At 32.4% G+C, this 288,358-nt stretch overlaps 10 protein-coding genes and 1 long non-coding RNA gene across 17 annotated transcripts; 5 read left to right on the top strand and 6 right to left on the bottom strand.

Moving 5' to 3' along the window:
• The first annotated feature begins 18,867 nt into the window (after window positions 1-18,867).
• Window positions 18,868-23,265, top strand: LOC140434301 (uncharacterized). The gene is made up of 3 exons (XM_072522458.1): window positions 18,868-20,418; window positions 20,833-20,985; window positions 21,240-23,265. The coding sequence occupies exons 1-3, from the start codon at window positions 20,392-20,394 to the stop codon at window positions 23,250-23,252; spliced, it is 2,193 nt and encodes a 730-aa protein (XP_072378559.1). The 5' UTR covers window positions 18,868-20,391; the 3' UTR covers window positions 23,253-23,265.
• Window positions 23,266-101,399: 78,134 nt separating this feature from the next.
• Window positions 101,400-107,641, bottom strand: NELF-B (negative elongation factor B). The gene is made up of 6 exons (XM_072522450.1): window positions 107,229-107,641; window positions 106,392-106,490; window positions 105,960-106,331; window positions 104,944-105,363; window positions 102,904-103,311; window positions 101,400-102,226 (listed from the first exon to the last, which is right to left on the bottom strand). Exons 1-6 carry the CDS (start codon window positions 107,355-107,357, stop codon window positions 101,879-101,881), a joined length of 1,776 nt encoding a protein of 591 aa, XP_072378551.1. The 5' UTR covers window positions 107,358-107,641; the 3' UTR covers window positions 101,400-101,878.
• A 118-nt stretch (window positions 107,642-107,759) lies between these two features.
• On the top strand, window positions 107,760-121,274 carry Atac1 (Ada2a-containing complex component 1). Of its 2 annotated transcripts, none has more exons than XM_072522456.1 (7): window positions 107,760-107,877; window positions 110,016-110,138; window positions 110,674-110,817; window positions 113,847-113,949; window positions 114,228-114,340; window positions 119,399-119,707; window positions 120,870-121,274. In XM_072522456.1, exons 2-7 carry the CDS (start codon window positions 110,106-110,108, stop codon window positions 121,215-121,217), a joined length of 1,050 nt encoding a protein of 349 aa, XP_072378557.1. In that variant the 5' UTR covers window positions 107,760-107,877; window positions 110,016-110,105; the 3' UTR covers window positions 121,218-121,274. The 2 variants fall into 2 exon arrangements, with proteins under 2 accessions (XP_072378557.1, XP_072378556.1); XM_072522455.1 differs by lacking the exon at window positions 107,760-107,877 and adding an exon at window positions 108,062-108,698.
• Window positions 111,924-113,183, bottom strand: LOC140434300 (uncharacterized). The gene is made up of 3 exons (XR_011950039.1): window positions 113,141-113,183; window positions 112,582-113,031; window positions 111,924-112,500 (listed from the first exon to the last, which is right to left on the bottom strand). It is a non-coding gene; the product is annotated as an uncharacterized lncRNA (long non-coding RNA).
• Window positions 121,214-161,123, bottom strand: LOC140434297 (b(0,+)-type amino acid transporter 1-like). 4 transcript variants are annotated; one of them, XM_072522452.1, is made up of 10 exons: window positions 160,934-161,123; window positions 143,964-144,158; window positions 138,833-139,114; window positions 133,360-133,485; window positions 130,977-131,076; window positions 128,369-128,413; window positions 128,043-128,270; window positions 127,495-127,741; window positions 124,744-124,915; window positions 121,214-121,350 (listed from the first exon to the last, which is right to left on the bottom strand). In XM_072522452.1, the coding sequence occupies exons 2-10, from the start codon at window positions 144,070-144,072 to the stop codon at window positions 121,292-121,294; spliced, it is 1,368 nt and encodes a 455-aa protein (XP_072378553.1). In that variant the 5' UTR covers window positions 144,073-144,158; window positions 160,934-161,123; the 3' UTR covers window positions 121,214-121,291. The 4 variants fall into 4 exon arrangements, with proteins under 4 accessions (XP_072378553.1, XP_072378555.1, XP_072378552.1 ...); XM_072522454.1 differs by lacking the exon at window positions 160,934-161,123 and adding an exon at window positions 150,638-150,745; XM_072522451.1 differs by lacking the exon at window positions 160,934-161,123 and adding an exon at window positions 150,316-150,500.
• On the top strand, window positions 128,711-130,379 carry LOC140433227 (uncharacterized). The gene is made up of 2 exons (XM_072521265.1): window positions 128,711-129,342; window positions 129,446-130,379. Exons 1-2 carry the CDS (start codon window positions 128,782-128,784, stop codon window positions 129,695-129,697), a joined length of 813 nt encoding a protein of 270 aa, XP_072377366.1. The 5' UTR covers window positions 128,711-128,781; the 3' UTR covers window positions 129,698-130,379.
• LOC140433058 (uncharacterized) lies at window positions 135,765-136,844 on the bottom strand. Its single transcript, XM_072521122.1, has 2 exons — window positions 136,456-136,844; window positions 135,765-136,215 (listed from the first exon to the last, which is right to left on the bottom strand). Exons 1-2 carry the CDS (start codon window positions 136,551-136,553, stop codon window positions 135,765-135,767), a joined length of 549 nt encoding a protein of 182 aa, XP_072377223.1. The 5' UTR covers window positions 136,554-136,844.
• A 3,496-nt stretch (window positions 161,124-164,619) lies between the features above and the next one.
• On the top strand, window positions 164,620-191,385 carry LOC140434295 (small subunit processome component 20 homolog). The gene is made up of 19 exons (XM_072522449.1): window positions 164,620-164,765; window positions 165,257-165,543; window positions 166,300-166,633; window positions 167,849-169,054; window positions 169,772-170,053; window positions 172,432-172,745; window positions 173,336-173,503; window positions 173,769-174,044; window positions 174,808-175,175; window positions 176,426-178,509; window positions 178,966-179,156; window positions 182,145-182,400; window positions 182,836-183,441; window positions 185,041-185,211; window positions 186,370-186,762; window positions 186,975-187,157; window positions 188,081-188,608; window positions 189,686-189,922; window positions 190,952-191,385. Exons 1-19 carry the CDS (start codon window positions 164,721-164,723, stop codon window positions 191,285-191,287), a joined length of 8,265 nt encoding a protein of 2,754 aa, XP_072378550.1. The 5' UTR covers window positions 164,620-164,720; the 3' UTR covers window positions 191,288-191,385.
• A 9,473-nt stretch (window positions 191,386-200,858) lies between these two features.
• On the top strand, window positions 200,859-255,189 carry LOC140434294 (sulfotransferase 1E1-like). The gene is made up of 7 exons (XM_072522448.1): window positions 200,859-201,055; window positions 232,404-232,538; window positions 233,945-234,044; window positions 236,190-236,388; window positions 237,355-237,481; window positions 248,902-248,996; window positions 249,611-255,189. The coding sequence occupies exons 1-7, from the start codon at window positions 200,914-200,916 to the stop codon at window positions 249,902-249,904; spliced, it is 1,092 nt and encodes a 363-aa protein (XP_072378549.1). The 5' UTR covers window positions 200,859-200,913; the 3' UTR covers window positions 249,905-255,189.
• On the bottom strand, window positions 237,638-241,188 carry LOC140434293 (tektin-4-like). Its single transcript, XM_072522447.1, has 3 exons — window positions 240,716-241,188; window positions 239,371-240,331; window positions 237,638-238,214 (listed from the first exon to the last, which is right to left on the bottom strand). Exons 1-3 carry the CDS (start codon window positions 241,047-241,049, stop codon window positions 237,695-237,697), a joined length of 1,815 nt encoding a protein of 604 aa, XP_072378548.1. The 5' UTR covers window positions 241,050-241,188; the 3' UTR covers window positions 237,638-237,694.
• Window positions 255,190-256,169: 980 nt separating the features above from the next.
• LOC140434292 (sulfotransferase 1C4-like) lies at window positions 256,170-287,562 on the bottom strand. Of its 3 annotated transcripts, XM_072522443.1 has the most exons (8): window positions 287,479-287,562; window positions 280,860-280,995; window positions 272,016-272,150; window positions 270,585-270,684; window positions 267,083-267,281; window positions 264,535-264,661; window positions 261,389-261,483; window positions 256,170-256,536 (listed from the first exon to the last, which is right to left on the bottom strand). In XM_072522443.1, exons 1-8 carry the CDS (start codon window positions 287,479-287,481, stop codon window positions 256,246-256,248), a joined length of 1,086 nt encoding a protein of 361 aa, XP_072378544.1. In that variant the 5' UTR covers window positions 287,482-287,562; the 3' UTR covers window positions 256,170-256,245. The 3 variants fall into 3 exon arrangements, with proteins under 3 accessions (XP_072378544.1, XP_072378547.1, XP_072378545.1); XM_072522446.1 differs by lacking the exon at window positions 272,016-272,150; XM_072522444.1 differs by lacking the exon at window positions 287,479-287,562 and having other exon boundaries at window positions 280,860-281,109.
• Between the last annotated feature and the right edge of the window lie 796 nt (window positions 287,563-288,358).

The following is a 288,358-nucleotide window of genomic DNA, read 5'->3' as shown; positions in this document are numbered from 1 at the left end:
TAAATTTGCCATTTTTTTAAGATGACTAGGTCTTTCACACAGTTTACGATATGATGTATGTCGTTGTTGAGTCTAGCTATCAACCGACTCTAGATTAAATTCTACAAGACAGTAGGTTTTACTCCTTTCTGGGTAACTCTGATATAACCTATATAATACCACGTCAAAAGTAGGAAAGATAAAAATCTTAAGTTCTTACTTGTCAAACACAAGGTGAAAGATCAGAGAAGAGAACAATTTCTTTTAAAAAAGATCGTACTTTTAAAACGATCGATTCCATATGAGTATTAAATAATAAACAATGTTTTTATTATTTATTAAGAAACAAATCTATATCACTCCATTTTTTATACCTAATTTTTACAATTTTTGAATATTAAAAACATTTTCAAATTACATTCTAACGTAAATCTAAATATAGTTTATTTCTAATACTACAGCGATATTTTTATTGTCAGTAACCCTAAATAGGTGAATGTTTTTATAATTTAATTACATCTCTTACTACTATAAGTATAGGAAATACTGTGTTGTAACGGCAGCTTGTGTGTGCAGTTGTGCAAATATTTTACTGGGTGTAGTATAGTAAAGTTAAGTCCATGGTTCTTTACCCGTGCTTCATCATTTAAAGCAACGAAGTAAGTCGGAAATTTACTACAAGCAACAGCAAGTGACAGAAAGTGGCTAATACTCCGATAACGGATTAGATTATAAAATTTTACGTTATCAAATAAGTAGAAATGTAAAATGGTAATTTTGCTTTAAAATTTTGGTGCAGAATTACAGCTACATTTGAAGTAGCTTAATAAATTCTTTTAATATCATTAGTGATTAATGTTTCGCCATGTTAATCGCCAACGCCAAGGGGACTTGATAGGGCACATTAAGAAGAAGTGATTAATAAATAAATAAACAATTTATAAAAAATATTATTAAATATACAATAATATTTACAGTGTGTTGATGTAATAGGTGACAGTAAAATTATTTAAAGAATGAAACATTATTTAGCTCAAATATTATTGCAAGATTATGAACGTATGTTTTTCCTTTCTCATATTTCATTTTCATCACCTTTAGAAAATATTTTCTTTCTGTCATTTCTTTCACTTTTGAGGAAATTTAAACAAAACCATTCCTTAACTGTTGAGGTTAACTATGTATGTAAATTAATGGTAAAATAAAATATAGTTACCATAAAATTTCAAACTCCAATATAAATTTTGTTGTGAAAACAACTGTTGTGTAATATAAATGACTTCTAAATACAAATACAGGACAAAAAACAGCAACAAAAGCAACAAACTCCCAGCCACAAGTAAACCAGAAACGTCACAAATTGTACTTAAAATCTGAAAACGTCCCCAAGAGTCTATTTTGTACCTATCTGTTTTCTATGGAATGAGTCTACTGTTCATAAAAATAACATGTCGCTCACTGAGTTGTATAGTGGCACATTTTCAAAAAATGGTGTTTTGTAATAACCACTCCTTAAAAATCACAAAATTTCACTTTATAGTTGAAAGAAACCGGCATAAAGGTATGTCTTTATAGGATCCCGTAGATAGCGTTGTGCCACGTGCATATTTATCTCCATTTCGCTCGACAGGCAGCACTATCCCGGCACATATTTAGCATGCCGTTGACTTTCGGTGTGTTTGTGTTGCTTGTACACTTCCCGTCATATAAAACTGGTACACTTTTTTTTCCCAATGTAAATCTGTGTTCAGACTGGACACAATGGTTCGTAAATCAATTCGTTGTTGCCATCACAAATAACGGAATTTCAGTAAATTTAAATAAAACGTAAAACGTAAAAAATAACGTTCAAAAATGTATAAAGTTTTTAGATAGGTATTATTTTTATTATTAACAACAAAAAACCGTATCTAATAAATTTAATAACCAGAGAGAGGATTGAGTTAATGTCCAAAATGTTAAACGATATTTAAACTTAGGGTATTGGCACAGGGAACATTGGAATGCATATACTGTAATTTTATACTTCAATTACTTACAGAACACAAAATGTTGACTGTATGTTATGTCAATAAGTTTAGTAACAGGCAAACTACCTAAATTAATTTATTATTTATTACATAAACGATAAATGTGAAAAACTAATATTATACTTTATCCTTAGTAGATTATAAACTATAAAATATCCGGTTCGAAAAATGCTTTTCAAAACGTGACAGTATTACATTACATTCCAATATCTCACTGTAATGTTCCTTATGGAGGTTGAATCTACACCCTAATTGTAATCCGTTTTTATCTATAAATAGACTATTAATTTTTTACATTATTATGTATAAAATGAAAACAAAAAACATTTACCTACCCATTGAGATGCATATTTTTTTCAAAATTAAATGATTTACGGTGTATGAATGATAATGAGAATAAAATTAAGCGGAGTAAGATATCATCGTCTGTCTTAAAAAATCCTCTTATAACTGAAAAATGTTGGTTTAGTATCTACAGATGTATCAGTGCGTGAAAACTTCCCGAACATATCCGAACGATTAAACATAAAAATTAAACATAAAAAATATTGCTTGTCATCAGTCAGATTTGACAAGTTTGTCAAAGTGAATTTTTAAAGATGCCACGTCAGTTAAGTCAGTTTGATAAAACGAGAATAATTTCAAAAATAGAAGATGGTTGGTCTATTCGACAACTGGCTCAAGAGTTAAATAGAAGCAAAACCAGAATCCACAACATTAAAAAAAAAAAAAAAATGGGAAAACGAGCAGACTTTGGATAGAAGGAGAGGAAGTAGGAGACCAGTTATTACTACAGCCCAACAAGATGAAACATTAACTAATTATTTAACAGCGTATGACTTCCATACGGCAAGGCAAGCAAAAGTTAATACAAACTTGAATGCTTCTATAACTACAGCATTAAGGAGAATTAGAAGAACAGATTTAAAAAATTGTGCAGCCGCCCGAAAATACAAATTTAGCGAGGAACATAAGCAAAGTAGACTCCTATTTGCTTTAAATTACGTTTTAAATGATCCAGCCAATTTTTGGGACCGTGTAATTTTTACCGATGAAAAAGTATTCCAGTCTCATTATGATGGCCAGATTAGGGTTTATAGACCACCTCGAAATAGGTTTAACGAAAACTATATTTTATCAAGTGATAAGTCCGGACGGTTCTCTGTAAATGTTTGGGCTTGGATGTATAGAGGTGGTTTAGGAATGTGTTGAAGAATTGAAGGACGATTCAATACTGAAACCTATTTACATAGATTAAATAATGTGATGTTGCCATCGGTTAGGGAAATTTTCCCCAACAATAATTTGATTTTCCAGCATGACAACTGTTCAATCCACACAGCCCACCGTGTACGGGATTACCTTATGAAAAATAGCATTGAATCTCTTCCATGGCCCTCTAAAAGTCTAGATATTAATCCAATAGAGAACGTTTGGGGACTTATGATCAACAAAATACAAAAATTAAATGTAGTTCCCCAAAACAGGGGTCATTTATGGACTATCATTAAAGAAACCTGGGAAAGCTTGGTCGAAGATGAAAATTTGTCACTAAATTTAATAAACTCAGTTCCCAGAAGTGATTAATAATAATGGAGCTATGACAAAATATTAACTTTTCGAACTGTAATACTTATATTTAAATTCCACAATTGTTCACTGCCAAAATTATTTATTTTTTATTAATTTCAGATTAAATTTTAAATTCTTCCAGTGGGTTTTATTTACTGTAGTATTCCACAACTCAATACAGTTTTGTGCTACACTTCACGAGAAACCAATCACACCTCTCGATTTCAAATTAAACATAATAATTTAAAGTCATGTCTAGATTTATTATCTATCATTATTTTTGAATTAAAATATTTTCATAAATTATAATAAAACACGAATCAATATATGGGTACTGAGATATTGGAAAATTTCAAAATTAATAGAATTTTTTAAGATGTATGTTTAAATATAAATGTGACTGACTGATCGAGAATGCTCGATATTGTTTTAGTTTTTAATATACTAAAAACTTGCGACCTGTCGCACAGCCCTGCTTTTAGCTGGTTTGATATAATATTTTCGTTGAACTGGCAACGTTGCCTTCGAAATTAGAATGACACATGTGAAAAGCTCAACTTACAAAACTTAAAAAACACGATTTTAGGTTATAAGAGTTGTACCAGTTTTTTATGACGCGAACGGTACGTGGAAAACCAGCACATTTTAATTGTGACTGTGCTATTGATCCAAGTAAGTCAGATTTGTTAAAGCAATACTGACATATTTTTAAGTTAGGCCAATGCGAATCAAAAGTTTGAATATTGTTTCTGATTATTTTAGTAAATATTGGCACTAAACTAAAGTTATGCCACTTTATATCCTTTATAATTTTTAATAAAAATATCTTATTTTTTAGTCTATACCGGCACATTAAAAGTTGTGTCACAATGGAATTAATTTTTTGCATATTATTTATGTCTTCAAAATATAAAGTTATGTCGGTATAGAATTTAATTTACTTGAAATACAACAAAGTTGTTTCAGTATAGGTTTACTTTTTCTTATATTTCGCTTAAATGGGTCTATCGTCAGAATTACTTTTATATGATATCAGGTTCCGTGGTTGTGTGTTTGATGCGTGTGTGATAACTTGATTATTGTTCCTCGGAAACAAATAAAACAAAATCCAATAAAAACGTATAAAAACTGTTTATAATATATTAGGTAATAATAGTTTTATACATTGTTTACTTTATAAAAATAACGAGTTTACTTGTAAATTACAGACAAATGGCCCCGAAAAGAAATTGCCAGCAAGTCACGAGAATGATACAATATCAACGGAAGGTAGGTGTTACCTTGGGATTTTTTTGCTGAGCTTTAACTCATTGCAAAATTAATCTAAAAAATAAACAAGACAGATAATATAAAAAATAAATTAGTTTCAGACGAACCAGTTAACAACACGAAAAATAACCTTACTATTATAGCAAATAAAAAAACTTTGAATATTAAGCAGTTTTCCGCACAGAAAATAAGGCGTATAGGTGGGCGACCCTGTATACGTGAAAGTGTCCTAAAAAGATTTCATCTTAACTGTATTTTTGTCTATTCCATTCTAGAATAAATTGAGTATGGCTTCAAGAATTGTTCTGTGCCTAAAGTCAGAAGATGACATTCTGTGGAAGAAAAATTATAGTAGTGAAGTTGACAAAAGTAATTGATATAAGTTTTTTATAATTGATTACGTCTCAATAGCTCAATAAATTATGTAGAAATGGAATCAGTTATTAATTCTATTACATTTTTACAAAATTAAAATTAATATATTATCTTATAAACGTATAACACTTTGAAAGGAAACACGTTGAAGAAAATTTTCCTGCAAAATGGAATTATTTTCTGTGTATCAACTTATATTGATCTAAATACAGTACCATTAAATATTCAAAAAGCATAACGTTGATCAGTTCTAAACTGCAAAATTATAATCAGATAAGTTGAAACTGTAAAAAGCATTTTTAAGAAAAGAGATTTATCTATAACAAAAAATCCTGCGGCTGAAAATTTTGGAATTAATTTCTTCACTGATTTCACCAAACTGTCCGTAGTACCATCGGTCGCTATGCAATGTACATACACACAATGCTGTTGAAACTTTTGTGAAGATTTCACTATACTGTCCAAACATAATATAATAACAATCAGGTTGAACTGAAACAATAAAAAACTCATAAGAAAATTTAATCAACTTTTAAAAACTTAATCAACTATAATTAAACTTTTTATTTACAAAAACACTGAAATTTTTTCAGCTGCACTGTATAGGTACTATAGCATCTTCAATTAAGTCATTTACAATAATATAAAAAAATTATAAACACAAAACCACATCAACTGCTCATGGTTATTAGTGGATATAACAAACATAAGAAATATTACATTACATAATTGTATAACTTTTAAATCTTTTAAAGATAGAAAAGATATCTTTTAAATGGGTTAACAATTTCATCTAAAAAAATTGTTTATAACAAAGTCATGATAGTCATGATGCATAAGAGTAAATGGAGTCTTAGTTAACAACATCAGATATGCAGATGATACAGTAATAATAGCCTATAGTTTACAAGACCTGGAAATACTCATAAGTAAAATAGTAATGTGTAGTAGGGAGTACGGACTCTCGCTCAATATCAAAAAGACGAAGTTTATGAAAATTTGTAAAAACAACCATAATACTAACGAAATCTTGACAGTAGAAGGCCAGCAGATCGAAGGAGTAAAAAAGTACACTTACCTAGGAACACTTATAACAGAAAATAATGACTACACTGCAGAAATCAAAGTCAGAATCGAAAAAGCACGTTCTAATTTTATGAAAATGAAAAAGGTCCTATGTGGCAAAGATTTAACATTAGCTCTTAAAGTACGCCTAACAAAATGTTACGTATATAGTGTACTATACTATGAAGTGGAATCATGGTCGTTAAATCTAGACACAATGAGACGACTTAACGCCTTTGAAATGTGGACCTATAGAAGAATTATGAGAGTTTCCTGGGTAAGTGGGTAGATAGAGTTACGAACAATGAAGTACTGAGAAGAATAGGTAAAGAGAAGGAAGTTGAACTTACAATTAAAGAAAGAAAGCTACAGTATCTCGGACATGTGATGCGGGGCGAGAAGTATGGCATCCTGCGACTCATAATGCAAGGAAAGATAGATGGCAGAAGAAGCATCGGAAGAAGACGAATTTCATGGCTCATGAACCTGAGAGAATGGTTTGGATGCAGCTCAAAACAACTATTTAGAGCTACTGCCTCAAAAAGTAAAATAGCTATGATGATTGCCAACCTCCGTAGCGGAGATGGCACCTGAAGAAGAAGAAGAAAATCATGATTGTTTTCAAGCGCTACCCCAGATAAAAAATATTAAAATTGGTTACTGAAGATATCATAAAATGTTCAAGTGTTTTCGATTTAAAGCCTTCATTTTCATTTTTTAACTTTGCTAGCTGATTCTCGTCACCACTTTCCAGATTTGGGATTTCTTTTAGAAAACGCCTATAAATCGTTCATATTGTAACGTTTTCATTATTTTAGTCATAACTGCCTTAAATTTTGATTCTGCTGTATCAAGATATGTGTGTACCATTTTGTAAACTCTTTATATTTCATCTAATTACGCTGTAGTTTCAAGTTTCCATATAATTAATGTCGTCTGTAATTTAGTCTATATAAAAATTATGTATCTAGAGTTCCACCGATGGGACGCATCCAGAGGCTGCTCGGTCCCCATTTTTAAGTCATTATTACCTCTCCCGTTTCATCTTTTGTTTAGGGCTGACCAGATAAAATTGCCTTTAAAAAGGGTTGTGTATGCCTTGTAACGTTATACACGTCACATGTTTGTTATTCTCTTTAAATTATTATTTTATTTCAACTTCTTTCGATTTTATTCATTTATTAACTTATCTCTTTCATTTTACTATTTTTATTCTAAAAATCGTTGGCACTCAATCCTTCTATCATTTTATATTTACTAAATGTTTTATGTCATCTAAGTTCCAATTTTGGACCTCAAGAAGGCATTTGACCGGGTCAAATTAAAGGACGTTATCCACTTATTGTACTCAAAAGAGACACGTCTTTGAATAATTAAAACGATCGAAAATATCTACCAAAACAACACAATAAAAGCTTACAAGAAGAGCTTACCGATCCTATTGAAGCTGCCAATATAATAAGAAAGGAAGATTCCCTGAGTCCTCTATTGTTCAACCTGATTATGGATGAAATATTAAAAAATAAAAACTAAAAAAGGATACCAAATGGGAAAAAAAAAACAACTTACAATATTCTGCTATGCAGACGACGCAATACTACTCTATCAGAGTGAAGATGATTTACAACGCATAATGCAGCAATTTAATTTAACCGTCAGAAAATTAAACATGTTAATTTCCCCAAAAAAGTCAAAATGCATGGTTATAACATCAAATTTACTAAGATGTAAATTGGAGCTGGAAGGTCAGATAATAGAACAAGCGATGGAGTTTAAATATCTAGGCATCACATTATCTAGCTATGGAAAGCTCGAAACTGAAGTAAAAGATAAAGCGAATAGAGCAAACAGAGCCGCAGGTTGCCTGAGTGAAACAATATGGTGAAATAAAAATATCGAGAAAAAAATGAAAGGCAGAATTTACAAAACAGTCATCAGACCAATAATGACATACGCGGCAGAAACACTACCTGACATAGAGAAGACAAAAAGGATGTTAGAAACAGCAGAGATGAAAACACTTGAAAAATTGATGGTAAGAAACTATGGGGCAGAGCTAGAAGTAGAGAAATAAGACGTAGATGCAAGGTGGAGAACATCAAGAACTGGGTAAGAAATAGAAGAGTAGAATGGAACGATCATATAAGTCGAATGACAACAAATAGAGTAAGTAGTAAAGACGGCAAGAGACGGTTCCCCAATAGGAACACAATCAGTAGGAAGACCACGAAAACGATGGAGTAACAACTTACTGGAGGCACATTGAAAAACAGACAGAGTCATATCTACATAAAAAGAAGAAGAAGAAGAAGACTTTCTCTTCAATTTGCTGCTTTCAGAATTTATGTAGACCGAATAGTTTACGCGTAATAATACACTTTTGAACTGTGGGACAGATCACTACTCTCTTTTAGCTAATCTTTTGTGCCCCTTTAAACAATACTACAAACAGAACACCGAAAGTGAGAGAAACAATACTACGCAGTACAAAACGGAGAGATATAAATTGCACCTTTTATTCCAACCAAGTATTAAATATCTTTTTCAATCTAGATTAGAAAAGGAACTAAATGAGATGGAAAGAAATATGGATGTAGAACAAGAATACAACAACCTCAAAACAATAATAAAACTATTGCTTATTAAGTATTAGGAACAGAGAACAACGACAAAAAACACCACGAACCATCATGGATGACAGAAAACGTAAATGAAATGATACAAGAAAAAAACAAAATATATAAGAAATGGCTAACAAATAAAACATCTAGCAAACCTATCAAAGGAAAAACGGAAAAGTACGCAATCAAATAAAAGAAGCAAAAAACAATTTCTGGGAACAAAAATGTGTCCAAGTTGAAAATTTAATTAGTGGTTATCAGAGTACGGAAGCATGGAGAACTATCACTAATCTAAAGAAAAACACCTAAACTCCTCAAGCAACTTAATTCCTATAGAAAAGTGGGAAAATCACTATAAAAATCCAAGAGTCCAGATTGGAATATGTGGAAGAGGAATACAGCATGGAGAGACAAACAAATAGTAACATTAATACTACTAACAACGAGGTCAGTACTGCGTTAATTAAAATGAAAAAACGGGCGATCTCCAGGACCTGAAAATATAGCTGTAGAGTTACTTAAAGTTATTTCTTTGAGTTTTCGATATTCTCATAAATTTCGTCTTCTTCATTATTAGACCGTGCTCTTTTCCATACTTTGGTATTCTGGTCACCAGTCTCTGAAGGTCCTCGATATTTTCGGCTAAGATCACCGTGTTGTCCGCATATCTAATGTTGTTAATGTTGTTGACATCTAATTAGCGAAGACCAAAGTGGATTTACGCCTGGTAGATCTTGTACTGATAACTTATTTATACCCCATTAATTAATAGAAAAAAGAACACCGAATTAATCAGGGACGTAAAAATGTAGGATGTCTGAACTCCTTATGGTGGGATCGCAACATTTCCAAAAGGAACAAAAAAAGAATAGGGTTGAATCAAGATCATGTTTGACTCAGTTCTTTGTTATGGCTCTGAAGTATGGACAATTAATGCAGACCTGAAGAGAAGATTGTTGGCAGTTAAAATGGATTATTTGAGAAGAAGTGCTAGAACATCAAGGCTGGAAACGAAGACCAACGAATCTATAAGAAATAACATGAATGCTACAGAAACGGTCATTGACAGAATAGAAAGAAGGGGTTTAAAATGGTTTGGACTTCCTATTGAGAATGCCTGACGAACGTTGGCCCCAAAAACTTCACAGATGGAAGCCCCTGGAAGAAGAAAAAGAGGTAGACGTCGACGCTCATGGAATGAATGAATTAGAAGAGCGATGGAATCGAGAGGTTTGGAGGAAGAGCAAGCCTTGGACTTGGAGGAAGTTATTTGTTGCATTTAAAAGGGCAACGCGAAAATTGAAAAGTTATTAATACTTTTCAAAAACTCTATTTTTGAAGCTATTGTTGCAATGATTAAGCAACAAATTAACAAAAATAACTTTATAAACTTTTTCAGTAAAATTGTGTCACTTTTCTATACAGTGCTAGTCAAAAGTCCGTTTCCCCCCTCGTATCTTTTGAGCGGTTTTACTTATAATAGTGAAATTGGGAGGGAGGTAATAAACAGATGATGTAGTCTTCTTAACTAGTCATAACAAGTGACGTAATAGTAACGTTACAGCGCTACTGTGACAGATAATTTTAAATAGGACCTTATAGCAAGTGATACCTCGTTTGAAAGGTATTGAAAATACCTATTCAACCATACCAATTTTATTTGAGTTTAAGCTCATTTTGATGAATAAATTAAGTAAATACTAAAATTGTAGTTTCGCATGTAACTAATAAATATTAAAACTTCTGCCTCTAGTTACTTGTCAAAAAGTTGACGTTTTTCAATTCTCTAACTGTTTTTACGTCAACGTTAACTTTTTTGACTATTAGCCAGAGGCGAACGTTAGAATATTTATTAATTAAATGCGAAACTAAAATTATCTTAATATACCTATTCAATCATACTAATTTTGTTTGGATTTAAGATGATTTTGACGAATAAATTAAATAAATATTAAAATTCTAGTTTGGCATTTAATTAATAAAAAAACTAACATCCGCTTTTGGTTATGAAATGACATTTCAGAAATGGTAGTGAACCCTACTTCTTTTAAAGTCCAAGTTGCATCAATTTATGGAATGAGTCAAAAGACAGTACACCGAGTGTTGGCTGAAAACAAATTTCATCCATACAAATTAAAAAATTGTGCACAAACTTTCAGATGATGACCCCGACTGAAGACTAGAATTCTGTGAAAATATGTCCAATAAAATTAACCGACAGCCCGATTACATAAAAACAATTTGTTTTAGTGACGAAAGTTCTTTTTCTCTCAATGGAATTGTTAACACACACAATGTGATGTATTGGAGTGATACAAATCCTCACGCCTTTCGTGAAACACATACTCAATTTCCAAAAAAAAAAGAAATGTTTGGGCAGGTATTTTGGGAAACCACATAGTTGGGACTGTTTTTCTCAATACTAACTTAACCGGTGAAGTGTATCTGGAGATGTTACAAAATGCAATTGAACCGTTAATACTTAAAAATTCTGGAGGATAATCCAGATGAATTCGGCAACTTGGAAATAACGTTTCTTAGATGGATTGGACGACGAAGTACGATAGAATGACCAGCTCGTTCACCGGGCCTTACACTATTAGATTTTTTTCTGTGGGGATACTTGAAATCTAAAGTTTACGCTATTTTGATTACAATATTGACATTTTGAAACAACGAATTGCTGAAGAATGTAGGGCAATTTCCCCGACATATTTGAATGCTTACGGCAAGAGTTAAAAATAGGATGCATTACTGCCAGGAAGTAGACGGGGCACATTTTAAACACTTACTATAAGAACTGGTTGTTAAATATTTATTAATTAAATGAGAAGTTAAAATTTTAGTATTTATTTAATTTATTTATCAAAATGAGCTTAAACTCAAACAAAATTAATATAAATGAATAGGTATTTTCAATACCTTTCAAACGAGGTATGACTTGCCATAAGGTCCCATTTAAAATTATCTGTCACAGTGGCGCTGTACTATTACGTCACCTGTTATGACTAGTTGAGAAGACTACGTCTGTTTATTACCTCCCTCCAAATTTCACTATTATAAGAATAACCGTTCGAAAGAGGCTTTCCTCTCTGAGCAGGAGTTATACAGTTCGCACCATCCGGGGCCAAAACCTCAGAGCCCAAAGCATCCTCAAAACTACCTGCTCGTCCCTCGGCAATGTATTCAGAAGACGACCTAAACCCAAACTCCCATTCCTACCCGCTATTCTGCTGGAACTCGCCAGCAACGAGCTCCCTGATGAATACATTGACATTCAGGAGGCAACTCCCCTCTATTACTGTCGCTTAGTATAATACTAAATGTTCACTTCGAACTGACACCGACGGGGGGGGATCGGTTTTCTGTGGTTTTCCGATCCCATTGCACAATGATACCCCGTCGATTTTTCGAGGTACCAGTCCACAGCTGACCTCACGCGTCGCGACATTCATACAATAATTTAATAGATTTTGTTAATTAATAAACATATAATTTTCATATATTTACTAATTCTGTTTTAGACCAAATAAATTCTGAAAGGAACCGTTCACTTGTGTCCCTTTCGCCCCCGATTGTCCAGGACTAGTTAGAGCAGCAACAACCACCAACAAACGCCGCAACACACCAGTGGACACATCAAAAATCCCAGTGCCTACACCCATCACAAAGGAAACACGTCCTGAAGAGGCACAAGCCTAAAACAGGACAGCTGATACATCCAAGACACAAGAAAAACACAAAACACACAAAAACCAACGCTACAATAATACGAGGGATACGAGGGTTCGAAAGACTTTCAACTAGCACTGTATAATTTATGGTCTTACGATCTAATAATTTAAAATCAAATAGCGATCTTACATTGTTTATATATTGTTTATAAGTAAAAAATGACGTCATATAAATTTAGCATTAAAATTTTATAAATGTGTTCCTTGCGATTATGTACTTACCCACAATGGTAAATTGATTAAAATATAAAATATAACCAGTTTATATAAGTGGTAATCCTCGAAATATAGAGCCCTATGAAAACTTCCCGTTATTACGATGAAAGACGTTATAGTTATTATCAAAATCAGTTTTCCTGTAATTTTATTAAAAATCAGAGAGATGCGATACAATTGCAAGAACTTGAGCTTTATTTTTGCAATACTTTCGCGAAAATTATGTCGACTATGAGATTCTTCGGAAATCATCGTTATTAGAGTTTGACCTAAAACGACGTATCTCACATACAAAATATTTCTTATCTGCATTGTAAATAAGGCCAACAACGCCATTTTAAAGAGGGTTAAAAAGGAACATAGAGTGTAAATATAAGTAGGAAGCGAACCTAAATGTACGAAATTCGAAAAAGTTGCAAGGGGCAATATTAGAGTAACAATAATGGGAATAATTTGTCGTTTCTCAACGGTATGTTTATTTTCCTTGTCCAAATCTTTAATAAGTCTTAACATTTCATTACTAACGTTTTTATTTTTATATGCAGAATAGTAACATACAATATGAAATGATATTTTTGCGATACATCCCACTGCAAAATAAATTGGTGAAACTTTTTCTGATTCAAAACGTATTAGAGCTATGGAGAATAATAAATAATCTGAGATTATTCCTATTGCAATAGAAACCAGTATAAATATAGTTGTAAGGGATGACCTGTTTTTTAAATGAAAAACACCAATATATCCTCCAATTTTATAAAACAATTTCAAAAGATATGTATCATTTGTGCTTGTCATTATTTCCTCTAAATTTTAAGTAAGTATATAAAATTTTACATCGAAATCTATATTACAAACTTTCTGAATACTGCAAACGACTTATATAAGAAAGACGATTTATTCTTTATAAATAGATATTTCTTAAAGTAAATTCTTTATAAGAAAATGACAAAAGGTAATGATAAAAGCTACTTTATTTTTCTTTTATGTATTTTAAGAACGTAAACGTTATTAATATTTAATACAGATAACGACATTGTTTTGTTGACCATAGGAATTAAGATTTATTGCAATCCCATCTCTAGAGTATATTTATTATAATGCTCTAAAACTAATTTTTTGGTTATTTTTAGCCTTAATAGCAATACAAATAAATAAGTAAGTAAATAAGTAATATGCTTTATTGTCACTGAAAATTGTACAAAGTTTATGGACAAAGCTTATAACAATAAGATAAGAAAGAAGAAAAAAATCAGAATAAGAATCGTTTGTACTTTTAAATAAAAAAAACAATAATTCTTCTAAACTTAAACATAAAAAATACTACCTAATTAAGAACCTACAAACTTCGTAAAATGTACCTAACAAAAAATAAAAATTAGGAAAACAGATTAATGAATTAAGGGCTCAAATATTCCACCTCCTTGTGCTAAACAGTAACCAAATCTGTCATACAGATATCTCCTCATATTTTGCAGTAGGGTTGGTGTAATGCTTGCAGAGAAATGAAGTATTTTTGCCCTTAATTCGACTAGGTTTGCGACCCTTTCAAACTGATGCCTATAAATGTTTTCTTTGAGAAAACCCCTAAAAAATAAATCGTTAGGCGCTAAGTCACAAGATCTAGGGGGCCATTTAAGTGTACCACGTGTACTTATCAGTCGATCAGGAAACGTTTGATTGAGGAAGTTAACAGTTCCTCTACAGTTGTGATCCGAATCAGGGCCGCCGCTACCATGTGTGCCAAGTGTGCATCGCACACGGGCGGCCAACAATAGGGGCGGCCAAAAGCAGTCCACTGATGATAATACTTTTTAAAACGAAAATAAATTCAAATAATTAAATAGTAATGATTCAGATAATTCTGTGAACTCTAATATTCCAAACAATAATAAGTATTCAGTACGTGATAATACTCAAATGCGTTTCATTTATCATGTATACTTCTTTTTTTCATCCTAATCTAAAAAAAATGTCAGAACATATTATTTATTGTATGAACTGCCGCCCTTTTGCAGGTACAGTCATAAAGCAGTTTCGGGAATACTTTTTAATTCAAAGCGGCTGGCGGCTTTTGGACTTCAGTTATTTGGGATTTCACACGTAGATACTTTACAAGAATTTAGGCAAGTGGTTGTAAAGTTTCTCTTATAATATTGTTCCTATGGTTATGTTTATAGATGGGTAATTATGTCTTATGTTCAGTCTTGATTGAGAATTCGATGAATTTAGACACGCTTTTGATAAACGATTTTGTTTGTAAACGTTACGACTACATATTATTTGGAGAAATATTATTTGGACAACTTATTTGAAGTGTTTTTGGATTTATTTTGTTAAATTCGCCTGGCTTCGTTGTTACGTCGTAATTTCAAAATGTCCGAAAGAAAAAGAAAACGACTTTCAGGCTTTCAATATAGAAAAATAAAAGATGCAAAGACTGAGGAGAGAAAAAAACTTAGCGGTGCACTGGAATCATTTTTGATGAAAAACATACATGAAAATATAGAAGACTCGGATATAAATTTAGGACCTTCAACTTCAAGCGAAGTCCAAATATAGGGACGGAGGATTTGATGACAATAAAAGCGATAGTGCGAGTGCTGATGCTGAAACGCCTGAACCTGAAACCACCAACCAAGACAGAATAATTAATGTTCCAGTTAATCTGGATTGCAGTGTAGGAAGCTCCAGCATATACTTGGTTTCAGATGATCCCGGAAAATGGCCTGCAAATATGAATCCAAGTGAAGTTCAATTTGTTGTTGAAAATTTTCCTCAGCAAATTACAAAAATTTACTTCCCCAGAGATACAAATAATAGGAAATTTTCAGAATCTTATTATTATCGCACATTACCTAATCAAGACCAAATTCATCGCCCGTGGTTACTTTACTCATTATCACTAAATAGTGTTTTTGTGCACCTTGTAAATTTTGTAAAAAAAGTCAACAGTCAGAAGTGTGCGTCTGTTGCTAGCGATAGTCAATAGCCAAGAGAGTACGTCTGTTGCTAGTGGTAGTCAAAAGTCGAGGGAGAGAGAGTACGTCTGTTGCTAGCGGCGGTCAATAGTCAAGAGACAGTCTTTTTCAAAACTGTCTGTATTTCTAAACGAGTAGGGTTCAAGTGAGAGTAGGAAGGGTTGTAGTAGGTTAATGATTTTAAAATTGAGGTAGAGAATAATACATTTTCATAGATTTCCAGCAAGCATATGATTCCATAAAAAGAAGTAAATTGTGGATAGCAATGTTAGAAATGGGAATACCAAGAAAATTAGTTGAATTAACGCAAATGTGCGTGACAGACTCATATGCACAAGTAAAGATAGGAGGCAGAACATCGATGCCATTTGGTATACATTCAGGACTTAGGCAGGGGAACCCCTTGTCACGGTTGCTGTTCAATTTTGCTTTAGAATAAACAATGAGTAAAATATTGTCTGAGCTGACAGGAGGAATTGCTGATCAAAGATCAAAACTGTTGCTGGCCTTTGCTGATGATATAGATGCAGTCACGCATTCTACAAGAGACGTGAGAGAGGTGTTTTCACAGTCTGGGTCTTCGAATAAATGAAGAAAAAACGAAATACATGGTAGTAACCAAAAATCCTAGACGAACAGTTAGGCAGAACATCAGTATTAATGATCACAACTTCGAAGTATTAAAGGAGTTTAAATACCTGGGGGCGATAATCACAGCGGACAAACACATAGAAAAAGAGATCTCAGCAAGGATAGCTGCGGGAAATAGAGCAATATACTCCCTTTCAACATTATTAAGATCGAAGCTGCTAAAAATAAAATCTAAATTAACACTGTACAAGTCGATTATTCGCCCAATTATTACATATGGCAGTGAAACATAGACTCTCAACCAGCGGGAAATCAATAAGCTTCTATTATTTGAAAGAAAGGTTCTCAGAATAATATTTGGTCCTCAAAGAGAGTAATTCACAAGGGATTGGAGAAGACGCCGCAATGCTGAATTGGTGACTCTGTATGGAACTGTAAATATAGTTAGACATATCAAGGCAAACCGAATAAGATGGGCAGATCACGTGGTACAATCAGAGGATGACAGAGTGTTAAAGACAGTGTTTTTTGAAAGACAAGATGGTAGAAGATCAGTAGGCCGACCGAGAAAAAGATGGAAGGATGATATTGAAGCCGATTTATCTAGAATTGGGGTACAACAATGGGAAATGGAAGCGCAAGATCGTAGAGGATGGAGGGCGATAGTGGATGCGGCAAAGAATCACCCTGAGTTGTAAAGCCAGTGAAGAAGAAGAAGAAGAAGTAGAGAATTATAGGAATTAATACGGCGAAAAATATGACATGGTGTTTCGCATGTGAAAAATTGAAGACAGCTATTTGGTGCTATCTTTTTTCAGGTGAGATAAGGTAATGCCTCTTTTTAATATTAAACCTGGGTTTTTGAGCGATTTGAATATTTCCATTTAATCCAGATATTTTCTGATGTGAAGCATATGCTCTTAACAGTGTCACTGAAAATCAATCCGCGTCTGAGCTGGACAGAAATAAGATGCAGTCCCGTGGTCCATCAACTGTTAATTTAAAAACCACAACGCAGTCTTAACTCTTCACATAAATGCTTTTTCAAGAAAGAGAAAAAACTATACAGTGGAAACAGTGATTCAGCTGACGATGGGGCTGACAGTTTAAAAGAAACAACTATTGAACACGAAAAAAGCTAAAAAAATATGCTTTTAATACCAGAAATAATCTTGCGTAAAAAAATCTGCAGAAAACCTGCATTGAACAGTAGTGCATAGGTTGTTATAAAAAATCTTTCTGCACCAGACTTGGCGGTTGGAATTTCTCTCCAGTTTGCCACTTCAAAGTAAACTTAAACTAAAACTAAAGTAAACAAAGTAAACTAAAAACATACTAATAAAACAGGATATACTCGTAAAAGAAGAAGAAATCTGGCAATGTAAGGCGTGCAGAGGAGATATAGTGGCTGATATGCGTTTACATGTCAGAATGTCATATGTCAGGCATGCTTAGATGATGAATCCTTGAGACTAACTAGAGAAGATAAAATCGCTGGATATACTTGCCATTTATGTTTAAAAATTTTAATTTTATTCTTTACAATGATTACTTTAACCGTTCAGTAGAGGCAGTTTAATGTTGTGTATCATTAGTCGCACACGGTCTAAAACACCGGTCATAAAAATAGTCCTTTGGATACATTTTGTTTAAATTTCAATAAATAATCTATTGTTTATAGTTTTTTATTATATTATTTATTACTATTGACATATTTTGTTTATTTAAAATGTTTATTTACGTACACAAAAAATAGTCCACAATTTTTTATTATTCTCTTTTTTACTAAACAAATTACAATTAAAATCCACAAGGAATCTACGTTCCTGTATTTGGCTGTATACCATATATTAAAAAAATTTATTAAAAATCCTTTGTAAAAGGTATATATTTTTAAAAACCCAAACGGGCTGTTTTAGACAAAACGTTTTCGGAATCCATTATTCCATCATCAGTGTCTAGGAGTACATGAATGTAGCCACTAAATACATGGGTAAAAACCCGTTAACAAAAATTTAGTTACATTTGTTTTACATTATATTATATAAATTACTAGGATGTTAAAGTTACCGTAGGATTAGGTAACATGGTGACATATGACTCCACGTTGAAGTTGCAAGTCCTGAGACGGTGTGTCTACGAGGACTTAATGGAAGCAACTATTTGTTGATAACGTCATTGTAATAACTCGTGTTGCCACGGGCTCCATCGATATTCGTTGCTGATGCCATATATTTGCGTCGGTGGCAGTGTTGCCAATCGGCGCATAATTATGCGATTTGCGCATAATTTAATTCCCAGCGCATAATTTTCGCATCCTTCATAAAATCGCACAATTTCGCATAATCCAGCTAAGCAAAAGAAAAAGCCAAGGCCAAGCCACAGCTTACAACGTTTATAAGAAGAGTCCGCGTCTTCTTTTTTCCTTTAAAAAAAGATGTTTGTACTGACCTGACATTTTATAGTTATACAGCATTAACTTTAGCAAATAAAAATTACTTTATGGAAGAAAATTTCCATTCTATGGCGGCATTATATCGAAAATAAATTTACAACATGTAAAAATTGATTTTCGGCCACCTGAGTCACCTTCATTAAGAGTGGTTTAGGGTTAACCCGGGAGTGGACGGGTGGTCTGAAAAAGTCACCTGTGGAGTCCATCAGGACCAAAATTTAAATGACTTACAAATTTCAGATAACATTCACATAATGTTTTTAAGTATTTTGTCGGTTTACGTGTCTATTACTTAAGGACCTTATGTTATTCTATTTTTGTTGTTTTATTTTTCAAAAAATATAGGAATTAATCTAAAACCTTTAATTTTCTGCTTTGTTTAACTTTTATTAGCACTTGGTAAACAAATGTTTTCCAAAATTCCTACAGATGTTTTATTAAAATACAAATATTAACCTACACAAATTTGGTTATAACAATAAACAGAAAAATTCTCTGCTCAAAATACAACTTTGAATTTTACTCCAAATTGTTCTCTGTGCATTCAGAGCAACATGCTACAATGTTCTCCATACACAACCAGGACAGACAAAATGTGCAAAAATATCGCGTTTTCTATCTTTTTTAGTATTTGCAATTTCTTTTTTTTATTGGTGGTCATTTCTAATGGGCCTGGTATAGGGGTATTTGATAAGTGTAATGCTGGTTGTTGTACAACTCAAGCTAAATGAGGGTTCAAAGCTTTCCTCATATTTTATTTTGTCATATTCCTAAATCTTTCAAATATTTTTCAGCAATGTTTAAATTCTTCTGAATTGTTTTTTTTATAATTCGAACGAATTGACAGCAGCAACATTCATGAGGCCATAGAATAATACCATAGGTTAACATCTAGAAGTGTATCTAACAAAATTATAGGAATCTCTATTCCTTACTTTGTCAGATCATAAAATGTAATAATTTCTATATATGTAATAATTTGTAAGAAACCGAAAAAAACTGCATAACAAGTATATGAATCTCAATTTCCCATAGTAACAGGAGTAGGCGGGTGAGGTCTGCCAAGACATATTAAATATCTCAAAACCAAAAAATAAATTTGTTTTAAAAATTTCACCATTATTTGGAGGGAGCAATTATTGAAAGGTACTGAAAAGGAAAAGGTCATTTGTATAATATAAATAACATTTACATTAAAATCATTTTTCATTCTTTGTAGTAAGAATCTAACTATAAAGTGCCCTGTTATTCCCCAAGCAAATATTTCTCACCAGAAAAATCCCCCTATCTGACAATACCCAATCAATACACATTGAAGGAAAGGTTTCACATATATTTGAGTAGGTAGGTACTTCACATTTGTATTTACAGGGATTTCACATTAAATTACATATATAAATATAAGGCACAAATTGAAAAAAAAAATTAATTATTCAAGTGTACTTCTTCAACTGTTACTTTGTGTGTTGTGTTTGTGCAAAGAAACTAAAAAATATATAGAAAATGGATAAGTGGCTTTTCAGTTTTAAGGTAAATATAAAAAATAGTTAAAAGTTACAATCATTTATATATATATATATATATATATATATATATATATATATATATATATATATATATATATATATATATATATATATAATAGAGAAATCACATAAGCATTAACCATAACTAAATTTGTACCTTCTAGGATGCATGTTCAATAGTTTAAAATAATTATTTTTTGTTCACATCAAAAAATCATTTCCTATACAATAATTAATGGTACTTATTGGTTTTTTTAAGTACCATATAGTTTACAATATCTTTATGCTTCTTCAAAAATCAAAATTACCAACATATACCTGCTGTGAATGAGAGGTAAAAGTTCAGTAGATTTTGTATAGATCTTTTAAGCTTCTTAAAATTAAATTTTGTGTTTTAATAAAGCAAATTGTTTTTTAGAGTAAACATCAGGAAACAGAGACAAATAAGCAGAAAGATTCCCCAGTACCACTTGATGTAGAAAAGCCAGGTTGCAGTCATCAAGTTGAAGGCTCCCCTATTTATCCTGCTCCCACACATTCTCATATTATGAGTGACAATGGCGATACTATGGTAATGTATTGAAGCAATTGATAATTTTATAAAAATTACATAAAAACACAGACTTCATATCGTATTTATTTATTAAAATTATATAGATAATATAATTAAATTAAACTATAAACTACAAATATCAGATATAATTACAGAAATTAGGTATAATATGAGAAAGATTTAAAACTACTACAGTAGTGAAATACATTTGTATTTGACTTTGACTAATATTTTATTGATTTACACCATCTAAATTATGATTATATTTTTAGAATGATCCTACACCAGCAAAAAAGAAAATAAAAATAGAGAAAGCATCAAAGAGTGAAAAAAAGAAGACTTTTAACAGCTCTTGGAAAAGTGTACCACAGTTTAAGAATTGGTTAGAAAAATCAATAAAACAACCATCATCTGAGGGTAATGAGTACGCCTATTGCAAGGTATGTGATTGTGATATTGTAGCTCATAAAAGTGTATTACTAAAACATTCAATAAGTGAAAGGCATAAATTAAATTGGACAAAAGTGGCGAGCAATACTAAACTCACTGAATTGTATAAACCAAATGCTGATGATGTAGCTGTAAAAACGGCAGAGTTAAAGTTATGTGCCTTGTTGGCAAGCAATAACCTGCCATTTTTATTAGTAGACACCCTAACTCCTTTAATTCAAAATATATGTTATGACTCGAAAATTGCTAAACAATTACACTTAAAACGAACCAAAGCTAAGTCAATTATTTGCAATAACTTGGGGTATAATTTTCTTGAAGAACTATATATTAAATTAAGGGAGCCAGGATGTTTTTTTTCTTTGGTTATGGATGAAACTACTGATATTTCAGTAAAAAAGCAATGTGCATTCACTACTATAATTTATGAAAATAATTCAACCAAAACACAATTTTTTGATCTTGTCGAGGCTCATGGATCAACAGCTAGTGATTTATATGGTATTCTAAAGAACTGTTTAACTTCAAAGAATATTCCACTGACTAATTTTGTAGGGTTTTCATCAGATACCACCAATGTTATGGTTGGAGAGTTTAACTCTGTATTTTCCAAGTTAAAAGAAGAATTTCCACACATAGTATGCATTAGATGCTCATGTCATATGGCACATTTAGCTACATCAAAAGCCTGTTTAAAATTACCTAGGCATGTGGAAGATCTGCTACGGAACATAGGCAGTCATTTTAATAGGAGTGCTTTGAGGAGACACAAATTTATAGAGTTCCAAAATTTTTTTCAAGTGAAAATTCACAAGATACTCTCTCCAGCCATAACAAGATGGTTATCTATTAAAGAATGTGTCGATAGAGTACTTGAGCAATATGAGCCACTTAGAGCATATTTGACAGAGTATGTATTTGAAGACCCGTCAATTACAACAGAAACAATGTTGGAAACCATGTCAAATTTGTTCACACCGGTGTATCTAGAGTTTATGTCATATTCTTTAGGACTAATGACAGATTTCAATTTACTCTTTCAGTCAGAAAAACCACTTCTTTGTAAGGTTCAGCCACAAACTGAAACTCTGTTGAGAACGCTGTGTTCTAATTTTATAAAGATGTCTGTAATAAAAAGAGCCAACGACATATTTAGACTTAACCATGAAAACCCTACAAATTTTGTTAGTTTACATGATATTTATATAGGAGTTGCTGCAACAGAAAGCTTGAAAGAATTAAAAAAAAAGCCAAATTTGAACCAAAAAGAATTTGATAGTTTTTTTAAATGTATTTTAGAATTCTATATAGAGTTAGTTAGTAATATTAAAAATCGATTCACCTTTAACGACCCTATCTATAAAATAATTTCAATATTGGATCCCAAAATTGCACAAAGCTTTGAAATAAAATCATTACAATGTGTAACTAATCAATTCCCTATTTTAAAAGAATATGTTAATATTCAGGAGTTAGATAATGAATGGAGAAGACACGCTTTATTAGACTTTGAAAAATTAAATTTAAATTCAGATGACTGTGAGCAATATTGGTCTCAAATATTTAATTTAAAAAATGATGCTAATGCTTTTTTATTTCCGAATTTAAAAAAAACGCTACAGCTACTTTTTGTTTTGCCATTCTCTAATGCTAGTGTAGAACGTATATTTAGTGATTTGTTTAACATAAAAAGTGACAAACGGAATTTATTAAACTCTTCAACAGCAAAGGCTATTTTGGCAACCAAAGCAGGAGTTGAAAAGAATGGCGGTTGCTTAAAATTCATACCATCCAAAAAAATGCTAGGCCATAATACATGGAAAGACAATCAGTAGCTTGTATTTTAATATAGTATGTTTCTACTTTAAGTATACCTATGTTTTTGTTTTAATAGAATAATTTACATTAGTTTAAGATATTTAATCTGTTGTTTACTTGTAAGTACCATTCATAACTGATTATTAAAGCTAAAATATTACAAATGATGTATATTTTTCAAAATATCCTATTTTCCTGATAATATTTTAAGTAAAGAAAATAACTTGGCAAATAATTTGCAAACTTTTATGTCTTCAGTTTCTGAGGAAGACAAATTAGTTGAACATGTTCTTTTTGTATTCACATTTTACCGATCTGAGGTATATGCAACAGTTTTCAATTGCAAAGGTACATTTTCTTTGCTGATATGAATAACAGGAGTATCATTGTTATCCTCAAAAGCACATAAGTAAACTCCTTCCACAATAAGTTGTCTCTAGGAAACATAGAAAAATACCATGGAGGAACTAGACAGGTTCATCAATTGCTCATGACACAGGACACAGTACATAAGGTATTCTGAAATAAAATAAAAAAAAGTTAAACTACATAATTATAAAAAAAGTATTACAAATATGTAGGAAAGAGTCATAATTATAATTTTTATTGTATTCAGTTTCCATAGATATTTTACTAGAACCTTGCAGTTCCCAGTTGCCACTTTAAGAGCATATTTTCATATGCCTATGATGATGGAATAGTTCTTATTCTTAGTACCATATAAGCATTAAAAAGTGAACAGGTTCCACAATCAAATGAATTGTAGTTAAATAGGATAAAAATATATATAATTATGTACTCACCTATTAAAATTAATCCAGTCTAGATGCGCCATATTCTTGTTTTTAAGTTATAACATAACCATCAAGGGCAAGGGTGTACCAGTATCACACACTTTTTTTGGGCATTTCGCATTTTAAGGCACTCTAACCTAGCCAAGCTTTTATATGACAGTTAACATACTCTTAAATCAACAAATAAAAATTAAACCTCAATCCTACTTATTTTCTTTTCAGTTTCTTGTTTATTTTGTTTACCATCATTTACCATTTTGTTTATTTGTTTTGTGACTGTGACACGCTTTCAATCCATTTTCAATCATGATTTTCAATCACTATTACAATGACAACTGACAGGACGTGACAGATGACAGTAAGGACATAAAAATAAGGTTTGTTTGATGTTTGTTGATTGCTTCACACGTTTTACAACACAGCGCATAATTTTGGACAAAATCGCATAATTTTTGACAGGGAGGTGCATCTTTCCATGCCCAGCCATTGGTAACACTGGTCGGTGGTTCTGATAGCACGTTTATATGAACGAATTACTACGGCACTGGGCGTACAGACCAGGTTTAGAATGCCGTACAAATGTGACGGTGGGTTTAAAATGTGACCAAAAAATAAAAAGTGTCGCCTGTATATTGTCCTATAATTTAAAACAATTTCACCGGCGAACGTATACATACGGCGATGGGACTGAGAGCCCATCTAGTTGTTGCCATATATATACGGCGCTGGTAAAGAAAGGGTTAAGTGTAAATTTCATTTGTCTTCAAGTTCGAATTAATCCAAAAATGAATTCCAATGAAAGAATGAGTTGTTTAGAATAATATGATGAATTATTTCTTTAAAAGATTTCCTTTGACAAAACATACAGTTCTTTATTTGAACATATCGAACCTTTAATAAAACTTCATAACAAAGAGGTGAGTAATATCTTTAAGATATAATAAAATTGTCATCACATTAACGTGGGTGGATAAAAAATCATTAAAAAGTCAAACCAACGGATCAGAACCAAATAATAAATTATTTTGACCATTTTGACCTTTTTTTAGTAGTTTGTTATGACCCTCACGGTTGTGAGTACAGGGTCTGTAAGTGATATGTACTTACCCATGTTGCTGAAGAATTTAAAACATAAACCAAAACAATTTTCCATAGGTCATCAGCACCATAATATAGAGCCCTATGAAAGCCTCCGGTAATAGTAACGAAAGACGTTAAAGCTATTATCAAAATAGGTTTTCCAATAATCTGGTTATAAATCACAGATACGCGATAGAGTTGTAACGATTTGAGTTTTATTTTCAAAATGCTTTCGCTAAACTGGCGTTTATTCTCATATTCTTCGGAAATCAATACTATTAACATTTGATCTAAAATGTTGTATCGCCTACACAAAAAATTCCTTACTTGTTGTGTGAATAACATAAACATCGCCATTTTAACGCACGTCAACATAAAAAATATGTTGAAAGTGTGATACCAAATCGAATTATCCCAATATACAAAGTAATTTAACAACGGTGCAAGTGGTAACGTTATGGTAATAATAAAGAGAATAATTTGTTGCCTAATAACAACGTCATGTGGAAATTCTTGGTCCAAATATTGAATAAGTCTAAACAACTCAATGCTATTTTTATCTATACAAGCAGAAATGTAACATATTATATGAAATATTATTTGTATGGCACATCCCAGTGTAAAATAAACTATAAATAATATTGGTGGGATGGTGCAAAAACTAGATATAAAAAAATAATTTGAGATTATTCCTAGCAAAATAGAAACCAGGATAAACACATTTGTGAGAGATGATCCGTTTTCCAAATGGAAAATACCAATATATTCTCCTATTTTATAAAACGTTTTTAAAAGGTATGTATCGTTCTTCGGGGTCATTATTGTCCAAAATATGTATTCACAACTATATTACAAGCTTACTCAATATTGAATTGACTTAACGCTATAAACTAAATATGTCTGTATTATTGTACATAATAAATTATGTATAAGTAAATTGTTTGTTAGAAAATAACAAAAGGTAATGACAAAAGTTATTTTATTTTTTTACTTTTATGTAATGTTTGGTACATGAACGTAATCACTTAATGAAGAACCTATTTATCATTGAATATAGTTTCATTTCGCATTATATTAAATCGGGTTTTATAGAGTAATATGCGTTTCCGTTTCTAATGGACACTCCTTTCTATTTTGCCAATCTTTTTCTGTAAGATTTTTCAGACACCGCCTTGGCGATGCCCTTCGTCCATGTTGTTGTCGTTTTCGTTTCTCTGTGGAGGTCCAGTCTAATAATTTTGTGGGCATTCTGCGTTCTTCCGTTGTTCTGATGTGTCCGTATCATACCATAGAAGTTGCTGTTTTTCTACGTCTTCTATGATATTCTATTTGTAGTATTGGACTCCCGCTACATGAGTCCAACTGAATTTTTATGTTCACTTTTACCAAAAGAAAGACGAATTGTACTTTTTAATTTATTATATAACATAACACAGATCAGGTCACTGTTACATTATAACTTTGTCAGCGACGCCAACCAATTGAATTGAATTGGACCATGTCCATTTACTTTCTTCGCTTTTAAATATGTGACTTGCATTCCTTATACAAGGTCAAAAATAGTAAATATCTATATTTAATATTCTCATCAGAAACAAAAGAATTGGTCACAGTATAGATAATCCAGTGATTACAGATTAACATAATGATAGCGGTAGTGAATTTAGTGACGATGATTATGATTTATAAATTTAAATAATCAGGTTTAATAGGAGAATCAATAGACGCTGAATTTTCTAAAAAATAAGAGGTAAAAAGACTTATTTTGAAGTAGAAGAGATATTATATATCTCATATATAATGAAACTTATATTTTTGACGATGAATGAAAGTGAAGGGGAACTCCTACGTTTACACGAGTTATTAGTGATTATGTTAATTGATCTGGCAGTTGCAATATTTCTACACTCAGGATCCGGAATAAATGGTGATATAAAATCAATATCTGATAAAAGCGGATTAATAAAAGCGGTTAGGTATTGATTCTCCTAAATTTATAAATCATAATCATCGTCACTAAATTCACTACCGCTATCAATATGTTAATCTATAATCCCTGGATTAATTTTACTAATTTTATTTTCCCGGATACATCACTCTTTTATTAATTTTTCACATTTATTTACAGTTTTGGCCCATATTTCTGGAGTTGCAGTTTTAAGAGCTTCTTGCCACATTTCCCTAACTGCATCGTCACTGTATCCACTGCATCCAACGTAATTATCATAATATGATTTACATATAGGTACCCCAAATGTGTTCGATTGGATTAAACTGGCAGTGATACGGCGGTAACCGTAGTACTTGATGTCCATAACTTGATACAATTTGGTCAACTATATATAAATATATAAACTGTTGGTTTTCATTACGTTTCGAAATTTCCAGTAACTCTTATTTAAAGGTGTATTCCGGAAAATTGATATTATTTTTAACTAACCAATTTTTTATGTTCGGTACGTTCCACGACTGTTTTGGTTGTTTCCCCAAAATCTCCGAATGGTAAGGTGCATTATCTAAAACTATAACTGATGGTTCACTCAGACTAGGTAACAGTTTCTGCTCAAACCATTTAACAAACATATCTGCATTTATGTTTTCATGGTTATCAGCAGATTTTGATTTTGAAGAAAAAATCAAATCTGCGTTTTCTATAAAGCCTTCTTTTCTTCCTGCATGAAGAATGATCTGCAAAATTTGCGTTCGCTATTTGTGTGTTTTATTGATTTTATGCTGTCGTCTTGCCAAAGTTGTCTTGCCGTCTTGTTGTATTTGCACCCTTTAAAAATATCCATAAATATCCATCTTTCATCCAAGCATACGAATGTTGCATTTTCAGATTTAAGTCTAGAATATTCTCTCAAAAATTCAATTCTTTTGTGAACCTTTTCTTTTGTGAACACTACTCCTTTCGCATAAAAGTAACCTATCATTTTCTTTTTGAATTTAAATCCTAAATCTCTCAACACATTCCAAAGGCTAGTCCTCTTAGTTTCCAAAACTTGTCTTTCTCTTATTTTGGCCAGTAAAGTACCTATCTAAACTGACATGTTGATTGTTTTCACGTATTCGATACAAAATATTGCGAATTTCAAATTTTTCTCCATAAGGTAAGTAATTGCGTAAAAAAGATTGTTTACGAGTTATTTTCTTGTCTTCGTGATACTCAGTCACAGTAAGATCTTCTTGAAACTCTCTGAAAGCCTTCATTTTAGCTTACTTTCACTTATCCCGAGTGCGTCACAAACGCATTGATTTATATATAATAATGACTTTAAAGGTCCAAAGGTCCACCAGGTCCAGAAACTGCTGTACTTGAGAGGTAAAATATAATATAACCGCTTACAAAGATCCTAAACACATTAAGAAAATTAGCCTAATGATCATTAGGAATGCCGATTGTAATTTAATTGTGTTTGATAAAAAGTTTAGAAATGGTTTGAAACCGTACATAAACAAATTAAAATTAAACAATTATTTTATTTTTAGTACAAGATTTTCATTTAAAAATAAAAAGTTAAATATATTTACCAAAACCCTAACTTTAACCCGTAATCGCAGACGTCTCAAAAACGGTACACTCTAACAGATATATGATCAATCTAACCACCACTATTTTAATTGAGAAAATGTTCTAGTTTACTCCAAAGTATTTTTAAAAAAAATTAAAAGTAATATTTTAGTCCTTTGTATATCTACTTTGAATATCTACTTTGAACATAAATTATCCTTAGCACGGTAGTATTTGTTTCAGAAAAAAACTATTAAACAAGTAGGTGAAAGAAATTTATGATAAATAACATTATGCAAGAATACTATTTATTAAAAAAAAAATGCAACAAATTATGCAAAACTATGAACAACGGGTTAATGACACATATATTTATTGTATACCTAAAATTTAGCAAAGTGTTAAACATTATCGAGAACACCAGTGCAGTTTACCTTGACTTTTACTACAACGCAAGGTTTTTTGCGTTCCGTTAATCGTTTAGAGGTGAAAGTTGGTTGAATGTACTGTAATATATATATATATATATATATATATATATATATATATATATATATATATATATATATATATATATATATATATATATATATTATCTATTTGTTTATATACTTACCCACGTTAATAAAATAGTTAAAGAATAAAATAAAATCAGTTTAAAGAATCCATCACCCTCGAAATACACACAGCGCTATGAAAACGTCCCATTATAACATTGAAAGACGATAAAGTGATTATTAAAATCAGTTTCCCAGCAATCCTATTGTAAATTATACAGATGCGATAGAGTTGTAGCGATGTGAGTTTTATTTTTAGTATACTTTTGTCAAACTTTTGTTTATTTTGAGATTCTTCGGAAATCAACGCTTCTAGAGTTTGACCTAAAGCGTTGTATCTTTTACTCAAAAAATTTCCTAGCTGCCATGTGAATAATGTTAACAACATAATTTTGAGTCGAGTTGATATAAAAAATAAAAAGTAAATGAAATGCCAAAACGAATTAGATAAATGCACAATGTAATTAAAACACAGCGGAAGTGGTAGCATTGTAATAATAATGATCGGAATAATTTGTTGTCTAATATTGAGGTTATGTGTAAATTCTTTGTCTATGTATTGAATAAGTCTGAACATTTCAATACTAATATTTTTATCTCTTTTTGTATAAACGTAACCTAGTACATGAAATATTATCCTTAAGGAACATCCCAAATACCAATAAACTGGAAACACCTTTTGTGGGTCGGTATATACCATAATGCCGGAGAGATACAAACAAATTGAGGCTATTCCCATCAGATTAGAAACAAGGATTATTACAGTTGTGAGAAAGCATTCGTTTTCTAAATGAAAAATACCAATGTATCCTCCCATTTTGTAAAACAATTTCAAAAGGCATGTAAGGTATTGTATAAAAAAAGTGTCATTTGTATAAAACACATTATTTTTAAAATTAACTTTTTGTAAGTTAATAACAAAATGTAATGATAAAAACTACTTTGTGTTTGATGAACTTTACAAATTTATCAACGTAGTGAATAAAAAAATCAATCAAAAGTTTTTCTATATTTTAACATATAAAATGTTTATATGTAAGTAAATAGATCAAGTCTTTTAACACTATGACGGCCGATGTGCAATTAAGATAAATTCAGTGGGCCTCAAACAGTGGGGCGTTAATATTTACTTTCGATCCCTTGAAAAGTAAAAATATTTAATTTCCTGTATTTTATGTTCAGTAATAATATTAGATTTTACTGTATCAAAGGCAAATAAAGAAAAATAAGTGGGGCGGAATATTTTGAATACTTGAAATTATTTGTCGACATCAAATGTTCATCAAGGTCTCTATAAGTCTCTATTTTGCGTAGAGTGAAAATTATACGCAAAATTACCAAAGTTGCTGGTATGTCCAAATTTGAATAAAATACATCCAAGACTTTACTTTCTGCAGACACTGTATTAAATCTAACCTTGAAACAAATTGACACTAAATAAATCACTTCCGAGTTTTCAGCAAAACAAAAGGTTTAAACACGTGTAGTCCAGTAATTAATACCAAAGCTATTGAAAGTATGCAGTCCAGTAATTAGACCAAGGGTACTTTAACGTTTAACTAAAACACACCACAAAGTCCGAATTGAATTCCCGAAACACTTTTTTGTTACTTATTTTTAGCAGACGATTTGTCCTATTCACTGTCTGATATTTCACTATCAGAGTCCTCACTATCTGAATTGTCTATCCGAATAGTTAGAGGCCGGACCTCATCTATAATTCGGTTTGAAAAGACTGAACGATTATGTCTTCTTCTTGTATGTCTAATACAATTTTGTCATTGTTCTGCCTTTATTTTTTGTTCTAGGCATTCTATCCATAACCTAAGAACGCTAGCGTCATCTGTTATTTTGGATGCATGTTGATCATAAAAAATTTTGGCTATAATCCAAACTAACTCAACTGCATTATAGTGGTAATGATAGGGCAGAAGTCAAAGAACTTAATGGCCATATTTAAGAGCCATTTGGTCAGTAACAAATTTCTTTTGAATTTTGTGCTCTCCATACCTTTGAAGTAAATCGACTTATACAAATATGTCACTGTGATATTTCCTTTTCTGTCAACCACAACTTTATTTTATATCGAAAACCTAAATGTTTCAGCACTCTCCACAAACTTGTTAAACTAATATCACACAGTTTCTTGTCTTTTATTTTTTGTAACACAGCACTATATTGTTAAATGTTCTTTGGCTTTATACATATAATATATATTATTATTAATTGCAAGTTTAATTGACTGGTGCAAATCTGAAGTTTTTGGATGTCGACGATTTCTCTTGCTTACTTTATTTATTTCATCCTTATCATGTTATTAATTCTTCGGAATGTCCCCTCTAAGATACCACAAGCATCGCATGTGCATTTCTGAACTGTCATAATAGATGTCAATGGACCCTTATTATTTTTTTTTCCAAATTGAAATAACTTTCGACTTTCAGAACTAAACGCCGTTCTTCTGGAGATAACACTCTACGTTTCGACTGTATTTTATTTTCTTCCAAATTACTCATTTTACTTTAAAGTACCGCTTCACTACACTGCTATAAAAAAAATAGGTACTTATATACAACTATTACATCCTAAAAATGACGAGGGATGTACAAAAGACGAAACAATCGAACACAAATTATTTAACAGCCAATGCTAAATAAGAATAAACACTGCATTGATTGTGATTGCAAAAACCGTTCGCATGTTTTAAATAAGATTTTGGCCGATTATGTATTTTGTTAAATTATTAAATAACACCAATACAACCCACGACTATCAATTAATTTTTAACGATAAACAGAAGTGTAATATAATGACAAGTTTGAATTTGATCTACTTTGTCGATAACAGTGTCCTTAACAGAAAGATATTGAATCATTTTTTAATGATTGTGTGGATTTAAGAAATACATTACTAAACAAATTTGTAAAGTGTGTATAAAGGAGATTACAATTATTATGATACATGGTATTCCTTATTTTTCGAATAATATGTTCTAAGGCATAACTTTGATTATTGAGTAAACCTACATTATACGATACGTCAGAAAAAAATTTAAAAAAATGAACATGTAATAAATTCACTGTTTTAATAAATATTCCGTACTCGTACTATTGCAATGAAATATTAAAACCAATAAACGATAACTTGTTGGGCAGTGCTGATTAAAACAACAAAGCGGTCTTCTTAGGTGGAAAATACTTTACCTACCTTTTCTATGATAAGGGAATATTTGAAAAAATCGCAATTTTGGCAATAAATTGTTAAATGTAGTAATTGCAGAAAATGTAAAGGTTTTTTTACTGTGAGTATATAGTAATGGTAAATTCTTCAAATACCTAGCAATTTCAACAGATTGAAACAAGTATGGGTTTTGCATTTGTTATAACGGCCATCCAATACGTGGAGAAGTACCGCATTTCAAATATATACAATGTGTCAAGTCAAGCTCATATCGAAAAATGCTTGAAACCGTTTCTAGGATAGTAAGAAGGAACTAAAATGACATGAAAGAGAACTTTGTTCGTGAGATATAGCTCATTGTAAGTTTTAAAATTGACACACTGTATACAATTTTTGTAGCATACGCTTTAGGAATAAATAAAGCGCTTAATTGATGTGAAAAAAATCTAATTAAGAGAGCTGTAAATCTATTTGACTCCAAATCGGTTTTTAGAATCCAAATTGGATCTCCAATTAAACACGTTAAAAATAATATAATACTAAAAATTAAATCTAAACTACTGTCTTAATTGCAAAAATAAAAAAATATCAAATTTTTTTGGGTTAAGGGACATGCAGGTATTACTTTCAATGAAGAAGTAGTTATGACAGCCAAAAGTGCTTGTGACACTTGAATAGAAGCAACGATTGAAAGTTATAATGATTTCTTGTCACTAATAAAGAAAGATGCCAGGAATAAATGGGAAATTTTATATAAAAGTATTATTAATGCTCTTAGTCACTATATTGGCTCTGTAAATTTTCTAATTGATAATAACCATAATAACCTTCTTCTATTGGTCCTTTAATCTCATGCTGGGAATTATTGTTCTCCCAAAAATGCCACATTTTAAAAGTATCTATCTACTTAATGTTTTTGTTCATAACTGTTTGCAGTGATAAATCGTCGTCTATACAAACAATTACGTGTAAAAGTTATTATGGGTGTAAGTCCGGACATTTATATTTCTATTCATCGCTGTTATCGGCAATATGACTCAGGGATTAAAAACTTAAATAACGTCTGCAAATTCTCACCGAATTCCGCTTGTACTATACTACAAAAATTCAAACTGCTACAGTCATGTTTGTCGCAATCCAGTTTCAAGGCGATCCCGGATCATTTATTCTGCACCTTGAGCTGATACTGATGATCGTTGCTACCCTTCGTCAGAAGATGTAACTAAATTATGGAAGGATAAAGGGATAGAATATGGTTTCTCTCAGTAAGGAATTGAAACTTGAAGTAAACCTATTCTCTACCGGGATCGTAGAAAAGTTTCTACCCGCTACTATTTACCATACCCAGCCTAATTAAATGTGTAATTGAATATTTTATGTGATAAAACATATATCACAAAATATTTTAAAAATCAATATGTTATGTGTTTAAATACTCACCCACGCTGCTAAAGTAGTTAAAGTATAAAATAGAAGTAGTTTAAATAAGCCATCACCCTTAAAATACAGAGCCCTATGAAAGCATCCCATTATAATATTGAAAGATGATACAGTTATTAACAAAATCAGTTTCCCTGCTATCTTATTATAAATCATAGAGAGGCGATAGAGCTGTAATGTTGTGAGTTTTATTTTTAGAATGCTTTCATCAAACTTGTGTTTATTTTGAGATCCCCCGGGAGTCAATCTCATTAGAGTTTGACCTAAAATGTTGTATCGTATAAACAAAATATTTCTAATTTGCCATGTGAGTGAAGTTAATAAAGTAATTTTAAAGCGTGTCAACACAAAGAATAACGAATAAGAATGGTACCAAAACGAATCGCTTGAAAGTAAAAAGTAACTCCAAAGCGGTAAAAGTGTTAACATCATAAAACTAATCATGTGAATAATTTGTTGTGCAATGTTAAGAGTATTTGCAAATTCTTTGTCCAAATCGTGGATAAGTCTCAACATTTTATTGCTAATATTTTTATCTCTATAGGTAGAGATGTAACATAGTATATGAAATAATACTCTTACGGCAGTACCCACTTGGAAATAAACTGGAAACACCACTGGTATATTGGTTGGTATCATAAATCCAGACAGAACCAAACAATTTGAGATTGTCCCTACCGTAATTGAAACCAGTATACATACAGTTGTTAGTGATGATCTGTTTTCTAAATGAAAAATACCGACGTAGCCCCCTATTTTATAAAATAATTTTAAAAAATGTGTATCTTTAGTGCGATGTGTCACTATTTCTTTCAATTATGTTACAGAAATCTTAAACACACATAGCAAGCATATTGAAATTGAACATTGTAAATGACCTCGTTCCGTTGATTTGTCTAATTATTTTTTCCAAATATATTGCAGAAAGCTTTGTATTTAAATACATAAAACAAGCTTATTCACCGACCTCTTGCTACAGAATAAATACTTTTTTATATAAAAGTAGATTGTTTTTTAAGTACTTCCTTTTAAATCATTAACAAATATTAATAATAAACTACTTTATTTCCCCTTTTTATATTTTAATAAAGTAACTAATGAAATAAATCATTGTAGTCGAATATTTTAGACGTGATATATGAGGTATAGCTTCTGGCTATTTATACAGGGTCACAAAGGTAGTTGTATTGTATACAGGGTATACAATACAATTTTTTCACAAAGTACGTTATACTACATATACCAGAGAGTTTAAAACCACAAATCAGAAATTTTACTGGAGAGCAAATTTAAAATTTAGAACATTACACATTAATTTCTTCATTCCAGCGTCGAGGTCTACCTCTTTTTCTTCTTCCAGGAGGTTTCTATCTGTGAAGTTTTTGAGGCCAACGTTCGTCAGGCATTCTCAATAGGTGTACAAACCATTTTAAACCTCTTTTTTCTATTCTGTCAATGACCGTTTCTGTAGCATTCATGTTATTTCTTATTGATTCGTTGGTCTTCCTTTAAAGCCTTGCTGTTCTAGCACTTCTTCTCAAATAATCCATTTCAACTGCCAACAATCTTCTCTTCAGCTCTGCATTAATTGTTCATACTTCAGAGCCATAACAAGGAATTGATTCAACCATGGTTTGCCCTATTCTTTTTTGTTCCTTGTGGAAATGTTGCGATTCCACCATAAGGAGTTCAGACATCCTACAATTTTACGTCCCTGATTAATTCGGTGTTTAATTTTGGTTTCTCCCAAGCCGTTCTTATCAATTAGTGCACCTAAATATTTAATTTTTCACTTGTTTGATTTCTACGTCCTCGTCTATCAACACTTCAAACCTTGTAACAAGAATATGAGTATATGAATAAGCATCTATACAGAGAATATGTAAAATGTGCAAACACATTTTACATATTCTCTGTATAGACGCTTTATCATAAATTCTAGATCATAAGAATCTTGAGCTAGGACGACTTGGTAATCCGCAAAGTTCAGGGAGAACAGTACGTCATTTCCTATGGGGATTCCTATTCCCTGGCATTAGTTTTTCCAATTTTGGAGGGCTGCCTCAATATGTAAATTAAACAGTAAGGGTGACATACTGCATCCTTGTCTTAGTCCTTTAGTTACTTTTATTGGCTCTGATAGTATATTTCCGATTTTTAGGTAAGTACTGTTATCCCTGTATACTTCTGTGATTATTTCTAAAAGGTATGGACTAATGCCGAGTTGTTGTAAAGCTTGACACAGTTTAAGTCTTGGAACTGTATCATACGTCTTTTCTAGGTCGATCATGGCTAGATGTACTTCGGTACCAACCGCTATTCTTTTTTCTAATAATTGTTGGAGTATAAACAAGTTATCAGTGCATGATCTACCAGGCATAAATCCACTTTGGTCTTTGATAATTAGATGTCCTACATTATCTTGTATTTTTCCATTTATTATCTTTCCAAACAATCTCCCGAAAGTGGATAGGACATTTAATCCTCTGTAGCACTTAGGATCTTTTCGATTATCCTTTTTAAATATGGACAGTTAGTGAGCAGTTTTCCATTCAGATGGTAGTTTAATTTGTTGGCAGCATTGATTCATTAGAAAAGTTATTCGTTCTATTAGGAGTGGACCTCCTGCTTTAAGCAACTCCACAGCTATATTGCCAGGTCCGAAAGATCGCCCGTATTTTATTTTAATTAACGCAGTACGGACCTCGTTGTTAGTAGTAATAATGTTACTATTTTTTTCTCTCTCCATACTGTATTTCTCTCCCATATATTCTAATCTGGACTCTTGGAGTAAATTTTTATAGTGATTTTTTCACTTTTCTATAAGAATTAAGTTGCTTAAGGAATTATGGGTGTTTTTCTTTAGGTTAGTGATAGTTTTTCATGCTTCCGTAGTCTGAGAACCACCAATTAAATTTTTAACTTGGATACATTTTTGTTCCCAGAAATTGTTTTTTGCTTCTTTTATTTGATTGCGTACTTTTCCGTTTTTCCTTTGATATGTTACTCTATTGCTAGATGTTTTATTTGTTAGCCATTTCTTATATACTATTTCTTATACTATTTATACTATTAAAATTTAGTTAAATTTACTTTTCGTTAGCATAATTATTAAAGTTTAAGAAAGTGGTGTTTAGAAAATTTTACTCTATGAGTACTGTAAAAAAAAAAGAAAACACTTTTGTTTGTATCATTTATTAACTAAACGGAATTACAAATCACTCAAATAGTATTACATTGAAGATAATTAATTGTGAATCATATTTTTACAATCTTTAACTATTCAAATATTTTTAAATTACTTTCATAACCTAAATTTAAACATAATTTATTTACATTTAATCATAAATCCATATATATTTTTGATTAATCTTTTTAAATTTCTTTACAACCCTTATTGCTAAAACTATCAGACAATGTTTATATGTAATATCGACAGCTTGATTAAATAAAAGATTCAGTTGAATTACATCTTAACCATTTGAAATGTTCAAAATATGCAAAACGACTGTTTTGTCTATTCTACAGTAAACTACCACAATTGTAGCAAGTGACTCATGTTTTAATGATTTTTTATAGGCAAGTAAAATTGGGCGTTTACACTTTAGAAAAAAATATTTTTGTTTCGACAAAAGGAGAAAATTCAATTATTATTGAATAAACAAATTAGCGAATTATTGCAGAATCTATTTATTCTCTTAAAAATTGACAAAAACATTCTTCTCTTGTTTTCTCAAAGATTATACGTTCATATAGAAGAGGCCTCATTTTATATGAAATACATTTCAATAATTGGACAAGTCTATTTTTAAACTATTCAAATGTTTTGACAAAGATTTGGATTCTAGGAATAATATAACATTGTCAGCATGTGTGATTCAACTTGAAGTTATCTGCAATGTTATAGTTTATATCTATGTAGTTTATAGTTAGTTTGTAGTTAGTAGTTTATGTCTGAGATCAACAACGTCGTCGCAAATTAAAACGATGTAACTGGCAATAAAGCCATTGTTCGAGTAGCTATTTTATTGCCTGTAATTGTAAATCGGTTTCATAACCGCACTGACAGGTGTTTCATAAAGCAGAGAACATAATTGTTTGTAGTATTATTAGTGGAAGGAGCTTTTACGTTTACTTTTTATGAATTGTGAGTAATTTAGTTTAATTCAATTTGCTGACAAATATTTAATATGACTGACAGTAGTCACAATAGTTGCAATAGTAAACGTAAACCGTATGTCAAAAAGGAACGTCACAATTTAACAACTAAAGAAAAAGCTATGATTGGAAATGTGTTAGAGATCGAAGGACTTTGAGCCAGAGAGTAAAATATAAATATGACCGATGTATTTACATTATGTAGTATTTTGACATTCATAAATATACATGGACGTAAGAAACACGAAAGCTGAAATCGATAATAGACTACATAATAATCAGCCAAGATACCACAATAAAGATCAAAGATGTGCGAGTCAGAAGAGGAGCAGAATGTGGAACGGATCATAAACTACTGACAGCAAAAATGGGCATTAATTGGAAACATAACAAGACCCTTTCTACAGAAGAACCGTTGAACACTATAAGAGAAAAACAATACAATATAGAACTACTCCAAGAACAATCAATAAGAGAACTATACCAACAACGTCTAGACCAAAAATTCATAGAATTTAGATATGGCAACATCGAAGAAATATACGAGCATATAAAGGCGAGTATAAAACAAGCAACATTCGAAAGCCTTGGAGAAAAAGAACATATAACAAATAAACAGCACTATTATGAAATAAATGAACAAACAAAAAGAATAAATGAAGAAAAAAAGCAACTATACAAAAAATGGCTGACTACAAACAACAAATAAATTTATAAAGAATATAGAGAATAAGATAGAGAAGTGAAAAAACAAATAACATAACACAAGAGTGAAGAATGGGAAAGAACCTGCTTAAATATTGAAACATACATAGGAGGTACAAGAACTTCGGAGTCATGGAAAATACTGAGAGGATTGAAACAAAACTCAAAAGAACAAATTAAATTGGGAAATATACAGGACAAAGAATGGAAGGACTATTACAAGGAACTGTTAACAGAACAAAGACCACAATTCATTGGAAAAGAAATCAGGCGAAGACGAAGCAGATCCCCATAACAAGAAGTAGAGATAACAGATAGGGAAATGAGAACGGCCATAAAAGCAATCAAAAATAAGAAAGCACCGGGACCTGGAGGCATCTCAACTGAGCTTATGAAATACGGATCAAAAAAATTACACCAGATGATACAATGGATATTTCAGAAAGCCATAAATGGAGAACAACTCCGAAAGGAATGGACGGCATATATGACATATATATTTACGAAAGGAGATAGAAAACGATGCCAAAACTACAGAAGAATAAGCGTAATATCATCAATAGGAAGATTATATGGGAAGATACTGCAAGAAAAGATAGAGCAAGCAATAAAAGGCAAAATCGGGGAGGATCAGGTAGGCTTCACGGCAGGAAGATCATGCATAGATCACATATACACACTGGAACAACTATTGGAAAAGAAAAAAGAAAAAAATAGAGATATACAATAAAGAAATATCTTTAAAATGAGACTATTCATATAGGTTAACCTTTTTCTAAAAACAAAACAAACTAATGTCAAAACATAAAACTAGCTGTCAGTTGACAGATGTCAATACTTGAAATTTAAAATTGATAATAATTATAACAGCTATGGCCACGCCATAACACATATAATTTTAATTATTACAAATTATTTTAAATTGTTATGAAAGCAAATACTACAAAAAAAATGTCTATTCTTGCTTTAAACGTTTAAAACAAAAAAAGTTACCTTGATTTCACTAAAATTTCTTTACTTTAAATTTCTTGTAACTGGACTTCACTGGACTTTGGAATTTCTGGGAGAACTGAAGTTAAATTCACCGATACACGAACAAATTCATCTCCAAACTGCGATAGGACAAGACAAAATTGAGATTGAAAGTTGAGGCACTGAAACATAAACCTTGGACTGGGCTTCTTAAAAAACAGGAAACTAGAACATCCTTCAAATTTGTTGCAGCCGACACAAATCTCTTAGATACTTAGAAAAATAGAAATAGTGATTACTCTTTTAAAACTGACATATTACATAGAGTATAATTCACTATTTCTTCGACAAATTTGCCGGTTTCTTGACCGACTTAATTAAACATGACTGCTTCAATCGCCCATCTTTTCAAACCTCACTGTAACTACACATGAACTTTACACTGCTTTACATTTTCCATGAAAAGTGGCGGAACGAGTACCGTCCTTATTGGCGCTAATTTATCCAAACTAACTCTATCATGCCCTGTATTGATATCATCAGTTCGCTTAGTAAATTTCTGAATCTCGTGATTTTCATTGTCAGTCGGAAAACCTCTATATCAGTGCCGTCCGTTTTAACCTCCGCAAGGTAACTTGAATTTTTTACACCTACAAGATATAAGAGACCTAAAAGGGCACGAATTTCATCACTCAACAATTATTTGCAACATATCAGTATCAAATAGATTGTTCCAGATATCTAAAATATTGGTTTTCTGTCTGACACATTGTTTTGAACCCGGAAGCTGCAGAGCAATATTCTCACTTCGAGTTCTAACATTCTTAGGGGCAATATGCTTAGCCCATTTTGTTTTATTATCTTTGCCCAAAAAAATATGGACCAATGGCAATATTAAAACGACCATGTGTTGAAGCCTTTGCTAAAACATGATTGTTGAAGCGATGCTGCTATCTATATTGGCATTGTATTTTACTTTTCTCTCTATAATGAAATGCTGAGGGGAGCGTCACGGAACTAGTAACACAAAATGCAGTTATCACGAGTAGCGTTATGGAATAGCAGGTCTTTACATCGATTCTCTACTCTTGGTCAATTCGTTTCGAGTCATCATATATTTACTCTAACCAGGTTAAAATTAAAAATTACATGAAAAATAACTAACAAAATACAAACAATGAAAAGTAAAAAATTAAAAGTATAACTGTCAATAATAGATAGTAAAACAAACAGAAAAATAAAAGATAGCTGCTAAAATTCTATTCGTAATCATTCTCGGACGTCCGATATCGTAATCAATTTAAATGTGAATATTAATTAAATTAAAAGTCCACTTTAACCCTTTCTTTACCGGTCGTCAATAACTAGGTAGTACTACCAGATCCAGATTTTTTTAAAAGTTATAAGCCCCTTCTTCTTCTTCTTCAAGTTCCGCTATTATCGGAGATTGAAAATCATTCTGGCAATTATAATTTTGTTAGTTACGCGCCTGAATAGTTCAATTGAACTGCATCCAAACCATTCACGGAGATTGCGTAGCTACGAGATTTTACGTCGTCCTACGCTTCTTCTGCCTTTGATTTTATCCTGCATTATATTCCTTAGTAGTTCGTATTTTTCATCTCTCATGATGTGCCCCAAGTATTTCAATTTCCTGATTTTTATGGAATTTAAAACTTCGCATTGTGATAACGTCATTGTAATAACTCGTGTTGCCACGGGCTCCATCGATATTCGTTGTTGATGCCATATATTTGCGGCGGTGGTTCTGATAGCACGTTTATATGAACGAATTACTACGGCACTGTGCGTACAGACCATGTACAGACTTGTTTAGACTGCCGTATAAATGTGACGGTGGGTTTAAAATGTGACCAAAAAATAAAAAGTGTCGCCTGTATATGGTCCTAGAATTTAAAACAATTTCACCAGCGAACGTATAAATACGGCGATGGGACTGAGAGCCCATCTAGTTGTTGCCATATATATACGGCGCTGGTAAAGAAAGGGTTAAGTGTAAATTTCAATTGCCTTCAAGTTCGAAATATTTCAAAAATGAATTACAATGAAAGAATGAGTTGTTTAGAATAATATGATGAATTATTTCTTTAAGAGATTTCCTTTGACAAAAGATACAGTTCTTTATTTGAACCTTTAATAAAACTTCATAACAAAGAGGTAAGTAATATCTTTAAGATATAATAAAATTGTCATCACATTAACGTGGGTGGATAAAAAATCATTAAAAAGTCAAACCAACGGATCAGAACCAAATAATAAATTATTTTGACTATTTTGACCTTTATTTAGTAGTTTGTTATGACACTCACGATTGTGAGTACAGGGTCTATAAGTGATATGTACTTACCCATGTTGCTGAAGAATTTAAAACAAAAACCAAAACAGTTTTCCATAGGTCATCAGCACCATAATATAGAGTCCTATGAAAGCCTCCGGTAATAGTAACGAAAGACGTTAAAGCTATTATCAAGATAGGTTTTCCAACAATCTGGTTATAAATCACAGATACGCGATAGAGATGTAACGATTTGAGTTTTATTTTCAAAATGCTTTCGCTAAACTGGCGTTTATTCTCATATTCTTCGGAAATTAATACTATTAACATTTTATCCAAAATGTTGTATCGCCTACACAAAAAATTCCTTACTTGTTGTGTGAATAACATAAACATCGCCATTTTAAAGCACGTCAACATAAAAAATATGTTGAAGGTGTGATACCAAATCGAATTATCCCAATATACAAAGTAATTTAACAACGGTGCAAGTGGTAACGTTATGGTAATAATAAAGAGAATAATTTGTTGCCTAATAACAACGTCATGTGGAAATTCTTGCTCCAAATATTGAATAAGTCTAAACAACTCAATGCTATTTTTATCTATACAAGCAGAAATGTAACATATTATATGAAATATTATTCGTATGGCACATCCCAGTGTAAAATAAACTATAAATAATATTGGTGTGATCGTGAAAAAACTGGATATAAAAAAATAATTTGAGATTATTCCTAGCAAAATAGAAACCAGGATAAACACATTTGTGAGAGATGATCCGTTTTCCAAATGAAAAATACCAATATATTGTCCTATTTTATAAAACATTTTCAAAAGGTATGTATCGTTCTTCGGGGTCATTATTTTCCAAAATATTGTATAAAAATATTTGTATTCACAATTATATTACAAGCTTACTCAATATTGAATTGACTTAACGTTATAAACTAAAGATGTCTGTCTTATTGTACACAATAAATTATGTATAAGTAAATTGTTTGTTAGAAAATAACAAAAGGTAATGACAAAAGTTATTTTATTTTTTTACTTTTATGTAATGTTTGGTACATGAACGTAATCACTTAATGAAAAACCTATTTATAATTGAATATAGTTTCATTTCGCCTTATATTAAATCGGGTTTTATAGAGTAATATGCGTTTCCGTTTCTAATGGCCACTCCTTTCTATTTTGCCAATCTTTTTCTGTAACATTTTTCAGACACCGCCTTGGCGATGCCCTTCGTAAATGTTGTCGTTTCCGTTTCTCTGTGGAATTCCAGTCTAATAATTTTGTTGGGATTCTTCGTTCTTCCGTTGTTCTGATGTGTCCGTATCATACCATAGAAGTTGCTGTTTTTCTACGTCTTTTATGATATTCCATTTGTAGTAATGCATTCCCGCTACATGAGTCCAACTGAATTTTTATGTTCACTTTTACCAAAAGAAAGACGAATTGTACTTTTTAATTTATTATATAACATAACATACGTACAATTTATCCAGATCAGGTCACTGTTACATTATAACTCTGCCAGCGATGCCAACCAATTCCTTATACAAGGTCAAAAATAGTAAATATCTATTGTATTACTGTAACATTTATATTCTCGTGTTGACCAATTATATTTCTATTTTCACGTTTGGTATTGAACTAAATTCAAATCGAACACATGTAAAACGAGTTTAAACTTAAATTTCTAAGATTTCTGTGTGTCCTTATGCCTGTGTACTCCCATTTCCATTTCCACAGCTTCTTCAGTTCCTATACATAGATACTGTGTTTTCCGTGTCGACTTTCTATATTTTTTCACAATTTAATGAAAGAGAATACCAATAGGACACTACACATCATCTTGTTATTAATAAACGAATAGCGACATACGACATATCACATGACACTATGGCTGATAATAAACATATTTGCTTTATGTATAAAGCGTAAGGTAAATATAAGGCAAATTTGCTTTATTGACCTCAAGAAGGCCTTATATATATATATATATATATATATATATATATATATATATATATATATATATATATATATATATATATATATATATATATATATATATATATATATATATATATATATATATATATATTTACATATACTACAAACTCAACTATGAAATACTCTTTTTAGTCTACCAAGCTTTCGCAAATCTTTATTTGGATCATCAGGGTGCTACAATAAACAAAATTAGTACAAATTACAGAAAATAAAAATTATTTTGTATATATATACTACTACTACTACTAAGGATTTCCACAGTTTTCACTGTCTTCCTTCACTCAACCGTTTTCTCCAATTTTCCCTGTCATTCCAGTCTCCATCTCGCAGGGTTCTTTTCTCCATAGCCTCGTCGATTTCATCTCTGAATGACCTTCGGGGTCTTCCTCTCTTTCTTCTTCCAATCGGGCTCCATTCTGTGATTTTGTTTATCCAGCGTCCTCTGTCCGCTCTTCTGACGTGGCCGTACCAGGATAGTCTCTTCTCCTCTATATAGTCGATTATGTCTGATTGCACTCCCATTCTCCGCTTAATCTCTGCGTTTTCAATTCTGTCTCTTTTTGTAAGTCTACAGCTTCTCCTCAGGAACTCCATTTCTACTGCTCTTATTCTACCTCTATTTCTCTTGTTTATTGTCCAGTTTTCGGACCCATATGTCAGGATACTTCTTGTCAGGGTGTTATATATTCTCTTTTTTGTCTTTATCGTAATGTTCTTATCCCACAACACTGAGTTTAGTTGTCTTATACAGTTTCTTGTTTGTCTCAGTCTGTTGTTTATATCTTCTTCTGTTGTTCCCTGGTTCGATATTATGGTTCCTAAATACTTGAATTTATCTGTTCCATTTATTTGTCTTCCCTCGTCTATCTCTAGGTTTCTCATATCCTTGTTTTCTGTTGTTAGGTATTCGGTTTTCTCTAAGTTTATTTCCATTCCGTTGTTTTTATATTCTTCTTCTAGTTTTCTGAGCATAAAGCTGAGATCTTCTTCATCTTGTGCGATGACTACTTGATCGTCGGCAAAACTTAAGGTGTATAGGTATTCGTCTCTTACTTGTATGCCCATTCCTTCGCACTTTCTCCTCCATGGTTTGAGTGTCTTTTCCAAGAATATTTTAAACAGAGTAGGGGACGTAGCACAGCCTTGTAGAAGTCCTTTTGTCGTCTTAAATGGATTGTAGGCTTTATTTCCACATTTAATAGCTACTTTGTTTTCTTCGTATAGTGCTTTAACTGCTTTTATTAGTGTTTGTCGGATTCCGAGATCATTCATTGCTTCCCATAATTTGACTCTAGGTATTGAGTCATATGCTTTCTTTAGATCAACAAAGGCCAGATGGACCGGTCTACCTTTTGCCATTTTCTTCTCTATCAGTTGTTCTAATGTGTACGTATGATCTAGGCATGATTTTCCTACTGTGAACCCTGCTTGGTCTTCTCCAAGTAGGGAGAAGATATCTCTTCTGGAGTAAATATATATATATATATATATATATATATATATATATATATATATTTAGGGATTCTACAGTATTCACTGCCTTCCCTCGCTCAACCGTTTTCATCTCTCTCTGTTGTTCCATTCTCCATCGTTTAGTCCTCTCTTACTCATGGCGTCGTCTACTTCGTTCCACCAGGATTTTCGGGGTCGTCCTCTTTTCCTCCTTCCTATGGGGCTCCATTGGGTTATTCTCTTTATCCATCTGCTGTCGCTAGTTCTTCTTACATGTCCATATCACTTTAGTCTTTTTTGTTCTATATATGCTAGTATGTCTGTTTCTATTGATGTTCTTTGCTTTATTTCGTCATTACTTCTCCTGTCCATTCTTGTTACTCTGCAGCATCTTCGCAGGCATTCCATCTCTGTTGCTACCATCTTACTGCTATTTTTCTTGTTTATGATCCAATTTTCTGCCCCATATGTCATAATACTTCGCACTAATGTTTTATAAATCTGCGTTTTTGTCTTCATATTTACGTGTCTATCCCACCATACTGAGTTAAGTTGTCGGATTACTGTTCTTGTTTGTCCTAATCTTTGTGTAATTTCTTCCTCTGTTGTTGCCTTTTTCGTGATTATAAACCCCAGGTATTTGAATTTATCCTGTCCTTTGATTGTTACGTTGTCATCAATCTGTAGATCTTCTATGTCTTCTTCACTTGTAGATAGAAAGTTTTGTATCTTACACTAGTTGAAGTTAGTTGTCATGGTGTTTATAAAATGAAATAAAATGAAAATGAAACACATATTTAAAAATACTTAAAAACACATATACATAAACATTTAGATAAAATTATGTTACAAAACAATTACAGCACATGTAGTCATAATATAAGATTTAGGTTATAAATATTCTCATCAGAAACAAAAGAATTGGTCACAGTATAGATAATCCAGTGATTACAGATTAACATGATAGCGGTAGTGAATTTAGTGACGATGATTATGATTTATAAATTTAAATAATCAGGTTTAATAGGAGAATCAATAGACGCTGAATTTTCTGAAAAATAAGAGGTAAAAAGACTTATTTTGAAGTAGAAGAGATATTATATATCTCATATATAATGAAACTTATATTTTTGACGATGAATGAAAGTGAAGGGGAACTCCTACGTTTACACGAGTTATTAGTGATTATGTTAATTGATCTGGCAGTTGCAATATTTCTACACTCAGGATCCGGAATAAATGATGATATAAAATCAATATCTGATAAAAGCGGTTTAATAAAAGCGGTTAGGTATTGATTCTCCTAAATTTATAAATCATAATCATCGTCACTAAATTCACTACCGCTATCAATATGTTAATCTATAATCCCTGGATTAATTTCACTAATTTTATTTTCCCGGATACATCACTCTTTTATTAATTTTTCACATTTATTTACAGTTTTGGCCCATATTTCTGGAGTTGTAGTTTTAAGAGCTTCTTGCCACATTTCCCTAACTGCATCGTCACTGTATCCACTGCATCCAACGTAATTATCATAATACGTTTTACATATACCCCAAATGTGTTCGATTGGATTAAACTGGCAGTGATACGGCGGTAAATGTAGTACTTGATGTCCATAACTTGATACAATTTGGTCAACTATATATAAATATATAAACTGCTGGTTTTCATTACGTTTCGAAATTTCCAGTAACTCTAATTTAAAGGTGTATTCCGGAAAATTGATATTATTTTTAACTAACCATTTTTTTATGCTCTTTTGGTTGTTTTGGCTGTTTTGGTTGTTTCCCCAAAATCTCCGAATGGTAAGGTGCATTATCTAAAACTATAACTGATGGTTCACTCAGACTAGGTAACAGTTTCTGCTCAAGCCATTTAACAAACATATCTGCATTCATGTTTTCATGGTTATCAGTAGATTTTGATTTTGAAGAAAAAATCAAATCTGCGTTTTCTATAAAGCCTTCTTTTCTTCCTGCATGAAGAATGATCTGCAAAATTTGCGTTCGCTATTTGTGTGTTTTATTGATTTTATGCTGTCGTCTTGCCAAAGTCGTCTTGCCGTCTTGTTGTATTTGCACCCTTTAAAAATATCCATAAATATCCATCTCTCATCCAAGCATACGACTGTTGCATTTTCAGATTTAAGTCTAGAATATTCTCTCAAAAATTTAATTCTTTTGTGAATCTTTTCTTTTGTGAACACTACTCTTTCGCATAAAAGTAACCTATCATTTTCTTTTTGAATTTAAATCCTAAATCTCTCAACACATTCCAAAGGCTAGTCCTCTTAGTTTCCAAAACTTGTCTTTCTCTTATTTTGGCCAGTAAAGTACCTATCTAAACTGACATGTTGATTGTTTTCACGTATTCGATACAAAATATTGCGAATTTCAAATTTTTCTCCATAAGGTAAGTAAATGCTCCTAGATTGTTTACGAGTTATTTTCTTGTCTTCGTGATACTCAGTCACAGTAAGATCTTCTTGAGACTCTCTGAAAGCCTTCATTTTAGCTTACTTTCACTTATCCCGAGTGCGTCACAAACGCATTGATTTATATATAATAATGACTTTAAAGGTCCAAAGGTCCACCATTGTGTCTTTCCATAGTAAAGTATTTATGCGCATTTGCAATTAATTCATCAATATCCAACTTACATCTAGGCATGATGGTCACTTGAAACTACACGTTTGAATTACAATATACTGAGTTTAGATCAATATGACAGAAACTTTCCAGTACAGAAACTGCTGTTCTTGAGAGGTAAAATATAATATAACCGCTTACAAAGATCCTAAACACATTAAGAAAATTAGCCTAATGATCATTAGGAATGCCGATTATAATTTAATTGTGTTTGATAAAAAGTTTAGAAATGGTTTGAAACCGTACATAAACAAATTAAAATGTTTCCCACAATTATTTTATTTTTAGTACAAGATTTTCATTTAAAAATAAAAAGTTAAATATATTTACCAAAACCCTAACTTTAACCCGTAATCGCAGACGTCTCAAAAACGGTACACTCTAACAGATATATGATCAATCTAACCACCACTATTTTAATTGAGAAAATGTTCTAGTTTACTCCGAAGTATTTAAAAAAAAATTAAAAGTAATATTTTAGTACTTTGTATATCTACTTTGAATATCTACTTTGAATATAAATTATCCTTAGCACGGTAGTATTTGTTTCAGAAAAAAAAACTATTAAACAAGTAGGTGAAAGAAATTTATGATAAATAACATTATGCAAGAATACTATTTATTAAAAAAAATGCAACAAATTATGCAAAACTAGGACCAAGGGTTAATGACACATATATTTATTTTATACCTAAAATTTAGCAAAGTGTTAAACATTATCGAGAACACCAGTGCAGTTTACCTTGACTTTTACTACAACGCAAGGTTTTTTGCATTCCGTTATATATATATATATATATATATATATATATATATATATATATATATATATATATATATATATATATATATATATATTATCTATTTGTTTATATACTTACCCACGTTAATAAAATGGTTAAAGAATAAAATAAAATCAGTTTAAAGAATCCATCACCCTCGAAATACACAGCGCTATGAAAACGTCCCATTATGACATTGAAAGACGATAAAGTGATTATTAAAATCAGTTTCCCAGCAATCCTATTGTAAATCATACAGATGCGATAGAGTTGTAGCGATGTGAGTTTTATTTTTAGTATACTTTTGTCAAACTTTTGTTTATTTTGAGATTCTTCGGAAATCAACGCTTCTAGAGTTTGACCTAAAGCGCTGTATCTTTTACTCAAAAAATTTCCTAGCTGCCATGTGAATAATGTTAAGAACATAATTTTGAGTCGAGTTGATATAAAAAGTAAAAAGTAAATGAAATGCCAAAACGAATTAGATAAATGCACAATGTAATTAAAACACAGCGGAAGTGGTAGCATTGTAATAATAATGATCGGAATAATTTGTTGTCTAATATTGAGGTTATGTGTAAATTCTTTGTCTATGTATTGAATAAGTCTGAACATTTCAATACTAATATTTTTATCTCTTTTTGTATAAACGTAACCTAGTACATTAAATATTATCCTTAAGGAACATCCCAAATACCAATAAACTGGAAACACCTTTTGTGGGTCGGTATATACCTTAATGCCGGAGAGATACAAACAAATTGAGGCTATTCCCATCAGATTAGAAACAAGGATTATTACAGTTGTGAGAAAGCATTCGTTTTCTAAATGAAAAATACCAATGTATCCTCCCATTTTGTAAAACAATTTCAAAAGGCATGTATCGTTCGTACGTGACATTATAGCTTCAGAATGGTGTACACAAAATATATATTACCTACATCTACATAAACAGCTTACAAAACTAAAGGAGGTAACGCTACATAATAAAAAAAGTGTCATTTGTATAAAACACATTATTTTTAAAATTAACTCTTTGTAAGTTACAAAGAGTAACAAAATGTAATGATAAAAACTACTTTGTGTTTGATGAACTTCACAAATTTATCAACGTAATGAATAAAAAATCAATCAAAAGTTTTTCTATATTTTAACATATAAAATGTTTATATGTAAGTAAATAGATAAAGTCTTTTAACACTATGGCCGATATGCAATTAAGATATAATCACTGGGCCTCAAACAGTGGGGCGTTAATATTTAATTTGGATCGCTTGAAAAGTAAAAATATTTAATTTCCTGTATTTTATGTTCAGTAATAATATTAGATTTTATTGTATCAAAGGCAAATAGAGAAAAAGAAGTGGGGCGGAATATTTTGAATACTCGAAATTATTTGTCGACATCAAATGTTCATCAAGGTCTCTATAAGTCTCTATTTGGCGTAGAGTGAAAATTATACGCAAAATTACCAAAGTTGCTGGTATGTCCAAATTTGAATAAAATACATCCAAGACTTTACTTTCTGCAGACACTGTATTAAATCTAATCTTGAACCAAATTGACACTAAATAAATCACTTCCGAGTTTTCAGCAAAACAAAAGGTTTAAACACGTGTAGTCCAGTAATTAATACCAAAGCTATTGAAAGTATGCAGTCCAGTAATTAGACCGAGGGTACTTTAACGTTTAACTAAAACACACCACAAAGTCCGAATTGAATTCCCGAAACACTTTTTTGTTACTTATTTTTAGCAGACGATTTGTCCTATTCACTGTCTGATATTTCACTATCAGAGTCGTCACTATCTGAATTGTCTATCCGAATAGTTAGAGGCCGGACCTCATCTATAATTCGGTTTGAAAAGACTGAACGATTATGTCTTCTTCTTGTATGTCTAATACAATTTTGTCATTGTTCTGCCTTTATTTTTTGTTCTAGGCATTCTATCCATAACCTAAGAACGCTAGCGTCATCTGTTATTTTGGATGCATGTTGATCATAAAAAATTTTGGCTATAATCCAAACTAACTCAACTGCATTATAGTGGTAATGATAGGGCAGAAGTCAAAGAACTTAATGGCCATATTTAAGAGCCATTTGGTCAGTAACAAATTTCTTTTGCATTTTGTGCTCTCCATACCTTTGAAGTAAATCGACTTATAAAAATATGTCACTGTGATAAATTTTCTTTTTTGTCAACCACAACTTTATTTCTTGTTTTGTCCAGCTGCTTGAAGGAAATCTCTCTTCTACTCTTGAGTTGAAGGATGCATTATCCAACACTATTATGGATGGTCGCTCCAATTTTTTTAACAAATTTTCTTCAAACCATTTTTTAAAAATAATTGCATCATATTTCCATGGTAAGCACCTGTATTCTTTGTGGACGAAAAAATTAAACTAGCGTCAGGAATAAAACCCTCATCATTTCCAGCATGAAGTATAATGTAGCGTTTAACATTACCGGAACGACTAGAAGAATAACATTTTGTGGTGCCATCTTGTCAGGATGATTTTGACATATTTCCTTTAGCGAAAATCCAAGTTTCATCTAAAAATACAACTTACCTCTGACTATCAGACGTTGTATTGTTCATGTATTTTCTTAAAAAATGCCACCGTTTTGAAACAACATTAAAGAGTTTACGCAATACTTGTCTATTATTTGTCTTTTTATATCGAAAACCTAAATGTTTCAGCACTCTCCACAAACTTGTTAAACTAATATCACACAGTTTCTTGTCTTTTATTTTTTGTAACACAGCACTAATTGTTAAATGTTCTTTGGCTTTATACATATAATATATATTATTATTAATTGCAAGTTTAATTGACTGGTGCAAATCTGAAGTTTTTCGAATGTCGACGATTTCTCTTGCTTACTTTATTTATTTCATTCTTACTCATGTTATCAATTCTTCGGAATGTCCCCTCTGAGATACCGCAAGCATCGTATGTGCATTTCTGAACTGCCATAATAGATGTCAATGGACCCTTATTATTTTTTTTCCAAATTGAAATAACTTTCGACTTTCAGAACTAAACGCCGTTCTTCTGGAGATAACACTCTACGTTTCGACTGTATTTTATTTTCTTCCAAATTACTCATTTTACTTTAAAGTACCGCTTCACTACACTGCTATAAAAAAATAGGTACTTATATACAACTATTACATCCTAAAAATGACGAGGGATGTACAACAGACGAAACAATCGAACACAAATTATTTAACAGTCAATGCTAAACAAGCATAAACACTGCATTGATTGTGATTGCAAAAACCGTTAGCATTTTTTAAATAAGATTTTGGCCGATTATGTATTTTGCTAAATTATTAAATAACGCCAATACAACCCAAGACCATCAATTAATTTTTAACGATAAACAGAAGTGTAATATGATGACAAGTTTGAATTTGATCTACTTTGTCGATAACAGTATCGTTAACAGAAAGATATTGAATCATTTTTTAATGGTTGTGTGGATTTAAGAAATACTATTACTAAACAAATTTGTAAAGTGTGTATAAAGGAGATTACAATTATTATGATACATGGTACTCCTTATTTTTCAAATAATATATTCTTGTAAAGGCATAACTTTGATTATTGAGTAAACCTACATTATACGATACGTCAGAAAAAAATTTTAAAAAAATAAACATGTAATAAATTCCCTGTTTAAATAAATATTCCGTACTCGTACTATTGCAATAAAATATTAAAACCAATAAACGATAACTTGTTGAGCAGTGCTGATTGAAACTGGACCACCTGGCCAACGCAATTTTGGCAATAAATTGTTGAATGTAGTAATTGCAGAAAATGTAAAGGTTTTTTTACTGTGAGTATATAGTAACGGAAAAATTCGTCAAATACCTAGCTATTTCAACAGATTGAAACAAGTATGGGCTTTGCATTTGTTATACCGGCCATCCAATACGTGAAGAAGTACCGCATTTCAAATATATATAATGTGTCAAGCTCATATCAAAAAATGCTTGAAACCGTTTCTAGGATAGTAAGAAGGAACTAAAATGACATGAAAGAGAACCCTTTCACGTCATTTTAGTCCCCCCTTACTATCCTAGAAACGGTTTCAAACATTTTTCGATATCAGCATTTTGTTCGTGAAATATAGCTTATTGCAAGTTTTAAAATTGGCACACTGTATACAATTTTTGTAACATAAGCTTTAGTAATAAACAGAGCGCTTGATTTATATGTGAAAAAAATCCAATTAAAGGAGCTGTAAATCTATTTGACTTCATATCGGTTTGGAGAATCCAAATTGGTTCTCTAATTAAACACGTTAAAAATAATATAATACTAAAAATTAAATCTAAAGTATGGTCTTAATTGCAAAAATAAAAAAATGTCAAATTTTTTGGGTTAAGGGACATGCAGGTATTACTTTTAATGAAAAAGTAGTTATGGCAGCCAAAAGTGCTTGTGACACTTGAATAGAAGCAACGTTTGAAAGTAATAATGAGTTCTTGTCACTAATAAAGAAAGATGCCAGGAATAAATGGGAAACTTTATATAAATGCTCTTAACAGTCACTATAGTGGCCCTGTAAATTTTCTAATTGATAATAACCTTCTTCTATTGGTCCTTTAATCTCATGCTGGGAATTATTGTTCTCCCAAAAATGCCATATTTTAAAAGTATCTAGCTACTTAATGTTTTTGTTCATAACTGTTTACAGTGATAGTAAATCGTCGTATATACAAACAATTACGTGTAAAAGTTATTATGGGTGTAAGGCCGGACATTTATATTTCTATTCATCGCTGTTATCGGCAATATGACTCAGGGATTAAAAACTTAAATAACGTCTGCAAGTTCTGACCGAATTCCGCTTGTACTATACTACAAAAATTCAAACTGCTACAGTCATGTTTGTGGCAATCTAGTTTCAAGGCGATCCCGGATCATTTATTCTGCACCTTGAGCTGATACTGATGATCATTGCTACCCTTCGTCAGAGGGTAACTAAATTTTGGAAGGATAAAGGGATAGGATATGGTTTCTCTCAGTAAGGAATTGAAACTTGTAGTAAACCTATTCTCTACCGGGATCGTAGAAAAGTTTCTACCCGCTACTATTTACCATACCAAGCCTAATTAAATGTGTAATTGAATATTTTATGTGATAAAACATATATCACAAAATATTTTAAAAATCAATATGTTATGTGTTTAAATACTCACCCACGCTGCTAAAGTAGTTAAAGTATAAAATAGAAGCAGTTTAAATAAGCCATCACCCTTAAAATACAGGGCCCTATGAAAGCATCCCATTATAATGTTGAAAGATGATACAGTTATTAACAAAATCAGTTTCCCCGCTATCTTATTATAAATCATAGAGAGGCGATAGAGCTGTAATGTTGTGAGTTTTATTTTTAGAATACTTTCATCAAACTTTTGTTTATTTTGAGATCCCCCGGGAGTCAATCTCATTAGAGTTTGACCTAAAACGTTGTATCGTATAAACAAAATATTTCTAATTTGCCATGTGAGTGAAGTTAATAAAGTAATTTTAAAGCGTGTCAACACAAAGAATAACGAATAAGAATGGTACCAAAACGAATCGCTTGAAAGTAAAAAGTAACTCCAAAGCGGTAAAAGTGTTAACATCATAAAACTAATAATGGGAATAATTTGTTGTGCAATGTTAAGAGTATTTGCAAATTCTTTGTCCAAATCTTGGATAAGTCTCAACATTTTGTTGCTAATATTTTTATCTCTATAGGTAGAGATGTAACATAGTATATGAAATAATACTCTTACGGCAGTGCCCACTTGGAAATAAACTGGAAACACCACTGGTATGTTGGTTGGTATCATAAATCCAGACAGAACCAAACAATTTGAGATTGTCCCTACCGTAATTGAAACCAGTATACATACAGTTGTTAGTGATGATCTGTTTTCTAAATGAAAAATACCGACGTAGCCCCCTATTTTATAAAATAATTTTAAAAAATGTGTATCTTTAGTGCGATGTGTCATTATTTCATCCAATTATGTTACAGAAATCTTAAACACACATAGCAAGCATATTGAACATTGTAAATGACCTCGTTCCGTTGATTTGTCTAATTATTTTTTCCAAATATATTGCAGAAAGCTTTGTATTTAAATACATAAAACAAGCTTATTCACCGACCTCTTGCTACAGAATAAATACTTTTTTATATAAAAATAGATTGTTTTTTAAGTACTTCCTTTTAAATCATTAACAAATATTAATAATAAACTACTTTATTTCCCCTTTTTATATTTTAATAAAGTAACTAATGAAATAAATCATTGTAGTCGAATATTTTAGACGTGATATATGAGGTACAGCTTCTGGCTATTTATACAGGGTCACAAAGGTAGTTGTATTGTATACAGGGTATACAATACAATTTTTTCACAAAGTACGTTATACTACATATATCGTGCCCTGAAAACCAGAGAGTTTAAAACCACAAATCAGAAATTTTACTGGAGAGCAAATTCAAAATTTAGAACATTACACCATCATAATGTATTGAAATTTTGTTAAAATAAATGTTGCAAAATAAATTTTAGATATTTCTTTACATGACTGGCTTTCGAGGGGCATATAGGAAAACTGAATACTTTCAATTTTCTTATCTGTGAATAATTTATTACAAACACATATTGTAGGTACCGCTTCTAAGTTTTGTCCTCTTTTCTTCATAATCGTGGCAGAACTTTACTGTAGTAGTACAGTTTTGCGATTTTTTAAAATTCGTGAAATATTTTATATATATATATATATATATATATATATATATATATATATATATATATATATATATATATATATATATATATATATATATATATATATATTAGCGGATTTAACTTGTAAATACAATACATTTTGGAGACGGCTATCGCTGTATACCCGTTCTCCTCCGCCAATCTTCCCGATCCAAGGCATGCTCCTCCTCCAAACCTCTCGATTCCATCGCTCTTCTAATTCCTTCATTCCAGCGTCGAGGTCTACCTCTTTTTCTTTTTCCAGGGGGTTTCCATCTGTGAAGTTTTTGGGGCCAACGTTCGTCGGGCATTCTCAATAGGTGTACAAACCATTTTAAACCTCTTTTTTCTATTCTGTCAATGACCGTTTCTGTAGCATTCATGTTATTTCTTATAGATTCGTTGGTCTTCCTTTCCAGCCTTGGTGTTCTAGCACTTCTTCTCAAATAATCCATTTCAACTGCCAACAATCTTCTCTTCAGCTCTGCATTAATTGTTCATACTTCAGAGCCATAACAAGGAATTGATCCAACCATGGTTTGCCCTATTCTTTTTTGTTTCTTTTGGAAATGTTGCGATTCCACCAGGAGTTCAGACATCCTACAATTTTACGTCGCTGATTAATTCGGTGTTTAATTTCGGTTTCTCCCAAGCCGTTCTTATCAATGAGTGCACCTAAATATTTAAATTTTTTCACTTGTTTGATTTCTACGTCCTCGTCTATCAACACTTCAAACCTTGTAACAGGAATATGAGTATATGAATAAGCGTCTATACAGAGAATATGTAAAATGTGCAAACACATTTTACACATTCTCTGTATAGACGCTTTATCATAAATTCTAGATCATAAGAATCTTGAGCTAGGACGACTTGGTAATCCGCAAAGTTCAGGGAGAACAGTACGTCATTTCCTATGGGGATTCCTATTCCCTGGCATTAGTTTTTCCAATTTTGGAGGGCTGCCACAATATATAAATTAAACAGTAAGAGTGACATACTGCATCCTTGTCTTAGTCCTTTAGTTACTTTTAGTGGCTCTAATAGTCTATTTCCGATTTTTAGGTAAGTACTGTTATCCCTGTATACTTCTGTGATTATTTCTAAAAGGTATGGACTAATGCCGAGTTGTTGTAAAGCTTGACACAGTTTAAGTCTTGGAACTGTATCATACGCCTTTTCTAGGTCGATGATGGCTAGATGTACTTCGGTACCAACCGCTAGGCTTTTTTTTAATAATTGTTGGATTATAAACAAGTTATCAGTGCAAGATCTACCAGGCACAAATCCACTTTGGTCTTTAATTAGATGTCCTATATTATCTTGTATTTTTCCATTTATTATCTTTCCAAACAATCTCCCGAAAGTGGATAGGACATTTAATCCCTGTAGCACTTAGGATTTTTTCGATTTTCCTTTTTAAATATGGACACTTAATGAGCGGTTTTCCATTCAGATGGTACTTTAATTTGTTGGCAGCATTGATTCATTAGAAAAGTTATTCGTTCTATTAGGAGTGGACCTCCTGCTTTAAGCAACTCCACAGCTATATTGCCAGGTCCGAAAGATCGCCCGTATTTGATTTTAATTAACGCAGTACGGACCTCGTTGTTAGTAGTAATAATGTTACTATTTGTTTCTCTCTCCATACTGTATTTCTCTCCCATATATTCTAATCTGGACTCTTGGAGTAAATTTTTATGGTGATTTTTTCACTTTTCTATAGCAATTAAGTTGCTTAAGGAATTATGGGTGTTTTTCTTTAGGTTAGTGATAGTTTTTCATGCTTCCGTAGTCTGAGAACAACCAATTAAATTTTCAACTTGGACACATTTTTGTTCCCAGAAATTGTTTTTTGCTTCTTTTATTTGATTGCGTACTTTTCCGTTTTTCCTTTGATATGTTACTCTATTGCTAGATGTTTTATTTGTTAGCCATTTCTTATATACTATTTCTTATACTATTTATACTATTAAAATTTAGTTAAATTTACTTTTCGTTAACATAATTATTAAAGTTTAAGAAAGTGGTGTTTAGAAAATTTTACTCTGTATGAGTACTGTAAAAAAAAGAAAACACTTTTGTTTGTATCATTTATTAACTAAACTGAATTACAAATCAATCAAATAGTATTACATTGAAGATAATTAATTGTGAATCATATTTTTACAATCTTTAACTATTCAAATATTTTTCAAATATTACTTTGATAACCTAAATTTAAACATAATGTATTTACATTTAATCATAAATCCATATATATTTTTGATTAATCTTTTTAAATTTCTTTACAACCCTTATTGCTAAAACTATCAGACAATGTTTATATGTAATATCGACAGCTTGATTAAATAAAAGATTCAGTTGAATTACATCTTAACCATTTGAAATATTCAAAATAGGCAAAACGTCTGTTTTGCCTATTCTACAGTAAACTACCACAATTGTAGCAAGTGACTCATGTTTTAATGATTTTTTATAGGCAAGTAAAATTGGGCGTTTACACTTTAGAAAAAAATATTTTTGTTTCGACAAAAGGAGAAAATTCAATTATTATTGAATAAACAAATTAGCGAATTATTGCAGAATCTATTTATTCTCTTAAAAATTGACAAAAACATTCTTCTCTTGTTTTCTCAAAGATTATACGTTCATATAGAAGAGGCCTCATTTTATATAAAATACATTTCAATAATTGGACAAATCTATTTTTAAACTATTCAAATGTTTTGATTTCTTCTCTTGACTTCTCAAAGATTATACGTTCAGATAGAAGAGACCTCAAAAAAAATGAAGGACATACTGTGACAAAATTTTGGCAGGTTTTAAATGTGAAAAACAAATGACAAGCTTTCCTAGATGGTTTGTCGACAGGTTTAAAAGCCAAATCTGGAAAGGGAAAACGCCTTATTAGCCATATTGCTAGCAACTCAGGATTTGTTGAAGGGGAGTTAAATGCATTTGTTTCTAAAACGACTTGATATTACCATGAGGAAATGTATGCAGATCATTATGAGAAATGGTTTTCAGATATTCCGTTAACAATTGAATCAGGATCTGTTATTGTTATGGATAATGCTCCATATCACGGCCAACGTGTAGAATAGTTTCCAACCACTAAAGAAAAAAAACAGAGATTGCGGATTGGCTTACCAAAAAAAAATTAAATTCGATGTCCCATGGTGTCAAAAAAATAAATATATTAAATATGTAGTAAATAAAATTGCGTGAAAATGCGGCATAATTGTAGTTCGAGTGCCGCCATACCATTGTGAGTTAAACTCGATAGAACCTATGTGGGCTCAAATAAGAATGAAGTAGCAAGAAACAATGTTACTTTCAAATTCAATTCTGTAAAAAATCTGCTTAATAGTGCTGTCAGCAATGTGACCTCATGGTCGTGGATAAAATGTATCGAGCATGTAGTGAAAGAAGAGCAGAATATGTGGAACCTTGATAACTTGATTGAAATTACCATGGAACCAATAGTTGTGGATCTCCAGTAGTTGTGGATCTAGGCGAAGGTACTACTGATGAATTTGAAGATGATATAGATAACTCAGACTTTATTATATATAATGTTATTGTGTATTTGAACTTATTTTTTATATTTTATGAAAATAAATATTCAGTTAAGGTGAACCATTTATTATTAGGACTGTTTCGTACCAAGAATTGTTTAATTAATTCAGTTTTACCTGTGCTAAAAGTTACTAGACTACCCTTTTTCTAATCACATATCATTAAATCTCATTTGATAACAGGAATTAAATTCTAATCCTTAAATCAGTCATAAGTTTGTTAATTTAAACGGATAAAGGTTTTTCCCCAAAAAAGTATATTTAACAAGAATTAGTTTTCTTCATCTAAGGCATCTATACAATAAGAAAATAATTTTTATGATTATCAGTTCGTTCTAAAAACCTGATTATTTTTTTAATAATAACCGCACGCCTATGACTCGTCGATTTCTTATCCCCTCAAAGATGCAAAGGTCTGCATTGAAAATATGAGTAACTTCCTACAATTTTGGTGCTGTGGTATAGGTGTTTCTTGCACATTTTGCCTTTTCTCGTTAATTCCGCTTATTTGTGCCTTTTTTAAAATTGTATGCTACTAGCAATGATACTATTCACGCTACAAATAATATTGGTTTGTTTATAACAGAGTTCTAGGAAAATAGACCTGATCGAGACTTGAATAATTGTCAACAATTTAAATGCCCGCAGGCTCTTCTAACTAATGAATTTTAATTTTTCCAAATGGATTTGAAAATTTGCATGCCCTTCTATATGTCACAGAATTGTTAACTACCTGAAGAATTCAATTTTGGACTTACGTAATTTTGAAAATGATTAACTTTTTTTAAAAAAGTTAGATTGCAAAATTCTATATATAGTTATATATAAATATATAACAAAAATTTTGAGTATTTTTTAAATAATAATAATGGCAAATATAACTTGAAAAGAATTTCTGTATTCTTAATTCTTAGTATCTGTCTAGACGTCAAGTCGGCAGGTTACTTTGTTTTAATGCTCGGTCATTTTCGAAATTTTCCATGCTGTTGTTCTAATATTTAGCAATTTGTTTGTTTTGGGATACTGATTAAGTATTACTATTAGGTAAGCCTAAATAATGAAAGTTTAATGTTATTTTTACAATATATAAAGATGCTTTAGTAAATTTTGTATTTATTTATCTCAACTGTCTTGAGGGAGGGTATGGACACCTGTCCAAACCCTCTCACAAGTGACCAAACCCTCCCTAATTTATAAAATTGTTACAGAAAACATGCCGTATAAATATAAGCGACTAACCGAAGGACGATTTCCCGAAGAAGCCATGCGAAGTGCAACAGCTGATGTTTTATCTGAAAAGTTTTCTATCAGAAACAGCGCTCAACAGGATGAAGTTAAAAAATCAACACTATCTTTATATGTAAAGAAAGCTAGAGAAGTAGGAATTGACAATACGACATTATCTCCACGTTTTCCACATGCCAAGTATTTTCTAATGAAATGAAAGCTTCCTTTGCGTTGTACCTTAAGAGATGTTCTAATATGTAGCATGATTTAACTCCAAAAGCGACTCGCAGATTAGCATACGAATTTACCGAAAAAAAACGAAGTCAAATTTCCAGAGCCTTGAAAAGTAAACAACTCAGCTAGGAAGGACTGGTTTACAGGATTTCTAAGCCGACAATCTGAACTATCCTTACGAACCCTGGAGAATACACGCTTAGCGAAAATTTCCAGTTTCAATAAATCTACAGTCGGTAAATTTCATGGTAAGTTAGAGGAGATTCTAAAAAGACACAGCTTCAAAAAAAACTCAAAAAGTAGTTACTACTAAAGGTCAGCATCAAGTTGGTAAAGTAGTCTCTCTTGAGAGACGAGAACTTATTACTCTAGTGGGTATTATTAAAGCGAATGGAACAGCACTTCTACCAGTGTGGGTATTTCCAAGGAAAAAATTTGACAAACATAGAATGCTAAATGGTATTCCAGAAGAGTATGGTGCAACCGGTTTAGTGACCTTTTATGACCTTACACCAATATGTATGAAAGCTTGGGATCGATCTGATAAAATCTGGATTTCGTTACATTGGAATTTGGCCATTGGATAAAAATATTTTGGATGAAGAAGACTTTCTATTCTCGTTTGTAACAGACCTTTAATGATACCTTTAACAGAAAAAGACCCTAATGTTTCTTTATTGATTGAATTTTCAAATCAAAATGTGGAGATGTCATCGCAAATCAGCCTCTCTGCATTGTCACAGCCCGACACTCTAGTTCAAAGCGAGCACAAGAAAGATTACTTATCTCCATCTCAAATAAAACCATACCCTAAAGCTCCAGAAGGAAAATTAACTGGAAAAGATCCATTAAAGAGAACAACCATAATAACAACCGATACTCTGGAATGCAATGCAATTGCAGAAAAGAAATTGAAAAAAGACACCACAAATTAATAAAAAAAAAAATAGAGATTGTAAAGACGAAAGTAATGAGCGAGTTTTCTTCCGATGAGGAAGAAGTGGTTTACAAAGACTCATCTTCAGATTTAGATTTGGAAAATGATGAAGATCAGGATGAGGACCTTACTAGACTTCGAATTGATAGTTTCGTGGTTTGTAAGGTGTTTGAAAAGAAAAATTGGTTCGACATTATGCCGCCAAAATTGAAGAAGTTGTTGTAGATGGCTACAACGTGAAATTTTTGAAAAGGCAAGTTGCTTCCAACCGGTTTATAGTTAGTGAAGAGCCTCCAGCATTTGTAACGTCCGAAGAAGTGATTGTAAAGTTACCAAATCCCTTGACAGATCAAAGTGCCGGATATAAAGACATGATATATTTTAACATTGATCTTTCCCAGTACAGTTTATTCTAATAATGAATATTTTGTTTGTTTCGTTGATATCTAAAGCTTTTTTTGGCAAATAAAAACCATAATTAATATTTTTGTATTTATTCGTTTATTGTCCAGACGCTCCCGGTCAGTCGGGAGGGTTTGGACACATTACATCAAGTATGTATATGCGAATATTTCATTTACGTTGTTATATTTGTACACAAACTATGCAAATATATAGTAAGGAGATATACATTAATCAGTATGATTTCAAAATTTTAGATATTTGTTATCCATGTCCACGCCATAATTGTTTATTAAAAAATTGTCCAAACGTAGTGTCCAAATGTAGCCATTGTAAGACAGATACTGCTTGGTCTATATATTGGAATGGCTCAAACATTCAAAATAGTGGCGGAGACGTACAATATAAAAATGTGAACATCAAAATTCAAATCTGCAGTAATTCCCATCGAGCAAAAAGACGAAAGAGGGAATGTAAAGGTAGTGGGGGCAAAAATATTGTTAGGCAGGAAATGCCATCTTGAGAGGCCACATTAAACAAGGAAAGAGAGACTCTTTCCTTGTTTAAGAAATCAAATTTAGTTGGGTTATGTTATTGCTGATGTTATTGTTTGTCCCAACTGTCACACGAAAGATTATTTGTATTTTCTATTGAAGTTTTTTAACAATTGTTTCACATTTTAGACTATTATTGTTATTATTTAATTAAAACTTTATTATATTCTAGTGTTAAAAAAAGTGTATTATGTATTAATATTATGTAATATTAATATTATGTAATATAACAAATAAATAGATAAATTAGAACCCCTACACCACTGTATGATTATTGTGAAGTGTCATGAAATTTAAATTTGGCGCATTCGCATTTCCGGATATGTCCGCCATCAGAGGCCACTTTTTTGGTCTCCTTTTCATAACGATTAGATTCCCTCTTTTGTCTTTTTGCTCGATGGTAATTCTACATAAGCTATATAACTAATAATTTATGAATAAGTCAAAAACTTCAAACGTTTATCTTAAAATTAAACAACAACTACTATTCTAATATCTAAATCATTTTCCAATTTTAAATTGCAAAATTATCATTAAATAATTTGAAACTGTAAAAGACATTATCAAGAGAAGAGATTTGTCTATATTAAAAAATCCTGCTGCTGAGAATGTTGGAACTAGGTTCTTTACCGTTTTCACCAAATTATCCGTATTGCTATCGTTGACTATACCATGTACATACACACATTTTTGTAGGAACTTTTGTGTAGTTTTCAATATACTATCTAGACATATTATAATCACAACCAGATATAACTGAAACAATTAAAAAAAGTTATAAAAATATTTAAACATTAATTCTACTTTTGTATTTACGAAAGCATTGAAATGTTATCAGAATCATCTTGGTACTAAAGTCTTCTAAGTCTCTCCTTAAGTGTGCTGCTCCATTCTCATCAATAACAAGAATTCATAACTCCATAAATAGTTCGGTTGAGTTTATCGAAAGTACAAGCTGATTATAGCCACAAATGTCAAACATGGAACAAAAAATTTCGGTTTGGCACTGTTGGCATGTTTTTATAATGTAGATACTGTATGCTTTAAAATATAAAAAGGTAAAGCTTTAGAAAAGTACGTTTTGTTTATATTATGTGATGAATTCTGCAATTTTTGATTTATATAAAACAAGAATGAGTAAATATTTGTTTCTTTGGAGATTAATATTGCAGTTAATCATTAGACATTTTTTTGGCAATGGACAGTGGAAGTGTGACGTCACAACTGTCAATTACTTTCCAAACAAAAGTTGAAATGTCCAATCTCAAGACTTTTTAATTTCTATAAAGTTAACATTTTGCTTCCTCTGCTGCTTTTTCTTTTAAGTATAGTGTTTTTACGATAATACCATCATAATTCAGTGTTTTATTTCTATGAAATATAGTTTAAAAGTTTAAATTAAAGACATTCTAACCTTACTTTATTGATACATGCATTTTATTGCTATTTTTATAAAACAACATGCTTTATTATTTACACAACCTTGTAAAATTGTTGTAGTAACTATTAGAATACTTAGATATTGCAAAAAGCGGAAAAATTCTGTAAAAAAATGAAAAAATAACGAAAAATACAAATTATCCACACTAAACAAGGTTTGTTTGGAAAGTGAAACTGACAGATGTCAATAAAATCTACGTCATCACTTCCACGGTCCATTCATGGTATTATGATTAAGAAGATAAGATATTGCGCATAAGTCGTGACGTAATTGGAGACTTGCACGTTCGTAATGTCAATTTTTTGTATGTGTCAAGAAATAATTTTTAATAAATAGTTTGGAGATATCCTTTTGTGTACGATTACTGTAATTATTAAACCTTTATTTAATATTATTATTTTGCTAATTGAATAATTTTATCATAGACTGCATAAAAATCCCATTTAACTTTAACAAAAATTCAAATTCTGGTCTCCAATGACGGCATGCGCGAACACGACCGATTTTGTGCTACGGGAATATCCTATCTTGTTAGTCATAGTATCATGGGTCCATTCATAGCTCCATAAATAGTTCGGTTGAGTTTACCGAAAGTACAAGCTGATTATAGCCACAAATGTCAAACATGGAACAAAAAATTTCGGTTTGGCAGTGTTGGCATGTTTTTATAATGTAAATACTGTATGCTTCAAAATATAAAAAGATAAATCTTTAGAAAAGTATCTTTTGTTTATATTATGTGATGAATTCTGCAATTTTTGATTTATATAAAACAAAAATGAGTAAATATTTGTTTCTTTGGAGATTAATACTGCAGTTAATCATTCGACATTTTTTTGGCAATTACCCTTTGATAGATTAGGGGCATGTAGGGGATACATTTGGCAATCGTCAAATCAGCAGTTGCCAAATTGCAACAGATGTTTGCAATTAATCTCGAAAGAGAAATATTTACTCGTTATTGTTTCATATAAATTAAAAATTGCAGAATTCATAAAATAGTATAATCAAAATGTACTTTTTAAAAGCTTTCTCTCTTTATATTTGAAACATACAACAGATGCATTCTAAAAACATTTCAACACTGCCAAACCGAAATATTTTAATTCTTGGTTGACATTCGCGGCTATATTCAGCTTGTACTTTCGGTTAACTCAACCAATAGTTCTAGGAAGGACTAAAACGCATACATAAAAAACTTACCAAACTTGTCCAAAAAAATTATAATTGTGACGACCAAAAACGGATTTTTAAAAAAGGAATAAGTAGGCTATTAATTATGTTAAAAAAAGTAGGGCTAATAGAAACTACAACGCTAAAGGGATTTTATTTTTTCATGTAGTCAATGGACCCCCAGTTATGAAAAAACCGCGGAGTGCTACCATTTAAAGCGGTGCGTTTTTAAGAAAGATGTAAATTTGTCCCTAGCAATAGAAAGTTGTTTAAAATTAAATTTCCTATCGAAATGTCACCTTTTAAAATCAAAAATAATTTTTTTGACAAAAATATATTCAAAGAACCAAGCAAAAAAATAGGATCACATGGGATTTTTCTTTTTTACCCTATAACTTTTTCCACGAGGGTAATAGGTATAGAGATTGCTTTGCATAAAACAAACTTTTATCCTTCCTCTTCAAAATGACATTTGATAAAAAAATTAGTTGAAAGAAAAATTAATTACCTTTAAAATGGTCTATAGTAGAAGATTCTAGAGCTAATTTTAAATAAGATATGGTTCTTCAAAGTTTTCTACTTTTAACGATTTTTACTAAGTTTTACGGCTACTTTTTAAATTTCTCATTATAACTTTTTTTGTATATTTAGGTATAGGGGAGAGTGGGACAAAACCGGGTAAGTTGATAAAATCTGGTACCTCTTAATTCTTCTAACTCTCTGCTGCCATGTATCAGACAATGTTAAAATTAGTGTCTCTAAACCACCAACAGTTGCGTGGAGTCGCGTGTACTAATTTTTACATCAGTTGAGTAATCTGTGACGAAGCAGTAAGATCTCGCCTGTTTTTTGTTGCAGATTACTTAATTTTAAGGTAGGTTTATAGTTTTTTTCCTTTACTGAATAACTAATGACCAATTCAAAATTTAATACAGGTAACCTAGTATATTAGCTTTAATTTGGTCAAACATTTTAAATATTATTTCATAACCTAAAAATTTAAATAATAGTCTTGTTTACGAGTTCGACAAAACCGGATACCTTATTTTATCAGACCTGTTGTTACTTCCAGTCTTTTGCTTTTAGTTATCTACAGCATATCGCATTATAAACGAAAAACTACTCATCAATCATGAGATAAAGAAAGCATGCAAAATGTAATAGTTGAAGTGCTAGAAGTGCTAGCTTCCATTATCCCTATTTTTAAAAAAGGCAACAAACTCGACCCCAACAATTATCGTCCGATTAGCTTGCTGCCAGTAGTTGCTAAAGTTATGGAAGCCATTATCTCCGAGGAGATGAGCAAATTCCTTCTCCAGGAACGTGTTATTCCAACACAACAACATGGATTTGTCTCTGGTCGCTCTACTCTAACCAATCTCTTACATTGTGTTAACGACTGGACGTCATCCCTTAACAGTTCGCAGCCGGTCGACGTTGTTTACCTAGATTTCTCTAAAGCCTTTGACCGTGTACCTAAGCGCAGACTTCTAAATAAGCTAGAACATTTCGGAGTTCGCGGTACTTTACTTCGTTGGATAGATGATTTTCTGACAGATCAATATTACAAAGTTAGAGTTAACGAATCTTTCTCACAGGACAGGTTAGTGGAAAGTGGAGTGCCTCAGGGTTCCGTCCTTGGACCTCTGCTGTTTACGGTTTACACCAGCGATGTTCCTTATTATGTCTCAAGTAAAATATCGTTCTACGCTGATGACACAAAAATATACGCCAATTAAATCACAAACCAGCTAACCCTCCAAATGGACTTGGACTCTATTTTAACTTGGTGTTCCCAGTGGTTACTACCCTTAAACGCGGAAAAATGTGTAGTGCTTCGAATTGGTAAAAATAACCCACTTGTGCCGTACTTTGTTCACGGGCAGCCATTAAATTCTGTGTTTTCGTATAACGATCTTGGTGTTATCATAAACAGCAGCCTAACTTGGTCCGACCATATTACCTCTATTTGTAAACGTGCGAACTCCAGACTGTATCTTATTCGGGGGTGTTTTTCGTGAGTTTCAATGCAATCATTCTGTAAACTTTACACTCTGTGCGAAAGATCCATACTTGAATACGCTGGACCAACGTGGTATCCTGATCTGGTTCGAGACAAGACTATGTTGGAAAACGTCCAAAGAAAAGCCACCCGAGGATTTCTTTGGGACCGAGAAGACCTTCTTATGCAGAAAGACTTAGTATTACTAACCTAACTTCTTTTGAACTTCTCCGACAACGTGGAGACTTAATTACAACTTTTAAAATATTAAAATTCAATTTTCGAAATCTCGATGAAATGTTTATCATTAATCAAGATGAACGCCCCAGAGGTCATCAGTTCAAACTGAAGAAAGAAAATTTTTCTACAAGATCAAGGCAGAACTTTTTACCAAATAGAGTTTTTGAGTGCTGGAATAACCTTAACGATAACATTGTCTCTGTTCCCTCTACCAACTCGTTCAAAAACAGACTTGACCGTTTTACATTATAGTTAAAATATTGTTTTTCTTTTAAACCAGAAATTGTAACTTTATTTCTTTTATTTGTAATTTTTGTTTTTTACTAGTAGGTTATTAATGAAATTTCTTTGTTTTTTGGGCATAATAGGGACTTAGTTCCTCTACCTTCGCTTATGTATAATAATAATAATAAAACATAAGGTGAGATACAAAAAAGCCATTCAAAGTTTTAATGTTCCGCAATCTACTTTAGGTCTAGAGAAGATCTTGTAAAAAATGCAAGAAATGGTAACTCTGTTAAAGAAACTAGTAAGAAAGGTAGGAATTACCTATAATTTATTTCAGTTTTCTTATTTCAAATAAAAATAATTTTTGGTCTGGGTCGCTACAAGCCTGTGTTTAGCGCTACCCAAGAGGAATAGCTAGCTTCGCATGTCTTTGAAATAGAAAGCAGACTATTTGGATATACTTTATCTGAACTAAGAATTCTTGCTTACGAACTAGCCGTACAGAATAACATCAACCGCAATTTTAATAAAGAAAAGAAAATGGCTGGTAAGAGTTGACTTTATTTGTTTTTGTTACTTCAACCAAATCTTCGATTAAGGACTCCTGAAGCTAGAAGCAGAAGCTTCAATTAGACGAGCTATAGGATTTAACCGAGCAGCAATACGAAAGTTTTTTCGTTTATAAGTTTCCTCCTGAGCACATATGGAATATTAATGAAACGGGAATTACAACTGTCACCAACAAGCAGTCTAAAGTTATCGGTTTTCGCCGAAAGAGGAACCTTGGTTACCGTCGAAATATGTCTGCTCGAAATATGATTACGCCCATCGATCAACATCCATTCCTCGGGCCAGAGGCCCTCTGGCTGGATTATGTTGCTCTCCGGGCGCAATCATAACTAATATTGCTGTCTATTATAAAGAAATGGGGCACTGAGAAAGGCTCTCCGGGCGCAATCATAACTAATATTGCTATCTATTATAAAGAAATGGGGCACTGAGAAAGGCTATGAGAAAAAACCATATTAGCTTCCATTTGTGTGATACTTACAGTGAAAGGAGCGTAACACTTCTATCCTTAAAAATAAACATATTCATGGAACATGGTTTTTAAACCAGAAAGTCTTGATTTTCTTCTTTTCTTCTCGCTTCTATTCTTCTTCTTAGTAGTGTTCAACTAATTTTCTGATAATATTTAATAATAAAAAAAAGAAATTAAAAATGAAAATTACCAAAAAATTTGTGCATGAATCATAAAGTGATGTACTGAATGGTGTCTTCCAAATTTTTTTGTGCTTTTGGTTTCACTTAAATTTCTTGATTTTGTATTAAATTATTATATTAAAGCCCCTTTATAAAAAACTGATGCTATTACTTTAACGAATATTGAAATCATAATTGATTAAAAAATATATATTGCAAAGTGAATTTAACTTGTTTTTATTGTTTTGAAAATCTTGATTTCAATTTTTAATGTAGGCAAATCCAAGAATTGATTCTGAAAGATAACTGCCATGAAATTTTTGAAAGTATTTTCTTTTGATGACATTTTCTTTAGACTTCAGATACTTCATGCCTGCCAATTCTTCGTTAAATACTGTGATGATACATTTTTCACCACGAATTCTTGTGGATTGTACTATCTTGATTAACCATTACGGCTACAAAAGAAGATTTCAAACTCTCACCAAATGGTATCATAAACGAGTGGAAGTGGACACAAAACTAAATCTCTCAAACTACATGAGGTGTTCTCACTGGGTCAAAAATAAATTAAGCAGCAGATATAGGAATTAATGTTAGAACTACTATCATTACAATTTTGTACTTAAGTTTAATTCAGTTAAAATATTTATTGTCGTGTCGCTCACAACCAAGCTGCATTCTTAAGTCTACGACTTAAGTGACTACTTCGTGAGTCCGCAACGCTTGTAAGTGCAAACTAAGTAACTGGCAAAGTACAACAAGTTTCTTATGGGTGTCAGAGCATAGAAGAATTATTGCTGGTAACCAGATTGCAGATGGTCTTGTTTAAGAGGAAACAAGCAGATAGTCTTGATAAAGAATCTTTTATCTGACCAGAACCATTCCATATACCAAAAATATTCTTATGTTTACATATTTAATGTATATCCGCGAAAATTATGCATCGTTGTCTATTGTTTAAAATACTGTTATTAGTCTGGATTTTTGTACCTCTAATTTTTTTTCTAATACATACTATATTAAGGAAGTCTGGTGATAGTGAATTTTTCTGCTTTAATCCTATGTTGATTTAAAACTGGTTTAAATAAGTTCCTTCTCCCATAACTTTTCCAGCTGTTTTGGTTATTATTTTAGCTAGTAGTTCACTAGTTAACTAGTTTTATGTTCCGTGTTAACTAACACAGCCACGAAGGATTGCTCTGTTATTTGTAGCTCTAAAACTGTAGGGTCTTCTGACATTATTGCCACAATTGGTAACACTGCTCCTGTATGGTCTTCTGAAATTATTGTCACATTGGTAACACTGCTCTGAGTAATCCTTTTCTCAGGTAGCTATAGCTTCCTCCGTGGTTGTGTTGCAGAGTCTCCAGGCTGGAATGCAGGGACTTCACACAGTACTGCCACAATGGTCGCATGATTCCTGTAGATCCTATCCCAAGTTAAATTGCTCCTTTTCTAACTTGACTGCACCGTACTGAAGACGACCAAATAGTCAGAAATACTAGTAGTACCAGTAGTTCAGTGACTAGTGAGTGTAGTAGTGTCTGGGGGCTCGGGAGACTGAGACCTCGGAAGCCCTGAAGAAGACATCAGAGAGGATGTCGAAAGCTCGGCAAAATGGATATCGACGCGGTTCAACTTTGATAAGAAATTTCAACTTCCGGATATTTTTCTTTAAACAGAGAAAATATTTTCATTATATTTAAAGTTTCAGGCAAGTAGGTTTTACCTTTATTATCATGTAAGCTATAGTGACTACTTCTTGATTTAAATGACTGTATATGCTCGTGAACACTATTAACACTACTCGGCTTCAGTTTGTTATAATTTATTCCGCCCCTTTTATCTTTAGGAGGCGTGCCAGACTGCTTTAACTCTTTCTGTAGATGTTGAGGTTTTGCCCCTGTAATACCATGAACTGCACTAAAAAACTTGGCACAAACTTGTACTTCTTCGTAATGTTTTTTCTCATCCTCAGTATTAGCAGTAGACCTTGGCTGAACTTTGACACTGTTTATATTATAGGCTGCATCATGATATATTGCATCATGTACATTTTTGGCCCTAGATCGCCGCCTCTGTACATTTACTAATAAGAGAACACAAATACGCATTTTGTTCATTATGAGATATCAATGAATTAAAATAATTTAAAATTTTTTTGTCTATTCGTTTCATTTACTGTCTGACAACACTTCAAACGTTTGCATTTGCAGAATTCACCAAACGCATGTGACTGAAGATTCATTTTTTTCATGATTTCGTATAACCTGCCCACTTTCACTCTCTTTTTAGTGGATATGTTTCCACTATCTGCCATAATTGTTTTAAATAAATTAACTAACCAAACAGAACTGCACAAGCACGTGGTTATAACGATGTATTTACTACACTGACACGACCGTTTGTAAGACAAGGATGCCAATTACATTTTCTGGCGCTGCTGAGTGGACAGTGGACTGAACATTCAGTGTTTCAGCCGTTTAGGCGCGGACATGCACGATTTTCTATCTATATAGGGTATTTAAAAACTGTAATAATTCGTGACACTCACTGTTTTCTTCCTTATTTGAAATGTCCAAATATAGATATTAACAAAACTTACTAGATGGCGTACTTAACTCAATTTTTGTTAATTTGTGGTGACATTCATAGTTTTCTCCCGAGACCCTTCATATATAGATATATATATATATATATATATATATATATATATATATATATATATATATATATATATATATATATATGTGTGTGTGTGTGTGTTTTTAATAATTTTTTGTCTCTCTCATTGTTTCTATTTTAATATTTCAATTACGCAGAGATTTTTCCAAAATTTTTGCAACTGTTTATGTATTTATATAGATACTTACCCATGTTACTATCAAAGTCAACATATAAAATAGAATCTGTTTAAGTAAACCATCACTTTCGGTATATAGAGCCCTATGAAAGTATCCTGTTATAAGATTGAAACACGCCGAAGCTGTGAGCAATATAATTTTTCCTGCAATCTTGTTGTAAATCACAGAGATACGATAGAGTTGTAAGGCTTTGAATTTCACTTTTAGAATAATTTCGCAATAGCAGCGTTTATTTTGGGATTCCTCGCAACTCAATAGAGCTGCTAGAGTTTTACCTAAAACTGTGTATCTCGCATTCAAAAAATTTCTTATCTGCCAAGTAAATATTACTAACACCGCAATTTTAAGACGAGTTAACATGAAAAATATATTGTAAGCATAAGACCAAAATGGATTATTTAATCGTACAAAGTTATTTAAAAATGATGACAGTGGTAAGAATATAAAAATAATAATGGGAATAATTTGTCGCTTAATATCAATGGTATGTGGAAGTTCTCGGTCCAAATATTGAATATGTGTCAACATTTCATTGCTAATAGCTTTATCTCTACAGGCAGAAATGTAACATAATGTATGAAGTACTAATCTTATAATAGCTCCCAGTACGTAATAAATTGGTTTTTGTGAGTCTTTACGTTCCAGAACTCCAGAGATAAACAAATGGTTTGAGAATATTCCTACTGTAATAGGAGCCAGAATAAATATAGTTGTCAGGAGTGAACTATTTCGTAAATAAAAAATACCCATGTATCCTCCTATTTTGTAAAACAATCTAAGAAGTAATGTATCGTTCGTACGGGTCATTATTTCTTTCAAATATCTTTCTGAGAATATTGAAGCGCAAGCCTGATTAGTGTACTCTGGCCTTGGCGCTACACAATGAACTTGTCTTTTAGAATTTAGAAAATGCATTCATTTTTAAGTAAATTATTTGAAAGCAAATAACAATAGGTAATGATAAAAGCTGTTTTATTTGTACCTATTTCATGATCAATAATAAATTCATTCATCCAGGATCATTAATATTCATATGTTCAATAATAACACAAAACATAAAAACACAACAGTTTTTTTAATCTTAATTTACACATAATATATCATTAATTTAATTAAATGTTTGGCTGTACAACTTCCTCAGAAGAGACTTATTTCGTAGAAATCAAAAAACAGTGTTATGTTTTTATGTCGTAAAATTATTTAAAGCTGCAGCTATACGCTAAAACAAGAATGTAATGAGGAGCTTTTTTACAAAACTGCATAAATCCACTTTTCAAAAATTTTCAGGAGACGTAAAAACGTGCTGTAGCTGTTGTACTAAAATTTTCGAAATTTCAGAGGACGTAATCAATTGAGATTAGATTTAGAGAAATAAAACGTTAATTAAGATTATTATTATTGATTTGCATTAGCAAAATATAGCCATGTGTCTGTTGGAGATATCGCGTTTTGTAAAAAAAGATGGGAGATATTAACTTTTGTCAAAGTGACAATAACTTAGAAATAAAAAATATTAAACGGTAACCACTAAAACAAAAAAAAATGAGGAGTACAAAAAATTTAAATGTGAATATTTTTTGGCTCATCCTCCAAACAATCACACTCGCCATCATGGTAGTTGTGGATTTCTAGATCTGGATCACTAGTAACTTTTTGTTGAAGAGCATTAATATACCAATGACGATCAGGGATCTCTTTCCAATTTTGTCCAAAGTGGGTTTGCAACAAATGTGGGTTTTCTCTTCAGTTACGGAATAAGATAGTGGAATTTGGGGAAGGGCCTGAAGAAAATTATTTTTATTTTTTTTACAATGCTTCTAAAAGTTTCTGTTGCACTATCGAACCTATAGTTGGAGCAGCATTTTACTTTGAAATCATTCAAGGCTTTTGATATCGTATATCATTCAGTCTTGTCCCAGTTTCTGTACATAGCCAAACTCCTCGTAAATAGAAGCATACTCTTCGCTCGAGATGATGGTATTTTTTTTTTCAAGCGCTTCTCGACACGGCCAAAACAGCAGGAACAAGCAGAAGTATTTAGGCTAACTCTCTAACCCTTTTTGTGTTTTTAGGAAGGAAGAACCTTTTCTTTCATCCAGCAGGAAGCTTCTTTAAGGCGGCGTCCATTTTAAATAGCTTTGAGAACCTCCTTGTGTTTTGTTTGTCCAGGAGACTTATGTAAGTACCCCTTTTGTTTCATTTTTGTAGTTACGCCATTTCAGTCCCCTTGTCATTTACTTATCCACGACCCAGTTCTCCAAATAAACCCTGAGTGGCAGTTCGCAACGTTTCGGTTTGTTTTGCTTGCCCTATCTCCACCCCAATAATTTGTGTCCCCAACTTTCAACCCCCTATAGTAATACCCTATGTGGTAGGCAAAATAATCGTCACAAGATGACTTCCAGCGCCTACTTTACTAACATATAACATTACTAACTATAACAGCACACAAGTTAAGTTAATATCTCACGAAAAGAATCATTCAATAGTTATAGCCAAGAGCCTCATCAGGTGTAAACTAATGATTAACGAACACATATTAGAATAAATCATTAACTAACCTATATTAGTCCACTGCTGAAAGTAGACCTCCCGTAAAATTTTTTACCTATTTCTATCTTGAGCTTCTTGCATTCAATTTGTGTTGATTCACGTTCATCCGTTCATCTAGTCGGTGGTCGTCCTCTGTTTCGATATGCCTCTCGTCTTGGTCGCCATTCTACAATCTGATCTATCTATCATCCGTCAATCTAGCAACATTTCCGGTCCAAGCTCATTTACATATGGCTATTTCTTCCATGTATATATTTCCATAGCGTGTTTTGAAACTCTTATTTTATTTGTTGTTCCTTTTGTCAGAGTTAGTGTTTCTGCACCATATGTAAGCACCGCTAAAATACATTGGTTAAAAACCTTTCTTTTTAAACAAATTGGAATATTCGTTGAAAATGTTGTTCAATCTACTACAGGCAGCCCATGTGAATCCTATCCTTTATATTTCCGTTGTCTGGTTATCTCGGCCTAAGAGAATCTCATGTCCTACATATTTGTAAGCTAATACTTGGTTGATACTATGGCTTTCAATCTGAATTTTATTGCTGCCTACAAGGTTGGTCATTAATGTTGTCTTTGAGGTGTTAATTTTAAGAGCGTAGGCGCAAAATTTTGGGCCAATGCTTTTTAAATGCATTCATTTTTTTCGAATCCTGAGAAAACTAACAAATATTTTTGAAAAATTTAAACACATATTGAAAGATTACATTATTACCAAGGGCCGAAAGTCCCTTAGAATAAACAAAAAATTTTTTTGAATGAGATATTTGAAATTAAAAATCACACTAAATTTTCTCTTTTTTTTTTTCGCCCCTGTAACTTATTAAAATAAACACTATAGAAGTTTTCAAAGACTTTCGGCCCTCGGTAATAATGTATTCTTTCATTCTGCGTTTAAATTTTTCAAAACTACTTATTAGTTTTCTCAGGATTCGAAAAAAATGAATGCATTTAAAAAGCTTTGGCCAGAAATTTTGCGCCTACGCTCTTAATACCAATTGTCTTTGATTCTTCATAGAGCCTTTCCAGCATTTTTTAGCTTTATCAACTCTATCAAATATTATACTGATGTCATCGGCAAATTTTAGGTAGTTCAGATCCTCTCCATTTATATTCATTCCCATATTATTCTCTTGTACCAATTGCTTGAACATGTATTCGAGTACAGCTGTAAAAAATTTCGGGGAGAATAGTATCACCCTGTCAAATTCCACGTTCTATTCGGAATTTTTTGGTATCTTCATGAAGTCGAACATAAGCTGTACCAGTTCCTTAGATACTCTTAATCAAGGCAATATATTGATAATCGATGCGGCAGTCAGCTTATGCTCGAAGCATTCGAATTTAAGAAAGATAGGCTTGTTACATTCTGTGCACTTTTCTATTAGCGTTTTAATAACTTGTAGATGATCATTTGTTCTGTATCTGGAGCGGAACCCAGCCTGTTCGCAAGGTTGGTAACTATGTTACCAACCTCAAGTTCACAAACCGTTTTGTTATTATCTTCATGGATATTTTGTATGTATGGAAGAGCAAACCAATAGGTATGTAGTTCTTTAGGTATGAGAGAGAGTCTGAGAGAAAACTAACGTTTTTAATTTTTTTTAAGTTAATGACTGACTGTATGATTGTCAACTAATTGTTTGTTTGTAAAAATGATATATATTCGGTTTTTTTGATAACGTCTTACGACGTTGTCCGACTCCCAAACGCTACTGTATTCTGTCTTGAGTTAGGTCTTCGTCCAGATTTCGAGCGCTAATCGCTTTCCTAACTCCCAGGGTCCAGCTCTGTGGTGGTCTTCCTCGTTTCCTCTTCTCTGGGGGTTGCCACATCATCTCTATACCCATTTGTTGTTTTATTACTTCATTCCGTATTCTGTCGGCTCTTGATATTCTCATCGATCTTCTGATGGCATCCATTTCCGTGGCTTCGACCTTTTTCTTATATTTTTCGGTTATTCTCCATGTCTCAGCTCCATAAAGTAGGCTAGTTTTAACCATTGTCTCATAGATGTTCCATTTTCTTTTCTTTGATATTTCTTTACTCCATAGAATTCCGTTCAAACATGCTATAACTCTTCGTGCTTGTACAATTCGATGTTCTATTTCTCGTTCGTCTTTTCCACTACGGTCGAAGATGACGCCCAGGTATTTATATTCGTTGCATGGATTTATTTTTTGATTGTCATCGATATCGAGTTGTTCTGCTTCAGCTCCAATTGAGAGGTATTTTGTCTTTTCTAAATTGATATTTAATCCCCATTTCTGGTATTCTTCAATTAGTTTTCCAAGCATGTATTCCATGTCATCTTTGTCATTTGAGATTACCACCTGATCATCTGCAAACTGTAAAGTATATATGTAATCCTGATCGTTCAATTGTAAACCCATTCCTTTGACTTTCCTTTTCCATTGTTTCAGAGCTGCAGAGATATAAATCTTAAATAGAGTCGGAGAGATACAACATCCTTGTCTGAGACCCTTAGTAACTGCAAATTTTTCAGCTAAGAGGTTTCCGAATTTCATTTCATTATTCAACAATAATTCATTTTTACAATTTCAATGAAATGAAATTGTAAAAATGAATTATTGTTATTTACTCTTTGTAATGTATTGTCCTCTTTGCTTATTCACTTAACTGTGATGTAGCCATACGCTAAATAAATAAAATAATATTTTCTTTTAGCTGTTAAGTAACCTTCCCGAGCACCTGATGATGAGCAGAAAAATATAGTGCTGAAACCCGTGGTTCAAATTATTATTAAACAGATACTGAGTAAGCCTTTTTTATCTTTCTACTAACCTATTTTGAAATGGACTCATACGTACAATCAATCCACTGCATTTTAATTTAATAACTCTCCGTTTTGTGATTAGAATTGGACGACAATATCATGTTATTTAAAGCGGATGTATTTGGTGTTTGACACGATAAGCTTTTTAATAAAGAACCCTAAACTATTTAAAGAATTAGTTAAAAAATACTACTTTCTAAAAAAACATTAAATTTTAAATACTACTCGAATATTTGAAGATAATAACGTTGTCCAGTTTTAAATTGCAAAATGATGATCATATAAGTTGAAACCGTAAAAAACATTTTTAAGAGAATAGATTTATCTACATTAAAAAATCCTGCTGCAGAGAATTTTGGAATCAGGATTTTTACTGATTCCATCAAATTGTCCGTAGTGTTATTGCTGGCCATACTATGTACGTACACACAATCATATAGAAACTTCTGCGCAGTTGTCACGATATCGTCTAAACAGATTGTAATTACAACCAGGTATATCTAAAACAAAAAAAAACATAGAATTTATTATCCACAACAGGAATTTGGTATTGATCAATGTATTAAATATTTTAATCATCATCTAGTACTAAAAGAATCTCACATAACCTTTATCTCAAGTTTTCTTCGCTATTCTTCTGAGTATTCTAATTAAGAAAATTGATCGTCTCTGCATTTTCAGTTTTGTTGTTTAACCAGCCAAACTTTGGTCCGCCATACTTTTTAATTTCCCACAATTTGTGCAGTAACTCCATTTTTTTGCTCTACCATCCTTTTTATAATACGGGCATTAACTTTTGACATAAATAATTCGTGAAAGACTAGACTCCGAATAACTGTGACAGTCTGAAACTGTGCGAGCAAGATCCCTAGCTTAGTTATAATAGGGAAGTTGGTAAAAGTATATAGAAAATTCCGGTTAAGTTAGCTACAAATAAAACGTCAATATTTGTTGCTTTCGATATTAGTTTATTAGTTGCAGTTACTTATTAGAAAAAATTTTATAATTGCCCTTTGATAAATTAGCGGATAAGTTTGGCAATACTGTCAAAACCTTTAAAACACTAGTTGCCAGATTGCAACAGATGTTCAGCAGATTTCAATTTTATGACTATTTTCTCATATGATCATTTTGGGATGAAATGGTACCTGAATACTGTTTTGGTAATGTATTAGTTAGTTACTGTAACTTGTTCAGATCCTCACTACATTTAAATTGTGTGTATTTGTGTGTTCGGTAAATAAAATTTCAATTTAAAATAATGCCTACAACAATTGTTGAACCTGAAAGGGTATTAAATGTAGCAGAAATGCGGCAAGAACGTGTGTGGTACGTGTTGCGTTAATTAATTAAAAATATTATCATATGTAACTTGTGTAACATAAGCAAGAATCTAATTAAATCTAATCTAATCTAATAAAATTAATTAATATTATATCGCATGCTCTTTCGCGATTTATTAAAACAACATGGCAACACTGCCAAATACAAAATTTTCCTTCATTTGTAGCTAACTTAACCGGAATGTTTTTATACTTTTACCGGGAAGTTATATGAGTATATAGCGGTTAGTGTATTTGGACAGATAGTATTTTTGTATCAGGTTGACTGAACATTGGTTATCAAAAGCTCACAGGGCTAGATGAAGCAAATATAGCTCTACCAAGTGTTCCTCCTATATACCTCCTATATCGGAGAATGCTTAAGATCCCGTGGACTGACCGAGTCACAAATGAGGAGGTCCTCAGAAGAATGAATAAGAATCGAGAAGTACTGACCACCATCAAATCTCGAAAGTTACAGTTCTTCGGACATATTATGCGAAATGAATCCAGATATACTCTCCTTCAAGCCATCCTGCAAGGAAAAATATTTTAAAAACGAGGTCCAGGAAGAAGAAGAACATCTTGGTTAAAGAAACTCAGAATCTGGTTCAATACAACATCTGTGCAGCTTTTCCGCGCACATCATGAAGGCACATCAAGAAGAAGAAGTGGAACCCCAGTCTCTCTCACTCTCTCTCTCTCTCTCTCTCTCTCTCTCTCTCTCTTACAGTCCAGTCGTAATGCGTGTTGAAAAGCCAACGAGGTGCCCGTATTAGGGCTGAAAATTACGGATTTAAACCTGAAGGTCGATAAAAATATTCCTTGAAATGGTAAGCAACATTTCCAGTGCCAAGTTGCTGCGCAATACTGGATAGTCCGAAGCTAACCTGTAGCAGTTTTCATTGGTTGCTATACTAAGGATATAATACTTTCAGAGTAGGAAACAATAAAAATGCGCATGCTTATATTATGTTACATATTTAATATCTTCCTATACCGTATAGAGGCAGTCACTGTGATTAGAGCTAAGAAAAGTGGAAGTTTCCGAAATGTGGCTTTACAGAAAGCTACCTTACGTAAACAGAGTCATCAGTGAAGAAGTCTTGCAAAGACTTTAAAAAAAAAATCAGTCCTATACCACGTTTAGCCTAAATTTTGTGAACAAAAATGATAATGTAGAAATGAAATTGCATTATTGAACAAGGAAAATCCATTTTCCAAAGTGCACTTCAAAGTAAGAAAAAGTGATGAATTTATAATTCGGCAATTATTGACGAAAATGAGTTCAGTATTACTACTCGGGGTTGTTTGGAATCCCCGAACACAAATATCACGACGATGATCTCAGAGGCACCTAGGCCTCGACAGGAGTTTTTGTAAATTTGATACAAAATCAGTGTAAACCGGTTACTCAGGGGTTTTTGGGTTCGTTGAACACCAATATTATGTCGGCGATAGTATGCGGGGCACCTGGTGCTCAGGACGGGCTTTGTCTCCTAGAGTTTTGTGGAAATTCAATCACTATACAATACACTCCGATGTGCAAACTCCAGGAGACGACACCTATCCTAGGTACCAGGTGCATCGGAGACCCTTACCGACATGATATTATTGTTCAGCGACTCCAAAACTCCCGAGAAACGAGTTTACTTACACTGATTTTATATTGAATTTACACAAAACATCGGGTGCTGGGGCCGTCTTGTGCCCTAGGCCCTCGGACATGATATTAGTGTTCAGCCACTCCAAAACCCATAAGTAACGAGTTTGCAGTGCGAGTAAGCACTGATTTTGTCATGAATTTTCACAAAACTCCAGGTCACGAGGGGCATACTGGGCATCAGGTGCATCGCCGACATAATATTAGTCTTCAGTGACTCCAAATACCAGCGAGTAATGAGTTTGCGCTGAATTTGTATCGAATTTTCACAAAAGCTCTAGAAGACGTGGCCCAGGTGCACGAGACCATCGCCGTCACGATATTCGTGTTCAGTTACCCCAAAAACCCCCGATTAGTAATATTTAACAAATTTCTTGTTCAAAAATGCAATTTTTATTTCTACATCATCGTTTTTGTTCACAAAATTTCCTGACACGAAATTTCTTACGAAATTTCTTACGAATCAATCGAATGCATTAAGGTTCATTAATATCCATCCAACTGCAAAAATTTGGTAGGTTTATTGCTTCATTGCCTCGCCTATAAGGAAAGTTGAGATACTTACCCATATTAGTAAAGTAATTAAAGTATAAAATAGAAGCTCCTTAAGTAACCCACTCCCCTCTATATGCAGAAAATAATGGAAGCATCCTGTTATATTGTTGAATGACAATAAAATTATCATTAAGATTGGTTTCCCTGCGATTTTATTGTAAATCGTAGAAATGCGATAGAGTTGTAATGATTTGACTTTTATTTTTAAAATATTTTCGCAAAACTCACGTTTACTTTGAGATTCTTTGGAGGTCGACGATATTAAAGTTTGACTTAAAAAGATGTATCTCACGTACAGAAAATTTCTTATCTGCCATGTGAATAACGAAAATAACGCCATTTTAAAACTAGTTAACACGAAAAATAAATTGTACGAATGATACCAAAATGAATTGTGTAAATATACGAAATATTTCAGAAAGAGTGAAAGTGGTAACATTAGGGCAATGATAGTGGGAATTATGTGTTGTCTTATATCAACAGTGTAAATAAATCCTTTGTCCAAATATTGAATAAGTCCCAACATTTCACTGCTAATATTTTCATCTCTACATGCAGAAGTGTAGCATATTATATGGAATAATACTCTCAACGCACAGCCTACTGCGAAATAAACTGGAAACGTCTTTGGTAAGTCAGTACGTGCTAAAACTTCAGAGAGGGGAAAATAACTTGAGATTATTCCTACAGTTAGAGAAGCCAGGATAAACATATTTATGAGGTATGATCTATTTTCTAAATAAAAAATACCAATGTATCCTCCTGTTTTATAAAACAATTTCAAAATGTATGTATCCTTCGCACGCGTCATTATGTTAGGTACTCTGAACACTTTACAGACAAGTTTGTATCTAAATGTACGTGTAACAAACTTACATATTAGAAATAATGACTTATGTATGCTACAAAATAAAGATATTTTTCTTTTTATACAAAATACATTTATTACCTTTTGATAGAAAATAAATACCAATGGGTAATGATAAAAGCTACTTTATTTTCATTTTTATGGCTTTTAGGAATAAATTAATTATTGAAGTTATTAAAATTATTAAAAAAATTATTAAAATTATAACTCCGCCTCCGGTAAGTGCTGGGTGGATTGAGTAGCTCAGTAAGTGCCGGTGCCGGTCCCAAGCTCGGATAAAGGAGGAGTGTTGTGGCGATGGGCTAGCAACTCACCCCTTGTCAAAAGAAATAAATGCAAAAAATTTCGACCAAAAGCCTCGGAATACAAAGAATGGATCTAAACAAAGACAACTAATGTAACGGAAAAGGAAAATGATATTGGCTACATGAAATAATATACAAGGACTTAGAACCAAACAAGCAGAAGTATTCAATGAATCAAAAAAAGGGATAAGGAAATGAAGAGATAGGAGAATATATACATATCTCAGTGGAGTGAGTAAAGATAACAGAGCTAAGAGAGGAGTCTCTATTGCCAATCTTAAAAACAATATTAAATCGTGGACTGAAGTAAATGAGCGACTGCTAATACTGGAAATAAATGAAGAATGGACACAATATCGTAATTGTCGGAGTGTATGCCCCAAATGAAGATGCAGATCCAGAAAGTAAAGACGATTTCTACAACAAGATGAATGAAATATTCTCTGAAGTTAAAGAAATCTGTGAAATCTTTATACTAGGAGATTTAAACGGCAGAGTAGGGAGAGAAGAAAATATCAGAGTCGTAGGAAGATATGGGGAACAATTAACGAATGCCAACGGAATGCGTCTTAGAGATTTTTGTGAAACAATGTCTCTCAAAATTATGAATGGATTTTTTCAACATAGAGTCATCCACAAATTTACATGGATAAAACCTATATTGTTGTAAAATAATTTTTCTCTTAGCGGTGCTTAGTTTTATAATAACTTGTTTAAAATTTTGCTGATTCCAAGTTGCAATATAATAAGCTGCACGGCTTTCGGATTGAAACGTTTCAAGTGAGTGTCGTAAAGTTTGATTTTTCATTAGAAGAGGTTTTTGCCATCTCAGTATCGTAATTCTAATTTTTTTATTCCTTTTTTAAGGATTTTATTTGCCCAATGGAGCAAAAAAAACATCAAAGACAATTAATTGCGTTGGAAACGAAAATTGCAATTTTAGATAACTTAGGAAAAGGAGAAGGATCTACGGCAATTTAGCCCAGTCTGGTTAAAAAAAAAGGTGGAAAAATGTTTCGCAGATATCTGAAGCTTTTAAGACATAGGTGGGGGATCCTAGATGATGAATAGATGAAAAGATACTCCTAGTTTTACCTTGCGTTTTTTTAAGCAATAATTTATGGTCACAATTTGATTTTTTGTCTATAAATTTTTTCCCTTATATTTTATATAAACAATATTTATGTCATTTTTTTATGTCAAGAATATCTTTATTTTCCCGTTTTTTTAATTAAAATTGATAAATAATTTACAGAGATATTTGCAAACAGCAGTTTTTTTGCACTAATTTATAAATTTTATTAATTTTTTTATTAACAAAATAAAATGGTATTAATACATTTAAACATCAAGGAATTACCATCTTTTAGATTTGTGCGAAATTTCCCCCGGATCAGTCAAATATTTTATAAGTTTATTTAATTTGTTTATCCCTGAGGCTAATTATTTAAACTATTGAGCTTGCCCTATGCATGATGCTAGACACATTCAGCAAATTTCATAGCATTCTTTAAGGCTCAGAAGTTAAATGCATATTGAGTTTTCATCGAAATTATTTACAAAATAAACGTTTGAAAAAGGGGTATGTTTTTTACTTATAAACAATTGTAATAACTTCTATATTTTTCAAGCTACAGACTTGTACGTACAACCATTGGATAGCTGGTAAAAAAGCTCACATTAAAAAATAAAAAACCTTCTATGAAGAATAGGAACGAAGTTAGTGACTATTTTAAAAAAAAATCATATCTCCATTGTTTATAAACATTAAGAAGCAAAATTTGCACAAATTTTGAATGAAAATCTAAACTTTATATTGAAACTTATAGCTATAAAATTTATCTAATTTTTCGAAACGACGGTACTTTCGAAAGATCGACATAGGAAAGTGGAGAGGATATCTGTTTCAGCTCCGTTTTTTTTTTCGGCATCGGAACTTCAAATTGCAACACGTAGGAAAAATTTTACATTATCTCGGCTTCCTTTGCAGCTGCAAGCCTCTTTTTTTATTCTGGGGTAGCTCGTCGAAATATGAATAACTACATAGTTTTCACTGGCCGGAAAATATGGGAAAACTCAGAAAAATTGAGTCCATTTGAAATTCACCCTAAATACTTACTTTTTTTTAATTTGCTCGAATAGTCTGTCGCAGTATTAAATAATGATGACATAATTTTCACCCCCCATAAATCTCGGAAAATCCCGGAAAATCAACATATGTTTTTTCATTTTATATCAATGATGTAATAATACTTATATATTTTATAAATTAAATTTCAGGTAATTTTTTACACATTATATTATTATATTCCTTATATTAATTATAATTGTTTGTATTTTTATAATTAACAATATTGATTTTTATTCTATTTTTCTTACAAATATGATATATAATATTAATCTAATCTGCCTTACTGCTTTGATAAAATAAGTCGATTTTTTCATCACTTGCCTTATTAAATTTTGCAATGTTTATTGAACTTTACTTTTTTTATTTTCTTTACATACATTGGTTTAAAAGTTAAAATTTGGTACATTTATTCGACTTCACTGTAAGGTCTGAACCTTTTTGTTGCAGGTTGTTTGTCTTCACTTATTAAGTCAGTCTTTCCATACATTAACATATTAATGGGCGATCTTAATGCCAAGGTGGGTCAAGGTAAGGTAGGAGAACAAGTAGGAAAATATGGACTTGGAAACAGAAATGACAGAGGAGATCGATTGATTCAATTTTGCCAAAGTGAAGACTTCGTAATAACAAATACCTTTTTCAAATTACCTCCTCGACGGTTATATACATGGACATCTCCACAACATACGAAAGAAAAAATAGTGAGAAATCAAATAGACTACATTATGATAGCAAGGAGGTATCATAATGCTGTTAAATGTACTAAGACGTATCCAGGAGCTGATATAGGCTCAGATCATAACCCGGTAGTTACTGTGATAGAGACGAGACCAAAAAAGATTAGAAGACCACACAGAAAGGCACTAGATTTAAATAAACTTAGAAACAAAAATATACGACAAGAAACAGGAGAAGAAATAAATGAAAACCTCCGTTCAGTGCAGCAACAAATTAACGATACAAACAACGTTAACCAAAAATTAAAGTACATAAATACAGCTATACAAACAGCAGTAAAGAAACATCTTAAAAACAACAACAACAAAGAATAACGAGTGGATGACACAAGATATACTAGACTTCATGGAACAAAGAAGAAAGATGAAGAATTACCCAGACAAATACAAAGAAATAAATAAACACATAAAAAAGAGAATAAAAGAAGCCAAAGAGGAGTGGATTAAAGAACAATGTGAAGAAATGGAAACCTATGAGAAAAAGTTTGATGCGTTCAATATGCACAAAAAAGTAAAAGAGATAACAGGAAGCATAAAGAAATGCCAGATAGGTAAACTTAAAGACAAAGATGGAAATCTTATGGTAGATCTAGAGAATAAAATAAAAAGATGGACAGAATACCTGAATGAATTATTTGAAGACGATAGAAACAACTTAACTCAGATAATCAATGCAACTGGGCCAGACATATTGAAAGAAGAAGTAGAATACGCAATAAAAAACGCTAAAAATGGAAAAGCAAATGGACCTGATGAAATTCCTACAGAACTGTTGAGGGTTTTGAATGATAAATCCGTAACCATAATATTAAATTTTGCAGCGAGGAGCTAAAACAGTTTCCCCTCCACTTTCCTATGTCGATCTTTCGAAAGTAACTTCGTTTCGAAAGGTTTTAAGTTTCGAAAAATTGGATGAATTTTATAGCTATAAAATTCAACATAAAGTTTAGATTTTCATTCAAAATTTGTGCAAATTTTACTTCTTAATGTTTATAAACAATGGAGATATAATTAACAAAAAAATTGTCGCTAACTTCGTTCCTATTGTTGATAGAAGGTTTTTTTTTTGTTAAATGTGAGTTTTTTTACCAGCTATCTAATGGTTGTACGTACAAGTCTGTAGCTTGAAAAATATAGAAGTTATTACAATTGTTTATAAGTAAAAAACATACCCCTTTTTCAAACGTTTATTTTGTAAATAATTTCGATGAAAACTCAATATTCATTTAACTTCTAAGATAGTATAAGTCTTAAAGAATCCTATGAAATTTGTTAAATGTGTCTAGCATCATTCATAGGGCAAGTTCAATGGTTTAAATAATTAGTCCCAGGGATAAACAAATTGAATAACTTTTAAACTATTTGACCGATCGGGGGGAAATTTCGCACAAATTTAAAGGACGGTAATTCCTCAATGTTGAAATGTATTAATAACATTTTGTTATGTTAATAAAAAAATTAATTAAATTTATAAATTAGTGCAAAAAAACTGCTTTTTTGCAAATATATCCGTAAATTATTTATCAATTTTAATTGAAAAAACGGGAAAATAAAGATATTCTTGATATAAAAAAATTGTATAAATATTGTTTATTTAAATTATAAGGGAAAAAACTTATAGATAAAAAATCAAATTCTGACCATAAATTATTGTTTAAAAAAACGCAAGGTAAAAATAGGAGTATCTTTTTATCTATTCGTCATCTAGTAACCCCCACCTATGTCTTAAAAGCTTCAGATATCTGCGAAACATTTTGCCGTGAAATCGATGATTTTTGTATAACCAGACTGGGCTAATTGGAAAACATTTTAATTTAGGCGAATCAACTGTAAAAGCAATTAAGAAGAATGAAGTTCCTATAAGAAAATCTATAACTTCAGTTATAGATTTTTATCTTTCTCAAGGGGTGTATTAGGTATTAGAGAGAACATAAAGAGCTATCGCATTTTAGCTTGAGGAACTAATTCAAAGAAGAATTCCTATAATTGGTTATTTAATCCAGGAAAAAGCTTTTCAGTTTTATGAGTTAATGAAACATTCAGAGCCACCAACTTCCACTTCCCAAGCTGGTAAAGAATTTTCAGCTAGCAAAGGATAGCTAATTGGGTTTATAAAAAGAAATGCACTATTACAAGAGATAGTGCTACAACAGACGAAGCAGCAGCAAAAATATTTCCATAGGAGTTAGCGAAAATTATTGAAGATTGGGACTATTGTGCCGATCAAGTATTTAATGAAACGGGACTGTATTAGAAAAAAATGCCTGAAAAATGAAAAAACTGCAAGTGAACATAAAGCAAGTAAAGATCAAGTAACATTATGACTTTGTAGCAATGTATTAGGAGATCGGATGTTGAAACCGCTCTTAATAAATAAATCTCTTAGACCACGTGCTTTAAAAGGCAAATATTTAAAACAACTGCCAGTGCATTGGATGGCTAACAAGATAGCCTGGGTGACAACAGAATATCATATTTTTACAGAATGGTTCAATAATTGCTTCGTGTCAGAAGCAAAAGTCTATATGAAGGAAAAATCTCTCGATTTTAAAGTTTTATTAATTATTATCAATGCAGCAGGTCATCCACACTTGTACCCTCTCGATGATGGATTGGAGGTTACACAAAGAACGGTACTAGGTCGGGGTTCTTGTTACAGCTCAAATATCACGGATCAATTAAAGAAGTACTTACGACACAAAGACAAGAAGTTAGAAGAGAAGATAAAAGATAAGAGGAGAAAAGTTATTTGGGCACCACCCTATTTTTAGAGGAACAGGGAAACCTTAAGGCACATAGAAGAGGATGACGAGAAAGGTAAGGTACAGCTAGAGAACTCACGCGAGGATAAAGTAAACCGTGAAAGAAAAAAGTATCGGAATTATGCGGTACACTCCTAATATTTCGACACATATACTTAAAATATACGATCAAACAAATAAATATAATAATATAATTCAATAAAAAATGCCTGGAAGAGAAACACAAAAATATAAATCCAAATTGTATAAAAAAAATATAAAATAAATAAAAAGCAAATAGTTCTTTAACAAAACTATAACTAGGTATATTTGTTAAAGTAAATGTACCATATTAAATTTTATTAAACAGTTAAATGGCATGACTATTGCGTAACTGATTATTAATTACAAACAAAAAATATCTCAAAAAAATAGTTATAAATAATTTAGTATCCTCAAGAATTAAAAAAAAGGCAAGGAACATTATAATTATATCTACATATATAAAATAAATGGTACGTTATTTATACGTATATATTATCCTGTATTTTTACTATATTACTCAGTCAAACCAAACCTCCATAAATAAGAAGGTACACTGAACTGGAGTCATAAATCAACTTCTAAAGATTTCGTTATCACGGTTTAGTCAATAAAACTTATACTAACAAAACAGGTGTATTCAAATAATGGTATGACGCCCTCAATAAGGCACTTGACTTCGGTCCAAACAACAGGTAGTTGGGACGACACGACCACAATAAATTGCAGTCTTCCTAACGTAATCCCTTAGATTGTCTGTTAGGCCGACGAAAAGAGGCAGCTAGACCGGGGTACTACAGGTGTTTGAGATAACATAAAGATGACTGATGATCGGGTGAACTAACGTTGCGGTGAATGCTTGAAAATTGTACACGTATGGACGGTGTATAATAGGAATCGGTATACAATCTGAATTGGTGTAAAATCTAAATTGGTGTACAATCTGAATTGGTGTAAAATAGGAACTGGGTAGAATAGGAACGGCAAACAGAAGTGACTTCAATTGGAAGACGTCTGTTTGACAAAAGAGAAAATAATCAATATAAGACACACTGTGTAAAGATAAATAAGGGTGAATTGAAAATCCACTTACCGCCGATTGTCGAAGATAGGACCGCTTGCGACAGGAACCAACTTGGAAATGAATATCGGATTGTGAACTTAGAAGGGCTTAGACAAGCGAAGGTTGAAAATAGGGAGGGGATATTGGCTGAAGGATGCCACGCGAAATTGGCATTAAATAGCCGGGCTACTGGGGTTCATTTTCATAGCGGTTACCAATGGAAAGTAAGCTTTCTACGAAAAACAACTCTTCTGTTTTTCTGAGAAGGTAGCTCGGAGATTTCACAATAGGTCCTTTTTCCTTTGTTATTAGGAAAGATTTTTATGTACCAAAACAAGATAAAAAGAAGAAGAAACATTTGGCGAAGTTATTTCTTTGTTAAAAAAAGGCGTAACGAAACGCTCGGTAGTGTCGGTTAAAATAATTTATTAAAGGGAATAATTTAAAGAAATTATGAACATGCTTCACACTTAGAACATCCAAACGTTTAAATAGTATTTCTTCCGCCCAATACAACAAACCTTATTTAGCCATTAGATCAAGGCATAATTGCAACGTTTAAAAAATATTACATAAAGACAACTTACAAATCCATCGTGAGTAAACTACAAAATTAACCCTTTACAGTAAAAGACGCGTGGAAGCAATTTTCTATTTTTGATTGTTTGATTCATGTTGCATCTGCTACCGCTCAAATAAGACCAAGAACTTTAAATGCCTGTTGGAAAAAAGTTTGGTCAGCATGTGTAACAAGCTATGCAATGATTCAAACATAGACACTATCAGATGAAATAATTAATTTAGCACATGAAATTGGCGAAGATGGTTTTAATACCTTCAGCCACGATGATATAGATGAATTGCTTGTGGATGAATCATGATGACCATGATATAATTGGTTAAACTTTAGATGGCGTCGCGAGTCTAGAAGATGATAATGATGAGAAAGAAAAACCAACCCCCTCACTGCCAAATTTATTCGAGAAGCTGCAGAACTGCATGCTACGGTATCGTGAGCTACATAAAAAATTTAATATCGCAAAGTTTAATTACACTGATTACATTGTCAGAAAAGGAAGAGCTACACAGAACGAGAATGAAGTTTGTGAAGATCCATCGACTTTACCGCAAATATCTATTGCAGAGACAGTTTCTTCTGATGATGAAGATGATTTTGAGCCACTTCGCAAACGGTGCAAACCATTATCAGATAGCGATAATGATTAAAAAGTTAAATGTAAAACTATATGTACCTTTTACTTTCCCATAAAATAAAATTAATTAAGTTTTGAATACACGTTTTTTTAAGCTTCTGTATGAATTAACCGCATAAAACGAGACCTTATACTGTATATAATAGTCATACTGTATATAATACTGTATAAGTGACTCACGTTTATTGTTCGGGCGGCGTACCTAACTGTCATCACACAGATGTTGTCATCTATTGACGACTTTTCATTTCCAGTTTGAGTTGTGTTTTAGTGTGTCAACAGTCAACATGTTTTCGAAAAAGCGTAAAGTGCTTTCGGCGGAGGAAAAGTTATCGATAACTCGAGCAATAGAGAAAAGTGAAAAGCAATCGGATGTCGTTCGCCGGACGAGGCTGTCTCAGTCAACTGTGGTTACGATATGGAAGGCAGAAAAAAGTGGCTTAAAGCGGAGATGGAGGGCGGTAGCAGGAAGAAATTGCGGAAACCTCAGCACGAAGATTTAGATCGCGCTATGCTTCAGTGGTTCCAGCAGCAGCGTATGAACCATATTCCACTTTCTGGGCCTGTGGTCAGGACAAAAGCTAAGTTTTTTGCAACTGAACTTGGAATTGAGAATTTCAAGGCATCTGAGGGTTGACTGAGCAAGTGGAAGCTGCGGCACAAGATCAACTACGGGCAAATCAGCGGAGAGGCTCGCGATGTTAACAAAAACGTAACGGATGATTGGCTAGAAAACGTGTGGCCTGGACTGAAGGCACGATATGCGTCAGACGAAATTTTCAATGCGGATGAGACTGGATTGTTTTTTAAAATGACACCAAACAGAACTTTAAAATTTAAATTGGAAAAGTGCGTTGTTGGAAAGCTCTCTAAGGAACGCATTACAGTTTTAGTGGCAGCTAACATGACAGATTCGGTGAAGCGAAAATTGTTAGTGATAGGGAAGTCGAAAAATCCGCGTTGCTTTAAAAACATAAAAAATCTACCGGTGACCTATAAAGCAAACAGGAGTGCGTGGCTGACCTCGGAAATTTTTGAAGAAGTGATACGAAAGTGGGATATCGAGCTTAAAGGCAAAAAAAATCTTTTGATTGTAGACAATTGTCCTACTTATCCTGTATTGGACCTTCAAAATATCGAACTCTGTTTTCTGCCAGCAAACACAATGAGTGTCCTTCAGCCCATGGACCAAAGTGTCATCAAGAGTTTTGAAAAGCCATTACAGGAGAAGACTTTTGATGGAATTGGTTGAGAATAATGGAGATAAACATTCTTGACGCCATCCTAATGATTAGTAAATCCTGGGACGACGTGACGAGCAATACAATAAAACATTCCTTCAAACACACAGGATGGCTGGAAGATCAAGGGTTGACTGATGATGAAGATGACCTGCCATTAGATGTTTGGGCCAGCCAGTTTGAACTTACGGACCGGACGAGCTAACAGATTTTAAAGAAGTTGATGAAAATATAGCTACAACATCTGGACTTTCTGACGAGGACATCCTGCAATCAGTTTGTGTAGAAGAAGAAGAAAACAGTGACTCGGAAGTGGAAGCAGAGTCAGAACCAGCTCCGACCCCTCAGCAGGCATTGGATGCGGCAAAAGTACTGTATCGATTCTTCATCCACCAGGAAGTCGATATGATTGCTGTAGAAGAGTCGATGCGTCTTCAGGACAAGGTCAGGTCAGTTCTGTGGAAATGAAAAGAAGACAGACCAAGGTGACAGTTTTTTTTGGTAATGTAGGCTAAATATATTTTACAGTAGCATATTATTTTTTTTATTGTACAGTACACATGTTTTAATTGTACAGTCATTTTTTATACTGTATTGCTTATATTATTCGTTAATAAATATATGTGGAATACAATGTTAATTCATTTATATTCGTTTTGATAATTTTTTTAAATTAAAATAGGTTATTTAGTACAGTATTATTAATATTACAGTACCGAATTAGGTCTCTCTCTGTATAACGATCTCTCCTTATAACGATGAAAATTCCCGGTCCCTTGAAAATCGTTATAGACAGAGGGGACTGTATATATATATATATATATATATATATATATATATATATATATATATATATATATATATATATATATATATATATATTGTATTTATATATAAGATAATCTCGTGCTGTAAGCTTATAAATAAATAGTTTTAAAGAAATTAGAACCACATGTTTTATTTGAAACACACTACAATATTATACTTGCCCACACAGCAGAAGGAATTGAAATATAAAATAGACCCGTCTTAAATGAATATTCTGTTTCAACATACAGAAAATAATGGAAGCATGCAGTTATACTGACGAACGATAGTACAATTATAGTCAACACTAGCTTTTCTACAATATTATTGTAAGTCATAGATATATGATATAGTTGAAACGATTTGAGTTTTATTTCTAGAATAATTTTGCCAAATTTGTGTTTATTTTGAGATCTGGAAATGGAATTCATCGCTATAAAAGTTTTGCCTAAAGCGGTGTATCTCACGCACAAAAAATTTCGCAACTGCCATGTAAATAATGTTAACAATGCGATTTTAAGGTTGGTCAACACGAAAAGTAAATTATAAGAATAAAGCCATACTGAATCATCTAATTTTACGAAGTATCTCAGCAACGTTAAAAGTCCTAGCGCAATAGAAATAACAATGGGAATAATTTGTCGTTTAGTATCAACGATATGTGTATATTCCTTGTCGATATCTAGAATAAGTCTCAACATTGCATTGCTAATATTTTTATCTCTGTATGCAGAAACGTAACATAGTACATGAAATGATATTCTAATGGCACATCCAATTGCCATATAAACTGGAAACATCATTGACAACTCGATACCTGTCAGAAGTAACGAGAAAGAATAAAAACTTCCGGTTATTCCCACCGTAACGAAAACCAGGATAAATATAGTTGTTAGTGATGATCCGTTTTCTAAATGAAAGATACCAATATATCCTCCTATTTTATAAAACAACTTCAAAAGGAAAGTATCGTTCGTTAACGTCATTCTTTTTCTAAATCTACGTAACAAGCTTACTGAATATTGTAAATGACTTTTTATACATAATACATTATTTTATAGGTAAAAACTTTTAAAGAAAATAACAAAAGGTAATGATAAAAGCTACTTTATTTTTCGTTTATTGCTTTTAAGAATAAGTGAACATAAGGTACCTGAATACAATATGCCCATGTTGGTAATATGCCCATTTCATGTTTGGCTTTAATATTTGATATTCGGGGAAGGAGGCGCTGGACACACTGAACGCCTAATATAACTAAGCCCGTGACCGACTTCAAGGTTAGTTGTGAGCTTGCCGTGGTGCAGTCAAGTTGTACGTGGTTTTTAAGAGCGTGTTTATAAAAATTGACGTCAGTTTTCACCTCTGTTTTGCACTTAAACGTTTTAATTTGTCTACGACATTAAGTGATTTTAGTCTGCCATAGAGTACTTAAAATGTAAGTAAAAATAAAATATATTATTATTCAAAATGTTTTTATAATTTAAGAAAATGTATTAATCATCATGTGTCAACAATATGCCCATAGTGTATGCTGACAATTTGCTCAATTGGGCATATTGCCAGCTAATTATAACAGATAATTTATTGATTTTTTTTTGTTTTAGATAACATGCCTCGTGTCAGAAATAAGGAAATACGGTCGCAATGGAGCAATCAACAGCTAGAATCCGCAGTTGCAGCAGTAATGAATGGAATGTCATACAATGCGGCAAGTCAAAGGTATAATATTTCTAGACGCACTTTGAAACGCTATGTAGAAAAAAATTGTACCAAAAAGGCAAAAATGGGGAGAAAGACTATTTTGAATATAGATCAAGAAAACGAATTGTCTCGACGAATTGTTAGATTGGCAGAAGTTGGGTATCCCCTCAGCAATAAAACTTTAAAAAAATGTGTGTTTACTTATTGTGAACAAAACAATTTGCCACACTTTTTTTCACAAGGAACCAAAATGGCTGGACGTTATTGGTTAAAAGGATTTTTGCAAAGACACCCTGAAATATCGATAAGGAAAGCACAAAACATGAATCCTGCTCGGGCTCAAAAATTGAACAAGTTCATAGTAAAAGACTATTTTGACAAATTAAGGGGTGTACTTCAAGAATTAGATTTAATCGACAAACCTGAAAGAATTTACAATGTGGACGAGAAAGGCTGCAGACTCAGTCTGCATCATCAACAGACCGTTCTAGCAAAGAAAGGCGCGAAACGCGTACATTTGGTTGCTCCGGAACATGGGGAAAATGTAACTATTGTTAGCTGTGCTAACGCCAATGGTACCGCTATTCCTCCTGCCGTTTTGTTTAAAGGACGGCGCATGAAGCCCTTCATGAAGCATGAAACCTTCATTATTTGGTTGGAGCATTTAGCAAAATATAAATTGGAGGGAAAGTGTCTTTTAATATTTGATGGAGCCTCATGTCACTTAGACATTTCAATTGTCGAAGCTGCCGAGAAATATCAAATAACCCTTCTGTGTTTGCCTAGCAACACAACTCATGAACTCCAGCCGATGGACAAAGCTGTGTTTCGTTCCTTTGAACACCACTGGGACGAACAAGTGTTGTTGTATTGGACCAAATACAAAGAACGTGCTTTAACAAAGCAGCGATTTGGGGAAATATTTTCGATAGTGTGGGACAAGGCATTGACACCTTCTAACATTAAATCAGGCTTTGCTGCAACAGGAATATTTCCTTATAACCCCGATGCTATACCTGAAGTTGCTTTTGCCCCAAGTATTTTATCAGAAATTGAGAACATTGATCCCACTCCCATTAATGTACGCCAGAAAACACCATCTCCTACTCCAGGCTGTTCATATAATTCCTCTCAACAAAAAAGTGTACCAAAATATCAAAAGACCCAAGATTACAAAAAAAAGAAACCTAGAACTGAATCATCATCAAGTGATAGTGATAGCGGACCCATTAATCTGCGCCAGAAAACTCCACCACCAACTGCAGGCTATTCAAAAAGCTCTTCCCAACAAAACTGTTTGCCACAATACCAAAAGACGCCAATTCACATGAAAAAGAAGTCTAAAACACAAACTTCATCAAGTGAGAGTTCTGGCAGTTATACTTCGGAATCAGAAGACAGCGGCGAAGAAGTTGAATTGGCAATAAATCAGTTTCATAAAAAAAAGGAAACTTTCCTTATGAATTCTGAAAAAAATGATTTGGAGGTTTATAACAAAGAGAATAACAATCTTCGAGAAGAAAAAAGTAATACTGAAGAAATAAAAACTTGCCAGGGCAAAACTTTGGACACATCGTTTACGGAAATGCTTGAGACTCCGGCAAAAATTGAGAAAAAAAATACACAAAATAGAAAGAAGGCAATAAATAGCAGAGCTATAGTGGTAAAAAAAAATGTATTTTCTACCACTAGCACAGGTCCACGAACAGATATAAATAAAGGCACGAAACAAACTCTACCAGGTTATTTGGTAAAGAAAAACAAAAAATCAGAAGACGTAGCAAAATGGTTTTGCAAAATTTGCGACAAAGCTGAAATAAAAGACATGCGACTATGCTTTATATGTGTACAGTACGTTCATGAAGAATGTGTAGGGCTGACAAAATTCGATAAGGAATCCTTTACCTGTCCTGATTGTACCCCACAATAATGTTCCTTAATTTTAAGTTATTTTAGTTAAAAATTCTTTATTTTGACATTTTAGTTTTTACAAAAAGGATTGTTTAATATCTTTGTTTGGTTAAATGTTTTTTATAGTGTCAATAAATATAAGATTTTGTAAGTATATGATGTTTTTTAATATTTATTTCCACATCATTTAGTGTTTTAGGTAAGCGCATATTACCTTCACTCGACTGGGCATATTACCTTCAGGGGTTGGCAATATGCCCAGATTGAGGGGTTTAAAAAAAAAAAAAATTCGATATGAAAAAAAAAATAATTGCCAAACAATAAAAAAACTAGCGATGTTTAAACACCTAAACATTGGTATAGTGTTAAAAAATATATGAAAAATATATTTTTGTAGCAATAAATTCAAAATTCCCTTAACATGGGCATATTGTATTCAGTTACCTTAATTAAAGAAATTATCGAACTTATATAAAAAAATAAATAAAGATTTAAACACACAAAAAGATCGAATCCAAAACAACGTGAAATAGCACATTACAATTTAGTGATTTTAGAAAAATATTTGTGTGGGAATAAAAGATTGGGTCAAAATTGAGAGAAACTAAAGTTCATTCGTTTAGCAAATTCCCATCTGTAAACATGAGCACGTGTTGATATTCGCCGTCTCATTCGTCAAGAGGCTATTAAATATAATTGATTGCCTTAAACCAGACAAATTCTCATGTTACAGATCCAAACTTGCCAGTATGTTTAAATTCAAATTGTATCGTGTTGATTTTTAATTTAATATATTGTGTTATATTTATGTTATAGTTATTGTTAAGTTATTTACTGGTCGTGTTATTTTTTAGAGTTTAGTTTAATTGTGATTTAATGATTAAATTTCAAGAAATTCTTACACTAATAGTTTCAAAAGTAAATATTTTAAAAAATCTTATGATATACATCAGTACGACCCTGTTTGGCTTTCACGTACTTCTGTTGACAATTGGGAATATGTCTAGTGAATGAAGTTTATAATAAGACCATGGCAAATCTGTGAAAAAACGACTACATTTGGATGTGAGAGGTGGTAGTCAGATTTTTACAGAAAAAGTTGTGTGATACCTTTAGTAATAATAATTAACTCATCCTCCCTCTTAAATAGGTCGGCAATATTAATAAAAATTTTAAATATTTAAAAATCATTAAAAATATCGATGTTTTTCGATTTTCCTTTCTTATAACTTTAAAACAACTCACTTTGGAGCAAACTGGTAACGAAATAAAATGGCAATTAAACTTTCTATAAGATAAGGCTGGTTAAAAAATCGGTTGCCTGTAAAGTCGGTTTTACGCGCGAAGATTTTACGTGACAACGTCTTTTTCTCAGTAGAATATTTATTGATATGAATATTATTAAATTGCACAATAGGAACAAGGAATTAAATGAAAATAAGAATTGCACAAATTTTAACTATAGAAATATATTTTGTTTACTAAAACATTGTACATGTAAACTTAACATGACTAGCAATACGCGCTGTTTCTTCTCAATCGACTGAATTACGATTGATTGCAGAGTGATTTAAACTAATAATTTACTTAACACTATCAACATTTGTCAATAGTATGACATAACCTATAAACTCAGTTTCTCAACTTTTGTGTCAATCTAACAATTAATCAATCAATCATAGTTTACGATAATGAAATATTAGTGTACAATTATTTACCTTTATTGTTGTAGTTGTTGTAAATGACGAATTAAGACATTATGACACAACCTAATTTAAGACGTTGTCACGTCAAAATGTTTTAATTTATTATCATAGATAAATAATATAGTATATATGTAGATAATTTATTACCCTTGCTTCAAAATATCAATAAATACAGAAAAAGAAGGGGAAACAAGCCTTTCCTTATTCAATGTTTTTCAACCACTTAGATTGCACTTAAGACCTTCCTAATATCAGTCGCATCAACTACTAAAGGTTATTAGCGACTTATTATATTGAGGTACAATACTTAATTAATTTACAGTAGATAAAAAAGTTGAGTTTCTTTAAGGAAACTTACAATATTATTTATGTTACAGTTTTCGTCTTATAATTTAAAATACTTAACAATAATTATTTAAAAAGTCAAATCTATTGTAATACGATATTTCTTCCTTGCACTTCGAAGGGCCAAGAAATAATAAGGACGAATTGTGTTGTGGTCGAATGCGCATCGTGGGTGGAACCTAATTTCAAATCGGCCAAGTATCACGTTAAATTTGACAAGCAATAATAAAGGATATTGATGGGAGGGAGCTTCTGGAACATCTCCAGAATCCGTCGGCAAATCACTTTTACTTGAAGTTCTTGGCATTTTCAACTAATAATCGTCCGAGCTAGGCCACTAAGACGTCCCACTTCTGACACCAATTTGTCCCAAAAAATGTATAAAAATACTAAACTGACATTGAACAATTAATTCATTTGACAAACCACCTCGACCTTCTACTGTCCTCGCGTACATTCTATGAAATATGTCATCCCATGACACTTCTGGTTTAAGGGTCATTCCAAATACCAATAATTGTCCAAAACCAATGGATTGTCAGTCGTAACAATATATTATAATAATAAAAACATCGGTTCATCGGTATTGCGCGTGAAAAATAACGTACATAAGTACGTTTTTCTAAACTACACAACTTCAGCTACAACTTTCACCCAATACTGTTTTCGTGGAAGTATTTTCCGTGATATGCAATTTTTCCACGCACAATACGTAACAAATAACACCAAAGAACTCTTCGATAAAGTCAGACTACACACGCGTAAATTCAAGCAAAAATCTTGGCCTATCAAAGAGGATGAAGGCAATGTACAGACGGATTTGGACAAGTTTATAGATGTTTTCAGGGCGTATTGTAAGTCTTTACAGCCAATACAGATTAGATGCCCGCGGACATCCCGTATGTACCTGTTTGTCAGGCCTCCACATTCCACTCTCCTTCAACAGGGACACATTACACTCCCCTCGTAGACACCGACAACACAGTCTTTAAATCTGAACCTGACATACTTTTTTGGGAGGTTAAATTTGATCTAAAAAAAAACAAAGCAGCATACTATGATTTCATTGCGCTGATGTCTAAGCATCTTCCGGTATGTGTAGTGAGAATATTACATCAAGTTTTTGAAGCGAAGCTTCTATTCTGGCGTATTACTTTTTTCTCTACAGTGAAATGCTGAGGCGACCGTCACGGACTAGCGCCACGAGAAGGCGTCGTCACGGGTAGCAACATAGAATAGCGGTTCTTGAAAAACTGCGTGAAAAATAACTAACAAAATATAGACATTAAATAAGAAGAAAAAAATTAAAACAATATCTACCACTAAAAGATTCGATTCGTAACGATTGTCAAAATTTAATAGTCCTAAATGTCATCCAATTAAAAACAACATTGAATCATCTGCTTAAATTTTTATAATAATTTTCCTTTTAAAATAATTTCATATAAATATAATTATTATTTTTAAACATATTTAGTTTATATAATAATTAAATTTCAAATCAAATGATATTTATTTATATTTTATTATTAATATTTGTTCTGAATGTGACAGTTTTGTTATAAACAACGTATGCTTTGTTAATACGTTAACAGGTGGCGTTAGGAGCAAACATAAGATTTTATTGAATTTGTTTAAAATATAAATAAATAATAAAATTCTTTTATTTAATTTTAAATGCACTTATATTTTAAAAATACAGAAAACAGTACATATGAAGCTCCGCGATAGTCTACAGTACCGCCTACTGTTCCACTTTTTTTGTCTATAGATTCTACGAAAACATAGTAATCCCCTGAATCATTTAATTTATATCTATTATTTGAATGTACCTTTTTTCCTCCGTTTCCATTAAGAATGTATTATTCTGGGGTGGTTCAACATCACCCCCAGATTCACTCAAAATAGTAAATAATTAGATGCTACCTTTTTTGTTAGGTTTGTTTCTTTATGTAAATTAAATACCAACGAAGTTGTTTAGTTGTTAATGGCACTAAACTAAAACAATTTTTAATTGAAGGCGATTACTTGGCAACATCGCACTTAACGATAACTTTTCAACGAAATCATATTCCACTTATCAATTTTGCAGAGGCGTACCAAAAAAAATTAATTATTTATTTAAACACATAAGTAATTACGTAAAAATTAAATCTAAGACCAATATAATTATTAAATTATCATGTGTCTTTTGACAGGTATCTTATAGTTGTCTAACAAATTAAAGTAAAATTTTACTCTTATTAGAGAGTACCTAATACAGAACTTCAAAAAACAGAAAACTTTGGAAAATACTTATTTTTTAATTAGGCTAAACAATCTGAAATTTTAACATACGATCTCGTCATTACACATCATTCTCTATTTATAGAATTCCTGTGTGCTATAAACGTTATATTTGTTTTTTTTTTAACTTAATTTGAAAGTTTCTTTGTTTTTATTTGTTTATATAAATATAAAAATATATTATGAAGTTCATTTTTTTATTTCAGTAAATTCTCGAAATATGAAATTAAGATGGCACTAACTACTAAAGAGTTAATAGCTTTGTTAGAAGAAGACTCAGATTGTGAAAATGCTGACTCACTTAATGTGGTTTATTTGCCGCCGAGATTAGATTAGAAAGTTTCTGATGTAGAATACATTGATGATAATATTATTTGTGAAGAATCAATAAAATTGAATATTACAGGTACATATGAAATACAAGTGATTGGTAATTCTGACGATTCTGATTATGATATTCCTCTGAACCACAGATAAAACGTCCAAAGAAAAAACCAGGCAAAAATAGTAAATCCAAATTTGTCTCGAGTTGTAACAACAGGCACTCCTTCGTGCTCAGTAGTAATTCAACATCAGTCTGATTGATATTTAGACAATATAAAAGCCAACCATGGAAGCAAGTCATATATTGAAGTTTTTTCTCTCTTTTTTAAAAAAGTAATTGAGAGCATTCTATATTTTACAAATATTTATGTATCGCAGAATAACCGTCACGATTTTGAAATGAATAACATAGATTTAAAAAAAATTATTAGCATATGTATATTATCTGGTTCACACTCTGCTTCAAGTTGATATGCATTGGTCAAAGGATGAGGATAAAGAAGTGCACATTATAAGAGAAAGCATGAGTCGACATAGATTAATATTTATAATTTATAATAGTGAAGAAACCGTTACATCAGTGTCAAACTTAGTAAATGGACGTCAATCTAAATTTGTATGCACCAGATGAAACCAGATTCGACAATATTGGCCACATTACAAAAAGAGATCGTTAATGGGTTAATACTATATAAAAAATAAACTTGCCTCAAATTTACTTTACTTACCTCAAAACTATTTTAAAGTTAATAATAAAGTCTATTTAATAAATATATTCCCAAGAAATAGAACACACTACGCCTATGCACATATAAAATGTTAAGCGAATAAACTAAAATATCATATTTCTCTCATTCCCATTCTTGCTAAGAACGTAAATATATATATATATATATATATATATATATATATATATATATATATATATATATATATATATATATATATATATATATATATATATATATATATAGACCAGCAAAATATTGATAAGTTTACCGATCTTTCAAACTATTCAATGAACTTGTCTTACTATACACTAGTGAATCGCACTAATTTATATTTTTACGGGGCAAATTTTATGGGAATTATCTTACTTTTTGACTTATTTACATGGGCGCAGCATACACAATAAAAATGACCCCGGTAAGAATTTACTGCTGACATTTTACATGGTTGCCGCTACCGTTTAGTTCAATTTGTAGATTAGTCACCTTTAATTGAAAATAGTCCGACTATAGTCAGGGACACCGACAGAGAATATCGATACACACCTGTTCATTGTCCAATTAATACTGCACCTAAGGGTACGTTGGATTTATTGAATAAATAAATTAATAAATAAACTCACAAATTAAAACTTCATTAAATTTATATTTATTTTTTATTAATTTATATAACAATGTTGTTGCACAATCACAGAATCTTGTTTTTTATTGAAAAAAATTATATCTTAGATGTAAAAGGATACAGGATTTTTAATTTAAAAGAAATAATCTACGCAGTATGTCGTTTCTCGAAAGATATTTTTTTTAAGTCAATTTTTTTCGACGTTCGTCAAATTAATGAGAATCACATATTTTGAATAATTTGAAATATTTGACTGGTCGGAAGACAAACTTTGAAACTATAACAAAGGGTTGTATTTGTTATGTATGCATGATTTTTGTACATTTCATTTTTGTTATCTTCTATGTTCGTAAAATATAATTATATGATTGAACAGCCGATTCATTTTCGGCCAAACTAAAACCATTTTGGTGTCTTGTTGGATGACCCGTGGGCTTTTGCCTACGTTTTTGAAGATTCCGTCCACTATACATTCTCTTTAAGCATTTATGTACATACATTTACAATGTATGGTGATAGGGAGCAGGAGTGGGCACACTCATTAACGGTGAATTAATATCAATATCCATTTCAGGAGGTATCACAGTCTCTTCTTGCGAAACGATTTTATCTTGGAGCAGTTTGTACAGTAGATGGACCTTTTCGCTGTGTTGATGAGTTGGTTGTAGGGCTTTCATTAGAGAATGCAATCTACTCGTTGGTAATTTTTGATGAACGTACCATAAAAGCTTAAGAAGGTGTCTAGTTACGTTATCCCTGGAGAGACCAGCGAAGAAAAATTCGTCGAAAAGAGCAGTACAGAAATCTTCCGCTTGGAATTCATCAGAGTTGTGAATGAGTAAACACACCTGGAAATAATTAATTGAATTCATTAAAAATTGATCATTACCAAAGTTTCTTTCTTTATAATTGTCAATATTTAGGCTCAAACATTTTAAAATCAACTATATTTGATCCAACAATGCTAAGTAAGATCACATTGATCAACTTTAATGATCTAATCCTAATCCAATAAAAGGCTAGGACGACACGTCTCACAGAAACGCAGTTCCGGGACGATAACTGCTAGAGCCACATAGGAAAGAAATCTAAACTACCAACTGACATTTCAACCTACTAAGTCAATCATATTTTGTTCTTGAAACCATACGCTTAATTATAATACTAATAATATTAATTACATATTAATATAATTAATAATACGATTATTTTTTTCGCAAAATTGCCAAAAATAATAGTTGCTGTAATTTTAAGGTAAGATTTATTAAGCAAAATAATTTAAAGCTTTATGTTAGTTTATATTTACTTGGTTTATATGCAAGAAGATTATTATTTAAAAAATTTAATTTTTAATTCTTTTGAAAATTTGTTTATCCTAAAATATTGGCTGCGAACGTGGTGATACGTAAAAAATATAATACAAAACTCGAGCTTTCTCAAAATGACTTGCCAAACTCGAGCTACGCTGCTAGATCGTTTTAAATGTAGTGTAATAAATAAGTAAGAATAATAGAAAAATACTTACAAAAGAATGTAAAAATGGATCCTCAAACGCCCTGTCATCTTTACAATTAGCTAAGACAGTCAATATCCTCAACAGCCCCACCCTATCCTTGAGCCTCGCAGCATGCAGAGTATAATACATGGCAAGAATACTAGCCACAGTACTGTCTTGCAAATACGCCTCTACCGCATCGGGCAATGGTCCAGAATGTTCGATGACAGTGATAGCAGCTTCACGTTCGTCGTGGGGTAATTTACCGCTCAACTGTCGCACTTGATCGTCAACCATAAGAGACATTAACGCTGGAAGAAATTTGGTCACTACTTGAGCATCTAATTTGGGTTCTTTGAAATCCTGTGAGTCTATCATTACCCAAGCGCTTAAACCTAAGGCTAACATTCGCAGAAGAAGGATCAAAATTGTATTATCCTGAAACAATAAAAAATGACTAAAAAAAATTTTGCCGTGATGTGATTTAAGCAATTACTTTTTATTTGGATCTACGGGATTTCTGCTTCTAGTTTAATAGATCATTGAAGTACCAAAAACATTATATTCCCTCACTTACAGTTAAGTTCATGGTTCTTTACCCGTGCGTCATTAATACCTGAAGGATAAAACACATACTTTTTATCTAGCATCGTTGTCTTCCACGCATTGAACAAAAGAAAAATTTGAACCATTGAAAAAACGACGCTTGGGAACGTTTTCAGATTTTAAGTACAATTTGTGACGTTTCTGGTTTGTTTGCTTGTGACTGTCAGTGTGCTGGTTTTTTTTCTGTTTTTTGTCCTGTTTTTGCATTTAGAAGTTTTTTTTTAGATAGAAGAAAATATTTATATTGTAGATGAATTAATGAGTGTCCATGGACACTAAGTGCTTCGATTGCCACCGTGTCACCCAGATTTTAATGGACTATCAGAACTATCGACAGATTGCAAGACTTACTATAATACATATATTGGCAGAGATGAACATGTTTTAAGTAAGTATGTGGAAGGAAGCAATTCAAAAGTGTAACGATGTCGCCATTGCAAAGTGTCTAGAACATACTAACAATTTAATTGAACAGTGATTTATAAGTATTTATTAATCACTAACCGTTTCAAATAAGCATATGTTCTTAACCTGCACAGTAAAATCTCCCCATATTCGACAGAGAAAATCAAGTGAGTACACAATCTTCTTGTATTAGGACCAGGTCCTGTCATTTCTGTGATCTACCTTCTTGTGAAGTTAATATTCAGCTGTCATACCCACGTTTTGAGGGTCTACCAACTGGACATCTTGATTCTGGTTGTTGTGTTTTGGCCCACTTTGCATTCGATCTGGACCCATTAGTTCTATTTGGTCTTACCCATCTGGCAACGTCGTGAACAACAAATTCTGTTAGAGTGTCCTTGTTCCATATTCTATCACTCAGAACTTGTAGTTCCCTTTATTATTTATTTCGATTTCTATATTATTATTCTTTTTGCTGTTATTAACATACATATTTTAAAACTATTTTGCCTATGTTTCCCGATTTATAGCATTTATCACTATTACTTTGTTGATTGATTTATTCTTCTTTCTTAACATGTTCCAGATCTTCTTGTGACCTCTATGTACATTGTGTTCCATTTCCACCAAGAAGTTTTCCCAGCATGTTTTTTTGAGTTCGTTAATTGTGTTATTTGTTCTTTTTCTCACTCTTTTGTAAACTTTATGTTGATAATGTACTTTATGTAAGCATTCTTCTTTTTCCTTACCAGTTCCCTAATTTCTAGGGTGAACCATGGTTTATTATTTCTTCTATTTGGGTTTATTGTTCTTTCCTTAGGGCTTCCTTGGCACTGTTCTTTATACTTTATATTCTTTACTTTCTCCCAGGCAGCTTCTACATTACCTATTGCTGTTATAGGCTTGAGTAATCTTTTTGCGTAGTGTGTTTTGATAAAGATATCCGATACGTTCGTCTTTGAATGATTCTAGAATGATATTAAATTTGGCATAATTAGTCACTTTTCTTTTGTTTAGGTACATAATAAATTCATCAAATATAAGTAATTATGGACTTACCCTAGCCATTCCTTCCATATGTATAAGATGTTGCAAGATCTTGATAGCAGAAGTAGCTAGAAAATTAATAGCATAAGGATCACATAATGTCATTGATAAATCACCAAGCACTTGCTCCTGTCCTCGTTTCACATTATCCAAAAAACCTTGTAACTCCCTGGACCTTTTAATGTCAACGTTTTTCTCTCTGATGCACGCATCCAGACACCAAGTAAACTTATGACAAGGGTCTATAGAAATGATATCTTGTACTTCGAGATCGTGAAGTGCCATAAGAAGTTCAGCTCGTAGGGTGCAATAATGGACTATACGAGTTCTTAAAAAGAGAGTTCTTAAAAATTGAAGTACCATATCATATAGTTTGACACTGTTACCTATCATGTGAGCTAGTTTTTGGACAACTTCTCCTTGTCTTCGTACCTACAACATGAATTTTGTTACAATATTATCATTACAACACCACTACTATAAGTAGCTTGTGCAAAAATATAAATCTCCAAATGTAAATAATCTAACACATACCACTTTTTTAAGGTGCCATTAAAGTAAGTGTAATAAAATGAAAAGTTATTTAAAAGAAATTTCAAAAGGAACTTAAAAAAAATTACGTTTCACTGGTATTTTGAAGATCTGTTCTAATAAACTTGCCTGGAAGAAGCTAACCAATAACACCAATAAATATATCCAAGTAGCATTAGAACTGATCATCTAAATAAAGAAGAAGAATTCCATCATCTGGACGACCCATTAACATTTAATAACCAAATAAAGCACCAGAGATGAACTTTCAGTTTAGGTTGTCATATTAGTATCCACACATCTATAACGAAGGAATCAAGGAATGATCAGACTAAGTCAATCACCCTGGTCATCTCCAATAAGGGTCATACCAAAGAAACCAGAAACCATATAAGCAAACCTTTTGTTTGAATTCATGTTTTAGATTAAAATACATTTTTTGATAACTGCAATATAGTTTACAGATGTTCAAATAAATTCAGTACATATAAACAAACCTTTGGTGAAGGTCCAAAAAACTGTGTTGCTAAATTTGAATGATCAAATAGTACATTTTCCTTCTCACTAATGTATTGGCTGAGTAAAGGTGACACTTCATCTCCAAAAAGAGACTGATTGTCCTTCCATATCTGTCTTTTTACTTCTGTATCTGTATCTAAATATAGTTCTCTATCCCTAACTAACACCTTTAAATAGTGGTCCTCAATCTGAGGAATATTTTTCAAAATAGCCATAACAATCGGCCTCATAGCTTTAACTCTTATTACTGGAAAACTTTTCACTAATAGTTCTCTCAGTTTGTGATCACGTTCTTTACCTTCTTGCTTCCCAATCTCATGAATATGGTTTATCAGTTTTTCCCTTAGCTCCTAAAACATTAGCATTATTTATAACAGAAAACACAATGAATATGATTTGTAAATATTTACCTCCACTACAGACATATGAAAATCCAGTCTTCTAACTCCATGCAGATCTAGCAATGGAAGCATAGGCCTCAGTGATGGTAAGAGTATTCCATTTGTTAGCTTAAAAGATTAAGAATACAAATTCTAATCAAAACTTGCCATTTATGTATGAATGAAATGCAATTATAATAATTATATAAACATATATATGGAACTGAATGTATGAAACTTAATTGGGCAGCTAAAAAGAAAGTGAAACAAACAATACAAGTGATAGAAATCAGAATGCCTAGATGGATAGGTGGAGAGACAAAAAAAAAATCCAATTAAGAATGAACTCTAGAGGTGACACGAATATATCAAAATGAGATAACATGAATAAAGATGGTTAAGGCATGTTCAATATGAAGATAATAATTATCCATTATAAAAAATTGCCAAATTGCAAGTTCCTTGAAGGAGTTTGAGAAGAGGACAAAAGAAGACCAGGTGGTAAACATTTATGCAGCAATGCAGCACATGTCTGTGAACAGGATTGATATTGCATGATTGTAGATTAAGGAAGCCTACTCGACAGTGATAAAAGCAAAAAAATTATGAATTATTGTTCTAAAGCTCTTTGGAGCAAAGTAGTTATAAACTGTACAATACTACATAAACACAAAAATAAATTATTTTGTAAAGTATCAGCTTTTATTATAGTTGCAATTCTCTTCTAACAGTGATCTAATGTAAATTATGAAATCATAATGTATTTTTCTTTTGTGGAGAATACAATTTCCCACAGACAACTTGGAAGAGTCTTAAATTCTCTTTAAAAACTTCTCATATTAAGACTGTGCTAGTCTGAAAACCTACCTGAAATTCTTCAATAGCTTTCAAAGGATCAGTACAGCTGGTAAGAGCATGTTTTAGATAATTTGGCCCATGAACTTTTAAAGCTTCCAAAGGAAAATCAGGATTGGTATTACCTCTATGAAAAGACATGGTTCGAGTTATAGAAATAGTTTAACATTAAATATTATACACTAACAACTCGCTCTAAATTTTACTAAATGTAAAATCTTGTCTTCATTAAATATAACAATATTAAACTCGAACAGATTCCTAAATCAACAATAGCTCAAAGTTATGACAATTGACGTATTATTAAATGTCATAACAAACTTCTTTTTTCTAAATTAAAGTATTGGTAAAAACTCATTTATTTGATTATTAAGCAATTAAAAGCTTAATCGTTATTTTTAAATTATTCGTGAAACTCCAACAAAAATAAAAAGAATTTACGCTGATATGTAGTATGTTACTTCGTTGCTGATAATAATTTATTACACTATTCACCATCATTTATAGTAAATTTACATTTTCTAAGGTTGGTAGAAATTAAATCAGAAAGACAAAAATCCCTTCAAATTTGAAACGAAAATTGTTTGTGGTGTTTAAATATCATTATATTGTAATAATAATTATTATTGACGATTTTTTTATACCATGCGAGTAGAAACATGTAAGTCTATTATATTTCTATCGTAGAACAACATAATTAAACTAAAATAGAAACTCATCAACACTCTAAAGCCTAGTTCAGACTATGCTATCCTTTTTTTTTCATAGTAACTCTGGCCCCTCTTTACTCTTAATAAAAAAATATTAATTATGAGTCACAAATGAACGAGTAATATGACACAACTTAATTCAGAGTAATGACTTAATTCAATTTTTTGTTTATAGTTTTTAAACAAAGCGTAGTTGGTTTACAACACAAATAATAAAATAAATTCTACACTAAAGTTTAAACTTGGATAATTATTTTTACGTTGTATTATAACTTAAAAATAAAGTAGTGCAGTGGTTTATTATATTCTCTTTCACTAGTTTTCAAAGTGTTTTTCGTTTTATCATGTTTATGTTCTTGGCTTATGTAACATAAAAAACGATAAAAAAAATCTCTTTTAATTTTTATTGTGATATATGTGTATGATGTGTATAGGCATATATAGGGTTGGTTATTCCAAAAGAGTGGCCAACTTAAAGGGTTTTAATTTAAAGTTCTACATCATCTGTCATACGTGATACGTCAAAATATGTATAATATAAACATAATAAACAATCAAAATAGGGGGCTTGTATAATTAAATTATTTTATTTTGTATTTGCATTGATATTGTATTTTGTTTACTTGGTAAAATGGCTTCAAACGTTAATACAAATGAAGAAGACTGCTTCTTCTTTGAATCCGAACATTTAGCTTTAAAAGGCAATAAAGATTATTGCGATGTTCTTAAAACTTTATATATTCTTGTAGCTCAAAGAGAAAGATTAATAAAGGTGAGTTCAAATTACTATTTTTATTAATTAAGGGGTTAAAATTACATGACTCAAAACTTGAAGATATGTGGTAATCTGATTGTATTTCAAGTGACAGAAAAAGTGTGCTTTCCAGTGTGATTGTCCAGTATTACCTAATACCCTAAAATATCATCAAAGTATTAACCATATTGACAAAATTAATTACCCTACTCATTTTATACATATGGGCTCCTGATTTTTGGGGTATTGGTTTAAGTTTTTGTAGTTGGTGATGAATGTGAACATTTCTTTTACTTTTATTGATTTTTCTTCAATTATTCTTTTAAGAATATACTGCTCATTTCATTTATGTTTTTCTTTTGTTAAAAATTCATTCTTATCTTTCACACTATAAACCTTTCATGTTCTAGAGGATTACCTATATAATGACTGAAATATATAAAAGCAGAACAATAAATGTGTGTTGAGATGATGAGCATCCTAAAATGAATTATTGGTTTAACAAAAAAGGATAAAATTAGAATGTATTTATTATAGTAAGTTATAAGTTTAGATGTGCCACCAATTGATTCCAAAGCAGGAGAGCAAATGTTGAAATAATTAGTGCATACAAACTTATGGAGTAATGCAATAAATGAACCAACTCTGCATAGAAATTAAGGCAAAATAAGGATATCTGGAAGTTTTTTATAATTATCTTTGTTTATTTCTAATTTCAATGGTTTACAATATTCATTTAATTTTAGATCTTTTGAAGTATGTTTCAACTGTACACCTGATATTTTTGATACATCTATATATTACATATACATACAATACAATACATACAATTACAATTTTGGACATAGGCCTCCTCTTCCTTCTTCCACGTCTCTCTATTGTAGGCAGTTTGTATCCACTTCGGGCCTACATGTTTCTTCAAGTCATCTGACTATCTCATTTGTGGCCTTCCTCTTTTCTGTTTGTAACTATATGGTCTCCAGTGTATAATCATCTTATTCCATCTGTCATCTTTCTTTCTTATGGTATGTCCAGCGAACTTCCACTTAAGTTTTGCTATCTGTGTTAATACTTCAGTCACTTTTGTTTTGTTGCAGATCCAAGTATTTCTTTTCTTGTCTGATAGCCTGATGTTCAGCATTTACCTTTCTATGGCTCTTTGGGTCTTCATTGTAAAACAGTTTCCATGTTTTCCCTCGTATACAAGTACAAGTTTGAGAACCGTAGGTGAGAACTTTTTGATACATATTTGTTGTAATTTTAGCCCTTTATGATTTAAAATGTATACACTTATAAATTGTATATGAATATGTAAGCATGAAAAATATTTTCTAGGATTATAATCAAGTTGTTGAAGTAAAAAGGCGTGCCTTGGAAGATACTCACGATTTATTTAAGAAATTTGTAAATAAAGAAGATTTAGGTATGCAATTGCCTGATAGGCTGGAGCTAGCAAAGGTAATAGTAAAAATAGTTAGTATGCTGTACCTTTAGATGCTTTTCAAATATAAAACATGCTACAACAGGAACAGTATAAGGTGTTAGCAGTGTTATCTGTAGGCTAATTGATTAGCATGTGTCTAGTACATATAGAACTGGTGCAAAGATATTCTCCTATTGTACACTAAAGAAAATTCGCTTTTGATTCGAAATTTTACACTCAAACTAACACACTTTTAGTCAATGCTATTGGTTAGTTAATCTGACTAATATTCAAGAGAATGCAATGTTATTATTTTCAAGTAAATAGGTATTATCAAGTAGTAATTGTGAGACAAATCATCTCTGATACTTAGTTTACTATAAGTATATTTTACTGTCAAACAAATTTCATACAGTTCCTTGTTTTAAATGTTTTACAACAAAGTGTCTAAATTGATGAACACCTGTTTTCCTAAATAAAAAACTAATCTTTTTGCTAATAGATTCAGCATTATAACACTTTTCACTTTTCTGATGATCATTTTTTTTTAATAATTAGTAATGTTTTTAGCTGCCAGTAATTAAATTTGAAAACTATGATGTAAAACTTCCCCAATCAGAAATAGATCTAATATATTCAGAGACAACTCCAGCTGTTCAAGTAGAAGATGAACTCAAGAAAGCAACAGACAAGTCAAAATATGAAGGCAATAATGTAAGTAACACATGTTTTCAGTAATGAAAAATGAATTGTAATATTTTTTTAGGACTTTTATCATTTAATATTGATTTATTTAATATGCTCTTGTATAGGTCTATACAGCAAATAGCTTAAATTGGCTGTGGTAAGGCAGAACTTGGATTTTATTTAAAATATCTCTAAAAGTATCAACTCTGTGACAAAAATGACATTTTGCAAAAAAAATGTAAAACAAAAAAGCTATAGAAATAATGGTTTGAAAATCTACTTATGAGAAATCAAAAATTCTGTATGTTTCTGACAATTTGAACTAAAATTGGTTTCTGAAATGAATATTTGAAGTTAAACAAAAAAATATGGCCCAAAAATGGGATACTTATTTTTGGTTCTGGATTATCAATTTGCAATATCGCTCCTTCTATAAAAAAGAATTTTTAATTTAGAGAAAAGTTTACAAAATTTTCAAATTTTGCTGGTAAAGCTATTTTTGGAGGTGATCCCAAATTTTTCATATCTAATTTTAAAGAGTTTTCCATTTCTACTTCATTCCAGGGTTTAATGATGTGTTGCCTGTCATCCATCAAACATCAGATATCATTGGTTGAGTAGATATTCAGTTCTTGAGTTACATCTTAATTTCTCTTTCACATTTCTTCTTAGAAATCTCATTTCACTAGCTGTATTCTAGAGTTATCTCTTACGTGATTGGCCATTTTTACATCCATATTTATAAATATATGTCTAAAGAATGTGTTTTTGGAATAGATATGTTTCAGATTCCAACATTATTTTTCTCCTTTTTCATGAATTTGCATTTTTACACATTGGGAATTTTTTTACTATTTCACGATCATATTTTGATAGGAAATTTAATTGTAAACAATTTTACTTTAATCCGTTTTTTTATAAATACAGTACCTGGCCAAATTATTAGGCCAAGCAAGGAAAAACTTACTATGAGGTTATTTCTCTCAGAATTATGAGTGTATTTTAAAAAAATTACTGTTTTGTTCTTTTTTGTGAAAATTAACTCTTAGGTAATTAAACTGTACTAAGAAAGTTAACAAAAAACTTGTATTTTTTAAAAAAGTATAATTTTTACAAAGTAGGTAAGTAGTAGATAAATTTAATATTTTGTATGTCCGCCTTTGGCTGCTAAAAGGGCTTGAACATGTCGAGGCATGCTATCGATACAGGCTTGAATAGTTTCCTGGAGGTCAGGATTATGATTCCACTCATATATGAGCGTTTCAAGTAACTCCTTTTCATTAGTAATGTTTTTTTTTCGCAATCTCCGTTTTCAGTAGTTCCCCCCCCATTCTCAATAGCGTTCATATCAGGCGAGTTGCCTGGCGAGTCAAGAACTTAAATTTTTTTTTTTAATAATTTGAAATACTCTTAGCCTTGTGGCAAGGAGCACTATCGTGCATAAATATGAGTTCCTCTTCTCCAGGAAATCATTCCTGCAGCTCTGGCAAAAGTCTTGTCTCGAGTACTTTCCGGTACTGGTCTTGTCTCATCGTGTTTTCCACCACGTAGAGTACCTTTGCCGGATACCACAGACCAGGCCATGAGTTATGGTGGTTGTTTGATTGTGGGCACAATACAGTCGGGCTTGTATTTTTCGTTGGGACGTCTCTGAACAAACTTCGTTTTTTCTGTCAAAACTTGAAAAACGGATTCGTCCGAGAAGCAGACCTGAAATCAACAAAAATTTTAGAAATGCTCATGTTTTTTAGTTTTTAATATTGATATTCAAGCAAAACAACACAAATATACCTTTTTCCAGTTTTCTACTATCCAGTTTTTGTATTTTTGTGCTCATTCAAAACTTTTCTTTATCATAGCCGGAGTAAGCCTTGGCTTTTGAGCTGGTGTCCTAGCTATCAGTTTGTTTTCGACAAGTCTCTGATGAACTGTTCTTTCTGAAACACAAATTCCTTCATCTCTTATCTCCTGTGTAATCATTCGCAGTGGATTCTTTCTGTTTAGTAGGCAAATATCTCTTATTTTGCGATCAGTCCTAGGAGTAGTCACACAGTCTTCCGCTGTGACCCTCACGCTTTGGATCCAAACTGACACCAGACACAATTTTCTGTTTTATATTCCTCACATAACTTCTTGATACTCCTACTATTGCTGCTATTACATTTTGAGACATTTGTCCAGCTTTTAGGAGTCCAAATACCTGGCCTACTCGTTTTGGTGGCAGATCAGTGTTTTTCCCATCTAAAAATGTCCCTTAATTAAATTAAATTTCCCCCTTAATTATACCAATAACTTCACTGCATACGTTAATAATCTAAAAAATAATAAAAAAAAAGGATAAATCACTCACCTCTGCAATAAAATTTCAGGTCAAACCCGTTTAGAGTTCAAATGTTCATAGACAGTATTTGAGGTTATAAAATGCACACTACTAGTTGACAGGACGCAATGCTGTCTAGAAATGGCGAATAGGGCAGTGTTGCCAACGTTAAAATAGTACAATAATGTTACCATACTATATTAAATGTTGCTATGCGAAAAATCATAACATTCCTGTTGATAAAAATTATTAATTTTAAAAAATGCAAATTTTTAATGCTTGGCGTAATAATTTGGCCAGGTACTGTTTATTACTTTTTAAGATATTCAGGATAAAATGTTAAAAATAGACATCTATGTTTTTTTAATGTAATTTTTGGTGCTAAATTTTTTTCTATTTTTCCTTAAATTTTTTAATTGAAGCTAAAGCTAATCAAAGTTCTAGTTATAACCAACTTTCCGGAGATATTTGCAAAAATCTAAGTTTCGGCTAACTACAACCAAGAGTAAAGAAATCCATTCTACCATGGGAGTGTTTTACTGACATCACTGTTTTGAAGTTTTATCTTTTTAATATGAATTTTATTCTTAGAAAGCAAACGAAATACTTTATTACTGTGCTATTAATCATCATAATTATTCCTTGCACAAAATGTATGTATTTTTTATGCAAAACATCTATTGGTGCATATGTTTGAATATTCTATAAAAATTATTCCTGTATAACTTTCTTTCAGGCTTGGACTTCAGAGGAGCAGAAGAAGTTAGAAGAATTGCTTCTAAAATATCCACCGGAACCAATTGAAAGGAGAAGATTCAAAAAAATAGCCAAAGAATTAGGTACAGTAAAAAATAATACATTTTTTAAAAATAGATAATTAATTATCTTTTGGTATTGGTGCAGGTGCTCAGTGTATATCTGTTTAAATATTTTTGGTTTCAAAAAATTTTAATGTCTGACAGGAGTGACAGGCTAGATAAGACATGTGTTACAGTTTTTAGACACTGTTGTTTACTGGCAATAATATTTTTAGTAATGATTGATTATTTAAAGTAATTGTTATTTCAGAAATTTTCTTCATCAGTAGCTGACTATAAGTTCTTATATTATCTTGTAGGGACTAGATCTCCTGCTCAAGTCGCCAGTAGAATTCAGAAATATTTTTTGAAACTGTATCAAGCTGGTTTACCCATTCCAGGGAGATTGCCGAAATCTGTTGATAAACTCAAGGTAAGTGGATGCTGTATTAATACAGTTACCTTTAGTAAAATATACTTCTTCTTCTTCTTCTCGTGCCACTCCTAGCGGAGATTGGAAATCATCATGGCCACTGCGACTTTGTTAGCAGCGCACCTAAAAAGTTCAATCGAACTACACCCGAACCATTCACGTAGATTACGAAGCCACGATATTTTTCTTCTTCCCACATTTCTTTTGCCCTTAATTTTGCCCTGCATGATATTTCTTAAAAGTTCGTACTTTTCACCTCTCACAATGTGCCCCAAGTATTCCATCTTTCTAGTTTTTATCTCATTTAGAATTTCGCATCTTTTGTCTAAAGTTTGGAGTACTTGCGTGTTAGTGACGCGGTCCATCCATGATATTCTGAGAATGCGCCTATAGCACCACATCTCGAAAGCTTCAATGTTTTTTGTGGTCAACTGTTTTAGTGTCCAAGCCTCTACTCCATACAACAGGGTAGAAAAGACATAACACCGCAGCATTCGTATTCGTAACTTTATATTGATATCACGATTGCAAAAGAGTTTGCGCATTCTATTAAAGACTGATCTAGCGATTTCTATTCTACATCTAATCTCTTTTGTTTGATCAGTATCGTCTGTGATCCAAGCACCTAGATATTTATAACAGGACACACGCTCAATCGTTGTATTGTCTATTACAAGATTAGCTCTGATGTTCTTTGATTTCATGATTACCATAAATTTAGTTTTTTTCAAATTAATTTTCAAGCCGTAACTGTTACAGTATATATTGAGACTTTGAACGAGATGTTGTAGTTCTACTAGCGTTCCCGTTAGGAGAACCGTATCGTCAGCATACCTTATATTGTTGATCGTCTCACCATTTATTATCAGACCAAGATCTTCTTCTTCGAGTGCTTGTTCACAAATAGCTTCACTATACAGATTAAATAAAAGTGGCGACAAGATGCATCCCTGCCGGACTCCTCGACGGATTTGAATTTCTTCTGTTAGCCTACCCTCAACCTTCACATTTTCTGTTTGATTCCAATATAGGTTGCATATAATTCGAATATCTCGGCTGTCTATATTTTTCTTTATTAGAATTTGTCTTAGTGGTTCATGTTGTACTTTGTCAAAGGCCTTTTTGAAATCAATAAAGCAGGTGTAAATTTCTTGGTTCATGTCTAAGCATCTCTGTGAGAGAACGTTCATTGCAAACAGAGCCTCCCTTGTACCCAGCCCTTTGCTGAATCCCCTCTGAGTGTTACTGATGTCTACGTCTAATTTCCTATAGATCCTATTATGGATTATTTTCAGGAACAATTTTAGAGCATGACTCATCAAAGCTATCGTACGATATTCGCTGCATTCCCTTGTATTTGCCTTTTTTGGCAGTAGTATAAAGGTCGAACGGAGCCATTCCCTAGGTATTATTCCAGTTCTATATATTGTGTTAAATAGATCTAGGAGTATTTTAATAGATTCATCGTCCATAAGTTTGAGCAGTTCTACGGGAATTTCATCAGGACCGGCGGCCTTACCACTTTTCGCTTGTTTGATTGCATAATCTATTTCTTCTCTGATTATATCAGGCCCTGTATCATCTGTATATTCGTTTGAGATTTCTTGTCTATCTTTGTCATCAAAAAGTTGTGATATGTATTCTGTCCATCGATTCATTTTTTGTTGTAAATCTGTTATGAGTAAACCATCTGTATCTTTGATCTGTCCTGTCTGTGTTGTTCTTCTCCTTCCTGTCATTTCTTTAATCTTTTTGTGTACATTAAAAAAGTCATATTTTCGCTCCAGTTGTTCCAACTCCTGGCATTGCTCACTTAGCCATCTTTCTCTAGCTCCTCTTATTTTCTTTTTTATCAGTTTATCTGTTTCTTTGTATCTTATCGGATTATTTGTTTTGTGTACCCTTCTTTCACACATCAACTGTAGTATTTCCTCATTCATCCATTCTTTATGTTTCCTTTCTTTCGGTGTTAAATTTTCTCTCCCTGCCAGCATTACGGCATGTTTAATATTCTCCCATTTTTGGGACTATTGTTGTCTCCCACTATTGTTTTCTCTTTTATATGTTGTTCACTCAGTCTTCTCACGTCAATTTGTTTCTGTATGTGTTTTTGAAGGATCTTTAGTTTTATTCTTAATGTGACTACTACAGGATTGTGATCCGAGCCTATATCTGCTCCTGGGTAGGTTTTAGCTGAGAGTATAGAGTTGCGGAATCTTTGTCTAACAAGGACAAAGTCAATTTGATTTCTGACTACTCTACCTTTGGTGTCACTCGGAGATTTCCATGTGTACAGTCGTATGTTAGGTAACTTGAAAAGAGTGTTAGCAACTACTAACTCCTCCGCTTGACAAAATTGTACCATACGGTCTCCTCGTTCGTTTCGTTCTCCTAATCCATAGTCACCCACGTAACCGTCCACACATCCATGTCCAATTTTGGCATTAAAATCGCCCATTACTACTGTAGTGTGATGTTTCTTCATTGATTTTAGAATTTGTTCCAGATCGTAGTAGAAACTTTCAATTTCATCATCATCTTTATCAGCCGTAGGAGCATATACTTGTATAATATTTATAATTTGTTTATTTGACTGAAGTTGTAGTGCCATTATTCTATCAGAGAAGGGAGTAAACTTGTTACACAGTTACTGATTTTCTTTGATACCAAGACAGCGACACCGTAACGATGAGTTGAACTGATGGTGCCTGTTCCACTATTGTTCGTGTATTTTCCTGATCCTGGCCACTGTACATCACTTATACCTAGGACATCAATTTTAAGGTTTTCCATTTCAAGGGCTACATTAGTTAATTTACCTGCTGCAAAGAGGCTTCTTACATTCCACGTCGCTATTCTTAACACCTTAAGGTGATTGACATTACTTACACAGGGATTTCGCTGGTTCACGACCTGAGAGGCCCTATGGTCTGTCTGTTGGTTTCCTCTCCTGCCGGATCTTGGGTTCCGAGGTCCATGATCAGTAACATGAGTGATTGATGTGACATTTGCCATCATGATTATACTAGGGAATCTTAAAGATCATTAATACAGTGGTTTCCCGTTGCCTTCTGTATCCTTACGCCGTTGACCATTCCTTGATTCATCCGCCTTCGAGACAGATTTCTCTGTCTCAGGACAAAAGAGTGCCCTACCACTTACCCACTCTTCTGCCCGAAGCCGTTGGTAGATAAGCGGGGGATTGCTTATACCGGCAATCGCTCGGTGGAATTGTCGCCATATCTGGCTACCCTCACTTAGTTTAGCCTGCAGACCAATGCAGTTGCCCGGGGTGTGGCACGTGGAGCCATAAGTGAGAGTTAGTTGTCTTATGAGGACCAGTTATCAAGAACCATCTCCCGTCTATGACGCTCGATGTGGTCGTTCCGATAAAAGGTGCTACCTCTATAACACAACTTTACACCACTCTAAAATATACTGTGACATAGAAATTCGAGCACCCATTTTCCTCTAAGATTTCAACTATATCAGTTTAGGTTTTCATTTTTTTTTTAATTTACCAACCACTAAAAACTTTAACTTTCAAATTTAGCAACAATCAAAACCTAGCGGTGTGCGGTTCTTGGTTGTTTGTTTTTAAGTCCAATAATTGCCTCTCCAAACATTTAGCAACCAGTGGTTCTGGGATGTAATTCGAAATAGGTGTGTAGGAAATGTCGATTCGTCAGATAATAAAATTTTTTCCAAAACATTTTCGTTTCAGCTAACATTTTTTTCCAATGTGTTTCATTATACAATTTTTTAAAAGTGGTCACACTTTATATTGTATTACTAGATCTCAAAGATATTAAATTATTTAAAAATGACGCTAGACTAGAAAAACTTTGACATGTCATTTACATTTTTTAGACCTATAAAATCTATACATCTATATAATATATACAAACTCCTTATATTTTTAATATATTCAAAAATGGTTTAATACACAGGATGTTCCATTTAAAAACAACTTTGGTTCATTCTATTGTTCTGACAGACCCTGTATAATAATTTTAAATTATAGACTTCTTTGATATAGATTAACTTTGTTGTAAACATTTTTTATGTACATCATAGTTTAGCTGTAACAAAAGAAAACCGGAGGTTTGGCACACCCTGTATAAATTAAGAATTAAAAAAACAGAGCATACTTTTAGTGCGCTCAATACGAATCTGAGCTCCAAATTGCTTAATTGGCTCTGGTTTCTGAAATATCCTAACCTACAAGTGCAAAAATAGCTGTTTTTGGCCATTTTTGAGGTTACATTTACCCGGCTTGCTGTACTCATAGATATATAATAGAAAGAGACTGAGACGTGCGACAAAGAAAACTGATGCAAAGCAGTCCTTGCATTTTCCCGCAATGAACCGGTTTTTTTTTGACCACGTGACCTAAATGATCAATGGGAAGGTCACGTGGTCGATAAACCCGGCCCATTAGAAAAAGATGCAGACACTGCTTTGTGTCAGGGACTGAAAGGGATGGTGTCTAGGGGTTGGTTGAGTTTAAGGTGTGCAGGTTTGAAATTGTTGTATTTTGAGTTCTCAAGTTTGTTGGAATAAGGTTTTATTTGGGATTTCTGAATTTAGCTTTTCTAAAATACTATATAATCATTAGTTTGTAGGGTTTTTAAAACGTTATAGAAGAGAATTTAAAATGTTCGTCAGCGAAAAAAGAAGATACCTGAGTAAACTCAATGTCATTTAAAAGATTAAGACTTATACTTTAAGGTGGTTATAACAGTTTCTAGGAGAACAATTATATTACGATGCTACATAACCTCAAAAACGACCAAAAACCGCTATGTTTCCACTTTTAAGTTAGAATCTCAGAAAATAGAGCCAATTTGACAATTTGAAGCACAGATTAGGATTCAGTGCACAAAAAACCTTCTGAAAAGTGTATTCTGATCTCTGGGTCTGAATATTGGCCAAATTTTGTCAGCATGTGTTATACATAACATGTTTGCCAACATCTCAAACAAATGTCACTCTTTCTTCGACTTCCGTCTTTATTTACTTTATCTAACTTTCGTATTTTTCCATATTCTATTCCAGAAATCGTTCTTGCACAAACACCAACGCCATAACTACTATTTATATAAACCATCGACTTTCTTTCCCAAATTTAACCCTCCTGTTATCATGGACGAGATGGAAGATATACCAGGTCCCAGCTCCAGTCACCACCCTGCAGAAGAATCTGCGACATCATCGAATTGTTTAGTGGAAACGGAGTACCTTAATGGTAATAATATGATGGGCAAAGGTAAAGCGGAAATTCAGGTACAGTTGCTGAAGAAAGTCAAAGAAATAAAGCTTCAAGAAAGGGCGTACGAGAATAGTTTCCAACATATTGAGTATAAGGTAAATATTATGTATACAAATTATTTTCTGGCGCATTTCTATATTAATTACTTATTACCACTTTTGTCAGACCAGACCTGGTCGCCTTTTCGATTTAATGTCAGTATTTTCCGCTTTTGGTTAAATTTCCGTTAAATTTCACACTAGTTTCTTAAAGCCACAAAACAGTCATAATCATCTTGCCTACCACTAATTTTAAATTGTTTGTGGGCCTGTTTTTTACATATAATTAGGTTACGCAGCTCTGACGAGAACCAAGAGGGGAAGGTAGAGGTTTTATATTTATTTAACACTTATATATAACTTAAACAATACTTTCCCGAATCGAGTTATCAGTGCAATAGGCGATATTAAGTGACCTGTGCGATCTTCAGATCTTACACCCATGGACTACTTTTTTTGGGACATTTAAAAAGCAACATCTACGATCATCCCGAAGCTAGAGCCCAAAATTTGGATGAATTAAAAAACCGAATAAGAGAAGTCTCCAATTTTATTACAGCAGAAACTCTTACATCAGTCAGCAGAAGTTTTTATGACAGATTAGGATACTATTCAGACCTAAAAGGTCAAATATTAGAATCATTTCTATAGAACATAAAGAATTATTTCTTATTTTATTAGGAATTATTTTTTATTTTCAATAAGAGTATATTTTTTGTTTTATCTTTTTAAAAAAATGCGCTTTTCTTTTTTAATTCAATCACAAAAAATTTTTCACATTATTAAAAACCGATAGAAATGCACCGCCTTATCATGGTCAGTGTATTTTTATCAAGTTATGTTATAAGAAATGAACCGGATATACGTAAGGAAAACAAAACTTGACGGATGGAGATGCATATCCCTTGCGTTAAGTGATACTAAATGGTTTTTGCTTTCTCGTTTTCTGTCGAGGAGTCATAAGGCTAAGGTGTCGGAGGGGATCGGAGAATTACAAGTACCTTGTACGAGGCAATGTTGCCGATTTTAGCACTTTATGTAGTTTGCAATATCTAATCCAAAACTTAACGTACTGTATATCAAATACAATTAAAGTTTTTACTTGATTGTAAGTTTTTTACACACCTTACACACCAAGTAAATAAGTAATATGCTTTATTGTCACTGAAAATTCTAAAAATCATAGAATAACCTGTGTAACACTTTTTTGTTGTTTTAGTGCGATTATTGTTCTGCTGAACCGATTATTGGTAGCCGCTGGTCGTGTCTAGTGTGCCCCAAACTCACAAACTTCTGTACAGATTGCTTCGTGTCTCAAATGTATGCGAACAATTGCCATCCTCTGACGCATCCAATGGTTATATATCGCGATGCCGAAAATTATTGTCTATCCCACGGTGATGACATATCTTCTATGGGAAACGGCAAGTCGAAAGACGTAGATAGTGATAACGAAGACACCACTGACAGCTTCGAGTCCATGAATCGAGCGATAAAGGAAGAAAACGAGGAAGGTTTAGGAACCGACGAGGAGAGCAGGAGTAATTTTGACAGTGATATGAATTAAAATTAAGTTGTTAAGTTTTATTATAAAAAATTAAATAAAAGGCATATTTATTATAAATATATTGTATCAAAGTTTTAATCCGATTCCGGAGGCACAACGCAAAAAAGAAGTTGAACCCATTTGGTAATTTTATCTGGAAAAAACGATATTTTTAATAAATAAGTAAGTCTAACAATAAAACACTGAAAACCCTTGTTTTTAACACTTTTACAAAATATATTACAATTTATATTCACTACAGCTGTTTCGGCAGAATGTCCTTCTCAAGTGATCTATTTTTGCTATCTGTTTACCCTTTATAGTCATCAGCTTAATAATTTGAGGAGGAGAGAACTTTTTTCTTAAATTGGTAATTCAGAATTATATCTGTATTTTTTAATTTGATAATTTCCATAGATTCTAATAAAGATAGCTAAAGGCCTTTATTTTGGATGTGAAGAATTTTACATTCGTCATTAAAATAATGATTATGTGCGTATGTAGAATCTCTTTTTCTGTTATTTAAAGTCCTTTTATGTTCTGCTATACGTTTGGTCATAGTTCTACTCGTTTGACCTATGTATGTTTTTGGGCAGACGCCACATTTAAGTTTGTATACACCACTGTGTAACTGCTTTTTCTTTTGGCTGTTGTTATTCCTTTATTCCTGAAAACTGGTGTTATTTCTTTCTTTTTCATGTGTTTGGCTATTTTTGTTGATATCTTGCCTGTATATCTAAGGTGGAAATACTAATTTAGGGCTTTCTTATGCAGTTTTTGTTTTAAAATTTTGTTTATTGTTTGTTTGTTTGTTGTACCCATTGTTAAATAATAAGTAAATTGTCAACGAGGAGTCAAGTCGAGGAATTGTCAAGTTAAAATTAAAGAGAGTGGCGAAAGTTATCAAAATAGATTTGTACAGGTTTTGGAAAAAGAACATAATTACAACAAAAGATGCATATTGGAGATGATTCACATAAAAAAAGATCAAAATTCTATTAATGATAAGACTGACATCAAAGATCTTTCCAATATGTATCATAATTTATTAAATTGAGTTGTTTTTTAAATGCGCTATGGCAGATATTTAAGATACGATCCTGAGCCACTCCTATTTTAAGATACCTGCCAGATGTCATCTGTCAATATCAGATACCAATTTTTTAATCCATGTTAAACTTTTTAAAAAAGTGTAAACATGAAATTTAATTGTAAAATGTAATGTTAATAAAATAAAATAAAGTGCAATTGAGAAAGGGGCAAAGTTGCCGAAAAGTTTAAGCAAAAGTCAAATAGTTTTATTTACATCAGACCGACAAACCCAGGAAATAAAAAAGTTTCTATTTAAATATTCACGGTCAGGAAATAACAATCTATATATATATATATATATATATATATATATATATATATATATATATATATATATATATAATAATAATAAAAATCGTGTATTTCCATATGTTATTGAGCATATCGTAGACGAACCTCATCAATTCTTGTTCTTATTTTTATTACGGTCTGTACCACCATTGTAGTAAAATATGCTGCCCAGATATACAAATTCCACCACTCTCTCGAGTTTCCTGGTTGTTGATCAAAATAGGCTGTTTGTTTCTGGTGCCAAATGGAATATATAAAGCCATCGAAAAAAAATCGCAATTTAAGGCCATAAATTACTTATTTTTATGACTTGGTAGTAGCCTAGACACCATGCTGAATAATTTGTTGCAAAGAGGAGGAAGTGTCAGTTTATACTTGAATGGACAAAATGTTCATGTATTTTTAAAATTCAATATACAAACCAGTTTATGTAAAAGTTTAAATATAATTTTGTTGTTACAGAATTATTTGGTTTCATTTATCACAATGCCCTTCTTAGAGTTGTTATACGACAATTTGTTACATGGAAAGTCCCTCTCGTATTCTGACTATACAAATAACGACATTGTTTTGTTCACCATTCGAATTAAGATTTATTGCAATCAAATCTCTAGAGTATATTTATTATAGTTAAAGCTTATAACAATAAGACAAGAAAGAAGAAAAAAAAATCAGAATAAGAATCGTTTGTACGTATAATAAAAAAAAACAATAAAATTCTTCCAAACTTAAACAAAAAAAACTACCTAATTAAGAACCTACAGACTTCGTAAAATGTACCTAACAAAAAAATAAAAATTAGGAAAGCAGGTTAATGAATTAAGGGCTCAAATATTCCATCTCCTTGTGCTAAACAGTAACCAATTCTGTCATACAGATTTCTCCTAAAATTTTGGAGTACGGCTGGTGTAATGCTTGCATAGAAATGAAGTATTTTTGCCCTTGTGGCCCTTTCAAACTGATGCATATAAATGTTTTCTTTGAGAAAACAAAAAAAAACCAAAAAAGAAATCGTTAGGCGCTAAGTCACAGGATCTAGCGGGCCATTTAATTGTACCACGTGTACTTCTCAGTCGATCAGGAAACGTTTGATTGAGGAAGTCAATAGTTGCTCTAGAGTTGTAAGTCGAACACCCATCCTGTTGGAAATAAACCTCCTGAAAATTAACGGGAAGGCGTCGAACTGCCGGAATGATCTCATTCTGTAAAAGTTGTAAATATTTGGGCCCGTTTAGGTTTCCATCGATAAAAAATGGACCGACAATATGGTTGCCTAACATCGCAGTCCAAACATTTAACTTTTGCGGATGCTGCGTTCGCACTGCAACACTGAGGTGCTTAATTTTCCGAGAATAATACCTTGCAACGGATGGATTGTGTTTTTTATGTAATGAAAATGAAGATTTGTCAGAAAATAAAATATTTTTTAAAAAGTGTACATTTTAATTCTGTTTATCTAACATAAATTCACAAAACTCCATCCGCCTAAAGTTATCTTCCGGAAACAGTTCTTGTGTTGGTTGTATCTTAAAACGGTGATACCAATTCCTTTTGAGAACTCGCTGGACAGTTCGAGCATTCACGTTAACTTCCCTAGCAATTTGTACACTATTGCAAGGTTCACTAGCTTCCACAAAAGCACAAATATCAATATCCCTGTTTTGACGCTCCTCATCGACAGGTCTAACACGTGTTTCATTACCTTCATGACAAACTGTTTACACATCCCGAAGTTTGAAAATGTTTAATGGTATTTTTAACTGTTGTAACAGTTATTGGGGGTCTATTTTCGAAGGCAACAATAAATAAATCAATTATTTCGCGTATCGAATGACCCTGAAAGTACCAACGGTGCACAACGTAATAGGCATTTTATTAATTATTTGTTTATTCTTTCAGAACTTCATTTGAAATTTTTAATGTCAATGTGACAATTACGACAATTCGTACCTACTGTGAAATGAATATAGAGGTGGAAACGTGCAACATATCACAGCGATTGCCATTCTCTTGTATGGTCAATAAAACAATGTCGTGATCTGTATATGCCTTGTTGCCGTAAAAATTTAAGTGCTGTGCGTAATCTCTTTTAAACTCCTTTTGTGTCTATGAACTAATGTCTATTTTGTTAATAAGCTATTGCTGCATAGTTTCAAATACATACCCATAACAGTCGAAGGCCTTCTGTTTTTGTAAACACACCAATAGTATACAAAGGCTCCTATCAGCATAAATCCTAGTGCCATCAGGTATTTGGGAGAAGGTTCCAAAACTATGGGAATTATACTTAAATATAATGAAACTAATAAGATAAATGCTGGTATTATAATCGGCACCTGCAATGTTAAAAATAGAAAATTATATATGAAACGAATAATTATAATAGTGGCTCTTAGCCTAATAATAAGCACTAGAAACAATTTAACATAAGTGTATATTTTTTGAAGCATAACTTTCTTAAAGCGGGTTGCAGACGGAGCGGAGCGCAGAGGTATGAAAAAAATAAAAAAAAAAAGACTGAAACGCAATGAAACAACAGATCGCGCGACCACACACTACGTGTAGTAGTAGACGCAGTCACGTGCGTGTTTCTTAATAAAGTAAAATAAAATTTAATAAAATAAATTATATTCATCATCATCAACCTGTATGTACAAGTCTGGCTAATTGGCTCTGCCAAATCCATTTTTCAGAAAAAAAAACCTGTATGCGTCCACTGCTGGACATAGGTCTCCCTCAGCTCTTTCTATCTGGCTCTGTCTTGTGCGGCTTCGTCTAGTTGGTGGGCGTCCTCTGCTCCGTATTGCTTCTTGCCTTGGTCTCCACACAAATTATATTAAAATAAGTTCAAATAATATAAATTAAATTAAAAACCATTGCACCGTCCGTAGACAATATGAAAGTTATGCTCCCCTCCTCGGCCACTCCCGAAGTGCCACCACCTGTTTTTTTTTTTTTCAATATGTGTTGGCAATGATACAAAATACCAGATCCATGAAAAACAGCGAATATCTTAAAAAGGATAACAGAAGCGCCCATAAAACCTATGAGAAGATTTTAAACAACACACTAAAGGTTTTAACCGAAGTACTTATTCAACAACAACAAAACGGACTCCGAAGACGTCGCTCGTCAGTTGACTGAATCAAGATATAACGTATGGTCCTAAAGTTTTCGGAAAAATTTCACCTGGTCTGATTGAGAAGCAAAATGCATTTAACAAAGAAGGCCATGTAATTGAAATGTCATCAGTTATTGACATTTAATAAACAAAGCAGAATATTTTGGTTTGTGCTCTGCAAAATGTCTTATAAAATTGATATTCGTCGAGGTGTTTATAATATGGTTGGGCGAATGTCGAAACGAGATATTGTTAATATTTATCGAGATCAAAAGATAAGCAAATCGACAATTTATCGCACAATCAGAGAATGTGAAGAAGGGATACCATGTGTTAACTTGCGTAAAAGTGGCCGACCGCGGATTTTGAACCATATAAGAAAGGCAAGACTGATTGAAGCAGCTAAGAACAAAATTGGGGTCTCACAGCGAAAACTGACCAGAAGATTTCATGTTGGAAAGACTACAGTATACAGGACCCTATCGAGTAACAATATTATCTACCGGAAAAGAAGGAAAGCTCCAAAATACACAGAGGATCAATTAGAGAGAATTCCGAGATATTGTCATTCATTGATATTCCATTTCGTCAACAAGTTGATCGTGATGGACGATGAAAAATATTTTACTTTGTCCAACTCTGAGATGAAGGGTAACGATGGGTTTTACACGAACGATTGCGAAAATGTACCTGATGAAATAAAATTCAAAAGTAAGAAAAATTTTGAGGACAAAATTTTGGTATGGTGTACAATTTCTGAGGCTGGCTTTATCTCACAGCCCTACATTGGTGTTGTTCGAGGCGAAGCCTTAAACGCAAATATTTATATTCAAAGATGTCTCTCTAATTTGCTTCAGTTTGTGAACACACATCATGATCAAATAGTCTTTTGGCCAGATCTTGCTTTATGTCATTACGCGAGGATCACAAGGGACTGGTACGAAACTAACAACATTACCTTTGTACCGAAAGCAGACAATCCCCCCAACCTACCTCAGGCTCGTCCAATTGAAGAGTTCAGGGCAATATTAAGTCGGAAAGTCTATAATAACGGATGGGAAGCACAAAATCAGGAACAGTTAAGGCGCCGCATATATACAAAAATTAGAGAAATTGACGCCGAGGTCGTCCAAAGGATGATGCAACATGTCAGGGGAATTATTAGGCAAATAGAAAATAATGGTCCCTTGTCTGTCATTTGAATTTTGATTTATAATAAGGATAGTTAAGTTAAATTGTTGAATAATTTAATAAAAATATAAGATTATTGTGGTCAGAGTTATATGCTTTTGAAATTTTTCCCAAAACTTTAGGACCATACGTTAGGGCAATACTCCATACAGTCGAAAATGATGACTAGATTATAATTACCCGAGCGAATATCGCTGTCGGTGTCGTGGTAGAGAGAATCTTCATGCTCGGTTGTGGTCGCTAATTCTGTGGCGTGAGCACGACCGAGCGAAGGCTAAAGACGATTTAACTTCGGGACTCCTCGACAATTCCTAGATATTTCCAGCTTCTTATGGGACACAAATGGACAGAGAACAAATAAAGCAATAAAGAAAATGCTAGGAATTACAGGACAAGTTTAAGACTAAATCGAAATTTGAAGGTCAAAGTATAAGACATCCCAGATGAGATGCAATGGTGATTTAAGAAACATTTAAGAACACAAGAAACAACTAAATAGAGACCAGTAGAGAAGACAAGGGGAGATCTGTGTCCAAAACTAAAAGATTAATATTACATTTTTGAACACATTGTTTATATTTTACTTAATCATTAATTTCTTACTTTATAAGGTCTTCGAGCATCCTTCATGGTTGTCCTCATAACGATTAGTGATACCATAGCCACTCCATAAAAGAACCATATCAAAAAGCTGGCGAATTCGATCAAATCTAAAATTTCGCCAGTGGAAATAAATAAAAATGATATAAAACCTTGTAGAACAACAGCTGGTGCAGGAGTTAGTCTTTTGTAGTGAACGTATGATAAACTCTCAAGCATAAATCCATCTTGTCCAGATACGTAGCATAATCTAAAAAAGAAATAAATGCCTGTTCTTATTTATAATTCATAATTAGTGTCCTCAGGCAATGGAAAAGAGAGGACATTGCAAGCCACGTCGTATGACAATAAATTATGTTAAAAAAATATTGAGTGAGATGGCTACTTCCATCTCAAAATCGCAATACCACTTTTATAATCACTCTTTCTCGTGGTTTTATATTCTAAGCCTTGTTTTAGTTAAATAATAATTTGCAATACTATTAGATATTCAAATACCAAAAGTAATATGAAAATTTATTTATTTCTACTGTAATAAATAAATACTTTACCTCGTTACTCCAAATTGTAAACTAAGGGCACAACCAAACGTACTGAGAGCAACACCTATTGGTATGATGATGGAAAACTTTCCAAGAATTCTTTCGCCGAATGTTACAGCAACTGCTTGCGCGTTTATCATTTCGCTGGGAGTTAATACAGTCATATAAGAAATATTCATAAAAACGTACAAAATTGTTACCAAAGGAACAGCTATATAAATGCTTCTTGGAATATTGCTGAAAGGGGTAGTGATTTATTAAAGAATATATAAAAAGTAAAATATTATTTAAATAAATATCTAATATAGAGAAATATTTTTAATAGCCATACTTACACTTCAGGTTTCTTCAGTTCTTCTGTAATAACTGTAACTGATGACCTAAAACATATTGTAATTAAAAATCGTTCTTAATTTATTCTGTTAATTTTTAATTGGAACATTTTTATGTTATTTAGTTAACTAAAATGTACAAGTTTAAGAATTAACAAACAAAAATACTTATTGAAATTAATGTAACGAATATTATCAAATTGATACCACAATTTGCAAGAAAAGAATTTAATTCTTAATTCATCATTATTTTTAACCCTTTGGGGATAATAAATTGGATCCTTCATCATTTGGTTGTGTATACATTTAGTCAAGAAAAAATAAAAAAAGAAGAATTAGGTTAAACTACGGACGCGGCAGCTGTCATCTGTGTCAACAAAAACAATAAATTTTTAGTTCAAAAACTTCAAATTAAGATGGACCCAACAAAATGTTTTATTTGCGAAAAACCATTTACCGAAGGTGAAACGGAGTTTGTAGGAAAAGGAATACCGAATGTAGTGGCCGCTAGTAAATCAAGAAAAGATGGAAAACACGAATTACTAAAGAATGTTGAAGTGGTTCAAGTTCACAAAAATTGTAAAGTAGAATACACAAATAAAGATAATATTAAGCTTCTTTTTGAACAGGCCAAACCAAATAGTGAAACAAAGTTGGAAGGGAAACCTATAGTGAATCATTTTAGTTTTAAAACAAAATGTTGCCTTTGTGGCAAAGAAAAACATTTGAAGTCAAAAGATTCTAAAGATTTTAGAGAATGCACGGCACCGAGTTTAAAGGACAAATTTTTAGAAAAGGCTAGTAAAAGAAATGACGATTTTGGTCGTCAGATTGTAGAACGGATCAAAAATGTGAATTTGGTATTGATGAAGGCTCGATACCATAAACAGTGCTATACACAATTATTCTATACGCCGTCAAAAACTACGAAAAAGGGCCGACCCGAAGATCAGAATTTAATTTCAGCTTTTGAAAAAGTAAGAGGAAAAAATTCAAAAATTAATACATGTTTTAATTAATTTACAGCTTAACAATATTGTACGTAAAAATTTCAGTTTTATTTTTCTGTTTATCTTTTAGGTTTGTGAGTTTATTAACGAATCTGAAGAGAGGCAGTTTACACTAAAAGACTTGCTGGCGAGAGTTGAAGATAACCTACCGAATGATGGCTCTATGTCAATGAAAACATTAAAAGTGAAATTACAGAAGAAATATGGTGATGGTATTGTATTTGCTACAAGTTTAATCAAACCCTCTTCGATATACTTTTTAGATTCTGGTGTAAAACACAGAGAAGAACTGCGAAAGCAGAAATCAATACAAATTGATTAAACGCATTGAGTGTCTTTGTTGAATAGTTATAGGTATATAGTACTGTATTTTAGTATATCGTTTTAGATATGAATCTAGCTTTAAATGATTATTGAGATCTGAGGTCAATGGAAATTTTTAATGCTCCATAATACAAAAATTCTATTTTTTAATTCTGAAAATTTATTTATTCTGGAGCTTCTAGATGTACACTTTTATTAATTAGGTTAAATTTGTGTACAAAACCAGTGAAAGGATATTTTTTTAACCAATCATTATTGTTATTATATGTTCTGATGAAGTATTTAATACCTATTTAGACCTTAATTCATCTTGTTTTAAATATATTTATTGTTTTACATAGATATGTATCATTAATTTTACTTCAGTATGTACAGAATTTTCAAATATGTGCATTTTGTATGATTAAGAATATTGATAAAATATTTATAATAAAAAGTATAAACCTTAATAATCTTTTTTTTTGCAATTTTTAGTGATATAGGTTACATATTCATGATTAAAAAGAAACAGGTGTTTTAAGAACATTTAGATCCATAGTTATATGCTATTTTTATGTTGATTGTCCTGTTTTTTAATTATTTATTTTTATATTGTAATGTCACACCTTCATACTTTCCCACCATGTGTTTTTAGTTTTATTTGGTTAACCAATATTGACTCTTCCATTGGTTCTAAGTGTATCCCGATCATAATTCTTTTTAGCCTTATTATCATTCGTTAGTTCATTAACTATTGTTTATATTGCTCTTTCAAATAAACACCTTAGTGTTGCTTAGCTTGTGATGAAGGTGTCTACGTACAAGTCTGGAGTCAAAACTGTGATAGATTTACATTCGTTGGAGTGACACCGGCCTGTTGTAAAAAAAGCAGGCGGACATGCTTATGTATTGAGTGAGTGATCGTTACCAGATGTAGATTGGTTTTCTAAAAATTGTGTATCTTTCTGTATGAGTCCTAGATAAGCTTCTTGTTTATTGCTATTAGCAGTTCTTTGCTCCACCACCATAGTTTTGTATTGTGTGATTTTTTCTATGAGTCCTTTGCTGCATTGTCTATGTAAATTTTGATGTTTTTCCATTCTGTATTAAGGTCATTGTTAGTCATAACTTGTCATGAATGTTGACATAATCTATTTTGATATAGATGCCCTGTGGGTCATTTACAGTCCTTTATCTGTTGGAAAAAAAAAATCTACAAGAGTTCTAACATGCATTGTCTTGTATCTACTTTTTCCACCTGATAAATAATATTGAATTTTTGAATGATTTATGCTTACCACCCATCATAGGCCCATAAACCACTGTAGAATGCCAAAGCAAAGTCTTTTGGTGATGTTGTTGTTCCTTCAAAACCCCTAGTTAAATTGCTTATGTTTCCTAAAATATATAACTCACAATAATAACTGCAAAATTAACACCGTTAGTAATTTAAACTATTTAGGGGAAATGAAAAATTCACTTAGGAACACATAAAAGCTCTTTACTTGTGCCGAAAAGTTTAAAAGGGTAAATCTAAAGTAAAATAAATTCTAATGTATCTGTCAAGAAATAAAACAGGAAATTTTATCAAGCAAGCTTTCGATTCTGTGAAACAATGTGTATTGTTTAATGTTTTGGAGCAGTATCCTCAGAAGATAATTAACATTTTAAGAGACATGTATTAAGGATTTCAATTTTGTGGCTTATATCAGGGCAAGCTGTCAAATGTTATCACCATGAATGCTGGAATCAGGGAAAGATGCATTGTTTCACTCACTATGTTCTTGTTAGTGCTGTCATGTGGTTGGTCACAAAAACTGGGGGGGAATAAGTCAGATTTAAGCAGTAATTTGGAGCACCTACAATTGGTAGACAAGACATGAAACTTATATTAAATGGACTAAGGAAGTTCAAGCTGCAGCTCTTAGAATTAATACTTCTAAGAACAAGGAGATAAGATTGAATGCAGCAAATATAGACAAACCCTTGTATATTGAAGATGAGACAGTGAAAGCAGTTGACTTCTTAATATATGTAGGAAGCGTTGTAATAGCGAATGGATGGGCCCTAGAAGATGTTAAAAGTTGCACTATAAAGGCGAACGCTCCATTTGTTCAGCTCTAGTCTAACTGGAAACACCAACCTTCAGTCCACATGTTGTACACTTGCGAGACCTGGAAAGTAGATAAAAAAATAACATCAAAGCACCAGGTGTTTATCAATCGTAATCTCAAACGAATCATGAATATTTGGTGGCCTGAGACCACTTTAAATGAAAAATTGTGGAGGTAGATAGGACAAATGAATATTGAAATATTGAAAAGGGAATGAAAGTGGAGGTGACTTGGTCACACTATTAGAAACCCAGCTCCTGGTATTGAAAAGAAAGCTTTGAGCTAAAATCCTCAATGATGAGAAGGTGAGGTAAACCCCGAGGTACCTGAAGGAAAATCATTTACAAGGAAGCAAGAAGGATCGGGAAGACTAGGAGTTAGCTATGAAACCTGACGCAATAGAGACGTATAGCTAAATCTACTGGATGCTCTATGCTCCTCAGGGAATTAAGGAAATAAGTAGGTGTCCCCATGGAAGGGACTTACACACTGACCATAGAAAATATATACACTGCAAATAAGAATTGCTGTAACGAGGTTGTGTTCCAAACTCTAAGAAGTAACGAGTAAGGTAGCAAACAACATTTATTTAAAAATAATATAAGGAAATAATATAATAAAATAAGGACTGAATTCTTTGGTAGAAAAACTACAATGGCATTTTAATTAAAGCCATGATGAGAAAGATCAAAGTTTTCGAGATTTGGATTTACAGAAAGATATTAATAAATATCTTACGTGCATAAACAGAACTGAACAATGAAATAATGATAGGTACACAAAGTAGAACAGCTTGGTCATCGATAAGAGGGACAAAATTCGAGATTTTACAAGTTACCATGTACGGAAGATCCTAGAAAAACCTAAACTTTTCCAACCACTTTTTTTACAGCAGGAGAAAACATAATACACGTAATCATGGTCATTGCCTACCTGCGAAAGAAGACATGATAATTTAAGAAGAATTATATGTGCTGATTACTCTTGAAATGCAGAGCCACAGGAAAGTGATTTTATATTCTAAGAGTAACTACACCATCGAACGTTTTAAGACCGACATCGTGATTTTGCGACGAAAGTGCCACCTTACTCGACTTTTTATAATAAGTACCTATAGGAATTTATTTATTATACGATAAATTGAAGGCAATCAACTAGATAAAAGATTACTACATAAACAAATACCAATCAGAGGATAACCCTAACGAAAAAACTATTGATATACAATGTTAATATCAAGTATAAGAAACTTTGGAGCCTAAAATCCCATTTTTAATTTTTTCGCGTAAATACTCATCGGTATTCAAATATGGGGAATTCCTTGTTCTACGATCCCAATTCTTAAAAAAACGAGATAATTTTGTTGATTCGACTGAACTAAGTTATCAGAATTAATGTTTGCATTAGGTGCAAACTAAGTTTAAAACATTTTTAGTACATTTATAAATGCACCATTTTTAACTACTATCAGCAAATGATATAGAGTAGGGTATCAAATATCGATTTATTTTCAAATCAGTAAATAATCGTTCGTATTTTTAGAAATAGAGAAATAAGAAATAGTTACCTAAAAATATTTGATAAATTCCGCAACATATCACAATAAGGCAAGCGATAACTTTGCAGGAGCCAAATATATTTTGTATCTTTACGTACAGTTTCACACTACTTACGTTTATGTAAGTAGTTATTCCTAAAAAAAATAAAGAAACAGAAATTAGTATGAGCAATAAAGCAAACCAATACAGAATACAGTTTAACGATCGTCAATAAATATAATGATTGTTAATTATAGATTTCAAAGGAGTCATTGGCCTCATATAACTTTTCAGATTGCAACTTGAATGATCTTTTATGTACACATCATCATCATTGGCTCCACAACCCATGGTGGGTCTTGGCCTGCTCAAGGACAAGTCTCCATTCTACCAGATCAGTTCTACCAGTCTACATATACAGTATGTCAGGTTTTTTTGCCATGCTTTAAAAGTTCTGAAGGAATGCCATCTGTCCCAGGAGCTTTGTTTTCTTTCAATTTTTGTATAGCTTGGATGACTTCTACCTCTGTTGGGATGTTATCTTTCTATCTTTCGTCGTCAATGTCCTCGAGTTGGATTTCTGATTCGTAGAGCCCTGTCTCACCTCTTATATTTAGCCTTTCCTCGAAGTTTTCTGCCCACCTTTATATGTATGAAATCTATATCTGTAGCCTGGTTTCAAAGATGGCCAACTCCATTTAGCAAAATTTTCAGTATAGGTAAAAAACTGTTTAAACTACTTCCACACAATGGGTACAGTTGATTTTTTTTTGTTGATTAATAATGATTTCCAGAGCATCTTGGAATAATAATATTTATGCTTTTTACTGTAGTTAAAGGGATATTTAACGTTGAAATATGGAGTTGGCCGTGTTTGTAACCAACATGTGGAGATAGACGTTTTTGTCACCAAAAATATTGCTGATGGTGTCGCTAATATCTTAAGTCAGCAGTAATATACTGAAGATTTTTTTGGTGAACATAAAAAAAGTTGAAATATGTGTTACAAATATTAATTTATTGGGCTAATACAATATTTTTGTCAATAAAATTTAAAAACCCGATCAATACACTAACTACAAAAGTTCTTTAGATACCTGCTTGATCGGTAGACAATATCTGAATCTTACAATAATTCTGAATCAAAAGTCCACTACAACTTGGTTGACTTCCATGACTTCATCACAGTCTGCATTATTTAAGCACTTACATTCAGGAAGTGGATTTTCAGGCATCATTTCATTATTGTTTATCACTTCGTGATACCATTTCACATTTTCCATTTCACTCCATTTTTCATCATAATGTTTTTGTAATAAAACCCGCACGTCTTTTTTAACGCATTCACTTTGACTCCAAGCGTAAGTTCAGTTGGGTTTATATTCCACACTTTTTTCCCTAGTCTCATGACACTCAAACTTGAATTAATTGGGAAACTATAATTTTGTTCGCCACTGACAGTTACTGACTTTTGTTTCTTGGTCAGAATTAACTTTTTGACTTGTGAAATTTTGAAATGAAGATTTTTTGGGTCTTTAACACAGTTTTTAGCTTCTGACTTCCAATCTTGGTTGGTCCAGTCTTTTCCTAAAAGTTTGACTATCCCATGCTTACTAAATTCTGAATGATACTCTTCAAGCTGCACAATTGTATCTCTTTTCTTTAAACTTCGTTCTATGCCACCAAAAATTCTATCACTAGGCATATATGAGTGACCGGTAACAGGAAACACAAGCTCCACTGTAGTGATTGAAGTGATTTAGTCCTGTGCAGCCAAGAAATGCACATCGTTAATACAATAGTATTCTTGTTTTGGCCTGGACACCCATCAGCTACCATCCTTAAGGTGTCTTTTCCTTCAAAGTAACCAGATTTAGATCTGCACTCAAGTTCTTCAAATACTGCAGAGGCTATTTCATTCGAAGACTTTTATATTTCGTATTCGGCCCAAGAGTAAATTGATACATTTTCTTTGCGTAAAGCTTCGGTTCCAGTAGAACATCCAGAAACTATCGTCAGATTATAGCAGTATAACTGTCTTGAATAGTACACACTCTGATCTGGGAGCTTTGGCAGAGGCATATTTTTTTGCATGTCGTACGACATTATAGCAACATTAGGTTCATCTTTTTTCAAAAGGTTAAAAAACCCTTTAGCACGGGTAGTGTGAACAGTGTATTCTGCTTTAAGCGTTTGCAATATTGCTTCATTTTTTTCAACTTTAATTTTTTCTTTGTACTGAAGGCAGGTTGAACACACATCTGTCGAAGGCCTTTTAAAGCTAATGTTGAACCTAGTTACGAATATGTGTCGGAAAAACGACTTTAACTTTAAATTCATCAACAACGGATTCTTCGTACATCTTCCACATTTTAGAAATAGACAGGGTGGAATCCAGATAAATACGAGTACTCCTCGCTCTACTGTAATGTGATTATGTGCCTTTAAACTGCTTTACAAAATGTATTACAGAATCAATTTTTTTCTGATATACGTTAGCCTTCCTATAACCACCTCGAGTTTCCACGGGGATGAGACATCCGTCTTTTTTAAATCTTGTGAAAACACCTTCAACTCTGTGTTTTGTGATTCCCAATACATTAATAAACGTGTTCCTACATATCTCTAATCTATTTCCTGCTGTTGTTTCAATACAATATTGGTAGGTTACGCCTTTAGTATGTCTTGATCCGTCTCCTGGTCTGGTTCTTTTTGGTTGTTCTGCTGTGCAATACTTAAGAATCAAAGCATCTCGGCTGGATTTTGTCTTTTCAGAATAAAATGCACTATGAAACCTATTTATATCTTGCATCTTCAATAAACTGCAATTTTTCTTCCCTCTGTGGCCACATGAAGAAGCATCAGGTAATCCCTTTGAACTGTACCTAAAACAAACATTGGATTCAAAACCAAAATACAAACTGTTTTATGTCAGGGAAACTTATTTTATTCTAACATAAGTTAAATAAAAATACTGTGAAGTGTGAATAGGTTAGGCCTACTAGAAATTGTTCCATTTTCACTCTAATAACTAGGCCTAGGCCTAAGTAATAGTAATTTTAAATGAATGTTATTTAAGTTTGTCTATTAGTTTATTCAATGTTAGGTTATGGTGTAATACTAACCTCAAAATCTTCTGTTTGGCTCTTTTCCAATTTGAAGGATTTGGTAGTTTCTTTCTTCCTTTCAACAAAGGAGATTCTTTAACATTAGTTCCTTCCATGTTATTTCTGCAGGTTTATTACAGTAATATCTTTTTAGTACATTAGTAAAACTTTAAAATACTAAACAATAAAACAACGCCAGTCACAACACACCAGAATAGCTCAGTTCACTGCTGTCTTCTGTTTCACCTGAGGCGGTGAGGTCACGTGACAGAATGAAGCCATCTGATTGGTGCTTTGTGGAGATGGCCGTTTTTGTCACCAACATATTTGAGAGCTGGCCGATTTTGTAACCAAGGGTACTGTTCAAATGCAGTTTTAACATTGTTCTGGCCATTTTTGACACCAAAACTATTTAGATTTGGATTCCCCATGTTATTTTACACAAGAATCCGTTAATATCTGAATTTTCAAAAAAATGGAGTTGGCCATCTTTGAAACCAGGCTACAGATATGTATTCCAACAGATCAACGCTTCCAAGAAACCCTAATATCTGTTTCGGAGAGACATTCGTTACCTGATCAAATTCTAAAAAGATCTATTCCAGATATTGATGGCGTTGATTTCTACACATGCGAGTCTTTTCCATTTTTTGCAACCTTTTGCGTTTTGTTGTGTTGTTTTTTCCCACCAAAGAAGGGGGAGTCCGGGAGATTTGATCAGGTGGGAGAGTTGAACCGCCTTTTAAAACTTAACTTAAATTTCGCGCTAACGAAACGTCAAGACGGTCATTGGTAGCTAGCGGGAGGCCAATAAAAATAACGCCGCCGTTTTTTACAATGGCATGTTTGTTCGGCAATCAGGTTCGAAAAGGTGTTTTTGTTACAGCGGAGTAAATTTTCTTATTTTTGTAGTTTTGAGGTTGCGACTGTGTTTATAGAGATTCGTATTGTGTGTTATTACTATTGTATTGCGTGATTATTGTAGTTTGACGTGTGCTAAGTGTTTCTTTTCTAAGATTGATTTTTTTGCTGTGAGTAAAATTTAATATCCAAGTAGTGTATGCGGGAGATTTGACCCATGGCGGGTGCGGAAGATATGCTCAGTGGTTCATGTTTCTCTCTATAGTGTTTCTAGGAGCATATTTGGAGTTTTATTCTATAAATGTAGTACTTTAAAACTTTTTGACTAAATTTAAAAACAATTCAGAAACCTTATTTTTTACCGACTTCGATACATACCTACGTTTGTAATTTAATTGAAACTACAAAATGCTCGACGAGGTTGAGCATTGAAAAGATCAAAATATTGACAATGAAGGCACGTTTACACATATCCAGTAGCTGGCTTCAGTCTCACTGACATGCCAGTGCTTGACTAGGACAGCGCTGGACAGACAAATTTACGCGTATCCAGTAGCTGGTGCCAGTCTCACTTGCACGCCAGTTCCTACTTGGCGAAGTCAGTCGTTTGTTGTACTCTTTGCAGGTACGCCAGCAACTGGAATGATGTGTTCACGTGTCTACAACCGCTGGCGCGTAAATCGGAAGATTTTGCGAAAATATCTTAGTTTGAGTGATTACAACATCTAGATTACAAAACTCATACAAGAATTAAAGCCACACGTTTACCGCGAAAGGTGTAAATTCAGTGAATGAGTCCAAACGAGATTGATGTTAATTCCAATTTTCATAAGCGAATTTTGTTTAGCTATGAAGCTCATTTTTGTTTAAATGACTACGTCAATAAGTAAAACTGCCACATTTGTGTATGTTAAGATTCCTTTACATCCAGAAAAACTGACTGCTTGGCGTATTTTATGGGCGAGTGGAACCATTGATAGTAGTTCTTGAAAAACGATGTTGAGTGGAAAGTTACAGTTAATGGTGACCGCTATAAAATCATAACCACTGACTTTTTCGTTCCTAAATTGAATAATCTTGATGTCGAGAACATGTCACAAAGCTCGTTCCGTAATAGATTTATTGAAAAACCGTTTGGTGACCGCGTAATTGATTCTTTTCGAACCTGAGAGTGGGGCCCAACATTGCTAGACTATTTTCTGTGGAGAAATGTAAAGTCCGTAGCCTATACCGATAAGTTAGAAACGATTGAAGTGGTGGAGAAATCATTAGCAGCGTTATTAGCAATAAACGATCACAAATGTTGCAAAAAGTTATAAAAGGTTGTAGGTTGGACTATACCTGAATTAGCCGCCGCAATCATATTCCAGAAGTTATATTTAAATAAGTGGAAATGGTAAAATATTATATTTCGAATAAAGTCAGTTTTATGTTAATTTAAAAAAATTATCTTTGTTTTATTCTATAAGTTATATATCTCTAAAAAAACACCCATTAAATATTAAACTAAAACTTTTATATAAAATGGATTTACCTAAGGCAGCCAGGGCAACGATCTTATATACATTGTCGCTCATTTCTTCTTTATTTACAAAACATAAGGCTTCAATGATCGGTTGACACAAATATTGTGAAAAAGTTAAAACCAAAATCGCAATTTCAGCAGGTCTAATTACTAAAATCATAATCCACGAATAAATAAACGCTGGCAAATGTCCCCAAAACTTGTGTAGAGGACCAAAAGAATCGATGAAGTATGCATATTCCGATCCGGATCTAGGTACGAGGGTACCTAATTCTGAATAAGCTAAAGCACCTAAAACAAAAAAATTACAAATGTGATATAGGTATATTATATATCTATATTTAAACACACACACACATGTAATTTAATGAATACAAAATATATTTTACTTTATTTGATAAATAAAAATTGCTTTTCACTTAAATTAAATGTTCAAATGCCTCTTGGCAGTAATTGAACCGACGGTGACAATGATAATCTTCTTGAACATTGTGGATTATCTGGAGTTATATTAGGAATTTCCTATCTATATATTTTGATTTTTTACAAAATAAACTTATACCCGCACTTAAACACATACATTTTTCCAAATGAAAATTATCGTAATTTGGCAAATGATAACATAAGGTTTCAGCAAGACGGTGCACCTCCGGACTTTGCACTTTCTGTTCATGATTTCTTAAACAGATAAATTCTAAGGGGATATATTGGTAGACGAGAAACAATAGAGTCACCACCAAAATCTCCAGATTATGCACCACTTGATTTTTTTCTATGGGATTGCTTAAAATACATTGTACAATAAAATAAAAAAAACGAATACATTGAAAAGAAAAGTACTTTAAAAATGTGTAACTTTAAGAAGAGTATTTAGCAGCAGACGTAGAGACAAAGTTAGCAGCCGATATCAATTATTCGTAACGGAACAGAAAATCCACGATCAACAATTTCTTTAGCTCAAGTAGTATCCAACACGTTTTCTATGTTACCGGAAATTTTAATTAGAGAATAATGTCCTAAATAAATTTTGTGTCACCACAAGTGTTGCTCCCATATACGAAAGCCAGTATAAAACATAATACAATTAAACGGGGTGGGAGGAAGACAAAGACTGTACAAGTTTTGACAAGCACGCTAGTTATGAATGAGTTAGAAGAAGAAATCATAAAAAAACGAAGTAGGAAAAATTAAAATAAAAGAGAAATATGGAAAAGACTGCTTCAAGTGATAACTTATCTAACAATTATAAAGAGAAATTTGACAGTGCAAATATTATTGAAAAATCATTTGTTTTAGTTAAGTTTGCAATAAAAAGAAGATGATGAATATTTTGTTGATCAAGTCGATAATAATAAAACAAAAAGAGAAATCAAACGATTTCTACCCAGCGAAACCGAATTCAAATTTTTACCACTGTGTTTCCTAAAATTTGCGAAACAAACAGCTGGATAAATTACTCGGCAAGGGAATCTAAAATTGCATTCCACATGCCGTTCATCCTGGTCAAAATTCGTAGTGAATTCAGTTTCTGGTACTCCAAACGAAGTAAGTAATAAAACATAATGACGGTATTAGATCTTTGTTTTGATACAGGGCAGCGACAACCGCTGATACGTATTTCGACCTCCTTAAGTCTCGTCAGAACGGTATAGTCACTGCTCTGACTATACCGTTCTGACGAGACCTAAGGAGGTCGAAATACGTATCAGCGGTTGTCGCTGCCCTGTATCAAAACAAAGATCTAATACCGTCATTATGTCGATAATAATAATTTGAAGTTAAATAATGAATATCTCATCAATTTTTTAAGGAAAGTTGAAAATAGGTTTGTATTTCAAAGTGCAAAAGGTGTTGCAATAGTTCCAATCGGTGATATTGTTACCGTTTTTCCGCCACCTTTAAATTCTAGAGGTAGGTAGATACCTCAAGATTGCAAACCACTTATAGGTTCGGTATTGAGCTTAACAACTATAACGTGGTGTAATTCTATCTTATTTACAACTTCTTTGTAATATCCACAAGGAAACTAAGTTCCTGTAGTTGCCTGTATACCATATATTAAAAAATTTTTAATAAAATCCTTTATAAAAAGGTATATAAAAACCCAGTCGGGCTATGTTAAATAGACAAAACGTTTTCGGAATAAATATTCCATCATCAGTGTCAGGTTAATACATGAATGTAGCCACTAAATATGGGGGTAAAAACCCTTTAAAAATTACTAATTGAAATTTAGTTTACATTATTTCTTGTATAAAATTAAGATGGTAAAGTTACCGTTGGATTGGTAACATGGCGACATATGACTCTACATTAAGTTGCAAGTCCTGAGACGGTAGACATACCGTCTCAGGAGGACATAGCCCGACTGGGTTTTTATATACCTTTTTATAAAGGATTTTATTAAAAATTTCTTTGTAATAGTTAAGTTGAGTAACTAATGTGCCCCATGTACGTGGCCACTGCTCCCCCTTTGCACGCCCAGTGGTCAGTTTTCATGCTCCCAAAAAATATTATTATTTACTTTATGCATCATTTGTTTTATTTAAATATATTTTTGATACGTAGTAAAAACCCTATTTATTATAATCCTGTAAAATACATATTAATGACTCCATTCACAGATAAGAAAAAAAAAATAAAAAATAAAAAAGTGGCCACTGTGACCCGCTCTCCCCTACTTTTCTTTTCAATTTATTCATTTGTTCATAAGTGTGTACAAAACATATCTGTCTTTTTCTATTGTTAAAATTAAAAGTTTACATCGATCGACCACAAAATTTACAAAATTTAAAAATATAGTTAGATTTTAAATTCGTAATGAACTCCAGAAATGATCCACAATGTTTAGGATTATCGTCGTCGGTTCAATTACTGCCAAGAGGATGATGGGTAGTAATTTGGATATTTAAGTGAAAAACAATTTTTATTTGTCAAATACACATTTTTTTCTCTTTTCTGACAGCAGAAATAAGAAGCAGAATCTCTGATAATCTGTTCATAAAAAGAGTTGATACTTAACACGTTGACTGTCATAATATTAAAAATTATCGGTCCCTCAGGCCAGGGTCATAGGTCCCTACGTTCCATTTTTAGACAAAGACTTTCTTGAAATAAGGGTCACGGAAACAAACACATACGTAGCTCAATATCTCGCTGATGAAGTTACACGAGGGGATAGAGTGCGTCAGTGGCAAGATAAAAGTAAGAAATTCATTGATATATTGATTTGGATGGGTCTTGTTGAATAACCAAGTATCGAATCATATTGGTCAAAAATGTAGATACATATACACTAAAATGCGATAAAATCTGTAATCTGTCTCGCAATCGATTCCAAATAATGTTGAAAATGTGGCATTATAACAATAATGAAAATGTGTCCACAGACATATTGCAGAAAATATCGCCTCTCACAGAAAAACTCAATCAAAATCTTCGATATTTTACAAAGACTGAAGCCCTTTGTACTGACGAATCACTGGTTATAGAACGAACAAGTATAAAATGAAACTGTACAAACTGTGCATCGAAAAGTGAAATACTTACAATATGTTGATTTATTTTGGACAAGACCGAGTAGAGGGCCAATCTTTATCCCAAAAAGTAGTAATCACTCTTGCAAAGGACTTGCTTGATAAAGGACGGAAAATTTTTACTGACAATTACTATACAAGTGTCGACTTGGCACCTATTTATCTTGACAGAAACACTCACTCCACTTGGCCGGGGCTCTCCGATCGAATCGAAAGATGAATCCTAAACAAGTTCTTGAAAAAAGCTTAAAAAAGGAGAAACACAGACAACTGAACTGCTATAATTATCCAGAAGTGGAAAAACAAAAGAGATGTGCTTACCTTATCCACAAATCACACTAATGAGTTACTGAGAGCTGGCAATAATAAAGAATTGCAAAAATCTGCTGCTGTTATTGACTACAACCAGCATAAAGCCTACATTTACCTTTCAGACCAAATGAAGTCGTATACTACATCATTACGCAGAGTCGTGAATTGGTACTGCAAGCTGGCCATTGAGCCTCTTATTGGTAGTGCATTAGTGAATGTTCATATTTTACAACAAGTAGTAGCCAATGAAAAAATGTCATCGTCATCATTGTGGCTTTACAACTCTGCGTGGGTCCTAGCCTCCTCAAGAATTTCTCTCCAATCGTCCCTATCCATCGTCGTTCTCCGCCAAGCACGTATTCCCATGAAAAAATGTCCATAACCAATTTCAAGCAGGAAATCGTCAAGTCTTTTAGGTTTTGATGTTAACCAGCATACGTGGGATGTTATTTACAATCTTCAACACTCCTTGTAAGATGCGTCCTTTGTTATAAAAAGATTCAAGTAGAGCTTGGGCTTGGAAGATTTAAAGCACAAAAAAACCCGCGGACAAAACTAAAGTGCACGTCGCGTGTAAAATATTTTTGTCTCGAGTCTTTTTCCAGTTATTATAAATATTTTTCGTTTTAATTATCTACGTATATTTCAGGCCACGAGTACCCACTTATGATTCACAGATCTTAAAACCAAAAACAGTTTTAAACATTTACAGCCGTGATCCTTCAGTCCCTTACAGCTTAGATACGACTGAGACAACAACTGAGGCTTACGCAGCATATTAATACAGCAGAAAACAATATGAGTCACATTTTTGTCTCACGGCAGCCAACGTGTTAATGCTTTTTCAGAAATCAATATCGGAGTACGATTTCTAAATACAGGATGTTTAAAATGATTTTTTTTAAATACAATGTTTTTAAATTTCACACCACAGTAAAATAAAAATTTGAAATGACACACACATTTTATTCGACTTTAGGAAAATAAGAAACATAGTTGCTATTTTTGAATAAAATTTATATATTATTAAATTATTAAAATTAGTAGCCGCTTTTTTAATTTCGAACAAGAAGGAACTTGTCCGTTGACTAAATTTTTTTACAGAAGATATTATGCTTTAACTAGTAGATTTCTATATTTTATATATCAGTCTAATATTAATAGAAACAATTAACGGTAATTGTACTTGTGCAGCATAACTGTCAACCTAAAAAACTCAAGTCTCAAGTCTCAAGTTTCGTCAGCCGATCCAATCATTAAAATATTCACTAATAAACATTTAAAATACATACCTAATAATGAGATTAATCCACATGACACCCAAACCACCATGCACATTCCAACCGAACCCGAGTATTTCAAAGCCGACGCAGGGGATACGAAGATCCCAGATCCTATCATGATGGCCAAGATGAAGTTGATTGCCGAGAACAAGCCCAGTTCTCGTTTGAGTTGAACCTTCTCATTTTGTTCGGTAATTTTGGAATCTGAAATTTTTTTAGGCATGTTAACTTTACACTAATAGATTTACACAATAAATACAATTCTTAGAAAATTGGATATATATTACATTTTGCAACATTAAGTAACTTTTAATCTTTTATCGAGAAAATAAGAGTAGTGTTGATATTAAAAGTTACAGCGATAACAATAATATGTACAAGGTTTTGATGTTCAAGCATTTTTAATTGGTTTAATAAGTAGTTTTTTCAGTCTTCTGTAATAAACGAAATGTTAAACACGTCCAGAAATTTAAAGAAAAAAGAAAGCTTTGATGAACTGCTTTTTGTATAGTTTCTTTTTTCTGTTATTTACATCCTTCTTTTTAATTTCAATTTAAAGTACATTTTTGCTTATATTCTTTCGTTATGCCTTATAAATGTGAAGACGGTGGAGTAAATGACATCTCAAAGTTGTTTGAAAGCATAAAGCGGAAAACACACCTAAGCGATCACGACGCGATGGCGACTGCGATTCGACTCGTCTGAAACAAATAAGTGAACCAGCACATACACATACTGGTCGCGATCTGCTGGCGATTTGTGCAGCGTTCTGACGGCAATCGCGGCGATATAATTAGAATTAGTTTAGTGTTTAGAACGCAACAGTCTACGTTTATGGCTGGTCCCGTCAATGCAAATAAAAATGGATATCGAAAACCTTATTGAAATTGTAAAAAAATATGATATATTGTTTGACTTGTCTCACCCAGATTTTCACCTTGTTTTTCTGCAAAATAAAATGCATAAATATCTGCATTTATAAATGAAACAAAAAAAAAACGAACGGCTACGCATACCTTTATTAAATTTTTGAAATGCTTCTTGTAAATCGCACATTTTATAAACTATATTTCCAATTATAATTATTTATACTATTGAAATCGTAGGTCGCTATCGGTCCGATGTGTTCGCTTTCTACAGAAATCGAGATCGCCATCGCCACCGTGGACGCGATCGCGATCGTGATTGCTTGGATGTGTTCTCCGCTTTAAGCAGTTAAAAGAGGCAAGTATAGTCAAGAGGTCAACCAAATTTGCGATAAAAACACTCTGCAGGAATGTACCAAATTAATTAAGGAAGCACTTAGATATGCCTATTGAGATACAGAGTGTGAGATAATGATCCTTCATGAACATCAGAAAAAAATCTGAAACTGAAGTGGGACAACAAAAAACCCCACGTTTCTCAAAAAGAGCAACCAAAAAAGTCATTATAAAGACAGAGAGTACGTCGTACGCTGAATTACTCAAGGACGTCAAGTCGAAATTGGACATAAGGCAAATATTGGCGCCGGCAGCGGGGTACAGGGGGATGCGATTGTATCCCCCTGTGCGAAAAAAAAACCACATACCTAAACATGTGTAGTTCTATGTTTTATATTGGTTAATAGTATGTCCGAAGATGAAGAACAAGGAGGATTTAGAGCAGGTCGTTCATGTACAGATAACATCTTCTGTCTTAAACAAATTATAGAAAAGAAAATTGTGACAAATAGAGAGTTACATATGACTTTTGTAGATCTTGAGAAGGCATATGACACAGTCCCGCTAAATAAACTATGGAAAGTCCTGGGCACATCAAACATACATCAAACATTGGTTAGTGCTCTCAAAGATCTATATTATGGTTCAAACTCCCAAATGAAATTCGGAAACCTCTTAGCTGAAAAATTTGCAGTTACTAAGGGTCTCAGACAAGGATGTTGTATCTCTCCGACTCTATTTAAGATTTATGGAAAATTAATGGAAAAGGAAAGTCAAAGGAATGGGTATACAATTGAACGATCAGGATTACATATATACTTTACAGTTTGCAGATGATCAGGTGGTGATCTCAAATGACAAAGATGACATGGAATACATGCTTAGAAAACTAATTGAAGAATACCAGAAATGGGGATTAAATATCAATTTAGAAAAGACAAAATACCTCTCAATTGGAGCTAAAGCAGAACAACTCGATATCGATGACAATCAAAAAATAAATCCATGCAACGAATATAAATACCTGGACGTCATCTTCGACCGTAGTGGAAAAGACGAACGAGAAATAGAACATCGAATTGTACAAGCACGAAGAGCTATAGCATGTTTGAACGGAGTTCTATGGAGTAAAGAAATATCAAAGAAAAGAAAATGGAACATCTATGAGACAATGGTTAAAACTAGCCTACTTTATGGAGCTGAGACATGGAGAATAACCGAAAAATATAAGAAAAAGGTCGAAGCCACGGAAATGGATGCCATCAGAAGATCGATGAGAATATCAAGAGCCGACAGAATACGGAATGAAGTGATAAAACAACAAATGGGTATAGAGGGCACTATAGTTGAGGATATTGAGAGAAAACAGCTCATATGGTATGGGCATGTGAACCGAATGGGGGACGAAAGATTGCCTAAAAAAACGATGATGTGGCAACCCCCAGAGAAGAAGAAACTAGGAAGACCACCACAGAGCTGGAACCTGGGAGTTAGGAAAGCGATTAGCGCTCGAAATCTGGACGAAGACCTAACTCAAGACAGAATACAGTGGCGTTTGGGAGTCGGACAACGTCGTAAGACGTTATAAAAAAAACCGAATATATATAATAGTATGTGTAGATGTGGATGCACCCCTCAAAATAATTTTGGCGGCGACCATGAGCAAATGGATGTTCCCAAGTTCGAGATATAGGGTTATATATCCCCCTAGTATAGTATATATTCCCAAGGGTGGTTTTCACCCCTTAAAAATAAAAACCTCACCTATCGCATATATAACTTTTGAAGAGAGCAGTAAGGTAAGCCTAATTCCAAATTTTTAGCAAAATCAATTCAGTTAATATTCAACTAAGAAAAACTGACAAAATTGTCTATTATAAAGAAGACAGAAGATAAGATAAGAGAATAAAAAATAATATGAATAAATGAAAAAATATAGCAACAAATTTAACTGCACTATGTATTATGTATACATCATCAAAATTTTTAACTTGCAAAAATGTCATGGAGGTCAAAACTTACGTAAACAATATTTAATGACCTAAAAAAAACACGGATGCTGATCACTGTGTGTGTACATACAGACTAATTAATTGATCTAAAATAAAAAAGGACGACACAATTGTAAACATTCGCGAAAAAGTAAATATTTACCAAACTGACAGAAATATTCAAAATATTTTTATTAATTTTCGACATACTGATTAATTAATATATTATAGATTTTTTATACGAGGAATGGACTCAAATATAATTAAATGATTATAAAATGATAACATAAAAAATATTAGAATTATTTTTCGGCTTATAAATTTTCCAATTTTCTGGACGTTGAACGCGTCCATAGCTCTATATTGTGCACTGTATACTGTATATGGAATTTATGTGTATCCACGCAGGGTTGTAAAGATGTTTATAGAATGATCATGATGAAGGAGTACCTAATCACCTAACTCGGTGTAGTTTTACAGATGCATGCCTGGATTTTAAATAGGCAACCAGCAGAACACTTGAAGTTCACTCAGGTTAGGTTGTCAGTTGTCATACACATAGACTAATAATACAAGTAGACTAAGCGCTGCAATATAGGCCCGTTACCCTATTGCGTCAGAGAAATCTGACGCAAGGCAGTCCCTGAATCTCTTTCTAATGGGCCAGGTTTATCGACCACTTGACCTTCCCATTGCTCATTTAGGTAACGTGGTCGATAATCCCGGCCCATTAGAAAGAGATGCAGGGACCGCCTTGCGTCAGATTCCACATCCACAACGGAGTCGTCAAATGAAGATTCAAAATGTCGTTCCCAAAATCGGCAGGTTTTGAAATTCGTGGTAGCGATGGAAGGGGAAGGTGTTATTAACTGTATCTCTGGCTCTTGTTTATGCATTTCGACATTTTTTTAATTTGTATGTATTTTTGCGTAAATTACGAATATGCATTATTAAACTAAATAAATTGTTAAACAAACCATCTAATTTGTTTAAACATTTTTTTTTTCAATTTTTTATATTTTCCAATAATATTTGAAGTAATTTTTATTGTAAAACATAAATATTTATATTTATGATATTTACTTCTTCAATAAACTTCGTAAATAATTTATTTATAATAGATTTTATGAAAAAAAAACAAATTATCCTATTAAATTATTTCTAAAAATAGTATTTATTAGTTTATGTATTGCTTTGGAAATAAAAAATCTCAAATACCTACTCTAAGTTTTATTTCTTGCGAAACATGCTACTTATTGGATGAATGGAAAACTGAAGTTACAAGATCATTTGCAGACAATTTTTCCACATGCACCAGAAACTTTTACCTTACACACAAAAATTGTAAAAATTATCTATTTTCCATTTAAATTGTTAATAGATAAAAACATACGAAAAAAATTGGGCTGAATTGGCACATATTTTGTTATTCTATCCATAAAGAACCGAATTTTTAGATTGTGTTATAGCGGCCATCTCGATAAATTCTTATTTTCCTGGGCTAATATCGATAATACTCGTATACGACTAACGCAAATTAAAAAAGACATTCTACTATTGTATAAGGTTTCTTAGGTTTTCTTTTAATTGAATATTTCATTTATACAGGCTGTCCAGAAACTCTCCTGACAAACGAAGACCGCAGATTCCTCAGATAATTTTAAGACGATTTAACCCAATTGACCTAGTCCGAAAATGCTTCCAAAGGGAGCTAGAGCTCTTTGAAGATGGCGTCTATTTTTTTTATTAACTCCAGAATGCTTCTATTTAGAAAAATGAAAACTGGTACGATTATTTATCTTCTAGGGTTGAATCGATTTCATTAATTGCGAATTTCTAGTACCGTTCATAGGCGTCCGTTTTGGGTAGGTCAACGGGTATTTTAACGCATAACTTTTTTGTCTGTAACTTTTAAGTATTTGTGATACTAGATTATTAAATTTTCAAATATTTTAGTACTAAAGGACACTCTTACTTTAAGTCTGTAAATTTTTTAAGCAGGAAAATCTCCTTGTAGCTGTGCTTGTACCTTTGTAAAATGAAAGGATATAAATTTTCGTTGTGTAAGATATTTCTTGCGGACGATTTTGAAATTGTGGGATACATGACAGATAGTCTTCGAACGCTAATTTTTAAATTTTTCTAAACTCCCATAAAGTGACATCTTGATGTGCTGTTACATCATTATGTCGCTCTGTTTCATTATTTTTTGGGAACACTGAACTTGTTTTTCTTAATCGGAAAATTTTTTAGCGTATCTACTTTCCTGCTCGAGCGTTACACCTTATTTCGCAATAAACTAAATGTATATCAGCGTATTCCTTATTAGTAAAAACCATTTTTGTTGAATTGAAATTATTGTTTAAATGTCACAAAGTAAAAACTAAAAGAGAAACTTCACAAACTGACAAGAGTTTGACAATGAAAAACATCGGTCATAGTTCTGTTGACAGTTCAAAGGCTACTAGTGCAAAAAATATTAATTTAACTTTCATGACGAAAAATTTTCAAATCGATTTTTCTCGAAAACGGTGTATCCTACCGACTTAAAGTAAGAGTAGCTTTTAGTACTAGAATATATGAAAATTTAATAATCTAGTATCACAAATGCTTAAAAGTTACATATAAAAAAGTTACAAAAATGCGTTGAAATACCCGTTGACCTACTCAAAACGGACGCCTATGAACGGTACTTGAAATTCGCAATTAATGGAATCGATTCAACTCTGTAGGATAAATAATCGTACCAGTTTTTATTATTCTAAATAGAAGCGTTCTTGAGTTATTAAAAAAAACTACTTACAAAGCGCCATCTTCAAAGAACTCTAGCTCCCTCAGGAAGCATTTTCGGACAAGGTGAATTGGGTTAAATTGTTTTAAAATTATCTGAGGAATCTGCGGTTTTCGTTTGGCAAGAGAGTTTCTGGGCACCATGTATAAAAAGTATGAACATCTGGGCAGCTGATTAAAATCTACATTCCGTTTTCTATTAGTTTTTTTCCATTTTTGAGTTTTTAATCAGTACGTAACGCAAAGTGCTTAAATTTGATTTCATACTCATTCATGAAGCAAAACCAAAGTTCAACATTTCATTCATTAAAATGTTTTTGGCTACATATCGCATCAACGCCCGGAACAATTATATAAAAAATTGTCTATTAAACTCACCAGACATGCTACTAACATCTAAATGACATAATTTGGACACGAAAATGGTTCGTCGAACAAGGTTACAATTTTGATTTCAACTGTCGCTTTTGCATTCCTATCTCAAACACTTCAATAAAAGTAATCAAATCCGTTCACAGATTACATACATGTGGGTTCTTATAAATTCTTAGATAGTCAAAGATAAAAACGGTACTACTGTAAGATAGTGTGCGAAGAAGCCGAGCTGGAGGGAAAGTAATTTAAACGTTTATTACCGTCAATTACATGATAAAGAGTTGAGTGGCATGTTTAAATTTCAGTAATTCTATTGTTTACTTACCGTATAAAAACTATTTGGATTGTTTACATAGCACTTGGCTTGAAGTTTTGTAGTTTATTTGAAAACAAAAATAAAAACGTGTCAAAAATGCATAAATCTATAATAGGTAGTTACTAATATGCAGTTGTAACTAAAATTGATTTATCGCTTCACTGCGCTTTGCACAGCGTGAAAATTCTTAAAAAACAATATAAGCAATATTTATTATTCACTGCTCATTATACAAGCAACATTTTTTTTACATCTATAGCAAAATTTGAAGAAACAATTGAGGAGTCAGGGGGAAAAAAATCCACAAAAACAGTTCACAAAAAGAGAATATTTCAAATTAAAACAAATCGTTTTAACTCAACCGTATAAATATTTTTTCAGTGGTATGTTGAGATGTTTACAGAGAAAAAATCAAGAGAAGACAAAAAATATTTTACTTGCGAAACATCACACAAAAAATTGAGTTTGCCGGCATGAACCATGAACGTTCGTCCCCAATACCTTCAAGCTTCTGCGTCACCAAATTTGTTTCTTCCTCCGAATTTCCCTATTGTTCAGTACCTTGTAAATCAGTGTAGAACTTTCTAGAGTTTACGTTTTCCAAATATTTGATTAAGTCGAGAAGATCTTGTAGCTTTGACCGTAAGTGGGCCGTTGTACAAAGCTATGTGGGGATGATTGTGGCTAGTAACTTCCGGAGTTGTGATATTACGAGCTTTCCTTAAATTTCTTTGCGGGTTTCATTTAACTTGCAAAAAACCCAGAACAGGTATTCTTGTGAAAGATAAATTGAGGGCTATTTTTCCTGATTTCACTCTGTTGTTGCGGAGGACTTCTCTCCAATCATCCGGAGTTTCCGTATAAGCTTTGTCATTAATTAAACTCATGTCCTGGTAGCACTCTAGATGGGATAGGAATGTCCTCTGATGGGAAAAATTATTTTCACAAACTCAAACCGCCCTTCTGTTTGAACTAGATAATGAAGGAACCGAAAAACTGTGTAATTTTTATTTTGCCCTCCACAAGAGTCGCAAAAGATTATCAAATTTTGAACCTGAGATGACAGTACGTTGTACAAAAAGTGATGAATCATCGAACACACATCGTCAGCCCCTTTTTTGCTACCGATTCGGCACAAGTATAGAAAACAGAAGTAAAATCGGCCAATACAAGTACATTAAAACTTATAAAATTAAGTTGCCGTTTATAGTAGACATCGTTTGAGGTCACACTAGGGGTTGGTAAATTTTTTTAGAAGTCTATGGTTATGGCTTCGGTATCGATTGCTTTTGACAAACATTTTGGATATTTTCTTTTCACAGAATAAAATTTTTCACTTCTCGTAAGATGAAGTTGTTTCTCGTTGTTTTTTTCTTGTAATTTCTCCAAGATTTGGGTTTTATATTCATCACTGCTGGCATCTGATTTCTGCGAAAGGACAGATATTTTCGCTTTTATAGTGTCACAGTAGCTACAGGTGTCTTTCTTAGGAAAACCGAATGCAATATTAAACTTTTTTTCAAAAATTTCGCGAAAATTGTCTTACGATAATTTACGAGTATTAACGGGATTTTTTTCTTCAGGGAGATAAGTTTTCTTACTTTTTTCCGGGAGTAATGCGATTTGCTTCCTTTCAAGGAACCAATAAATTCTGTTACTTTGACGATAGTATCTTTAAAAATTCTTTGGGGCCTATTTCCGTGTTTTCCTCTAGCGACTAATGGTACAGTGCCAGTTGAGGCAAGTGATAAGAATGCTTTGAAACATACTTGCACATCACGAAAGTCTTAATCAGCGCCACTCCTAACACGATAGGAATAAGAAGCAATTCTTGAGGATACTAAATTACTCATAATTATTTTTCAGAAAATATTATTCGTTGTATTTAACAATAAATTGTGCAGTAACTTATTTCTTGCTATTTTACTGTTCAATAAAATTTTTCTAGGGCATTTACTTTAACTATACCTCAAAATAACCCTGTTGATGAACTATTTGCCTTTTATTTTTTTTATTATGAATATATTTATTTCATGTGCATGGTACCTATATCCCTTTCAGACATTGTTATTGATTGATATTACGATTTGATTTATTATATATATATATATATATATATATATATATATATATATATATATATATATATATATATATATATATATATATATATATATATATTATATATGTATATGTGGCGAAATATTAAATGTGTACCGCAGAACCATAATAACTTTTCTCTCACGGTTCATTTTATTCTCGCGTGATTATCCTAACCGTACCTTACCTTTGTCGTTATCTTATTTTATATGTAGTAGGTTTCCCTGTTCCTCTAAAAATAGGGTGGTGCCCAATTAACTTCTCTTCTCTTTATCTTCTAACTTCTCTTCTCTGTATCTTCAGTACTCCTCTAACTAATTATTTATGCTTGAGCCCCAAAGAACCCCGACTAAGATACCTCTACCAGACTGAAGCCCTAGCCTAGTGCCGTTTCCTGGGTAACCTCCACTCTGTCCATAAAGAGGGTACAAAATAGGGATCGAAAGTAGTCCACGTTTCCTTCTGAATGTGTTTCGTTTTAATTAGTTCGTTCATCTCTTTTCTTTTTCCTCTGATCATTCTCCATATTTCTTTTTCTGTTCCGTAGAAATCGTGTTCCATCTGTTTTGAGAGACTCTGCCAGTGTTCCTTTTTTATTTGTCTAACTAAAATATTCGGTTCATTTGTGATTCGTTTGTAGTGGTTATATGCCTATTGTGTTTGTTCTGTTCTGAATTGTAAAACTTACTTTCCACTCTCCAAGTAATTCTGTTGTTGCGTTAATTATGTTATTTTTGAGTTTTCCCAGCTATTTTTCGATGTTATCGTTTTCTAATATTTTATTTCCAGCGATCTTCCCTAATATTCTTTTTTTGTATAAGTATTCCGTGGATTCGATATTTAGTCCTTCACTTTGATTTTTGTTAGTGTTGGGGCCGCTCTCTTGGGTGTGAGTATTTCAGGATGATTCTTATTTTACATAATACTAGGCTATGGTCGCTATCTCTGTTGGTTATAACATAATCTATCATAGATCTTTGTCCATGGGTGTTATTAAATGTATATTTGTGTTGGTCTTTGTGGTCAAAAAATGTGTTGTTTATTCTAAGTTCGTTATTCGTGCAGAAGTTTATCATCAGTTCTCCATTTTCGTTTTTAACATAACTCGCCTATTCGAATATTATCATCTTCCCTCTTGACATGATCTACTACTTGTTGTAATTGGTCATAAAACGTTTTCCTTGTTGATTGAGGCTTGTTATTTTCTGGGCCTTGTAACGATGTGCTGAACGTCCTACAGCAACAGCGTTCAACAGTTCGAACCATGGGAGTGTCGATAATCACGCATCCATTTCCACGACAAGACGACGAGGTGGGGCCCGAAGCGGCTATTTAAAGCGAGCGGCTGGCGGAGTTAAATCAGTCTTGTGGCTAACGCTCTAGGCTCCCTGGCTCGCTAGTGCATTGAATCTGCGAGCCAACCCGAACAGAAAGACTTCCGCAGTGAGGATTATGCTCTGTCCTTAATCAAGCAGAACTCGTGGGTATAGTGGATTGAACGTTACCGTCAACTCTGACTCAGAGTATAACGTGGATCTGCACAATAGAATATTTTGATTGCGAGAGCGTTTGGCGCTTCCGCTGGACTGAGGTGGAAGAGAGTATAAGTCTGCGGGCGATCGAATTCGCGTATTTCATTTTCTGTTAGTAATAATAATTTTTCTTTTACAGACGTCCGCCGAGGAAGTCACTCTCGCGGGGTCCAGGCAGGGATATAGAATATATTTTATTTTTATTTTTGTACATACGTTAGAATTAATAGATTTATTTTTATTTCAACCTGTGTTTTACTGAGTCTGTCGCCTCGAAAGAACTACCAGTCACAGCCTTATACACCGATGATATTCAGGTCTTCTCCATTCTTATCTTTGCTGTTACAATCCTTTCTGATACGTATTGACACTCTTTGATGTGATTTTGATACATTTGGTGTATTATTAAGGGTACACCTTCTTTGAAAGACACTTATGGTGGTAGAAATTATGTGCTGCTCATAACTTAAATCTAGTACTTAATGATGCAGTAAAAGATGTTATTGATATGCAACATGTTTTTGAAACGGTTCAACATTTTAATTTTTTTTTTTGGCCATAGTATCAAAATACAGAATATCTCCATGATTTATCCCCAATTGAACACATGCTCGTCCAACTTTGGGAGCACTTAAGAGGAGAGGATTTAATTAGGGCATAGAACGAGATACCTCAGGAGGATAATGAGCAAATAATTCGAAGCGAGTCCAGACGCATCCAAGGGTGTGTTGTCCACCTATAACACCCACCTATAGGTGCATCAACACCTTATTAATTGATTTACTTGTGTAAAATGTTTAATCATACTAAAATTTTGATTGTTTGTATGATACATGTTTTTTATTGTTTGTATACTAATTTATAATGAGTGTTCGGATTTCTATGTCGCTTAATATAGTTTGTATATCATTGCTTTTCAGATTTGCTCTGTAGAAAGCAAATAAATCAAATAATTTAATGACATGTAATAAACCTTTCTTATAAAAGCAATCGTCTACTTTTAATCCTTTTACAATTTAACAGTGTGTTAAACAAAGCTTCCGGAATTAGAATAAAATAATTTTTAAAGTAATCATTAGACGTCACCGATGGTACTTTGTTTTATTAATATTTATGTGTAACAAATTAATACCCGCTATAAAGTTGCTACTTTGATAAATTTTTATCAGCTAGCTGTTCAAATTTGATGCTTTACATTTTTAAATAAAATTACGTTTATTATTTGTAAAAATAGACCAAAGTGGTTTTAGACTTTATTACTAATTTATTTGTAATACGTTACATTGTATTACAAAGCAGCTAATCGACAAAATTATAGCGATAAACCCTTATAAGTCTTCTCTCAAATGTGTTATCGTTTATTATGATAGCTATCATTTTCAGGATGTTCGGAACTGTTGGCTGGATGTACGGTCAAGACACTTTCCGTAGCGACTCTCTGTAATATTTCGTTCACTCCAACAACACAACGCATAGTTAAGTTTGTGTCAACGACAATGAACAGCGCTAGTTTTACTAAATCGTTGTAAATATGTTTAAACTAATGTAGTATCGGAGATGCCTGTCTATCCGTCGGATCATCCTTTTACGTTGTTGATTGTCTATGGTGCTATAGATCTTTATTTTGTTGAGAATGAAAATGAGCATTCACTTTCTGTATATCTCAAAATGGTTCAATCTCACGATATCCTCAATGTATGCCTTAGCACAAATTAGTAAGGAAGCATTTTACAAACTATTAGATCAACAGTATATAACGGCTCCAAAATAGGATATAAAAACAATGATGAGGGATTGCAATGTAAACTAGTCAAAGAAGTTTATTTAAGATGGGTAATAGGAAAACAGCCTACACGACACAACAACTGATAATGGACAATATCTAATTTGGTATACCAAGGGGATTGGAGAATTTAGTATACCAAGGGAATTGGTAAAATTAATTCAAACCACCATGACTCACCAGAAGCGCAAGTATGAGTCCATAACCAATTGACAGATCTTTCCAGATAACTAAGGCGATAAAATAAGGAGATGGGCTGGCTCAGAATCCAAATCTGTTATGAGAAAAATGTCTGTAAGCCCAAAAAATATATTGTTCAATAAGTCTAAACAGATTGTGATGTATGCAGATAATGGAAACTTGATGGGCCGAATCATAAGAGACATCACAGAACTTTATGTGAAGCAAAGAGACGAAATAACGAGATTAAAGAAAACCCCGCAATACTGAATTGCTGACTCTGTATCTGTATGGTGGTAAAAATATAATCATCCATATAAAAGCGATTCGGATAAGATGAGCAGGACATATGGAATGATCAGAGGAGAGCATAGTATTAAAACAGTATTTTTTTAGACCAAATGGTAGAAGATCAATAGACCGTTCCAGAAAAAGATGGAGCGATGATGTGGAAGATTTGTATAGGATTGGGGTACAACTATGGAAAATGGAACACAAGAAAATGGCGAAAAATTTAAAGTTTTAAAATTAAAAGTGAAAAACGATGTTTCAGAAACTATTTCTTCACATTAATACAAAAAATCCTTATGGATCGACAGTATCCCAGTTACATAAAATAACATATAGATAGCCTTAATAGTGTTGATCTTAAAAAAGGAACTTACTGGTTCAATATGTCGTTGGCTAGATGGATATTCGCAGATTGTTTCAAAAGTCAGTTATTAAAAGCAACGTTAGAATGGTGTATTACAAAGTAACTGATGACCTACTTTAATTAATACAACTAGTCCCAGTTTAGTTCAGAAAAAAAATCTAAGTAGGCCTTATCTCTTGCTGTACTGCTCCACCATAGACCGATCAGACACCAGGTTTTCTAGTTTAATTAGTAGATTCGGTCCGATTGTTAGAACCAGAGTTATAGAAATTCCATGAAAAACAATTGCAAAATAGGTATAAGTCAACTATCGTACTTGTGATTACTTTATCTTTATGAATAAACAGTTTATTCATAAATTTAACTTTATAAAAACTAAACTGTGAATTAATTTGTTTATAAGGATTTATCCCACTCCCCCCGGCTACTAGATTATTTGTTTGTTTTCTGGGCCAGAATAAATTTCATTATTGCTGCATCAGGAGAACATGGCATACACTAAAGTACCACAATTGTAGCAAGTGACTCATGTTTTAATGGTTTTTTATAGGCCAGTAAATCGATTCGATTCAATAGTCGACTCGATTCGATAATTGATTAGATTCGATTGTATTTTATTTTATTGTATTTCGATTCGATTCCATCTAATGCGATAATCGATTCTATAATAGATTTCTATTAATAATCGATTTGATGCGACAATCAAATTTGATTCAATAATTGATTCGATTCGATAATTAATTTGATTCGTTAATCAATTTGATTCGATAATCGATTTAATTTGATAGTAGATTCGATTCGATATGATATTCTATTCGATTCGATAATCTATTCTATTCGATTCGACAATCGATTTGATAATAGATTCGATTCGATTATATTGTATTTTATTTTATAAAATATATAAAAAATAAACTTATTTTAAATCAAATTGTGGCTTATTCCCATCAAAAATAGTCAATTTTATTGAAGTTATACTTATATACGCACGGTCGGCGTTGGAAATTTGCATGAGAGTGAATCTGTGAAACCATTACATATGTAAGATGAGTAAGAGAGAGACGGAAGATATATAATATTGTGTATATATATATATATATAATATTATAATATGTATTAATATTACTATTTATGTGATATGTTTTGTATTATTTAAAATTAAACGTTTATAATTATTTTAGGCTTTTGTATTTCAAAATAATCACTGTTTTACCGAAAACTGTCAATTTTGAAATCCCTTAGTGTCATGTCTAATTGGCAAATCCTTTACGTGTTTGGTTCATACGCTGGTGGTTGTGAGTTCGAATCCCAATTATGAATTTTCTTTTTTATTTTTGAAATATTTAAAAACCTCACGTTAATCTTATTAAATATATGTAATATACGCAAAAAACATAAATTTTAAAATAAAATGAAAATTTACAACATAATCCGAGTTGTTGGTTTTTTATTTTTATCTTCGTAAAGTAAGTTATATGTATATTGGCAGTTTTAAATCCTTATGAATATTACATTTTAATTTATATTGTATTATTATATTGAATTATGTTGCAGTGTATTTATTGTATTGTAATTTTTATATTAATAACAAAAAAAAACAAAGAATTTTACTGCAGAGTATGTGTAAATTTTTTTTTTGCATTCAACTCCTTTTATGCATATATAAAAATAAAAATATATATTTTCATTAAAATATTGATACAATCCTTCATTTACTATACTCCTATTACAGGTCAAATGTTTATATACAGCAAACGATGCACCATATACCTGTATAACTAATTCTTTTTCTCTTTCTGCTCTCTCTTACCTATAGCATTACATATGTAATGATTGTGCAGATTGACTCCTATATAAATTTTTAACGGCGAACGCGTGTATAGAAGTATAACTTCTACCGGCAGTCCCACACCCGTTTTTTTTTATTTTATTAATAAACACGCACGGCACTGCGTTTACTATTTCATATAGCGTGATATGTCGTTGCAGTTTTATTTTTATTTAATCTAATGAAAATATTCCAAAAATATCAAGACATGTTTTGTTAGGGTACTTTACGTGAAATGAACTTCACTTCAGGTAACTTTAGGTAGAAAAAGAGGAATAGTACCTACCCCTATATTGAACATGTTGAAATCATTTTATGGAGCAGAAAGTATCTGAAATAAATAGCAGAATTTCGAAGAGATGGAACAAAACATATTATACAGATGAAACATGGTTAAATGACTGTGACAAAAATTTGGCAGAATTTAAATGTGAAAAACAAATGACAAGCTATCTAAGATGGTTTGTCTACAGGTTTAAAAGCCCCATCTGGAAAGGGAAAACGCCCTATCATTAGCCATATTGGTAGCGACTCAGGATTTGTTGAAAGAGGTTTTGTTCCTAAAAAGACTGGGAATTACCATGAGGAAATGAATGCAGATCATTATGAAAAATGGTTTTCAGATATTCTGTTAAAAATCAAACCAGGATGGTTATTGTTGTGGATAACGCTCCATATCACTGCCGATGTGTAGAACAGTTATATTACCAACCACTAAATGGAAAAAAGCAGAGATTGCGGATTGGCATATTAAAAAAAATATTAAATTCAACAAACCAATTTTAAAAATCGAGTTACTAAACTTCTATTTTGATTGGATGTGTCCCTCTCTATTAAATTGGCACCAAATAACAAAATCCAAAATATTAATTTTTATCATGTGGTAGCGAATCTCTTGCATTAATAACACAAAATTCATGGGAATTGACATAGACAGTAATCATATAAGCAGTATATACAGTAAGCATATATCAGTATATACAGTAATTATATAACGGGAACAAAAATAGTTTATTTTGCATATAAGAACATGACAGACATCAACACAATATTCAAAAGCAAATTATAAATCCATAAAATTCAAATTATGTTGAAATTCACAATGGACCATTATGAATTAAAATATATGACCATTTGCAGGAAAGATTGACTTTAATCAATAATAAATTTATAAAGAAAATTAAACATTGATTATGTCAACATGTCTTTCACATTCTGCAAGATTTTAACACAAATATTAATTATTTTCGCCCTCTTGTATGACCATTTTACGTTGATAAATAAGAAACACAGAATCCATATATACAATTTTCATATTCATGAGCTGTGAGTAGAACTACAATAAATACTTTTATTTTTTTAGTAATGCTATATTTTATAATACACAATAAATAAATTATTTCCTTCCCTTTTTATTGATCGTCAAAGTTATTTGTGGATACCACTATTACCTGTATTAGGTATTTAATTTCACTAATATTATGATGTGAGGATTGTGTGGAAATATGATTTGATAACAAATTAACCTTTTGACAGTTTTTAGTTTTTTTATAGATTTCCTTAGCTTTTCTGTCCTATTGAGTAATATCTATATTGAGTCATTGAAAGTAACCAATAATTTGTGATATCACAATAACCACTAAAACTTTATTTACACAGAAAACAAGAATAACATATGAACTACAAGTACTACTGTACCACAAAAACCAAATAAAGTTTCAAATTTTTCATAAAATACATAAATGTCATTTATTAAAATTGAAAACAATTAATGAATAGGGTAAAATACTTATTATAACGTTTCCAACAAGCATGCAGTGTAAAATCTTTGCCATATACAAAAGATATCCTATATAAAGCCAGTGGTTCAAGGTAAGCAAAAAAACTGCCAAGCTAAATGATTTTACTAAACACTTTATTAACTTAAGAAAATCGTATTACATAAGTATAACAAAAAATAAGCTTCAGAAATGCCACTCTCACTTTATCAACACAATTCTAATTCTAACTTTATTGCCATGTGGTATTTAATAACATAACCTCATTTTTAACTTGTTCTAAATCGTTATATTTTACATGCTATGATAATTTGAAAATTGAATAACTTTGAGGTATTCTGTGGCTATTTTAAAATTAAAACAAACTTTACAAATAACAACAAGCAAGCAAACTTAACAAACCCAAACTAAAATTCAAGCAGAGAAACCGGGACATATATTTCTTTTACCTTAAATTTAACCTCAAGAATGAAAATAATTTAATAGCACTAATTGACCAGAGTGTGAGTATTGTCCTTTCTAATTGAAATTGGATTATTTAAATCAATAGATATTGTATTCCATAATCAGAAGCAGTCTTAAATTTCATTCCGCTCTTCCCTTTCGCGCGCAGTTTCTTGTTGTCCTTTTAATTCTTAAATACCGTTCATAAATACAACTGGTGGTTGTTGAAGGATAACAACCGAAGACCACATCGGTGGTTTGATTAAAGGCAACACTGGTCACTGGTTTTACAAATTTATTTACTGGACATATGCGGAACCGGTTCTGATTTTTTAGTTTTAACAGGGGCATAAAAACCGTTGGTTTCTTTCAGTAATAAACATATACTAAATAACTTTTTTAAAAACCTTCAAAATTACGTAATCTAAATTTTTTAAACTAATTTATTGCTCCAATAACAACAAAATAAGGCAAAACGTTAATTGTTTATAACTTTTAAAATTTATTTTTTGTGATTTCTTCTAAAGGGGGGTCTTGTAGTGCATAACAGGCCGTTAAAATGTCAGTTTGATTTATGAATTAATTTAAAAGTTATCCAAATTGATTAGATCAGATGCATCGAGTTAGAATCTATAGAGAGGGCATCACGTGACTAAAAACGACCTCACTTCGGCCATATTGTGTTGCCACTTTTGACATATCGTATATGTTTATTTACGTTGGTTGTTTTTCGAATATTTTTAGTTTTATAATACTTTTATAGAAACTGTAATAGTATATTGTGATAGTGCATAATAATGGTTTCTTGTTCTCAACGTAGTTGCAGTAGCAGAAGCGGTATTAATAAAAAATCTTCAGGAATATCGTTCCACAGGTTATTATACAAACATGTAAACAAAGAAATGGCCCGTACTTCAGAGAATAAATTAATAGTATTTGACTGTATTAATTTATCTTTATGTATAATATATCGTGTTTTTAGTGTTTACCGCGGGATAAATAAATCATAGTTTATTAAAAATGTATTGCACTTTTTTAGATTATGATTAAATCTTCTGAATAACTAGTCATATTTTTCTAGTAGTTTTAATATTATTGAGTCCATCCCTGATCCCACCGCCATATTGGTTTCACAGTTAGCCACGCCTACCTACGCCGTTTTTAGTACATACGTTAATATGCTCATAGCTTCTCCATAGATTCTAACTCGATGATCAGATGTAATTTTTTTGTAATTACATAAGACATAAAGTAATGAAGATATGATAATTCTACAACATTTTTAAAGAATAATTTCTATAACCAAAAATTGTTTTGTAATGTTACTACTACTATATATTTACTATGATTACAATGATATATGACTATATCTATGGCCTCTATAATATATGAGAGAGATTTTTTCCGTTGGTAAATAGATAAACGTTGTATACTAGTAAGTGTTGAGGATCAAAATGCCAGTTAATTACATGTCTATGATGCCAAAGCTATTAGGCAGCGGAATTTACGATGATTGGGCTTTCGCAGCGCTAAAATATCTTGTTCTAGAAGGTTTGTCCACGTGTTTCAGACGGAACTGAAACCGAAGTAGACAAACACGTAAAGGTTAAAGCCAATCCATCGTTATATATACATATAAAACAAGCCAAATCCGCGAAAGAAATTTGGGACGCTTTTTTTGGCTTAGGCTTATCGTCATACAGCCAGACACAAAAGGAATAAGACAGTCATCATTATAATTTACCTAAACGCCCTATCGAAATAAAAGATTACATCAATTGGGACGCTTTAAAAAACAGTATTGTGCAATCTGATTATGGATGAAATAATAAAAAAAGTAAGAACTAAACAAGAATACCAAATGGGAGAAAAACAACTTAAAATAATCTGCTATGCAGACGACGCAAAACTACTCTTTCAAAGTGAAGATGATTTACAACGTATACTGCACCAATTTAATATAACCGCCAGAAAATTTAACATGTTAATTTCCCCCAAAAATACAAAATGCATGGTTACAACAGCAAATTTATTAAGATGCAAGTTCGAGCTAATTAGAAAGATTCAATATCTGGGTCATATAATGAGGGGCGAGAAGTACGTTTTACTCAGGTTAATTATGCAAGGGAAGAGAAACCCAGGACAACGCGAAATATCCTGGCTAAGAAATTTGAGAGAGTGGTTCGGTTGCAGCTCATTAGAATTATTCAGAAGCACGGCTAATAAAATTAAGATAACGATGATGATTTCCAACCTCCGATAGGAGAAGAAACCTGAAGAAGAGAAATTTTAGCTGGAAAGTCAGATAATAGAACAAGTGATGGAGTTTAAATATCTAGGCATCACATTATCTAGCTACGGAAAGCTTGAAACTGAAGTGGAAGATCAAGTGAATAGAGCAAACAGAGCCGCAGGCTGCCTGAATGAAACAATATGGAGAAATAACAATATCGGGAAAGAAACGAAAGGCAGAATTCACAAAACAGTCATCAGACTAATAATAACATACGCGGCAGAAACAAGACCTGACACAGAGAGGACAAAAAGGATGTTAGAAACAGCAGAGATGAAAACACAGAAAAATTGATGGTAAGACACTATGGGACAGAGCTAGAAGTACAGATATACGACGTAGATGCAAGGTGGAGAACATCAAGAACTGGGTAAGAACTAGAAGAGTAGAATGGAACGATCATATAAGCCGAATGACAACAAATAGAGTAGTAAAGACGGCAAGAGATGGTTCCCCAATCAATAGGAAGACGATCAGTAGGAATACCACGAAAACTATGGAACGACAATTTACTGCAGGCACATTGAAAAACAGACACAGTCATGTTCATATAAAAAGAAGAAGAAGAAGAAGACTTATTGTGATATTTTTTTTCAGAATTGGACTTATAGATTCTTTGACACGATTATGGTAAATCAAATCAACTGAAACATTGTAATTTTGAACAAAACAAACGTTTAAAAAGCAAGTGGAACAGTAGGCGGTACTGTAGACTAGCTCGAACTTCATACAATGTTTCGGTATTTTTAAATTTTAAAAAAATTATGAAACATTTCAAAAATCAAAATAACAACTCAGCATTTTACTGTAGAGAAAACAAATAATAAGTATAACGCCAGCATAGAAGCTTCGCTTTACAAAGAATGATCGTGGAACTTTTACTACACCGAATAATAATACAAAAAAATTAGCGTTATTAAGTGGCTTGATAATAAATCGATTATTCTTGCCAGTATCTACATACACATAGATACTCCAAATTCGTGTCATCAAATTAAAAGGTTCGATAAAATCTACAAAACAAAAATTCTTTTCTTTGCGCCAAAATATTTCTTATATATTACAGTTTCAATAAAATGCATACAAAAATAAATTTGTCTCTCCTAAGGGTTCAATGTAAATGTAATATTTTTATCAATATAAAGAAGAAAATGATAATTCCGTATGTGCCGCGCCTATGGATTCTCTTTGGAATTTTCTTCACTAGCTGTTGCCAAATGTAAAAAATGTTTTAAACTGGAAATATAATTTATCTAATATACCTTTAATACCTACTTCAAGAGTAGATTATAAAAACATTTTAACTTTATATAAATAAAAACGTTTATATCTTCCATTACATTTTAAATATTTAAAAATAGGCTTTTATTTTTATATCAGTTTTCATATTTGACGGATGGATGTCAAATTAATGTCACTTACCACGTGCACTGCATAAACGCAATCCCATGTGTTTGGGAAATGTTAAATCTTGAAGTTATTAAATAAAACAAATCAAAATGAAGAATAAATCTGTTCGGCATAAGGATTCCAATACGTTTAAGGTACGATTAATATTAAGTTGTATTTGTTATATTATTTTGAATTTATATACAAGTTTTACTTTAAATAAGTAAATAAATATTTGATACATGTATAACCTACAAATCTAAAAGTTATAATAAAAATGTATTTAAGCAATATCTTTAAGAATGTTTTTAATTTAGACCATCTTCATTCATTTTTAAACCCAAAGAAAGATTAAGGTTTTGTTATAATTGGTAAACATATATTTAAACTCTTAGCAAATTAGGGAGAGTAAAATATTTAATGTTTACTTATTCATTTTAATCATTCAAGTTCAGACAAGTACCAGGAATAGGCATATGAAGTAGAAATTGTCATTATGTCAATATGTATTACTCCTTTTTTTTAGACAACATTGGAATATTGAATAAAATCAATTATTTGGGAGTAAATTGTATACCATAAATTTTTACCAACTCATATTTATATATATACATGAACAAAATGTTTAATTTCTATTTTTTTTTAGTTCTTACCATTTTCTGAAAGAATATCTAATATTGACATTGATATTTTCCATAAAGTCCCCCATGAATATAATTCACAAGATGAAGAAAATGAAACGTTTTTTCAACAAACCATTACAAAATGGACTGTTATGAATTTAAGTCAAGGATATGAAAAATTTCAACGAGATATACGTTCCTATGATTATATTACCCTTCCACAACTATTGTTGGTCAAAGATCATCTAATCCAAACTGTGTTAAAGTATGTTAAAGAAGGAGATCCCTTGTATTTGCAACCACTTTTAGAGTAAGTACCATATATTCAAATGTGCCATTTATGACGATTCCAATAGTATATAGCTGTCTCGGAGTTAACTCACCTTTTTTAAGTGAATTGTTTCTCTGAATTATTTACTTGAAGTGGCCATTAAGAATTATATAGGTCTTTTTGTAAATTATGAATTTTTATAGCCTGTAATAAAGCTAGCCCAGATCCTTTTTTTTAATATGTATAGTTTTCGATCAGCTAATCAGTAGGGAATAGTGTTTTGATTTTTTACTTGCTCTTCATTTCATAGATCTCTTCTGGTTCATTTCTAGAGTTTAATTTTATGTGAAGAAACAGTATGTATAAACATATGTATAAACATTGCATGTAATGCATGTTTCTGTCTATAATCTAGGATGTGCATTGCATGTTTAAGGTATATTTATCTTTATTTTGTTTGACTGTGATTGCATAGGCTATATTGTTAAGTTGCTGGAAAAGTTGTACAGGTTGAATTGTTAAGTTTTTTATAGGTATAGGATATTATACTAGAATTAGTGAAGTTAACTAATTCACAACTTCCTTCTTGTAACAGTTTCACAGGATACACAAATGTTATGGTTTGGTAGAATAGCTGCATTATCTATAAATAAACAAAATTAACTGAGTAGTGAAATAAAGTCAAACTTTAGGTTTTCACTGTGCCTGTAACATCCCTAACAATAAATCAGTAGCTATTTTTAATCTATTTAAATGTTAATAATTATAATAATTATGTATAATCTTTGATTTAAGGTTAATTGTAGCGTTAGCCAGAGATCTCCAGAAAGAGTTTCATCAATACTTTCCAGAAGTTTTAGAAACCCTCATTAAACTAATGAACACAAAAAACACAGAACAACTTGAATGGATATTCACATGTTTGGCATACTTGTTCAAATTTCTTTGGAGATCCTTAGTAAAAGATATAAATTCAGTGTTTAATGCACTTCTTCCTTTGCTATCTGATAGCAAACCAGAATATATAAATAATTTTGCTGCAGAAAGTTTTGCTTTTGTCGCCAGGAAGGTGAAGGATAAGAAAACATTTTTGAATATTCTCTTGAAGACTGTTAAAAGTCAACCTGATGTAAGTATTACATTATGTAGAATTTGTAGAAAATAATTGATCTGTTGTTCAAATAATACATTTTGAAAATAATAAAGTCATCCAATGGAAATCTTGCCTATGACAATAAGTCTGTCGTCTTGGCTTCTCTTGCAAATAAATGACTCTCTTCTACATGTTTTTCTTTGATTTTCAATTTTTATATCTGGAGTATCTGGAATCCCATTGAATTCTCTTCTTTTCTCTCTCATTAATATGTTCATGGAAGCCTTGGAGCCCTTCCCTTAAACTGAAATTATTGTACTTTTAAATTTACTCTTAAACTGAAGTAGAAAATTATCAGTCCTTTCCCACTTTTGTTGGTCACTCATTGGCCAAATGGTTGATTGGATCATTTGGTGTTCAGAAAACCAGCTCATAAGTTATTATTACAATCTTAATTACACCATTGTCTCTTCCAAATGATTACTTTCATTAACTCTTTCTTGTTTTGGTTCCTTTTTATTTTATAACCAGACAATCTCAAAAACGAACTTTCCCAGCATAAGTGGCCCTTGGCTCGAACAGTTAAGTGCACAATCTAAAAGATTACAACTGACATCTATATTCTCCTTACAAATCCACATGATTCAAACTTAGATCCTACTTTTTCTACAATCTTCCTTCCACATATTTGCTCTGTGATATACATAATCAAGATCTGATCACTCAGGAAAATTATAGAATTTAGCCTGCTCTTAGAGATCCACAAGTGTTTTCTTTCTGCTTGTGTATATTCTCTCTCCTTATCCGATGGCTATACATACATTGGCGAAACTAGTCAGTCCATCAAAACACGAATCCAAGAGCACCAAAGATGCATTAGATCATGTCTTTCCTCCCAGCCTGCAGTGACAAAATATTTCCATTATAACGGTCATTATATTGTTTGAAAAACTGTATTCATTGCAAAAACTGACTTCTATTCCAGAAAAATTCGTAAAACAGTAGAAATTAGAACGGATTCCGAGAATACAAACTTTCCTTTTATTCTCCATCTGAATCCCACTTCTGCACTCTATGTCAGGGCGCTCTACTAAACACCTCCCGTGGTATTAACAACCACCACAATCCGAACAAGACAATGCCTGAATATAAATCAATATTTTCTGCAATCTTTTAAGAGAAAAAAACTATTTTTAAAATTTTTATTTATAATATCAAAATGATAATAAAGTTAATGTGTATTATTTTTAGGGAGTCCCAGGATGTGGGAAGTTGTTATTTCAAGTCATTTGTGGCGTTGATGGCCAATTTCATAGCTGCGCAGAGACTATTTTCCCGTTTCTGATTGATTCACTAACATCTGAAGGTTCATCCCAGATCATACTCTTCGAAGTGTTAGAAAATGTTATCGCTAATTTAGTAAATAATATAAAACCGCAAAAAGGAGACTTAGTTTGGTCAACATACATAACCACCCTGAAAACATTAATTGAGAAATACAGTGCTAACCAAAACGATGCTGTTATTAATGATACAAACTATGTATTGAAGTTGATAGGGCACACAGTTGAGTATAAAAGTGCAAAGTTTGTACAGAAACCTGCCTTATTGGTTGATATTCTATTGGAACTACTCAACGCATTTAATCAGTCTGAAGAAACTGTACTATTAATTTGCCAAATCAGTATTTTACTTCTCATATCGAACAATTTGAAGCTATCTCAAGAACAGGCTTCTATTCTAACCAGAAAATTACTATCAACGTCGCACAAAAAAGTATTTTTATCTTTTGTTGACAATATCAAAGCCTCTTCTTCTTTTGAAGCTCTAATTTTACCGAATTTTCTACGTTACTGCGTTAAAAACGCTTTAGACGTGGAGTCCCTTCATCTTTTGGTAAAAATATTGATGCATAAGTCTCCATCTTGTGTAAACGGTATAAATTTACTCAACCATGTGAAATATAACTTGGATTTTAAAGAATCTAATGGATCTGTTGCGGAAATTCTGGTCAATAAGATTAAGGAAAGTAGTAAAGTATTACTAACTGGGAATGTCGATGACTATTATTGTAGTTTAGTGTGTTTGCCTCATGTTGTCACTAAAATAAACGAAGACATTTTTTCGCTTTTGGAAGAAATTATCAAAGTGCTTCTAAAGAGTATTACTGATCTTCCTAAATCAGATATAAAAAAGTCCCTGTTTTTGATAAATATTACCTTGGAATGTTTGATTCATCTACATATTGACCATAAAAGACTGTTTCAACTCTTCGAGGACCACATTTTTGAACACTTGTTGACCCTTGCCGGAAAGCTGGAATACATAAGTAGTTTACAGAGTCTTGATTTAGTGGTTACTTATTTAGAAAGAGAAGATCCCGATTGTCTTTCTATGAGTTTGCTCTTGAAGATAAATCAGGGTTTGAAAAATAATTTTAATTCTCCATTTCACGAGGTAAGTAAAGTTTTTTTGGTATTCTCAAACAAATAAAGTGAGTCCAATTAAGGCACCATATGGGAAACTTTTTATTTTTAGTTGTATGAAAAAAAGTAATATTCTTTATAAAAAGTTTTGCATGTTCTAAAACCTAAAATACAATCATCAAATATTAAATTTTTTCAGTCATCTACGCGGTTTGCCAAAAATTATGAATTGTGGATATCATTAACTTCTACATAAAATTCATATTTTTTGACAAATCGCGTATATGACAAAAAAATTTAATATCTGATTTGATTTAATTTTTATTTCTCTTGCACTATTATAATTCATTTAGTCCATTTTCGGTCTCTGGCTAACGCTGTTTCTGTGGGTGACCGTGCCAATGCCACTCCTGTAGATAGCCCTCATGTAAAAGAAGTGCCCTGGAGTTGCGCACCCTCTCGGTCTAAGTAAAGAACGCACCTAATCTCCTAATCAGAGATGTCGCAAAAATTTTACACTATTTTAGCTAAGTTTTCAGTATTTGTAGTGTTTTAAGTGCCGATAGCTTGTAATAAGGTTTTAATTAAGTGAATAATGATATTTTCGCTTCTAATAGAGATTATATATATATATATATATATATATATATATATATATATATATATATATATATATATATATATATATATATATATATCATAATTGAAATGTACATATTATTTGTACTGAATAGTACATATTTTTTAGGTGCGACTTTTGACTGCACATGTATACACCGCTTTCGAGCATTTACCAGATTTCAAATTAAAACATAGTACAGATCCGGAGGCACACACGGAAGAATGGAAAGTGTTCAGTCTTATGTACAAAGTGGAATCGATAGAAGCTCATGTGCACACCTACAGAGATCAATTGCAAAGTTTAGAGAGGTTAACTTTCGATAAACCTCAAATGCTGATGTGCAAGCAGACTGCGTTTTCTACAATACCACTTCGGTATCTCTGTGGAACGTTATTTATAAATTTTCAGGTAAATTTATTTTTATATATCGCTTTCTTGGAAGGGTAAAAACGTAGTGTTATGACGAGCTTCGAGATTAGCTACGCTCCTGAGTTTAGGTAATAATAGTTGAATTAATGCCTACATAGTGAATCGATGACTGTCTCATTGTATAATTTTATTTATTTTTTGCGCATACAGCGATAAGATGAGTATGGATGTATCCCGCTTGAACAAAATTATTGAAAATTTAATAACTCGTGTAAAAGGTAAAAAAAAATATAGTTTTTAATAGAAGAGATATTACATCTTTTAGGATTTCTATGAGGAAAATGTTCAAATTCATTCTACATACATTACAGGATCCAATTTGTAAATACAATACATTTTGGAGACGGCTATGGCCGTATTCCCGTTCTCCTCCGCCAATCCCCCGGTCCAAGGCATGTTCCTCCTCCACACCTCTAGATTCCATCGCTCTTCTAATTCCTTCATTCCATGAGCGTCGAGGTCTACCTCTTGTTGTTCTTCCAGGGGGCCTCCATCTGTGAAGTTTTTGGGACCAACGTTCGTCAAGCATTCTCAATAGGTGTCCAAACTATTTTAAACCTCTTCTTTCTATTCTGTCAATGACCGTTTCTGTAGCATTCATGTTATTTCTTATAGATTCGTTGGTCTTCCTTTCCAGCCTTGATATTCTAGCACTTCTTCTCAAATAATCCATTTCAACTGCCAACAATTTTCTCTTCAGGTCTGCATTAATTGTCCATACTTCAGAGCCATAACAAAGAACTGATTTAACCATGGTTTGCCCTATTCTTTATTTGTTCCTTTTGAAAATGTTGCGATCCCACCATAAGGAGTTCAGACATCCTACAATTTTACGTCCCTGATTAATTCGGTGTTTAAGTTCGGTTTCTCCCAAGCCGTTCTTATCAATGAGTGCACCTAAATATTTAAATTTTTCCACTTGTTTGATTTCCACGTCCTCGTCTATCAACACTTCAAACCATGCATCTGAATTGACAATATTCTGTTTTCTTTATGCTGACTTGTGACCCCCATTTTACATATTCTCTGTATAGACGCTTTATCATCAATTCTAGATTATAAGAATTTTGAGCTAGGACGACTTGGTCATCCGCAAAGTCCAGGGAGAACAGTAAGTCATTTCCTATGGGGATTCCCATTCCCTGGCGGTGTTTTTTTGAATTTTGGAGCGCTGTGTCAGTATATAAATTAAACAGTAAGGGTGACATACTGCATCCTTGTGTTAGTCCTTTAGTTACTTTTATTGGCTCTGATAGTCAATTTCCGATTTTTAGAAGTAGTATCCCTATTATGTATACTTCTGTGATTATTCCTAAAAGGTATGGACTAATGCCAAGTTTTTGTATATTTAAGTATTAAATTTAAGTTATTGTTTAATTACTTATTCCAATTTGAGTCTTGGAACTGTATCATACGCCTTTTCTAGGTCGATGAAGGCTAGGTGTACTTCAGTACCAACCGCTATTCTTTTTTCTATTAATTGTTGGAGTATAAACAAGTTATCAGTGCAAGATCTACCAGCTAATTAGATGTCCAAATTCATTATCAAATAATTAAAAAATTTATATGATGCTTTTTAGATCTCTTAATAGAGTATAGTAGGCTCCACAGTATATTATTCTTTTATTAACCAAATGCACATCGTCTTTCCTTTGTAAAAAAACTATATTCTGATACATCTATTTAATTTATTCATCAAAATTCAGTAAAAACCAAAATTTTGTCTTTCCGCTTTTATACACACTCCCCTAAAAAACAGTATATCACTGGCAAATTGGAAACTTGTAGACGTGTCCATTCTAGTCAACACTTTGAAAGACAGATATTTCTTCCCGGCTTTTATGTATCTTAAACGGTAAAATATTATTTATTTTTAAATAAATCAATCTGCAATAGTTTATAGGAAAGTAAGTAAAACACAAGTTTTTACGAAATACTACTTTTTAATAACAAGTGCATATTTGGCTGATACGATCCTGGCAGCTGTCAGATTTGTTTTACATTGCAGGCAATCATTCTCGACATACCTAAAACACAACACTATGTTACGACCGAAAGGAGACTCTAGCAAGGACATAACTAATATTGAGCTTTTACTAAAAATCCTTAATTATGCCTTTATTTCATCTGGTGTTAATTGTTTGTCATAACAATAGAAAATAAACAAAATAAATTTGTGTAAAATAAACAAATAGTAAAATCATATTTTGTTCACATTATCAATTAAATTAAAAAATTAAAACCACAATTGATTGTAACGAGAATTACATTTTACATTTGTTTTGACGTTTCAGCGACAAAAAAAAAACAGGATCAGAACCTCTTTATTATTCATTATATATTTTGAATTATTCTAGCTTCTTTGGGAACCAGTCATAAAAATTATTACATCGTACGCCAACGGAATGGAAATAAATACCTTCTGGGAGATCTTTGGAGAAGAATTAAAACTTGCTCCTCAGTTGATATCGGCCCCTCCAGAACCTTTTGTGGATCTACTTCAGAGTTCTTGTACTACTTTAGGGGATTTCTACCAGGAAATACAAACATTTAAATCAAAACCAGATTTTAACAATTACAGACTTCTAATGTGGAAGGCTTTGGTATCCTTTGCTAATGTTGCTGAAGCAAAAACTAGGGATGTATCACAATTACTTTTGACGTTTGTATCGTAAGTATAAGTATGTTTACTTAAGTAAGTAAAACCTACTTTTCCGCGGATATATTTCATTAATATGTTGCCAATATAATAATTGTTTAAAGTAGGACGTATTGAAATTAGCTGGTTAATTAATTAAAATAATAAACGAAAAAATAAAATATGTGGTTGTGAATAAAATTAGCAATTGATTGGCATAACTCATAAATTATTGCCAATTCAGAAAGAAGCGCAGGTCTTCATCTTAGGTCCGCTTACCATTAAGCTAATTTCAGGACTGATCTCAGTACTAAAAATATTAGTTAGTTGTGCGAGTCGATTTAGACCATTGTTAGAGCAATACAAACTGGTTGAGTATTCGTTGCTTAAATGACTAATTTTTGAACTCAACATGCCCACAGGACACTCGCGCCGAAATTTTATAATTTGCTCGCTTTTGCTCCTTGCTTGCTCTATCTCTTTCTTTTTATGGACGTACAGTGAAATATATTCGAGGTTTGGTACATTTTTTAGGTTAGTGACCTGTGTTTCGTTTTTGCTATAAAAATAATAGTAGAATTGATTGAAATATTGTGCCTTTGTTACATACGATTCATTTTTAGTACAGAGTATATGGTAGCCAGTTCAGACTCAGTACCTTCTCAAAGCATTAAACAAAATGTTCAGACAGATACTCTAGATGAAAGTTGTGCTGATAAGGACGATACAGAAGATTCCGAAGAACGCCGAACCAACAAAGGCAATCGTAAAAATGGCAAAATATTGATAAAGTAAGTATATTATTTATTATTTGTGTAAATATAAGTTTTCCATAAAATTTTAGTACTTGTTATTCATTAATATTCATTTATGCGTGACCACGACCGTGCCACGTTTCCTAATCTTCTCCGGTTGTAATGTGTTTAAAGAAATTTAAAAATTATTACTTAGTGTATACTTTTTTATATAAGATAAAATTGTCTAATCTAATGCAATACATAGATAAAGTGTTTCTTGCGAATTAAAACCAAATAATGATTTTTTTTCTCATTTTAGAACCTTATTGCAAACATTGAACGTTTTTGCACAATTCAAAAGCCCTTTGTCGATGTACAGGGAACCGGAACTTGCTAAGCTCTACTTCGATTTGCTTCAAAACAAAGATTCTGGAATTCAAAAAGCCGCCCTCGATTGTATTTTTACCTACAAACACAAATATTTATCTCCGTATAAAGAAAGTCTGTATAATATGGTCGATGATAAGAATTTCAAAAACGAAATGACTACATTTAGGGTAGATAAAGACAGCAATTTGGTGCTTTCTGAACATCGGTAAGTAAATATTTAATATCTATATAGAACCATAAGAATAAAAGCGAATGTTTTTGGTGACCAACCCTGTATAAAATACTAATAACATAACAATAAAACACTGAAAACTTTGTTTTCAAAACTTCCACAAAATTTATTATAATATCTTAACACTACAGCTGTTTCGGCAGAGTGCCTAACAACAACTTAGGCAAATATATTAAAAACAACAAGATCCAAAATAGAAAGCACATACACAGTGGTGTATACAAACTTAAATGTGGTTATTGCCCAAAAACTTACATCGGTTAAACCGGTAGAACTTTTAACAAAAGTATAACAGAACATAAAAGGGCTTTCAATAATATACGCACTTCACCTTCTAGATCATATTCATTCTTTTAATGACGAATTTCAAATTCTTCACATCCAAATTAAAGGTATTAAGCTATATTTATTAGAATCTATGGAAATTAACAAATTAAAAATACAGAGATAATTCTGAATGTCTCAACTTGAGACAAACAGTTCTCCCCTCCTCAATCTATTCAGTTAAAGACTATAAAATGTAAACACATACCAAAAATAGATCACTTGAGAAAGGCACTCTGTCGAAACAGCTGTAGTGATAAGATATTATAATAAATTTTGTGGAAGTTTTGAAAACAAAGTTTTCAGCGTTTTATTGTTATATAAAATGAACCTCCATCAAGTAACGGTCGAATCCATCACTTATACTAATAACAATAAATTTATTTTAAAAATCCCGTTTTTCTTTTAACAGAGACGGCTTGATTCCAATAGTGATGCAAATAGTTTTCGGAAAAATGAACATTAAAACAGGCTTAAGAACGGGTGGTAAATCGTCGAGCCAAATGAGAAGAAGTACAGTTTTCAGATTCCTAGCCGGGTGCCAAGAAAAAGAACTATTGGGATTCTTGCAAAAAGTTCTTAGAGTATATAATAAGTTCCTCGTCGATGATCCGTTCGATATGGTAAACAGAGTTTACAAAGATTGCAATTTAGAAACATTTTTACCGCCTAAAAGATTATTGAGTACCATCAATTTGTTGGGAGTTATTCACGAGCAATGTGGAGGTCTAATGGGCGATGAAATTTTGACGTATCTCTTAAAGGTCATCCTCGTTATTGGTAAGTCATATTTACTCTATTTACATAATGATCATACTCAAAAAGTCATTGATACAAAAACTTTCCCTACAATAAAAATAAGAAGGTGGTAGTGTATTAGTTTTCTAGAGTGACGTTGAGGTGTCGACCTAATGTTCTACTCATAACGAAAGACAGCTTTTTGCTATGAACACATAACCTCACATTATTTTATTTACAGTACACAACAGGCCTAGTAGACCTAAGGCAAAAAGTTACATTACAATATTTCTTGTTCAGTTGATCTGTCATGGGTATCTTCGCATTTTAATATTGTTTGTCTGGCTTCTTCCTCTTCGTTATGTTTATTTAACAGCACAACGTAGAAACTTTTCCACTCAGACATTACATCATCAGTCTAAATTATCAGTATTCCTTCGTTTGATCTCATATACGTACTCTTGCTATGGTAACCTTTTTCTTTCGTCTTTACTTTCTGGTAGAAAAACTTAATTTCTTTGTTTTGGAACTTTTCTTCGATAGACAAAAAGGCAATAGCCAAAAGCAACGTGGGTTTTCAAAACGAAAGAAAATGATTTGAAGAAAGCTCGATCAGTAGTAAGAGGCTGCTTCCAAGAAGAGTATTGTGGGAGTGTTTATGCGTCTGTTGCAAGACTGTCAACTGTCAGAATGATGATCTCATTCAATCCTTAAAGTTTGACAATCAGACAACTCATTGCATTTTTAAATGGTTTTTTGAACTTATCAAGGCACCAGACGGTTTGTCAACAGGAGGGGCAAAATCGATGTTATGAAGGAAAACAAACAAGAGATCTGGTAATGATTTTTGTTTGTATGAAAATGGAAAACATAGTTTTTGTTATACATAAACATTTTAATAACAAGGAGTGATGTAATTGACCAAACTATTATTTTGACTTTGCTATATTTTTGCAGAAATATCATTTTTAATAGATAAAATTTGTATTTTGTGACTAAATAAATGTCCAGAAAGTTGTTTTGAGTAATATTTCGATACAATTCTAGGAACTTCAATTGTTTTTACTCACATATTCTTTAAAGTAGTGTGTAATAAAGTGTAATATAATAGAAAATAGAAAATAAGTTATTTGTATTCATCTTTTATCAAGTTTTAATGAAAATCTTTAATTTAAGGTTATGTTTCTTTTTATAGACTTTGTAAAGTGTCATTGTGATATTAGCCTGTTTGTTGCATTTTCGTTTTTGTTTATATGGTTGTAAATGTTAGTAATTTTATCTGTTTATTACAGGGAGTCACTTGAAGTTTGCATTTGACCACATTTCCGAAGTACACGCTGGCTATCTCGCAATAATAAGAAACCTAAGAGTATCGTGTATCAAAATAATAGAAAAATTCTTCGACCATTTCGATCAATATCCTTTTACAACACGACAAATTGACGCCCTCTTTGCAGTCTTTGTTTGGCCATATTTAGACAAATTGAACATTGAAGGTATACACAGTCCGACAGCTCTACTAAAATTAATAGTTCAATGGGGATCAAATCCCAGATATTTCTGTTTGTTGGTAAAGTATAGAAACGTAGATCCGAATCAGTATATTTTACCGCATGTTTTGAAGTTGTTGGTTAACGAAAAAAGTCACATTAGTGTTGTTAATGTGATAGAAGAGATGTTGGAAAAACTTCTTAGTTTGCAACCAGACGAAGACGACATTAAAAATGCTCTGCAAGTAAACGATGTAGTCACGATTGAACAAGATATTTTAGATAAAGTCGGCATCGTAGATAACTTGAACTATGGTAGTATGATTCTGCTTCCACATGTTTCTATTATTCTCTCAAAAATAGAAAAGAAACTCTTGACCAAATCTAAAAATCTGAACCAGAAGGAATTGTTCATATTATCCAGGATTTCCGAGTTAGTTTGGGATCCTTTACTCAGCGATAAAATATTGGATCTCCTTTTGCCGGTTGTTCTTAAAAAATGTGCCAAGTCTTTACCCGAAGAAGTAGTTTTAAAGTACATTACTACAATATTAAATCTGATGCAGAACGTTGCAAAACCAGAGATACATTTGAAACAAGTGTCGCCCTTGTTCTTCGAAGTGTCATATCCTTCTAGTAGAAAATTGTTAGTCCAAATAGTGAACGCTATGTTCAAAAAGTCTGATGGTTTAAAATTGATATCGGAGTTAGTAGGTGAACTGAACGCTTTTGATAAAAAATGGGTGGATCAACCAGACTTTGAAAGGCGCCACAATGCCTTTAAAAAAGTACAGCAATATCTGTCAGAGGGAAAAATAGATGCACCGTTGGGAATTATAATAATATATAACTGCTGTTATTTTATATCTCACGAAAGTGATCTATCAGCAAGGGAGAATAGCTCACATACTCTAAAAAAGGTAGCTGTGCATTTAACTCAAAATTATCCTAGACAATCTGATTTGATTTTGAACCAAACTTTATTTAATCTCATACGAACTGGTTTTAAAAGTGTCAAGGATGAAGTCCGACATGAGTATATATCTTTGTTGGGTCATCTAGCTAGAGAGTGTCCTGATGCGCATTTTATCCTTAGGGATTTGAATAAATATGCCAACAAAGCTGATCCTGAAGTTGATTTCTTTGAAAACTTAATCCATCTTCAACTACACAGACATGCTAGAGCGTTGCTAAAGTTCTGCCAGATTACCAAAGAGCAAACCGAATCACCCAATCCAAGAACTCTTACTCAATTTATTTTGCCCTTGGCTTCTCATTATTTATATAAAGAAAAATACGTAAGCAAAAATAGCGTTATTGATGCTGCAATTGAAGCTGTCGGTGTGGTTTGCAGGATTCTACCTTGGCATCAATATGAAGGAGTATTAAAGTTTTATTTGTTGAAGTTAAGTGGAAAATTGGAGTACCAGAAACAACTTGTAAGATTAATTGTTGTTATTTTGGATGCTTTTCATTTTGATCTTCGTCACGCACATTATGATAAACCACCAGTACAAGAAGATAAAAATAAAGTCTTTAAAAAGCGAAAAAACAATAAAAATCTTGTCCTTAATGGGACACATATAAATAAACAGATTGATACTATTAACAAGAGTGAAAATGATCTCGAAACGTCTAAAACTGAAGAAACTGAAATGGAAACTGATGGTATTAAAGAGTCGGAGGATAGTAACGAAGAAGTTGTGGAAGATCGTGATAATAACCAAGAGGAGGACGAGGAAAAAGATGTTGATGAATTCCTTGAAAGTGAAGATGAAGTTGAAGATGAAGTAGAGGAAGGTGCCATTGAAGAGAAATTGAAAATAATGGAGAAAATTACTATTTTATGTAAATCGACAGCTACTAGGATTGTTCGAACTTTTGAGGTAAGACTGTTTGCAAAATATTTTTATATATTTTTATAGATTTCGTGGCATTAACTTTTTTATTGAATAGTTGTCAATACTGAACATATATTTCACTGATAATCCAGGAATAAGTTCCAAGTTTACTAATTTAAACATTATCCGAGCGTGTTCAAGTTTTTTTAGGTTATGTTAGGTTTGGTTTCCTCCTAACAACCAAATTACCATGTTGACTAATTTGCAGTTTTTAAAGAGCTTAACTAGAATGAAATGCTAAATGGCAGGGATTAACAAAACTTATAACGTTTACGTCGATGTCTAACCTATTACGTTTGTTATAGGTTAGTTTATTGTAAACATTTAGTCTATTGTAAACATATATAGTATATAGTAAGCGCAGTAAATATATGCACAATTGTTAAATTCAAATTGTAGTGACATAATAAAATTTCCAATTAATCATTTAATTACTTTTAGCTGGTCCTGATTCCAAAATTGCACAAATCTCTTGCAGAAATGACGCATCATGAAAGTTCGCATAAAGTAAATAGAAAGAAGTTGGGATTCGAGAGAGAAGAGGAAGATCTGTTACGTGTTCCGATTTCTTTAGCACTGGTTAAGCTATTGCAAAAGTTACCAGAAAGCATTTTGGAACAGAATTTGCCAGGGTAAGGACTCTAACAAATTTATCTACTTTAAATATTTTTTTTAGGTTAATCGCATATTTGACATTTATCTAATTGCGTCAGTGTTTTTGACTATACGTAGTTCCGTATTGATTAGTAGTGTCTGTCGATAACGGATCACCTTGTTGTCTTTGTTTTTTATTTAAACTATTTCAATAACATGGTGTGATTAAGTAGTTTTATGACCCGGTAGTTTGTACATTGTTGTACATTGTCACTGTCTCTCCTAATGCTTTCCATACTTCCCAGGAATATCATCTGGTCCAACTGCTTTTCCTTTCTTTATTTTTTGAATTGCTTGAGCAATTTCTTCGTTTGTTATTTTGGTAACCATTGCTGCTACTGTCTCTGTTAACCTAAATGAACTATTAGGATGTTATTGTGAGCAAGCGGAAGCTTCAGTCAGAATCTGAATGTCAAGGAGGGTGGTCTTCGACAAAATAAGCTATTTGAACATATGACCAGTTTCAGGGATGGCGGTAATTTAATTTAAAATAATACAAATTTATAGTTGGTTTCCAACACTCCCTTTAAATTGCTGTAATTTGCTCGACCATCTTCTTATTTGTATACTTTTCATATTATTCGCAGTTATTTTGTTTTTTTTTTCGGGCTTTTATTTATGTGAATCATCTATTGGGAGAAATCCTTGAAATATCTTATTCTTGGAAGAAAGACTGATTCGTATGCCATGAAGGCAAACAGCATAATCACCCTTATGTCGTAATAGCTCCTCTCCGCCTTATGAAGGAATAGCTTTAATTTTTGACCCTTATATCATGCTCACATAGATAAAAAACCATGCCCATAGGATCGGGTCAACACTTTTAATGGGTTTTTCGATGATTTTTCTTCTTCTGTAACCCTTTTGACACATTTGTGATAGTTGAGAAGTTAGCAACATGCCAGCAACATATCAACAAAAAGTTATTCACGTGTCAACTAAAATACGCAGCATTTCAAGAATCGAGAAAGCGCAAAAAAGAGCCGACGGTGTCGAAAAAGTGGCAAAAACATATAAAAAGCGACTAACTAGAGCTTTAATTTTCAACTCTTAGACCACGCTCACACGCGTCAAATGCCACGCCCGTAGGATGGAATTAACACTTTTCACGTTTTTTTCCAAAATGAAAACCCTAAGAACAATAGTGGGCAAAACAAGAAGAGACAGGGTGAGTAATACAAACGTCAGAGAGCAGTGCAAAATTCAAAATATTGTAAGATAGGGAAGGCAGCGTAAGAGGATGTGATACAATCATGTAAGACGAATGGATGAGAATAGACTCACAAAAATTGCCCTAGAAAACAACCCGCCCGGTTCAATACCTCCCAAGAAGTAGAAGAAGGTTTTTTCGATGATATTTCGATAATTTTTCGACGCTTTTTGATGAGACTTTTTTTCCGACCCTTCTCTAACACTTTTGACACATTTGTGATAACTGAGAAGTTAGCTACATGTCAGCAACATGTCCACGTAAAGTTAATAACGTGTCAACTAAAATATGCAGCATTTCAAGCTTCGCGAAAGCGCCAGAAAGAACCGACAGCATCGAAAAAGTGGCAAAAGTGCCGAAACAGCGACAAATATATTTAAAAAAGCTTCTAAACCGCTCCAAACGCGTAAAAAAAGTATCAAAAACATGTAAAAATATGCGACCAACGCATTAAAAGTACGAAAAAAGTGTAGAAAAAGCATGAAAATTGGCGAAAGAGCGTCAAAGTAATCCAAAAAGGCGCCAAAAGTGTCGACAAAGTAACTCACTCCAACTTGTGGGTATTAGTTGGCGTGATATAAGAGTCAAAGGTAAAATTTTACTTAAATGTCTTATCTATGACGACCGTTCTATGAAATATTTTTTCTTTCATCAGTTTTTCTGTTCACAATTTTATTTTCTTATTTTAATTTCATAGAGAGCCAAAGACTTTTTCTTTTTTGCACAGACAGTAACTGGTATAGAACAATTTAACCGATTATATTTGATTAAAAACAGATTGGATCCTTTAGCGTTCAGCGATTGATTTATCTGTGTGTTCGTCCGGGAACCAGTACAGTCAAAACACCAACGTATATAAAAAAACTGATGCTACTGAGAAAACTAGAAAATGCATCTTTACTGGTAAACTACGATTAGTACTGATGTGAACCAATTCATATCAAAAGTGGTTTAGTATTTGGCCAGCTACTTATTTTGATCTACAAAATGTTGATAATGTCGTAATAAACGTTGTAACGTACATTGTATAAATGAATGGACACAAAATAGAAAAAAAGAATGGAATAACCACATAAGCAGAATGGAGGAGACCCATATCGTCAAAATAGCAAGAGATAAGTCACCAATCGTTAGAAGAAATATCAGACGACCGCGCAAAAGATGGAGTGACAACCTTCCATAGAGGTATTAATCCGCCAATGAACAAGCAGAATTGCTTATAAAGAGGAAGAAGAAGAAGAAGAAAATGTTGATAATGAAGTTTACGTTATCACCTCTTCAATAATCTGTCCTATTAACTAAATGCATTTCTTGAAGAAGGAATCACGGGTAAATGAGTAACTGTTTCAAGTCAACAATCATCTCAAAACATTAAATAATTGGTAATATTGGCAAGGCAATAGTTGTGAGGTAATGGTCAATAGAAAGATTAAAACTCCCTTTTTAAACTTTTTTGTATAAAAGCTTTCCTTTATTATGCTTTCAATCCAACCGATCTCAGATTAGATCCAACCAATCATCGTACTACTCATCCATTGGTTGATTTGATTTACCCCAAATTCTCATAATCCTCTCAAAGCTGCAGATCCACCAAGGATTTTGCACTACGACGTTTGACGGTTGGTGTGTTACTGGAACCAAATACCCACGAAACTAATTACATCGAAGTGAGTCTCCCAGCCTGATGAATTACATTATTGACATTATGTACAGTTGACATTATGCAATTTTAATGCAAATTTTCATTTATTTCTAGGGTATTTATGAAAGCATGTACATTTTTGAAATCGCACCTCGAAAGCGTAAGAAAGGTGGCAAAAGAAACCCTTCAGAAGATTATGATTACTCTAGGACCAAAATACCTTTCATTGCTCATAGGCGAAATGACACCTTTGTTAGGAAAAGGATTTCAAGTTCACGTTTTAGTTTTCACCATTCATGGAGTTCTTAGTTGTTTGAAAGAGTACTACAAGCCGTCGGATTTGGACCAAATATTGTTGACAGTGTTAGATGTAAGTATATATATCCTTTGAAGAATTGTCCAGTAGTTCTACTAGTATTGTAGAAGACAGTATTGTACAGTAGATGATAAAAGTAGCCTGGTAAAATGAAGCTTCTTGTTTAAAAATTTGGGGTATATACACAGTTAGAACTCCAAGAAATATATATACAACCGATATACCTTGTAACATTGTACACAATATTATATATATATATATATATATATATATATATATATATATATACATATATATATATATATATATATATATATATATATATATATATATATATATATATATATATATTTATATATTTATAATTTAATAATTTTTAAAGAAAAATATAAATATGACTTAATAACTTTAAAAAATTTGATCACATCCTGCGTTTTGTTCGTTATTCCTTGTAAGATATTTCAATTATTTATTTTTTATTATTTTCAGTTTTGTACTACTGACATTTTTGGTACGTTATCAGAAGAAAAGGAAGTGGCCAAGATAGCTGTGAAAGTAGCGGAAGCTCGTCACTCAAAATCGTACGACACGTTGCAAATTTTAGCCCAATTCATCACCGAATCCTGCCTTCTTGACCTGATGCTACCAATTAAGAAAGTTCTGGAAAAATCTCATTCTTTCAAAACAGCTCACAAAGCGCAGGAAGCTCTAAGATACATCGCGTTAGGTTTGGTTGACAATACTTTTGTACCTATAGAATCCTTATTGAAGTTTGCTTACGGCACGTCTTCTAAAAGTATCCCACAATTGATCCCTAAAGGACCGGCAAAGAAGACGGAGAAAGAAGTCGAGAAAATGAGGAGGGAGAGAGAAGACTGCTTTATAATCCAAAAGATAGCTGGAAACAGGGATTTGTATAGGTTACAAAATGTTAAAACCTCGATTAAAACCAACGCTCATATCCTGGTCGAGTTTGGATTGAGATTATGCTTTGTAATGCTGAAAAGAGAAAAAGTTCGTGATGAAAGTTACAAGATGTTTATTGATCCATTTATAAATGTTTTTAAGAATTGTTTGAAGTCTAAACATATCAAGGTGAGTTCAGTTATGTCTTTTATGTCATGTAAAACTGTTTTTTTTTGTGCATACATTTTTCTATGAAATGTGTCATTCTAGATTCTTGTATCCCTAATATTTTTATTTTTCGATTTAAGACAACAGAGTGAATATTTTTAATATTTCCAACTACTTGTAATGTTTTTTCAACAAAATATTACCAATACGCTATGCAGTGGAAACCTGGAATTGAGATAAACATTAAACAGATTCTGTCGTCTGTTTTATTGAAACAATTAGGATGTTTTTCAGTCTCAACAGCTTCTCGGACAATGTTTGATTTATAGAAACGGGTGAGAGTTATAGTCAGGGAATCTTACTACTCAGTTTTGTAACCTGTATAGAAAAGGGAAATAGAGCAGAAATTGGGTCTGTTTTGAATTATTCGGTTAGTTTGACCCATATAAAATCAAAATCAAAACACCAAGAAGTTTTTTAATTATTTCCAATCACTCATAATGTTTTTTTCAACAAAATATTACTAATATAAGTACTATGTAGTGGAATGAAATTGTATTAAACATTAACCGGATTCTGTCGTCTGTTTTATTGAGACAATTAGTATGTTTTTCGGTCTCAACAGCATCTCGGATAATGCTTGATTTATAGCAACGTGTGGGAGCTATAGTCCTGGAATTTTAGAACTTAGTTTTGTGACCAGTATAGAAAGGGAGCTTGAATAGAGCAGAAATTGGATCTGGTTTAAATTATTCGGTAGGTTTGTTCTATATAAAATTGTAGAAAGTCTGCATTTGATATATCGGACAAGTTTTTGGTGGGTAAATATTGTTTTAATTTAGAATATATTCTGTTTGACAGAGTAATTTTATTGATTTTGTCACTTATTTGATAAAGGAAGAAAATATTTGGTGTGTTTAATGTCCAATTCTTTTGAAAGGAAGATATATGTCTTGGATGATTGTGTTAAAACGATTTTTGTGGTAATCCTTTTGGATAAGAGCTTATTTTACAGAACTAAGTTTTACAGATCTACTTGCATAATCGAAAACAAGGGTATTAATAGCTGAATTAATTTGTGAAGGTGAATGATAACAGTTAGCATGTAAATAACGGTTTGCATGTATGGGTTTCGGTAAATAGAGTAAAAGAAACCTTGGGATTGGTTTGTTTATGACGATATCTATTGACGATTTATAGGATCTACAGCTGTAACATGGTCGTAAAAAGAAATCAAAAGCATCCTTGTCATGGGACCAAATATCATCGTTAAAATTTAAAAACAAATTGTAGAGATAATTTCAGACATATTACCTGTTACATGTCGACAGGTATTGAAAGAAAATAGTTTTTTTGTAATACAATTCGTACATCGTATGTTATAGAATGATGAAAACTAATAGATACTGTTGAAATAAAGAAAATATATAAAAGAAAGGATGATGTAAGACATGTGGTATGTTAGCCCCTTAAGTCATTGCCAATGACTAGAGAGTAAGGACTTCCTCAACCCATATATATATATATATATATATATATATATATATATATATATATATATATATATATATATATATTATATAAACTAAAAATACTTACATTTTTAATCCCTTATTACAGTTGAGCAGTCTGACATTGCAGTCTTTGATATGGGTGATGAAATATGATTTACCTTCGTTGAAGCTCCATATCAAGTCTATCGTGAAGGAGATCTTTGCAATTTTACATAAATATGCTTCTGCCGGACTCAGTAAAGGAGATAATTTCGATTTGGTTGTGGCTGCTTTTAAGGTAAGTTAAAAATATTTTTTATGTACCAAAGCCTATTTGCAGACTTAACAACATGCTCTTCACCGAATAGATAGGTCATCAACTAGACAATAAATCTCTTCGCAAATGCGTTAAATCAAAATTTCAATGGATTATATTCTCCCTCAGATAATATATTATCTATATATTTCCTTGCAAATAGTTAGAATTTCAAGTGTTTAGTGCTTTAATTCAATAAACAATTTTGTGTAGCAATGGGCCAAAACAAAAAAGAAATCTAAATTCTTACTTTCGACTTACCTTGGATAATCATCTAATCCTTGTGAAACTTGCCAATGTAATCTTTTAGATAGTGGGCACACTTTTTCTTCTTGTGAACACTTCTTCTTCTTCTTCCTCTTTATAAGCAATTCTGCTTGTTCATTGGCGGATTAATACCTCTATGAAAGGTTGTAATTCCATCTTTTGCGCGGTCGTCCGATATTTCTTTTGCCGATTGGTGACTTATCTCTTACTATTTTGACGACACGGGTCCCCTCCATTCTGTTTATGTGGTTAATCCATTCTTTTTTTCTATTTTGTGTCCATTCATTTATACACTGTATGTTTACATTTTCTTTTAATGTGTTCACTTTTCTTTCGATCTCTCAGTGTATTTCCTATATGTAATTCTTCTCAGTACTCTCATCTCTGCCGTTTCCAGTAGCCTTTGCGTTGTGACTGTGTCGGGTCTTCTTTCTGAGGCATATGCCATTATTGGTCTTACACTGGCTTATAAATTCTTGACTTCATATCAGTGTTAATGTGTCTGTTTCGCCATATAGTTTTATAAGGCATCCTGCCAGTCTATTTGCTTTTTATACTTGATCTCTCACTTCTTTGTCCAGGTCTCCATATTTAGACAGTATAATTCCCAGGTATTTTATTTCCATTACTTGTTCAATCCTGATGCCATCAATTTCTATTTTACATTCTTGTGAACACATAACAGGTTAAACATTATATCGATAGCGACTGGCTCGGGTTATTTACTAACTGGTTAGATTGCACCCTGTGTCAATTCTTTTTTTATATATTAATGACTAAAGAAAAGGTACATCGTCAACTGAGCAATTTTTAAATAAAAGTAAATTAAAACTTATAAAGCAGGCTGTAACAAATTTTATCTTACTGTTACAGGCCATGGCTGTCCTAGTCAGAGAAGTTAAGTACCACAGCATAGACACTAACCAACTTAAAATCTTGCTTTTGTACGTGGAACAAGACATACACGATTACGAAAGGCAAGCCACAGCTTTTAATTTACTAAAAGCCATTTTGTCCAGGAAAATAGATGCTCCTGAATTAAGTGATGTTATGCAAAAGGTAGCAGAGCTCAGTATAGTTTCAGAAATGGACCACGTTAGAGCTCAGTCCAGAGCTGTTTTTCATCAATATCTTATGGATTATCCGTTGGGAAATACTTTGGAGAAGCATTTGGGTTTTTATATCTCCCAGTTAGGATATGAGCTCAGATTTGGAAGAGAATCTGCGATTGAGATGATTATGACTTTGATTAATAGTTTTCCTTTGGTGAGTTTTAAATTTATTCAGTAAACAATAAATAAAGTAGTATTAGATGATGGTATTTATTTAAGAAATATATTTTTTTCTATTTTAAAAGAATATTACAATAAATTAACTACCTAATTTGAACATACAGGTCGTAAGTTCACTGTACTTTACGTTTAAACCTATTTTTAATTTTTTGTAGTCTGTTTTATTTCCTTTTTATAATATTTTAGGAAGTACTCAAGTCACACAGTGCGACATTACTTGTAACTTTAGGAGCTAGGCTAATCAATGATGAAGAACCTGAGTGTAGAAAGAGAGTAGCCGAATGTATATCTGCCATGTTAAGAAAGCTGCTAAAATCAGATCGAGATCCGTTGTTCGAAATTGTAACCACGTGGCTCAAGGATAAAAATGTAAGTTTTATTATTTTATTCATTAATGCCAAAGGCTATTTTGAACTTTATGCAATAAGATGAGGTATTATCTTAATTATAAACAATAACACATTCAAGTACAGAAAGATAAAGCAAAAAGTTCCCTGTTGGGGCTCTGCAAGGTATCTGATAAGTTTTTTTGAGGTTTATGGACTTCAATAACTAAAACCGGTATGTTTCCTACAGTGGGTTGGGTGGATTTTTTAAATTATTAACAATTTGAGGACAAAAATGCACCCTTCTAAGTACGTTCGTCTACCAGTAAATAGTAATGTATTTTAAACGATGTTTCAGGTAACTGTCTGATAAAACACCTTTAAAGCTTTAAAATCGCGATTTATGAATGATAATTTACTAATTTGTTGCATAGAAAACTGTAAAACTGTAAGAATTGAGGAAACTTTTTAATAGATATTAATAACTATTGTAAAAATGAACTGTGTTAAAAATATCCTTAAACTTTTCGAGTGATTAGTTTAAGTTTCATCAAAATTCTAGTAGGCTCAGGGCTAAATTAGATGGGGACCAAATAATATTTACTAATGATTTTAACGCATTTTATTTTAGTTTTGTTAATCTCAACTTATCTCCGTTGTTAACTTTAAAAACTAGCCCGAGTCTAGGGCAAGTCAATCAGATGGTCGGCCAGGTAACACATCTGTTACCCAGTTAATAGAGTGTTAAACCCTTTTGTACAAAAACACTTAAGAATTTAATGATATTCGCCTTTTTCAATTAAAAAAAAACATAAAAGTTTTTCATTTCTTTTACTAGTAAAATCAGAATATTTTTGCTTGAAATTTTGACTGACGTTATACAGTGAATGCCAGATGTCAAAACTGAGACTTTGAAGCCACCTTTGTAAATTTTATTTGATTTTTTTAACTACTAATAATTTTTAGGTTAACCACAGGAGACTTGCCGCACAAATCTGTGGTATATTTGTTACCATAGAAAAATCCAGCTTTGAAACAAGACTGTCAAGTGTCACATCATTATTACTAAAACAGTTTGGCATCGACAATACTCCCGGAAGACTAGTAAGGATAAATAAAAAAGAAGAAACGTTTACAGAAGAACAACAACGTTCAAAAGATCACCATCTCTTCCAAGTACTTCAGCTGCTTTTAAAACTGTCCGCAAACTGTCCATCTTTGTTCAAGGATACAAATCTAATTGAAAATTTGACTGTACACATTCAAACTTTGTTGGCGTACCCTCACGATTGGGTGCGTTTAGGATCGGCGCAATTTTTAGGTTATGTTTTGGCGCATTTGGATATTGACCATATAAGAGAGTTGTTGATGTCGGACACGTCAGATGAAAGCGGGTATTTGTGCAGCGACCCTACAAACGCTGTTAAGTCTTTGACTTTGGATCTGTGTGATCAACTCCAGCCAAAGAATGTTAAAAGTGATCTGGCTGAACAGGTAAGCTATAAAGACGACTAATTAGAGTAAGCTATAAAATGTTTTGAGGCGGTATTTTAGAGCTACTTTTAAACAACGACATTTGTTGCTTGACATTTTTATTTTAGATAAAGCTAATAACCTCGAAATATCACACAAAAAGAAACTATAGTTCATTTAATAAGTAGATAATAATGAAAATTTGTGTAACGTCCGAGAATTTTTTCAAAATGGTCGTTTATAACCAAACACAAACTATCTTTACACAAACTATCTTTACTTTATAGAAATTTTGCAATTTTTCCGATGATTAATGACCTAATTAAACCCCTGTTAATATACACGCGTGGTTTGTTAAACTATACTTAAAATATTTTACTTAAAGTAAAATAAACAGACGTCACTCACGGACAAAGTATATATCGAATGAAAACCATTCATTAGCGAATCAATAGGTACGTCAAGAAACAAATATTCAAATTTGGAACGATACCATTCCAAATGAGATCCAAGAGCGTCCAATGCATCTCGAAAAAGTCAATCTTTGGTCTCGATTTTGGACTTGCGCTGTCATCCGTCAGCGTCGGAGAGCTATAGGTCGATGATTACCAACTTTTTTTCCTAAAGTGGATGATATGGACACCAACGATATATGGTTTCAACAGGACGGCGCTATGTGCCACACAGCTCATGTCACATGTGGGTATTCTGCACCAGCGATTTGACGGCATGGTCATCTTACATGAAGTTGATGTGAACTGGCCATCTATATCGTGCGATTTGACCCGATTAGACTCTTTCTTGTGGGCTTTTTTTAGACGTAAATCTATGCGAATAAGCCACAAACCACAGCGGCCTCAAAGCCATCCTAACATGCCAAAATTTCGAGATTCAGAGAGAGAGAGAGAGAGAGAGAGAGAGAGGAGAGAGAGAGAGAGGAGAGAGAGAGAGAGAGAGAGAAAGAAAGAAAGAAACGTAGGGAGATATATTGAACTTAAAGAGTCACGTTAATTATTTATGATAATACAAAATCTCACTTAGTTTATTATAATTATTAGTCAATTGCTTAAAATATAAAAAATGTTATTTCTTCTATAGGTTGTCAAAAATCTCGTCTTCATAGCCAAATTGTTGCAAAACCTTCCAGTGTCAGAGAGTAAACCAAATCTGTTGTGGTTGACAAAACGTATGCGCAAAATAGTCAATACGGAAATAGTGGAGAATGCCGTGAGTACAACATTGAGGACTGAAGTGTTTAAATGGATAGCCGGAGTTGCTGCAGCTGTAGAAATTGAAAATATTTTGCCTATACTACATCATTTAGTAGCACCATTGGTAAGTTTAAAATTTTTCTAATGTTCTTTAGAGTATATATGTTTTATTTAGACAATCGTTTCTTCAAACAAAAATAACGGTTATCAACTGGTCTATCAGAAAAATTTAATAAGTTTCTTATCGGGGAAATGTTGATGGTGGACAATGTGGGGTAAAAAAGCTTTGAATGTCTGTAACAAAGATTTTTACAAGTATTATCTATTGAAAGACATTAAAATCTTATTTAAAAAAAACTTGTTTTCTGAGTGACAGTAAATATATTATATATAATAACAAAATATTTATTATACCTGGAAATTATGAATGATTTAATAATATAAAATACGTAGATGTGTCCCTTACGGACGTCTATATAAACTTGTGTCCTTGTAAATTTGTTATCTATGAAATAACAGATGTATGAATTTTTTTAGAAAAAAAAACTGCTACATGGAATTAATTTTTAACCTGTCTTACAAATTTCACAAAAAAACCAACAAATTCGTCTGTAACTTTTAACAGAAAATCAAAATCTCTGAATTTTAATGTATAATTTGCTATTCACTTCGTGCATGACTGTGGCGCCATCTATGTCTGGCATTTATTTGACATCACTATACGTCTTTTACTACATTCGTATCGTCTGGGAAGCTCTAAAAATGTTTCAAGAGAAACTTGGCCCATAATAAACGATCTTCGAAATAAAACGAACACAGCTCAAACATTTTCTCTTCCAAACCCTGAAACTCTAAAGGAATACTTACATTAATATCAACTATTTTGCCACAACAAGATCCTTTTTCCTATCTCCCCAATTAAAAGAAGGTCTCGAATTCATTCTTGACATTTTGTAAGCTTTGTCCATAAAATTGTACAATTTTCAGTGACAATAAAGCATATTTCTATTCTATTCTATTCATATAGAACACATCCAAAACATGATGATGAATATTTAAAATAAAGGCCACAAATATAGACAGTTAGTTGCAGTGTTACCCAGTAAACATATTTGTATGTATTAATAATTGAATCATATTGTATTCTTTTTAGGTACGAGAATTAGCTACCACAGAAGAGAAAAATGCTCCCTTGAGGCATCTATCCAAAGAAGTATCAAATCTAATAAAAGCAAAAGTCGGTGTCGAAAAGTATACTGAGACTATAACGAAACAACAGCAATATCTATCTATTAAGAGAGCAGAAAGAAAACGGTCGAGAACGCAGCTGGCTGTGACTGATCCAGAGAGTTTCGCCAAAAAGAAAATCAAAAGACACGAGAAGAAGAAAGACGCCAAGAAAAGGAAGATAGAATCGTTGAAAGGAACAAAGAGGAATTTTAAGCGGCGGAAAACTACGATTGATTTAGAAAGTTCCGAAATTTTTTAAATTATTATCTGTGATAAATCGATTTAGTTTTGTAATTTAATTTTACAAAGTATTGTAAAAAATATCTTTGAATAAAACCGAGTGTATGTTTCTTTTTATTTCGTGTTTCTTTTTATACAAAATAATCCCTATCCGAAAATAATTTCAGTACAATTTTACACAGCTTGGAAGACTTAAGATAAAATAATAAGTGAAAAAGAAGGGTATAAACTGGTAAAAAAGGGAATACAGATGATATATTAATACCACATTAACTACATTATCGTGAAAGTATAATGCAAAAAAATGTAATAAATATCGTATATTTAGCCTAATGAACCAAACACTAAAAATATTCCTCAAATTTATACATTTAGAATATATAGAAAACTGGAACAAGATATTGGTGAATACCAGTTTAGTGAATAATCACAGACACGAACACTTTCAAGCTACCACAATAGCACTCGAAGAAAGATACAAATATCTGCAATATAAGTAATAGGTTCATCGCAGGTGGAGATTGTAGCTAAAAAAATACGTGCTAGAGAGCCAGAGTAACAATAACCTAGGGAACATGCGTATTAGTACAACATACCACTGCAGGATCACTACTTTCATAACGTAGTTCATCAAACTCACATTTTTACATACATTTAAAATTAGGAGAATACTTTGATAATAGGTTGGTTGCCAGTCAAAAAGTAGCCGAAAATAATTTTGATTCAATTAATAGTAATTACAAAAGAGGTTTAAAGCTTTGTATGTAGGTATATTTAAAAAGCCCTTAGAAGGGCTACATCAAAAAACACAAACGTTTTCGGAATAATAATTCCATCATCAGGTTAAAAGCAGGTTAACATGCCTGAGCCACCAAAATATTAGGGTAAAACCCTTTACAAAAATTAAAGTTACCAAAAAATGTACATGTTGTTAAAAATGAATTATGTTTAATATTTTATTAGATTTAACTTCAGGCAACATATAACCATGCCTCACGTGAGTACCAGCGTCCGGAGGGTAGACCTCTTCAAACGGACTTCAGCTGGTAACTGATAAATACTGATAGAATCATTTTTTGGTAACTTTAATTTTTGTAAAGGGTTTTACCCTAATATTTTGGTGGCTCAGGCATCTTAACCTGCTTTTAACCTGATGATGGAATTATTATTCCGAAAACGTTTGTGTTTTTTGATGTAGCCCTTCTAAGGGCTTTTTAAATATACCTACATAGAAAGATTTAAACCTCATTTGTGATACATGGTATACAGCCAGCTGCAGGAATTTATTTTCCTTGTGGATTTTAATAGTAATTAGTTTTTGACAAATATTTTATTTCGTTCATTTATTTTTTAAATAAAATACGCTGCACATGACGTATATCCATGTTTTTTATAAAAAATTAAAGCTAATTTTTTTCTTAATATGATGATATAAGGTTGCCTGAGAAAAAATGGTCAAAAATGAGGGTTGCCAGCTACTAAAAACGCCAGGTATCAAAGATAAAGTAAATTAAAGGACCGCAACGACACTGGTTTGATAAGTGATATGTATATTATTATATGTCTATCGACGCATGCTTTAAAAACTCACGCAACTGAAACTTCAAACCAGTAGCGTTGCGTGCTAGCTGTCTTTTATTTTATCTTTGATATCTCGCGTTTTTAACAGCTGACAACCTCAATAGTTGACCAGTGTTTTTCAGGAAAACTAGTAGATGAATATATACTGCCCAAAATGAGGAGGAGGAACACCTGCCTGTCTAGACAATTTCCGGTCTGAAAATAGCTCTGGGGTCAGCAATATCTGCCTGTCTAGACAATATCCGGTCTGAAAATAGCTCAGGGGTCAGTGACACCTGAGTGATTAGTTTGATTAATAATATAATTATTGACATTAATTATTTCTGGTTGGACAGTGCCCAGCCGACGTTAATCAAATTGGGCTGAACATTAAGTAAATTGAGAAAGACGTTTCCCCCAAATAAGCAAAAAGAAAATATATTACTTTGTATCATTGAATCTAGAAAATAAATAACATAACTCCATTAACGATGGACATTGATTCTTCTTCTTGATGTGCCTATCCGTTACGAATGTTGGCGATCATCATGGCAATCTTTATCTTATCTACAGCAGCGCGGAAAAGCTGTACAGATGTTGTATTGAACCAGATTCTGAGGTTCTTTAACCAACATGTTTTTCTTCTTCCTGGACCTCGTTTTCCAAATATTTTTCCTTGCAGAATGGCTTGAAGGAGAGCATATCTGGATTCATTTCGCATAATATGTCCGAAGAACTGTAACTTTTGAGATTTGATGGTGGTCAATACCTCTCGGTTCTTATTCATTCTTCTGAGGAACTCCTCATTTGTGACTCGGTCAGTCCACGGGATCTTAAGCATTCTCCGATATAGCCACATCTCAAATGCTTCCAGTTTTCTGCACATATTTTCGTTCAAGGTCCACGATTCAACACCATAAAAAAGAACAGAGAAGACGTAGCATCGCAACATTCTTACTTTTGTATCAAGAGAGAGTTTGTGACTCTTGAAGAAGGCCCCCATTCGATTAAAGGTGGATCTAGCTTTTCCGATGCGGGATCTAATCTCCTGGTTGTTGGTCCATTCTTCATTTATTATGGTGCCGAGGTAGTTGTAGTGCGTCACTCTTTCTACAGGGGATTGGTTGACGTAGAGTTGACCTTCTGTTATCCTTTTCTTGCTAATTATCTTAAACTTTGTCTTCTTAACGTTTACATTGAGTCCATATTGTTGACTAATACGTGATTTTGTTCATAAGAACTTGTAGGTCTTCTAACTTGGCCGCAAATACTATGGTGTCATCTGCATATCTGATGTTGTTTAGCTGGTAACCGTTTAATAGAATACCTTTTTCAGTTTCGTCCAAAGCTTCGATAAATATTCTTTCAGAGTACAGATTGAAGATAGAGGAGACAAAATACAGCCTTGCCTCACTCCACGCATGATTTTCACATAGTCAGTATGTTCACCTTCAACTCTGAGATTTGCTGTCTGATTCCAGTAAAGATTTCTAATTATTTTCAGATCTTGGTTGTTAATTCCTGTTCCTTTTAGTATTTGCATCATCTTAGCGTGCTGTACTCGATCAAACGCTTTCTCGTAATCAACCAGACATGCGTATACCTTGCAGTTGACGTCTCTGCATCTCTGGAATAAGACTTGTACTGAGAACAAAGCCTCTCTAGTACCAACAGCATTTGTGAACCCGAACTGGTTGGGGGAAATTTGACTTTTACACAGCTTGTAGATTCTCTTATGAATTATCTTAAGGAACAATTTTAGGATATGACTCATGAGGTTTATTGTACGGTAATCTTCGCATTTTTTGGCTCCTGTTTTTTTGGAAGTGCAATAAACTAAGATTTCAGCCATTCTGTTGGTATTTCTCCAGAGTTGTATATGTTGTTGAATATCTTTGCGATTATTGCTATTGATTCGTTGTCCATTAGTTTGAGTAGTTCTGCTTGTATATTATCAGGACCTGCCGCTTTGCCATCCTTTAACTGTGTTATTGCGGAATAAACTTCCTGCTGTAATATTTTTTCCCGTTTTACTTGTATATGGTGAACGAAGATTTCGACGTGCTTTTCTTAATGCATATGTATCCATATTTTTCTGTCGCCACCTACCCCTGACTTTTTTCTCAGGGGATGGAAAATCAGCGCGGCAATTTTTATTGGGTTCCTGTAAATAATAACAAACAGTTAAGAGGATCTTTAAAAATGTTCACATGTCAGAAGTGAAATATTTTCATTTATCAATCAAATTTTATTTTTTAACAGACCACAAATGATTCGTCGGAAAATGCGGTTCCGGCAGTGTAAAAATAACAATAGCATACCCCAACAGACAAGAACCAATTTAATAAAATTTCGGGAAAATGGTACATGCCACAAAATAAGCCACATGACTTGCAAAATTTTATCGCCTATTTAGAAAAAGGAGGCATGCCACACATAACTTAACAAACTTGCCTGTTGTTTCTCAGAGGATGATGAACTGTTATCAATATCACTCTCAGTATAGTCCTTGTCCTTTACCACTATCATCTGAGTTAAACTCACACTGATTTTTGTCGCTTAAATCACTAGAAAACTCATAAAAATCGCGAGAACACCCAGCACGTGTTTCCCTCATGATGGTGGCTTGTACCGTTGTTATGAAAGTGGAAATGGTGCCGCACCATTGCCATCTATTGGAAAATAGTGAAACTATTGGTTGTATGTGGCTTGCACCGTTTATTTTGAACTATTTGCACTGAAAATACAATTTTTTTAGATTTTGTGGCTTGCATCCTTTTCACGCCAAGGTCTTCAAATGTAAGAAGATAAAATAAACTTGAGGCAAAGTGTAGGAGTAAGGTTGACGAAAGTTCAGAAATTAAAATTGAAAAGCGGACTAAGTAAAATTGTGGTTTGAGGATATATTGTTATATAATGTTAACAAAAGATGTAATTGAAATGAATAGAAAGTAAGCTGTTAAGGGTTAAGTAATACTAAAAGTATGAAGTAGACAATGTCAAACACTGGAGAATCATAAAGAGTAACTTGAAAATTGGTGAAAAATATTTAAATTGTAGAAACATAATGAAAGAAAATGAAGGATTGTATGTTGTATTAGTAAAGATGTGAAAATAGAGGCTAAAATGGAATGTCAAATGGTAGAATAAGATGAAATTTGAAGAGACGTTATGAATAAGAAGTGGGGATTGTACAAAAAGGGTGTACATATGTGAAATTATGAATATAATTTCAGTTAATGGGGACTGTATTACATAGGGCTGGTTCAAATAAATTAGGATACATAGTAAAGGGTTATACAGACAATAGCAAATTAAGTTTATACAAAGTCTTACCAATATTTTTGCTCCACACACTCGCGGTATTGACAGGCTTACACTCGCGGTTCTTTTTCATACGTGGAATCTGTCCGGGTACCGGTTTCTGAACACGTGTTTCGCGGTACTAACACTGAGATCACGAGATAGAGCACATTTTGCGTCTGTACACGATTTAAAACAGTATTTGCGGTATTTTTTGCGTAACTAAAAGCAGGAGAAACATAATTAGTTAGCGGCAGTCAACAGTAGAGAGAACACACCTATCACCAAACGAGAGTCAACAGGGGAGAGAGAGCGTCCGTTCTCATAGATAGACAACAGGCAAGAACGGTACGTCTGTACCAAGCTATAGGTAACAGGCAAGAAAGAGTCTTCTCGTTTGCTATGTTAAAACTATCTGTATTTCTAATGGAGTGAGGTTAAAATGTGAGTAGAAAGGGTTGGAGAATGGGAAATAATTGTAAAATTGTGGTAGAATGGTAGTTAGTAATACAGCAAAAAAATGACATTGATTTTTCGCATGTGAAAAAATTAAACAGGGATTGAATATGAAAAAAAAAATTAAAAGTTTCTGGGTGATGTTAATGGGTGTTTAGTTGGGAAGTCGAAAATTAAATACTAATTAAGAAGAGGAGAAGAAAGGACCACAGTAATTAAGTAGTGGGAATATAATTGAAATGGGACGACTGAAAATTAGGAGAAAAGTTGACGGAGTGTAGAAGTGAAGTCACGATTAAAGGAGGAGTAACGAGGAGAAGTTGACGCAATTTGGGCTAGTCCTCATGTCTTGAAAAATCTCCAAGTCTTCATACAGGTCCAGACGTAAAATATTTTTGTCTTGTATGTTCGGAATTAATGTGACACCATCAGGGATGTTCAGATGGTGTTTGTTAACTTTCAAGTGGTGGGAAAATGCTAAATTGTTTTCCCGTTTGGAGCGTTTTGCAGATCTAGTTTCTGCCAATATAGGAAGCATCACCATCAGAGCAAGACAATCTGTAAACTGCACTACGGTTCATAGAGTGGATGGAATCTTTGGTGTTAGTTAATATATTGTTAAGAGTGTTGTAAAAAAAATCAAAAAAGCTTGCAAAGAACTAAAGAAACTGCTACTTGACATAAAAACTCAATCTTTAAATAAATACCTAAGTGAATTGGCAGCTAGAGAGAATACTGATTATTCCTGTGGAAAGCCACAAAAAAAAAATCAAAAGATCTCAACAGCATATTCCACCTATTCAAAAACGTAGCATATTTCACTTATTTAAAAACCTAGCGGTGGAAGGACAAGAAATGGCACCGAAAAAGCCAAAATATTTGCAGATAATCTCACTGAATTATTTTAACCCCACGAATCTAACACACCTATCATTATTACCTAATTAACATCAACAAAAAATGTATGATTACATTCAAGCACCTTATCAAACACAATTTTAATTCAAAATCCGTTTATTTTGACATTTCTGTTTCTGAAATGTAAATAGAAAAGTAAAAATAAACGTACTTTAATAAATAAAGTAAACTAAAATACCACAAGAAAATACTTTCATAAGTAGGTATATTTTTAATTGTGGCACAACTGAATTTTTTGCGTAAATACCTTTTACTCACAAACTCTATGCACTATTTCTGTTTCAATTAGACTGTGGTAATACAAACGAATTTTGAATGTAATTTACTACGGAAAAAATGTCAAAATCTATCTACATAGTCTCACCCATTCAATATCTGAACTGGACTCCTTTTCTCCTTTTACTAATTACCATTTTACTGGCTATTGCCGTGATTTAATTACAATTACAATTAATTTACAAGACAATAAATATATGTAATAGGTATTAGTTTTTTGTATAAGTTATATACTAGTGAGTTAACTTGGGCAATAAATAACGTAAAAATTTGGAAATTATGTAAAATAAATCAAGTTGAACGAAAAATAATAAAACATAACCTAGATTTATTAGCGGTGGTATTATATATACAATCAAATAAACTATACACTAAATAAAAAGTATTAAACGAACACTTACATAAAATTATCGTAAACCTAGGAAAATAAACTTAAAGTATGAAAATAAGGCCAATAAGGCTATTACACACAGCCAGTAAAATCATAACCCGTAAATGTAAGTAGGTACATTCGTTTCCGGACTCCGGAGCGGGGTCTTGAATAATTTCTTCTTGATATTATTAAACACAATGAGATAAAGATGAGAGTGGTCTTCCGGACGGCTCCCTTCGTCACTATCACTTCCCTTTTCTTGTAGTGATTCCAATTCTTCACAACGTTCTTTCATCCAGCTTTCCTTTGCGTTTTAATTCTTGCCCTTATCGTACGTTGGGTTTCCTTGTATTCCTGTTGATTCTGATGTATTTTGTACTGTCTGCGTTGCTCCATTAGATCAAGTATCTCTTCCATCATTCACTCGTTTACTTGCGACTAGTTCGTCAGCCTCGACTATAGCAATTTTTATTTTCTCACAGATTTCCTCTATGTAATTTCCTAGAATGTTTCTCAAGTTCTCGTTGATGTGGTTACTGTATGTAGATCTAAGCCCTTCATCTCTCATTAATTCTCTAGTGTTTATGTATTTTTTATTAGATGGCTTTTTAACCTTTGCCAATCAAAGTCTTACATTCACGATTAGGTGGTTGTGGTCAGACGAAATGTCCGCACCAGTGTAAGCGGCCACTCTTTTTATATAGTTGCGGCATCTTTTGTTTATCAAGATGTAATCAATTTGATTTCGTATCATATGACCTGGACGATCTCCTGGTGCTCGCCAGTTGATACCACGTATTGGATATGACGAAATCGTGGTCATTGAAAAATTCAATTAGTAACTCTCCTCGCTAATTTTTGTTATCCAGACCGAAATCACCGACCGCATTACCACATCTACCCCTACCGGTTTTGGCATTAAAATCGCCCATTATGATGTTGATATCGTTTTTCTTTGTGACCTTTAATGCTTCCTTTATGTCTTTATAGAAATCTAAAACTTCAGTTTCCAGTTTATCAGATGTGGATGCGTAAACTTGGATTAGATTTATATTAATAGGTTGACCGGCTAACTTTACTATAACTCACTCTCACTTTGTACAACTTGTCAAATTCCCGAGTTGTTCCTCTGGCTGGCATTTGTTGGTTATCATTCAAATGGATATATCTTAATATTTTAAGAAATCTCTTTAGAGGGAAAATGTTAGTAATCCTTTTAAATGAAAATTTGGATCTGCAGACCCAACCAGACTTTTTGATAGAAGGTAAACTATTAAATCCCATTAGAATTAAAATTCCTAGGAAAGCTTTCAATTCTTCGAAGGACTTTAGGACTTCGAAGGACGAATTCTTTAAATTCAATAGGTATTCTTGGTTCTTTAGACCACCCCTTATAATTATTGGTAGCATCGAAAGTTGCTTCATCTTCACTTGATAATTAAGCATTCAAATTTTTATTTTGAGAGGGTTTTTCGGGCTGGTAATCTCTGTCTGCTACAGAATCATCTGAATCCTCGTGTTCTAAACAGTTAATTGTAGAATTTTTACGTTTTCTACGTATAGGCTTGTAGTTAGTTATTATGTCTATTTTAGCTGTACCACTTCCACACGGAGTAGACGGCAGAATTGGAGACGAACTTCTACTAGACCTTTCTGATGGTGTGTCAGGTTCTACTACATCCTCAGCATCTGAGTCCCCTTCAATATCGGAATGTTCAATTTGATCATCCGTTATTTTATGTAATACTTTAGCTAAATGTTTAGTTGCAAGGTTCCTATACTGTTTGAGGTTACATTTTTCTAAAATATCATATTCAAAATAATTTTCTATTTTTGTTACTTTTGATATATATTTTTTATTCTGAAACTATTGTATAGTATCCTTATATTGGTAATAAAAAACATTTACCTTTTATAGCACTCCTTAATGGTCAAATTAAAAAAAAAAAACAAAACACATTCAGCTACGTGCTTATTGCAAAAAGAAGCACACTGGAATCCACTGGTGGTACACATGTTGTACCACTACAATGTTTACAAGTTAAGTAAACGTTCGGATATCAGATCCATCTATGCATTACTTATTAAAATACAGGTATAGATGTAAATAGGTAGAAATTTGATTTGTACTACTCATTTATTACTCAAAGGGTTTTAAAAGCGAATGTTTTTTAAAATTAAATCTTCTAAATGAGTTAAACTTCTAGAATATAATGTTTGTATATAAGTTAAGTAAATTGTAAATGTGCAACGAATAGTTGCAACCAGGGTGGTTTTGGCGGTAATGAGTTTGTTACTTTTTTGCGTCAGAAAAAATAGAGGCGGACTTTATTTTAGTTATAAGTTACATCATTGTTTAAATGGTTACATACATGTAGATTTTTTTAATGCCTCATACTCTTCTTGTACTATTGTATCCTATTTTGCGGTTATGTATGTATAAACTCAGCTTTTGATACCTTATGTAATTTCTATCCTATTTCTTGCACTATTACTTCAATAAACTTACTCGTAAAGACGATTACAAAAGCATCCTTCCTTAAATCGATCATAAGTAGGCTAATATTTAAATATAAGAAATACCCAGGGGCTGCCACAAATTTCCCTTTCCAAAAAAATTTCCGCTACATTCTCGTGAGGTGGTAGACGACGATAATTTACATCGTTACAGACGAAACTTCTTATTGTCATAAGTCGACAAACAGTGGACAGTAAATTGTTGAAATTCATCTTATAAAGTTTTGTTGCAGGCGCGAAATATGGCTCCCACACCAACGTATATCGAAAGTGTAGCTAATAACAACAATAACAATGAAAGCGAGAGTAAGGTTAAGTTTTTCCCGTACAAAATTCAACCGGTTGAGGGAAATAATGGGAAGAAAATGTTGGATTTATTCAAAGGTGAGTGTTTTTTCATTTTCTATCAAGCATTATTATTTTTGTACGATTTTTAATAAGTATAACTTGTTGATTAATTTATTTTAATATATTATAAAAACAACTGATTATCTGCTAAATTAGTTGATACTAAAAATCAAAAGATTTACTTTAAGATTTGTACATACCCATAAGATCTTTCTAAATTTTATCTCTGAAAGTCATTAAATTTAAAATATTAAGCTAAAAACAGCTATTAAAATATAAAAACAAATTTTGTTTTTTTTGTTACTAAACAAAAAAGAATGTTTAAACGAAATTTTACTTTTGGCAATATAATTGTCAAAAATAAAAATTTTATGTTGGCATTTATGACATTGAGGCTATTTGTAATTGGTTGCTATTTGAACTTATTTATAAATTCAATTATTTTTGTATTAAAAAAATGTTTTCAAAATTATAAAAATTTTCGTAGAAACATTTATTGGATTAAAACATTTTTATATTAAATATTTTGAAGATGTATTAGCAGTAATTTTTACTTACTAAACTAATTTTTATTTGGTAAGTTAACAAAAATTGTTTTTTCTTTTTAGTTCAACCTTGTAAGTATTTTGTCTTTTTTAGCTCTTGATAATAATTGTAAACACAATTGAAAGGTCGAGAATAAAAAAATAGTTAACCAATAGCCCTTTTATTGACTCCAACCCATCCAAAACAGTTATATATTTATATATATATATATATATATATATATATATATATATATATATATATATATATATATATATATATATATATATATATATATAATATTGTTTTTTTCAAATTATTTTCGACCGGACTGTTTTAAAATTGATTTATAGTATCAGCAGTCGGTCTGTAGGAAATAAAATTCTATTTATTCTGTGTCTCAATATTTCGTCACGATTTTATGACTTCTATTTCAATACTGACAACTATAAGAGTAAAAATTTAAATTCTTTTTTAACATATTTACATAAATGACATTTTTGTTTGATTTTAATTTATTTATGAGTTATGGTAACCGCAATATTTTATAGAGTGAATTCCCATTATACAATTTTTAGTAAATAGGTTAAAATAAACAATTATTATGACAGTATTATAAAAATGGAAAGATGAAATTAATAGTATAGAATTAAGAAAGAATCAGGAACATGGTAAATTGATCTATAAAACGTAATTGATGGTACGTAGTCAGTAGTTGTAATACTGATATTTAGAAATGGAATAAAAGTGTAGGTAGATCTAAATAAAATTGTAGGTAGATCTAAATAAATAAATTCAAGTTCAAACCTTGTTATATCATTTCCCGATAATTATTTTGGGTCTATTTTGTTTTAAAATATTGTTTTTTAATCGTTAATGAAGCGCTTATGACAGGACGAGCGCTGGGGCTGTGGCGTGTATATGTCATCGAATGCCATAGTCTGTGGACTGTTGCGCATTTCGATGCGCATCGCCCCGCCTCGAATTTTCCCATTGGCTCTTGACCTGGAAATCCCTATTTATCGCTCGAACGGCACATATAAATATTGGCGATTTTCAGGTCAGCCAGGACAGTCCCTCACGGGCCCTCCGAGAGCTTAGTGCTCTTGGGGCGCTGCTTCCTGCTGTTCCAATTATACTCTGTGGCTGAGATATTATTCAACTACAAGTTGGTGTTTTTATTTCGACGAAGAAATTGTCATGTAAGAAATATCTTGCCTTTTTCAAGGCAAGACACCGAAGATAAATATTTACAAGTCCATACCCAGTAAATGGACTTGGGTAGAAGAGCTCTCGACTGCGATATTCGAAGCCCTCTACAGAGCACCCGGGGATAACAGAAGGTGTATAGACCCGTATTTGTTTCCCCGAGGTGACATATAAGAGAGAGAAACAAGATCTCGGGCACAAATTTTTGCTTGTTTAAATTCTCATTGTATATTTTGTATGTATCACTGGTGTTACCGAATGATTATGCACATGAGAAACAGCCCTCGGGCAAGAGGCCCTCTGGTTTGATTATGTTGCTCTCCTGGCTTAATCATCTTAATAACACCCTTGGTTGGCATAAATAACTATTAAATCATTGTTTTTAATTGATAATGAAGCGCGTATGTCAGGGCAGGTGCTTATTTGTACAATTTGAACGTTCATGCGTCATTCACGACGCATGCTTTAAATACTAACATAATTGATACTTCAAACCGTTGCGGACCAGCTGTCTTTTACTTTATCTTTAATACCTCGAGTTTTTAACAGCTAGCAAACCTAATTTGCGACCATTTTTTTCAAACAATCTTATACCTTTATATTAAGAAAAAAATTAGCTTTAATTTGACATAAAAGCATGCATTTGCGTCATGAGCAGCGAATTTTATTTAAAAAATAAATAAACGAAATAAAATTTTTGTTCAAAAATTAATTACTAATAATTATTTTATTCTCCTAATTTTAACGGCTCGATCTGAGCTGTAGTGCTACTGAAGAGAGCGGAAAAAGTATAAATCTGCAATACAATTTTATTATTATTCTAAAACATCCGTAAAATAGTTTCGAAATGAGAGTTTATCAGATGTCGCTATTGCGTCCGTTTCGAAGCCGTTTTAGTGTTGCTTCTTAAAGACAGGTAAGATTTATTTTTCACGTTGAGAAAATGAATAGCTGTTCTGATGAGCCTTATTAAGGCGAAATACGTATAAACAGATACATAGACGCTTTGTACGTGAAATCAAATCTTGACTGTCTTTTTCATTTTATTCTAAAACAGTTTACATTTACCATGTCGGGATAGTATCATGAGTTTTTTGCTGATTATTCCTCATGAGTTACAATGAGACCACTAACAGGAGAATTCTGTTGTCATTATTGTATGTGGTTGTCTTTTAAATGCGACGATTTGTCTGACATGTATTCTTCAGTTAAAATTGATTTCATATCATCGAATGATCTTCCCAAATTCTTTCCATGAACGCAATTCTGAAATATTGACAATATAATTTTAAAGCCATCTACTATATAATGTATAATCTTCTTCTTCTTCTTCTTCCTCTTTATAAGCCATTTGCTTGTTCATTGGCTAATTAATACCTCTATGGAAGGTTGTCACTCCATCTTTTGCGCGGTCGTCCGATACTTCTTATGCCGACTGGTGTTGCTATTTTGACGACACGGGTCTCCTCCATTCTGTTTATGTGTTTTTTTTTGTTTAAATGGCATAGGCAAGCGCCATACAGCCAGTCACAACATGAAAATATTCTACCCAGAAAGAAGATTGTGTAGTACAATATAAAAAGATAATCTAAATTTCAAACTTAAGTAGCATTACAAATTTTAAGCATTAAAATTATTATTAAGACTAGGATAGAGATAAAACATGGACACTCGTTTCTCGTCTAGGGACCCATCAAGACATTGCTTTTAAGACAAACTAGATTGGGTCACGGATAAAAGGTAATAACAAATGGGGTAAAACAGAGGTTAGGATTCTAATTACAGTTAAATATTAAGCTTACTTTTGCAAATCAATTCCATCAAACATTCATTTACAACTCTTATATTTAGAGATAGATAGAGTCGATCGGATAGCCAAGCGGGCTGGGCGGCTGGCTTCTCCTTCGCTTCAATGCGAGAGATGTCAGTTCAAATCCCCGGCCCGGTGAATAGAAAACAAAAAGGCTAACGCAGTAGTTTAAAATTCTAAAATGGATCTGCGGCTTAGTCTAGAATATGCTGGTATCTGATCGGCCTATGGTGGAGCAGTACGGCAAGGGATAAGGGCTTGCGGCTAGGTGATACTCCTCCATAGATCCCTACCGGAAGGGCGTGGAACGCCTAAATACCGGGTATATATATATATATATATATGTATATATATATATATATATATATATATATTTAGAGATAGCAGATAGCACATATTGTACGGAGGAAAAATTTTGATGTTGACTAAATTTTTTATTAGATCTTCAGTTTGTTTTGTGTATTTTTTACATTCGAAGAAAATGTGATCTAGATCACCTTCTTTTTGACAGTCTGGACATAAATTTGAATTTACGATTTTTAGTTTGGACAGATGACTAGGATAGCAGGCGCGTCCAAATTTTATTCTAATTATGGATGTTATATACCTTCGTGGAACAGAATAATTTTTAAACCAATAATCACTTGGGATTAAAGGCTGTATAGAAGCATACTGCGAGGAAGACTACGTACTATATATATGCCAAGATTGTTTCCATTTACTATTGATATTATTTTTAATTATTGTTAATGCGTCTTGTCTAAGATTTGGTGTTTATGTGGTTATTCCATTCTTTTTTTCTATTTTGTGTTCATTCCTTTATACACTGTACTTTACATTTACTTCTAATGTCTTTACTTCTCTTTCGATCTCTCAGCGTATTTCCTGTAATTCTTCTCAGTACTCTCGTCTCTGCCGTTTCCAGTAGCCTTTGCGTTGTGGCTGTGTCGGGTCTTGTTTCTGCGGCATATGTCATTATTGGTCTTACAATGGCTTTATAAATTCTTGATTTCATCTCAGTGTTAAAGTGTCTGTTTCGCCATATAGTGTTATTAAGGCATCCTGCCAGACTATTTGCTTTTTGTACTTGATCTCTCACTTCTTTGTCCAGGTCTCCATAGCTAGACAGTGTAATTTCCAGGTATGTTATTTCCATTACTTGTTCAATACTGATGCCATCAATTTCTATTTTACATCTGGTTGGTTCTTTGCTGACCACTATTATTTTAGTTTTCTGAGATGAGATTATCATATTAAATTCTTTTGCTCTTATTTTAAATCTGTGGACCAGTCTTTGCGACCTATCTTCATCTTGGACTATCAATATTGCGTCGTCTGTGTAACAGAGTATTTTGATTTCTTTGTTCCCATTCTGTATCTGCTTCCTTTGTTAACGTTTTTGATGATAAGAGCATGGGGCTCAATGAATCCGCTTGTCTTATACCGCTGCCCATTTCTATACGTTCTGTAAGTTGTCCATCTATTCTTACTTCCATTTTGTTGTTTTTTTAGATGTTTTTGATGGTTTTTATAATATTTAAGGGAACTACTATGCAGAAGATGGATTACATCTTAGCGTCTTACTCTGTCAAAAGCTTTCTTTAGGTCAATCAGACACAGAAATGCTGGTCTATTATACTCTAGTGATTTCTCAGTAATTTGCTATATAACGAATATTGTATCTGTACACGATCTTCCACTACAAAACCCTGTTGTTCATCTGCTAAACTTATCCCCTGATTTATTACCACTTGTAAAATTTTACTTGTAAGTTTTAGCGTAGTATTCAACAAGTTTCTACCTCTGTAGTTTTCTGGCTGTTTTTATCTCATTTTTTGAATAGTAGAATTAGTTCGCTCGTTCTCCATTCTTCCGGTATTTTATTGTGTTTTATAATTTTATTAATTAATGTTGTTAATTGTTCTGTCATTGCTGCTTCACAATATTTCAGTAACTCGTTTAGTATCCCGTCTTTACCTGCTGCTTTTCTGTTCTTCAGGTTTTCAATTATTTTCCAAACTTCCTGTACATTTATATTAAGTTCTTTATTTGTGGTAATTTCTGGTGTTTCCGGTTCTAGCGTCGTTTGTTTTTCCTCTGCATATAGCTTTTTTAGGTAGTCAATGTACGTATCCTTTTGTATGTGTTTTGGTTCTATTAGTTCCTTTACCTCCGTTCTGTGACCTCTTATAAAGCGCCATACCTCCTTTTGCAGACTATAAAAATTATGTTGTAAAATCGTTCCCAGTGATCATTTTTTATTTTTCTTACAAATGCATGTGTTTCGTTTCTAATCGTCTTGTAATTATGATATGCCTCTTGTATTTTGGTTGACATGTATCCAAGGTAAGCTTTTTTCTTTTCTTTACATTTTTCCTGCACTTCTGTACAAAACCATGGAGTTCTTCGCCTTGGGAACGATTTATTTTTATTTATATTTCATTCACCAATAACTTCCTTGGCCGAGAATGAATTATAAATATAATTGAGTAACATAAAATTAAATTAGTATTGTAGACGCAGTTTTTTGTATTACCAAGTAACAACACAAAGTTTGTTTAATTTGAATTTTCAGAACGATTTCAGAAGTGGAAATAAAAAATTCAAAATAAACACATTTTAAACTAAAATTGTGATTAATTCCGAATAAGAATAATAAATTACAATTTTTAGTAAATTGCCTGATATTACTCATTCAGCATCTCTTATAATAGACTATTATTTATTAAACTGTAATTATTTCTACACGATTTCTCTTTCCTAATCGATTATCTATTTTAACTAGGTTTATTAACCACTCAATTATAGATAGTAATAAAATTTAATTAACATCTTTATTCAATAATCAATTTATAATCGCCTACTAAAGAAAAGCATTTGATCAAGTACACAAATTGGTTACTGTAGTAGCATTTTAATAACGTAATAAACAAATGGTCCCAACATGATGGTCATAAACTTAACAAATATATCACATACTTTAGTTATTAGTCACCTAATGAAACTTTAGTTATGGGCTGTTAAAAATCAGTAAAAATAATATATTATATTTATAATATATATTGTTATGATTCATTTTATCCGCCAAAGATAAAATTAAAATTACTAAATAGACCATCTAAATAGATTTTCAAGATATCCTGGAGAGTTGTCATGCTATGTAAAAATTAAAAATAATATTGGTTTGCTCTTAATATATTTCAAATTATAAAATATAATAATTCAAAATATTTCAACTGATAAACTATAAAAGATATTTCAAAGAAACAAAAGTCCATTATCTTTGGATTACCTGTAGTAAACAAAATTTAAGATATGCATAAATTATTTTCTTTGTAAAATATATTTGAGTGAACGTAGTGAATTGAACAATACGACCGGGTTTTCCAAATGAACTTGTACAGTGAATAAAGACAATAGGGTAGAATTTAGAAATTATATTTCTCCGTTAGTTCTTAAGAATTTGTAGAAACCGATTAGTATGTTTATATAATAGTTTGTAGGAAATTTATAATTGTAGGTAAAATTGTTGTTTGTCATCTAAATGGTAGATGGTGGGAAGTATGAGGAACTCTGATTGGAGGACATTGAAAAAGAGATAGATAACTATGTAGGAATGAGAGTTTAGCTGGATTTTTGAGGGGGAAAATAGAATCAGTTGTTTTCCAAGGGTGCAAGGCGAACAGTCGTGTTTCTTTGGCGGTTCCCAAGTGATAGTAAGCATTAGAAGTGAATGTTTGTGAGTTTTCGTGGACTAAGTGTATCCTGACGGAAGCTGATCCAGTAAAATATTGTAAGTCATACTTTTCTACTTATATATTCCAAGAGTCACTGTTCACGCCGGAACGAGAGATTCAGTTTATCGAGAGGAGAAGAGGCTAGCATCTTTTGAACGATACGTGCATCTGAAGGAGATCATTGAAGACGAGAGGCTCGCAATAATTTGTTGTAAGATTGCTGATTACCTAGGGAACTGCTAAGAATAGATAGTGTAGGCTACAAGGAACAAGGATTTGGGCAACTCATCATCAGAGAGATAGTTTTTTTACCATTCGTCAGTTTTTCCTTTATCAACAAAGTTTTTTTAATTGCTTCAGAAAAGATAGAAATATTTATCAGGAGATATAGAACAACAATTTTGATTTGAAATTTTAAATTATATAGTATATAACATTAATTTTTGAAGGTTCACGTACGTAGAACAAAATTTTGATAATCATTGTATGAGATATTTTTTGTTTAATATATTTGAGTGTGAATTTTATTTCAATATATAATTTTGTATCATATATGTTTATTATTCCGGTATTCCTCAGACCTTACCTATCATATGTAAAGCATAGATATTGAAGCACGAATATAACCCTGAGATAAGAGAATTAAATAGTGTGATAAAATCATAATTGCATCATTTAAATAAGTTTAATTAATTAATTAATTAGCTAATTAATTGCTTGGCGCATCTCTGACTTTTAATATCACATTAATATATATATTATATTATATTAATATATATATATATATATATATATATATATATATGTATATATATATATATATATATATATATATATATATATATATATATTGTTATGATGTGTTGTTTGTTTGAATGATGAGCAATGAGTATTTTTAATAATATAATATATAGGGTTTTTATCGCGGTTCTCAAAGAATTAGCTTGTAAGTACTTTTTTAAATTATCTTTATTATAACTATTATGAAACACACATATATATCTAACCTAGTCAATGTAAATTTAAAATAAACTATCTTTAAATTGATATTCTTATAAAACTAATTAAATTCTATAGACAATCTAAAATTTAAACAAACTATCTTCAAAATTGAAATTGTTATGACACTAACTAAATTATATTAACAAAATTTTGTACCTTTCTTTCACTGAATGCCTAAATGAACTATTTTCCACTAAGTATATAGATTCTAATCACCACTGAATGTCTTCGTACTTCAGTTATCCTTGTTTTTTGTGAAATTACTTTTTTCAATTATCAGCTTCTACCAATTTAAGATATATTTTTCTTCACCAGCATCTATACACCACCAACCAAACCAGCAAACAGCATTTATATTTATTCTTCTTTTCAATATACCAATATCCAATTATTATAAGTTGATTTATACTAATCTCCAACCATAATATAATTTAATTTCTTCCAATATACCTTTTTTTATCTTCAATAATTATTTGTGTATAATTATAAATGTGCATTAAATTATATGCATAATTTTTAATCTTCATTTAACTCACTATATTAAACTATTTGACTATTTGTACTTGATTCACTGACTCTAACTAACTTTCATAATAAACTGCTTGACTTCTGACTAAAAAAACTTAAAAACTGCCAAAAACTCTTCTGACTGCACTATCTAAAACTTTTCTGACTAAAAACTTTCAAAAACTGCCATAAACTGCCATCTTGAATCCAAATCACGGGTATTTATATCTTTTGGACATTCTAGAACCATCTCGTAAGAGATCATGTTCCAATTTGTTCTATTTCATACTTGTATGAATTTTCTGGAACAAACCATTTCGCAAACATGGCCATCTCCGGAGATCCAGAGAATTCCATTCTTTTCTATTAATAATTTTGTTTACATTTAGGCTTTTCAGATCAGAATATATAATTAAATTAGTAACTTAACATTCTAATTTAATAAAATACACATTTCAAACAATATATTATTATAACCCACTTTATATTCGTAAATATTTTTAAACGTCACTTCAGAGTATAAATATCTGTCAATCTCCGAGAGTATTTTTGGTTGCCTAAGCACATGGCTCACTTATATATATTTACAATATTAAAATACAACTTTTTACAATTATTATGCTAATTTATTAAAAATGCCCTCACATAAATATATTTTTATTAAATTCTCTAGTATATAACTTATTTAAAACAACCAAATATCTAATATTATGTAGTATATAACTTATAAATTATTTTCTATAAACCCTAATCGTCACAATACCCCAAAAATAATATTTAAAATAAATAATTTACTTATTATTTTTTTAAATATTAATTTTCTCATACCTTATTAAATTTAATAAATCAATTTTTTTTTTTATTTAAAATGTGTTAAATACATCCCTGTTCGCTGTCTATGTCAAAACAGAGGACAACGGAGTACAGTTCGACTATTCTATGGTCAAACTGTCATGTCAAATGGAGCAATGGATGCGATATCAGAGAATAAAATATAACCTTAATTAAAAATATAATAGATATGGTGTTCTGTTTATTTATAGACAAAATCTAGGAATTATTTCTATTCAAAATAACTTCATCAATATAAATTGGTAAGTTTTTTTTTTTCACTTTATTATATTAGAAAGACATTTTTATAGCAATTATAGTATCTAACCCCAAATTATGATTTTTAGGGTATCAAACAATTTCCAAATGTACAAATTCAACAAGTATGATGTCAAATTGATTCACAACAAAGAAATCTACCATCTATCTATGAAATGGATCTATCAGTAAGTTATTTGTGTTATTATATTTGTGTTAAAGATATAGAAAATATTATTCAATCTCTTCATGATATTGAAAAATGTCGTTGATATGAAATATGCCTCTTAGTCTGTTCTCTGCATCTATTAATACATAACTATTTATTCCATTCTGATTTTCAATTGTATATGGACCTTCAAACATTGGTTGTAATTTCTTACAACGGTTTTCTTTAACATTACTTTTTCTAAGTGAACGAATTAACACTAGGTCTCCTTTTTGAAATGTGATTGGTTTTTTTATATTTCGATTTTGTCTTCTGATATATTTTTCAGCTTTCCTCCTAATTCGGTTATTCACTTTCTGCATTACTTGTTCTAACATATCCTGATTATATTCACTAATCCACTTTCTGTTTCCTATATGGCCAAACATTAAATATTCTGGTACTTCCTCTGTATTCAAATTATGTGTATTATTTAAAAAATATTCTACTTGTGGTATATGTTGCTGCCAAGTTTCGTGTTGATTTTGACACAGTATCCTTAAATATTTTATAACTTCTTTAATATATCTTTCTGCAGGATTTGCCTGAGGATGTCTGATACTTGTAAAATGAATGTTGATTCCCTTTTTCTCACAAAATGTCCTAAATTTTTGGTTGTTAAAATATGTAGCATTATCTATTATGCAATTTCTAAATGGTCCTATTTCTTCGAAAAATTGATTAATATATAATTTTAATGTTTTAACATTTGTTCTAGAGCAGGGATATAGTTTAATAAATTTTGTATATAAATCAACTATCACTAGTATATGCTTTTTTCCTGTTGGACTGAGAACTAAATTTGAAATAAAATCCATGGAAACTGTATTTAGTTTTTCATATACAACATTAGATTTATATGTGTTCTGGTTTTTGAAATTCTTTTCTTTGTTTAGTTGACATATTGGGCATTGGGTAGTAATTTCTTTTGCTATACTTATGTCATTCTTTGCAAAATAATTGTTCCTAAATAGCATCCATAGCTTTCTTGAACCAATATGCATATAATTGTTATGTAAATTTTTCAATATTTTCTTTGCTAAAGTTCTAGTTATTACATATACTTCTATGCCATTTATTATTTTATAATATACCCCATCTTTCCTAAGGACTTTTTGTTTTTCACTCAAATTGATCTGATCTCTTATAATTTCTTCTTTAGAATATAATCCAGTACTTTCTACTAATTGATTTAATCCAATTTTTATTGTTCGCTGCCCTTTTTGTGATGTATTTTCTAACCTTGATAAAGCATCTGCCACTATATTGGATTTTCCAGAAATGTATTTGATTTCAAAGCAGTATTCACTAAGTATTAGACTCCACCGATGTATTCTACTGTTTCCATATTTGTTATTTAATATAGACGTTAAAGCTTGGTGATCTGTTTCTATTGTAAATTCATTACCCAACAAATAAAATCTTAATTTTGTGACACAGTGTATTATACTTGCTAGTTCTAATTCTGAAACTGAGTAACCCTTTTCATGTGGCTTTGTGATTCTTGAAATGAATTGTATTGGGTATTCGACCCCATCATGTATTTGTAATAATACCCCTGATAATCTCTCTATTGATGCATCTGTTCTTAGTATGACTGGCTGTGTATAGTCAGGATAGTATATTTTCAAATTTGACAGAAAAATGTTTTTCATTTCTTGGAATGCTAGTTCTCTTCTCTGATCCCATCTCCATTTTACACCTTTTCTCAGTAGTTCAAGTAATGGAATTTCTTTTATACTTAGATCTGGTATCATCCTTTTATAATAATTAATTATTCCAATAAATCCTCTTAAAGTTCTTAAATTGTGTGGTGTTTTATATTCCTGAATGACTTGTGTCCGTTCTGGATCCATTTCGATTCCCTTAGTATTAAGTTTATAACCTAAATATATTACTTCTTTTTGAAAAAATGTACATTTTTCTTGATTTATTTTTAGTCCAACTTTGTCTAATCTATTTATTATAGTTTTTAGGTGTTGCTCATGATCTTCAGCCGTTTTAGAAAAAATTAATATATCATCAATGTAGTGAATTACAAAATGTTCATATTGATCCAAAATATCATGAAGACATCTACATAGAGCACTGCAAGATGATTGAAGTCCAAATGGTACTACTTTGAATTGATATACTACTCCATCTATCTGAAATCCTGTATACTGTCTACTTTTTCTTTCTAGAGGTATTAACCAGAAACTATGCTGTAAATCGATTTTAGTGAAAAATGACATTCCTGTAATTCTTCCTAATATTCCATCTATACTCATTGGTGCTTCAAATTGCTTTTCAGTAATCTTGTTAATATTCCTTGCATCCAAACATAACCTGATTTCACCTGATCTTTTTCGTACTACTACTATGGGGTTAATAAAACGTGTGTCTGCCTTCTCAATGATCCCATCTTCTAACATATTATTAATTGTTTTGTTTACTTCTTCTCTGTATTTATATGGTATTGGGTATGATTTTGTTTTAAAATCTTTTTCTTCTTTAACTTTTATACTATGGATATAATTTTGTGCAATTCTATTTTCTTTATTGACAAGTCCCTTGTGTTGCTGCAATATGGAAATGACTATTGATTTATATTCTTCATGGCAATTTAAAACTTTCATCATATCTTCTTCTTTACAAATCACATTATTCTTCAATATGTACTCATTATTCCTTGCTTCCAATTTTACGCACTCCGCCTCGTAGGCATCCATCTGCTTAAAATTTCCATTCCTTAAATATTCACTACAATAATTATTCTTTACATTCTTTTGGGACAATTCCCTATCATCAAAATACATTTCTTCTTCATAAACATCATTATTTTCTTTTAATAATATCCTATCAACTCTTATTCCTTCTTCTACCTCATCTTTCTGCATAAATTTAATTATTTGCCCTTCCAAAGTTACCATTTTTTCTTCAAAATCTATCTTTACTTTCTTCTTTTCCAATTCATCATTTCCCATTAATATATCAACACATAAATCCTTGACAATAAATCCTTGCATATTAATTTCTTTATTAAGAATATTAATTTTAAAATTGGCTAGTTTATCAATTTCACCCAACTTCTTATTATTTGCACCAACAATTTTAATTTTTGGAATCTTTATTATATCTGATAATTTTAATGTATTAAAAATAAAATTCTCCGAGACTAAAGTACTTTCTGAACCAGTATCTATCATAATCTTAATCATTTTATTTTTGGCCAAAGCATTTATATAAATTAAATTAATAGATTCAATAATTTTCTCTTCATCTAAAGAAATAAATTCAGAAGGTTTTTCATAATAGCAATGGCCTAACTTGTAATTCAGAAAGTTTACTGCACAAAATTTTGATTATTAGAATTGTCAGATTGTATCTGACCACTTGGATCTGATGTCCTATGTCTTTCCCTACTATGACTTCTACTCACATTTTCTTGCCTTATACTATTTCGTTCCCTGTCTTCGCAGCTTCTATTCCTTCGAACACAATTTACCTGTCTGTTATAGTTAGGTCGCTCTGTATTTCTTCTATTGTTAAAATCTTGTCTATTATTATTAGTACTGTTATTAAAATGTTGTCTATTATAATTAGTATTATTATTAAAATTTTGTCTATTATAACTAGTATTATTATTAAAGTTCTGTCTATTTGGATTACTGTTATTATTATTAAAATTTTGTAAACTATTACCATATCTATAATTATTATATGATTGTTGATTATCATTTTTATTATATTGAAAGTTATTATTGTTTTTTCTGTTGTTATTATTACTTGTCATATTGCCTCTTTGTATTCTTTGAATAAAATTAATAAAACTATCTATTGTTTGAATATTTTGTACAGTTACGGTTTGCACAACATCAGCATCAAAATGTCTAGATACATTTAAGACTGTTTCATCCTCTCTAAGTGGTGGTTCTAAATATTTTGCAACTGTTATCAATTTCAATGCATAATCTACCATATTTGATTTGAAATTTTGATTATACTTTCCAAAATATAGAATTTCTCTAAACTTGGCTTGCTCTAGTTCACCCCAATAATAATTTAAAAATTTATTTTCAAATGTTTGAAAATTATCTAAATCATTCTCAATACTAGCAAACCAAGTTGCTGCATTGTCATTTAATGTCATTCTAATATAATCTTTAATATCATTAATATTATTCACAAATCTTAATTTATGTTTTAAACTATTTATGTATACTCTAGGATGCAAATTTTTTATATTACCAGAGAATTTAATCCCAGTCTCATTTGTTAAATTTAAATAAGGTCTCCCTATGTCTCTCATTTGTGAAATATCATCTATTCTCTGTTCCACATTTCTTATTTGATTACAATTTATTTGGATATTTTGTTGTATATCGTCTAATTTTTCTTCTGTGTTTCTCCTGTCTTCGTTAATTTTTACTTCTAAGTTACATTTCTGTAACTCTATTTTCTGTTCTATATCTATCTTATTATCTTGAATAATCCTCTTTACTTCTGTCCTCTCATTGTCTATCCTTTTCTTGTAGTCATTCCGTATACTTTTTATTTCATTTGCTACTTTTTTCTCTGCAGCTTCAAGTTTTTTATCCATTTGTTTTACAATTTTATTATTATTATCTTCTATTTTCTTTTCTAATTTTCTATAATTCTCTTCCAATTTCTGTTCCATTTTTTTCATGTCTTCTCTTCCATTGTCTTGTTCATCTGCATCATTAATGACATCAAAGCTGCCATATTGACATTTTCCTCTCTTTCTGGATTCATTTCTGCAGTATCTTGTGGAACTTGAACTAAACTCTCCTCTTGTATAGGTTGTGTTTCTACTTCTACATCTTCTTCATTCTTTTTGCTTCTTGTACCTTTCTTTCCTTGAGACATTTTGAGACTTTACTTGTTCAAATATAATTAAAATTAAAATCTATACTTTTTCTTTCTACTGATAATTAATTTAATTATATGAGAGCACTTATCTTCCCAAACTAATTCTTTTAAATAGAGAGCCCCACGTTGGGCGCCAAATTGTTATGATGTGTTTTTTGTTTGAATGATGAGCAATGAGTATTTTTAATAATATAATATATAGGGTTTTTATCGCGGTTCTCAAAGAATTAGCTTGTAAGTACTTTTTTAAATTATCTTTATTATAACTATTATGAAACACACATATATATCTAACCTAGTCAATGTAAATTTAAAATAAACTATCTTTAAATTGATATTCTTATAAAACTAATTAAATTCTATAGACAATCTAAAATTTAAACAAACTATCTTCAAAATTGAAATTGTTATGACACTAACTAAATTATATTAACAAAATTTTGTACCTTTCTTTCACTGAATGCCTAAATGAACTATTTTCCACTAAGTATATAGATTCTAATCACCACTGAATGTCTTCGTACTTCAGTTATCCTTGTTTTTTGTGAAATTACTTTTTTCAATTATCAGCTTCTACCAATTTAAGATATATTTTTCTTCACCAGCATCTATACACCACCAACCAAACCAGCAAACAGCATTTATATTTATTCTTCTTTTCAATATACCAATATCCAATTATTATAAGTTGATTTATACTAATCTCCAACCATAATATAATTTAATTTCTTCCAATATACCTTTTTTTATCTTCAATAATTATTTGTGTATAATTATAAATGTGCATTAAATTATATGCATAATTTTTAATCTTCATTTAACTCACTATATTAAACTATTTGACTATTTGTACTTGATTCACTGACTCTAACTAACTTTCATAATAAACTGCTTGACTTCTGACTAAAAAAACTTAAAAACTGCCAAAAACTCTTCTGACTGCACTATCTAAAACTTTTCTGACTAAAAACTTTCAAAAACTGCCATAAACTGCCATCTTGAATCCAAATCACGGGTATTTATATCTTTTGGACATTCTAGAACCATCTCGTAAGAGATCATGTTCCAATTTGTTCTATTTCATACTTGTATGAATTTTCTGGAACAAACCATTTCGCAAACATGGCCATCTCCGGAGATCCAGAGAATTCCATTCTTTTCTATTAATAATTTTGTTTACATTTAGGCTTTTCAGATCAGAATATATAATTAAATTAGTAACTTAACATTCTAATTTAATAAAATACACATTTCAAACAATATATTATTATAACCCACTTTATATTCGTAAATATTTTTAAACGTCACTTCAGAGTATAAATATCTGTCAATCTCCGAGAGTATTTTTGGTTGCCTAAGCACATGGCTCACTTATATATATTTACAATATTAAAATACAACTTTTTACAATTATTATGCTAATTTATTAAAAATGCCCTCACATAAATATATTTTTATTAAATTCTCTAGTATATAACTTATTTAAAACAACCAAATATCTAATATTATGTAGTATATAACTTATAAATTATTTTCTATAAACCCTAATCGTCACAATATATATATATATATATACGAAAACGATGTCACGACAACTAACTGGAGGCACATTGAAAAACAGACAGAGTCATGTCTATATAAAAAGAAGAAGAAGAAGAAGAAGTATCTCATTTTTTGTTATAATGTCAACTTCCCGATGAAATAATTTACAATACCACAAAAGATAAGTTTTATTTTATAAGTCAAGAAGAACGAAAAGAAAACTTTATGAGACAATTTTATGATTTTCAATTAATTCAAAAGCTAACGTCAAAATTTAACCGAACAAGGAAAAAAATTGTGGAAAACGGTATATTAAAGGACTTTTAAATACCTTTTAAACATGCATTAGTAAATTAAAATCCATTTAGCAGATTCCATGATACAACAGACAATTGGTAAAAAGCTGTACTACAAGTCACAGCAGAGGATGAAAAATTCTGGAAACTCGATATAACAATAGAAGAAAAATAGTGGAACCAATTATAATTTCTTTCTCTTAACAAATAATTATAAATGATTAATATTATATGAATTATACTTATTTTTTTGTCTTCTACATTTTTTTATTAGAGCAATTTACTTCGCATTTCTTCCGATTCATTCACTGCCGATTTTATAGCAATAATTCAAAATAGTCGCCAAATGATTTTTGAATAGATTAATGTATTAATTTCATATAATCATAAAAGTTTGGTTTAGATTTACAATATGACCTACATGAAATAATAATGAGTACCGGTTGAAGGTGTAAAATTGAATTATATAACGCACCTCATTCCCATTTCCACTCTTAATTTGGAGAAAATTAGAAAACATATTTTTTCAGTCAGCCTCTACAATACCACGACTGTTATTAAGTGATTTGCAATGTGAAACCTCAGTGCCTGTCCGTGAGCCATGTCATGACAAACATTATCAAATAACTCTCGGTTTTGTAATAATACCAGTGAACTCCGACATTGTGAAATTTACTAGTACTGTTTGATAATTAATTAGTATTTGACTTGGAGCGTTTTGATTAAATCACATGGTATTAGTTGTAACTGAATAAAAACTAATAAATTTATGTGTTAATAGATACTAAATGTACGTTGTTAAACTTTTTAAAGATTATATAGTAAAATCTTACTAATCCGGTACTTAAATAAACTGATACGTCCAATAATCCAGCACACTCAACTCGCGCCACCATCGCCTCTTCTTATACCACGTATGTGCTCCAGTTAACATGATATTTCCGATAAGAGGGTACTCCTACATGGAATGCGATCGGAATATGAGCATTGTTAAACATAAATTCTATACAGAGGTTCCAGAAGACTGGAGGGAGATTCTAAGGAATACTCCGCCTCTGAATTTGCATTTGAAATGCGCCAAATTTAAATTTTCCGACACTTATTAACAGTAGCTATAAAATAGTTTTCAGAATGTGTCTTAGACGAGAAAATTTTAATTAAATATTAACGATAACAGTCTAAAATGTGAAACAATTGTTAAAAAACTTCAATATAAATAAGATTTCATGTGACAGTTGGGACAAATAATAACATAACCCAACTAAATTTGATTTCTTAAACAAGGAAAGACTCTCTTTCCTTGTTTAATTTGGCCTCTCAAGATGGCACTTCCTGTCTAACAATATTTTTGCCCCCACTACCTTTACATTCCCTCTTTTGTCTTTTTGCTCGATGGGTAAAACCCTCTCCATTTACGGTGATTGATTGCGAAATAGATGTAGTTTTTCAAAATTGGACTGCTTACCTATCTTCACTTTATCCCCGAAAATGTCCATTTCCCATGAGATCTATTCGTATGTTAAAAATTTCGGCAACTGAAGAACGACTTGTGTTCTATAAACTTACTTTTTTTGGACGTTATGCATCCTCAGTCCTTGAAAAAAAAAACCTCCTGGAAAAAGTTTCAATACCAGCTGCAAAATATCGCGACCTTCTCCATTTATCCCAGTATTTGGAAAACCCCGAAGCAAAGCTTTTTTATCAAAATTTGACTGCTGACGCTGTTCAACAGGAAGAAAATGATGAGGAATACGCTGACGACCCCCTAATTGATGATTGGGAGAATTGACTTCGGACCGTTTTTTTAATAGTTTGTTAGGTTTTACTTTGGTTTTTTACTGTAAAAATATTAACAAAATTGTCAATAAATTAATTAAAAACGTTTTCTATACGTTTATTGTTTATTTTTTTAGCCTCCAGAGTTGAAAAAACAATAAATGGTTGTTTTCTCGAAAATTACTTTTTTTGACTGACGGGGTTTTCCCGTCATTTTCAAATAAATAAATTGTAAGTCTGTCATTTATTTCTAGTACCCAGTTTGAAATGGACTCACATGAGCAAACAATTCATAATTTGTAATTATTGTATTTGGTCCTCCCGCTAATAACCCTCAGTGTTAATAAAAAAAGTTATCTCAAATAAAATAAGTTTTTCGATAGTATACCAAAGTAAGAATTAATTTTAATTATATTACCCTTAATACAAATCCTATATTTACTTAAATATCGCTCGTGATGCTACGGACAGATTCTAACAAGATATTCAGGTTTCACATTGCAAATCACTAAATAATAGCCGTATAGTTGTTAAGACTCACTGAAAAATATGTTTTTTAATTTTCTCCAGCTTAAGAATAGAATGGGGACAAAGAAAGTTATATAACTTGAATTTATACCTCCTACCGGTACTAATTCTTCGTTCATGTAGGTCATAATTGTTGAGTTCCATGTATATACGGAATTATTACCTCAGTTGTAAATAATTACATCTTCAAAATAATAATTTTATTCGATAGACATAGAAAAACATTCAGGTGATTATGTAGTACCGTATAGTGTAATACTATACCCAATTGGAGAGTGTCTTGCACTTGAAATTATTTATGAATATAGATATTTCCTAATGTTATATTAAAATTTTTGTTTTTGACAAGAAAGAAAAAAGAAAAAACAAAGAAATTGAAAATAATTGTCTTAAATCTTGGCAACAACAAAATTTTTTATATATAATTAGGAAATATTTATATTTTTATCTTCTGAGCATCTTAGCAGATCTGTAGCTACTGTGCTCCTATTCTCAACTCTTATCGCCATCTACCTCTGTTCTGCCATTCCCCGTCCTGTAAGTCTCCAATCCATTATTTTCGAAATTGACATTCACATTATCTGTTCTTTTGACGTGGTTATACCGATTTACAGCACATTCTTAATTACCCACACCCTTTATTTAATATCCTCGTTTCCTTAGTTCCTTCAATATTCTATTTCGCTGGCCATAATTTGATTTCGGTTTTTTTGTTTAGCATTCCTTTTCTGCCCCAAAAGTCATATTGCTATGGACTAATGAGTGAACAGTTGTTGTTTTCATGTTCTTTATGATGTAGTTGTCCCATAGCACCGAACTTAATTGCTTAATAGACGTTCTTGTTTAGCCCAGTCAACTTTTTATTTCTTCTTCTGTTGTTTCGTTCTTTGAGATTTTTGCTTCTTCTGTTGTTGCTAGCTGTTATGTTTTATGAAAATTATTTTTAGACCATTCTTCATGTACACTTCTTCTAATTTTGTAACCATAAAACTTGAAACAATTTACTATTTTACTAGGAATACACCACAAATTTCTTTCGTCAAAATAAACTTATTTTAATTGTATTAAGATACCATAAAAAATAGCTTCAGAATAACACAAAACTTAAGTCTTCCTCATCTCGTGTCATGATTCCATGATCGTCTGCAAAGTTTAATATGCATAAATGGTCATCTCTTACTAGAACCACCATTCCTATTTCCTCTTCGGTTTAAGGGTCTATTTTAAAAATATTTTAAAGATCGTTAGCGATGTGGAGCAGCCCTGCAGCAACCTCTTTGTTGTCTTAAAGCTGATGGAAAATGCGTTCCCATTTTTACTCTTACTTTATTCTCTCTCTCTTCAATGGCCTAGAGCCCAAATCGAGTCTTGGCCTCTTCCAAACTATGCCTCTAACCTTGTTGGTCCCGCGCCGATCTTCTCCAGGTTTTCACGTCTAGCAAATTTTGCGCGTCCGCTGCCACTTCATCCTCCCACCTTTCCCCCGTCGCCTTCTTTTTGGTCTTGCGTCCTGTATTTTACTATCTATGGCTCTTTTTGGCAATCTTCAGGTCTCCATTCCCACTACATGACCAGCCCATCGAAGTCTCTGAAGTTTAATGAATTCTGAGATTGGTGCCTCTTTGAACAGCTGGTGGAGTTCATAGTTGTACTTGGATCTTCATACCCCGTTTCGTTAATAAGTCCAAATATCTTGCTTAGAACTTTTCATTCGAAGACTTCTTTACTTTATTACTTCTACATATATTTTTAACTGCTATTATTAACTATTAGATATATCTAAATCCTCCATAGCGTTCTACAACTTTGTTTCTTTTTACTGAATCATATGCCTTTCTTAAATCTATAAATGCATAGTGGAATGTTCTATTTTTGCCATTTTCCTTTCGATTAATTGTCGAAATGTGTAATGTGGTTGATACATGACCGTCCTGCAGTAAACCCTGCTTGGTTTTCACCAATTTTACCACTGGCAAGTTTGTTTTTAACAAGTTTGCCGTAATATCGACTCATTAATAAGATTGTACTAATTATCCTGTAGTTTTCACATCTTGTTCATTCTCCTTTTTTAAATATTGATGTAACAAATGTAAGCATTCGTCTACTATCCAGGAAGTTCTTCACAATTGATGGCGTTTTGAAACATTTGATGTATTATGCTAAATAACGTTTCAGATCAATATTTAATCAGCTGCGACGGTACTCCTCCAGGTTCAACCGATTTCCAGCGCCCAGCTGCCCAGCGCTATTTCATTTTTGTAATTTCTTCCACAATATCTCTAATCTTCGTTCTACGTCTTATCTCGGTGTTTCTAATCTTGTCTCTCAGTGATATTCCAAGCATGATTCGTTCCATTGCTCTTTGCGTTGTTTCTAATTTTTTAGCAGATTTTTTGGTAAAGGCTACTGTCTCCAAGCCGTAGGTATAAACTGGTAGTATGCATGGGTTATACACCTTTTTCTTTAAGTTTGCAGGAATGGAGGTGTTTTTCAAGATATATGCTAGTTTGCCGAAAGCGCCCCATGCCAGTTGTGTTCTTTTAATTTCAGCATCTTGATTTGGTTTTCCTAGTTTGATGAAATGACCTAGATATACATAATGTTCAACATTTTCTATGGTATGATTTTGTATTGTTAAATTTGTCTGGTCTCGGACAAGCGGATAGCGGGGATGAATCAATCCCTGCCCTCCCCAGATTTCAGGGGTTTCCGGACGCGGGAAACTAGTACCTGCTTAGGGTCCCTTATCCAGGGTCACGGATGAAATCCACAATGACAGCCACGGCGGAGAAGAATACCTTCGGTACGGCGTAGATGTCGGAAGTGGCAATCCCCTGATTTTAGGGATTGTATAGAATCACTTGCCAACCTGCTCGGCAAGCGTGGCGTTTTAAATATGCTAAAATCTCAGATGTACACTCAGCATCTCACACTGAGCAATCAGTCAGCCTCATGGATTCTGGGGGAGGCAAATATTCGACTGAATCTAATAAAAAAAAGATAAATCGCTCGACAAAAAATAATAAAAAATTTTAAATTAAAATATTCTTGAAGGAATAAGGTACAATATCGCTAAAAAGTGGTTTTATTAGATATATCCGGAATATTTGTAGTAGATTAATCATAAATTTGTAAAAATACAGGAATCTGGTTTAATTATCTTATTAATGAAATAAATATTCATGAATAACCGCCGGCCAAACCTATTCATTATTCATAACCACGTAAAAATTTATCGTTGAACTTTACGAAAAACGAATGTAAAAGTGCATTTAGTTATGCAATAATTTATAATAAACATAAATAAACAAACAAAAATTATTTAATAACGTTTTATAATATATTTCGTTTCCTACGTAACGTTGACGACAAACAAAATTTTTGATTTATCTTTTTTATTATTCAACTTTATTAAATGGTATTGCAAAATATGTAGTTTTCTTATGACATGCTTAGCTTAGATAGGTATTATTTTTTTATGGGATTATGACAATTACATTTTACATTTACTGTGACGTGACGTTTTGATTTCCAATCCGGAAATCGTTTCCAAAAAAAAATAGCCATGTTTTGATCTGATCTTTCTGCGCTTGCTGAAATATATACATGTATATATATATATATATATATATATATATATATATATATATATATATATATATATATATATATATAAGGTTCTTGAACTCCTAAGTGGAGCATAGAGCTTCAGTGAAAACGCGATATCGGGTTCTATTTTGCGCTAAGGCCTTCACCTCATTCCAAGACTTTCCTTGGCCTCTTATCTCGTCCATGATGGATCTTCTCCAAGTTTGTACTGGGCGACCTCTTTTTCTTTTCCCTTGGGGATTCCACTCTAGGGCAGTCTTTGCGATACTGCAACTATTTTTTCGGAGTGTGTGACCGATCCAACCCCACTTTCTGGACTTAATTTCATTTTGTACCCTCTTTTGTTCGGTCAGGTGTAGCAGATCGTCGTTTCTGATGGTGTTAGGCCAGAATATACGAACAATTCTTCGTAGATATTTGTTAACAAAGACCTGCAGTTTGTCTGTGAGGGTGTTTGTCACTTTCCAGGTTTCACATCCGTAGAGTAGAACAGACATGACATTTGATCGGAATATTCGGATCTTTGTCCTTGTAGTATACTCGCCAGATCTCTATATAGATATATATATATATATATATATATATATATATATATATATATATATATATATATATATATATATATATATATATATATATTTATATATATATATATATAAATATGTATATATATAAATATGTATATATATATATATTATATATATATATATATATATATATATATATATATATATATATATATATATATATATATATATATATGTATATTCATTTTTACTATTTAAATGGGAATAAGCCACAATTAAAGGTTAAAGTACGTTTATTGACGTTTCAATTTCCACTTCGGAAATCGTTCTCAAAATACAAAATTTTAGTAAATTAAACAAATTTTGTTTTTTTGTTACTTGGTGAAAAAATTCTTCTATTAATTTAATTGTATCTCACTCATTTATATTGACCATTTAGATATACATTATACATTTTAAAGTAGACGATTTTAAAAGGATATTGCCAATATTGTTGAGTTGCGTTCCTGGGACGACTTTTCTTTCATCTTTACTTTTACTATCAACTTTAACTTATATCATATCATATAAGAATATCCGTCAGAAAAAATCATAGCATGTAATTCTTCTTTAAACTGTAAAATGATAGTAAAATTCTTCTCTTCTTCTGATGACAGTAAAATTCTTCTGTTAGTGATTCCATAGTAAATTATGAGAGAAAAACCAGGAAAAAAACCTCATGATACTATCCCGCAATGGTAAGTATTTGGTCGTACATTTAGTATACTTTCAATAAACACCAAATTCTGATTTATTATGTTTGTTATTTAAAAAACATAAATAATGTATCCTCTACATGTTACTGACTTACTAAAATAGGTATTTTCCTTTTATTAATTTCCTCTTTTAATATGGGAGCCTGGCTTGACGGCTTCCTTAAAAGAAATCCAACTATTCGATTTAGAAAACCGGAGGCGACAAGTATTAACCGCATATCTGCTTTTAACAAAACTGAAGTAAACCTATTTTTCTCTAATTTTAAATCCATATTGGATAAATATAAATTTTCGGCATCCAAAATATATAATGCAGACGAGACAGGCATAACAACTGTCCAAAATCCCGGAAAAATACTTGCTGAAAAGGGACAAAAGAGAGTCGGCTTTATTACAAGCACAGAAAGAGGTCAAACAAAACCCATTATGTGCTGCATAAGTGCCTCAGGAACATATATTCCACCTTTGTTTATTTATGCCCGCAAAAGGATGAAACCAGAGTTAAAGAAAAATGCCACCTGGTGCAGTCTACTGCTGCTCGGATAATAGGTGGATAAATGAGCAAATATTTCTCGAATGGCTCCAGCATTTTTACAGTATTGTAAAACCTTCAAAGTAGGATCCAGTTTTGTTAATCGTCGACAATCACAGTAGCCACTGTACATTAGAGATATATAATTTCTGTAAAGAACGAAGAATTATTATGTTAACCATAACCCCGGACACATCTCATCGACTCCAACCGCTGGATGTAGCTTTTTACTCATCGTTAAAATCAGCGTATAACATTGAATGTGGCAATTATCTTCGAAGTCATCCTCATGAGCGTATCACGACATTTAAAATAGCTGAAATATTTAAAAATTCATACGGTCGCGTAGACACACTAGTCAAAGCCATCAAAGGTTTTGAGAATAGAGAATACTATTGAGAATTGAGAATTGCTCCAGGTGAATCATTCATACAAGAAGAAGATAAAAAGACACTGGACCAAGATAAAAAAAGTGGATTAGATAAGGAGAAGAATAATAAGGAAGTTAAGAAGAATAAAGAAAGTTCGACACGTGACAAAAAGTTTGAAGTATCTTTGTTGACATAATTCCACTACCAGGATGCTCAAAGGATGACTCAGTTGGAAATAAAAGATCCAAGCACAAAATCAACAGGAAGGAACATTCCGAAATAATGATATCAACACCAATGAAGTTACTTCTAGAAGAAAAACAGCGGAATAAGGAAGATTAAATGAGAAATAAACCCAGCAAAGGAACCAAACGAAAAATATGCATCGAAGAGTCCAGTCCTCCGCGAATAGTTCCAAAAAGAAATTGTATAAGAACACAGAAGATCACAGGGGATATATCATCTGAAGATGATGATGACGACGATGACCGTGATAGGGACGTTAACGAAGATATTTGCACAATTTGTGGCGAATTCGGTAAAAACAGAGAACTCTGGATACAATGCAGCATTTGCGGCCAATGGGCACACAAAGACTGTACCAGTTTCAAAGGCAAAATTTACATTTGCGATTTCTGCATTTAAATATTTTTTAAATGGGAGTAATAGTGGCAGTGGCTACTTTTATCCCTCGGCAGCGGGTAAATATGGCCACCAGCAGAAGTCTGAAAAACCGTAAATTGTTTGTAAAAAAATTTTTAGTCGTAAATAGAGTTTGAAGTACTAAAGTGTGAAGTTTTATTTACGTTAACAATATAATTTTTAAAGCTTTGTAGCAGTATAAATAAACCAAAATGCTTAGGCGGCCACTATTCCCCCCTTTCCCATATCAGTTGTTTAAGATCATAAATTAGTATTATTTTTATATGAGATATAGCCACAATTAATGATTGTAACAAAAGTTACATTTTTAACTAGGTACTCTTTGACGTTTCGATTTCCACTACGGAGATCGTTTTGGAAAAGATTTCCGGAGTGAAAATTGAAATGTCCAACAGTAGTTAAAAATGTAATCTTCATTACAATCAATGGTGGCTTAATTGCATATAAACATAGTATTTCAGGCATGCCACAAGAAAACAGTTTCAAAACCTTCATAAATTAATTTCAGTTCTCTATTGCTAACTTCGTAGTGATAGATAAAATCAATAATAAAGGCGGTACTTATAGTATCATCCCACTAATAGTACTATTATTTTAATTTGTTAGTGTAAAGACGGCGGAACTGGTTTGTTACTAATTGATTTTTAAGTACTGTTCATTTTTAGATTTGATTTGACAAACTTTGTAAAAAAGGTAAAACCTTATGATTCACCAAGAATTTATTGAACGTGAGCATTTTAAAGGTTTGGCCTGTACATTTTTTGTTTTTTTGTAGTAGTTAAATGTATAAAGTAATAAATTCTTAGAGAGCAGTAACGCAATATTTTAAACTTTTATTACTTCTTGTCATTTTTAGTTTTAATGTATGAAGTATAGATAAGAATAAGTGATAGGGTACAGATATATACAAATACATTATATTCCGACACTAATCGTCACTCTCTAACAAAAGACTTTCTAAATCTGCTTCTGATTATTTTTTAAACGCCATTATTAGGTTTGACTTCTTCACAGAACAAGAAAGAACCGCTTGATTATAGCAAAATGTGCGATATCACGTGGTTTTATTTTCTTTTGTCAAATTATCTTCCGATAATTGACAACTTTACTTGAGCATAGGAACAAATTGTAATATGTGGGAACTTGATCATATTACATTATTGGTCATATTATAGACAGCAGCATAGAGCCTACAGTAATTTCTCTATATAGCGTTTCACGTTAAGAAAATAACATTAGGCTTATGGAGATCAGTGTTGCCAAAACTCTCAGGCATGCGGTTTACTAGATTGTCGATATATTTTTCGAATTTCCATTTTCAATTAACATTTAACTGTAAAGTCAGAATAACAACTGAAGAACCACAAAGCCTTATTATCATTATGTAGTCTCAGAGAACGACATAAAATCGCTGACATACGCACACCGTATTATTTTAAGTTGCAATTAGTAATTAGATATATGCATTCCAAGCGGTCCGTTTATTTGCTTTTAAATCTTTAATAGCCGGCAAAGTGCATGATTTAACTAAGCAATATTTTCTACTGATTTCTATGATTCATGGTATATGATATTCTTACCGAAAAACAAATAAACTGTCGTTACTATAATTAAAATAAGATAAAATAAAATAATCTTTTGTAAATACTATTTATTTAATTAAAATCATTTTCCCTACTTTTTATCTCTTGTTTCGAATGGATACTTTTGATCAATTACGTTAAAAAACAATTATTTAATTCATGTCTGTGAAAAGGAAAATACAAATAATACAACCCTGAATCGTGCTTGTGTTCATCGTGGCATCGCTGCGCTTCTATCGTCCATAAGATATACATGGCCCTATCTCCGCAATGTTATTTTCTTAACGTGGAACGCTATAGCAGTGGATGAAAATTCATCTGAAACATAATATGAGGAGGTAGGTATAAACTGAGAATTTTATTCTCACCCAGGCAACAAACGTACCAGACGATAAGTTGCAAGGGACGGGATTATCCGCGTAAACGGTGGGTGTGCGCGAGATAATTTTATTTTACATTTTCTTCAATTGAAGGGTACAGGAAAAAAATCAGATATGTCATATCTTTTCACAACTGAATAAATTAAATTTTAATGTTCAAAACCCATGATTTTTATTTCAAAAAGGGATTATAAACAGTAGTTTACATAAAACAGAAATTAACATTAGTATAAAGTATTATAACTATAGTCTTTGGTTTACAAAAACTAATGTCGGAAAAAAAAATCTGCATCACTCACGGTTTGCAGAAACAAAATCAGCAATGTCATTAAAACAGACAAAAACCAGCCTTTTTTATTTTTGAACTAAAAAAGAAAATTAATGTATTTTTTAATGTTTTATTTATTTATGAACATATACATAAATAATTTAAACTTACTGTTAGAGATGTGCCAGGTTCTGGAAAAATGTCCCTGCTTTTTGGACTGCAAAACCGCATAAGACTCATTAGGTTGTTAAACTTAGCCTTTGAAATTGGTAAAGGACCTGTAGCAAAAATTAAAAAAAAAGGAACAAATCTCATTTTTATTTAAAGTTTCTAATAACTTATCATCGTATTCCAGAACAGGCAGCAAGAATTTTCTACATCTTAAAGCTGAGTTTTGGTCAAAGCGTTTTCGTAGATATTAATCCAAATAGTACTGGTCCATTGTATGTTGAAGGGTAGTAGTTAGCGGCTATGATCAGCAGTAGCGGATCTAGAAATTTTTGTCAAGGGGGAGTCATGGGTCTTGAGGGTGATTTTGAGACAGGATTTAGATTTTGGACCTTTCAGTGGCTGATCCCCAGAAATTTTTTGTCGGGGGGGATATCAATTTGTAACAACATTCATTTCTTTATTGCTATACGAAGTGGAAACATGGACTCTCGGAATTACAAGTATGAGGCGTATAGAAGCCTTTGAAATGTGTGTTTTTCGAAGAATGCTGAAGATTTCGTGGACAAAGCACGTGACCAATAACAAGGTGCTGAGAAGAATGGCCGAGAGAGAACTCCTAAATATTGTAAACAATAGAAAAACGAGTTATCTAGGACATATTCATAGAGAAGAAAAATATAACTTATTACGAGATCATAATGGAAGGGAAAGTAGGAGAAACAAGAGGTCCAGGAAGAAAAAAATGCTCCTGGCTAAAGAATGTAAGAGACTGGACAGGCATGGACACACATTCGATACTAAGAACAGCTCAAGATAAAGAGCAATTTGCTGTAGTTATAGCCACCCTTTCGTAATGAAGAAGAAACGTTAAGAAAAGTGTAAACAGCATTTTATTTAAATTAATTTATTCAACAAAAAACATAATATAATTAAGGAATAGTTATTTCTATAATTAGACATATTAGGCTATAAGTGCACGAATCGTCAGCAACAGCCGGCAACGAGTGGTAAATAAAAGTTCAGTGATTAAAAATACTATAAGAAAAGTAAATATTATATAATTTTATAAAAATGTATTCTTTTCGCCTATCCGATTTAGCAAATCGCTCTATGATTGCATCAAGATCTTGAGAAATTTCAGGATGCACATTGATGAGTGCTAAACCAGTTAACAGAAGTTCTCTTTCTAAGCCAAGTCTTTGGACGCTTAAGCGTAGAACTCTCTGTTGTTGCTGCACTCACTGGCAGTGTAATTAATATTTGCAGAAATATTCTGATATTTGGATACATACCTATGAATATCGCAGTTTTCTAATACTTTTAAAATACAATCAGGAAGTTTTCCATTATTTTGCATGACTCTTTTCCACTTTTGAATCCACAGTGAAAACTTTTGTTCTACTGTGGAATATGCAGTAAGTAGTTGGTCCAATAATATCCTGAAAGGTGGAAGTAAAGATATTATTTAAAAGGGGTAAATAAATAAATCTTCGGAAATATTCTTAGCAAGAGTTAGCAGATTTGTTTTGATGACAGGTTTGACGAGAAACTATACGAGGCATCTTCAATTCAAGGTCTAGTTGTTCAGCTATTTGTTTACTTCATAGTAAAGCTTGCTAAAAACAGATTCAGCATTTGATCTTTTATTTTGAAGAATGTATTTAGTGTCCTCTATGGCCTCAGTAGCTTACTTAAAATCTAATTTTCACAGTTTCACAAATGTCTTGGACAGCAGCCCCCAGTTCCTTTATTTGTATTCACTAACGTATCAGACAGAGCTAATGCAACAACAATATTCACTTTGATATTTAATATACCTAGATAAATTATACAGTCTCAACAATAACAATACATATCCAAATTACAAACAACCAATTCGTAGACAAAACTGAAGATAAGAAATACCTAATAAAAAATAAAAATGTGCTGATTTCGTGCGAAAAGTCATGTCATGTACATTAAATGAGCAATAATGTGTGAACGGTAATTCTATCACATCGATAATCGAACGATTCTCTGGCACTCAAATGACGAATTGTCAAAATTTGAAAATCGCGCAACTCTGAATTCGCGGAAGTAAAGTTGTTAATCGAGGTATTACTGTATTTAGAATTGTTGATTTTTTTAAAGAGCAATTTAAAAAGTTTTCCGTATAATTCTACACTTACCCCTACAATAAATCAGTTTGAATTATTTCAACTCTTGACTTGGGGCAACCCTGCTTATAGGGTTGTTGGGTTTTAAATTATTTTTTTTACGATTATTTGATTGATATTTAATTTTGTTTTGGGGGTGGTCATGACCCCCGTGACCCCCCCCTTGGATCCGCCACTGATGATCAGCTGATGCCACTATTTCCTTCAAACTCTGAGTTTTAAATGGGCATTTTTGTAAATATATTGTGCCTAAAAATGATTTCCAATCCAGTACCATGTTTTGTGACACACTCACTATAACAAACGGCGATGGTTTGGAACGGGAATGCCTAATGACTTCAAACTCTTCCGGGACCTTAAAGGGGCTCTTCAAATCATACAATATATTTTGGCCACACCCTAAATAGAAATGTCCTCTTACAGGGAATGTAGTGGCAGCCGTAGCTCAGTGGCTATGTTACTTGCTTAACAAGCTTGAGGGCCCGGGTTCGTATCCCGGCACCGACAAAGTTTTAAGAAGATGTAAATATGAATTTCTAAATATCTTACTTTTCAACCTTGGGAAAGACATGGAAACAACAGAGTCTTACTAATACCATACGCACGCATCAAATAACGGAATGCAACATGCAACTGACTTAAAATAGGATAAAACTGTGATATATTCGACCGAGTCATCTCACCCGACGAGCCATCTCTCCCGGAATTACCCTAATAGCTTTGATGCACTTGATTTGATTGAAAATTTCTTTCAAAAGTTTCCTAATTTTTATTATAGCCTCTTAATTTTCTTGAAATAAAATTTAAGTTTAGAAAAACCCTCTTTTTTATATACACATGCACTTGTTTAGAGGTTTTTAAAATTGGGGTCATCTGTGACCCCACGATATTAGTTATGTGGGTGTAAATACACGATAGTAGTTCAGCGTTTAACTAGCCCCTAGCTCCAGTTAGTATTCCCACAGCTGAACCCTACGCGATTTGCCGTGCACTAAATTCCATCCCATATTGGCATTGGCAAGGTAATAAAGAAACCATTATCAAAATTACCACGCGCAACACATTGCTTAAGAAACTACAGTTATTGAACTTGAAATATGTAAATGTCCAATACCAATATCATTTATAACTTTTACGTAATTTCAATTTTTTTCATGTCATCTACATAAACTGTAGATATTATTAACGTAATACTGCACGGATGTTACTTAAAAATGTCGTATAAAATTTTATGAGCATTCCGGCCTTTATAATGAAATTTATTTTAGGAGAGAAAACCAAATATCTGCAAGTAGGTCCAAAGAAATGGTTATACCCCAGCGGTTACGAGAGACAAGCACATGATTTCTATAATTTCGTTGCAAGGCCAAGCGATGTTTTTATCGTAACGTTTCCTAGGTCAGGTAAGTGAAAGTAAAGTTATGTATACAGACACAACAATACGGTGCTGCAATCACCAATGTCGTACAGGTAAATGATCAGGTTCAAACCATTCATTTTCATTCGTTAGCACGAGGGAAGGTGAAAGGTTCTCGATCTTTTAACAATTAATTACTTGATTTTACAGCGTATTGTGTTTTTGAATTTTATCTTCGTTCACTAACAGGCCATTATCGGTTAAATATAATGAATATACGAGCCCAAACAACTGTATAATTTGACAAATAAAATATACTTATAACAAATTCAAGCGTTTGACTGTTTAATTAGTATTTTTCAAGAGTTATGATAATAATGCTAAATAGGCACTATTCTAAATATGGCCTATTAAACGTTAAGCTATATTGACCAACTAATTTTTTGACAAGTAAAACGCTTTATTATTTTAATAAAACGGTGCCTGGTATCTCTACAAATTATTGTAATTAAAAATTATTGCCACAATAAAACAATCCTTGAAGTGCCGGATGAAATTAATATGCCTAAAATTACAGTGCAGAACTATTATGAGGAAACATGAAGTATCTTAGAAAAAAAGGTAAAATCATGGGTCGTCCAAAAAAAAAAGGTCGAAGAAATACTCTAAAGCTAGTTACAACTGAATGGAATCATAAAATTGAATTTAATCTGTGGAGAATCAAGTGGAAACACAATTCTAGTTCATTGGAGAAAGGTTCATTCTACACCAAAATTGCTAATAAAGATTTTTGTTCAAAATTACTTAGCTACGTTTTTTATATCAAACATTTTTTTCTACAGATTCTTGGTAAATTGTTTTTTCCAGTTTTCCCCCTACGGGTGGAGCGGGTTTAGGGAGAAGCCGGGGGTAGGGGATGCCAAAACTGATATTTAGCAAAATTTAGCTTGTTCGTATGATTTATAAAGTTTTAGTGGCATTTTCATCTCTGACGATTGGAGTCATATAGTAATAACGCGCTATAAGAAGTATTCACTTCTGTCGGCATTCCACAAATAGGTACCACACGCCGTTTTTAATTATTTTTTTTACTTAGACTCCGCCTGATCTTTTTATTCTCTAATTTATTTTCTGTAATTTTTAAAATTATTTCGATTGCAATTTCTCCGATAATACTAGAATTATACTTTTTTCATATTTATTCAAATTATATATGAATAACGTTTTGTATTTCTACTGATTTTTTCTATTATGTTTTTTTTTTCATTTACTTTCTCGTGTCATCGGACGATCTCATCCCCTACTCAATGAGCTAGCCAAGGGCATCCATACCTTGTATCCCACTCTTATTGACTCGGAAAATCCACCGTCTCTACAAACGGGACCCGTGTTTTAGTTATATAGATAGAGCATAACTTTATAATTTAAGAATATTAATTTAATTATTTTTAGGTACAACCTGGACTCAAGAAATGATATGGCTGTTAGCTAACAATTTAGATTATAAGAAAGCAAGTCAAGTGAACCTAAGAAAGAGGTTTCCATTTTTGGAGTAAGTATTTTTGGTATTGTTACTTCAAACGTTCTAGTTCCTTAAAATTGTTAGTAAAGAACCGTTTCCAAAATGTATTTTGTCCATTTTCGGGTCTCAAATTTATCAGTTTGTATCAAATGTCTCCAAAACTCCAGTCACTCAAGCTATTCACCTCCCAATTTTGCCGGACTGAACCGATTCACTTGAAATTTCGTGAGTTGATGGGAAAGTGCTCAAAAAACCAAAGTTATATAACGCCGATTGTGCTCTGCCCTAGGGATAGTTGCCATCCCTTCTCGGGGGTAGAAATGCTTTTGCTCAAATAATCACGAGAATATAGAGGATAACATTCTAAGTAACTTTTGTTTTATAGAATTTTTTTAGAGGTCAATACGGTTTGAGCGAATTATGGTTGAAAACAGCGAATTTTAATTGAAACAATCACGTTTTTTTAATGGATTTTCATGAATTATATATATATATATATATATATATATATATATATATATATATATATATATATATATATATATATATACAGATAACGACATTTTTTTGTTGACCATAGGAATTAAGATTTATTGCAATCCCATCTCTAGAGTATATTTATTATAATGCTCTAAAACTAATTTTTTGGTTATTTTTTACCCTTAATAGCAATACAAATAAATAAGTAAGTAAATAAGTAATATGCTTTATTGTCACTGAAAATTGTACAAATTTTTAATGGACAAAGCTTATAACAATAAGACAAGAAAGAAGAAAAAAATCAGTATAAGAATCGTTTGTACTTTTAAATAAAAAAAAACAATAAAATTCTTCCAAACTAAAACATAAAAAATACTACCTAATTAAGAACCTACAAACTTCGTAAAATGTACCTAACAAAAAATAAAAATTAGGAAAGCAGATTAATGAATTAAGGGCTCAAATATTCCACCTCCTTGTGCTAAACAGTAACCAAATCTGTCAAACAGATTTCTCCTCATATTTTGGAGTAGGGCTGGTGTAATGCTTGCAGAGAAATGAAGTATTTTTGCCCTTAATTCGACTAGGTTTGTGGCCCTTTCAAACTGATGCCTATAAATGTTTTCTTTGAGAAAACCCCAAAAAAAAAATCGTTAGGCGCTAAGTTACAGGATCTAGCGGACCATTTAATTGTACCACGTGTACTTATTAGTCGATCAGGAAACGTTTGACTGAGGAAGTCAATAGTTGCTAGCCGAACACCCATCCTGATAGAAATAAACCTCCTGAAAATTAACGTGAAGGCGTCGAACTGCCGGAATGATCTCATTTTGTAAAAGTTGTAAATATTTGGACCCGTTTAGGTTTCCATCCATAAAAAATGGACCGACAATATGGACGCCTAACATCCCAGTCCAAACATTTAACTTTTGCGGATGCTGCGTTCCCACTGCAATACTGAGATGCTTATTTTTCCGAAAATAATACCTTGCAACGAATGGATTGTGTTTTTATGTAATGAAAATGAAGATTCGTCAGAAAATAAAATATTCTTTAAAAAGTGTACATTTTCATTCATTCGTTAATTCTGTTTATCTAACATAATTTCACAAAACTCCATCCGCCTAAAGTTATCTTCTGAAACAGTTCTTGTGTTGGTTGTATCTTAAAACAATGATACCCATTCCTTTTGAGAACTCGCTGGACAGTTCGAGCATTCACGTTAAATTCCCTAGCAATTTGTACACTATTGCAGGGTTCACTATCGACAAGTCTAACACGTGGTTCGTTACCTTCATGACACTTTTTACAACTGTTTACACATCCCGAAGTTTGAAAATGTTTAATGGTATTTTTAACTGATGTAACACTTGGTGAGGGTCTATTTTCGATGGCATCAATAAATAAATCAATAACTTCGCGTATCGAATTACCCTGAAAGTACCATGTTACAAGTTGCACTTTTTCTTGGACGGTATACAACGTAATAGGTATTTTATTAATTATTTGTTTATTCTTTCAGAACTTCGTTTGAAATTTTTAATGTCAATGTGATAATTACGACAATTCGTACCCACTGTGAAATGAATATAGAGGTGGAAACATGTAACATGTCACAGCGATTGGCATTGTGTTGTATGGTCAACAAAACAATTTCGTGATCTGTATATACTCCTACATGTGTGTGTTTTTTAGATTTAGTTGCTTTGTACACCCCGAAATGAAAGCTACGTTTTTAAAAGAAAATGAGCATTACCCGGAAAAGCTTAAAATAATTCAAAGCCTGGACCGTGGGATAATAGATGATTTAAACAATATGAAGGAAAGAAGATTCATTAAAACTCACAATCCTTTTAGTCTGATGCCGCCCAATCTATTGGACATAGGTTGTAAGGTAATATAATTTTTCTACTTTTTAGAACACAAAAAATGAAATTTTTCTATTTATTCGTAATATAATTTAGTTGTCAAATGTGTCTTTAGTCCAACAGTTACGTAAAAAATTAGAAAATGGTTATGTAATATTTTATTACGCAATACTTTTTGGTAATTTCTTTATTACGTACTGACTTGTTAAGTTAACTTTTCAATTTTAATGACACTCGATGACATTAATCATGTGGTCATAAAAAAATATTGTGATACACAACAAAGATTATTACTGTCACTGTTACTTTTAACGTGTCCTTACCCTAAAACTTGGATAATTCGAAGTTGTATGGAATAAAAAATTACACTTCCAAAAGTAGCTATAGTCCAGTCGTCAGAGAGTTGACCCCTAATAACCATACGGACAAGATGAATTTTACAGAGAATATTAATTTTGGGACCCCAAAAAAGATGCAAAAAAGTTTACCAGTTTTACCTTCGGGCTTCCCCCTAAAACCGCCCCTGGAGGGGGTAAAAACGCAAAAATTTTATTGAACATTGATCTCGCGCGCGAACTGACATGCAAAATCGATGGTCGCTTCAAGCGTTGTTTCTAACAGAACGGTTTATTCTACACAAAAAATGGTTTTGCGTTTTTACCCCCCTGCGACGTATAATATCAATTTCATGTCAATTTAAAAAATTGTCTTTGTTTTATTCCAATTCAAAGTTCTATACCTCTAAAAACAACACCCATTACAAACATTTTGGTTTGTAATGGTTTTCTTTTTCGATTTGACCAACTTGTCTTTATATTTTGTCATCCTAAGTACTTATTTCGATACATTATCTCCGTAGAACAATGTTGAGTGCACGATATCTAAACAGATTCTTTTTCTTTCATACCCTACACAAGAACGAAAATCTAAAGTATGTCAACCACTCCTAATTACTAAACTTGGCTAGCATTTATATCTAAATATTATTTTAGGTCATATACGTTGCAAGAGATCCTAAAGATGTGGCAGTTTCTTATTACCACTTATGTAAAACCTACCGGACCACAGGATATGTTGGAGATTTTCCACAGTTTTGGAGGAACTTTCAAGACGGATTTGGTAAATACGCATATAATTATAAAACTTTTTTTTTTAACAATAAATGGAAATTTTTTTGTATAAATAATTATTATTAAATATGTTTGGGCCAGGAAGGTGATGTGACAAAGAGGAGAGGAGACTGAGGAAGACTTATGGAGTAGTCAATAACATATATTGCATTCAAAAACAGTAAATTTATTAATATAAATATAAAATAATACAAAAATCAAATTAATATCCGCTAAGAGCTGCTGCAGATGGAAAATAAGACCGTATCCTTCTTGTTCGTCCATGATCTATTTCTAACGTTTTCATTTTCAACATTATTTCTCTTTCTAGGTCACTTCTCACTTGCATTAATCGTCCTTGAGATTCTTCAGCTTGTTTCATTTGAGCCGATAAAGCAGCCACCGATTCACCGATCGTCTTAACTTCTTCTATCAATCCGAAATGAACATTATCTCTGCAATTTTCAACTCTTGGTCGAAGCAGGCGATTATCCAGACGAGTTTGAGCTTTCTTCATTGGAGTGTCTAGTCTTCGAATGGCTTCTCTTAGTGAATCCTTAAGTCTCTCTATATCAGCTAGTCTTTGTAACACTCCTCTAAGTTCGTCTTCCAAATGTTTTGTTACTTTTTGTGTACAGGCAATTCTTTTCTCTAAAGCAGCTTCTACTTTGTCAGCCTGTGCTCTCAAATCCCTTGCGGCATTGTTTAAAATATTATCTAGTGTTCCGCGTAGAGTTACCGATCTGTCAACAAAAATTCTTTTGTAAATATCTTTTTCAATTAAAACAAGAACTGTTGGCATGTAAAAACTATGTACGAAATTCTTTTGAATGAAAAGCGTAAAAAAGATTAAACTCTTAGAGAGGTTGTTGTTCCATTGTTCCATTGGTAACCATATTTTCTAATTTATGTTATTAATTATTTTAGTAACTCCCAGAAAACTAAATATATTCCGGCTGTATCAAGAATGTAACAAAATAACTTAGAGGTGCAACACGAAACTATAGAAACAGTGAAAGAGCCATATGCGTGGCTAACCACTGTTATTCTGGTTTAGGCCCTTAATTAAGAGCGAGAAATATATGTCAAGAGCAACAAAGTGCAAACTTTATAAAATAATTATACGCCCAGTGCTCACTTACGGATCGGAAACATCGGCAATGACGACCCGAAATGAAGAGTTACTACGAATCTTGAAAAGTATTGAGGACCATATATGGCGGAGTTAGCGAACAGGGTCTGTGGAGAAGGTGATATAATTTCAAACTTATAGACGTTTTGGTGATGCAGATATCGTGAAAATTATCAAAATGAACCGACTAAGATGGGTGGGCCATGTTATGTGGATGGATGAAAGTGATTCTTTTAAAATAACCATGCTGAATAGGCCGGTCGGAAGAAGAAGAAGAGGGCGACCTAAACTCAGGTATCTGAATGATGTGCAGGACAATTTAAGGAATATTGGAGTAAGGGAAGTAGAGAAAACAGACACCCAACGGAGAAGGGCTCACAAAGGGCTGTATCATGAACTGATAATGATGATGATGATGATGCTATTAATTACTATTACTATCTAATTTATATTATTAATTGCTACAGCTTGTCTAATATACCTAAAGAAGAATTATTTTAAAACTCGAGTAGAAAAATTAAGAATGACAAGAATTAATAAAGAACAGACACTGTGGATCAAATACGATAAGAGACTACATAGATGGAGAGACGGAATAGATACACAAGCTTAAAACTAAAGTAAAATCTTAATACCGCAGACTTCCTATTAGAGGACTATTTTACCAGCTACCTAAGAGGTACAAAAGTGCTCGTAACCGAGAGCAATATTAGAAATAACTAGAGGGTTTTAGTTACTGCAGATTAAAAATATTATTTATTGTTTACCTTTGCCTGGTAGCCTCTCCTTCTAAAAGAGTTTCGCGTGTAAAATGTTCCCAATAATCAGGAGTAGATTGTTCATCTGGAAAACGAACAGCTCCAGGCTTAAACATCAATACCGTAGATTTGTTATTTAAAGCCATATTAATAGAATCTATTTCATGGGAAACTTTTTTATCACTCCAATCATATTCCAGTCGTTGTTTCGCAGTTTTGTTTTCCAATAATTGTTTTTCCACATCTTTTAGCGTTCTAGAAAATATATCTCTAATTTCTGCGCATAAAGCTACTTCCTTAATGAGTTCTTCTTCAACTTCGTCCCGAACCAATTCCCCATCGATTCTACCGGTTCTTCTCTCCAGCGCCTCACCAGCGATAGACTCGGGAAGAGTAAGTACTTTGCTAGCTTGCTTTAGTCTATGCCTTTGCTCTTCCATAAAAGTAATTTCCTCAGATGCTGCTGCAATAGCTTTTTCCAGTTCGCACTTCCATCGATGGAGCTCGAGTTCCCGTTGGTTTAACTTTTTTGTATTGTCTGCTTGATTTTTGTCCGCATCTGTCAATGTTTGAGCGAGACATTGTTGACCATTCCAGTCAATTAAATTGGCTCTATGCTGCTCTGTTGTAGCTAGATCTAGTATTTTTTTATTTTCGAGTCTCCAATCAATTTCACTGTATCTAGCTATTGAATACTTGTCTACGACGGGTCTTGTACCTGTCAATCCAGATAGAGGACCCCAATCAACTCTACCAGTAGCCCACGGCCCTATAGGTCCCATTTCTGTAGCCAGAATATGCGGTAGGGAATCGTTTGGTTGAGGTAAATAACATGCAGGATTAGCTTTTTCTTCAATCTGAGCAGAACGCTGTGTTGGGTGACTAACAAAAGGCTGTTGTTCTTGAGCTTTTGCTGCATCTGCATACATTTCCTCGACTGTTTTAGGACCTGAATCTTTCTTGAGGATGCCTGAAAATTATATGAAACAATGAGCTGCTGCGGGAAGTCTAGTTAGTGAACCGGAAAAGAATAGAATTGCAATCTCTTTAATAGTATCTTGGATGACCGGTTTCAAAAACTACAAATTTAGGTTCACTGTCAGGTCCCGGTAAGTATATTTAACAACTCAAAGAAAATTATAGTTGTTGTTATAAATTATGTCAATATTAAATCAATGTGTTTTTATTATTAATTATTAAGTAAGTAGCCTTATCGGAGACCTGACGATGATCAGAAAATTGTAGTTTGACTCGAAACCGTTCCAATTTATTTTTTAACAGATTGCAAGTCTTTTCTTTTTCTTTCCACTAACCATTTTAAATAAATAGTCCTAAAAACAGATAAAGACATTACCTTTTAAAGTTTCCTTTTTCTCAATACCATTTTTATCGTTACAACAGTGACAGGCTTCTTGTTTCGACATTTCACATTCAGGAATACCTCCCACATATCCATTACCTACTCTATGATCCTTATTTTCAAAGTGTACTTCTTTGACGGGAGATACCGTTAAATCTGGTTTAAGATTCGATGTATTAACTCCCAAACCAGGCTCATCCGATCTTTGGAACTCGTGGAATTCAATATTTGGAACTGTTTTCTGCTCGTAACGAGCAGCTTCTTCTCGCGACACAAACTGAGCTAAATTGGGACAAGGACCACAATGCCTTGTTGGGTATTCGGCCATTGTTCAGTAATTCAGTTAAAGAAAATAAATACACAAAAATTGTAAATTGTTGTATATTGATGTAATGATACTAGACAAAATATTTAGAACATTATTTGACAAGTACCTATTTGTCAGAATTAACATTGACTTATACATTTCTTATAATTCTCGTAAGGTATGACATAATTTGTAGTTGTTTTGTTCTCTGCTTCTCTTTCCTAACCATTGTCTCCATTGTTGTATTTCGTGGTTCCATCTTTTATCCTTTAGTCGGGCATTGTGTCCTGCGAAGCTCCATTTTAATTTGGCAGCATGTTCTCCTGTGTCATTTACTTTGTGTGTGTGTGTGTGTGTGTGTGTGTGTGTGTGTGTGTGTGTGTGTGTGTGTGTGTGTGTGTGTGTGTGTGTGTGTGTGTGTGTGTGTGTGTGTGTGTGTTTGGTGAGTTGGCTTGGAAACTAGTGCTTTAGCCACATAATTGTAATGTAAGATACAGTCTGTCCCAAACCCTTCTTTCAGTGCGTCACTAATTTTGACGTCATATAGGATTTTAAGAATGTCGAGAATTATTGCATGACATTTTAGTTAAATCTGACAGTTGAAGGATCGTAATCGGCTAAATGTGAAAAGGTTATTTTTTGAAAATGTGGAGTAAAAACTTTAAGAATTCAAATTCTTTTTTAATTTACATATTAGAGGTCCCGTCCTGTATAAAATTTTTTATTGTGCATTATATTGGAACGACAGTTTGTCATAATTCCTATTCTATACACTCCAAGGAAAGTGCTTAATTAGCTAACATTTATTTATGTATTTATTATTATTTATTACAACCACTATGGCTAAAATGTATAATATTTAAACTACTAATATGAATATTTTTTAGAATAATTTAAAACTTACTTCACGAACGGCAGAAACTGGTAATAAATATGTCCCAGCCTCTTTTTCTAATTGAAAATAATTTAATAATTTTAATATTAGTCTTTGTTCATTCTCTGTATATCTCGGCATATTTAAAATATTTTTATGACAATAAATACAAAATTAAATTTTCACTGTAAAATGTCTAAAAATACTATGCTGGAATAACAATTATCATTTTATCAGTTGACATTGTCAAAGTACTGTCACTATCGAGACCATCTGCGTCAAATTATATTTATGCGCATCATTGATTGGATATCTATTTAGCGTATTCTAAACTCCGAAAAATTATATATCCGCAAGTAGAATTCGCTTTAATATGCAAATACCCGTGAACGAAATATAATTTTCTAAGTTCTATGTATAATAATCACAGACTCACGTTTTTTTCTGTCACTTCTAGCTTAATGCGTTAGAGAGAATTCGATAAACTGTGACGCACTGAAAGAAGGGTTTGGGATGAACTATATTAGTTTTTAAATAATGTAACCAACTTTAAATAAAAAGTTACATATTAGTTCGTATACTTCTCTACTATCTAAGGAGAGTAAATGGGTGATGTTTATGGGAGTCTGAATTTTAAGTTCTGATAGTTTTGAATACAGCTGATCTGTTTCATACCTATGTTTATCGCACTTAAAAAGAATATGGTTGATGTCACATTGTGATATATTATCGCATGAGCATACCCCAGAAGGGATAATATTTAACTTAGCCAAGTGAGCTGGGAATGCACCGTGATTAGTTTTCAGTCGTGTAATTGTGGCTGTCAACTTCTTTGGCATTGCATATTTGAAAATATAGTCAACATCTTGTGGTAAGGTAGGGTGGATAGTATAATATTGATTATTTGAATTCGTTGCTATGTTTTTCCATTTTTCTTTCCAATTTATAAAAATTTTGTTATAATAATGTTGTTGTAAGTTCTCCAATGTAAATATGGGAATATAGAGTCCAACATGGGTCGCATCTTTAGCAAGCCTGTCAACCAGTTCATTTCCCTCGATACCAATGTGACTTTTAACCCAAATAACTGTAATATCTTTACTATATGTTTTATTTTTAATAGCACAAAGAATATTATTTCTTTTATGTTGAGTCATATCTGAGTTTAATCCTTTAATGACCGATAATGAATCTGATAATATTACTGCTTTATTTAAATTGTGTGAATCTAGCCAATCTAATGCTTTTTCGATAGCTACTGCTTCATCAGTATATATTGAACAATGTGATGGAAGTTTAATTTTCAAAGATTCGCTTTTATGTGGAATGTAAACTGCGCAACCTGCGGCACCATCCTCTTTTTTGGAACCATCGGTATACATTATTACGTGATCATTATAGTCACTTAATATGGATCTAAGTAAGACAAAGTTTATTTGTGGGGATTCTGTGTACTTTGGTATAATGACTTTTGGTTTATTTAATGTTACCTGAAAATTAGCTTTATATATTGGTAATCTTTTTTCTTTGCCATAGATGTTAGGATACTCATTAGTTTCTAAGAAAGCATCAGCAAGTGGAGGAGAATTTTTTATGCGCCAGTATTTATTTGAGAGGTTTTCAATAGATAACTCATAAAGTTGACTAAGTAGATTATTATTATTTAATCTTAGCTTCAGGATATGTTTAATTGCCATAATTCCTCGACGATTTTGAAGAGGTATTTCATTACTTTCAGCAAGTAGTACAGGGCAAGGAGTAGACTTTATGGTGCCCAAGCATATTCTTAGACATTTAAACTGAATGCGGTCTACAGTTAATAAGTGTGTGTTTACTTTGGTTTTGCTTCTAATCTATTTGTTAGTTTTTTTGTCTATAAGTCTCACCCCGAGCATTGATCTTTCCATAGCTCTTTGTGCTTTTACTATTTTATCCATATTAGACTTGGTGAGTGTCCACGTCTGTGAGCCATACATGCATATAGGAAGGATACACTGATCGTAAATTCTGGTTTTCAAATATTGTTCTATTTTAGTACTTTTTAAGATCTAACACTTTTTTCCAAATCCTGCCCATGCTAACCTTATTCTTCTAGTAATTTCGTCAGTTTGATTTTCTTTGTTAACTTTCATTTATCTGTCCCAGGTAGATGTATTCGCTTACTGTTTCTAAATTTATGTCGTTCAACATTATTTCTCTAATGTTCGGTGTATTTTTCATTATTTTAGTTTTTTTCCAAGTTCATCTTAAGACCTACTTTTTTCGAAGCTTGAAATAGTTACGTCATCATGGTCTGTAGTTCTTCGAAACTCGTAGCGAATATTACAATGTCATTAGCGTATCTCAAATGACTCAGTTTTCTTCCATTAACATTCATTCCTTTATCTACCCAGTTAATGTCTTTGAACACGTCTTCCAGTCCAAGTGTAATTAGCTTTAGTGAGATAACATCTCCCTGGCGAACTCCTCTGTTGATTGGTATAGCTTTAGTTTTCGCATCTATTTGTATTTTCATTGTAGCTTTCTTGTAAATATTATGTATGAGCATTCTGTATCGGGAGTCTTCCTGCAGTTGTTCATAGCTGCTGTCTATTGCCCAAAGTTCTATGGAGTCGAATACCTTTTGATAATTAACGAAACCAATGTATAAGTTCAAGTGATATTCATTGGATTTCTCTATTAGCGTTATGACTGTAAGAACATGATCCGCTGTACTGTAACCCTTTCGGAATCCTGCCTGCTCTACCGGTTGATAGCTATCGAGTTTCGACGTTAACCCGTTAGTTATTACTCTTATAAACAGTTTGTACATTTGAGACAGCAGAGAGATTAGCCTACAGTTCTTCAGATCTCCCTTGTCTCCCTTTTTGAAGAAAAGTATTGTCAAACTTTCATTCCAATCATCTGGGACTTCTCCTCTGTGAAGACATTCGTTGAAAAATTTTTTCAATTCTTCGAAAATAATTTCACTCCACTCCTTCAACATTTCTACAAGTATTTCATGTGGGCTCGGAGCCTTATTGTTCTTTAGTTGTGCCATAGCTTATTTGATTTCCAAGGATTCTATGTTAGGGAGTATTTCTGAGTTGACATTCGTTATCTTTCTCTTAAGATCTTCCTTTGCAGTGTTATCTGGGTTCTTGTTTGAGGAATATAAATCACGGTAAAATGTTTGAGTAACTTTTAGGATTTCGTTCTTTTCTCTTATTTCTTTTCCATCTTTATCCTTCAATAAGATTATTATAGGCTTTCCTAAGTTAGATCTTAGGTATTTCCTAAGGCCTCTGTTCTTTTCTATTATTTTTTCTACCTTGTTTTCATTATAGATCCTTAAATCTTCCTTTACTCCCTTCTTTATTTGTTTATTCAATTCATCATGAGTACATCGGAATATAATACAATAAATCAATATTTACGTTAATCAATTCTTTTTTTGTTATAAAGTTGTTGAAGATAATTCTCCATGTTTATAGGTCTTGCTCTTTGTTCCTTTTGGTTCAAAAGAGCTACTTTATTTAAGTTGCTCTCAACCATTTCTATCAATCTTTTCTCCTCGATATTCCTCTCCTTTTACTTCCTATGGGTCACCTATGTAAGACCATTTTTGGTGTTCTTTCCATTATCAATCTTTGAGATTTACCTTAACCACCTCATTCTTTATACTTTATGTCTTAATATTAGTCTCTTTGTGTTGCTCATACAGAATTGGTCACTTAAAAGAGTCTATTTTGCTATTTGGCAACATGCATCGGATTTTGTGAAAATGCTAAAACAGGTCGATTTTTATTCCAAAGGGGTCATATTTTAATGCGATAGATATCTGTCATTTGTCAGTCTCCTTCCTTCCAGTACCACCAACCCTTAATCTTAAATAGGAAAGAAACTATATGTGGCACATCATTAGAGAGACATCAGAGAGCCTAATTAATTGTTTTCTTATCTCATTCAGTAGCTTTAATAATCTTCAAAAGCTAGACATTTGTGCTGCTTACTAAAAATTGTTCCATTGCTTTTAAAATCACTCTGTCTTGTCGTTTTAAGAAGTAAATTAAACAAAATTGATAGTGCCTTTCATTTGAACTTGAACAATTTCAGATCTTTACCCATTCCGCATAATTTCATTTCTGGTTCTGGTCAGCTCTGTTAGCCTTACCAAGTTTCTTGGGTTACCCAGCTGGTTCATTGCTTTAAACAATTTTTTTTTATTTTGTATGCTTGTTTGAAAGCAATGAATTATTTTATTACTACTATTGTAGATCTGTTGATCCTGAAGCCGGTTTGATGTTCTTTCAGTACAATTCCCTAATAGTTATTTAATATTATTTTAATTAGAAAAATACGTGTCTCAAACTATTCTACTTTGCTTTTTTTTAAATCATCATTATCATCATCCAGCCCCATTTTCACATCCATTGTTGGATATAGGCCTCCTCCAAACGTCTCCAGTTCTCTCTATCTCTAGCTGCTGCAATCCAGTTTGTTTCTATTCTCCTTAGGTCGTCGGTCCATCGGGTGGGTGGTCTGCCTCGACTTCGCTTGTCGGCTCTTGGACTCCACTCCAATAATCTCTTCGTCCATCTTCCGTCTTCCATTCTAGCAACATGTCCAGCCCACCTCCACTTTTGTTTATTGATTCGCAGTATAATATCGTCTACGCCAGTTCGTCGGCGTATCTCCTCATTTCTCACGCGATCTTTCAAGGTCAGGCCCAGCATTGATCTCTCCATTCGCCTTTGTGTTACCCTCAGTTTTTCGGCAGTAGTTTTCGTTAAAGTTAGGGTCTCTGCTCCGTAGGTAAAGACTGGTAAGATGCATTGGTTAAATGCCTTCCTTTTCAGGTGAATTGGGGTATTTGTTTTAAAAAGGTCTCTCATCCTTCCATATGCCGCCCATCCCAACGTGATTCGTCTATTTAGCTCGCAGGTTTGGTTGTCTCTGGTTATTCTGATTTCATGACCCAAGTATGTGTATTTATCAATTAATTCTACCTTATTGTTATTGATCTGTATCTCTTCGCTGGGAACCATATTGGTCATCATTTTGGATTTCTCGAAATTTATCTCCAGCCCAGTTTCTTGTAGTATGTAATTCAGTTCTTGGAGCATGTCTTTGATCTCTCCCAGATTATCTGACAGAAGCACGATATCGTCCGCAAAACGTAGATGGTTTAATCTTTCTCCATCGATGGATATTCCTTTCTGTTGCCATGTTAGTCTTTTAAATGCATACTCAAGAACGGTAATGAACAGCTTTGGTGACATGGTATCACCTTGCCTGACTTCCCTTTTTATCTTTATTTTATTAGTTGCTGAATGTAGACTTATGGTTGTTGTGGCATTTTCATATATATTTTTAACTATATTACAATATCTGTGGTCGACCCTGCAATCTTGTAGTGCTCTTAAGATGGACGGTAATTCCACTGTATCAAACGCCTTTTTAAAGTCTACAAATATCAATGCCAAGAGACGGTTATATTCGTTAGTTTTTTCTATCAGGGTTTTTAGACACTGCAGGTGATCGTTTGTGCCGTAATTAGGGCGGAAACCGGCTTGTTCCCGAGGTTGGTAAAAATCCAGCTTTGTCTCTAATCTGTTCGTTATTATTCGGGTGTATAATTTATAAAGATGGTTAAGGAAACTGATTGGTCTGTATCTTTCCAGGTCTGCTATATCTCCCTTCTTGTGTAAGAGTACAGTTATTGAATTATTCCACTTTGTTGGGATATTTTGATTCCATAGGCATAGATTAAAGAGCTTTTGAATTTTGGTTATCAGTACTGAGCCTCCTATCTTTATCGCTTCCGTGACGACACCGTCCTCCCCCGGAGCTTTGTTATTCTTCATCTTTTTTAGAGCCTTGTAAATTTCGTCCAAGGAGATTTCTGGGATATCTTCGGAACCCTGATTTTGAACCTTCCTCTGCTGATATTCAACTATATCTAGAGTCGATTGGTTGCTATATAATGTCTCATAGAATGATTCCACAATTTGTAACAAATGTTCTCTGTTTGATGTGATGTTGCCATTTCTATCCTTGAGTTTGACTATTTGTTTATTTCCATTTGTGAGTTTGCGTCTCATTATTTTCATACTCTTATTTTCCTCAATAGTTTTGATGATTTTCTCATCTTTGTATTTTCTTACGTCTTTTCTGATTTCTCTTGATACTTCCTTGTTCATTTTATTTATATCGTCGTTACTAGAGTTTTCGTGGCTTCTCAGTATTCTTCTTTGTTCCATTTTTTTCTGTGTTTCCAGACTAATTTTTTCTTCCTTCACGCTTTTTGGGCAGCATTTCTTTTGAGCTTCTGTTATTGCTTCTACTATTATGTCATTTAGGATGTTAATATCATTTGTTGATGATTTTTCTTGAAGGAATTTACCGATATGATCTTCAAAATTTTGTTCGTTGTTTGGATGTGTCCATATGTTTATTTGCTTCTTTTTTATCATATTGTGTCGTTCATAGTTGGTATTTAACACAATGGTGGCTCTCACCATATGATGGTCGCTTGATTTTGCAAATTTATTTAGCACTGTCACATCTGTAAATATGTATCTTTTATCAGTGATAAAGTAATCAATCTCGTTTGTCGTCTTCCCATCTGGGCTTTTCCACGTCTTCCACATAAAAGACTTCGATCTCCTGGTCTGTATATTCTGTTGTTGGAGCATAGACTTGGATAACTTTTAGATTATATCTAGTATTTATTTTGAACGTGGCATATGTAACTCTAGTGGATACTGATTGGACAAGTTTTAGATTTCCTGCTAGCTGTTTGTTTATGAAGAATCCGACGCCTCCTACTGACTTATGTTGTTCTCTCTCTCTGTATTTTTTAAATACATCCATTTAATTTAGCTAATATCCCTAGTTGCTCCTGTGCTCTTATTGGCCTTTAATGGACTTCTGTTCATTATTTCTTGTTCTGTATACGGTACTTATGCATTATAATAAACTTATTTAGACTTTTACATTTAAATAACTCATTTTCAGTTCCATGGGCGCCATATTGGGAACACATTAAGGAAGGTTGGAATAGAAGACACGAAGAAAATATGCTGTTTCTCTTCTATGAAGATTTGAAAAAGGTATTATAATAATACTATAAAATACTGTAATAATTAATATTGTTCTGAAGTTATTTTCTTGTGGCAACTTAAAATAATTTTTTTTTAATGAGAATAAGCCACAATTGAAGTTTAAAATAAGTTTCTTGACGTTTCAATTTCCACTTTCCACTTTCGCGATAACATAACGACGTGAAATTGGATCATCAGACATCATTCCCGATAAATATTATCCCTAATCTAACTACTTGTTAATAAGAAACATCTCGGACACAACCTTATCGTTCAAAAGTGTGGTGAACACTAATATAGAATATAAATAGATATTCAGTTTTTGTCTAACGTCGTTTTTGCCTGTGTATCAAGTCTTATAATACCTTTCAATCTTATCAGAAGTCTCATTTAGCTATCTTGGATTACAGAGTGATTTCTTTACATAATTATTTAGCTTTAATGTGAATATAACAGAGTTGGTGTAGTATTATCTTATAAAAATTTATCATTCTATTGTTTTTTGTTTGGTTCGTCAATCTTCTTCCTATCAATTGATTATCGTCAAGGATTAATATCTTTAATTAAGTATGTTGAATCATTTTTTTTATTTACAACACATTTAAGACATTTAATCTTTTCAGAATTTACGACCTAGTTTAAAGAAACTATCTTCATTTTTGGAACAGAGTTATTCAGAAGAGGAGTACGAGATACTGGAAGACCATTTGAGCATAGATAATTTCAGAAATAACAAATCAGTAAACGCCGACGATGACAAAGACATAGGAGTGATTAGCGACGCTGAAGCAAGCTTCATAAGAAAAGGTGTTGTTGGAGGATGGAGTCCATACTTTGATGATGAACTGAATGCCGAAGCTGATAGGTGGATAGAAGAGAATTTGAATACTTTTGATTTAAGGTTTCCTAGTAAATGAAATAAACAAATGTTAAGGACTGAAAGTTTCATGTATAAGAATAGGTGGAATTTTATTAATAGTACCTGTTTTCGAAGCTCTAGTACCGGAATTTCTGGGATTTCGTAATCTTATATTAAAAACAGTTTACAATTTGAACAATAAAAGCATCAACTAATTTTACTGCCATATTGAAACAAGAACAAAAAAAACAGAGCTAAATCGTTCCTGGCATAATATGCTTCCATGATGTAAACTCTCTGCACAACAGTGAGTTGTTCAAATCCTTTCTATCGTTTATCCTCAAAAAATAAAGGTTATATGACGTTCTAGGAGAACTTTAATAGTTTTTTGACGATAAATAAAAATTCCTATTACTGATGCTTAAACTAAATACTTGAAACTGTTTTTAAGTTCCTGTATGTACATTTTTTGTGTAACCATGACATAAAAAGTAAAAAAGTATGTTCATTTACACACCACTTGGTTTAGAAATTCATGAAAGCACAGTTTTTAAGCAGAAGAATAAAATTATTTTTACACAGGACTCTTCAAATCAAATAAATTTTAAATATCGACATCTTATATCAGTTTTAATCGCTTAATCAAGCGATCATTCAAATTGTAATAAATCATAAACTACTAAATTGTCAATTACTCACTTGTACAATGAGATTGTATTCCACTACGTGCTTAGAAGTAATTATAGATCTGCCTCTATTATAATTATATACATTAGAAATTGTCTTTGAGTTAACACAAACTCAGTATCTAAAACCGGTCTTGTTTGGATATATGCTTAATAGTGACTGAAAAAACCTTAGTTCGGTCAAAATAGGTATTGACTTGGCATTTAAGCTGCACAAAAGACTCCGAAGTCTACTACTTGTGAGTCCGACTTAAAGATTGTTCCTCTATTGTAACTCAGCATCTCTTATAGTCTTTTTTACTCTATATTGAAGAGTAATCTCGCAGATTTCAAAGGCTTGTGGCATATAGCTTTGTATTTAAACAATATTTAAACTCTGCAAATCACTTTACTCGTGGTTGTTTTTACTTATTAAGTCTTATTAATTTATGGGAAAAGTTAAGCTCATTCATGGCTTCATATAATTGATTTATTAGCTCGCTATCATACGCTGACTTAAAGTTCAAAGAGAGATGAAAAGTATCAATATTAAATTCATCGTTTTTTTTTCTACTACTTGACGTAGCACAAAAATTTGGTCAATTGATGACCTATTTGGACTAAAACTACTTTGATATTCACCAAGAAATTCTTTCACGTACGTACTTAAACGGCTGTATAGGCTGCTGGAGAATATTTTGTATATTGTATTCAAAAGAATGATACCCCTGTAATTTTTACATTTCAACAAATATCCTAAGGATTTTCTCACGTTCAATATAAGGAGGTTCTGCGTTGTTATTGTTTCGTGGTAGCTGGGGTAACGTATTATTTTCCACTTCGGTACCAAGTAGTTCTTTGAAGTGCTCAACCCATCTGCTTTGTACTGCGTCACTGGTACTAATAATTATATGACTACTTTTATCCCTACACATCTTACGCCGTGATTTAAATTCTTTTCTTGTAATATTTAGGATCTTATAGAACTTCTTCGATCCATTTTGCTCCTGTAGCAATTAAAACTCCTACATAATCTGGTTTTCATCGGTAAGATTTTTCTTCGATGCACTTGTTTTCCCCGCTCCTGAGTTCTTTGCACGTTTACTCCTTATCTCGACTTCTTCTTTTTTGCATTCGTCATCGAACCAACAGTTGTTTCAAGTGGATTTTTTTGATCCAAGGACGTCATTTGCTGCTTTCTTAATTGTTTTTCTACATATATTCCGTTACTCGCTAGCTAATAAATGCTCATCTATTGTGTTTTCATTTTCAAGGTAATTTTGATATATTTCTGGCATTAATATATGCTTTATGTTAAGTTATTTCGTCAATTAATTTTATAAGGTTTTCAGGTTTATATAGCGGCCTCACATTCCACGTGTATATTTCTAAATCTTTGTCCTTATTTCGTTACACTGATCATCATTGTAAGTTCCCTTCGTCTTCATTAGCTGTTGATCTCGTGACAATGTATTTTTTATGGGATAGAGTTGTTAGCTTTAAGCCCAACCCTCCAACCTGAATGGCCAAGAACTGTTACCACACCTTAACCAGGGTTTTCCAGATTTGAGATGTTAGAGACACGCCATCATCCATCCTATCGCAGGTAGGATTTGTTAGTGTCATTGACGTGTGTAAACTAGGAGTTGATTGGTATTGAGTAACAGAAGTCACTTGGGACAGCTACTGACATTAAGACCTATCGACTAACTACTCACCTTATAAGTATTAAAGCAAGGATGTTGTCTGTTCCCCAATTTATTTAAAATATACCTTAAAAGTGCTTTAAAAAGATGGAAACAAAAATGCAGGAGAATGGGGATACCGCTCACCAACACTATGGTATATACGCTCAACTTTGCAGACAATCAAGTAATAATGGCTCAAGATTATGACGATTTAAACTATATGGCATGAAAATTAATTGAAGAGTATGAATGGGTCTAGAAGTAAATAAAAAGAAAACCGAATACCTGTGCATTGGAGTAGAACAAAAACATCTCATATTAGACGATAACACCACGATAAAGCACTGCTGTGACTACAAATATCTAGGTATCACTATTTCACAAGATGGAACATAGACAAAGCCATAAGAGAGAGAAATACGTCAGAGAGAAAAGCCATCACAATGTTAAACAGCAATTGATGGGACCAATCCATCAGGAAAGAAAATAAAAAGAGGATATATGAGACTATAGTAAAAAGTATCACTTTGTACAGCTGTGAGGTATGGCCACTGAAAGAAAGAACACTGGCAACGCTGAAAGCGACAGAAATGGATTTTTGGAGAAGAGCTGCAGGAAGATCTAGAAGAGAAAGGATTACCAACGAACGCATTAGAGAAATAATGGGAATCAAACGAACAATCACAGATGACCTAACAACAAAACAACTTATCTGGTTCGGACACATACAAAGAATGGATGAACAACGAATACCAAAAGAAGAAAAGAGAAAACGAGGTAGACCGAAAAAAAGTTGGAGCGAAGGAATAAATCAAGAACTAAGAGAGAGGGCCATAGAAGAAGACCTATGCAACAACCGGACTAAGTGGCGATTGGAAGTCGGAAAACTGCGGAGAACGTTATAAACCGACAAGTAGTAGTATATAAAATACCGACAGAGTTCGAATACAATATAACATAAAATGTAATGAGTAAATGTTATAAAAACTGTGCTGTCAATAATTTTAGTACAATATTTAGTGACCTTAGTTTTTAGGCAAAATGTACTACTATTTAAGTTTCCTATAGTATTATTTAAGTTTTTCAAAGAAGACTTTTACATACTGTGTTGTTAAGTTCCTTGAATCGTTTGAAATATTCTTTAATCTACTAGATACAGAAATGTAGCTGGTTTTAAATGCAGTGGCGAAAATTTCTCGAAATAGTAATGCTTAACCTAACGTAGCAGTGGCGTTCAAAAATTCTTATGATTCAGAAAGATAGGTACAAAATAGGCACAATATATTAAAGAATAATATTAAGCTATATTTGGCAACACTTTTGTATATTTTAAACAACAGGTATAGTCTTACAAGTTATTTAAGAGACATTAATAGTCAGCTCAGCGTGGTGCTATTGTTAAAGGTGTGAGATTACATAAACAAGGGATCATTTTAGAAACGAGATAGATTCCTTGTTTATGGAATTTCACACCTCGTGCCAATAGCACAAATTATAGCATACAAATATCTTTAACTAATATGAATAGTAGATAAAGGAAACAGTTGTGAGTATACCATATCATAATATTATATTATTTTATTCACTTTCATAATCAGATGACAGTTCAGATACTCTCTTTCAGTTTTCTACAGTTATTTTCAAAAAAATTTATTTGTTTCACCATGACTTTTATAGCTCCTAACGTAAAGTTATCACTATTTTTTGCAAGTTTATTTTATAGGGTTTAAATAAAAGTTTTTATAGGGTTTAAATCTAGATGATATGGTGAAACTTCTAAGGAAATATGTCCACATTTTTGCAGTAGCTTGTCAAATTTATATTATATGATCTTGTTTGTGTCGATTGATGATTTTATACAGTTTTGATGCGGTTTTAACATTGATGTTATAAATGGTATATTTTTTTTTTACAACCAAGGTAGCGTATCCTCTTTTTTAGAATAACTGAAAGGTGCTCTATTAATTATTTATACTTTATGATAGGAATTGTCAGTGAGAACAACAGATCTGATATAAAAATCAAAAGGGCATTCGGCTTCCTTTTAAAATATTTTTTAATAATCTTTTACCACTTTTACCTGACTAGCTGTTTGACGTAGTGTGTCCTGCATATAGGTACATAGGTTTCATCAACATATGCAATTGACTTAACGTCACTTCTGTAGTATTTAATATTGTCCAGGTACTTAAGACGTAAAGCACAAATCTCATTCTGTTAAATTCATAAACGTCGATTATCTTTCGTTTTCTTCCATTTCAATCCCAAATCTTTTACAACCTGTAAAGAGAACTCACATCTCCAGTGCACTCGTACGCTTCTTCAAACCGTTTCTGTAACAGATTCACCTCATAAAAATGGATGGTAAATTGTATTTTTAATAAACTGTTTGTCGAAGTCCTTCAAGTTCTTGTAAAATATTTGCTTCTCTGTTTGTTAACATATTCGCTTATTGAATTATCCTTTCTAGTGTGCCTATATACTCATGTAGCTTCGCTCACACGCTCTTTAATATTGGTTCGACTATTTTCGGGAAACAGTATTTGAATATATTTAAACACTTTGTAAAAAGAGTTTCTAATGCATGTATATGTCCAATAATAAATAAATGTATTCGCACATGTCTTTATAACACTGGAAAACATAATGAGACTGAATTACAAATAATTTCAAATCCAGTGCTTAGAATTATATTATTTATATAATTACTGTTTTAAAGATAAAAGAATCTTTGTAAAAGCAAATTTCAATAAAATATTCGTCCTAAATTATATAATATTGCAACGCTACTGCATAGCTGTTTCTATTGTATACCTCATAAAATATTTTGAGTAACTCCTCGTTCCTCCATTTGAAACTAGCTGTATATTACTTGGAGATGCTCTTCTATTCGTGATTTATGGATCGCTATTTAAGCATAATGGAGAAAACGGCGTTTATATGTCACACAATCTCATACTGTTTTTGTTATATTATAGTTGGTACTTAATTTCTTTATTAATATATACAATTAGGTTGTTATATCTTTGTTTTATTTTAGTATTATAGTAACATTATCCCTTTGAAGGATATTGACATATTTGCCAGGCAAATATTATACTTAGGTAAATACACCTATTTAAAAAAATTAATCAATAAAAAATTAAAAAATATGGTGAGAAACAGAAAGAGGAAAACAGAAATTGGTCTTACCAGCGAAGAAACAGCATCGAAAGCCGTTTCCAGCCAACCGTTTGCAGCATTGCAAACGGTTTTCGATGGCGGATGGTCAATTAAACTTATTGCAATTCAGTTTTTTATTGCAAGAACAATATTAACTAGATATCTAAAAAAATATTAAAAAAAAATTGGGACATAGCTACAATTAAATCAGTTCCTTAGTTGGGTCCAAATTACACTATCCGGAGAATTTTTTCTGACGAAGAGAAATGTTTGCTAGTTGATTATTATTTGCTAGTTGATTATTTGAAAAAAACTTGTCGAACAACAAAAAATGCCTCAAAATTAACGAAGATATCAATGTGCTGCGGAAGTTTTTTTTTGCAAGGTTTTTAAAACAAAGATATTTTATTGCATACTCCAGAGGCTACATTCTTAGCATGTGCCATGGGTTTTAATAAGCTTGTTGTCAACGTATTCTATGATAATCTAATACCTATTTTCAGCAAACATGTTATTGGCTCTTATTAGGCGTTTAATTTTTTTTTATACTTTTGCAACTATGTCAACATCGATCTCTGTCAATGATAATGACGTGCAACGGTAAGTAAATTAGATGGACTGTATAATATAATGTCAGACCAATCAAATACACTGCTCAAAACGATCAAATCTTACTAAGAATCGTATCAGTTCTTTTAAGAACCAGCTGTAGGTATGTATTAAATATCTGGTAGAAGAGTTTGAGGTGGTCAAGGAGAGCTATAATATAATGTCACATAAATAAAAATTAATTTAATACACTGTAAAATGACAAACGTGGTTATTACATAAATTACAGTAGTAATATTAAAGTAAGTCAATATAAAATAAATAAGTTAATTTAATTATTTAGGAAATTGAATGTTCAACAGACTCATATTCTCTTCAATCCATTTATCTGCTTGAGCATTGATTTCATCATCAAAATAAGATCTCCATCCTCCACTTTTCCCCGATCGAACAAAATTTCCTTCAGTTCGATTCAAAATGCCCAAATCTTTAAAATCGTCGTTATTTACCGATTTATTGTTCTTGAAGTTGTCTATACTAAGATGGTTGCTTAAATAGGACATCTCTTCTGTTGAGTAGCTTTTCCCCAAAAACTTTGATAACTTTTGAAGAGCTGGATCAAGATTCTAAACAAAAATAAACTGATTGTAACAAAAATATTTAACTGGGAAAATTAAAAATTGTTTGTTTACTAAAAGAACTTAAAGAAAGAGCAAAAGATATAAGTATAATATTATAAATATAAGTATAAATATATATGGTTCTAGTAAAATGCATGAGAGGAGAAGTAATCCAGTGATACTAATTCTCCCAGTGTCTTGTTTATGATTTAGTATATTCATTGAACAGTATCTCTTTAATCTTTTTTGACCCCTGGATGAAGTTACAATTTTCTCATTTTCTCTTGGGGTGGTTCCATAGATGTTCAAGGTACTTTCTTTTTCAACTCCTGATTTCTTCTGCAACGAACGTATGACAGAGACGTCGTGTAAATTTTGTTACTGATGCATAGTGTTGCCCAAATGCAAGAACAAGACGAGACTTAGGCAGTCTTGGTCTTGGTCTTGCGCCAATACACCTGGTCTTGGTCTTGGTCTTGGTATTGCACTCCTGGTCTTGGTCTTGGTCTTGGTCTTGCAGCAAGAGTCTTGCAAGTCTTGCAGTTACCCATTAACCTATTGCTATTTATTAAACGTTACTTTAGATCTTAGAACAACGTAACGGAGTAGGTACATTTTAAGCTTGAATTAACATAGCCATAATAAAGACCAACCAAATTAATAAATGTCTAAACAACTTACATCAGGTGGGGTTTGAAGCCACGATCTAAGCTTACCGTGCCTATGCTCTAACTAACTCAGCTATCTACCATGCCCCACAGAAGTCAATCTGTTTCTTAATAAACGTTTGCATTTACTAAGCTTAAATGTGCTAAAACATGGTTAAAACACAAAAAAAAACAAATTAATGACATAAGCATGCCTGTATTTAAAGAACATTATCTGCCTAGAAAGAGATTGATGGACATGATGGGTAAAAAATCCACATACATGTATCAAGGGCACAGATTTTTTAGGTGATAAGATAACAAACTATAATCCACTTATTAAAGCAAAATAAATTTTTTTAGAAATCTTATCTCTACTTTTATATAAAAAACTAACTTGAAAAAATAAAGAATAGGTAAAAAAGCAATGACAATCAAAAGAAGTTCTTTTAAATTAAGGAGATACCTACTTAATAAATATATTAATTTACCAAAATAAAGTAGTAGGTATATGATATATGTAGTTTTTAATAAGGTAATAAGTATATTTTTTTACATGTCCACTTTTACCAGCGGTTATTAAAATGCTTGTGATATCTCTACCGAATTTTGGTTTTTCAGGAAGAAATATTTGTAATTAATTTTTGTGAAAAGATATTAGATGCTTCCTTAAACCTGACGTGTTTCTGTTGTTCATTTTCATTTCAACCTTTCTATGTAGGCACAATTTACACAAACCAATTAGCGATACATGAATTATTTCGAAAAACTCATCAAATTTGCTTTTAGGTCTTTTAGATCTATAACTCCAACGCTCACTATTACGACTAGAATTATTTGAATCTTTGTCCCTCATGTCAAATTGTAAATTTGTCACTCCGGGAACAAAAAGGATTAGATGAAAAACAATTATTACATTAAACTCAAAGGAAAGCTCAATTGGGAATGAAGTCAAGTAATGTCGAAAAAGTAACTACGATACTACTAATAGTTACTTTATGTTCGTTACTATCCAATACCTTAAGTATCTAATAACAAACCGAGAATTATATATCGTTACTTCGTTATTCTAAATACTTCGGTATTTTGTTACGGCAGACGGCATTATATGTTATTAATAATTTGTCCCGTTACTTTCGCGCTCTTTCAGCAAATTTTGTTTAACCGAATGATCTCATCGCACACTCAGCAGAAACAATTTATAGTCTTAGGCCGATAAGATTTGTTTATTTAGATTCCTTCTGACTAAATTATAATGGGAATACGATATTACTGTCGGCGTCGCAATGCAAGAAGATTATTTTTATGATTAGAGGGCGGCTATACTCAAAATATGAACAATTAATTTCAGAGCGAAGAAGTCGTGTGCTGGAAAAGAATGTACAAAATATTTAATTTTGTAATCTCGACCTCTGAGCACGTAGCACGTGTCAAATGTGTTTTTTTAATGAATATTTTGATTCGGTATGTATGTTTATGGTATTGTTTGTAATACGCATTAGTTCAGTTTTTTAAATTTCTATTACATTTTTTTGCGTCTCATTGAGTCTTTAAGCCTATACCCGAACTACTATACTTGCTAAAACCACATTCAGTCCTAACTGCAAGACGCAAGAGTCTCGCAGGCTTAGTCTTGTTCTTGCTTAAATCTTGCACGGTCAGTCTTGGTCTTGGTCTTGCTAAAATTAGGCGGTCTTGGTCTTGGTCTTGGTCTTGCAAAAACGCAAGAACAAGACCAAGACTGCAAGACCAAGACCGATTTTGGGCAACACTACTGATGCACCACGGCGCGTTGAAGATCATTCAGAGTTTCTTTAATTGGATTCTTGATTTGTGATTTAACTTTCAAATTTGTGATTTGTGATTTTGGATTTCTTGATAGTGATTTAATTATCATCTTATTTGTAGTAATAACTTTATTTCTAAATAAATATTCCAGATACCCTGTTTTTGTTTTATTAAGTAATAAACCTTTTTCTAAAAGTGCTTGTGCCTATTGTTAAAGTTTTTATTACAATACCCTTTAGTATTTTCACTAACACTTCATCAACAGCATACATTAGTGACAAGGGTAGTTTCCTTTTTATCAGATCCAATATGAATGAGAATAATGGGGACTAGGCACTAACCATGGTACAATCACACTTCACTCTGTCCATAACAACACTAGTTGTTATCCCCATACATATTTTTCAAAAATATTCACGTATTCATCGGGTACTTCTCAATCATCACAGAACCTCTCAATGGATTTGACATATATATATATATATATATATATATATATATATATATATATATATATATATATATATATATATATATATAAGATAACATACTTTTTTAAGATCAATGAATGTCAATGATGCATTCACCCAACAAAAAGAAGAACTTTTGAACAAATTAACGAAGAAATAAGAAGATTAGAAAATAAAAGATAATTTTTAATATTTAGGGATTTATACAGTAGAACAGAGAGAAAAAGATTAAAGTAATAGGGTTTTTTTTCATGAATACCACCGATGACGAAAGGAAACGACTAATTACAAACCAATAGGTGAATAAAATAAATTAAATACTCTAAAAGAATTTTCTCAGCACCGTTTAATGCAAAATGCACGTGGGTATAGATATTTCAGATATGCAGAGTTAATCGGTTATGGGGGCTCTTAGAACCCTAAGGTGGACTCTCGGCTAGTGTGAGAATGCCGAGAAAGACTCGACAAGCTGGCCGGACATAACAGTATCACACTGGTATGGGCTTCAGGTTATGAGGAATAAACAGCTGATGAACTATCCAGAAGAGCATTAGCTACTTTGGTCTAGAACCGGCCTCAGACAGTAAGAACTCTCACTGTGAAAATACACCGAATCAAGCACATGTTGAAAAGTATATTGAAAGCACATGCGCTAATATGGTTAAAGTACCGCAAAAAACAAGCAGGAATAAGCGCAAAGTCATAACAGTGCTTCTTTCTGCACATACTCCAGTCCAGCGTTGCATGCAACTGCATACAATTGGGCTGTTTCATGAAAACTTACATTGCAGACTCTGCTATAGCAAAAAACCTAAAACAGTCAACCATATATTGGCAAAAATATTTGGAGACTGTCAAATGACTCCAAAACTTGTGGTACAAATGCAACACACGTATACAAGCTGGTGCAGAGTCCCAGAATTGTAAAATGGGTATAATGAATGAATGGAAGATGTTTAATAGATCAACAGATAGTAGAACATATTGAGATAGACAACACAACTTAGTCTAGGAATTTAGACTATTTAGAGGAGCAATGTGCGAGAATAACCATTATAACAGAATACCTTAATTGAAGGTAAAAAGGGAATGGTATCAAATCCGAAAATCCGATAACAATGGTACTATTTACAAAGTCTAAACTAATAAATTGTACAAGTACTGTAAAAAAACTTGCTGTCCTCGAACTAGAGAACACTAACCGATATTAGGGAAATTGTAAGTTTAAAAGAAATAACACGGATATAGACAAACAATGGAAAAGAAAGTGACAAAGACAAAAACTAAGAAATTATGGAACATGATTCATTAAATATTGGTAGATATCGTATTTAGGCGCCACGCCCTTCCGGTAGGGATCTATGGAGTATCACCGAGCCGCAAGTCCTTATCTCTTGCCGTACTGCTCCACCATAGGCCGATCAGACACCAGCATATTCTAGTCCAAGCCGCAGATTCATCTATAATTTTAAACTGCTGCGTCAGCCTTTTTAATTTTTCTGTACACCGAGTTGATGCTCGAACCCACATCCACTGAACCATTCGACAGTGAAGCGAATGAGAATCGGCCGCCTAGCCCGCTTGGCTATCTGACCGACATATTGGTAGATTAAAAGTGTAAAGAAACTTCAAGGAAAATGGGATGATAGCAGAGCAAAAGAGCTCTGTATACGAATATACCTTTATACCAGTATAAAAATCAATCTACTATGGCTAACTAGAATGTTATACTATCAAGGAATCTGGTCGACAAAGTATTAAACAATGTCAACCAGGACTAATAAAAGGTAGTAAAAGCATAAAAATAAACCCTATTACCTTTCTTATATACCGTCAAAGAGAGAGCAAACTAAAATAAAGTATTTTAGTCTATTATTAATTACCATTTAAATGGATGAATCTATTATCTGATATATACCCACGATTTGCTATTACCAATATTAATAAATATACCTTGTTCATATCTTCATAGAAAAGAAAAATTAAATTGCTTTCATGCCTTCTACTCCATCCTTCTTTGATGTGCTCCCAGTATGGTGCCCAAGAAACTAAAAATAATTAATTATTTTAAGTATTATTGTTTAACTGAAATTAAACATTACAATCATGTGAGGACAATTGTGTAAATATGAAGTGTTTTGATATAAGAATATCATAAAATATTTATGGACAAATATGGACAAAAAAAATTATTCATGCCATGTTACCTATTCGTGTTGTAACTTTAACATCATAGTTTACAAAGTTAAATAATATAACTCAAAGTTAATTTAACAACATTTAAAGGGTTTTTACCCATGTATTTAGTGGCTTCAAACATGTACATCTAGATAGCACTGATGATGGAAAATTAATTCCGAAAACGTTAGGGTTTTTAATATTATACCTTTTATAAAGGATTTTAAATAAATTTTTTGTGATACATGGTATACAGCCAGCTACAGGAATTTTAAATTAAGTTAAATTAAATTAAATTCTTTATATTCTTTCTGACAAACATAGTTTGTATAGAATTAGTCATAAATATACATTGCTAAAAACTAAACACTAAACTAGACTAAACAAGACATGAAATGAATTTAAAAGCTAAATGAAATACAGCTAATATCTAAGATCTAAAAAATTCTTCGACTGTATAAAACACTTTTTCACATAAAAATTGCCTAAGATTCCTCTTAAATACATTTATTGAACTAGTGGACTTTACAACTGTAGGTAAATGATTAAACACCTGTAGCCCGTATACTCTGGGAGATTTAAATTTAATGTTACCTTTTGAAAATGGTATATAAAGTTTATTACAATATCTAGCATTGAAATTATGCATATCACCACTCGTTTTAAACTGATGTAAGTTATTAAAAATAAAAACACATAATTCAAAAATGTATAGACACGCCAATGTTAAAATTTTATATTTTTTAAAATATTTTCTACAACTAGTTAGTCGGGAGACACCAGCGACGCAACGCAATATTTTCTTTTGTATGACGAAAATACCATTTGCATAACCAGACATACCCCAAAAACATATCCCGTATCTTAGCCTGGACTCTACGAGTGCATAATAAATCATAATTAGCTGATTTTCCGTCAGAACATATTTTAAATTTCTAATTAGATAGTTAATGGAACTCAACTTCGAAACAACCGCTCCACAATGCAACTTCCAATCCAAACTTTCGTCAATCGTTATTCCCAAAAACTTGCCTGACGACACCGTAGCTATTTGCATGTTGTTAAAAATAAGCTGAAGATTTTCCAAGTATTTTTGTTTATTGTGAAAATGTATAACTTGCGTTTTTTCTGCATTAAGATGCAACGAGTTATCACAAAACCAAGAATATAAAGATGAAAGAAAATCATTACATTGATGTTGTAGAATTACGTTGGATTTGTTAGATAGAATAATTGACGTATCATCCGCATACATAGTGAAATTTACCGCTCTGTCCACTTGTACGATGTCGTTAATGTGGACTACAAAGAGAATTGGTCCTATCATAGATCCTTGGGGAACACCCATATTTGTAGTAACAAGACTGGATCTACAACTGGTCACACAATCCTCGATCCTCGTCTGCAGGCTCACATATTGTTGTCTATTGTTTAGAAATGACATAATCCACTGTAAAGAGTTTCCTGTAATACCTATCTGTTTTAGTATTTTAAATAATATTTCATGGTTGACACAGTCAAATGCCCTACTAAGATCACAAAATATTCCAATAGGACATTCGCCTGCATTAATCAAACTGATTAAATGAGCATAAAATGCATGGACTGCCGTATTAGTAGATTTATTTTCTTGAAATCCATGTTGATTTATAGTTATGATATTATTGTTTTTTAGATAACCATTTAATCTCTTTAAATAACCATACTCAAATACCTTTGAAAATATACTGGGAATTGTTATAGGCTTATAATTGCTGACCAGTTTTGGATCTCATTTTATAAAAATGGGAACTACTTTGCCTGTCTTTAAGTAATTAGGAAAATCCCCATTGCAAAAAGACAAATTGGTGAGATAAGTTAAAGGATTGATTATAAAAGGTAAAACTTTTTTACCAAAAATGCAGGTATCTCGTCAAAACCACTAGAGGATTTGCTTTTAAGTTTACTTTGCAAGAGTTCGATCAGTTCCTGCCCAGTAAATGGGTACAATTAAAATAAATTTTCATGATCTATAATAATTGACTGACTATCTTTGTCTACTGTATTACCTGGAATTTTCGACACGATATCAATGGGTGCATTTTTAAAAAATGTGTTAAAAGTGCATGCTACCTCTTGGGGATCTGCTATTATATTATTGTCATCATACATTAAAAAAGTATTAGCATTGTTATTAGCACTTTTTGAAAAATCATTGACAATTTTCCACGTGATTTTATTGGGATTATCAGACGAAGTAATGATTTTCTGGTAATAATCTTTTCTTGTTTTGGTAAAAAGTTTTCTATGTTTTTTCCTTTGTTGTTGATAAAAATCTCTAAGAATTGGTACTGCCCTTCATAAAGCGTGTAAATTTCTTAACTCAAATCTAGACTTTCGAACTTCACTATTAATCCATTTATTTTTAGTTGTTTTGATTTTGGTCCTTGTTAATGGAAAGCTATTATTAAAATGATACAAAAAGATATTTATAAAAGCTTGAAATGCTAATGTCTAAAATTCCATAAACACTATTCCAGTTTTCGTTAGTGATTTAGTTAGATGAATTTAGTTTCCTTGTGGATTAAAATGTATCTTGTTTTTAATTCAGTTCAATTAAAATCACAATTCTTGAATAGTTGTTGAAATTTATTGTTTTTATTTCATCATTTTATACTTTGACAGCTGGTCCTTGGTAATTGTATACAAATACCGGTAAAAGTAGATAATTAGAACTATTTTTCTACATTTACCATTGACTCTAGTAGTTGTATACAATTACTTACTGGTAATTATATACAATTACCAATTATCTACTCTTACCGTAACATCTACACTCAAGGTAGCTAGTACATCTCAAAAATGTTGTTTTAGTCTTAAAGGTATAAAACACTTAATTTGTCAAGACCTTTATTTTTTATTAAACAAGCTTATTTTATTACCTAAACCACTTTGAAAGAAGTTCCAGAATTGGGCAAAATCGCCAGTGAATCCTTGCGTTTTATGAGCTCTACATAAATGATAATACGAAACTGCAACGTCCTTAGGATTTCGAGCTACATATATAACCTAAAATATATAAATAAACAATTTGTTTTTAGCATTATTATAATAATAGCACTATTATAAAGGGTATTTTCCGTTAAGAGGCAAAATGCCCTCACTCTGAGAATTGAATTTTTTTTATTTTATTACGTTTTATGTGATTAAAAAATAAGCCTCAGTGCAATTTTAGCCTGCAACTCCCGTCCTCCCACACCCTTCCCCAAAAATAGTATATTAAAGTATAAGTGGATATTAAGGCCTGGCTCATATCCAACCCAGCCGAGACCTAACACACGCCGAGGCCACGGGCGACCCGTGAATTTATTTTTCTAGCGCAGCACATATTGAATCCATCCGTAGGCTGTCGCCTTATCTAGTTGCTAAAATGACTTCAATTGAGAAGCATTTGTTAAGCAGTTTACTAGACTCTGACTCGGAAGGTGAAGACGTTATGATTATGTGTAATTTAAATGAAAATGCAAACGAACGCTATTTTGGACTGAGTAGACATATGAGAAGCAGAAACTTAAGCCAAAAAACAAAAATAACCATATACAAAACCCTTATACAACCAGTGTTGACATATGGGTCGGAGACATGGACCATTTCCAAAGCAGATGAAAATCTCCTGCTTATATTTGAACGAAGGATCCTGAGAAGAATATTCGGTGGCATCTGTGAAAATGGTGTTCAGAGAAGGAGGTACTACGAGATATATCAAAGATATAAACATATATTTGGTGGTAAAGACGTAGTATCCTTTATAAAAATAGAAAGACTAAGATGGGCAGGACATCTGGCAGGATCACAGCAGAACAACCCTCCTAGAAGAATCCTTATGTCACAACCTGTGGGAAGTAGAAGTAGGGGTAGGCCAAAACTCAGATGGAGGGATGGTGTAAATGAGGATGGTAGACAAATAGGCGCAGCAAACTGGCAACAGTTGGCAATGGATAGAACTGACTGGCGTAATAGACTTGGGAAGGTCGAGGTTCTTTTATAGCACCAATGATGATGATGAAATGAAAATGAAAAAGAGGAGAGAAGAGAAAAAGGAAGAAAAATCAGTATTAAAAAAAAGAGAAAGCCATGGAGAGTTTATGTGCATCTCGGAAATAAAAACAAGTAAAAGTAAACAACAGTTAGTTGTTTACTACATTACTGTATTACTACAAAAAATTGAAATTTGAAAATGAATTGAAAGAAGCTAATAATGTAAAATGGTTAAATTTGTGATGTACATCAGTATATCTTTCGTTGTCATGGAAATGAGAAAAACAAAAATTAATTTGCAATCTATCACATAAATTTATTGTTATTACTAAATGTATATTGCTTAAAAATGAGTTCTAACATTGATTACTTAATTAGTAAAGTAGAATCGCGGTTAATACCGCAAAAATCGGAAGTGGCTTATAAAAAAAGATACGACAAGTTCATTAAATGGATGTAAGAGCAAAAAGTAACAGATACAGATGAACGAGTTGTGCTTGTTTACCTTTAGAAAATGTCGGAACAGTACAAGCCGTCAACTATGTGGGCTATCCATTTGAAATTGCAAAGTATGTTGAGGATAAACAAAGGAGTCGATTTAAAATCATTTGTGAAAGTGAGAATTTTTTCATAGACATAAAAATAGGTCAAATTAAGTTTTTTCTTATAAGTTATACATAATATGAAGTAACTGAGTCCGTTAAAACGTTCAAAAATTGTGCAAAAAACCTTTAAACCTCCAAAAAACCGTGTTTTTTTTTCAGGATTTATAAGGATATTGTGTTTTTGCGGAGTTAACCATATTTTTTGAGATCGTTACAATCTGAATAACTTTTTCATGTTTTTACGTTTTGTGATTAAAAAAATCAGCACAAAAAAGACTCTTTGACATTTGAAAACGGGTTTTACGCATAAGATGAGCTTGCATTATTTCTCTACGGCTGAAAAATACATCATCTCATGTTTCTCAAGAACATACTTTGAAACGTGTCATTTAGTGGCGCATAACGGCCAAAAAAATTAGAAAAATACCCAGAATCACTTGAAAACCGACTTTTAATAATGTAGAAAGTTGGGTAAATCTAGTAAAAACCCTCCGAATAACCCTTGAAAATCTGTTTTTTGCATAAACGATGGTTGTATTTACTTTTTTGAGGCATGACATGGTTTTTAGGATTTTAAAGGTATTTCTCTCAATTTTTGAATGTCCTAAAGGACTCAGTTACTTCAAATTATATATAACCTATAAAAAAACCTTCATTTGATCTATCTTGAACTCTATAAAATACGAAAAATCCCCAACAAAGCGTTTTTCGCAAATTGAATTCTGGGAATGAGGGCATTTTGCCTATCTTAGTGGGAGAAACCGTTTATATTTGTTGTCTTTAAGGTATGATCCTTACCGCTCCTGCCACACTCTGATCTAATTTGATTAGATAATATTCTTCTTACCTTGCAACCACTATCAAGTAAATTTGGTGGTAATAAACTCAGTGGTAAATGTGTTTTAATAAAACGTCGTCCGTTCGTACCCTCTAATTGTTTCCAACGCGGATAGCACAGATTTTCTATCATAGCACATCTTTCTGGATATGACTGGTTTTCTTGCAAAAACTGCTCTTTCATTTCTTTATGAACGAAGGAACTAAACCTAAAATCGACAGAGTTAATTAAATATTTACATGTTATTTGAATGTAAATATGTTAACATATCAAAATTTAAACATAAGCAGAATGGGGGAGACACGTGTCGCCAAAATAGCAAGAGATAAGTCACCAATCGGCAGAAGAAGTATCGGACAACCGCGAAAAGATGGAGTGACAACCTTCCATAGAGGTGTTAATTCGCCAATGAACAAGCAGAATTGTATTTGTTACGTTTATTAAATATTAATGTAAACCCTCTTTCACTTTCAATAAGAAGATAAAAAAAATATTTAACTGTTAAGGAAAATGGTGTAATAATGAACACTTATAAAAAAGCACCCCAACAATTAGCAGAACAGAGAAATATTGTAAAATTCATAGGTAACTATGTATTATTATGTCAACAATAATATTAATTATATTTTTAAATTTTAAGTACCACCAAGTGTTTTTCGGGAGATACCTTGCACATTCCATGTACAAAAATTCATTAACCGTTTTCTTTGCTGTTTTCGTCTACTGTGTTTCCAATCTTTTATTCCGAGGCTTTGGTAAGGCTTCTTAACATTATACGTATTTTATGAGTACTGAGGAGTTGGCCCGGTACCTCAACCCCCAACCTTCAGGGCCAGGAATTTTACATCAGAGTATCCTTATCATATGCGCGTTGCTTCCACTACAGCTAGAAAGTCTCACCTACCCTTCGGTTTTAAACAAGCCTTTAAACCAGGGAGCTGCCACTTTCGTCCTCCAGACCGTTGTGAAGATCTTCTTCTCCACCCTGGATGCCGTTGTGGACTTCATCCGTGACCCTGGACAAGGGACCCTTAGCAGGTACTAGTTTCCCGGGTTAGGAAACACTTGGAATCTGCGGAAGGCAGAGATTGATTCACTTTCCCTGATAGGACTATCCAAAAAGGAGTTCCTACCCGTACCTATGAGACAGACTCCAGGAACAGTTAAGAAAACTCTTTCAAAACTGCTTAAATTTGACCGAATTACCAAAAGAATGGAAATTATCTATCATGTCAACTATTCACAAAAAGGGCAGCAAGGATTAGTGTGAAAATTACAGAGGAATTGCGGTAAACAGTACAATAAGTAGGATGTATGGGAAACTTATTAAGAACAAAATAGAAAATGACTATAGAGATTACAAAGCAGAGGAGCAAGCTGGTTTTTGAGCTTTTGATCCACAGTAGACCACTTGTACTCTATTACGCAAGTTATTTAGAAAAAAACAGCCGTCAATAAAGAAGTCCACCTGGTGTACGTAGACTTACAAAAAGGATATGACAGTGTACCCCGCAGTAAACTATGGTCAACCCTACAGCAAACCAACATTAAGCATGGTCTTATCAAAGCAGTCCAAAGTCTGTATAATGGAACGACTGCAAAAATTAAAACTTGATTAAAGATATCTGGGATTTAAGGTCACGAAAGGACTAAAGCAGGGTTGCTGTATTTCGCCTAGCCTTTTCAAAATTTATCTGGAACTGTACACCTTATGTTTGGCTGATGACCAAATACTGATTACTCATGATCATGACGACTTGAGTTACATGACTCGGAAGCTAATAGAAGAATATAACAAATGGGGTCTCGAAGTCAACATTAAGAAAACTGAAACCATGCGTATTGGAGGGACAGAGCAGTCCATTATATTAGACGATGGGGTAGAAATAAGACACTGTGATGAATACAAGTACCTGGGTATGAAGATAACTCAAGATGGAACACTCGATGCTGCTATAAAAGACAGAAACATACAGGGTAGAAAAGCCATATCCATGATGAACGGCATTCTGTGGGACCAAACAATATCTAAAGCGAACAAACAACTTATATACAACACCATACTTAAAAGTGTAATCACATATGGCAGTGAAGTTTGGCCAATGAAACAAAGAACAGAGAAACTGTTACTAGCAACAGAAATGTACTTCTGAAGAAAAGCAGCTGGCGAATCAAGAAGATATCGGATACCAAATGAGAGAATACGAGAAATGATCGGAGTCAAGCATACAATGGTTGATGACATAAAAACAAAACAGTTAATATGGTACGGCCATGTACAGAGAATGCCAGATGACAGAACTAGAGGTAAGAGAAATCCCTCCAGGCCTATGGCTAAATAAAGAAGAATGGCGGTTAGGAGTCGGCAGGCGTCGGAGAACGCTGTAAACTGATAGTAGTAGTAGTAGGTATCACCAAGTCATCAGTGTATAATGTTTTATTACAAGAACATCGTAAAAATAATGGTGAATTTAGACCACCAAGAGCATATTATAGAAGAAACAAAGCATATCGATACAGTTACAGATGAGCATAAGAATATAATTCGTCGGATAGTTCGCAGTTTCTTCTTGGATAATGAGCTTCCAACTATAATATTATAGTAGAAAAAACTTAGGACAATAGCATTTGGCTGAAGTAACTACAAATAAAATGATAACTTTAGATGATAAAATGATTATAAAAAGTAATAGTTTTAAGTATGTAAGGGATTAATATTGATATGATACAAGATTTAAAAATAGAGAAATGTAATTATTGAAGCTGACCCCGTGTATTGAAACTGACCCCCGCATTGAAACAGCAAGATCTGGTTTCATGAATTTGCGTAAAATGCTCTGTAACCCCAAGCTATCAGTCTCAATACGATTGGGAACAATAAAGTGTGTGGTCTCTATTACTATATGGCTGTAAGACCTGGACATTAAAACAGTATGACGTCAACAAATTAAATTCATTTGAAATGTGGATGTACCGCCGAATGCTAAGAATAAGCTGGACCAGCAGAACTACGAATAAAGAAGTACTGAGAGCAATGAACACACGCCCTCATCTGGTCAATACTATCGAAATTAGAAAGACGTCATATCTAGGACACATATTACGCCATAGGGAGTTTGAACAGCTCCAGGTAATACTACAAGGCAAGATTGAAGGTAACGTACAGTAGGTAGGTAGGTACATAGGACGAGAGAAAAAATTTTGGCTACGAAACATCAGAGATAGAACCCACACAAGAGGAAATGAATTAATTCATCAAGCTCAAAACAGAGAGAAATTTGCCATATTGATCGCCAACCTCAACAGAGAAGGCACTTAGGAGGAGGAGGACTCCGTGTAGTGATAAAGGGAAACAACAGGATCATTGCTGTAGCTTATTATAATAAGTATGAAGAAAAAATGTTAGGCACATATAAAGAGGAATTAGTTGCTGACCATTAAGTTTGATTGATAGTAGAAACAAATGAAAACTGTTATTTATGTCCTGATTTTTATTGCCAACAATACTTACTCAAAAAAAGGAAATCGCTGCTTTAAAGGAATTCTAGCGGCTGTTGAATAATCCAAGTTGTTTTCCAAAAGCCATACCATTTCTTGCGTTAATGTTGTACCTACAACAATTTTTATTCATTGACTAATATGTAATGTATACACATTCAATTATTTTCTTCTGTTATTATGTTATTAGGACAAACAAATTCTTGTTCAAGTCCAAAACAATTTTACAAAAAGAAATAATTATTTACCAAGGCAGGACAAAATTTAAAAATATTTTATACCAACTTAATACAGGTTACTTGTTTACCACATGGAATGAACAGAGTTGGGGAAGAAATTAGAAAAAGTTTCCTTTTGTAAACTCCATGATATCAAGAATAAAAAAGTATTCCTCAAATCTCCTATAAAAATTCAACTTTATAAAGAAATGCTTCCAAATATTCCACTTCCACCAGAACCCGTTCGGGATGGCGAACATATTTGGAAGCCGCTTTTTTCTATTCGGACTCTTTTGTAGATTTAAAAAATATAATTGACGCTTTAACGGCTGAAAGGTCCCAAAACAACGTTCTGCAGCAGCAACTTTCATTGATTAAATCAAATATTAGTTTGCTCCAAAAACCATTACTCAATTAGAATCATAAAATTTGTCCTTGGTAGAAAGTATAGCCTTAATAAAAGAAATTAGATCAGCTATAATATTTAAATAGTCAATTGCTTGATTTTCTTCATTAATTGAAAGACAAATGTGGTACCAAAATGATACGGTGACTGCTCATTATAACTTCCGGTTCGAGGCCTCCAAAGACCTTAAGTATTAGTAGAAGACTCCGAAGACCCTACACCAGTATTGTATCATCTGGAATTCTTTTTGTGGAGCTCCTTAAAAGAAAAGGTGTGGCTCACGAGGCTATTTAAAAATGTTATTCATCTTGTAATAAACGTAATAAACGAATAATATGAAGCTATTCTTTGTAATTAGAAATGTCATTAATGAATTTAATCAAAGAACAATCACCTGCTTAGAAAGTGATACATTGAAGTTGAAGTTACTTTGTAAATTATATCAGTTACGTAGGTAGCCATTATGAGTGTAATTACTGTTAGACTGTTAAGAAGGTAATCAGTATTAAGTTATTTTCTTGTTATTTTATTCAATATACAATGGTATAACAATGGCTGATGTGTTTAAATGTATACGTAACAAATTAAATAAACATTGTTTTTCCATTTCAATTTGAACATATTTTATTCTTTACCACAAATCAATATTTTTTATTTTCCTTATATTCAAACCAACGGTTTGTAATTTGTATACTCGATTATGAATGTCCAGGTCATGCAGAGCATTTAAATTTTTTTTTAAAAGTTTCCTCTAATTACATAAAATTCTTTGGGACACACTGTATAAACATATTTTAAAAATAAATTAAAAATTAGTTACCTGAACGGGGAAAGGTAACTACAAACACATCATCTGATCTAATTGAAAAGTTATAATAATTTGCTGCTTCAGCTTCATATCCACTTGGATAAAGCCATTTCTTTGGACCTATTTGTAAAAATCTGTCTTTCTCCCCTGAAAAATATCCAAATATTTAATTTAATCGGTTTTTATATAATTGCAGTTTTGTAGATGATCAAAATTATTAACAATTTTGTTTTGTACTATAGCATATTTCTGATGAGAAAATTGTTTCCTGATCATCATTATTAGTACACTGTCAGATCAACAGTTCCATTCCAAAACTTTTTGATGCTTGAAACTAGGAACCTCAGGAAAGGGCCTCAAAATGGCCCAGGAATATTAAACTAATAGCTCGTATATAGAATGACATAGCCGTTCGTATAACAGGGTTCTAAAAAAATAAACCAAGTGCTGAAATATAAACAAATATACGTATTTGCTTTACAGGAGGCAAAAAAGAAACGAAAAAGCCAATCAAAATTAGATTAATATATACTAGTCTACAGTGGAGTAGCAAGAAATGTATACCACCTTGTCAAACGCCTCAAAAAATATGGGCCTGCAAGTAAATGAAAATAAAACTAAGATAATGGCATCAATACCCAACAATAGAGCCAGAAACATCGGCCACCAATTCACGGTTGATAATTCTACCTTTGAAGTGGTGGACAAATTCACATACTTAGGCTCCCTGATCACCAAGGACAACGTCATGACGGAAGAAATCAAGCGAAGAATAATCCTAGCAAACAAATGCTATTTTGGACTGAGTAGACATATGAGAAGCAGAAACTTATTTTTGGAAGCCGCTTTTTTGGAAGCCAAAAAACAAAAATAACCATATACAAAACCCTTATACAACCAGTGTTGACATATGGGTCGGAGACATGGACCATTTCCAAGGCAGATGAAAATCTCCTGCTTATATTTGAACGAAGGATCCTGAGAAGAATATTTGGTGGCATCTGTGAAAATGGTGTTTGGAGAAGGAGGTACAACTACGAGATATATCACAGATATAAACATATATTTGGTGGTAAAGACGTAGTTAAAAATAGGAAGACTAAGATGGGCAGGACATCTGGCAAGATCACAGCAGACCAACCCTCGTAGAAGAATCCTTATGTCACAACCTGTGGGAAGTAGAAGTAGGGGTAGACCAAAACTCAGATGGAGGAATGGTGTAGATAAGGATGGTAGACAAATAGGCGCAGCAAACTGGCAACAGTTGGCAATGGATAGAACTGACTGGCGTAATAAACTTGGGAAGGTTGAGGCTCTTTTATAGGGCTGTAGCACCAATGATGATGACAGTGGAGTAGCAAAAGAAGACAGGACCAAAGAAGGTGTAGACTTACCATTACACCAAAGATGCCAAAATCAGATCAGAGTGTAAATACTTATCATAAAGGATTACAATAATAAATATAAAAATGGAGAAGAAAGACCTGAACACCATCGGAGTATACGGATAAAAAATAATAAGCCTCAAACATTAAGGAAAACATTTTATGAAGAATTACAACATGTATTAGACCAAGGCAGAGAAAAGATGATAATACTGCAGGATTTTAACCTAGTAATAATCGAAATTAAGCAAAACCATAAAGAGGCTATTCGAAATTAAAATGGAAAACTGATGAAAAATTTCTGCACGAATAACGAACTTAGAACAAACATTACATTTTGTAACTACAAAGACCAACAAAATAAACATTCAATAACATCTGTGGCCAAAGGTCTTAAATAGATTATGTTATAAACAACACAAATCCATCAAAAGTAACCCACGTAAGATGACTTAACTCAATATATGTAGGTTGTCATTATAGCCTCATCATCAACAGCTATTTTATCCATAGTAGGATGTAAGCCTCCCTTAGGCACATCATAGCCCAGTATTACGAAAAAGAAGAATCATCATTAAACAAAGCATACCCAAAAGAGCGAAACCAACACAAACAAAAATCAGAGTAGATGTAGTCAATTCGTAATCGATGGAATACTTATTCCATCAAAAAACATGACTGAGAATGAAGTATTAGAAAAAGGTGACATCGAGGTAAGCAGGGAAAAAACTCAGAATTAACATAATTAACCTTCGGCCGGGCGCGCCGCAGTAATTTGATGCATAAACTCAATGTTTTCAGGCAAAGTGTTAACAGAATATGCTATGAACGTGATATTTTTAAAATTCCCTTATCAGTTAATACATCATCGTCTTGTGAAATTCAAATATAATTCGACAGTTATCATTCTTTGTAGTGAATAGTGTATTGAGGCAGACAAAATTGCTGTAAGGCGCATGGGGGGTGAAAGTCTCGCAAAAACTTTTTTGAAATAACTAATATAATTATTATAATATGTATATTTCGAAAATTTGAAATTTTATTGGTAAGTAATTTATTTATAAAAATTAAACGTTATATATATATATATATATATATATATATATATATATATATATATATATATATATATATATCCCTACCGTTTCTCGATGTTTTCATAAAGAAACACCAATCCCAAGGTTTTCATTACTCTGTCTATCGAAAACCCACACATACCAATCGTTACTTGCATGCCAACTCTCACCACGCACCTTCACAAATTAATTCAGTCATTAATACTCTTGTATCCAGATCAATACGCCTTTCCGATGATGCAAGTAGATCCGCTGAGCTTTCTTGTTTAAAACAAGCCCTCATCCAAAATGGCTACCGCGAAAATCACATCAATAGGAGCATCCACAGACATCAATCTCCCACTCAATCTCAATCCAAAGACTCAGACCCTTATCATACGAAAGCGTTTCTTCCTTACATCAAAGGTGTCACTGACAAAATCGACAAAATTCTTAAACCAAGAGGAATAAAAACAATATTTACCCCCCAACAAAAACTTTCATCTCTTGTTCGATCAATCAAAGACAATATTCCAAACGAACAGCACGGAGTTTATGAAATTCCTTGTGCAGACTGTCCCCGATCCTATATAGGCCAAACAAATCGTAGAATTCAAAATAGGATTTATGAACATTCCATTTCTGTTCGCAATTCCGATTCAATTTCAGCTCTCGGTCAACACCATCTTCATACAGGTCACAAAATTGATTTCGAAAACTCCAGAACCATAGCCCCCATCCGCTTTTATAAACCAAGAATTATCCGAGAAGCCATAGAAATAGAAAAAAGACCAAATTGCCTTAATAAAAGAGATGACGCCATACGGTTACCTTCTACATGGAGACCTCTCATAAACAAAATATCGCCCCCTCCATCTTCGAATCAAAATCCCACTGTCGGAAATGTTCGCGCCAACTCTCGCGCCAATCCCCACCCTAACCCCCACCTAGGCCACGTCACCATCGACGGTATAAATGAACCGTCCCCTGGTTCCAGTCGTAGTAGTGAACTAGTGAGTGAACTAGAAGTGACTAGTGAGTGTAGTAGTGTCTGGGGGCTCGGGAGACTGAGACCTCGGAAGCCCTGAAGAAGACATCAGAGAGGATGTCGAAAGCTCGGCAAAATGGATATCGACGCGGTTCAACCCGGAAGACTGGTGAGTTTAATATTAATTTTTATAATAATATTAATCTTAGCTCTAAGTTTAATTGTACTAACCGCGGAAATCTTTCCGAACATATATATATATATATATATATATATATATATATATATATATGAAAATTACTTAGTTCTCGGGAAGAACCGCGTTGAGAATTTATTACTCGACGTTTCGGCACCCATTTTGGAGCCATTATCAAGAGTGATACGGTTCGGTTCGAGTTCGGGGTCTCAATCTACCTACTCCCCTCACTCGAGACGTACCAGTATCGTGTTCTATATTGCAAGAACTGTCTCTCGGCACTGAGGTCTCAATCTGCCTACTCCTCAGTGTCGAGTGACAACCAGTCTTACCCTGTGTGATAGATATTGAAGACAAAACAGATGGGACAGAATATTGGGAAGTGATAGTGATTAGATAGCTTAATGAGCCACATTTTAAAGTTTCTTATCTTTTCTAAAAGTTTCTATTTCTTAAAATCATACATCAAAGGATATAAAGACTATGCGAAGAAAAAATCAGCCGTACAGAGTTTGGTTTTCGGAACACGGGAGTGAGTTGTTGGCCTTCTTCGGACTCTTCTATTTGATTGGCATAAACCACGGAAATCACAAAAATGTGATGGAACTTTGGGAAAAAGATGGCACCGTGATTAAAATTGTTCGAGTAGTTATGGGCTATAAACGTATCCTATTCATTGCTAGTTCTTTGAGTTTTGATGATAAACACACAAGGTCTGATAGATGTAAAATAGACAGGCTGTCGGCCATTAGATCGTTTTTTGATAAACTTTTAAAAAATTTTCAAAACTCATACAAAGAAATATCTAATTAAAATTAGTTAAATTTAAATTAGTTATTTTGACAAAATAAAATAATGATACAGTTATTTAAGGCGCGCCCAGCCTAATGTTAATACAGCACAAAAGCACTAGGAGAGAGAAAAGTAACGAACACGTCAAAAAAGAACAAAGCAAACACAACAGGCGTACAGCCACTGGAAACAAAACACTAGGTGGCTTCTCAAATTAAAGCAAGTGCAAAAGAAATCGCTAACACACAATAAACCGGCATTTTTGTGCTTCGTGGACCTAAAGAAGGCATTTGATAGGGTCAAATTAAAGGACGCTATTAACTTCTTGCATCCAAGAGAGATACCTCTAGGAATAATCAAAACGATCGAAAATATATACCAGAATAACACAATACAAGCAAAAGTAAAATAAGAACTAGCCAACCCAATTAAGGCTGGCAATAAAATAAGACGGGGGATTCTTTAAGCCCTCTATTGTTCAACCTGATCATGGATGAAATATTGAACAAAGTTAGAACCAAAAAAATTACCAAATGGAAGACAAACATTTTAAAATAATCTGCTATGCTCACAACGCAATACTAATCTCGCAAAGTGAAGATAATTTAGCAAACACAGCTACAAGATACCTGAATAAAACAATATGGAGGAATAAAAATATCGGGAAAAAACTGAAAGGTAGAATTTACAAAACAGTAATCAGACCAATAATGACAGATATGCGACAGAAACAGGACCCAGCATAGAGAGAACAAAACAATGCTAGAAACAGCAGAGATGAAAACCCTTAAGAAAATTGATAGTAAGATACTATGTAACAGAGCTAGAAGTACAGATACAAGAGAGATGCACAGTAAAGAGCATCAAGGACTAAGTAAGAAAAAAGAGTAGAATATAAGCCAAATCACAACAAATAGGGAAGTAACGAAAGTGAGAGACGATTCCCCCTAGACCACGAAAATGATGGAACGACAACTTACGAAGCACATTGAAAAACAGACATGTCTACATAAAAACAAGAAAATGAAAAACATTTATTTTATTGCTGATAATTTCGAATTCAGGGTAGCGGGTAGACACTCTTTACCATCCCGGTAAAGACAGGTCTGCTTCAGGGATGCGCCCCTGCCCACGCGAGCTCGGCTTTTTCTCCCAATCCTCTTCCGGGAGAGAAACGGATCCTAAGCCCTAAATCCTACCCACCAACCCAGACCTACCCAAATCCTTCCCTTCCCTCCTCAACCCGCACTGGACCAGCGTGAGGAGATAACGGTCCAAACCTTCAAGTTAATGTACAGGACAAAAAAGAAAAGGCCCCCAGTGCCCAGTACTTCCCAGAGACTTGATCACGGCAGCGATCAAACAACTAACGGAAGAGGGGGTGCTAAGAATCCCTGGGTAAGACCCGGCTGCCACAAGATGACAATTTGGCTATGCTCCTACAATATTCGAACACTGACGGACGACAATAGATTCCCAGAAATAGAAAGTGAACTAAAGGATATAAAATGGGATATCCTTGGTATATGCGAGACCAGAAGAAAAAGTGATGAGTATATAATACTAAAAAATGGCACACATTTTATGCATAAATACACGGGAGTGGGATTCTTGGTAAAACAAAGCCTCACACAGTGTATCGAAGAATTCAAGCCATCTCATGCATATCTCATCATCAGGATTAATAAAAGAACCGCTCTGAAAGTGATCCAAGTGTACGCTCCGACCAAAAGCCACGACGATGAAGAAGTAGAAATATTTTATGATGAAATAAGAACAGCTATAGATACAAATAAAGCAAATTACGAAATACTATTAGGAGATTTTAATGCTAAATTGGGTAAAAAAGAGGAAGATTACGAACATTTAATTGGTAACTATGGCTACGGAAAAAGAAACGATAGAGGAGAAATGCTTCTCAATTTCATGAATGAACATAACATGTACTCAATGAACTCCTTTTTCAATAAAAAACCAAGCAGAAAATGGACATGGATGAGCCCCGATAAAAAGACAAAGAATGAAATAGATTATATCCTAACGAAGAATAAAAACCTAGTAGAAGACGTATCAGTATTAAATCAGTTTGACCTAGGAAGCGATCATAGACTAATAAGAACAAAACTAATAATTAACAAAAAACTAGAATCAAAAAGAATACATGAAAAAAGATACAAATGGACATCTGAAGAAATCAAAAATAGTGAATTTAATAAAAAGATAGCGCATGCATTAAATCAAGTTAGCATGCAGCAGATAAACTCCAATGATATTGATGATTTGAATAACCTTATTACCGAAACAGTGAATAAAAGCCTTCTGCAACTGAAAAAACCAAAAACAACATACAATGAATTAGACAAAGAAATATTACAACAAATAAAAAGAAGGAAGATCTTAAATAAATCTAACAAAAGGGGAACCGACGAATATAGAGAACTTAATAGGCAGATTAGAAAAGGAATCAGACAACAAAAAAGAAAAGAAAACGAAAAATTAATAACAACAACTATTGAAAAAAATAAGAGTATGAAATGCCTCAGACCGACACTAGGACGACGTCAGATGATATCATTAATGGGAAAAGACTAAAATGAAATCACAACTAGAGAAAACATACTGACACGAATAGAAGAATTTTACACAGAACTTTACAGAACACATCAACAAGATGATGAGATGAGACCAGCACGGAAATTAATAAAAAATGTTGGATCAGAAATACTGCCAAAAGTAACAATTTCAGAGGTAACTACAGCATTGGAAAATATTAAGAGAAATAAAGCTGCAGGAGAAGATAATATTATCACAGATATGATATTAGAAGGAGGTAAGGAACTAATTGCAATTGTAATTAAGCTTGTGGACAGTTGTTTACATCAGGACAAAGTCCCTAACAGCTGGAACAACTCTAAAGTAATCTTATTACACAAGAAAGGTGATAGTCGAAAATTGGAAAACTACAGACCCATCAGCCTACTGTCACACCTGTTTAAAATACTCACCAAAGTCATAACTACTCGACTAACAAGGAAATTAAACGAATACCAACCATATGAACAGGCAGGTTTTAGAAAAGACTATTAAACTTCCGATCACCTGTTAACCACAAAAATATTAATAGAAAAATGTAACGAATACAAGTTTCCAGTTTTCCTAGCATTTGTAGACTACGAAAAAGCTTTCGATACCATAAAACACACGGCCGTAATAAACGCAATGCAAAATTGTAGAATAGACAGCAGATGTATTAACTTAATAAAAAAAACTATGAACCAAGCTACAGCTACATACTACCTAAATGAAAATGAACACACGAACCCTGTACCATTAAACAGGGGAGTCAAACAGGGAGATACTTTATCACCCAAACTGTTCACCTTAGTTTTGGAGGACGTTTTTAAAAACCTAAATTGGAAATATAAGGGAATAAACATCAATGGCCGCTACCTCAGTAATCTACGATTTGCAGATGACATAATCCTGATAGCTACTGACCTACAAGAAATGCAAACCATGCTTTTAGAACTACATACCGAATCTTCTAAAATAGGACTGAAAATGAATTTAAACAAAACAAAAGTCATGCACTCCGAAGACACCGTGACAATAATAAACGATAAAGTTATAGAAAAAGTTGAAGAATATATATACTTAGGACAAAAAATAATACTAAATAGGGAAATTCAAACTGAAGAAATAAAAAGAAGAAGAAATTTAGCTTGGGCAGCATTCGGTAAACTGAACTATATACTCAGAAATCAACAAATTCAATTACATCGTAGATCTAAAGTTTTTGATGCATGCATTATTCCGATATTAACTTATGCGGCACAAACATGGACAATCATAAAAAAGAATATGAATATACTTAGAGTCACTCAACACGCGATGGAAAGAGCAATGCTAGGTATATCACTTAAGGACAAGAAAACAAACACATCTATAAGACAGAAAACCAAAGTCACCGATGTGGTGCAAAAATCATTAAAGTTGAAATGGGAATACGCTGGACATGTAGCTAGGAGCGATCTAAACAAATGGCACAGATCAATTTTAATCTGGAGACCATACCAACACAAAAGACCCAGAGGCAGACATCTTATGAGATGGACAGATGATCTGAAAAGGACTGCCGGGAAAAATTGGCTACAAGTAGCGTACAATAAAAAACAATGGAAAGGAAGACTTGAAGAGGCTTATGTTCAGATGTGGACGTGAATGGCTAGACGAAGAAGAAGAAGAAGAAGAATTTCGAATTAATTCTACAAAAAAATATTAAACCAGGCTAGTGCATACCAGGATAGTTAGCATGTTTTGGTTTCGCTGGCGCAAGTTATCGAACCCGAATCTAACACATCATGATCAAACACTCTATTGGGAGCGATCCGGGCAACTATATATAACATGGGTATGAAAAAAATTTCTAACATGACTTACCTTTAAAAAAATTTAATAACTCTTGATTTGTTTTATCACAGACTTTTTCAATCTGATACGGAAAAGCTTTCTTCTTGTTATCACTGTCTCCGTTACTAACATTTTCGATGTAAGTTGGTGTCGGTGACATCTTTGACTTAAAAAGAGTGCAGATAAACAACAATCTATCACTTGACCACAAATAAACAAGAAGCCCGTTTTACTGACTTGTTCATCGCTTTCGATGACTATAATAGTAAATTTTGTAACGAGCGGAGACTAACCATGTATTACTCAATTAGGAACATAAAAAGTTTAACAACTGGTGAAAGTCTTTCGACAAAGTATTGATGTTAATCTGAAGTGTTTTAAATTATTATTTAACAAAAAAAATTAATTATCAAACCGTAGAATTGGTGTTACTTGCTTTCACAATATTAATCTAGAAACCATTAGTAGTCATTGTTACAAAATAAGCATTAAAAAAGGGGTTTTATTTTAATATTTACTTAAGTTGTTTAATTTTACTTAAAAATATAATAGCCGCCAAAACTAAAAAATGTTTTATATTGTTTTAAGTTGGGAGCTTTTTCAATCTGCCTCAAGTAATTATACGGACGATGATGTGTACTCCGTTGATAATATTATTTTGTCAATTACTGCTTTTTAACAAGCTTATTCCCCGAATGGGATTTAGTTTCAGCTAGGAAGAAACATGTTGCAATTGAGTGGCAATCCTTTACTAACAGTAGCAAAAACACATACTGCAGTATATATCCAAATTGCAATAAAGAATTTTTGACAAAGGACGAGGAGTTTTCTGCTAATGGTTTTAATGATAAGTCGAGATGTTGAAAAATGCCCTAACAGCTTAAACACGCACGATAACGCTAAAAGATGACCAGCACCATGGCGACCGCTGCTACAGCGACTCCCTGCCCTAACTGATCACTCTTAGACCGTTTCCGCGCATAATAAGAGTATAAAAGTAGCTACACAGGGTAAGACAAGACCAGTCGTCACTCGACACTGAGGAATAGGCAGATTAACGCTCAGTGCCGTTTGGCGGTTCTCCTATTTCTGGAGAACAATATACTGGTACGTCACGAGTGAGAGGAGTAGGCAGGTCGAGGCCCTGAACTCGAACGGAACCATATCCCTCTTGATAATGGCTCCAAAATGGGTGCCGAAACGTAGAGTTTTAAATTATTAACGCAGTTCTTCCTGAGAACTTAGTAATTTTTATTTACCTGACCGCATTTATATATATTGAACATATTTGAATTAAACCAATATTAGTAGGCCATCTTTAAACAGCTCTAGGACCTTTAGAAAGCATTTTTTGATGAGGCGATTTACGTGAAATCTACATAAAATGAGTTTGAGATTTTCTAGTATTCTTTTTGAAGGACGTTTGTGGACATCCTGTATAGTTTTATCGATTTTGGCAATAAGGGGCAGCTTTCACTCCTAAAAAAAGAAAAACCACCCGTCGGCATAATATAGATTTTGAAGTGCCGGTTCGATTGAGCTTACTTCCAAATTTTTATGGAAATCGATGCATTTAGAAAAAATTGCTAGGTTGTTTTATTTAAAGCTTCACTTTCTGTACTACACTACTTGTGGTATAGGCATGTTTCCGATTTTGGTATTTAAGTCATTTTCTATAATCTACTTAATATAGATCTATTTTTTCCTTTTTATCTTCCTCTGGGACATAAACGCCAATCGTTGTGATATGACGTCTATAATATTTTAAACTAACCTTATATATATATATATATATATATATATATATATATAGGTTAAGTATACTCCACCGTATACGTATATCATTGTGTAACCGTACAAATGTCTAGTTTCTCAAGTTCTTTTTTTGATTAAATTTTTTTGTTTTTTAGATAATCGTTTTAATTTATAAATAATATTATATAACGCTTTCATTTTATCCGATTATTAAATATGTATTTGGAACATTTTAAATTAAGCATATTAGCCTATAGTGTAGTTCTTAATGGTTGACAGCACAGTTCCTCATTATATATTTAAAAAGAGAATTATTTCTTACACAGTAATACTATTTAGTCTCTAGTCAGTGTCTTTAGTATTTTAAAAATTTTTGTACTTACTCATTTTGAGGCTAAACTTTAAGCTGATTATCTAGAGCGTTATCAATTCGGCTTTTCCCAAAAAGTCTTTTCTTTAATAACTACTTCTAAATATGTTTTAGAATCGATGGAATCTGTTTGAAAATGTATCAAAAAGATGGTGAACAACTTTTTGCAGCAATCCATAAACTAATAGTACTTATATGGCAGAATAAATTGGTACAAGAAGAGTGGCTAAAGGGAATAATATATCCGTTGCATAAAAAGGGTGATCAACTGGAGTGTAAGAACTATAGAGGCATAGTCTGTTAGCATTTGCGTATAAAATGTTTAGCAATGTATTGTTTGAAAGACTTAAACATTTTACAAAGGATATTGTTGGTCAATATCAATGCGAATTTACTGCTGGAAAGTCAACTACACATCTAATTTAAGCACATAGGCAGATTCTAGAAAAGTCACTAGAATATAACATAGATACACACCATCTCTTCGTCGACTTCAAAACAGCCTATAACAGTGTGAAAAGAACTGCATTATATAATGCAACGATAGACTTTGGGATCCCAACTAAGTTAGTTAAGTTGGCCCAAGTAACAATGCAAAACATAAGCTCATGCGTTAGAATTGAAGGAGAAAACTCTACGTTCTTTGACATTAATAATGGTTTAGGACAAGGGAAGGCGCTAGCGTGTCTCCTCTTTAAAATTGCCTTGGAAAAGGCAATCAGACAATTAAATATTAGAATGAATGGAACTATTTTTATTAGTGGGCAGAAGTACGGAAGACATGGTGCAGTGTTTTAGAAGGCTTGCGGACGCGGCAAGTGAATTAGATGGCAAGAAAAAGCCAAATATATGTTGGTTTCTAAAAATCCCTGAAATATCCAACAGAGAAATCAAATAAACAACCATACCTTTGAGCAAGTCAAAGAATTCATAAATTCAAAAAAGAAATAAAAAGACGCATAGCAATAGAAAACAGAACTGTTCACAGTCTCCAGAAACATTTAAAAAATAAAAATATAAAATGTGCAGTAAAGCTCAATATCCGTACGATGCGAAGAGACCAAGAGGAAGACCTCAAATGCGCTGGAGCGACGATATGAAAAGAGTCGCAGGACCAATGTGGAAACGCCTAGCACACAACAGGGATGAATGGCGAGAAATGTGAGAGGCCTTTATTCGACAATTCGGATAGAAAAAGAGCTATAAAAAAAATATACACAAGACCTTAACAAGATCGGTTTTGATATATTGGGCTAAAACGTGGACCTTATCTCAAAATGAACTTTAACTTGAGAATATCCGTCAGAAAAAATCATAGCATGTAATTCTTCTTTTAAAAGACAAACCCATACCATGATGACAGCAAAACTCTCCTGTTAGTGATTCCATGTAATCGATCTTACAAGTCGTCCCAGGAACGCAATTCAACAATATTGGCAATATCATTTTAAAGTCGTCTACTTTAAAATGTATAATGTATGTCTGAATTGTCAGTATAAATGAGTCAGAAAAAATTAAATTATTAGAAGAATTTTTCACCATGTGACAAAAAAACAAAATTTGTTTAATTTACTAATGTTTGTATTTTTAGAACGATTTTCGAAGTGGAAATTGAAACGTCAATAAACTTACTTTAACCTTTAATTGTGGCTTATTCCCATTTAAATAGTAGTTACTTTAAAATGCTACAAGAAGATAGCTTCCTGTTAGTGTTTCTGGATTGCTTGTGGTTTTTGGTTGTTTTCTTTCTTTAATTTTGTAAAATATCTTTTTTATAAATGACTGTCACCTCGGGGGAACAATTAAAGGTCTAACCACCTTCTGATATCCCCGGGTGCTCTGTAGAGGGCTTCGAATATACTGTCGAGAGCTCCTCTACTTACGTCCATTTTCGGGTTATGGACTTGGAAAATATTTATCTTCAGTGTCTTGCCTTGAAAAAGGCAAGATATTTCTTACATGACAATTTCTTCGTCGAAATAAAACACCAAGTTAAGTTGAAACAATTCTCAGCCTCAGAGTATGGAAAATAAATGCAGGAAGCAGAGCCCCGAGAGCACTAAGCTCTCGGAGAGCCCGTGAGGGACTGCCCTGGCTGACCTGAAAATCGCCAATATTTATATGCGCTGTTCGAGCGATAAATAGGGATTTCCAGGTCAAGAGCCAATGGGAAAATTCGAGGCGGGGCGATGCGCACTAGTCCACAGACTATGGCATTCGATGACATGACAATGGTTAGTCATTTTTTGTCAAAACCTTTGTTAGCAGGTATTTTTCTACGTGAAATGAATTTTCATTGAAGCAGGTATTTCTAGCTCTACCATATAATGTAACCAAAGTTTACAAAAAAGTAAATACAACAAAAATTTACAGAAAACTATCCCACTCCAAGATATATTTAAATTACCAGTCAAACTACGACTGCTATAAATGTTTCTTCCAAAATTTGACCATCATGGGACAAGTCGAGATAGCACGAGACTTGACCACACTCGACAAACCACAAGACGTCTATTAGCATCTTTATATTCAGCCAATTATTCCAAAAATATTAACTTCAGATAATTACTTCAGAAGTAAATATATTTTTAAACTCGTCGAGACTGGGTATTATAGTAAATAAATTCCTTTTGTGAATTGTACAGGGTTTCTCATTATATTTTGACCCCCCACTTAATTTTCTTAATTTCGGGGAATACAAAAAAGTTTTAAATAAAAGTTGTATTATTTTATCTGTACCGACCAACAGTGTAGCAACAGACCAAATTTTGTATACAGGGAGTGCCCAATAAAATGCATCTTCAATATTTCAAATGGGACACCCTGTATTTTTTTATAGTTTTGAGTAGCCCTGCAAAAATATATTTAGAAAGTCAACAAAATTAATGACTTTTTACAATACTACATTTATGATACAATACTACATTTAAGATTACAATAGATGCCCAAAGCGCCCTCCATTGTTATCAATGCACAAGTAATATCTTCGTCTCAAATTTTCTAATGCGTCAGATATTATGTTATTATGACCATTAAAGTTTTCAATTTCCGCGCAACTTTTGCCGTGATAGTGTTAATATTTGTATTTGAATTAAAATACACTTTTTCTTTTAAAAATCCCCATAAAAAGCTATCACATGGTGTTAAGTCGGGACTATTTGGTGGCCATGTAATGGTACCCTTATTGCCGATCCACACATTAAATTGATTATTTAAATGTTCTTGAACGGCTACGATATTATGTGGCGGTGCTCCATCTTGTATGCCATATCTCGTATGCCATATCATACTATTTAATTGATTTTGTGTATAATTTTGATTTAATAACTCATCCACTTCTGTAATGACTGTGTCCAAATATGATTCCCCAGTTAATTTATAATCATAAAACAATGGTCCAACTATTTTGTTTTGAAATATTCCGCACCACACATTTATTGATTTTCTTCTTTCTTTTTTTATTTGCTTAATTTTTCTTTTTCTATTATTTTTCTGTTTTCACGAATACCTATTTCTTCTATTAAAAATGCCTGAAGTTAAAAAATTTGATTCATCTGTCCATAAAATGTTATAAAAATAATTAGAATCATTGTTCAAATTTGTAAACATGTCTTGACAGAACTGTAAACGCTTTCTCTTATGAACATCGGTAAGTTCTTGTACCGGTAATATTTTGTATGGCTTATAGTTGTGCTTTTAATACTCTATGTATCGTCGCACTGCTTTTCTCTAATGCATTAGTAGCATTGTTTAGACTAGTTTTGGAATTTTCTAAAATAAAAATGTTATTATGGATGTAATCTATTATTTAAGAATTTAATTTTTACCTTCAAAGTAAAGCAAACTATTAAGATCTTCATCATCATTTCCTACGACAGTACGTTACTTCCGTTCAAACATTTTTTCATTTATGACATGACAATAATTATACAAAAATGTATTTGCAGAAGGAGTCTGTCGATCTGGATAAATCAGCCTATATTCTCTTCTTGCCGCTTGCTTGTCTTATTATTTTTTACATAAATTGAGAATATATCTACTTTTTCATCTGCAGTATAACCCATTTCGGTACGAGGACTGACAGTTTATAATAAATTAATAATTGTTTCATTTTGAAATGTCAGTTGCATAGCCACCTATAGTTACCCTTTTGTAGTACCATATGCCATTATAGAACAAAACTAATGCTACACAATGTTATATATTGGTAATCAGGAAATGCAGGGCTACTCAAAACTATAAAAAAATACAGGGTATCTCATTTGAAATATTGAAGATGCATTTTATTGGCACTCCCTGTATACAAAATGTGGTCTGTTGCTACATTGTTGGTCGGTACAGATAAATTAATACAACTTTTATTTGAAACTTTTTTTTATACTCCCGAAATTAAGGAAAATAAGTGGGGGTCAAAATATAATGAGAAACCCGGTACACTGTACATTTTTGGTTTACAACCTCTGACCATTTAACGTGTTAACTATCAAGCAATAAATTACAACAAATTTTCTAAAAAATACATACCATATTTAATTCTTTTACTATTATATACCAACACGTTGATACAACAACAAAAAAACGATTAATGCTATACAATTAAAATGAAACTACTAAATCTTTTAAAGTTATGTATTTAATTGGAAAATACAAAATTTCGGAATACGTTTTTTATTTAACCACAGATTGCGGTCGTTTTACCCAATAAGTGTTAAATTTCCGTTAAAATTTCCCTACGGTTAAATCTAATGCGTGTCTTTCTATGAATTGAATTTCATTTATTTATGAATATGATTGATTCGCAATTGATTAGAAATGTATGGATTTATAACCTTGAAAACAGGTTGGTAGGAGGCTTATTAATTACTTTAATTTTCCCGAAACCTAGGAGATTACTTTCCTCTCTCGGTTTCCGTACCTTAAAAAATTATGTGAATATCATGTTGCCTTCAATGGCCGGCTATTTATTTAATACAGAAATTACAATAATAAAAATATTCAGAATGAATACAAATTAATATGTAGTTATATTGGATTAACAGTTGATCAACAGTTCATTCATTTAAAAGGTTAGCCAATTCACTATTTAGTGATATAAACATTAATATAATTATTTATACAGGGTGACCAATCCAATATTTAATTTTTGAATTAAATTAATTTACACAAGAAGTATGTATTTCGTTTATCAAATACAAAATACACTCATGGACAAAAATATCGAATATTTTGGAATTTTCCAATTTTTTTTTGTAGTCACTATTATTTAAAGATAAATTATAATTTTAGATTAGTGATAATACTCATATAGTAGGCTAATGTACTCAACTGGTTTGAAATATTTTGATGTTTATTTTGACGTTTATTCAGTGGTTAGTGTCATTCGTACATTTTATCATAAAAATCC

Source organism: Diabrotica undecimpunctata, chromosome 2 (genome assembly GCF_040954645.1).
Source record: "Diabrotica undecimpunctata isolate CICGRU chromosome 2, icDiaUnde3, whole genome shotgun sequence".
In the NCBI taxonomy this organism is placed as follows: Eukaryota; Metazoa; Arthropoda; class Insecta; order Coleoptera; family Chrysomelidae; genus Diabrotica; species Diabrotica undecimpunctata.
The sequence above is the reverse complement of the archived record's forward strand: the minus strand, read 5'-3'. Positions and strand labels throughout refer to the sequence as shown.

What these genes read in the sequence shown, in the direction of transcription:
- LOC140434301 (XM_072522458.1), top strand. Translation starts at nt 20,392, where the DNA reads ATGGATAAGTGGCTTTTCAGTTTTAAG. An exon ending in AGTGGCTTTTCAGTTTTAAG is followed by an intron (nt 20,419 to 20,832) that starts GTAAATATAAAA and finishes ATTGTTTTTTAG; the next exon opens with AGTAAACATCAGGAAACAGA. An exon ending in GTGACAATGGCGATACTATG is followed by an intron (nt 20,986 to 21,239) that starts GTAATGTATTGA and finishes TTATATTTTTAG; the next exon opens with AATGATCCTACACCAGCAAA.
- NELF-B (XM_072522450.1), bottom strand. Translation starts at nt 107,357, where the DNA reads ATGTCTTTTCATAGAGGTAATACCAATCCTGATTTTCCTTTGGAAGCT. An exon ending in AAGCTATTGAAGAATTTCAG is followed by an intron (nt 106,491 to 107,228) that starts GTAGGTTTTCAG and finishes TAATCTTTTAAG; the next exon opens with CTAACAAATGGAATACTCTT. An exon ending in TTCATATGTCTGTAGTGGAG is followed by an intron (nt 106,332 to 106,391) that starts GTAAATATTTAC and finishes CTAATGTTTTAG; the next exon opens with GAGCTAAGGGAAAAACTGAT.
- Atac1 (XM_072522455.1), top strand. Translation starts at nt 108,558, where the DNA reads ATGGCTTCAAACGTTAATACAAATGAAGAAGACTGCTTCTTCTTTGAA. An exon ending in AAAAATAGCCAAAGAATTAG is followed by an intron (nt 113,950 to 114,227) that starts GTACAGTAAAAA and finishes ATTATCTTGTAG; the next exon opens with GGACTAGATCTCCTGCTCAA. An exon ending in TCCAACATATTGAGTATAAG is followed by an intron (nt 119,708 to 120,869) that starts GTAAATATTATG and finishes TTGTTGTTTTAG; the next exon opens with TGCGATTATTGTTCTGCTGA.
- LOC140433227 (XM_072521265.1), top strand. Translation starts at nt 128,782, where the DNA reads ATGGACCCAACAAAATGTTTTATTTGCGAAAAACCATTTACCGAAGGT. An exon ending in TAATTTCAGCTTTTGAAAAA is followed by an intron (nt 129,343 to 129,445) that starts GTAAGAGGAAAA and finishes TTTATCTTTTAG; the next exon opens with GTTTGTGAGTTTATTAACGA.
- LOC140433058 (XM_072521122.1), bottom strand. Translation starts at nt 136,553, where the DNA reads ATGGAAGGAACTAATGTTAAAGAATCTCCTTTGTTGAAAGGAAGAAAG. An exon ending in GCCAAACAGAAGATTTTGAG is followed by an intron (nt 136,216 to 136,455) that starts GTTAGTATTACA and finishes TGTTTGTTTTAG; the next exon opens with GTACAGTTCAAAGGGATTAC.
- LOC140434297 (XM_072522451.1), bottom strand. An exon ending in TGGATTAATCTCATTATTAG is followed by an intron (nt 139,115 to 143,963) that starts GTATGTATTTTA and finishes TTTTTGTTTTAG; the next exon opens with GTGCTTTAGCTTATTCAGAA. An exon ending in TTATGGGCCTATGATGGGTG is followed by an intron (nt 128,414 to 130,976) that starts GTAAGCATAAAT and finishes AATATGTTTTAG; the next exon opens with GTCATCAGTTACAGTTATTA.
- LOC140434295 (XM_072522449.1), top strand. Translation starts at nt 164,721, where the DNA reads ATGAAGAATAAATCTGTTCGGCATAAGGATTCCAATACGTTTAAG. An exon ending in TTGGTGCTTTCTGAACATCG is followed by an intron (nt 174,045 to 174,807) that starts GTAAGTAAATAT and finishes TTCTTTTAACAG; the next exon opens with AGACGGCTTGATTCCAATAG. An exon ending in TGGTTGTGGCTGCTTTTAAG is followed by an intron (nt 185,212 to 186,369) that starts GTAAGTTAAAAA and finishes TTACTGTTACAG; the next exon opens with GCCATGGCTGTCCTAGTCAG.
- LOC140434294 (XM_072522448.1), top strand. Translation starts at nt 200,914, where the DNA reads ATGGCTCCCACACCAACGTATATCGAAAGTGTAGCTAATAACAACAAT. An exon ending in CGTAACGTTTCCTAGGTCAG is followed by an intron (nt 232,539 to 233,944) that starts GTAAGTGAAAGT and finishes AATTATTTTTAG; the next exon opens with GTACAACCTGGACTCAAGAA. An exon ending in GAACTTTCAAGACGGATTTG is followed by an intron (nt 237,482 to 248,901) that starts GTAAATACGCAT and finishes ACTCATTTTCAG; the next exon opens with TTCCATGGGCGCCATATTGG.
- LOC140434293 (XM_072522447.1), bottom strand. Translation starts at nt 241,049, where the DNA reads ATGGCCGAATACCCAACAAGGCATTGTGGTCCTTGTCCCAATTTAGCT. An exon ending in GAAAAAGGAAACTTTAAAAG is followed by an intron (nt 240,332 to 240,715) that starts GTAATGTCTTTA and finishes TATAATTTTCAG; the next exon opens with GCATCCTCAAGAAAGATTCA. An exon ending in GGAGAGGCTACCAGGCAAAG is followed by an intron (nt 238,215 to 239,370) that starts GTAAACAATAAA and finishes TTTTGTTGACAG; the next exon opens with ATCGGTAACTCTACGCGGAA.
- LOC140434292 (XM_072522443.1), bottom strand. An exon ending in GTTATTAAATTTTTTTAAAG is followed by an intron (nt 272,151 to 280,859) that starts GTAAGTCATGTT and finishes GATATTTTTCAG; the next exon opens with GGGAGAAAGACAGATTTTTA. An exon ending in CAGCGATTTCCTTTTTTTGA is followed by an intron (nt 267,282 to 270,584) that starts GTAAGTATTGTT and finishes TGTCGATTTTAG; the next exon opens with GTTTAGTTCCTTCGTTCATA.